This window comes from Phasianus colchicus, chromosome 3 (genome assembly GCF_987193195.1).
Source record: "Phasianus colchicus chromosome 3, bPhaCol1.hap1.1, whole genome shotgun sequence".
In the NCBI taxonomy this organism is placed as follows: domain Eukaryota; kingdom Metazoa; phylum Chordata; class Aves; order Galliformes; family Phasianidae; genus Phasianus; species Phasianus colchicus.
This window is the reverse complement of record NC_143438.1, coordinates 26662217-26950574: the sequence shown is the minus strand read 5'-3', so window position 1 is coordinate 26950574 and position 288358 is coordinate 26662217. Positions and strand designations below refer to the sequence as shown.

General features: G+C 36.3%; 4 protein-coding genes and 1 long non-coding RNA gene across 16 annotated transcripts; 1 reads left to right on the top strand and 4 right to left on the bottom strand.

Moving 5' to 3' along the window:
- Window positions 1-64306: 64306 nt before the first annotated feature.
- ABCA13 (ATP binding cassette subfamily A member 13) lies at window positions 64307-238186 on the bottom strand. The gene is made up of 61 exons (XM_090137138.1): window positions 238042-238186; window positions 237781-237874; window positions 236794-236917; window positions 231467-231618; window positions 230596-230624; window positions 228380-228543; window positions 226048-226163; window positions 224060-224193; window positions 221755-221919; window positions 220395-220594; window positions 219136-219263; window positions 218357-218451; window positions 217927-218103; window positions 217369-217562; window positions 216204-216343; window positions 214487-214607; window positions 208567-213231; window positions 206878-206984; window positions 205801-205919; window positions 204412-204584; window positions 203367-203443; window positions 202987-203108; window positions 200266-200460; window positions 197948-198112; window positions 191863-192040; window positions 190871-191010; window positions 185922-186035; window positions 184536-184626; window positions 178999-179175; window positions 177057-177357; window positions 176163-176277; window positions 174687-175016; window positions 172257-172326; window positions 170415-170549; window positions 168801-168938; window positions 165520-165706; window positions 163063-163281; window positions 161040-161236; window positions 160103-160260; window positions 159481-159711; window positions 153560-153650; window positions 136082-136328; window positions 135082-135171; window positions 133803-133875; window positions 132120-132238; window positions 131688-131775; window positions 124247-124355; window positions 113592-113646; window positions 112833-113010; window positions 108814-108929; window positions 107845-108001; window positions 106132-106385; window positions 105504-105696; window positions 104426-104535; window positions 94972-95122; window positions 85052-85186; window positions 83254-83357; window positions 80563-80655; window positions 68606-68711; window positions 67139-67276; window positions 64307-65167 (listed from the first exon to the last, which is right to left on the bottom strand). The coding sequence occupies exons 2-61, from the start codon at window positions 237839-237841 to the stop codon at window positions 65078-65080; spliced, it is 13101 nt and encodes a 4366-aa protein (XP_089993264.1). The 5' UTR covers window positions 237842-237874; window positions 238042-238186; the 3' UTR covers window positions 64307-65077.
- Window positions 238187-247855: 9669 nt separating this feature from the next.
- On the bottom strand, window positions 247856-258396 carry UPP1 (uridine phosphorylase 1). 9 transcript variants are annotated; one of them, XM_090137133.1, is made up of 9 exons: window positions 258333-258396; window positions 256368-256512; window positions 256011-256068; window positions 253178-253295; window positions 252551-252709; window positions 251442-251556; window positions 250477-250686; window positions 249032-249178; window positions 247856-248385 (listed from the first exon to the last, which is right to left on the bottom strand). In XM_090137133.1, exons 3-9 carry the CDS (start codon window positions 256058-256060, stop codon window positions 248246-248248), a joined length of 939 nt encoding a protein of 312 aa, XP_089993259.1. In that variant the 5' UTR covers window positions 256061-256068; window positions 256368-256512; window positions 258333-258396; the 3' UTR covers window positions 247856-248245. The 9 variants fall into 9 exon arrangements, with proteins under 9 accessions (XP_089993259.1, XP_031445044.2, XP_031445042.2 ...); XM_031589184.2 differs by having other exon boundaries at window positions 258291-258367; XM_031589182.2 differs by lacking the exon at window positions 258333-258396 and adding an exon at window positions 257279-258284.
- Window positions 258397-258471: 75 nt separating this feature from the next.
- On the top strand, window positions 258472-263128 carry LOC116226337 (uncharacterized). The gene is made up of 2 exons (XR_004166305.2): window positions 258472-258547; window positions 262609-263128. It is a non-coding gene; the product is annotated as an uncharacterized LOC116226337 (long non-coding RNA).
- On the bottom strand, window positions 261139-274105 carry C3H7orf57 (chromosome 3 C7orf57 homolog). Of its 4 annotated transcripts, XR_004166304.2 has the most exons (9): window positions 273922-274105; window positions 272872-272973; window positions 272051-272248; window positions 271168-271276; window positions 270887-271046; window positions 267176-267276; window positions 266371-266507; window positions 263821-263923; window positions 261139-261244 (listed from the first exon to the last, which is right to left on the bottom strand). XR_004166304.2 is itself a non-coding variant. In XM_031589187.2 (8 exons), the coding sequence occupies exons 3-8, from the start codon at window positions 272232-272234 to the stop codon at window positions 263877-263879; spliced, it is 738 nt and encodes a 245-aa protein (XP_031445047.1). In that variant the 5' UTR covers window positions 272235-272248; window positions 272896-272973; window positions 273922-274105; the 3' UTR covers window positions 263217-263876. The 4 variants fall into 4 exon arrangements, 3 of the variants coding, with proteins under 3 accessions (XP_031445047.1, XP_031445046.1, XP_031445048.1); XM_031589187.2 differs by lacking the exon at window positions 261139-261244 and having other exon boundaries at window positions 263217-263923; window positions 272896-272973; XM_031589186.2 differs by lacking the exon at window positions 261139-261244 and having other exon boundaries at window positions 263217-263923; window positions 273922-274104.
- Window positions 274106-274908: 803 nt separating this feature from the next.
- Window positions 274909-286149, bottom strand: LOC149918470 (SUN domain-containing protein 1-like). Its single transcript, XM_090138327.1, has 4 exons — window positions 286096-286149; window positions 281659-281719; window positions 276207-276299; window positions 274909-275456 (listed from the first exon to the last, which is right to left on the bottom strand). The coding sequence occupies exons 2-4, from the start codon at window positions 281701-281703 to the stop codon at window positions 275286-275288; spliced, it is 309 nt and encodes a 102-aa protein (XP_089994453.1). The 5' UTR covers window positions 281704-281719; window positions 286096-286149; the 3' UTR covers window positions 274909-275285.
- Between the last annotated feature and the right edge of the window lie 2209 nt (window positions 286150-288358).

Below are 288358 nucleotides of genomic sequence, written 5' to 3'. Positions count from 1 at the left end.
TGCACTGGAGAACTCAACATTGCCTGAGTAATATTGAAATAAAAAGTGGGCCAGCCTTTCATACAGGAAGCTCTCTGTCATTACAACACACATATGCTCAAAATACGCAAACACAGTTTCCTAGTAGTCTCACAATAAAATATACATGCCCAGATATTCAAACAGTATAGCAATTAAACCTTCACCAAAGCCAACGTGAAAGTAGGTAGGGAACTATGCTTTCCCAGAGGGACTTCAGTAGGAATAGAAGCTGGGAGTAACAAGGGGATCCATAGTAGTGACCCTTTGGCCAATGGACTAATGACTTACCTTTTGATTATGTAAGTTATGCCCAAAATTTCACAGTTCAATATTTTCTGTTGTTACCAGCTTGCCTATGTCACTCACTGGGGGTGGGGGGGGGGGATGCTCTCCTGGACTTTTCTGCCTGAGGTACCTGTAGAAGCCTTTCTTGTTCTTGACCCTTAAGTCTTTCTCAGCAGGGCTACTCTCAAAGGAGTTCTTCTCCCTGCTGGTATACATCTCTCTATCTCATTCTAAATATAGATATAAATATAAATATATAATCTATATAGAGAGAGCTACTAAATAAAGATATATATATCTTTACCTCAGAGCTTGCTTTTTATCTCCTATTTTTCAGTGTTCTCTTTTGGGATGTCCTCAAACTTCTTCACATGCCCAGCATATGTATATGGCAGAATTTTACATAACCACTGAAAAATGAAAAGAAAGATGGAATCAGAAAAAGCATTTCCAAAAATAATCCACAAGTGCCTCATCTTCCCATTTAGGAAATGAATACATTAATTACCATTAAAAGTATGGCCTATTATTAAACTCAAACTACATCTGAAGATGTTGAATACCCTTATTGGCAACTTTTGAAATTACAGTCCTGTGTAACAGACTGCATCTGCAGAAAACATGGCCTTTCATTTTTGATTGCTTTCTGTCCTAAAGATGAGTAAAATATCAAATGAGTTTTTTTTAATTCAGAAGATGCACACTTAGCCTCATAAAATTTGGCTCATGGGTGTTAAGCAAGGTAACACGATTTATATCAACACTGCATATCTCTGGGTTGTTAGTTGCTATTTGCTTTTTGAACTGCCACAGATTTATCAAATAGAACTGTAAAAGAACAAGACTAAGTTTCATGATGTAAACACTGAACGATATTTTAAAACAAGCTTATGTGATGGCATAAGATCTCTGATGTTCATGATAGGTACCATTCTTAACATGAATGGTGATGGAACTGTATAGCTCCTAATATCATTTTTAATTCACTGTGCATCAAGACGTCCTGCAGATTTAATAAAGAGATTATCATATATAAGATTTTTAAATAAATAGAGTTCTTTTTTTTTTGATTCTACTGCTCAATGTGATTCATGTACTGATCTTAATTTTATTTCGCCTTGATTTAAATATTCAATTACTGTTCTGCTCAAACCCACATGTTGGCAGTCTTGCTTTTCAACCTCTTTGCCCTTCACTGCTAACCATCCTGAACCATATAATCTGCTTAAACCCTAGCTGAATTTCTAAGGTTCTGAGAACAGCTTCTGATTGATATATAGTTACTGCTGGAAAACAAAACAAAGCAACACAACAACAAAAAAGAAGCAAAATAAATTCTTAACAAAAAAAGGTAGCACTGAAAGGCTTCTAGATTCATAAATATTTAACAAAACTACAAAGAAAAAAAAGGTTAATGTTAAGGTTATTTCTCAAGGGATTTTGAAATAAAAAGAAATACCAGTGAGACAGAGAAAAAAAAGAAATCTTTTGCAAATAAAACTCTTGGGACAATAACCTCCTTCTTCAGTTGAGGTTCTGTGATCCTCTATTTGTTAATAAATACCCTGTCAGTACCAATACTACTGTGCTCATTAGAATTGCACTTCATTCATTAGTGATTTGGATATTGTGCCAAAATGCCAAGATGTGCCTAGACAGCTGAGTACAGACAGTTCTCCTGACAAAGTGGTCACAGATAGATGCTTTTCCTGATGTTTAACTGTCAATCAATATAATAAACAAGCTAACCATCAAAAGGTTCTGGAGCATGCTTGAATACATATAAAGCCACTTACACAACAATAGCAATGAGTCTTACTATGGAATTAGGTCATCCAAAAATGTTTTTCAAAAATAAAGGGGGAAAAAAGGGAGTAATTCCATTGCCTAGCGATGTAGAGAGGCTTGAAATAGAAACTGAAGACCTGTTGTTATGTGTGCATATATAAATTAGAATTGACCAGCTTTGAAAATGCTACTCATAGAGCTACTAAGATAAAGGCTCACTGCTGGCAGAGGCAATGAATTATCCACAATAGAGCTGAATATGGGATTCAGCATTCTGTTAAGCCCATTTCTTGCAGTGCTTCCTCTTGTGCAAACCATCCCTCAGAACAAATACCACAAAACGTATGGTTTCTTTACATATCTTAAATCTCATGCAGAAAAAGAGTAAAAACATAGCTGCCCTTAAATTTTTCTGGTGCTTGGACAACAAAAAGCTTAACTGAAAATGCACATGATTGTAACCAAGACACTTGATTGCTTGCAGAGCATATTTGTCAAAGGAGAACTAGTTATTAAGATTCATGAAAATTTTGTGAGGTACATGAAAGATTTCCATGCTAAGAAATATGACACAATTTTCCCTTAAACAAAATGCAGCACTAAATAAAAGCAAACCATGTTTGTTCAAAGGTGAAAGGTACCATACAACAAAATCAGCAAAGAATTCTCTTCAAAATACTTACATATGTTTTTTTGTTTTGTTTTGTTTTGTTTTTCAAGAAAAAGTGCAATATTCTGTAACAATCAAATATTTCCAGAACAAAAATAGCTGTTTAGAATCAAAATCAGTTCTGTGCAATGAGCTCTGGCTGACCCTGTTTGAACTGGGGGTCCAGGTTGGGCAAGATGATCTTCAAAGATGTTTTTCAACCTCAGCAATTCTGTGAGCCTATGAGTCTACCTACTACTTTGAAATCACTTTTATATTAACAACTTTACACGGGCTAATCTATCACCGCCAATTAAAGAAATGTGTCATAAAGTCTTGTTTCAGGCATCCAGATTCCACATTGTTTAAAGAGAAACCCTCACTTCAGCTGCTGGCTTTAACAGCAACAAATATATTTAGACATAAAACTACAAGAGTAAGAAAAACTGTGTATATGTAAAGACAACCTCAGAGGATTTTGAGTCATTTTGGGAACAAATGTGAAATTCAGGATGTAGTTAATAACCTCAAACTACCCCAAAATGCTCTTAGAAATTTTATAGGATTTGTTTGTCACAAATTAGATGGGGAGAAACCAAAAGGCAATTTCAAAAATATACCCAGTTTTCTTTCTATTTATTATTATTATTATTATTTATATTTTCTCCAAACATTCTCACTTAAGAGAGACATTTTTGTAGCTGTTGCTGTTAGCAAAACAAGAGGACTGGACTTTCTTTCAATATTTAAAACTTTCCAGTATGAAACAAAGCCAAAGTAGCTTGAACATCCCATGACCACACAAGTTCTACAGTATCAAGCGTAGGAGCAGTGAAAGATAGGATATGAGATCAAGAGTATCAATTAAAAGCATTACTTTATTCAAGCTGTCAACAGAAATTGAAGATTTTCACATAAAACCCTTTCCCCTGCTTTTATAAGCAATAGAGGGCTTTAAATATGTTGACCTGAAAAAAAGATAATAGCATAATGTGATATCAGTGGTAAAAATCAATCACTTCTTAGAAGATGCATGCTTCAGTAGCAGACAGAGAATGTGACTATGCATTAAGCACTTAATAGCAGAATACATAATGTTGTTAAATGCTATTCCTAATGTTATGGTACGTGCTTCACACTGCACTATGAAACATCATTGCAACCAGCAAACTTGAGATCCAAAAAGAATTATAATAAATGAATTTGCAGGTATTAAGACTATAAAGAATGCAAAGGCTGTTTGTATATTTAATTAATTCATTCATTTCTAATTATATAATATCACAGGACATACAGTATGGCATAAAATGGAAGTAACTCAAGAGTTATAATTTAACTAAAAATTCCTATCTTGTAGAAAATGGAAAATTAATACTTAGCAAAAATAATAAAGGCATACAGAATAGTTTTTAAAAAGCTGCAAACAATCTTTTTTCTTTTTATCTTATTGTATTCACAGGAGAAGTATAAGTTTGTGAAAGAAGTGAAATCATTTGCATGTGTGTCTGTGTACATGAGAGAGGAATATTGACTAAAATAATCACTACCTTGGGAAAGGCATTTGATTAATTAACACACAAGCAATTAAATAAATTGTCTAAATTATTTCAGATTTCTGACTTAAGAGCTTGTGTTTGATTAGACTGTCTGGAACCTGTCATGTGTGATCTGATTAGTATTTAACAATGACTTGCTTTAAGAATACATAGTGTCTATACGATAACAAAATCACAGCCCCAGAGGAGAGAATTAGAGATAATTATCTCATTTTTTGATGAGAGTGAATTGAATTATTAGGCATTAGGTCTTCCTGAACAAAATCATGACTACTTCATTTTAAATTCATACAGCTAACATTATTATTACTGTCATCCAGTAACATCATTACTGCCACTGATTACTCTAGGAGAATGACACGCTGCCAAAGTTAATTTCCAGAGGTTCTTCTAAATGAGAATCTTGAAGTTTGGCTCATTTTGTGTTCCTAACTATACAAAACTTAAATATTTCACCTGGTGCCCTCTCATCAGATGCTTATTACAGACACAGTGCTCTCTCAAAACCAGATTATCCACTAAACATAGTTCTAGCTGTAGGGTCAGGGAATGTTACAAAGGGCATTAGAGTGTAAATGGGTACTGAAAGAAGGGCAAACTGCCTGCAGCCAGAGTCAACCCATTCCACAAAAGGTCTTCAGAGGTCCACAGAAAGCACCTTGAACTCACTGGTGCTATCATTTCAGTAGCAGCAGGCTGAATGGGGACAGACACTAAAGACACCATTTGTTTTTGACTTCAGAAGCAGCTCTCAGAATTGAGGGACTGGGATTGGTAGGTCTCAGACCTGTTTCTGGCATTCCTCTTAGGGATAAAGCACTCAGTCCTCCAGCACTGAACCCTTTCCTGTGCTGGTAGCACCAGTGACCCCAGCACAGGCCAATTACAGCCCAATCTGCCAGCTGCACAGACTCCAGCCCTCCAGCCTGGCCCATCCAAAGAAATAGACCGTGTAGAAGGAAGATACAGTCCCAGCAGAGAAGAGCCTAATTGCAAAGCTATGCTCTCACAACGGTCATTTAAAGGCATTGACACCTTCTGCAGTTATGCAGGTCATGAGAAAAAGGGGACAAGGAGTCTTACAGGGAGATAGACTCGTATGAATTCCTTCAAACTAGTATATGTTCAATGACAGATTTCACACAATAGGGAACACTTCTGCACCACTTTCTGCAGAAGTGGGGTACAGCAACCTACTAAGTGAGGAAAAATAAAGATACAGGGTGAATAAGTCCAATGTTTGAAGATTTTGTGCAGCAGCAAAACCAGGAAACAAAACAAGATTCCCCAGACATGAGTATTTTCCAGGAAACCTATTTATTCAGTGAAAATTATTGCTTTAAAATCAACACTATTTCAAACAAGACACCTGAAAGAACTGAAATTCAGTTAGTTCTGTCACTGACCTGCTGGATGAATATAAACAACTCATTTCTTTAATGGTCTTGCTTAGCTTCGTGGTCTGCAATACTGGAAAAGTAATGCCTGCTCTTTGTTTTTTAACAGCTGATTTGATTAGCTCAATCCTTATTGAGTTCTTTCTTCAGTGTATACATTAATCTCTCTTTTTGATTACTTGGGTGATTCTGATTCATAAGCTGTGTAGGTCAACTTAAAGCAGACATTCTGATTTTTTCTGAGATCTCTCAGAAATGGCTATTTTGTGGAATAAAAGAGAGGAGAAAAACATGGAGCACATATAAATAAATATGTCCTTGACATGGAAAAATGATGCTGAGAGATATAAGAACTAGAAATGACCTTTATTCTTTCTGCTTCTGGTGAGTTCTGGAAAGCAGAAAGCATTGCTGCAGTTACAGCTGAAAATCCAAAGTCTTTGGAGTTATTATGTTTCCACGCTCACACGTTTCAGAGATAAGAAGGTCTTTCTCAAATTGAAATTACAGACACAGAAAAAAATAAAAATAAAAAAGGAAAAACAAGCAAACAAAAAAATCTCTCCTGCATATTGAAGAATATCTTAAAAGCATAATAAATGAAGTTGTGGTAGTTTAGACAGGCCTTATCCTTAATTGCAGTGTGGATGACATAATCAACAATTCCGATTGTGAGATTTCTCATAATAAATAGCAATTATGTTTTTACATTCCTCTAGAATAGAATACGACTTATGATTTGCAAATGACCTTTAACAGAACTTCTTATTTCAGAGGACTATATTCCTATATTCCTTACTAGGAATCACTGACCTATTAATTGTAGATTTATTTCTTTCATGTTAAACTACAGCGCATTCTGGAATACGAACTTTCTCAAATGCAGTAGATAATGCTCAAGTTGATATACTGTGTGTCTGTATTGCTGCTGTATTAAGTCATTTGCTCACCAATGATTTTATATTTGAATTTCCTAAGCTATCAAGGGAAAAGGGAAAGAAAAAGCTCTCTCCTCTAAAACACTAATGTTTTACACTAAAGTGCAGTGTATAAAAACAAAATCTTGTGACCTGCATTTCTGTGGCTCAGTTACCGTCTCCTGAGAGAAGAACTGAAAGTGGCCAGAACTCAGCACATTTAGATAGAATTACATAAGACAAGATACCAATGATATTTTAATAATGAAATATTGAATGACTACCTTAGCCTTAATCAGTGTTATCTTTATAAATTAAATGCTGATTCATAAGGGATCTAACCCCTGAATTCACTACAAAAGGCCAGATGCTGTTTTTTGCTGCATTACACCAGTTGATGATAAACTTGTCAGAATCTCAAAAATACTTGATGACTAAATTTCATACAAGTTGTTTCTATATGGGATCATTATTGCTTTCTGGAACCAACTGATTTCACACCATATCAGATATTTCGCATTTTCTTGTCACGATTTGAAACAAAAAGATAAATATACAGGTATCATGCTATATTTAACAAAAAAAATAACAGTGAAAACAAATATTTACCATGAACAGCTGAATGGTCTAGCACAGATTTAGCGTGGAATCACAGCTTCAGGAAAAATATTGATAAGTTCCAAAAGAAACAAAAAACAAACTGAACATTATCTGGGTAACTGCTGATGGAACTGTGATGTTCCTTATACCATCTGGATGAGTATCCTGTTGAACGTAAAACTTATTTTTCCATTTACACAAAGCAATAGGAAATTATTTGGAGAAAATCACATGCAAACACAAACATTTCACAAAATAAAAAATTATACATCAAGAAGTCAAACTAATAAAAACAAGAAGGAGGGTAAACTTACCAAATCGTATGTGCTGTAACAGCAAAACACTGTAGTCATGAGCCACAGAAAGAAGATGCCTTTCACACTGCAAGATAAACAGAAATCAGCAAAGTCTTACCAGGGACTCACATTGAGGGAAACATCACTCCCATGTTCAAGAAAGGGAGAAAGTAGGGCACAAGGAACTACAGGCTGGTGAGCCTCACATCTATGCCTAGGAAGATCATGGAGCAAATCATCCTGGTAGAAATATTAAGGCACATGCAAGATGAACTGGGTCATCTCCAAGACAGCCAGCATGGCTTCACCAAGGGCGTATCATGGCTGACCAGGCTGGTAGGCATCTATGATGGAGTGAAAGCATTAGTGAACAAAGGAAGGACAACTGATGTAATCTACCTGGACTTCTGCTAGGTCTTTGACATGGTCCCCCATCACATCCTTACCCCTAAATTGGAGAGATACGGATTTGAAAGCTGGACTATTTTGTGGATAAGGAATTGGTTGCAAGGTCACAACCAGAGGGTTGTGGTCAATGGCTCTTTGGCCAGGTGGAGACACATGAGAATCTAATGTGGTTTAGAGAGTTGCACTTGGGTCGTGTCCGTCCCAAATATGAGTACAAACTTGGGGAAGAACTCTGAGAGCAGCCCTGTGGAGAAGGACTTGGGGGTTCTGGTGGATGAAAAACTATACATGAACCATCAATGTGCTCTTGCAGTCAAGAAGGCCAACAGTATCCTGGGCTGCCTCAAAAGAGGGTTGTCAGCAGGGTGAGGAGGTGACTGTCCCTCTCTACTCTGCCCTTATAAACATCTGGAGCACTGCATCCAGGCACAGGGGCCCCAAGAATAAGAAGGATGCAGAGCTGTTGGTTCAGAGGAGGGCCATGAAGATAATCAGAGAGCTGGATCATCTCTCCTATGAAGAAAGGCTTAGGGAGATGAGTTTGTTTAGAGAAGGCTGCAGGGAGAACTCATTGCAGACTCCCAGTACTTGAAGGGAACTTAGAAGCAAGAGGTGGACCACTTTTTACATGGTCTGATAGTGACAAGACAAGGAGAATGGTTTAAAGCAAAAAAAGATTTAGATTAGATGTTAGGAAGAAATTTTTTACTCAGAGGGCAATGAGGAATGGCACAAGCTGCCCGAAGAAGCTGTGGATGCCTCATCTCTGAAGGTGTTCAAGGCCAAGTTGTATGGAGCCTGGGCAGCCCCATTTAGTGGCTGGCAACCCTGTCCGTGGCAGAAAGGTTGGAACCAGATGATCTTTAATGTCCCCTTTAACCTAAGCCATTCTGTGATTCTGTGACTAAAAACAGCACCATGGAGTTCACAGCTAATCACCACAGCCAAGAAAAAATGAAGTACAATGGCTCTATTCTTAATCAAACTGATTTCAGTTTTACATAAACAGGCTCGAAAAAGTGCAGAATGCTATTCCTTCATGGAAAATGTTGCATAAAAACATAGCATCCCTTCATCAAATTTGAAATCTTACTGTTGTTTTCCTGGCTTTCTCCTCATACTGTTTTACCTTTGACAATATAAACTAGTGGCTTTTGGTAAATTCCTAAAAAATATCATGGGTTAGCTTGCAGCACACAATTCTTTGTGGATATGAGAAACTTGAGATCCTAAATCGATGTGTTCCTAACTTCATTGGCATCTCTATTCTGGATACGCAGCATTTATCAAATATACTCAATATATACTTTGAACATTAATATTCTGAATATGCCTTATTTCAAAGTTAATGAAAACGATGTGGTGAAGCTAGGCTTTATTTGTTCAGAAAGCTTACATATCTATTGAAAGAAGCAAATATTTCAAATGTAGCAAAAGTTTTCTTTTTTTTCCTATATCTCACATCTGGTGCTGACAGTTAAAATTTCTTATGATCACAGCAATTCTTTAGAGAGTCACTGTCAAACAGTGAGAGAGAATTTACTAGCCTCTGTGATAGTTCATCATTATAAATCTATTTAGAAAAAGGTGTAATTCACTCTGTTGCTGCATATGCTTGTAATCTTCACATGATTTGGCAAGGAGTAAGGATGAAATCAATTCTGACTGAAGTCTGGAAAAACAGAATTAAGCATGACATTCCAATGTGAAGTAGCAATATTTCACAGAGGATAACAGAAACTCCTATGCTGTTGTGGTTTTTCAGCAGTATTGTGACCTCTTGGTCAATTAAATTCTGAACACAATAGTCAATTTAAAATATAATGGGCTGTGAATCAGATTTTTTTCTGTAGTCGCTGAACAGGTAAAGTGAGATGTTTAGAATAATAATAATCCAGAAAATATATCCTGTACTATACTACAGGATTTGGAATTACCAGGTTCAAACCTCATCTCTTCTATAATAGTCAAAAATTACTTCTTCGATTAAGCATGAACACCTCTAAAATAAGCCTCATAATTACATACTTCACCTACTCACTGTCCTGTTATTGCCTTAATAAATACAAAGAACTTAGCTGTGAAAGAATTCAAGGGAGAGTTATAAATCCTGTTTTGTGTCTTCTCTAAATAAATTATTTTTAGAAGTATAATCTTACAGAAAATATCATCCTGCTTCTTGATGTTTATGAAATGCTTTGATACAGCATCATCAGTTACAGCCACAGTATACAGATGCTCTAAAAGTCTGAGACAACTGCCTTGCTTTCACTGTCGATATAAGAGTCAGAATACCCTGGAAAAGAGTCAACAGAACACTTACTTGTATGTTTCTTAGGTGCTAGATGTATCTTGTAGTGTATATGGAAATTAAATAGTCTGAGCAATTGACCATGTCAACAGTTTTCTATCCAGGTTTCATCAGATGACAATATGAGGTAGATAAAAGGCAATTAGTGGCATCAACATACGCCATCATTTCTTAAGCACATGTATTCTGTTCTATTCTTGAATTTACTGCAAAGGATTGCAATTTACTCAAAAGATTTATTGACAAACGCTGCCTGTAAAGAGAAAGATTAGTTTTTCCAAACCAAATAAGACATTCTTAGGAAACCATGCATTTACTTTTAAGGGGTTTTTCTCTCTTTTCTTTCTCTTCTTTTTCCCCAGAAAAGTACGATTCTAAATATAACTTCAGGGATACTGATTTCTGTATCTTTATAGCATCTTTAATGCAAATCATCTTGTGGCTTTTGCTGTAGCAAATGGTTGTATCTTCTTGTTGCAAATAACTGAATTGTGGTACAGTCTATACTACAATTTAGATTTCCTAACAATTAGCTCACATGCACACTTCTGGTTTCTGATGTGTTTTTAAGTTATTAACACAAAATTAACAATAACTAATCAATTCGTGCTGTGTCCAAAAAATAAAACAATAAAGATCAGGAAATTAAAGAGAGTAATGCCGAGAGTTAATGAAAGAGCAGTAGTATTTACATTTTTCTCTCACTACATAGATCATGATCATATTCTCTTTTTGAAGTTGATATGATTTTGAGAAGAATTATAATTTATATATGTGCAAATTAAATGGATTTAATCTTCTTGTTCAATGTGGTATGGATAATCAAACCCAAATTCGTGTGTTTTTACAGTGAAAACTTAACTAAAGAAAAAGTTGTAGAAAACTTTAAGGAAAACATGCAGAGTTGCAACAATGTCTTATCTTGTGTCTGTAGATATCTTTGTGATCTTGGCAGCATCTGACTTCCTGTGAGAAAGTTTCGTGCATTTCACTAAAGAACAGTGAGGCTACATATAGAGGGGAGAAAATAAATATCCCTTAACAACAGCTCCACTTTGGGAAAAATAGTTCAGGATAACATGCTGTTCACATCCTACCATGCTCTGTACAAGTTGTCCAAAACAACTTGTTCTGCAATTTAGTGGAATCATTCATTTTTTCCTTCCTACATCTCTGGGTAATATCCTAGGTATTTGTGGGCTTGGTTTTGTACTGAGTAGAACTCACCCTTTTCATTCAGACATTTTAAAGAGAACAGAATTATTTTTCCCTTAGTAACACAGAAGGGTGGTATCACTTTCCTGCACAGTCTCTAGTTCAGCTAAATGAAAGGAAGGTTCCTCACCAGTGGTGAAGAATCAGGGAATACACTCAAATTTGCCCAGCCTCCACAGCTATACACTATAATTTGCCCTGCTGAAGTCACTTTTCTAATGATGCAACATCAGCCACCTGTCTGATTTGGCACCCAAGCCTTTGTCACATACACAGTCCCACCACTTCTCTCAGAAACCAATCTTCTGAGCTTCAGATGTACGCAGATGTTAAATAAGTTATTTGTTCTCAAATCCACAAGAGTTAAAATCATTGAAATGAAGGTTCTCCCTTTCCTCCGCTCTGTAATTATAGTTCTGCACTGTGGTACAAATTCATACTATACACATCTTGAGGGTTGCTACTGAAACTGGACTCTTATCTCAGATCTATAAATGGAGACAGCTCTGCAAAAGTAGTTCAGATACAAAGAGGACTAGATCCTCTACATCAGGAATCTCTTCCTCCCCACTGATGACAGTGACTAAGTACCAAACTAAGGCACTTCAGACCCGGGATTTGATGCAAGCCACCTATTTATGTTCTCAAAATAAATTTCCATTTCTTTACATTAAATAAAAAATAAGCTAAACTAAAATTTCTGTATTTTTTATTTTTCAATTAATAGTGATAACCATATTTTGGGGGGCTGAATCTGGGTACAAGAACAAGCAGGAATATAGAAAAATCTGCTTGTAAAGGAGAAAATGCAACTAGAGGAAGTCCCATTACCTTCTGCTTCTTCAAATCTCCAAAGAAAAGTTTCTTCTTTTATATATTTTCACCATTTTTAGCAACATCTCAACTTCTAGGCAGCAAAAATTGAAAGCAGCTAAACCTGAGTTCTCTTCTATTTGACTTTATGCAGTTTCCACTGCGTTCAATTTGAAACAAGCAAATTTGACTTGCCTTTTTATGAGGGCGAAACTGAGCCTCTGATTTCAACTACCTCTTTACCTGGAGTCCAACTTCATGAGACATCAGATATACAGTAAAATGTAATTTCCCCTAAACAGCAGCCTATGGTGAAAGGAGAACAGGATTGGATTAGGGAAGACAAAGAGATGAGGTGTCAGTTTCCATTTTGAAGTGAGCTATCAAGAGACATCACTTGTGGAGAGAGATTGAATGAGCGTTTTTCAGTTCTAACAGGTTCATTCCCTGTGATGCCACTAAACAAAATTTATATCATATATTGAGTGATCTTGGGAGAGCCTTTACAATTGGGAACATTTTAAAGGAGAAGGACTTAATGTCTCCTTCGGAGACTGTAATTTATGTTAGTAGAGGACTATAAAGAAATATATTATTTTCCCATTACTGTCATAATGGAATTGTTATGTCAGACACCTGAAAATTAAACCTTCTGTGCAAGCAGGATTAGACTGTGCCATGTTTAATTTGAGAATTCGCCCCCCTTTCTTTGCTTTAGTTTTGCCATTAAAAAAAAAAAACAAATTATATTACGGTTTTCTTATGCCAGTTTGCCACACAGATTTTATAGTGACAGATGAGCCACTTTGCAATCTACAAGCACTGTGCAACACTTTCCTCAAGGAGACCCATTTCAAAGAGTTTCAGACAGAGACTGGAAATAAAAACTTAGCTGTATGAAGGACTCAGTCTCAAATTAAGAAGGAAAATTAAAAACAAAAAACTAAACAAATATAGCAACAAAAGAAGGCAAGATACTAACATTTTCTTCAAGCTTTCACATCTCTGTGGTGAAAAATTGAGTGAAAGGCAGTTTTGTCTGCTCTATGAAATCAGGAGAGATTTTGGAGTGTCCGTTTGTTTTCTCAGCTGTCAAGAAATAAAAGGCCACTGAGCAGGAGAGGAACAGTCCTACCACTGACATTCTCTTGACCTAAAGGGCCAGACTCCTGTATGTGTTACAGACTACACATCCACAGTTGTAAAGATGTGACCCTTGTCTCTCGCTACAGGTTAGGTAGTAGGTTGGTTTTCTTCCCTCTTTTCCCTTCCTGTGAAAGCAGCACGTCAGTCATTTCTCATTTATGAGAAAGTACAACAATCCATTTCAGTCACTGTTGCAATAGTCATTTATTAAATATGCAAAACTTTTTCAGTGGAAAAACAGCTGCAAATGTCTTCTCTGTAGCATTACAAAGTAGGACACTTTAGGAGATTATTTTTGCTTGTCCACATGACTCATTTTGATTCGTGTATCTCATTTTACACTTTTGAACAGTTGCATGCATTTCAGATGATCAGTCACTGTGCCATGGCACCTTGCAATTTCCCCATTACTCACAAGCAAAGCAATCCAGGTGCTGGTGTTACTCACAGACATCAAGTGCCTTACTTGATCAAACAAGTAGTAAACAGTGCAATGTAAGCTATCACTCCATCTGTGATCTATGAACAAGCTAAGGAATAACAGGAGTGCTGCAGATTATTATACTGCATGCTGAAATTTGGAAGCCAAAAGTGACATTAAGATTTTCTGGGAAATAAGAATGATAAAATAATACTGAGACCTACCAAAAAAAAAAAAAATAGTATTAATGAGAGACAAGAGAGCAAAAAACTGAGCAACTTGATCTCACAGGTGATCTTGCTTTGAGATAGCTGGGCTAGAGACCCTCTGATGTCCATTTCAATACAAGTTAATATGCTTCTGCAGAGAAAGGTGAAATCATGTAAGATGCCACTGTTTCACTTATAGAAACCAGAGTACAGGACATCATAAGAGAAATGAAATATCCAAGAGTGAATAATTGGAACAAGTGATCTCAGCAGAATCACATTTAGGCTTCAAAGAATTAAAAATCACACCACTTGTGCCAGTTAAAAATCACTAGAGGGGAAACCTCTGAAGCCACACAGTTGATCTGCACTGAAATCTTGGCACAAGTGGTATCAGAAAGAGTTGCAAGAATAACAGTAGTGAAGCTGATGAGCAAATCTAAGAAGACAGTGCACTGGAAATAATCCAATGTAATATAGCCTTTAGCAAGAGGAAGGGAGACATTTCAGAGAAACAGAGATATATCTGCAAACTAACGTTCAGTTTTGTAGAATTCTTTTGGCAAGGATGTTCATTTTCATTCAGATAGTTCAGACAATTTAAAAGCAAATCCCTACAAGACTTCCCTACAGAAATGACTAGATATATTTTTGACGATTTTTCAAATATTTTGTATTTCCTTCCATCATATTCTGCAAGTCTTCAAGAATTTTTCTTTTTTTCAAATATCACAATTTATCCACTTGTGATATCACAGTATTTACTTACACATGCTGGCAACAATTGCAGATTCCTATAGAAGCAGCACATTCACTGTGCAACCATATGCTAGATGAACCTTTCTTTGTCCTAAGCAGAAAGCTCATCTTCTTCCTCTCAGACTTCCACTCAAAACAAGACAAAATGTCTCAGATGACAGTATGTCTGTCTACTTTTTCACATCCAAATTCAGACAGGCCTCTCTTAGACATCAAATATAAAAACTAAGAGATAGAAAGCAAGAATTGTCTAACTATCAAGGACAAGAGGGAAAGACAAGAAAGAAAAGCTCAGAGAAAAAAAGACGTTAAATGACTAACATACGAAATGGTAAGTGACGAGATCAAAACATCAAGAATAAATTTGTGGTTGTTAAACATACACTAGTAGTAAGAAAGGGAAACAATCTAGTGCTCAGATAAGAAAAGCTATTGTCATTTGATCTAAGAAGGCCATGATATTTAACACCTTTTTCACATTAATTTTTATTATAAAGGTAAAATGTTAGGTCACATATAGCAGAGTATACCAACAGGAACAGGGATAAATTCTCAATATAAAATTTGGTATATATATAAAATAGATAAAAAGGAATAGAGATGATATGAATAAATTCATTTTTAATGTCATCTAGGTTTCATGCTATGATAATTAGGAACTAGCTGTCAGAAGCAACCTCAAGGTTGTTAATAGTCCATTCTAAGAGCATTTGTATGGTTAGAGAAGTGCAAGAAAGAGAGGAAAATATTAAAAGGGAAGCCAGGGAGACGTCATCAAGTTTTCTGAATCCTGTGAAAATTCTGGAACAAACAATTGGGAAACTGAAAAAAAAAAAGTGTGATAACTAACCTAAAAGTAGGCAATTTAGGTCATATCAACCTATCCTCCGCTACTATAAAATAGCAGGTTTTGGAGATAGCATTGAAGCCATAAATCTTAACTAAAGCTTTTACATCTGTTTCAGAGTAGCTTTCTGAAAAAAAATGGCTTTGCTAGTGAAACTTCTAGGATGTGGAAACAAAACCTTAAAAGAGACCAAATGCAAGTCACACATGGTTTACAATCAAAATGAGAGCTGTAGGAAGTGGGACTCAGAAAGGTTCTGCACTATTACTTTGCTAGGCAACCTGAATGGTGGAATGCTGCCTGCATGTTGATAACGTACATTAAAATTTGAATAAAGTAGGAAATCAAGAGGGATCACAAGTACATTGGAATTTACAGAGAGCAAGATTGTGCAGGTAACTAGGGGTACTAGGTAGGTATAATCACTCGTACGTATAGAACAGGGTGCAATTTGTTGTGACGGTGGGTCTTTAGAGAGGGATTTGCAGACTGAAAGTTAAACACAAGTCAACATTGTAAGGCAAGCCAGGCAAATGGACTGATGCAGGCTACATTTAAGACAGATAAAAATAAGTACTTCTTTACAAAACAGGCAGTGACCTTCTGGGGTTTTTTGCAACAAGATTGAAGAGCAGACAGTAGCTGCACATTCTAAAGAGGATGAGAAAAATACATATACCACAGATACAAAAGCAGGTAGCAAAAGGACAGCCCTTTAAGGGGCTGCAGAATTCAGCTTGTAAACTCTAACTGGTCTGGATGCCAGAGAAAGGCACAGATAGTGTCTATGTTGATGTATTTCTTCCCTAAATAAGTTTGTCTCCTGCAGTATGGCATTTATGATCTCAGGGTATGTGGGACAAGAGGAACTTATATTAAAGCAGTCCCTCATTCCAAGTAGTGAATTATCTCAAGTACTGTGATTCTGACTGGTCTTGCAAATAAAGGGAAGAGGCAATTGCTATATGCATATCTTCCCTTTTCAGTCTAGAAATCCTAATATATCTAGAGGAGCAAGCTTCATGATTCAATGAATAGCAAATTTTCTATTTTTGCTAGTAATGAATATGTAACTCTGAGTTATCAGGGTCCCTAATGTACTTCCCATGTACTTTATTGAGTGTCTATTATAACAAAGTAAAAAAATCAACATTATTAACTATTCTACTACAGATCATGAGGTTTCACTGACTACATTTTCTGGAATATATTTTCACCACAGACTATCAGGTAATAGTGTTCTTTTTTTATTTTCTGAATCCTGTAAATATCTGTCCATTCTAAATCTAGACCAGAAAGAGATGACTTACTGGTTTCATTTTTAGATATCTTAAGAGTGTATACGTATCACCAGCTTAGCACAAGTTATTCAGTTAATGTAAAAATGTTAGTTTATTACTGACCCATCTCTCCAAAAATTGATACTCTTTAACACAACTAGGGCCACATTTGAAATTACTGACTCTCCACTTCTGCAAAATCTCTGCACAGATTAGTTTTCAAAAATGATCTTCTTTTAACAATTAAGAAAGGAATTATTTTAAAAACATCCAAGTTTGTAATTACCACAAGAATACTGAAAATTGCATAGGTTTTGTGCAATCAAAACTACAAGATAAATGTCACTTATATTAAGTACTTGGGCTAGTCGTATCTGGAAAATGCAGTTTTACTGCAGATAAATGTGTACCTATTTCAGAACAGATACAGTATTTTAATAAATTTACCTGCACAGATTCAAGAGATAGAATATAAATCACACTAATGGAAGAATGATACAGCATAACTTAAAAAAGAGCCACCAGCATCTCAATCAAGTATGTAATCTGCAAGTTTCATTTTGCCTGCCTGCAATTCCCCGTGCACTTTACAATACCTGTGACACTTATCTTCACTACTTCTTCTCCTAAACAGTTTCAATCAATATTTGAGCTATAGAAACTCACATATTTCTAACAACTGAGCATCTCATGGGTGAACAAACGTTCTGCCAGAAAATGTTTAATTATTAATCAACAACACACTTTTCTCCAATTTAGAAAACAATTAAAAATGTTGATAGTAGTGGGGGAAATTACATACTGTAGGAGACGCATCATCCTTGTTAATGAACTCTGTGCACAAACTGAGTAATCAATAAAATTCACAGTCAGCTAACTTTTTTCAGGCAGAGCACATAGTAGAGCCACTAACGCTTAAGAATTTACCAGCTACCCATCGAATGGCTAGAACTGTTTATCGCAGAGAAGAGATTCATCTCAGCCACGTGGCAAAATGCTTAGGGGAAGAGGGGAAGAACATGTGAACTAACAGCATTCAGTTAGTGCTCCTACTGCAAAAAGATGTGGAAAATGACTGTGTATGCTCTAGAATGCAAATTCAAGCAAATTAACTTTAAGTGTGCTAGTCAGAAAAGCAGTAACTTCTAAAGCTAAAAAGCTAAGCAGTAGCTTCTGACACTGCCCTTAGCTTAAATATCAATAAAAGAGACGAGAGTTAATGCATTTTACATCACAAGTGTGATGGTAATTCATAAGAAAATAGAGCCTTTCCCTAGTTGTTCTGTCCAGCTTGTTAGGAGGATTGGTAAAACTGTCAACTTATCAGTTTTGACATATATCACATGTGGCAGTTGCAGCTGCACTCAAATCTTTGCATGAGACTTTTCTTTCATTTAATGGGAAAAGAAAGATGCAAACAATTATGGAGTGGCATTTCTATCATCCATCAGTGGTGCTTCTTTCATCAATCTGACAAGACCTCCTATGCCCAGAAACAAGATGAAGAATTGTTTAGTAAGATAAAAGAGTCCTTTGGAAAATAGAATATACTTTTAATGAACATCCATTAGGCATTTGAGAATATACAGCATTACTAGAGCAGTAGAATGTCAAAGGTTTAATGTAAAAAATATTGTGAAACAATGCTGCTTCTCCTTACTCCATCCTACAAATGCAGAATAAAATGAAATGCTTTTTAGGTGTGCAAAATAACCCTCTAAATCTAGGATCTCTTGCACAATATTATTAGGTATTGCTATCAGGATAAAAACAAGTTCTTAGAGGTAGAATTGCAAATTGACATTTCGTGTAAACGGTATGATTGCCATAGACGCAAAATAATTACAAAAGAAGAAAATCTGGGGAGAGCTGACCATTATGCTACTTCGGAAAGTTGACTATGTTTATCCCTTCAGCCCATTTGTGTTCCAAGTAACCGTCAGTGGTAACAATGACAGATACCTTGGTGACCTAAAGGAAGTAATAAAGTCTATTGCAAGACCCAGTGTAATCATCTTTTCCTTTTCACATAATTTTCTGCCTAATAGGTTTAGCCTTTACTTTAAGAGGCAATATTATGTATTAAACTAGTTCAACTTCAGCTTCCCTCTGTCATCTGCCCTTTCAAAAACATTATATCCCAAGTGTATTAGAATCTTCAGTATGGCAAAATAAAATAAGAAATTTTACTTATGCAAATAATTGATTGATTACCTTTTTTTTCTTCTTCTTTATTTCCAAACAGAAATATTTACTTCCCATCTTTCATTTCATGTCAGACTCAAAGTGAAGTTTCCACTGGTGACATTACCAGTTCATTACAAGGAACAAGAAAAGTAGTTTCTCTGGGGACATATCTGTGGCAAGCAGAGAGAATAAGGAATATTTCTCTAATTCAATATCATCTTCATTATATCTTTTATTAATTCTTACTGGTCTCACACAATCACATACATTTAATCAGTCTCTTCACATTGTTGCTACTAATGAAACTTAATCATATTGTATCCATATGCTCTTCAAATAAAGAACCATAAGCACACCTTTCTTCAGCAGATTCAAAAGTAGATTATTGGGTGGGGAAGCAGAAGTTTGTCTCTGATAATGCACAAAACTCAAGTGACCACAAAGAACTTATATGAAATGGATGAAAATCTGGTCACCAATGCAGTTTATCCATCTACAATCTTCATAGAAGCAACTCCATGTGTTGGCTCCACAGAAGATTTCTCTTCTGTAAAGCACAAATATAGCTCATTCACTGAAAACTACAAATATGCAGTGCAGTAAAAATTGTAAAGCAAATTCTTTCAAGCCTTGGTCACTTCTAATATTTTCTTTGTCAAGAGTTTTACTAATAGCGCATCCGTGTGACTGTCTTACCATACACGGGCATTGAATGCCCAGTTTGCTCAGAAATGGGCAACAGAATCCCAAGAATATTTCCTTTTATTTAAATGTCAGATGTACATTTTATAGAGCTACATACCAGAAAAAAGTGACATGTTCATAAATATTCTGAGTTAAATTATGGAAGGAAAAGGTTGCATGAATATTATTTGCCATATACATTTGACAGAAGAAGTAGAAGGGAGGCATATCTATCACAGTACAGACAGCTTTTTAAAAATGTATCAAAGCTTTTGATTTTTAAAATTGTTCTATAACAGATACAGATAACACAGCATCTTAAGTGCATGTTGATTCTTGGATGCTCATGAAATGCTGTAGTTTTGCTCTTGTATAGGACAAGAGAGCAGGACAGAGAGGCACTAGATGGTGATCAGTGTTACTCAGAGACTTGCATTCATACAGACATGTTACTGTAGCACTCTACACATGACAATATATTTTAGCTTTTAATATATCTGTGATCTTTTAAGTATTTAAACTTATTAATCGAGTCCATAGTAATGAGGATTTCTTGTTTATGGGATCTGAGCTGTGTTGCAATGGAGTTGCAAAGCTGTGGACTTCTACCCATTTCTCATTGATGGAGATTTTGAGTTATCTTTTTGCCAGAGGCAGAAAAAGAGTCAAAGAAAACCTGCCTAACAAGAGGATTAAATAGCTTGTGCATTACAATATATATATATTTTATCTCCTCTGCCACTTAGACTCTCCAAGATGTTTCAGAAGAAGTAGGACTACAGGTTCTGATCTATCAACTGTAATCAGAAGGAGAAACATCTGTTCAATGTCCATAACAGATAAAACTCAAGCAGGATTTGGTTATTTACCACACATCCAGGTCTTGGATAACATATGATATCCTGATGGAATCAAAAGTCAATAGTTCTAACTCAGCAAAAGTTCATCTTCAATTGAATACAGCTTATATCAAGTATCCATTTTTTTGTACCCTTTCTAATGTGGACTGCCTGTAAAGGGATTATAAATCAGCCCTCTGTTTCACATAATCGCTAAAACACCTTTATATAAATACCTGACAGTAGTTTGCTTTGGCTCATTAGCAGTTAAGAGGTTTGAATACTGTAGAATGGTAAGGATGAGAGACTTGTACATCAGACTCATTGGGACCTGAGAGCTGGTACATGTGGTGATTTTAATTCTGACAGATTGGGTACACTAAGAAGTTTAATATTTTTTGCTTAATATATACTAAAGCTAAGGGTACACGTAACTCAGGTGACATATAATTCAGTTGGGTGTGCAAGACTAGAGCAACAGACAGTCAAGAAAATACATGCTGTTAAACTAATGTTACACTTTATATATATTAATAAAGGATAAAACATCTTTTATCATTAATATTTGTACAGATAATCTTTTTAAGACAAAAGATCAGAATAAAATCTTCATGTTGAATGGCTTTTTGTATGGACAGTCAATGCTTAATATATAGAAAAGAAATAGTGTGCTGGCACTAAACATGTAGATGAGTTTAATTCAAGAAGAGTGTTTTAATTTAAGTAATTTTGCCATGGCATCTGATTATTTTTGACTTATCTCCCAGTGCCAAATGATTACTGTTGAAAGACAAGATTTATTTCATCAAAAAGCATGTAAAGCTATAAAGATTTCAGATCTTATGACCTGGAGTAACCAAAAAATCAATTTGTATACTTCAGAATAACAGAAAATACACAATTATTAAATTTATCATTTCATCAAGTAGTAGAGCTTCTTAATTTACCTAGCAAAATTTTGGGGAAATCACAGCAGAGAAAGACTGGCAAATGGATTTGATAATAAAAGATCTACTATAGCTGAGCTATCTCATGCTATGGTATATACTTACTAGATATCAAATATAAGAGAAAAATCAAAGGAAATGAGTGATAAATTCTTTTTTTTTTTTTAATTTTTTTTTTTTTAAGACACAACATATAATCAAAAGTACAATATTTTTAAACTGAATTCTAAGACGTACAGTACAAGTCTTACATGCTTTAGCAGGGGGGTTGAATTAGATAGTCAGAGGTCCCTTCCAACCTCTGATTCTATGATTCTGTTGACTAATCATATAAAAAGAAATGCAATGTGCTTAAATTACACATTTGAGGATTCCTATGTCTAAGTTCTCTGCCTCTATAACAAATGTGAGATGGAACTTGATTCTGTCAAAGAACTCTTGACATCAAAGGATAAATCAGAATTAGAGAGAAACAAATTAAATCACTTAAGTTAATGTATCAGATACTCAGACAAATGATCTACTTGGTTTTGTAGTACTGAAAATTAGGGCTGTACTGTATCATTTACAAATATTCATGATTTGCTATTTGGGAAAAAAAAAGAAAAGTGGCATAATGGGACAAAAGTAAGAAGTTGCAGTCTCAAGAAATACTTAAACAGGATAGAAATCTTATACATTTGATTATATATTATCAGTTTAGGCCTTATCTTCGTTCAGAATTTACATGTACCTTATGTTGCAACTTACATTTGTAGTGTCACATTTGTTTCCTGTCAAAGTGTCACCATGACACATAAGGAGTACTTATATATGTGTTACTTTTCATTTATACACTTACATTACTTTATATTCTTTCACAAAAAAAGAGTGGAGAGCATTCATCATTTACCCTAGCAACAGTCCTTCTAGGTGCCTGAATAGGCAAGAACAATAAAACACACTGAGGGAAAGATCCTTCAGACAAGAAAAAGCAGATAACAGTTAAAAAGAAATTAGAATGTATTAATATAGTGAGATGTTATGAAATCCAGCCTAATAGAAAAAAAGATTTTTTGTTTTAATTGTAATTCTATAATAAAACCAAAGATTATTTAGTTTAATTGCAGTTTTCTTTTGAAAAGCAAAGACTTGTTATTTTCTTGTTTATTATCTCTGTGATTGATTTCCACGCTGAGAAGAACTCATTTGACATACAAAAGCATTCTTTCATAAATTCACTTTCCACATTCTGTCATATCTTCTGTTCAAAAATGTTGTCATTATTTGCTCAGATACAGAATAAAGGAAAAATGACAACACTTGAGAAAATCTCATAAAACTCAGTCAAAAAGACTACTGTGAATTTATCATTACTGTTTTTATGCTTCCAACCTCAGCAGCCATTCCACTCCAGCTGTAGACGAGAGAAGTATCCTTCAGTGGGCAAATCAGTCAATGTTAAATTCCTAATTTAAGTTATAAACCTAGAAGAGACATTTTTTTCTTTCTATCCATCAGCTATAGCCTCAGGAGACTAGTTTCCTGACACCAACTTAGACAATGAAAATAATCTAAGCAAGCAACCTTGTTGATGTGAAATAAATGTTTAAACCTGGTTCACTCTAAGCTTAATTGCTTTTTAAAAGTCAAAAGACTCACCATTAATTTCTGACAGATGAAGAGCCAATATATTTTTGTAAGTTCATTGATCAAGAAAGTATTGTTATCATGGAAAGCAGCAAGTAAGTACAATATTTATACCACATTTTCTTTACATTTTAGCTCACCATCAGACTGGGAGACTGGTATCTAAGATGGCCTTCCACTAACTTACATGTAAGATGGACTTCTCCCATTAAAAATAAAGGCTGTTCAGAATGAAAATGATGTTATATGTTACATAAAAATTAAAAAAAAAATCAATATATTCTACTGCAGGACTGTGTATAATTAAACTACTTCTTTTAATAGAAAGTACAGTTTCTCAAAAGGTAGGATATCTAACATTTTTTTAATCTTTCTTAAGAACAAGACTTATACACATCATGAAAACAACATTGAAGGCTACAGTGAATTTTCTCGCCTAATTCACTGATTTTTCTGGAGAGAATTGAAGTCTCAGATAGCAGAAATGGAATATCTGAATATCTATACACCCACTCCTAAGACTAAAATTGAGAGGTTCACAGAACGGCTACAAAGTTCATAAAGGCCACAAGGTGCATGAGGAAGAATTGAACTGGGACTCAACCAGGCAAGAAACAAGAGAGGACAATACAAAAGAGATCTTTTTCAATCACAGGTTGCAAGGGGTATGGCACTAGAGTCCAGCTCTCACTGGACAAGAATCAAGAGGAAGGTAGAAGCCAACCTCAAATCCAACACTAGGAGGAAATTTCTCATGAAACTGGATGGCAAAAAATTGTCTGCATTGCAAGACACTCTGTGTCTTACAGACTCAAGTTCACAAAAGAACGCCATTGATGAATACTGAATAGCTGAAGATAACGTGTAGTTCAGCAGAGCAGAGGAATATTAAGGGAAGTTTTCCCGCCTAATAACATTTTTCCCAACCAATGTTACAAACAGGATAAGGAGTGAAACAATCTTTTAGTACTACTTAGTACAGCTGTTAATCCATCTGCAATTCCTGGAGCATTTTATTCACAATTAAGTACTCATCTGTCACTGCTCACTGGCCTCACAGGTTATTATATCCCTTTCTACAGTAGATGAAGCTCAAACTTTACTGAATAAAAAGGCCAACCTCTCAAGCTCACCTTCTAAATGTGCATGCAAATGTGCATGTCAATATACATACAGATACTTTGTTACTGTGAACAAAGAACTGATCCCACTGGAAACACATATGCCCAGAGAGGGAAGGAAAGAAGCTGATGTCTCACTGGTACATGCTTTTTTTTAAAAAAAAAAAAAACACACAGGCTTGCTCTGTCAAAATTCTGATCTGTTTCCATTCCTCTGAACCTTACTCCATGAGAGCAAATTGGGTATAAAATACAATTGCTCAGAAATAAGTGTCACTTTTATTTGTACCAATAGTAATTTATTACAGCTAGGTAGAACAAAACTGCAATATAAAACAAAATTTGCGTTCTTGTCTTCACTCTTCCTGGGCCTATCTATCCTACGCCTGCTCTAACAAAATCAGTATTTCATTACACTTATCAGTCATTCCACAGAATAATTCTGTTCTTCAGAGAATGTAGAGGAAATTCCGTCCCCTGTAGACATCTGAATCTCAAGAAAGTTACCATAATGTATTACAAAAAATATTTTATTAATCTCCATATTAACATATTAGTTCTGCGCTGCAGCACTGGTCTCTGATTTTAGCATTAAATATCAGAAATGGCAATACAACAGTAACTATGTCTGAGATTAAATCTTCAGGGGTTTTAGCAATTTTAGTAAAAAAAGTCACCAAAACAGACAGAAAGCATTTTTTTCTAGGCTCTATATTTCATATATTCAGGTAAAGACTAGTTGCTGTGCTGTTTGTAATAACACCAAATGGCGATATCCAATGTTACTATGACTGTCAGCTAGAATAGGAGGATTAAAATAATCTGTCTAGGAAGACTGTCAGCTGCAGATAAACAGATATCTGCCTATTTCACCTAATTTGTATTACCAAAAAGTCTTTTATGTAAGCCTTTCCTCACTGCATATTTTTCTGGTGTCTTTCCACTTTTTATGTTTGCAGCAGCAAAGAATATTCATTACTCTGCCTGAGAGACTTGGGAATTGTACTAGTATCTCCTGAGTAACTGTATTCATTATTTCAGTTATTCAACCATAAAAAGAGAAAAGTAGGGAAAATCAAATGAAACCTCCTTGAATCCAACTTCACAGCTAACAGATAGGCTGCTGAGCTAGCAAAGATCCCATTGATCCACATCACAACTGCAGATATTTCTTGCTAAGTGCCTCATCCACCTAAACTACCAAACCACAAAACCCCTGGCACAAGAACCATTGTAGCATTCCACATCACATAGTGACTAAACTTCCCTCTAGTTTGGCTTCATCAATATTATTTTACTTACATATTAGATTTCCTATATAGAACATTGCTTCTATAGTCATGGAAAGATGAGACATCATACAACAAAACTGGAGTGGCCAACAAAAACAAGGTAATTTGGTGATCAAAAACTTATCTCCACCCTCAAATCACTGATTTCCTATTCTTTGTAGCCTTCCTTCTTTCTACTGCTTCCTCTACCAAGAATAATTCTCACATTTCTTACTTGTCTCAGATTTTTCCTGAGACTTTCCTCATTGGCATCCTCAGATCTACCTTTCATTACAGGAGATTTATATTTAGTGAGACTCTAGTATCCTTTTCCATTTTCCAGGAGAATAAACATTGCTAGCACATTAAGCAGTAAGTAGCCTATCACTAGGCTGCTCATCTACACGTCCTCAAGTTTGTATGTTTTGATCATCTCAAAACACAGTTGGTAGTAGTTTAACATCTGATCCCATGAAAAAAAAAAGCCTTTCCTGAAATTCAAGAGAAACTGGTATAACAGTATAAACGAGAGGATTAAGAGGGGGCACAATAGTATTAACTGAGCTAATAATGCCATAAATAAAAACAGTGCAATACTGACTTCTAACACTAAGATATTAAATGGAGCAAATTCCTTCTATGCTACTACAGCAGGGCAAATGCATCAACATAATTCTGCTGCCATACAATCTCCTACAGAAATAACTGCAGAGAATTTACTTCTCCAAATCTTCTAACTACTCACTACTACAAAACTCCTATGTTTTCACCCTTTTCAGATTCCAGTTGTCTTGACTGCTATTCTGCAGATGACTTATTCTCTCTCTCTCTCTGTACACAACCTTTTATTTATATGCAAAAGGCTCTATTACAACAACTTGGAACAAAGCCTGATTTTGTCAAGTAGTTGATTTAAAGGATTTGCATTTCTAAACATTCTGTATGCATTTTAATGCACTTAAATAAGAAAAACATCTGTGCACTTCTTTCTTCATTTGAAACCATGCATGGCAAACAGTCGTTACAATTATAAGTAGCATACCATTAAGCATATGGTTAAATGACAACATATTTGCTTATTTCAAGATCAATCTACTTGAAAGTGCTGTTTTCTAATGTTAAAATTCATAAATCAAACTTTAATAATAATAAGACATCTACCCATACAATGTTTCTGCTTTGCCTCAGGAAAAAATACATGACTATTTTGTCTAGAGGTTTAGAGTTGTGCATAAAGTTAGTTTTTTGGCACAGTTCAATATCCCACTTGGCCTCTTGCTCAAGGAAACATTTGTTAAAATTGTGACAATCTCAGACATTGTGCCTGGCAAATATTTACCACTTCTACACAAACTTCACGGGAACTGAACTATTCTGAACTGCAGTATTGCCAGCCCGTCACAAAATGTCAGTCCCCAAATGAAAGATGTTGTATCAATATATGCAATAAAAACCAGCCTTTGTTCTCCTTTTGTATCATCTGTCAGATGAGATAACTGCACAGGTGATTCAAATAGAGGAAGTGCTTTGCATATTTAGGATTTAAAATCTGGTGAGGTAAAGGGCACTTGTGGTTCTCCATTAGCCCAAGGAACAGAGACAGCCTTAGGCACAAGTAGACCTTTCCTCATGAGGGTTTTTTTTTTCCATATAGAGAGTAACAGAAAACATTTTTTTTTCCTACCAATACATGAAGGCCAGTCATGTGAACCACTAAAACAAGCTAACACTACTTTTTCCTTTTCCTTATGTTCTCTGTTCCACTGGAAGACTTCCTGTCTTCCAGTCTTACTCTCATCATTCTTTCAAACTTAGCAAGCTTCCCGGGAAACGCATTTTTCATTCGCGTCAGCATGAAGACAAAATACTGTTGAAATCGGTGCCTTTCCCTTCCTCAGAAAATGCACTTATTTATAACAGTGGAGTAATCTCTGTAAAACTCCAGAGAAGCCAGCTTCAGCCTTCCTCACAGCCACCAGAATAGAATTCTCTCTTGGCATGGAAATGATGAGTTTAAGCTCCAATCAGCTCCACCAGACATATAAACTTGAATAAAACTCCACTATGATACTCCATTAGAGATCTAATTAACTATGACATACACAAGAACAGGAAACTTTCACAATATTTGGCTTATTTTTACTGTTATCTTGTTTCCTTAACCTGCTGTATCCTGACAATAGTTCTATGAAGCATTTCATTGCTCACTGAGCACAAAATCTTTCAGAATACTGCATACACAAACAGCATCAGATGGAATATCTTTCCTGATCTTTCCAGCAAAGACAACAGGGGAAACATCTGAGTAATTGTCTGCTTTATCATTCTCTTCATTGTCTTTTCTGATCCCCACATCTGATTTTTTCATTTATTTTTTCTTCAGTGAATTCTCAGTTTTGTTGCATAAAAAGTCCTGGATATAGATCTAATTTTAGTCATACTGGCATAGAGTTATTTTTATTATATTTAGTATCTTGTTTGAGTTCTTTTAATTATTTATGTCCTCTATTGTTTTTGCTTACACTTCTCACATATTTGTTGACTTTTATTCTTGTGTAAACAGGCCTAGTGATTTTATCCTATGTTTGGTCAGGAACCTTGAATACAAAGGATATTCATTTCTGAGTCTGTCATATTTTACTCAAATTTATTTCAGTCCACTAGGAAATGTCAGGTGCTTTTTGATCTTAAATAAAACAATACTAATAATGTCCTGAATCCAAGATGTGATCTAGAGGCCACATCTCTTCCATTCCAATTTTATTCTCTTGGTAGATACTTATCATGTCACTTTCTACTAAATATAATTTAAATTTTACTTCAGCATTTATTTTTTCCATCATCTCCAAGAGTGACATAAAGCACAAATATCCCTTTGGATGAGCCACAGGGCAAATATATCCATTGAGACTGCTCAGTGAAAGAAGCCCAATTTTCTAACCCAGGATGCTGCAAACAGAAGATACAAGAAATACAGCAATGCTCCATCAATTTCTGTTCTGACTTCTGTGCCACAGGCATTATTATGGGAGACTCAGAGCCAACAATACATTTCACATCCAGAATTAAAGATTCCTTTGCACAGCTAGAATAAAAGGATTCTAAATAAATGATGGATCAGATCTTCAGGGGAGATTTTAATGTAAGCTGTAAATTACAACAGTTTAGACTCCTTCAGACTAATCTCTGATTTTGGCCATTAGTCTTTCTCCGTGCTAATGCAAACCATAATAGATTTGTTCACTTTATTATTTTAATTATACACATCTAATGAATATTACTAGGGTTTGTCTCCCTCATGTATTCTGTCTTTCTGAAATATTGCATGACCTGAGCTTACAACACCAATGATGGATCTTTAATGGTCTGTAGGCAATGAGCCTTATAACTTCTCCCTACCAAATAAGCTTTCATTCCAGATAAATTTATTACTTCTTAGCAGTATAAACACGAGCATGTCTCTTTTTTTGTTTAGGAATTTTTCCATTTCTTGTGTTTATCCATTCTTCCATTTTTCATCTAGTGAATTTACGCAATTATAAGATGCTTTTAAATCTAAAGAATACCCTAGTCTTAACCAGGAGGAATAAGTAAACAGGTCAGCAAGCTGACTGATGCAAGGTGTTTAAAAGCATGTGATAAGTGGATGATGTTTTTACAATGCTTAAAGATATCTTGCATTGAAATAAAAATGTCTGCATCTGTTCTTAGTGGATGTAAGGATCTATCAGCTCCAAGGGAAGCAATGAACACTTTATTTGCCTCTGGACTGAGAGCTTCTAAAAAGAATTTCCTCTGCAAAGCTCAGCCTGGGAAAGACTAGCTCCCTACGTGTCTCCTCCTTATGGTTAGTATCCTACTATTACCATTCAGAGCATGTGCTAGGACCACAGGTCTTAGGATGTTTGCTTCACTACGTCACCTCCCATTATCAGGAGGAAAAAAATGATTGAGGACAGGCAGAGTTAAGAATTAACAGGCAGAGGGCTTCTGTTGATCCCAAGGCTGAACTGGGTAGAGAGAATGGAATGCTATTAAGCATTTCATAGCTACTAGACATGTTGAATATTCAGCAGGAAAACACTGTCCTGGCTCACAGTGAATTATAGGGATGGATACAACTATGTTATTCATGCAGTGGGTCTCAGGCGGTTTATGATGCCAGATATTGGATCCAGGCACTGAGGTAGAATATCAGTGCTCCTGAGTGCCCTTACCTAGTAACCTTCCTCATATTTACTAGTATTCTTCAACGGTGAGTGGGAATTGCCACTGACTATCCAAACCAGTAAGATGGTGAGAGAAGAGCACAAAGATATAGGAAACAACGCACTCTGTAAGTTCTTGTGGCAAATTTTGCTTTCTGGATTGGAGAATTCTCTCTATCATAGCCACATAAACTAAAGACACTCATGTAAAATTGAGTCATCTACAATATAGTATCTCATTTGCCATAGGATGTTGACCTGCACAGTTAACTTCTCCCCTAGTCAGCTGTAGTACAGTCAAAATCTATCATCAATGCTTATGGAATTTACCTTAGAAGTTTTACTGGCAGATATTCAGTATGCTCCTATGCTGTCATGCAGAAAAATTACAAGGTGTAATCGGATAGAGAAGCTGAAAACCAGATACTCCTCAAAGTTCTGTAAGCAGATAAATCCAATTTCATTGCACAAAAATTAGAGAAACAGGCTTCACTGAATATATCTGCCCAGAGAATCCTAAGAAAATACACAGAAATATTTGCATAGAAAGATGTATTTTCAATTGAAGAGAGCAATACTTAATTTTCTTAGTACCAATATTTTCATATTCAGAAAAAAAAGAGTAACTCAAAGGTAGAAATATTGCTGACTTGTAATTGCGACATGTAAGGTATCTCCTGCTAGTTAGAAAACTAAAAAAAAAACAAACAGAAATATCTTGATAGTTCGACACACTGCTTCTGCCAGGAACCTCTCAAAGACTTCCTTGTAGTGAAGAAAGTGTCACACACATCTCATTTTAGTTTACCTGTCAGAGAAAAAGAGCTACTGTGTTTGACTACCTTTGCAAAAAGTGAAGAAAAAGACCTGTTAATGAGAACCAACCAGGAGGAGAGTACAATGCCATTACTTACCCTGTCTTACTAGGCAATTTCACTGCAGTTGAAATTTACTTTGATGTTAGTTTTTGTTTTTGTTTTTTTTTTTTCTCTGAATATTATTATTTTCTGTCTACTGCTGGATATCACTGCTTAATAAACAAGCATTGTAAACAAGAAACTAGTTTTTTTACACAAAGTAAATGAAAACATCCCTGGAGATGCTTCATCAGTCCAGACAGTCAGCTTCAAAGAAAAGTTCACACATTGTTTTAGCAGGAAATATGTTTTCATCTAACCTGATATCTCTAATATAATCATTATCTTTCCATTCTACATGACTTCAGAAACACATACTCAACTAACTATTTGTTTCATCATCTGAATTCAGAGTCGCCTCTTCTGATAGACTCCTACAATTTGTACTCGTAGGAATCAGCCATCAGCCATCTTAACCTCAGTCTATAGAACAGCTTCATAAAAGGAAACCTGAGATTTTTACTTTGTGCTGGATCCACAATGCAAAGTAAGCATACAGCTGAATATATCCATTATACTGAAAACACTGTAATTATATTTTTATTGTAGATTTCCTATTGATTTTTATATATCGTATCAGAAATAACTGGGTATTGGTAGAATGCTAAAGATACAGCTCAAGATTAAACAAATATATATGGCTGATTACTCAGGATTTCCCCATCAAACAGAGTTAGAAACATCCAAGGGTAGACACTATGCCATCAGCAAATGAGCACATGTATCTCATCATCTCTTAATTGTACCACATGGTTTCACATAGGCAACAGCCACCGCTCATACAATAGGATTAAAGTATATGTTACTTGTACTGATGACTTGGATCAGCTTCTAACCCAAAGCTGGTTCAACTCCAAATTCAGATTAAAACACAGATATCCAACAAATCAAAAAGTTCAAAACATCTCAAGAACTGACCCAAACCTTATGTACTGATAGAATATGTATCACCATATGTATCACCATATATCTACCATATGCTAGGTAGACTGGGTAGAGGCTGATGAACAGCAAGACTTGCTGTGAAGTAGCAATTCCAGAACTATAGTTACTTCATGGTGATGCTTGACAACAAGACAAATTGGACCCCATAAGCAGTTAAAGCTGTCAATTGTTTGTCAACCTTCAAGGAAGCTTCACGGAAGGAAATTCTGAGGATGGTATAAATCCCTGAACCTGGTATTGAACATCAAAGCAAGTGTTGTGGAAAGAGTGCAGGAGAGCTGAAGAAGGAAGAAATCATGTCACCCTGTTGGTGGGTCAGCCAGCTGTCTCAGAAGCTACTAACTTCCTGAGCTGCCTCAGTCCTCTGGCACTAGACCCTGCAGGACCCAGGCTGTCCTGCCCCCCAGAACTGACTACCAAAGGAGAAGAAATCACAGAAAAAAAAAGTTATCTGAGGAAAAGGAAGTCATTTTCAAAGTTAGGTTTTCAGGCAGCCAGAGATCAGTCTAATGAGAAAGTACCTGGTTTGTTCTGCGTTTTTCCTTAGTATTTGTTGCCTATAGTGCTCCATAACTGTAATCTGCCTAAAGTCAAAAAACATTGGCCATTTCAGCATCAGCACATAATGATTTTTTATTTTGTTTAAAGTTGTGGAAAAAAAGCTGTACCCGAAGCTGGATTTTGAATTCATAGCTGCATCTCAATCCCTTCTCATTCCATAATTTATGTTAAACTGTCATAATGCATGGCAACAATGGCCTTGATGTATCTTATTTCTTACAACAAATCAATGTGCATTTTCTATATTCAAATACACAGCTGTGTAGCAGATTTCTTTTATTCAGTAATCATGAATGTGATTTCAAAGTGGTTTTGATTCTCATTTGCTTCAACAATTTCAAACCCCAAAATCAAGTTTAGAGAAACACAAGTAACTGTGAGCGTCTAAGACCATCACAAGGCCATGTACATGGTCTGCATTTTTCCAAGAGAAATAAAAATTAGAGAATGCTACATATGAGAAGACACATGCATGACTGACTGTGGTTTAATCTATCTGCATCTTAACCATCACCTTAACAACCTTTCTAATACAATCAACATTTCATTTCAAGAAAGAAAAAAAATTAGCATAAAAAATGCAAATTGCTCTTTTCTTGTAGTTTCTTAACAGCTGAGTACGCTTATTTAAACCATCAATTTACAAACTACATAGATTACTAAAGTTTCAATCTACAGATAGTATCAGTTCACTTAAAGCAAGATCCAGAATCACAAAATCACACAGAATGGCCAGGGTTGGAAGGGACCTCAAGGATCACAAATCTCCAACCCCTCCGCCACATGCAGGGCCACCAACCTCCACATTTAATGCTAGACCAGGCTGCCCAGGGCCAATCTGGCCTTGAACACCTCCAGGGACGGGGCATCCACAACCTCACTGGGCAGCCTGTTCCAGTACGTCACCACTCTCTCCGTAAAGAATTTCCCTCTGACATCCAACCTAAATCTCCCTTCCCTCAACTTAAAATCACTTCCCCTTATCCTGCAGTTATCTACCCTTTCAAAGATTCCCCTCCTGTCTGTAGGCTCCCTTTATGTATTGAAAGGCTGCAATGAGGTCACCCCGCAATAACCCCGGAGCATAAACCTGAGATTATAAAGAAAGTTGATCTGCAAAATCATTCCTGTGCTACATCTGCATTCAAAGCAATTTTAGCATGTACACTGTTGCGAAACTGAAGCAAGCAGTATCTTCAGGATAGAATAAAAGCACACAAAAAGATTTCAGATTTGCACATTGTAGTTACAAGTATTGTGTGCACTCATATACCATCCCCTGCTACATAGTCCCAGGAGAAGAGCAGGCCTGAAACTGTTTCAGAAGTAATAATAGCATAAGCTGCTGCCCTGAGAGACGGTTAATGAAAACATCTGATCTATTATTTTCTACGTATCGTTCCTTAATCTATCACCAATGGAGATAGCCTGTTTTCTCTCTTACCTAAGATTTTCAATCTTTCTTCACACAGAGAAACTTCTCACATTTTCTATTTCTTCCATTCCTGATTTTTGTTTGTTTGTTCTCTTGGTTTCCTTTCTGTTTGAGGACAATTACAGAAGGGAGAAGGTGCAGAAGGGCATATTATTGATCTGATCACAGCCTAGTGGTTTGAGCCTGACCTGTTGCTTTACGTTGTGGGCTACTGTGCTCCTCCAGTTTCATTTGATTGCCTTGCCTAACTCAGAGCACCCAAAAGAGCTCTTTTTGTGCAAGTCTGGACAACGTGCATGAAATAGAATCTGCCCAGCCCCTCTGGATAGCCCTCACCCTTTGTACATTCCAAAGCAGCAGACAAAGGAAAAACTCTCTTTCCTTTGTTACTCACCACATAGCATGCGGGTTGAAAAAAGGAAGCTCTTGTTTGCCAAATAGGCTGTAGGCTGCGTGAGCTCTCTGGAAAGCAGAATCCCTACACAGCCTTGTGCAGGGCATGTGCCATCTTCTAAATACAGACAACTGAGACCGAAGTGGGGTTTTTTGTTGTTGTTTTTGTTTGTTTTTAGTAAAGCCACTCATTTAGTTACATAAATGACGACTTAGGAACTTCATTTTATCCAACCATCTTTTATTTCAAACTTTGTATCCTGTAGTCCACGTGATGGATGTTAAATTCCCTAACTCTTATGCTCTCTTTCTGTGTGAATTGTCTGTTTGCACTTCTGAGACACACAACAAGGCTCCAGATAAACTCTAAAAATATAAAGGAGAGTAAGTTTAATTACCTTTATGTGGAGTTCAGCATTCAAGATAACCTCCCTCAGTAGGTATGACAAATTATCTACTGGTAACGCTAGTGCACTGATAATTTATTACCTATATATCTTTGATGTAGAAAATAAAAAATGCATTTTAGGCAACTGTAGCAATCTATTGCCTAATGATGATTTCTGTTTCTGATTTAGATGCCTACCAGTACATCACAAAGAAAGAGAGAAAAAAAGGAAAAGAAGAAAGAAAAAAACCATTTCAAGTCGCATTTCCTGGAGTGTATAAGACAGCATCATGTTTTACCTAGCACACATGAAGGAATGTGTAATTATACTGCGCTTCAAACAACTGTAGGACGCAATTAGTGATATACTTAATTTTTATGCATTTTGAAGAAGCTTACAGATGTCGACACAGTATATTTCAAGAGGGTATAGTTCTCAGCTTTAAAATGAGAGGTGATGATCATGTTTGCACATTCCAGTACACAGAGCTGGGATCTTTGCATGTAGATTCAGATTTAGGATGGATGGAAAACAATCATTTTGGGACTAACCAGATACACTAAGCAGTAATAAATAACATTTACTATGGCAGAGAAAAAAAAAGCACATTTGTTTTTACTAGGCCACTTATTCTGCACTTACAAATAGAACAATGTGAGCACAAATACAAGGTTGATGCCCCACTTACTGATATCATTCTGAATATGGCAATAGTATCTAGAGACTCTAGCTAAGAGAAGGGAACATTATACTTGGATTTGGCACAAACACTGTAAGACAGACCTAAAAATGAAAAGGAAAATATACACTTGTTTTCTGTCTGCTCTAAACTGGTCATTTAGGAAGTTGGTCCTGATGAATCAAATCTAAACAAAGCCTTTGATCTCAAAAGCTGTTTTCATATTTTGTTGAACAGAAAAATAAATGAATTTTGAAACCAAAGACATGAGGCTATATAGATGCATTGGCAGCAAATCTTTTCAGTGGACCCTCAGCCATCAAGATAAACAGAATATTTGAAATGACTATATAGAAGATCACTGATTGTTATTTCAGGTTCAGAATTTGCACTGTACTTCACTCCCTACTGATAAACATCCCTTCTCCGAGACACAAGGCTGGCTACTTTGTGACTCCAACTGCCTTCCTTGAAATTAGGTAAGCTGTTAGGGAACAGAGTATTGCTCAAAGGATGTCAAGAAATTGGAACTACACACAGAACAGTTGGATTACCATCTTTTTTTTGTGCTATGACTTCCCTTTGTTTTGTTAATAAATTGTTTCAACCAGAAGCACTACAGAGATGAACATATAAAATGATGGAACAATGTACATCAAGTTCACATAGTGAGTTTCCATAGCATGGCTACAAGTGAAAATAGTGAAAACGTAATGAGGCTAGAAAAAGCTGAGGAGGTATACAAGAAGAGGAAGATTTACACCCTACTCCATAAGTTTAGGAATTATGTTTTTCATGAATTTTCTATTGCTGATGATGCATTTCCACTGTCTACGTGATACCTTTTTTTAATCTTTCTTTTGTATTTAACAGAAAACACAATATTGCTTGCTCTCAGATTGGTATGAAGGGAGGGAGAAGCACTGGAGAGCAGGTTGTTAACACCCTATAACAATGATTTTTTCTTGTAAAGTGATTCCTCACTACTTCAAATTTGATGTAATGGAAGGGAATGGGAATTGTTGCCATGTTTTTTTATAGATATTACTTATACTGCAATTTGAACTCAGAAACCTATGAATATAAGAGTTTAGAGACTTAGTATTTAAGAATGGTGAGAAGAAAAATCCAGTGAATATTTTGTATATCCTTGTTGCTGTCTATATTGGTAACTTTTGAAGCATGAATTGGTAAGGGATCAATCTTTTTCCTAACTTTGAAAAAAAGAATATTTGATTATTAATGGTAGGTTACATTTCAGTGCTGTCATACTGAGTTTAAAAACATAACAAACATCTACTTTGTCATAAATACACCAGCAAGTTTAATAAGCTTGTACATGTGTACTGAAGGCATTATTACTGACTCAAATAAGGAAGAGGAAGTCTGTAAAGACTATTTTTAAGCTAACTTTAAACAGACATTCTCAGAGAAACTGTTGAAAAAGGGTGTATATACAAGTATAAGAATGTACTGTGCTTCAGTAGACATTCAAAGGAAATCCATTGTGGAAAACTCAGAACTGACTTGTGGCAAAATGAGAAACATTACAGTGAAGAGAAAAAATGGCACAAGTTCTGTTTCAACTCTGTCAAAGGCCCTTATTAATTAAGATTATTTAATAGGAAGCATTTTGCTCTCTCTAAATGTGATAGGTGCAAGAACATTCTGTGTACAAAACAGACAGGATTAGTATTTTGTTAGTGAACATATCTGTGATATTCCCATAGCAATTCAGCTCTATGACGAACACAGAAAAAGAATTAGACTGGACAGAAAAACTGCCTATATAAAGGACGTTCAAAATTAAATTAAGACCTTTGTACTAGATAAACACTTGATTGGCAATATGAAGTGACATGTAATTGAAGAGGCTTAGGTTACAATCAATGAGTGAACTTTAAAGTGCTAATCAGAGTTACACTGTTGATCAATTTTGAACAGTTTTAAGTGTGCTTATCAAATTATCAGGACTGGCAATTAGTAAAGCATTAAAATAATGAGTTCCGGAAGAAACAACGGGCACTGATCAGAACTGAAGAGAGAGAGAGAGGAGATGAAAAATAGAAAACATGAATTTCAAATAAAAAATATTTCTCAGGTGAGGGAAAAGTAAATTCACCACTGCTTGAATGCAGACATTAAATAAAACTGAATTTTAAGAAATAAAAACTATTTAGTTCAAATGACTGCTGCAACAGAAGAGTGGGAATTATTTGTGCATTCAAAATTAACAAATGTTTCTAGCTGAACATAAATTAACTGAAGAGTGCACATATTTACAGTTATTATGTAGGCATTTCTAGAATCAAGTCAACCTTTGAAGCACGGCAGCATAACCTCCTGTGACTTCTTCTGATGCCATTACTCTAATTCACTGTTTCTGTTGGCAAATGCTACACTTCCACATTATTTTTCCATGCAAAGAAGGTTCAAGAACTGTCCCACAAAATTTTATCATTATTTTTCATTACTGTAGAAACTACCGTACTGTCTTCTATATAAAAACAAACAAAGAAACTTAAAAACCCATGTATGTTGAGCAAATGTCAATCAGAAAAGAAAACGCAAGTAATAAATAGTCCTTGAATAAACGCTTAGGAGAACTTAAACTGGGACTACTGAAGTAGTGAATGTGTAAAATAGGACATTTTTGGTCAAACTGGTGCTGAGTGGAGTGGACATACATAATGCCCTGACTGATGCTGTCTTTTGAAACAAGAAAGTGCAGTTAATACAGTAATCCATAATTAGCAGCAGGTCTAGATTCCTGCACAGACCTTGAGCACCTAAAAACTAGGGAGTAAATTAACACCATATCTGTCATAGCTAACAGAAGGCAACAATAGCTTTGAGGAAAGGACTTGTATATTCTCAGAAGCATTATCGTTCCAGATGAATGACACCATCCTACAATGACTTGTTTTACAGAGCACTAAATCAGCTGTTTGAGAACACCTACTACACTTTTGGGATCATTTATATTGGTGAAGTTCTGATTAGAAAGAGGAGGAGAAATAGTATTGAACAAGTTATACTTTCTAGACTTCTTACTGTTCTGCTTCAAACCACTGACTGCATATACACATCACCCCTGCTTTACCTTGCTGAAACGCAGAGTCCAAACCACTTAATGTTACTTGTACTTTCAACTCCAGTTTTTTTGTTGTTGTTGTTGTTCTGGCCTTATAGGATAAAGCTGTTCATGGAAATTACAGAGCCTCCTGTACATGCATCAGTTATTCTCTGGCTTCAGTAGAACCATCCCTGACCTACATTCTATTACTTTCTCCACCTGCACTTGTAATTTTGTTCTTATTTACAAAATGCAATATATATATATATATATATTGTTTGTTTGTTTTGAAACACTTCATATTAGCACTTTACTACTGACTTTTCCAGCCATTATTTTGAAGCATTCCTACATATTATTACTAAAAATCACGATTTGCAGCTTAGCGACTGAAGGCAAATGCAGAATGGGACAGCCAGCCACAATCTCTCAACCAGCAGAGGAAAGTATACAGCTATACAATCTCTAAAGTTTGAGATATAAGCCACAACAGAAATCATTCTCCTTAAGGTCTCTTTGGAAAAAACAAGACACCACCAAATACAAACAAAAACTTGAGAAAAACCAACCAACCAAAAAAACAAAAACAAAAACCAACACAGTTTGATCAAATGGAAGACAACCCTTAAGCACATCTCTGAAAGTACAAAATGTCCTGAAGCATCACCAGACAAAAATTAATACTTAATATGGAATGCCAAAAAACTCAGCTGTTGAAAATCAGCATTATAGCATTGAAGACCTCATTAATTTACACTGGCAGGATGGATTGACCAATAAATCAATGGAGAAATCAGACCAGATGACAGACACAACATTCAACTGACACTGTAAGTTTAGTCAGAATAAAGATTTTAAAGAAACAAGGCCTTTATTCTTTGAAAAGCTGAAAGATATCATTCAGAATATGATGAAGAGGAAGGAACATATGCTTCATTATTTGAAATGGACTCAAACTTGATGAAACTTTAGAACTTGAAAATAGAAAAGTATACTTTTCTTCACGGTTCCCTTCAGTATATCAGTACACAGTTGGACAAATCTACTAAGTTTTCATCAGCTAGTTTCCATACCCTCTATTAAGCTATCTTTTGTAAACCGTGACACGACTGTGCTACCACAATTTCACAGGATACCCTGGAATTTTGTGTTCCAACAACTCAGTTGTTGTTCCAAACAGAGGAGTATTCACTCAAGAAAAACTACACAACAGCAGCATGACTCATTTTCAAACTGGAGGAAGGAAAATCTCCAAGTAACTCTTATAAACAAATTACTGCATTTTTTTTTTAATCTCAATCTCAGTTGAGATAATATTTGTGTATATACACACACATGGCTTCTTAAGGACTTTTTTAAAATTCAAAATAAGGGAGACCATAAATTTAAATAACTTAAAGTATAAAAGATTCTAAGCACAATTGCTAGCATCCATGAAAATGGTATAACTATATTTGCAAGAGTAAAACATTGTCACACATCCCTATAACAACTATCTACACAAAGCTTCTTATAAAGATTTGCTTAGAAAGGAGTATGAAAATTTAAAATGCTTGCTCCCATGAGTACCTAGTCAGCTCCCTTTCCATCTTAGCTTTAATTCAAGCAGTCAGCATGTCAAATATTCCTTAAAGTATTTGTACAGCTATGCTTATCCAACATACAAGAAGTTTATTTGTCATCAGCATATTTTCCCAGACATTTTCAGGGATCACTGAAATACCGAGGAGTTTTTAGTTGTGTGCATGCGTATGTATCTGTAGCACAGATGCAGGGACAGTTGCACAAGTAGTTTTCTGGTCTAAATCTGAAGAACTTTATAGACATCGTATTTGAGATAAATCTTAGCTTTTCCATTTGCTGTTATACAAGAAACATTTCTAAAATGCTGCTACAATGAGATAGACTGTGCTGCATTTCTTATTCTTTGAATTTAAATCATTATGGATATTTTTAGCATATCTTCCCTGCATAATCAATGAATATACAGATATTATAATTATGAAATATAAGAGAGTTTGGCTAAGCAGGTTATTACACCAAAGAAAGAATATATAGAACATTTACCCTTATCCTGGGCTCACTGTAAAACTCTGAAGGAGGAATATCCAGAAAGAGAACCTTCCCCACTGGTAGTCAGCTCTTAAATTGGTCTAGGAGAGGTGGAGCCAAGTTCCACTCCTTTCAGCAGCACAGGTGAATTGCCTTCACCTGTGCTCCTAGGGCTGACTCATTGCTCACCTCAGGTGATCAATCAGAGGTTCAGGCCATGATTCAGCAGTTCCCATACTCTTCCCACAATACTGAAAATATGGATTTATGTGTATATCTATGATCTCTATATTTTATATTATACATGGTCTATCTATATATATTTAATTATGTACAGAATGTATGAGATTATATATAAGAAATTTTATATAAGCATTACATATAAACCTCCCACTAGCCCCAAAGAAAACCCCTCATCGCACAGCGCTGCGCTTATCAGGAGCCCCTTACTCCAAGATGAGGATTCTAACCAAAGAAAGAGAGGAGGTGGTGACCTACCCAGCTCATGAAATGCATCAGGAGAGAACAGGGAAGAGAAATACAATTCTCAGATTCCTTATTTTCAGATTCCCGAGCACACTTTTTCTTCATGTTGTTTTAAGTTGTCCCAAGTTAAAGATACCAACATAAATCAAGAAAAACTGCTGTGCATTCACAAGCCTTCCTTGGGTTATCCTCTCCCTTCCATCAGTTCTGTTTTCCTGAGTCTGCTTCTTCACAGTTACTTTGGCAAGAGAGATGGATGTTTGTCTCTGTGTACAAGATGAATAATTTCTACTTTTTCTTCTTCCGAATTCTGATGTTACAGCACAAAATACAGTTTCAAGATGAAAGGTCTGTAGAAAAGATAGCACACGCTAGAGTTTCTGATCTGCTGCTGACTAAAAAATTTCTGAATATGAGGAATATCGAGAACATGAGTGTATACAGAACAGCTGCAGATACAGTGACAGTTTCTCCTGGGTCATCCTGTTTCATAACAATACTTCATAGATCTGATTTGAAATAATTAATTATTGTTGTGTCACAGTATTTTGAATGTGCCAACATTTCCGTACAGTATTCTCAAATAACTGGAACTATTTTCCAATCATTCTTGCACAATCAAAGAAGTAAACCTTTTATCAAAGAAGTAACCCAATTATTAACCATTTAACAAACAGAAAATCTGGAGTGGAAAATTCCTCATTGCCTAGGAACTCTCTACGTAGACTGCTGGAAAACTAATGTAGAAAACCCTGTGAACTGCAAAACTGGATTCTTTGCAACAGAATAACACAGAAGAAATGGCTTAAAAGAATAGGGAGGCTCTCATTAGTTGGAAAAGCAGATCACTTTAGACTGAAGGGAAGAGGTATCCTCTTCTTAGTATCTATCAAGTTCATTAAGAACTTCTGAAATTACCTACATTCATAAACTTAGCTGAAGGTTTACCAAATCACACATTTCTAAAAAGAGCAAACAGGATAAATAGGATATTCACCTATATTCTATCTCACCTCTTTCTTGCCCAATCAGCTGATATTCGATAACCAGAATGGCTCCTTCTCCTACTTTCCCTGATGGACTTCCAAATGGCATTTCCTGAACAAGGTGGTTAGGGAAAAAAGAATCAGTCATTTCTATTTGATGTTGCATTCCTCAAAGCTGGAAGTTCCAAAGGAGTAGAAATCATTATGGTAATCAGTGCCAAAGGACAGAAATCAAGTATTAGTATACTCCTATAAGTAAAACCCTACCTTTGAGATTCTCCTTCAGTGCCTTTTTATTTTCACATTTTTTAAATTTCACTACCAACATCATGATAAAGCCTTGAAAGAATTGGATTTCAAAATAATAATTAATCAAATTTCAAAATGCAATGAAAGAAATCACGTTATTTTCTCCCGTTGAATCACTTCAACAGGAAGAAATTATGCAGTCTATTACAACTGATAGAAAGCAACACATAGGTGACTCTCAATGCCAGAGGCACAGTTGTTGCTGCCAGCAGAGATTTAACGGAAATGATATTTTTTACTGCTTAACTTTAAGAGTTTCTTAAACATCACTTAAAGAAATGAGAACTATGTGCTAATGTCTCCTCTTTTTCCAAAGTACAGCTGTACAGATCAAATAAAGAGCAATGTTAGAAAATTAACCCGGAGGAAGAATGATTAGTTGAGTGAAAAATAACACCACAAAAAAATACAAGCAGAATTGGTTCAGTGTAAACCAAGTAACTTCATCATGGTGGAGGTAGCCGCCTGAGACAACAAGGCACTTTACTTGAATTCGTAGGTTTTCTGTCAGTGTCATAGAATCTGCTACAATTTAGACTGTTCATGTTTCTTTGGGATTTGGATAGCAAAGACTAATAATGTCCAGTGGTAATGTACAATTGCAAATGTTTTGTAAATACCTGGGATGGAGGAAGACAGAGAATGACTATAAAGGCCACAAAGAACATGATACTGAAGGAGAGTCCAGCTAATTAGAAGAAATCCTGAAGAACTTCCTTTGTTTCCTTCAACATTCAATGCCTCTGGCTGCTGCTTCCAAACCTCTAAATTCCAAGCCTTTAAAAAAAGCACAAGGTTTCCCCAGAATGAGTGTGAATACATATGTGTGTTTGCAGAAGAGGAGATAACACTACCAGGGAGATCCTAAGCACAGAAATCTTCAAAGGAATCAACGTCAACATACAATACAGTAGTCGAAAGGGAACCTCACACCTCCAAGAGTCATTACAACTCCAAGTGTTCTCAATTTGGCCCGTAAGAACCTCCCCACTATCATATTTTTGAAACATCTCAATTAATAATTGACCCACAATGCTTTCTTCTGGCTCTAAGCTACTACTCAAAGTCAATCTCCTTCTACATGTAATTTCACCACAGGGTATCATGGTACTCTTTTTTTTTTTCCCCCAAAACAACAACAACACATTTAGCAGATGTATCATCATATGTGCACTAAGGCATAACTGTTTAAGGTGTCTCTTCTGTACCTCCAATAAGGGACTTAAAAAAAGAACTCTGTTAAGAAGATATTGCTGAAAAAGTCAATCATCTAAAAATATTACAGAATCACAAATTCAGTTAATTCCTGAGATTTACGTGGTAGGGAATAAAGTGCTTTGCAGGGAGATCAACGTTTGTATTGGGGGGGTCTAAGTTAGACGTGCAGCAGCAAACGGAGAAATTACACTGATGTCAGGCTCATTTGTGCTCTAGCAAAGCACTTGTCTGTGATAGGTCTTGTGTTGTACTAAAAGGTGGCATGAATTTCACTCTATACTTCAAAAGTTACATTATAGGTTCACCACAAGCTAGTGAAAAACAAGGCTATTCTCTGAATTTTTTTACACTGTCTCCACTAAAGCATACTACGTATATATAGTATACAACATAATTTTTCTTTTTAAAAACTTAAATTCCTTTTGATTAGAGAAGCTCAGCTAATGAAAGCTATGGAAAGGTTAGTCAAGGAAAAGCAGTGGAGTCAAATTAGACAAAACACAGCTTACATTAGGTACTGGCAAAAAACAAGAACACACTTTGAGGAGGTTGAGAAAAGAGATGCAGCATCTTAAAGTGAGGGCTCAGAGCTGACCTCACAAGCTGTCCTCACACTTTCCTGCAGATTCACTGTGGGATTTAGCATAAGCAGTCTAATATCTTTAAACTTTAACATGCCTAGCAGCACTCAGAAAACAACAGTGATTCCATATCTCCCAAAGATATTAGAACTGAACTGTAGATGATAATGAGCTGAAACCTGGATATTCTTTTACATCAGACCTTGTAATTCCACTATTCCTACATCTGAGAAGTCCTGCAACAGCCTGGAATTACAGTGAATATACCAGGTAGTTCTCAGAGGCTGCAGCTGACATCAGCTTTGCACTTGTTCAACGCAGTGCATCTCTCTCTAACAAAACATGAGAAGACCCATCGTAGACTAGTTTGCCTGAGAGAGAATTGCACCTACCTGAAAGCCATCTCAAGTATAACTCTAACCTTTAATCCAAACGTATGAGACTAAATTTCCAGATATAAATCCTGTCTTTTCCCTCAGAGTGGACTGTAGGATATCAGACATTTTTTTTTTTTTTGCACAGCCTCTCTCTCTCAAATCTTTTCCTTCTAACTGTACTCAAAACTATTGTAAGAAATATCAACTCCTTCCCATCTGTAACTGCTTTTCTTATTAACATGGCCATACATCTAACAAAGGATATACCTCTAAAATGAGTGCCTCATGGGACTAGCTGGGCATCAGTTGGGGGGTGGTGAGCAATTGCTTGTGCATCACTTGTTATATACATTTATGTGTACATAGATAGATAGATAGATATTCATCGCTATTATCTTTTCCCATTCCTCTATCTTAGTAAGTAGTTTCATATCAACCCACAAGTTCTACTTTGTTGTTGTTTTTTTTTTTTTTCTTTTCTGATTCTCTTCCCCATCCCACCAGGAAAGAGGGAGATGTGAATGAAAGACTGCATGGTGCTGAGCCACCTGCCATCTGCCAGATTAAACCACAAGCATCTTCAAATATTTCCAGGGACTAAAACTGGGTGAAATTTTATAACTTATCATTTCCTATTCCCTGTTTGCGATGAAGTTTGCTTAAGATTGAATGAAATCATGGAGAAACATGTTTACTTCAGTGAGGTCAGTCCCCATCTGTGTAAGGGTATAACTATCTAAAACTTCCTATATTAGCAGGAGAGAGATAAGGAAAGATGGGCTGAATCATGCTTGAGATGTGCTTATCTCTTTCCTCTTGCAAGCCACTCTAAGGTGATCGTGCTTCTCACTCAAGTTTTTCAGCTGTGTCAAATTAGATTAGATGAGTAAAGAAAAATATCCATTTTTTTAACATTACCATATTAGTATATAGTCAAGAGACAGGTAGAAATCCATATCAGATGTCTCTCCTATCATGTATAACATGCAGAGGATACAGGTATTATTTTCTGAGCACTAAGGATTGCACAAAACTCCTTACTTTATGTAGTGAAGAAAGCTCTCTACTTTAGGAACTGTGTTGGTATAGACTCTAAACTGTACTCGATATATCACCTGAGCATCAGAAGCAACTGGGAAAAAGGAAAATAAACACACAAAATAAAATATTGTCTTATTAGTCAATAAGACAAAGCAGTAACTCACCATACTGGTGTATGTCATTGCCTTTTTCTTTTACAATTAACATATGCAGCCTCAAATGAATTATTTAAGAACTGCAAATCCCAAGAAAACAACAAAGACAGAAAATCTAAAATCACTCAATATTCTCTCTTTTAGTACTGCAGCTGAAGGTACCTTGAAGGGCAGGCAAGTTTTGACCCTGGAGACTTTTGCTGGCTTACTGAGTTCTATTGAGTTAAAACCCCTTCAGACTAAGAGTTTCAAGACAAAGCTATAAGCTTAACTATGGTGTGCTTAGGGCAGGCACAACTATGATAAAAGAAATATCCCTAGTGTTCTTTATGGTTATTTCCTAATACGTTCATCTTTATAAGAGCTTCAATTCAAGGAATAGCTGAGTAATGCAGTCCCACAGTAAGATATCACTCTTTAGTACTGTTTGGCCTATGGGTTCTGTTTCAAAATTAAAAAAAAATGCAACATTGGTGCTCAATCTTAAAACATGATTAACTCAGAAGGGCTTTTTATTAACAAAAACAAAACAAAACAAAACAAAAAACATTTTTAGTTCATGGCCCTGACTTGTTTCTACTGAAATAACTGCTTAAATTCCCAGTGACTTGAAATAGGCGGTATCTTGCCCTTCATAGGATCACAGTTGCTTACTAATCCTCAAGCTACATCCCTCATTACAGTAGGTACTGTCTTTCTAAATATTTCATAACACAATTCCTTAGCAACTTCCCTACAAGATCTCTGTCTAGAATAGGTAGCTACTGACTTAAACACAAAGCTCCTCTGAGATGAAAGAGCTTTAAGGCATTAGACAATACTCCCAGACTTTACCTGAGGTCTGAGTCCTATTAGCTTGATTCACACATGCAAGTGTTAAATTATCATGACGAAGAAGCTGTTATTTAATTCCTCAGTGGTTGGCACTGTAACCATGAAAACATTTTGAATGTAGGAGAAAGCAGAGCTGGACTAGACTGGAGTCTATGAAAGTCCCAAACAAAGGGAAGGTCCTGAGTGTCCTATCCAGTCATGTCTAACTCACACACTGGAGGACAGACTTCTCTTCACTCCCTTCACATATCCAAGGAGGGCAACAAATAAAGTAACTATTTTTTTTAAACACTCAAATGTTGCCTCAAACGTCAAAGAAAGCACACACAATATTTACCTTGTTAAAGAGAGGGTCTTCCTCATGTAAAAAGCTATCAATTTCCCAGCCTGCTATAGACAATTCCTAAAGGAGTTGGAGAGGAAAGAAGAACTTCTGAGATCGAATACTGAAGCAGAGATAAATTAATCCAATCTATAAATCTACAAATATATATGTAAAATAAATAAAGATCTGTTCCTCACTCCCACAGTAAGAAGGCTAGCTCTTTGAAGTCTGTGGCAAAACTTCATTCAATACTACATAGATAAAAGAGTGAGCAGGTTTTTTTTGTTTTTTTTTTTGTTTTAATCACAGGTGAATTGCCTGATTTTAATAACTACTAAGGACCTGCAGTTTTTATACAAGTGGAAAATGAAAAAGTTGAATTTTTCCAGAAAAAAAAAAAAAAGGGCCGAATTCCTTTTCCTGAAAATCTTTGACAATAGGTGTGTGGTTATCAGAAGAGCAGCATATCCAGCACATTAATATGATGAGCAAAAACATCATCAATGTTTAAAAAATCACTGCTCTGTAAATGAAAGTACGTAAGAGAATGACACAAATGATGTAATTTACCCAATAGATCCATTTTAGTTTGCTTCTATGGCTCCTTATCATGTGTATGGAATGGAATGGAATAGTTGGAAGGGACCTTGAGAGTACTGAGTCCAACCAAAAGAATAAGCATGTTATTGAGGGCATTATCCAAATGTCTCTTGAGCACTGACAGGCATGGGATATAGCCACCTCTCTAGGAACCCTATTCTAGTGTTTGACCGCCTTCATGGTAAAGAAATTTTTCCTCATGTCCATTCTGAACATTCTCTAGCACAGCTTTGTGCTGTTCCCAATGTTCTAATGCACACAGGGAGGTCCAAAACTAATGGCCCCTATTTATTTCCATAGAAACCTCAATTATGCCTCCATCCCTGGAGCCATTCAAGGCCAGGCTGGACATGGCTCTGGGCAGCCTGGTCTAGTGGTTGGTGACCTTGCACAGGGTCAGGGGGCTGAAACTAGATGATCATTATGGTCCTTTTCAACCCAGGTCATTCTATGATTCTATGAAACTGCAACAGAGACAAAGAGCACAATTACAGCATTTGATAGAGCAAATTCTCTGCTATAGCGTGCTATTTTTCAAAATAGCTATTATTTAACATTCTTTACCATTAGCTATACTTTTTCACCAGTGATGAACAAGAGCCTGCATGCCACATTCATAAAAATCTGCACCAGCAGTGTGTATCTGTCGCCACTGCTGAAATGCACCACCCACTGCCTCACTGCACCCACATTTGCTGTTTTGTCTCCACAAAAATACAGGAAGTATTGATGAATGTCAGTGGGTGCTATTTTTTCAAATGAAGGAATTAAATTACACAACTTTGCTTCATCCACACTTGTGGATGTGTCAGCCATATTTTGTCAGATTGCCCCTCTGCTGCCATCTGTCACATGGCAACAAAATGTAATGCTATTTTGGTGAGAAGGTTCAAACTACCACACCACCAGCATCCGTGTCTGAAGTCATGGGCGAACATAATAAATTAGGAGGCATTACTTAAGCTTTACTTTCAGACTGGCCCTATTACATTTTCTCTTCAAAGCTTATTCCACCCTATGTATTAGTTTTGTCCCACCTCATCAGCACAATCACAGAAATAATTGCTGGACATCTCACAGTTACAATTTCTGTAAAACACTGTTTCTAACACAGTTAACAGAAGTGCTAGCCAGAGAGACCCAGACAAACTCAATTAGTGGGCTCAAGAGAACTTCATGAGGTTGAACAAGGCCAAGTAAAATGTCTTGCAACAACTGCTACTATTAATACAAACTGGAGTCATATTGTAAAGCACAGTCCTCCTGAAAAAGTTCTGGGGTTCCAGTGATGGGAAGCTTGACATGAGCCAGCACTGTGACCTTGCAGCACAGAAAGCCAACTGTACCCTGGGCTGCATCAAAAGAAGCGTGGTTAGCAGTGCGAGGGAGATGATCCTGCTCCTCTGCTTTGTGCTGGTGAGACCTCACCTGGAGCACTGCATGCAGATGTGGAGCCCTCAGTATAAGAGAGACATGGATCTGTTGGAGCGTGTCCAGAGAAGGGCCACAAAATTGACCCTCAGCGAGGACAGGCTGAGAGAGTTGGGGCTATTCAGAGAAGAGAAGGCTCCAGGGGTCCAGAGAGCAGCCTTCTGGTATCTAAAGAGGGGTTGTAAGAAAGAAGGGGACAGACTCTTTAGCAGGGTCTGTGGTGATAGCATGTGGGGTGCCCATAGAAGTTACGGATGCCCCGTTCCTAGAGGTGTTCAAGACCAGGTTGGATGGGGCCCTGGGCAGCCTGGTCTAGTATTAAACGTGGAGGTTGCTGGCCCTGCATGTGGCACGGAGATTGGAAATTCATGATCCTTGAGATCCCTTCCAGCTCTGGCCATTCTCTGATTCTGTGGGGAAAAGGTTTCAAACTAGAAGAGGGGAGATTTAGATTGGATATAAGGAAGAAGTTTTTTAATAATAAATGTGTTTAGGCACTAGCACAGGTTGCCCAGAAAGGTGATGGATGCCCCATCCCTGGAGACAATGCAAGGACATGCTGGACTGGTTCTGAGCAACCTGTTTGGGTTGGCAGTGTCCCTGTTCATTGCAGGGCGGTTGGGTCAGAAAACCTTCCAACTCAAATGATACTGTGATTCTAAGCAGACATAAGCCATCAGAAAACTGCTGATGGTGCCACTCCCTTCCCCTCTCCAAAAAAAGTAAGTAAATTGCATGCTGTCCTTATTCATAAAAAGAAAACAAAAAAGAAGAAGAAAAGAAAGAAAACAAATGAACTAAACAACAACAAAGACATTCTTATGAGGGATGGAAAGAAAGAAAAATGTTTGCATTTTCAATTTATTTATTTGGGATCCTCACCCTCATACGACTTTGGAGACAAGGGCTGAAACACAACACAGTAGATACTGACACTGGCATTTGTTCAGCGTGAGTAGGATAGGAGAATTCACTATCTGCTCTCTTGTATGCTTATTTCTTGAAGAAGCGAGGGACTTTCTGATAGTTTTTGTTGTGGGTGGTGTAGGGGAGCAATAAATTGAGGGCATGTGACTGCCAACTTTCACAATTTCAATTATTTTAAATAAATATCAATTCTTCACTTTCTCAGCTGTTTTTTTCCAGGCATTTGCAACCTGTCCAAGCATTTCAACACTATGGAAATGCAGAATTATTTCAGTTAGTAGTGGCTGTAAGTTCCTAAAAGGATTTTCTTTTTCTTTTTAATCAGAACATCTGAAAAGAAAATGTTTCTTTTCTCCTCTACGAAAAACAGATAATTGAAAAAAAAAAAGAGCACATATGAAAAAATATTTACTTAAAATTATAATGAAAATTAATAAAGAAAATGTATTATCTTGCTTTAAAATAAGAAGTAGAGTCTGCAAATGCAGTCAAAGATCTATTTCATACAAAGCTTCTTGTCCAATGATTTCAATCACTTCATTTGGTGAGCTGCCAGAAAGATAAGTTCTGTTTTATAGAAAAAATATAGGGTATACATACATTTCTAAATTCAGTATTTCTGAAGGTTATTCTCCTAGAATAGTTGAAATCCCATAAAACTTTAGTAAACAGAAAGAAACAGAAGACATTCAAAATGAAAGATTTTACCATTGTAGCTGTATAGAGATTCAAAAGGCATAAAAAAAAAAAAAAATTAAGTAGCAAAAAATTTAGATACATCCAGACTCAGTGTTCAGCTCATACTCTGAACATAAAAGATAATTAACAGTTGAGAGATCCTATGCAAAAGCATGGCTTCTAAAGTCTGGACACACAGTTGATTTCATTTTCCTATGATTTGCTCTGACTCAATAAGCAGCTGTGAGCTTGGGGCAGAACTTAAGGTCCGTGGAAATCTGACCTGCAAGATGGCAAACCAAATGATCACAGCTGTCCTAATGCAGCCTTTACATAACCTCTGAACCTTTGACAACAGTGGCATGCATGTCTGAATGGAGACTGAATACAGAAAGAGAGAGAGGATTGTGGTAAATGTTACAAGAGCCTTTGGAGCCACCTAGGAAACCATCCAAATGTGAACTTTAAGTCCTTCTCATTTGGGAAATATTTTAAGTACATGTTAAATTTCAAGCATGCATTGAACTTTCTTGTTCTTCATGAGATTCAAGTACTATGATTAAATATCTATTTTATTGCATTCAAGAGGGTTTTTTTTTTCCTAAGTTGGGATCTGGATGCACTATGTTAATTTTTAGCTGGAATTATGTTTTGTTAGAATATAGAATATAGAGAATATAGAGAAATATATTATAGTAGGGAGGAATATGCCTTGGAATATGCCTTCCATTTGTCAAGGTTTAAAAGCCTTCTTAACATCTAACTTCTTACCTAAACCTCAGATCTGATTTTGAAACAAGATTTTAATTTTTTAATTATTTTTATTTGGCTTATAAAACACAGGAGTTGTTTTCTGAACAGGATTGAAAGATCAAACTTATATGTATTCCAAACTTAAAAGGCCACAGACCTGTCAGTGAGTAATTGAAAAAATTTCACTGGTTTCAGTGTAATTATATAAGTGGATCAACCTCCATATCAGCTAATGTGAAATTAGAGAAGTATCTGAAAAATGAAAGAGCCAAGACTAATGATCAGCTGGAGCAAACTGCCGTACTTTCCTTTAATGTAGTAATAGAATCATAGACTCATAGAATTGCTTAGGTTGGAAAAAACCTTAAAGATCATCAAGTCCAACACAACCTAACCATACTTCCCTAACTCTAACAACCCTCTGCTAAATCATGTCCCTGAGCACCATGTCCACACAGATTTTAAACACTTCCCTGGGGAGCCTATTCCAGTGCTTAACAACACTTTCTGTAAAGAAGTTTTTCCTGATATCCAACCTAAATCTCCCCTGGTGCAACTTGAGGCCATTTCTCCTCGTCCTGTCACCTGTCACCAGTGAGAATACTGGTAATAGAAAAATGAGGTACAGAAAAGACTTCAGTGAATACAGTCAAGAAATAAACTCCAATTTATATTAAGTGTGATTTTAAAAAACCAAGAGAAACTTGATTACTTGCAAGACAGAAACTGTTACAAAAGAACCATAGTGAGTGTACAAATATTTTCACAAATACTGTCTGCACACAATGGAAAACTACTAAAGAGGGCTCTGCGTCTTGTTGCACAGTGGCTTCCATGCCACCATCAGTCCTGTAGGGTATGAACTGGCATTCGTGACAGTCCTGGTGTTGCTCTGCTTTGCTGAAGTATTGCAAGGGCAGGGCAAACAGTCACTGTGGAAGTCCTGAGGTGGAACAAAGGAAGTTCCATATCTAGTCCAAAGGGTTGGTCTAGATGATCTCCAGAGGTCCTTCCAAGCCCTACGATTCTGTGATTCTGTGATGGTTCTGAGAACCCCTGTAGGCTTTAGGAGTAGGTGTAACCTCAAAGTTTCCTCAAACTGTATGTCAGTTGGCAAACCTCATACACCAAACATCAACTGCATCTCTTTAAGTCTTTAAGACTTCTACAGGAGAACAGGGAAGAGAGGAGTTAAATTTATTCACTGTCATGATGGCCATGATGCCACACAAAAAACAGGTTTTTTCAGCACTGGTAGAGTTGCATTTACAATTCATTGCACTGGCAATCTTGTTCAACTCCCAGCAGGAGTTAGCCAGTAACATCCAACACATTGAGATGAGAATGTTTCCCCAATTGTCTTTGACTTTCCAAGGCTACCAGCAGATTGTTATTTACCTGGAAGAACATGCAAGTGAGCTAATCCACTTAGTTAAAGCATCTGTTTATAGGCACAGGGTCAATTCTGTGAATAATAACAGTGCAATATTATGTTCACCTGAATTTATTATCTAACAACAGTTAATACAGTTAATGTTAATATGAGTGTGCAAGGGGAGTACTCGAGGAAATAATCTCACATCTGCCTCTAAGTGCATACCATTTCTTATTTTTTTCCTAGTGCAGAAAAATTTAGGTCAGAAAATAATTCTTCATGGGTAACAAGTAGTTCATTTGCAAATTCTCGTTGGATGCTCTTGGCAGGTTAACATTTGCCTAAAGCGGCATCTGATGAGGAGAAACAAGGACTTCTGTTTCCCTCACAGTCAGTCCACTAGCATTAGCCTAGATGAACACACATTTGCAGGCATGAAAATAAAGTTACCCTATAATCCCAAAACAATAATAAAGCAATAGGGGTGGCAGTTCAAGCAAAACAAAAACAATCATAAAAAAACATGTAAGACATAACTCATTATTATTTTATCATTTCTAATGGTGTAACAGCCTGCGATTTAATTACTACGTGGTACGGCAGGCCCAGAGGATTCAGCCTCAAAAGAAGCAGCTCCTCTCTCAAGAACTTTACCTTCTTGCTCCCTCTAGTGTTCCGAGATATCAAGCACAATTTTTACCTACTCGAATCAGAGTATTTTCTCTCATTTCCTATTCCTTCACATCCAACCAAAGTGACTTGATAGGAAAGGACAGAGACTTTGTTATAGCAATAATTTGAAATGTAAACCTTCACCTAGCATGGAACTTAGCAATCCAAACTGCAAATAGTATGTCTTATCGTTTGCAGACAAAGTAATGTTTGGGCTTGGGAGAGAGAGGTACTACTATAGCTGCATCTAAGAACACATTTTAACCAGACGTTAGTGTCACAGACCCAAGTCATGATCCTCAGTTAAACTTTCCTAGAACGAAAAGAATATGACTCTATGTTGCACATAATTACTTGTCTCATCACAGTGCAAAGACATAAAACTAGTAACTATAAGTTTCAAAAACAACAAGTTTATAAGCTTAAAGAAAAAGAGAACTTCGACCAGCTGTCATCACTGACATTTACATCCTGCTATACATGGTGGTCAACCTGAATAATGAACACCTGAACTACTTGATAAAAGCAGTGCAGAAAATCCACATTGTTCCTTACACTACTGCTATAGCCCATTAAAGGCTCATCTTTATTTAAAAAAAAATAAAATAAAATAAAAAATTGCAAAGTAAAGATCCAAAACATGAACACAGCATGACACGCTGTCTGACTGTAACTCCAATCTACCTAAAACAATGCTGCTCCTAGGCATCTCAGTGGAATAAGTTAAACTCTGAAATATCAAGCTAACAAGACAAGACTGTGTTAATTAGCTGCCTGATGAGCAGGAGTATTCACAGCAGAAACATCTGCAGAAACTACTACTGAAAACACATTCTTTTGGCATCAAAATACTGGTAGAACCTAGAAAACTGGGAATTGTAGTTTTTCAATTCTGACTGCTAGCAGTGGCAGGCTGGAAACATTCCCATCAAACAGAATGTAAAGGGATCAAATCTGTTTCTGCTGTATCAACATAGTTCACCACCACCATATAAATTAGCCATGAGAAAGAGCAGAGTCTTCACTTCTGGTAGTTTTCAAAGACATTTTAAAAAACTATTTTAATACATACAGTAACATCTTGGATTGAAAAGATATCAAGAAAAATATTTGCTCTTTCTTGTATATACGTCTACAAATTCATATACCAACTTTGCCATGGGCAGTGATGGTCTTAATGTCTAGATTCTACTTCAAGATGCCATTCTTAATTGTTACATGCTATGTTCTGTAATGGCACATTAGAAAACAAAATTTTGCACAGATGTACTTTGATTTAAATTCTATTTGCTTCACCATAATCTCAGCCTAAGTACTCAGAGGCACTTTTTTTAAGCCCACTGCTTTGCAGAAGGAATAATATCATGGAAAGTTTTAGCTTCATGTCCAACAACAAACCACTGACAGTGATAGAACTTTTTGATATACAGATGAATCTTTGAGAAAGCAAATAAAAATATTTTAAAGAGTCCACATAATGCTACAAACAGGGTTATATTCCTTTCTTTACAAAATCAATTCAATATGAATCAAGAAAATGAGTCATCCTTATTTCCTTCCCCTGCATCCAGTGTTTCTTGCTGCTCATAGTTTGGTTTCAGATCAAAGCAAGATAAAAGCAAATTAAAGATTCTTCTATTCTGTTATTTGTATCTGTAGAAATATATTTCCTTTTACATATTGCATATTATTTCATATATTTTGTTTAACTGTTCTTGGTATGAAAATTGAATTAAGTGTATTTGTGGAAAATAACATTTTAATTACATGTAATGAATATTTTTATCTGCACCTACAAGGTAATAACAAATAAAATATATATAATATTTATATATAGTAAATAATATATATAAATAAAATATACACATATAAGTAAAGGAACTGAATGATCACAAATATATCTATTACCAAAATGAGTGTTTGTGTTTATTTGGTCAAATTTGTAGGGTAATAAGGCATAGCATTTTCAAAGGCAGTTAAGGGATTAATTTTCAGAATAATTTTCATTTGGTAAAAAGAAAAACAAATGTAGATACTTCACATTGATTTTAAACATCACCTATTTCATTTGAAAAAAAGTTTTCACATCCAAAAATATTTCCTATTTTCTTTAACATTTTCCCCTCCCCGTCTTCTACTTTCCCACAGTGGAAAAAAAACATACAAGGAAGAAAAAAGTCAAACTAGTGAAAGGGGAATATCAAATGAAACAGATATAATACCATACCAAACCAAATTGATTAATGGCTTTTACTGCATTGGTTTATCATCAAATAAATTATATTAAACACTAGGTCTTTTGTTTGAAACAACCAGTTTCTTCCTCCTTGCCAGTACACAATGCCATTGTTTTCAGAGATTTACCTACCTATTTTTAATTTAATTTAGTGGCTCTTCAAGGCAGAGCTTGCCCTTTACAGAGGGTTTCTGCCATTAGAATATAATTAAGACTTAGGACTGTGATTTCCCCTCTGGGTTCCAGTAAAGCCAAAAGGCTACATGCAAACATGCTATTTGTTTTTATGTCAGTGTGATCTAAATCAGTATCAGAACTATTTTATATGCTGCTTGGCAACAGAGGTAGAAAACATATAAACTGGGGTTGCCAGAATCTCACACATCTCTACATTTCCCATTCAGTTTAGCAGCAAAGGACTTACCTCAGCCATCAGTCAGACTGGCAATTGCAGTCCCAACTATTCTGGCCTCAGAAATGCAAACGTGGAGCAGAAGAAGTTAATTCTACAGTAGATTTCCCAATGCTGCTCAGACCCACTGAAAAAGTACTAAAACTCGTCCATATTTTTATGGACACACAATGTTTGGGCTCTTGATTTTATCAGTAAGGACGTTCTGTGTGTTATGCATGTCTTTGACCACTTCAAATTCAAACAAAGAAAGGATAGTAGTTTTTCCATGGTTTGTGAATCAAATAAAGTTCTAATACACTCTTGAGAGACCTCATCTGGAGTATTGCATTCAACTCAGGAGATCATATAGCAGCAGCCATATATAGCATATATCCCTATAGAAGGGATTCCTTATCAGGAGTGAAGTAATAGGGCAAGGGACAGTAGCTTAAAGTAAAAGAGAGTAGATTTAGATTGGAAATTCAGAAGAAGTGTGAGGGCAGTGAGGCCTTGGCACAGGCTGCCCAGAGAAGCTGTAAACGCCCCATCCCTATGGGTATTCATGGCCAGGTTGGATTGGGGGCATTGAGCAGTGGGATATAGCAGAAGATGTCCCTGCCCATGGCAGGGTGTTGGAACTAGATGATCTCTAAGGTCCTTTCCAAACCAAACCAATTTATGATTCTATGAGAAGCATAGTCCAATTGTTCAGTGATCAAATCCTAGCATTTAGGAGCTATAAGTGAGAGTGACAGAGGAAGAACATTTCTAACTCTCAGCATTGAAGTTTTTATATACTGACTCAAATAAACTGCATACTCATGATGTGCTTTCTGTGAATATTAGCTAATGTTTATAAATGGAAACCATTCTTGTGTCAACAGATATTAGGAAATATTTTCTAATAAAGAGACCTCCCTGCACATTTTTTGAAATCACACAGAAATGCTAGTACTGTCTTTCATTTTCCCTAGCAAAGGGTTTTGCACCCACCACCTACTGATGCATACTCTGCTAAAAGAAACTAAGAGCAAGTGGGACATCTGGTACTGAGCAAAACAGATCAAAGAGATTGTCAGTGCCTCTGAGCTCTACAAGAGAAGCAAACGTATTTAGAGAAAATGTTCTAATGATTAATGGGAAGGAAAACAGAGCTATGATCTCCAGAAAATGTCCCAGTTCTTCACTAAAGCCTACAGAGACATTGTAGGGGAAGTTTTTGTATTAGTGATCTGGCAACCAACGTTAGTGAGCAAAAGGCAAAGCAGCTATCAAGGGGAAAAGACTTCTCTCAGATGCTGAGGTTGTTTCAGCTGTGGTGAATTAAAAAAAAAAAAAAAAAAAAAAAAAAAAAAGTGATCTCATTAGCAGTGGAGTGAAAGCCAAAAATTAATGCTGTGGATTGCTAAACACATATTAAAAGAAGAAAAATTTTCTGGCAAATACAACCCTGGTGCAGACAAAAATTTCACCTTTCCTGAAACCCTTGTGGTATTTCTTCTGGTACATCTATATATGTGCAATGGGGGCATTTGGAAAGTGGCAAGCCCACAGCAAGAAACTTTCTAATTAATCCCATAACTAATGTCTTGAAGCAGTTAAAAAGAGGGCTTCTGCCGCTTTTTGGGGAAATGCACCCTTCAGGCACAGAGTACAGTTAGATGTCTGCAGCCAGACTCTACCCACGTACAGACATGTAGCAGATGCCAAGTGCTCCCGCTGCTCTCTCCTGAAGGTGTGAGACTCACAAGTCAAAGCAAGGAGAAAGTGCACAGATGATGGGGAAAAAACAAGCTGAATCGATTTACTGAGCTAGTTCAAAGCCGTGGTACTTTCAGTCTTTGCCCTTTCTCACCTTTCTTTTCTAACACCCTCATGGAGAATCTGCCCCAGAGAACCCACACTTTATGTTTTCAAGTAGCTAATTCAGTGAACTGTAATTGCAATTGAATAATTGAGGACTTGTTAGTGTTTGGAAAAGTTGAAAGTCACCAGTCTTTTATCCCTTATTCCTTTCCATTACACCTTTTTGTGCAATGAAGCTGTAGCCTCTAGTTAGCTTTCTATAATAGCTGCACAGACAGTTCTTTCCCAAATGGATCACATTTCTTCATTTTCTAAGGCCAAAAGTCACCTCCATGCATTCCGATGTGCAGCCACAACTTCATTACAAGATGAATTTAAGATGTGTGATAAAATGCTATGTAACAAATACATTTCTGTACGTACTACATTTAGCCTAAGTGCAAATAGACTCTGTACGTGTGTGGATAAATCCAATTCAGGACTACACAAGCAGAATCCAAGGAACAGGATGTGAGGGAGACAAACAGATGGAAAATGATATAATTATTTGTGAACAAGAAACCTTGGTGTTCTTTTTATTATTTTTTGTTATGGCTGCTTAAAGGCCTGAAAAGACTACCAGTTTTGTAGAATGGGGTAAGGTAAATGTCAAAATCTTTCTAGATCCTGACTGAAGTAAGTTCTTGAGAAAACTGAATATGATAATCTTCAGAGAGATGTGTAATGAGAAGCCCTGTGAACACAATCGACAGAAAAAGCAACAAAGAAATTGTTTTTATGTCAGAGTATATAGGACCCAGCTCTATGAAAGTCTGAACTAGCCCTGTTCCTACTGAAGGCTAGGACCTGCTCCTCTATATATGGGAATCTAAAACTCTGCCATTCTGATGTGTCTGCTTTTCATCCTGTACTTATTTTTGGCAATAGATGTTAAAAAATGAACAAAGGCTCCATCAGTGAGCAGAACTGTGGGTGATCAACACAATGCCAGCCAAGTTCATATATAACAAACAACTGCCAGATGGTAAATAAATTTTGACTTCATGGACATTAACAAAGGAGAATAATATGTCAAGTTTGTTTTCCATTAGAATTAAGGATTTTCTTTATTCTGAGAGTTCCCCAAAATCTTTTGCATGGCCTCTCTTATTCCTGTGGTTCTGAGAAATACAATGCTATGGGCAACCTATCTCCAAGTTTCCTCCACTTCAGTATTACAGCAAAACAAATTATTTTTCAGAAAATCTTTTTTCTTTCACTCTATTCTCTTTTTCATTAACGTCATTCCTCTTTTCCCTCCCACTCTCTGCCTTTTTGTCTGGCTGCGCACTTGGGATGGGTTTGGAGACCTAACCCATGAATAAAACTATCTCATCGTCAAATCCCCTGAGCTAGATAGTCTTTATTTAGTTTTAAATACAGTGAGACCTATCTTATGAGACAAGATCAGTGGATTGAAAAAATGCAGATGCTCTGCTGTCTCTAAACTCAATCACAAGACTGCATATATATCTCAAAAAAAGGGTTCTTATCATGATTTTACCACTATCTTCTTTTGCAGCCTCAGACAAGAAATTTAGTCATTTTGTGTTTACCTTCTTGTATTGGAAAACAACATTGACTGATTATACTGAGAAGTCTTGAAATCATGTACTGTCATGTCTTCAGATCACATCAGATAATTGCATCTCAGTCTTCATCGTCCAATCGTATCTACAACAGTTTGCTTAAAATACAAATACACTGTTACAGAAAAGGCCCCCAATCACCTTTGCCTTTTGATTCAAATAATTCTTGCTTCTTCAGCATGACAAGAGAATTGACTTGAAGGAATTAAAAAGAGATGCCTAAAGAATTGTTAGTACATGATTGCATTGCATATGAAACCACATTATTTAACTGTGATAGTTCACATTCTGCTGTAAAAAGTAATACCTCTATTTCCAGCAAACAGTTTATAATGGGGGAAGGAGATGAAGTTTTTTCAGCCTAGTGTGTCTCCTCTAAAAGCAAAAAGAATGGAAAGTTAAAGGCTACTATTTTAGAGCACTTTATTTCTAGGTGCTAGAAAGTCTCACAATGTTGTAAACCTCTAGTTAAAGTTTTTGGATGGTACTCACTTGCTGTAAGTTGTTTTGTGTTCCTCAGAATTTAAAGAGACCACTGGTTGTGTATCCATTGGGCAGCACTCCTCTGCTCCTCCTATCCTTCAACAAGCACAAATTTTTTTTGTGCTATTTTTATCCTTATTTAATCTGGCAGTCAGACAAGCCCAACTACAAATTCACAAGAAATATCACATTATAAATTAAGAATAACTGTCATGATTCTTGAATTTTGGAAATTTAAAAAGAAGGAAGTTGATGGCATGACTAACAGAAATACTTCAGATTTATCCGAACTGTAGACTCAGAGGTGTCCAGATGGCTTAAAGCTACATCTATCCTTTTCACAGTTAAACTTATATAATTATGGACGTATTTATTTACACTTAGACCTAAGGCAGAAGTCTAAGTAATGTATATGCAATAAGTCATGTGTATTGTGAAGCATTTCAGTAAATACTACTTTAAAACTTTATATGCATGGGTATCCAACCTTTTGGCCACATAAAATATATAACAGTGTATGTAAGTAACAAAAATTCTTTTACTTTTTCATATTTTTTTTATTGAAATATAAAAATAAAAACATAAAACTAGCAAGTTGGACATGTATGCTTTACAGCATTTTATATAGAGAGATGCTTCAATTCCTCTGTTCCTAATTGATGTATATCTAGAAAATCTATTTCTAATTGCACAGTTTGTAAAACAGAAAAGATACTGAAAATATACTTTATGCATTAACTTTTCCTGCCCATTAATCTAAAACTTAGTAAAAGAGAGACTACTAAAATGAGAGAAACAACTTCAAAATATTGTGCATGAAATTAACGCTTACCTTTCAGAGACTGAGAATGTTCTTCTATCTAGATTCAACCTATTGTAGATTCACATACTACTAATAAAATTGATACATATTAACAGACTTCTATTAAGAAAACAATTTCATGCTCTTTTTGGACACACTGTTAGTTACAACTCCTTAGCTAATCATTATGTGAATATTCCACTCTTCTCAGAACAAATTCCACATCTTTCTTCACTCAAGCTCTCTCAAAATTTTTCAAGTCTTAAGAACCAGCTTGGAAGCAAGTTAAAAGAGAAAAAAAAAACTAAAAACCTCCACTTTTTTTAGAAATTGAATCAAGTTCCAAGAGACTTAATCTTTAGAATATTGTTAAGGTTTTGCAGGGGTCTAGATTTTGAATGTAATAATGTGTGTAGATCAGGAATAAAGAGTCATATCAAAATGCTACAGGGAGTCAAGTTTGCAATTTTTTATTCCAACTAAAGTTAAAGGATAAAGTGTTTCTTTACTTTCCTTAAGTTATGTGCAATACACTTATTGATAAACCTCATTACAAGGGTGGAAGAACTCCTGTTTGATGTTACCTCACACTGCAGCAAGAGGATCCTGTTTGGTTCCTGCTAGATGCCTCATAGTGAGCTGTGTCCCAAGGCATTTCCTTTAAATTGTCCACGGCACCAGCAGCCTAACAGGAAGCAAAGTTATCCACGTATGGTATCCTATAGCAAGAATAAATAGGTTGAACATGGAAATCTGACTAGTCAACGTAACCATTTACTTACATAGTTTATTTTTTATTGTTTCACCATTTTCATTTTTTTTGGAAAGCAGATATGGACACTGCTGATTTGATCTGCCTAAGCTAAGGATGTGCATATTCTTTTACAGTGCAAAAATCACTGATTACGGCTTTCTCAGAGCCATAGCAGGAGCCATTATTTGCCCTAACACATATTTCCACATAGCAGTAGGCACAAGGGCACTGTGGAAACAACATTCACTATGTTACTAAAACTTAATTAGGGAGAAAAATGCTTTGACTACTTCAGTACTCCATATCATCATTCAGCACAGAGAACTCATCTGCTAAAACATTCAGCAGAACCTTGGCTGACGAAAGCAGTAGGCTATTTCTTCCTCTGCAAGAACAAGATAGCTGCAATTTCTGCTTCACACTTGCTGCCCTACTTAATTGCACTTGGAGCATTAGTTTTACAGGCAAGTACCTAACATGCAACTCAGGAAGCACCTACTCTTTAGTTACTGCCTCAGAAAAACTGCCTGATTTTGCAGGTTGTCAATCACTTAAAGAGATATTCACACTGCTAGCTTTGATCTCCCTATTCTTTAGAAAGAAAATTTGAAAGTGTTGATACAAATGGATTAAATCACATTTGGCTGAATCAAAGAAACTCTAAGATTTACTACTTACTAGGAAAAGACCAGGGAAGTAACATTCTTACCTAAATTAGGTTTAGACTGATCTATGAGTTGAGCAGCTTCAACAAGAGTCAGACTCAACTCCCTAATTAAGGAGATTTCAGATCCCAGATTTCACAAGGGCAAACAAGCTCAAAAGGCTCTGCTGGAAATCACATCTTCCTCTAATCTGAGTGAAATTTACCATTTTTGTCATGACTGAACCAAACCAGGAACTAAATTCCTTCTTTTCATTGCAGAAATCTACAGAAATTAAATACGAAGCAGGATAAAAAACTTCACTTGATGAGTTTTGCCATCTTGTCTACTACTCCGATCACTCCGGTCACTCTTCCTTCTTTATTGAACTCGTGATTCTTTGATCTAAGGTTTGGACCTACAGTTTATTTTTGCCCACCTCATTCTATAATTTTACATAAACTAAGGTAGGGCCTCAAACAGTCTACGCTGTGATTGGTAGAAGCTCTTTTGCTGACTTACATAGCGGATTAGTCCCTCAAAAATACGAAAATCGTCTCCTCAAGTTTCGCATTTGAGATATTCAGTTGATTTTCTAAATTTGAAGTTAATACCAGTTTAGCACTCAGCGTGAAGGGTATTTTTTCACAGAGAAATTTACAGCTGAAATAATATGAACCCTCTCTATTTAAAATTTCACAAGAGAAGTTATTGTTTAAAATCCTTAGATGTCTTTGATTCAGAATTTAAGGGTATCAGAAGAAGAGGTATTTCTGCATGATCTGTGAATTCAAGGACTCTTACATCATTAACATATAAATGGCCTTTTCTGTCCACAAGTTTAGGACTTTTTCTTTTTAATTAAAAAAAAATAACAAAAAACTTCAAAAAGTGGTCTTGAAACTTACATATTTCAGGAACGCAGCAAGTCAAGGAAAGGGAAAATGTCCTCTGAGACAGAACCTGGTACACTGCAACTCAATTAGATTTTGACCTTCTTCAACTATAAAGGATTGGAAGACAAACATTGTTTGCTACTTGCCAGAATTAAATTGGGTCTCCTGAGATGCACATGAAGCAATTTAAAAAAAGAAAAGCACTGTTAACTGGATTTACTCAACCATCAGTCTGGAGTAAACATTATTTACCATATTCATCTATTACAGCAATATAATCTTTCATGTTTTAATCAGAAAAAAATGACATTTAATTAGTGTTACACTGCCAAACACTGAAAAAGTTCCTCTATCTACACATTCAGGTAGGCCATCATTTCTTAGTTTCACCACAGCAGGTCCTGTATTCTTTTATGCTTCCTTTGACCTAAGCAGGACTGTTTTATTAATTCAACTCCCTTTACCACTTCCTTGGCAGGGATAGGCTCCCTTGTGATAATTTCATATCTTTTGCCTAGGCTTCCTTATGCCCAGGGAACTGACACTATCTCTTGTCCTGAATCCATCCATTTAATTTCCTCACATATGTTTATTTTTTAAGGACTTGTGATGGTTGAAAGATAGAGATTAGAAAAGAAAAGAAGGAAGGGGAAAGAAGAGGAAGGGGGAAGAAGGATGAAAGTGAAGAAGAAAGAAGGAAGAAAACAGGGAGAGAATAAAAGAAGGAAAGAAAGAAAAGAAACTGTGTCACTAATTTACAGATCTAACCATATGAACAGGGGGGAAAAAAAAAAGAAAAAAAAAAGCTCTGTAACACAAATTCTTGTCTTGCTGTCCCTTCTGTTTTTCCATCCCAGCAAGAGTTTCAGAAACTTTCACCTGTTAAGTAAATTCAAATTATGACTAAAAGATGCCTGGTTGTGCTTTGTACACTGTTTCTGCCACCCCAAGATCCTGAAATTAAGCAGTACATTTTTATGACAACATACCCATTTCTGCCCAGTATCTGTCTCTTTCACCCTCCAATACTTTCACACTCTGCTTTGTAATACTAACCATTATTGTTTTGATGGAATCTTCACACTCCCAGCCTCATGCAGAAATTAAAGATAACGGATTTCATCTTGAACATGACCATCCTATTCTACTGGTGCTAAGGTTCTCTTGTGCTTTGGATCTTGAGGAACATGGCAGAGTTCTGACACTATGCCATAGATTCTACATTCCAAGCCCTTTCAATTAATATTTCCCAAATACCCTGCCCACCCCAGAGCTATATTGCAGGAATACAGTTCCAAGTCACAGGTTCTACAGTTTAAATTATTTGGCAGTATAGTCCAACAAACATCATATTAGCTCCTTCTACAGGATCACCAAAGGAATTGTCTTGGAAAAGCTAGTAATTTTCCCCAATATTTTTTTTTAATTGTTTTTTTTGTTTTTTTTTTTTCTCCCGGTGCAATACACAAGTATTTAGTCATTAAATCTTTACTTTGTTTACACATGTATGGGCTGAATGCCCTTGGCATGACCTTATATGAAGTACATAAGACCATAATACACATTTATTGAAAAGTTTATTGATCAATGTCTGAATGCTTATTTCTTTTTAACATAATCCTAAAACAGATTTTTTTTTTTAATTTTTTGGGGGGGGGGGGTGAGGAAGGAATGAAAAAGTCGGGAAAAAGGAAATAGGTTATTAAAGAGATGCTTGAGAATTCTCCAGCAACAACCTGTAGGCATAAGGGAAAACTCATTGTCAAGTATGATTTATGAACGTTTATTAAATTTACTTTACATAACTAGGAGGCAGACTAGTACACTAATACCCTATTCAACATAAATCCTCATGGAATACAGTGCATCCATTATACAATAAAAAGGCTAATTTAACTTGTCACAACACAGATCTGAATTAATGCAGAAGTCAAAAGGCTCCCAATTTGTGCTATTAAATACAGATGTCGGGTGATAGCTTAGCTATTTCTACTATTCGATGAGTTTTTCTTGACTTGTCACATAAAAATTAGTTACTAAATGTGCATGCAAGAGAAAATTACTGCAGTTAAATGAATATAGATCTACCACCAAAAGAAAATGCACTATGCACAGTGACATTTCGGACCAGTCTTTTTTTGTTATGCAAAGCTGCATTAATTTGGACCTTTTTATTATAAAATTGCAGTTAGTTTCAAAACATTACTTTCTGGCAGAGTTTTTGTTGGCAGGTCACTACTCTCTTGCATTACTGAGAACTGATAACATTCCTTTTGGCCTACATATGCCAATTCATCTCTGCTCCTACTACATGCTTCTCACTCACTCACAAACTGTTAACAGCTGAAAATTTTCATTGCATATAAAATGTGTATTTATATACGCACAAACGCACACATGCACATGTGCTGTTGAAACTGTATCCTGTTCTGATCCTAAACTGGCAGGTGGTCTTGAAGAACAGTGGGAGATTCTTGTGAAGAATGCGAGATTCCTTGCTGCTGTGTAGCAAAATTAACGAATACCTGCAAGACAAGAAAGGAGTAGGATTTTCAAAATAACAATATTTGAGCAGAAAATTCAGAGACATGGCTAGTGATTTTTGTCAGCTGCTTTTCTGACACAAAAATTAATAGTTTATGCTGCGAGACCCCCTCTAGAGATGTTTTGTAAACTCTATAAAGACATCCTCTTCACCTCTCCAGCTAACACACAGGTTGATAAATTGTAAAAAACAATGGTAAAATGAGTTACTGGGAAATAACTGTTTTTCTTTGCACTTGAAATAACATGAGATAAAACAGCTCTGTGAGCAAGGCGTCCTTGTAGACAAGTTGTGAAGAGGCTTACAACTTCCTCTCCACTTCGTGTGTGTACTTACTTGGTAAACTCTCACCAAATAAGATTCAGTTATAAAGTTTGATTGACAACTTGAACTTACGGATGTTGGAGTTACTACACAGGCTGAATAGCCTAATTAACTTCTACACCCTGTGAACTCCTCCTATTAACTCCGGCATAAATTTGGAGTTACTTACACACATTATGCATGATATGAAGGGGGGTCACATACAAGGAGGAACATGTATCAGTTGGACTGGGAAGTCTGTAATTTCCAAGCACTTCAGCCAATGAGGGAAAGCAGGAGGGTCAATGTGGCTAGGAAATAGGGATAAGAAGAGTTTGTTTCCTCAGATACTTTGAGAGACCCTGAGGGGACTGTTCCCATTGACTCTCTCTTTATTTGAATAAAGAAAGCTAAACAATCTCCTCTGTCTCTTTCTGGGATAAAGATAACTGAGTAAGCCTATTTGAGCAACATTTTTCCCAGCAAGCATGACAGAAGAACTTGACCCTGTTGTTTCTATCAAACACTATCACATAAATGAAAGTCCGGAGACTTCAAGACAAAGGCATACTTCTGAGCACTGCAAATTGACTACTCAACAACTCACATGCCTCCTTTATATATATATTTTTTTTCTAAACAGAACTTACTACAGAAAGGCTTGTTTGCTTTTTAATCACACAACTATTTGACAGCAAGGATGGAGCAGAAGAGATGGCTCTTCTTGATTCAAATGATCATATTCATGTGCAAACAAACTTGGAGTGAATAATAAGGATGTTTATTATTCAAGAGAATTATTTAAACTGCTTAAAAGTGACACTCATTTTGTCTTCAGGAAGAAGAAATAGTAGGTGACTGAGGTGATGAATCACCATGAATAATGCAGAGAAGTAAAGCTTGCATGAACTATTCCTGATCATCAGGCTCAAATCACCTTATATTCATCCACTCTGTGAACAGATAATTCAAAAGCCATTAAAAAGATTAGTACAAATCAGAATATTTCATTAATGATTTGCACAAGGGTAAAAGGAATAACTTCACACCATTTATCATACAAAATTAATATTTTGACCAAGTGCAACTCCTTCAGTTTGCAGAATACATAACAAGAAGTTACATACAAGGATGCTCAAACACATCACAGCAACTCAGAAATGTCATCCTTGCTATTGTTCTCTTCTTCCTTCTGCCCAAATAGGATTTCACAATCACTAATAGCAGGATGTCTTCAGCCTGCTTGTGCTTTTCTACCATGTTCTATTGTGTACTGTAGTACTGCAAAAGAAAACCCTCAAAGGAGGGTTTACACAGTATGATTTACTGTGATTATCAGACTTGTTCAGTCTTTTGAAGGGCATTAATAGGATCTCAACTATCCGTGGCGGTGGCAGTTCACAGTTCCACCCTCTCATCCTGCACAAATCAGATGTATTTAAACAGTGATTAAGTTTGCATACATAGCAAATATCATAGAATCACAGAATCACCAAGGTTGGAAAAGATCTACAAAATCATCCAGTCCAACCGTATATGCACCTTCTCGTGTTGTTTTGTGCTTATCCACAGTATAAGAGCAATAAGGTTAATGTGATTACTGTATAGACCTGAGATGGTCTAGAGCTGCTGAAAAAGAAGAAAATACCTGCTCCAGTGTAGTTTGGCTAATGGAATAATGTTTGATTTGGAGAAAAGCTTTGTAGTTCTCTAGGACTCTGAAGAGCTCAGATAGGCATCCCTCACTTCGTGGTACATGGTACTCAAGCAGGTTAAGATGTTGTCCCTTAAAAGAAACAAAACCAAAAATAGATAAAGGTGAGTACACATGATGATGAAGTTGTGCTTGCTGTAACCAGACTGGTCTCAATAGGCTCGCAAAGCTAAAGGAAACATGAAAAACATGAGCTTTTAAACAAGAATATATTTTGTCTCCTTCGGTAGCAAAATGAAATGTTCATACTCAAGACACACATTTTGTGTTTTGAGATTGCATTTTGTTAACTTAATAAAAGATACATAAATTTAGGACACTTTTATGCTATATGCTTTAAATATATGCTGATAGTACTAATGTAGTCATCTGAGAAGACATAAGGCAGTAAATAAAAATTAAATCTATCTGGTTACCTGCAAGCCTATTCTTACACATGTTTTGACTACACACAATTTTGATAATACAAAAGGAAAAAAATACTGGACCATCTCATCATTATAGCAAAAAGTAGCTGGCATTTAAAAAAGGGAAGGTTTCTGTAAATCTCTGGACTTTATTTGAGCTTTTGTATATCACATATTGCCTTTGATTCTTGCACTGATCTAACACAGGAAAAAATGTAAAGAAAGCATATTTTATAATGTAGTGGGGTAAGATATAAAAGAATTCTTACTAAGAAATTTCTGCAGTAGGATGCTCTTCATCTTTAAAGAAAAAAACAACAACAAAACTTAATTTCAACCTGACAGAAGTCTCTCTCTCTCTTAATACTATGCATTTACTGATAAGCTTCCTGGAAAAAAATATATATATATATATTTAAAAATTTATATATAGCGTGCATATACATTTATGTATATATGTATATGAATATGCACAAACATGAATAAACATATATGCAAGAAGGTTCATAACTGAATACCTATGAATACCTATTCATAGTTTCACGTATTTTTTTTTTCCTAAACAATGATAATGTATTAAAAAATAAAAATTAAGAATTAAAGTCCTTTGAAATCTAATTACTGTAGGTCTTTTGTAAGGCTCCATATCAAATAAAAGAATCTCTTTAAAGACTGAGATTTGCCATTTGTGAACCTTATCAGAAACCAATCAAAGCAAGTACAAGTTCAACTTGGTCAACAATAAAATCAAAGTGAAATTATTACTCTGAGAAAGGACCTATATATTTATGTTGCTTGAATTACTTTGGAATTCATTTAATCAATATCACAAGTCAGATGTGTAAGAAATGCTTAATAAGAAAATGAAAGAGATGCTCATGCATACTTTCTTCAGAAAAATCAATGTATCTAAACACATATAAACACTGTTCTTATCAGTCAACTCTTAATCTTGCCACACAATAATTACTTTAATGAGGAATTTTAACTGCACCTTAAATTGTGCTCCAGGAAAATGCAGCTTCAGACAGTCCAAAATCATTCTTTGATAGGTTATTTCTTTGCTAAGCCAAACTTTGACAGAATAGCCATCTCCAAACCTGAAAATGATATGCAGAAATATAGACTCATTTGTCTACACTAGGAAGGCAGCAAGAACACTCATTTCAATTAATTTTCCTTTAACGATTATGGCAAATAAAACACTGTGTATCCCTACTGCATTATCACTGGGATATTACCACTTTATTATTTACTGATAGACAATGATTTCAATGAGAGAGCTGTTAAATTAATGATAACAAATAGAAACAAACAATAAACCCAAACATCGTTATCCCTAGGTTTTAACTACAATACTACATTTCATTACACAATGTACTGTACATTAAATGAAGTATACATTAATTATGACACTACAAAAAAAAACTATGACAATTACCTATCATAAAAAGAACAAAAATCCTTTATTTTAACTTTCCTAATTATGTGACACTTCAAACCTTTTAACAAAGCAGCCCAGTTAGTATTTCAGCAAATGTATGCACAATATGTTTTTGCACATACATAAACTAAACATTTATTTAGGTTGATGGCAAAGTTAATGAATATTATTAAGCTCTATGGCCACACAATCTGTCTCATAGAATAATTTTGGAAATGAATTTCTCTCTCAATATACATGTGATGAAAGTTAAGTACAGCCAATCTAGCCAACACAGTTTTTATTAGATTTACTTGCTGCTAATATATGTAACTGGGGAAGTTCCAATAAACCTATCAACACTGAAATGGCAACAAGAGCCTCACATATGTTATGTAAGTTGCAGAAGTTATGCAGCAGAGGTTCAAGGGATTTTATTCCCCTGGTTCCAAACTGCATCTGTTCCCATGAGTAATGGAAAGGCAGAGCTGGGAGGAAGACAAGGAGCTCTGGCTGCATGTCCACATCCTCCCAGGAACCTTTCAGTTCCCCTGTATTCCCACTCCAGCGCTCTCACATCCTTCATGCCAATGTTATTTCCTTTTGTTTACTCTCCACCTGCACAATTACTCAACCTTTGCTGTAGTTCTTCTGTTTCTAGTAACTTTCCCCTGTTATCGATGACAGCACTCCTTGCTGGCTAAACCTGCTTATTCGTGGTAGTGGCTGAGTTAAATGGGTCTGGCAGGATTGAAGCACGTTTTCAGGTGATCAGATCTTTATCATGCTGCTCTTCTCAAATACAGAAATTAATGTCTACAGAATCTCAGTCAAAATGTAACAAAAATAGTATGGGCTATTTGGAGATCTATGTCCTGTTCAGCCACTAAGTAACTTCCAGATAAACACTTCAGATGAAGATCATTACATCCCTCATCAGCAATGCACATACAGCAGTGTAAGAGATTTAACTTCTATTTTGTGCAGTACCAGAATCTCCATTACTATAAAGCTTTTGGTTGTTTTGTCTTTTACTTTCTTTTTCTTTTTCTTTCTTCCTTTTTTTTCTTTTTGGTTTTTGGTTGGTTGGGTCTTTTGATTTGTTTTTAGTCAAACACAACCATGGTCCCACTTGAAATGTAGTAAGAAGATTCAATTCTGATGCAATTCTATTCATTTCTTCTTGAGAGATGATCTGTGAGTTAAATTATTTCCAGGCCAGTCTGTGGGGTACCAGCAGTTTGCTGCCCAGTGTGACCTGGCAGATGAATGGTGCTGTTATACCAAAGAGATCCACAACAAGGTGAAATCCGAAACAGTGGCTGGCTGGTTTGCCCCATAATTATTTACTAAAAAAAAAATTCATCTCTAATTAAATCTTTTAAATGCATAGTATCATCCCTGAAAAATACTTGTGATAATAAAAAAGATATTACAAAGAAGGATATAGTTAACAAGAGTGTTCAATTCAGATGACAGCCAACTTGAGGCAACACTTTACAAGAGACCATTGATTCTGATCAATTTTCTGGCATTTTCTAGCCATCCGCTGCTGAATCACAGTTTGAAAAATACTGACTTATAGAGGTGTTCAGTGGTCTTGTAAAATGAAATTGTTTCATGCAATGAAGTTTCCAAACAAAATAAATCAAAATTCTGATTAGCATAGACTAATAAGCCTGTACGACTGTTTCAATTCTAGATTGTGAATGGCACAAACACCAGCACAGTCCAAACATAAAACTTTAGAAGATTGGTCTTCTTCTGGCCAATCAAATTATGGTTCTTCTGTATCTTGATTATATAATTCTTTTCAGCTCAGCATCTCCCTACACAGAGTAAGTTGATCAGAAATAAACATTTCTCCTTGCTGTAATCAGCAAGATGCTTCCAGTAGTAAACTGAGGCAATGGAAATTGAGTTGACCATTTTTTTCCACTCTGTTTTCCTCTCTGAATTAGACAATATAATTAATTCAGAAACCAAAACTGGAATTATGGAGTAGAGCACAATCTGGTTTGAACAGCTCTGTTAGGATTGAACCTTTAACACCTAACAGTTCAAAACCTACGTAAGGAAACATTACCATGAAAATGGCATAAGTTGAGCCAGCACACCTGTTCAGCAGCCATCTGTTGCAAAAGAATCACAATTTCTTCAAAGCTATTTAATGAAGATATTTTCCATTGCTTATTTCTATCATAGTACTTTAACATCACTTGCATTTTTATTTGTCTATATGCACACAGAAACACAAACACATATTCTAACTAAATTTTTTTTCCTCTTTATCATACCTCTTTTCTCTTTCAGTCAAACTAATTTTTTATACTTGTCTTTTGGATCTAGTGATGTTGAGTGTTTTAACTACTACAATGCCACCACGAGACCAAAACAAACATCTAAATTGCCCAGCTGATTTTAAACTGGTATATCAACAGCAACATCCAGTGAAGCATGAACTTAGTAAAAACTACAAAAAACGCATCCAACTGCTCTCAGCTGTAATTGTACAGGCCGCAAAGCTCGATGAGCCACTCAAATAACAAGGGGAAAAAAGGAGCACACTATGGCAAGAAGGAATAGAACAATTTCTATATTAGGATTTATAAAATGGGCTAAAACTTTTCAGATGACTGGGTGGTAAAAGGGTGTTTTATACAGCCCCAAATCATGACTGGACTAAACAATACAATTAAGGAATGCTTCTCCACTCTCCTATGTCACTGTTTTTCACGCAAAACTAAGGGGTATCAAACTGAATTAGAGGAAGGCAATTCAAGTTCAGTAAGAGGAAGTAATTTTCTGTACAGCACACAGGAAAATTGCGGGACTCATTGACACAGGATGTGCTGGATGCCAGAATTTGACATGAGTTGAATAAGAGATTAGGGAAATTCATAGGGGAAAAATCCACTAAATCCACTTTTGGCTTAGGAATTCTCTAAGCAGCAAATTACTGAAGGCCAGTTGAGTTATGTGGAAGAGTTGTCCTTGGACTTTTCTCTCCTGGACATATTAGTGACTGGGAATACTGTGTTAGATGAGACTAAAGTCTGACCTTGTAGCTGATAGTAAGAAATAAAGCAGAGGTCTGCCTGGGCTAATTGCCCAAATGGTTTCCCTGTTCTGAAAAGGGGTTTGCACTTTTGATGTAGTTCCACAGCCATGCTGCCATTACTAGAAAGGATAGCTAACATAATGCTAGTTCAGTTGTCTCCACACAAGATGCAGTCACAGAACTGCAATGATGAGCAAGACCCCTGACTGCTTTTTTAAGGCTTCTTCAAGTCATGCCATGGGAATGGAAGTGGATTCAGTTGCCTAAAGGTTAAAAATTCTTACAAATAACAAATAGAGGAGATACCTCTGGAAGCAAATCAAGAAATGCTAACTTCACAGTATCCGTTTCTGGGACAAGAGAAGTTGCTAGAACACAGTGTTTTGTGGCTGTTCAGATGAGCCTACTGTTGAGTGGTAACACGGCATTCTTAGAGGTACTAACCCAGTGTTTTCCAAAACTAGCCCATGACATCCTGTTTTCCGTGAAAGGTAACAAAGTTCATTATCAGCAGAATTCTATTTGCTGTACAAAAGTATGTGTTTTCCTTGAAAACTGTTAGGAGCTGCTTGACCACAAACAAACCTTACCTAATCTAGAAACCGCTGTTTTAATTTACAGCAGAGTCAAGAATGATTAGTTCTCTGAACATGCTCGTTCCAAATCCCTACCCCAAAAATGCTGAAAGAAACTTCAGCAAAACATGAGCTTGGCCTTATTTCCTGATTCTCAGTGAATAAGCAAAGCATCATAGATATTAGCACAAATATGTATGTATGTGTTTATATATATAAGTGTATGTTTATAAGAATATACATCAAAAAATTACGGCTCCCAGAAAGTTTACCAGTGGAAATATACTGTGCATACTTTATGCATGCACTAGTCTGATTGATCAAAAGATTACTCCAAAATGGCATTACTGAATAACAAAAACATAATAAAAAGAACATTGCCACTTAACATCTGAAAGGAACTGCATCTTCCAGAATATATGCCATAAATCAAAGTGGGGGAATAATTTGTTACTGAGCTGTGCACCACAAGGCTTCAGTTTGCATTCATTTGCAGACAGAGAAGGTTCTACTTTTTGTAAAGTCTCATTGAAACAAGCTAACTTAGTTTTTCCAGTATGATTGTTCAGGCACAGGATACAGATTCAGGTCATTCCCCTTGCAACTCTAGAAAAAAGTACAGCTTATAAAAAGAATAAAACTTAAAAAGCGTCAAAAACCACCTCAACCTCAACAATTTGTGGTAGTTTTCAATCACAAAATAAATGTAATGATTTTATCTGTTAAGTGGAAGATAAATACAATATCTAGGAAGGAAAAAAAGGTTTCTAAATGTAAGGTAAGTAAAACAATTGTTTTAATTTTTAAAGTTAATATAAAATGCAAAAATAATCTCACTTGTAAAATGCAAATTCTTTCTGCAATTATTCAGAACAACCTCAGTGCTGCTGAACAAACAAAAAACTTAATTAGATACAATAACAGCTAACTTATAAAATCTATCTTCCATGTGCTATTCATAGATTGTTTCATGTTTTTAATTGATCATGATTTTTCCAAGGTAACAATAGAAACATTAAAAAAGCTATTAAAACAACAAGTAACACTGATTCAATAACACTGCACATGCATTTTGTTCATACACTCCTCAGACTTATCTCTCAAGTTGACAAAAGTTAATTTTTGTATTCAACAATACTATTACCATAACTGTGAGAGTGTCAAATCATGAACAATGTAGAGTATCGTGTTACGTTGCTCTCTGAATTTAGATATTTCAATGCTTAGGCATTAATTTCCAAATATGTCACAAGAATCTCACAAACTCTCGTTAATTGGATGTTAATATGCAGAGAAAATCTTTCCGTGCTCAAATATTTGCACATACAGGCAAGTATTAGAGATCTGTTACATTTATTACATTCTGCATTCCCTGAGAAATAGAAACAGCAGCACTGTAAATTTATGCAAGGTTGATGGTATAAAATAATCAGAACTGTTGTCCACTGAGACTCTACAATCAAAAAAGTAGGAGGAAGTAATATTATCTTTGTGTTGCTGTCAGTTTTTTGCTTCTTTGTTTTTTGTAGTGAGATTTTTTTTGTTTTGTTTTTAAGAAAAAAAAAAAAAACAGGATATTAGTAAAAATGTCTACTAATGGGATCCTATCAACACTTCAATTTGAAATTATCAAGTAAAAAAAAAAATCTAGAAAGAAAGCCAGGCATATTCACATTTAAACCACTGGCGTACTTGCATTATTGTTTAAGCTTTCACTGTGTCATCACAAAGCATTCCTTCCAGAAATCCTATCACGAATAGTTCACAAGATAAATTGGAGGTACAAGCTCAGACAAGGGCTTTAGATACTGTAATATCCGGGATGTGTTGCAGATAAGATTCCAAGTTGCTGAGAAAGCGGTCCATGTTTCTGGTGGATGAGAATAGCACTGTGGAAGCAAATCTCTTACTACCCCATCACTGTAGATGTGTAATCTGCGGTAACTCACTCAGACCGCATTTTTCACTACTGCTTTCCTATCCTGTTAAGCGGATAGGAAAGAAAATCAACTAACTATTACTCAGCCAGACAGGACAAAGGGAACCATCTTAAACTAAAGGAGGAAATATTTAGATTAGATGTTGGAAATTTTTCACAGAGCACATCTAGAGAGGACAGCTGGCACAGCTGCCCATAGAAGCTGTGATGCCCCATCCCTGGAAGTGCTGAAGTCCAGGTTGGATGGGGCCCTGGACAGCTGAGCTGGTGGAGGGCAGCCCTGCCCACAATACAGGGTTGGGGCTGGGTGAGCTTTAAAATCCCTTCCAACCTAAGCCATTCTCTGATTCTGTATGCCCACCTTGAGACCGAGGGCTCCAACCAGCAGAAGGAATTCAAGGTACTTTCCGCTAAAGCAGAAGATAGCAGGTGTTCTTGTTGTGTTGGAGGCCCCAGAACTGCACACAATACTCCAGGAGAGGTCTCATGAGAGCAGAGAGGAAGAATCGCCTCCCTCGACCTGCTGGTCACACTTCTATTGATGCAACAAGTTGGCCTTCTGGGCTGCAAGAGCACGCTGCCAGCTCGTGTTGAACCTCTCATCAACCAACAAAAGACTGTTAAAGTACAACCATGTTGTACTTCAGATGTATCAAGTATCATGTAATGTTAATATATTTAGCCTTAAACTGCTCAGATTGGCTGACTGAAACCTTTTAACTTTAACATTTTAACTTAAAATGTTCATAATGCTTCAGTTACATCTCTATAAAATGGAAATAATTATTTGAAAACCTGTTTCCGTTAAGTATTATCAAAAGCATGGATGTTGATATTTATGAAGCACTGCTCCAACAAATATTTACAAATGAGTTTGAAAAATGCCTAATAAAGATGGTACAGATCACATAGTAGAAAAGGAGGAGAATATGAAATATTCATTTTCAGCTGCTCATTAAGTGAAGATGTACACAGCTTTGTTGCAGTCTCCTGCAGAAAACATGGTATAAAATGACAAAAAAAACTGTACTGTGATGCAGATACAACACAGTAGGGCTGAATTAACATAGCACAAATTTAAATATGAGGATGAAAATATTGCCCATTTCTGAACTCACAGTCCATGTCTTTTAAAGTTCTATAACTTTTTTCTTCAAGCTTTCCCCTGGAAAGATAGACTAATATTACATGAATACACAGGTATACAACACTACCTTAATATATTTTTCATGGACAAAAGGAATTTATGCTTTCTAACAACATGAATGAAGACTATATTTTTGACTGTCATCACATTTATATTTTACAGCAAGTAAGAAAGTCAATGCTAATATTTATGTTAGTATCATAACACTGTTTCCAATGAAGGCTGAAATATTAATGAGATCTTTAATTCTCTCTTCTCCATTTAAGAAGTCCAATGTGAGTTATCTTGAAGAAAGCAATAAAATATTCTTAATCAATGTCTTCTAAAAAAAATGTGAAATTGTAAATAGCTTGGCAACACATTTTCCATTCTAACTCTGCTATAACAAACAGATTAATTGCTGGGTAATTTAATCAGATGGCTTACTGATACAATTTGAGCAAAGACTTGATATGTGTCCAGTGCTCGAAAAGCTGGTGTAAGTTATTCAGCTAAGAAAAGTCTGTCCAGATGGCCCTAGAATGAAGAATGGCATTCAAAATGTTGTTCTCAGAGGACTGGCCAGCTGCATCTAACATGGAAATGCTTCTGTGAGTTTTTAGAATAACATTAAGTGTAATGGAGAATACTGGAGAGAGTATTTAAACGTAATCCATTCACAATTTAGAATAATTGGTTCAGTTGGCAGAAGTGAATGGAAACTATGTTTTAACAGACACAACTGTTAACACATCCATCTCATACAAGCTATGTCGAGAACTAAGATGCTACGTTTTTGGAAATCACCCTTCAGTTCATCTTTCTACCTAACACCTCTTTTGGCATTATTCAGAAATATGCAGTCTGCAACAAAAATCCCTTTTGAAGTATAACGCATATACTTCCAAGAAATATTTGAGGGTACTTTAAATCTGTTTAAACATTGATAAATATAGTCAGGGCTCAACAGTTGGGAGTAGAAGCTCAAATACATACAGTTGTAGTGAGGAGACAATTTTGGATGAGCCTTTTGTAACAAGATTGCAAAAGAGCTGGAAAAATAAATCAAGTCTCACACATTAGAAGCAGCATGTGTCAGTTTTTATATCCCTATTAAGCTTTTATGTTTCATATTAGCATCTTCCTGGAGCTCATCCATACTCTTCATAGCAGAATTTTGTACTGCCTTCTGACAAACCTGTATTCAGTCCAAGACAGTCTTTTGCAATCTGCCAAAGGCTGAAAGTGTGCTGAGAGAGAAAGCTGAATACTTGAAACTTCCCACCACAGCAAAGAAGGAAATTTAACAGGGCCCCAAGGAAGACCCATTAAGTCTTCATCAAACATCCATCAGAAAGTAAATCATAATGGGCTAGAATTGTACTAAAGAAAAAGCAAACAAAACAATTTTGAGAGTTTCCACTGGGGCAGACAGAATCTCCCAGAGAAGAAAAATGTAATCTTAGGGAATATAGCTAGATTTAAAAGAGAAAAACAAATCCTAAGAATTGTTAATATTATCATATAAAGTATAAAAATGTGCTTCTACTGTAATTTCTTACAATGAGGGACACATTCTATGATAAATAAAATCTATATGAAATTTTTGTTGGTTTAAATTTTCAGACAGTATTTACATTTCTTTCATTCAGTAAAGGCTAAACGAGGACACTTTTAATTTATTTTTTAAATATTTGTATAAATTAATTTATAGAAACAAATTGAGAATAGACCAAAGATGTCAAGAGCTGTTTATTTTTAAGAATGAAATAAATAATGAGTTTTAAAATCTAATACACACAAAAACAACACATAGTAATCTAAAACATTAATTTATTTTGGTATAATTCCAGTCTGTATATAATATGTAATATGTACATTACACATATACATATTATAATATATATAAGTGTAATATAAATATTTTGCCAGTGTAATTAATCCACACACATGGCACACAAAAGCACTATCAAGTAACAATTTTTAAGGTATGAGTAATTTAGATTAAATCAGATGCTGGAAAATTAGGTTTCCTTATGTTTTTTGTCATTTGACACTGCTTCACAGAATTGTTTTGCTAAACAAAATGTAAAGCAATGTGAAAAGGTGGCAAATATAATGCAGAAATACACTGAAAAATGAAATTAATCAGCACTGACTTGTGGAGGTACCTGTTAAGGAATGTGTTCCTTGGCTAGCAGGTGTTTTCCAAAGAAAAGATGTAGAAATCATGATCTATTACTTAAGAAGGAATAAAGTTTTGCTCAACATGAAAGTGTATCACAGGGCTGCTACTTCACAGAAAGGGACAGAAAATTGAAAGGTAGAAAAAATTCTTTCAGAATTCAGAACTGGAAGTTTTTCAAGATGTTCACAGATGAAGTGGAAAGTGAGAAAATGATAAGATTACTATAATTAAAGCTTAATTATTCAAATGGTTCAGAGCAGTAAGTAAATAATGCTACTTTCCTTCCTTATTTTACGCAGATGTATAAGCCTATGTAACTCTACAAAGTACATGACAGCATATCTGAAAATTGTCTTAAAATAAGTTTGGAATGTGAATTACACAGAGGTACTGTTTTTGATCCTATTAATTAGATGTCTGATAACCTGGTGTCTATGTTGGAGAACTGAACTGGTCAGGTAAAGAAAACCACAGTCAGGAGCTCAATCCAGAAGGAAGTTTGGAGGCTAAAGCAGCAAAATAATAGAATAGGGACACCTTGGTTTCTCCCAGAACTTATTAAAAGTTAAAAAAAAAAAAAAAAAAAAAGCGCATTGAAATCTCTTTATTGTACGTTTACTTAACAAAAAAGAAAAAAGAAAGAAAAAAAAAAGGAAAGGGAAAAGGGAAAAGGGAAAAGAAAGAAATCTTTAACAGCTGCTTGTATATGAGCTTTTAAGACTTTGCTCTCTACAGTTGATTTGCTCTCAGAAGCCAAGAAAATGAATGATGAGAATTCAGACAACTGCTTGATTTTAATTAAATTCTTCGGTACTGTTGGTGAGTATTTTTATGTAATAAAGTTTATAAAGTTATAGAAAAATTCAATGGATTTCTGAATACGTATGGAAAATTAGGAGACTAAAACAATCAGTGAGCTAGGAGATAAAGGGATTTTAAGTCTGTCTTAAAAGTCTTACTGCAGCTTCAGCTACACAGTTTCTATAGAAGGTTTCAGCAATACTGATGTCCAGCATACATGTTAACTCACAAGAATGCCACTGACTTGCATGAAAGAACTGTCAGGGTGATACAAGGAACACAAAGCTGAAATATAATGTTTTGGGTTTATATATATCTATATACATTTTACAGATATAAAATAATTGTATATATAATAATTTCAAAAAATAATTATTCTGAATAATTGTTATGTATAATTATATTATATATTGTTACAAAACTATAATAACTACCAAGCATGCTGATCCTGACTTGGTTTTGTTGAGCTTAAAAAAGGAGCAGACACAGCTTTGGTTCCTGCATAGTTGATCTGTGAATGTCTGGGTGCTCTCAGAATGAATTTGAAGATACCTTCTGCATGTCATATAGTTATTCTTCTACACTGATTTTCTTACCATGATCTGAAAGATGTACATCTACAAAGAGTATAGCAAATTGAGAAACAACTGTTCTATAAACACAGATGTTTTGAGTATATTCAGAATCATAGAATCATTAACGTTAGAAAAGACCTCTAAGATTATCTTTATCTGAGAAGATAAAGGTGAACCTAGCACTTGTGGAATGGCCCTCTTCAAGGTCAAGCAGACCTCAACCTTTTTCACGAACCATTTCACAAATCTGAAAGTCTATGTTGCTGTTAAAAAAAACAAAACAAAACAAAACAAAACAAAACAAAAACACCTAGCAAGAAAACAGCTTATTAGTGTATGTATTTCATATCTGTTGTGCCAGTGCAATTGGAAAGCAAGTGCCTATATTTCTATCAAAATAAAATCCTGAAGTTCTATACAAAGCAAAGGACCAAAAGCTAGAAGTTGTCTAAGATACAGGATGCCTTATATTCACAGCAGAGTGTAATTTCTGAGAGTTTGCTCATTTGCACTTAAGAATGCTAAATGCTGAACTGGTACAAACCAGAGTCTTTGCTGCTTGTAAACAAGTGATGCCATTTTACACAGCTGGCTGTCTGGGTGCCATAAAAGTTCTGCTTATTACTAAATGTAAATGTTCTATCTATAAATTGCAGCAGTTCTCTCCTCAGCTTCTGGTTTTGTTTCCTTTATGGTGAATTGAGCCCCATCTCTAAATAAACAACTTCATTAACAGATGTTAAATTAACTTACAAGAAGAGCTGAACCAGAAGAGAGGCTTATCTACACCATGAAAAGGAAGCAAAAAGCCAGAGAATAAATACCTAAAATTACCAGTGAATTCACTAGGAGACAACAGTGGTTCAAAATGCATTGTCTTACTGTCTGCTGACCTGCCAAGTACCTTTTCCTCTTACAAGAAATTATCACCAGGAAGGTGGTGAAAATTTCAAAGGATACTCAGTAACGTCATAGAATGTTGAAATCTCATAATGCATTTCTCAGGTTGAGAAGAAGAGCTTCTTTTAGATACGGATCTGTCTTCTTCAATTACCAGTGCAGATTACAAAGCACTGTAGAAATGCCCTCTGTCAATTTAGCTAGCTAAGATATCCTAATTGGTTCTTTTTTAACTTCACTGATGACAGGAAAAGAAAGATGTGCTCAGCAGTCATAAGTGTTCATGCCTTGGTACTATTAAAATATCTAGCCAGTTCTTAGATTGAACGTAGCTACAGAAAATTCAGTGGTGATATATAATACCTGTTTTTAATGTGCTGGGGAGAGCCAAGACACTTGAAGCTGCCATTCACCATAATAGCAAGTCGCGTGCAGAGGGCTTCACATTCTTCCATACTACAGAGTACAGTGGAAAAGAAAAAGGGATTAAAACAGGACAAGTGAAAACAGAGAACACCATGTATATCTAACTTAAGTTAAGATGGAAGGAATCTGGACAGCTACAAAAACAGGTACACAAAACCTTTGGCTTTAAAGGGAACAGTTCAAATTGTAGCCCTTATCAGTACATACCAAAAGGTATAACCACATTACAGCCAGAAGAAAACCTCAAAACCAAATTTATATTTTTAGTACAGATTTAATTCAACAATTCTGGCTGCAATACAAAGGTTTTATTACTATACAGGAAAATAAATACCTGATAGGCAGCCTCAAATATGTCACTGATGTGGACCATGAACTCTGTTGTTCCCTGTATGTACATGTTTATGATCACTTTGCAGTAATGTGGAGAGGAAGGGGAACAAAGTAAACTTGTTCAGCTTGCCTCTTGCATAACACATCCTCAAAAAGAAAAGTTACCCTTAGCCTGATTGCAGGAAAGAAGAAATTGCAATACACTACAATCCAAAATAGAATTTAGGACATGGAAACACAGCTGAATAATAAAAGCCAGATTCTCTTAGATGTGACTGCTTCAGTTGACAAAGAATAACTTTGACTTGTAAAGCTTAGGGCAGATGGGTTACCCTTCTACATATTACACATAATTATGTGAGCATTTCTTCCAAAGCATTGATTTAGACAGGACATCAGTCAGGATGTATTCATCAAAGAACTGTCTTCTCAAAGAGAAGTTGAAGTTGTTTGATGTTAGTGCAGTTCACTCTGCTTCATCCCCTCTGAGAAAACTAAACAAGAGTCTTGTGTGTGCAGTCCAAATTATAGTGCTTTTTCCGGAAAAGCATGGAGATTAAGTACCCTTCTTAGAATAATTTCTTAAAATGGGACAAGAGTAGGGTGAGAACTGACAAAGAGCAAGCTGTTGCATTTCAGAGACATGGTGAGATGGCCAGCACATCTTCTCATAAAACAGGAAGACAGCTGAGTCATTTTAGCATGCGGTGCCTCCTAATGATTCCATCAGCATAATATTTCCCAGTTGTGGGAAAATAGCACAAAATTAGGCTGGTATAGACAATTAATACAAACTCATTACTCTCCTGCCTCAAAAAAAAAAAAAAAAAAAAATTAACAATAGACCTCAAAAATTAATTTTTACCCAGGAAACCATTTCTATTCCTCCATGCATTTATTTGCTGGTACGCACAAAGATTCATTCAATAGGAAAAAAAATATTTTACTTATGCAAGTAGCCTTTGAAAAAATCTCAAATAAATCTCCAATGGCCTTCAGCAAATATTATATGATAATTTCTGCCACTTGATACAACAATGCCTTATTAATTAGAAATGAGATGTGTACATTATTACTTTATTTACAACTGCTTCAGCCAGAAGTCATTCATTTGTGGAGCTAAATGAGCAATTAGTAACAATTTATTTGATGGATTTATTTATTTATTTTTCCTGCTCACAGCATGTTAGCAATGAGACCACAGAGCTCTTCTATTTAGCTGGCTTTTGACAACAAAGGGTTCTTAACCTGGACTGAAAAGTCAAAGCACAATTTCCTGAAAACGACTCATCTTAATTCACACTGGATGACTTCTGTTCCCTAAATGACTAAGCTGCTAAACACTTGCTAAACACTCATTCAACTGCATGATTTTGGAGATTCATTTTCCACAAACAGAATTCACAAAACTTCTGAAAGCTTTTTTTTTTTTTTTTTTTTTCTCCTAGGAATAATGTACCACTCGTGTACAGGGACAATAAATATAAATTTTGAGAACATCTGAAAAATTTAACATCTAGAAAATGTTGAAGGAAGTTTTGCTGTATACTGTTATCAATTCATCTACTCTCCAAATTTAATTTGGACAAATTATTGAATTGCTGTTTTGATTAATTAGTTCTGTCCTTTCTGGGCATGTTTTCATGATCTCTTCCCTCAGTCAAAGACATTTTGTATATAATTATACCTACTATACTGTATTCCCTAAGGGGACACACAATATTCCAGTCAATTGTAGATGTTACAAAACAGTTCTGATGTTCCATTAAATTGATGCACCAATATTTATTTCAAAGATTTGACAAGATATAGAATATAGATACTCTTCCAAGAAGACAGGATCAATCCTTCCATTTCCATCAATGCATACAGTGAAGAGCTGATGTATCCGTCTCTGTTGTGTCATGATATACTCATTCTATACAATCACACAAAATAAAATCATCGATAAGATCAGAAGGGGGCTTTACATTCCCATCTGCGTTTCTAAGGATTTGAGAAGTAGGCAACTGCAAAACGGTAACTTGTGTTCCAAGCAAAAAGTGACACTGCAACACTGAAAGAGCATAGAAAAGGGAGCATTTGATGCATCATTCTTCTGCCTGTAGCCTCCTTGAGCCACAATTTAAAGTTCAACTTTCATGAGCAGGAAGGAATTGCCATAAAATGCCAAAAACTGCTCTGAGTTTCAAACAGGGGTGAGCACGCCTTCAGAATACTCTATTTTTCCCTAAGATGATAACAAGTGAGGAAAAAAAAAAGGGAATATAATGGCAGCTGAAATAAGGGTTTTACCTGTGGGATGACAGCACAGCTGCACAGCCATCCTGAACTTCTTTCAAGATGGTTTTCCACAGGTAGCGCTTAGAGCAAGGATCCATCCCAGAACTTGGCTCATCCTACAGGAAAAATGAAAGTAATTATACAGCAATATGGTAAAAACACAACTCCAGCTCAGCATGAATAATGAACAGAATTTACAATGAAAGAACATAGTTGTCTCTCTAAAAAAGTCCTGCATTTTCAGGAAATCACTAAAAGACACTAAAAATTTTTTACTCAAGCACACTTACATTCATTTACTTCTTTATGAAGTTCTATGTATATATATATTTACAGGAGAGACTTGCAAAAGAAAGAATGATACCTTATTTTTAAAAGTCATTATCTTTCACTACAAAACTAGGGAAAAGAAAAAAATTCCAAGCTGCATTTAATACTCATATTTTCATAATGGGTGTCAGCACCTATTTGGCTGGTATGGTCTTAGCTAATGTATTTTCATCATGGACTCCTAGCTGAAACCTGCAAGTTGTCAAGAACCAAAGCTAAATCATCCCTTCTGATGCTGATTTTGGTGTTTAGCTAACAATGACAAAGGTGAAACAAAATTCAGTTGTTTTTTATCTGTTGAGAAGTAACAAAGCAAAGGTAAAGGAAGTAAAAACAATACTATTGCCTTGGACACATCCATTGATGGGGCATCCACAGTCTCTGGGCAGCCTGAGCCAGTGCCTCACTACCCTCTGAGAAAAGAATTTCCTCCTAACATCTAATCTAAACTTCCCTCCTTTTAATTTAAAGTCATTTCCTCCTGTCCTATCACTATCATACCATGTAAAAAGTCAGTCTCCTTCTTGTTTATAAGTCCCCTCTAAGTATTAGAAGGCCACAACAAGGTTCCCCAAGAGCCTTCTCTTCTCCAGGCTGAACAAGCCCAGCTTCCTCAGTCTGTCTTCAAAGGAGAGGTGTTACAGCCCTCTAATCATCTCTGTGGCCTCCTCTGGACCAGTTCCAGTATATAAAGTAATAATGAGAAAAAGAATATAGAGAAATAATGATGCAATTCCCACAGCTTTTTAATTCCTTGATCTTCAATACAAACAGCATTGCTTAGACTGAAAAGGCCAGTTTCAGACCTAAATAAATGGTATGATGCAGGCACCAAAACAAAACATAATTCATTTTAATAGCATTCAGGAGTATTACTTTGATTAGTGAATCCAATAAAGATATTAAAACTGGCCAGATCTATGAAGCATGATGTAGTAACAAATATGAATTATTTAAAAAATATAGATAAGTAACTAATTACATCAGCATTAAATAATGAATTAAAAACAGAATCTTTCTTCTTGAGGAAGCCAGTGTAACTGTTTGTATATACTTTTCTCATGTTGTGTAGAGAAATACATAAATAAAAAGTAGAGAATACATAAATCATTAATATATTCTCTTCTTTACAAACAAATCTTAAAATAAATTACATATCCATTTGGTTCATTGGATGCTACAATTGCATTTGTGCTTGTTTAGGGTCCATTTTCCCTGCCCATGTCACTACCCCCAAAAAAAGAAAAAGAAGGAAAAACTGAAAAACAATTTCAGTTCATGATCTGTGAGTAGAGGCAAATAAAACTAACATTCATACAGCAAAGCAAACAGAACAGTTGTACATTTGTGTATCATTATTCTCCTTGAATGACCAGGAAACAACCTGAATTTTATGAGGGCAACATGCAAGACAAGGAAATTCAGCGCAGTCTACTTATCATGTTTCCAAAGTACCCACAGTATTATTGCCTTTACTTACCAGTAAAAGTATTTGTGGTTTACCAACTAGAGCCAGAGCAGCAGAGAGCTTTCTTTTTGTGCCAGCACTGTATGTTCTCACCAGTTTGTCAGCGTGGGCATTGAGTTGCAAACGGTTAACAAGGTCCTCTGCTACCTGCCATTTGGAAATTTAAAGGTCAGCAAGGACAAGCCAAATTAGGTAGTGATACAGTTTGGCTTAGCAATAGGGATCAACATACTAGTTTAAGGACCAAAAGGAATCAATGTGTACTATTTCTAAAACTTTCCAGTTTAGCTTTGTTGTTATGCGAACAGCCTTGTTTCCCTCGATGATCCTGCTTCACAGAAGCACTGAAGTCACAGTAGAATACTTTTATCTTTGCATCCATAAGGTGCAAGGACTTTTTCTTGAAATGCACACAAATTTTTTGAGTTATAGTGCACCAAGATAGAAAATTGCCCATCATGGCATAACAAGCAATGGGAAATTTCCAAACTGGTGATAAACAGCTAAAGGCCAGCCAAAAGTCACTGTGATGAAGCTGAAGGAGGAAGAAAACGGGAGGGATCAGGTGGTCATACATCCACCATAGATGCAACTGCGCACACCCAGAGGAACATTAGCATATATTAATGAGTTCTTGGAAAAGAACAAAGATGTCAAAAGGATGAATATACCAATGTATTTCATATATATTGCATATGTCTTAAGTGTTTAAATGTAGAAAATTAAATTTGAGAGCGCTTGCTTGATTGACTGAATCACCCAGTACATTTTGTGAGGAATAAACGAATACTGGCTTTCTAACACCACATTCAAGTGAGAAAGTTTTTCTTCCCAGATTTCAGATGACAGTAGCATGTTTAGACTGATTAAGCACCCACTTCACTCTTATTACAAACAAATGTAGAAGTTATTTCCTTATTTTTCCCCATTTGCTGAATATTACTAACTTTGAATCTTAGAGGCACACAAAAATCTGTTCTGGGTTTCTCCTCATTCCCACAAGGATAAGTACGTATTTTCCTATGTAGAAAATTTGACTACGTTATTCCTTGAAACAGTCTGTCGCATTTATTTTCTTTTGTCAGGTCAATAACTTAACAGTTCTTCATTTCACATAGTTCTTCAGTATTAACTCAGCCAAACATCTTTGTGACTGAAAAATCAGGAAACAAAATTCTACATCATCCACAAACAGATGTAAATGGCAGAAAAGCAAATGTTGGGTCAAAGATTCAGAGTTTCTTAAAGACAAAAGCTAATTTAGAATTAAATAGTCATCTTCTATATCAGGAAGCTCTAACCTAAACCTAGCTCTTGGTTTTAACTGCTTAAATAACCATTTGTGATCTAATCTGAGCATGCATGTGAACACAGCTGGAGACAGTGTTCATGCTCTGCAGTCTTTCTTCTTTACTTGCCAGTTCCAATCTACAAGGCTCCCTCAAACATTGGTGTAGGAAGAGCCTTGTGCTCCACTTAGAGCAGCTATAACTGCTAGACTATGCAAAGGCAGGGACACAGAAGTGACTTTCCTACTCACCACTCCCCAAAACAGCATATGTTTATTGCCATGCTGCTTGGCAGCTCTGTCTTCAAGGGGCAATTAAATTTGCAAAACAACCTGTCTGCTTTATGCTGCATGTAGCACAACTGGGGCAGTCTTGTAGAACAAGCAGTAGTTCTGGTGGCCAGTTTGAAATAACAGAGCACCATGCATGCATCTGCTGCAATATGGTGCATTATTTTTAGCTCCCTCTATACTACCTTCAACAAAAAAATCAATTATTCGAAAGATTAGGCAGATCAGATGGACAGCGTTAATTTAGAAGATTCAAAGAAAAAAATATTTCAGTAAACAGTGTTCTGAATTAATATTCATTACTATTCCAAATAAACTACCATAAATATGATTTCATGCAAATTTCTCAGGAAAAAAAATAATCAAGCTATTCATGACCTTTTAAACAAGAATTTCAGTATTACGCATAAAAAATAAAACACATCTCCAAGAGGGAGTTCTTTGTAGGCAGGAATGACGCTGCAGTGGTGAGAATCTGGCATACTCTTGCATGGATCCTGGCACTGATATTGCAAAGTAGCTTGTCAACTCTGCATCTTATTTTATAATCTAACAGCATTATAATCTGACAGCAGTTCATGTTCTCAGACAGAAACTACATTTCAAAAACATTTTTCTAAGTATAGTAAGTTGAGAAAGTTTAAGCAAAAAACCTTAATCAACAACCATTAAAACATCCATAGGCTATTTTATAATGAAAAGTTCACCTCTTCTGATATTTCAGACATAATTCACAGGGTTTTTTTTCTTTCTTTTAGACACTATTGCAGCATACCAGTGCGAGTGCTGCAAACTCAAATATTCCTTAGTTTTATAAATGATTGAGAACCTAAGCTTAATTCTAAGAGCAGTTTGGGTGGTGTTTTTTTTTTAATTTTTTATTTTTGCTTGGTTGATCTGTTTTGTCGGTTTTTTTTAATTGTTACATTACTCAATGTTCTGTTTTGTTTTCTTTAGAAGACAGCTTATCCACATCTAAACTGAATTCATTTTACTACCACTGTGTATGCATGCATGCATATTAGTGACAACAGAATTATCCTACCACAAATCCACCAAAAATATGCAGAGAATTGCATAGAAAATCTCATAAAATTTTAAGGTAATATCAGAAAGTGAAAAAACATGTGATCTCTTATTTACACCAAAAAGAACATATATCATATTCTACAACTAAACAATAAAGAAAAGAGGGTTACCTATCAGAGATGCAACATAGCAAAAACAAACATTTAGCTCTGACCAGACCAGTATTTCTAAGATAGCTTTGATGTATCACTACAGCTGTAAGTTGCTAAGCATCATTCTCTAAAAGAAAAAATGCACAGGGAAGAATTTAGAAAGACAAGCAATACTGCCACAAAGAGAAGAGAAAACATTAAAGTTAAGTCATATTGCAATCTGGTAGCCTCCAAGAAGACTGAATCACGCATCAGAAGCTTTTAGCAAGCTGGTGTAGCAATAATTTAAAGTCCACCTCTCCTATTTGTTACTTTTATTTTTACTGAAGGCACAAACATAATGTTCATTGTAGGAAGAAACATTAAAAAGTACCAACTGTTCAAGATTTGCATTGTAATTTTACATCTTCGGTTCTCCCAACTACTTGGTATACACATGAGAATTCAGTGCGCAGATACTCATGACTTAGCCACGTCCTTTTGGGAAAGAAAGTCTAGTAAATTCTCTGCTATGGAAATTTTGCAAGACTAAAGGCACAACAGAGGAGTGGCAATCATTTCACAGTACTGAATTTGCTATTGTCTTGAATGCGTAGAGCTTTCAAGATAAGTAGTTCACTGTAGTTCATTACAGTGCGCACCACAATCTGACTTGATATCTAGATACATATCTTTTTGCACAAAACACATAAAATACAACCAGATTTGGAGCTGAATCACATCAGTGACACCAGGACAGAAGACTTATTCAGCTTTCTTACAGTGGCTTCTCAGCTGCACCTAAAAAGTCACCTAATCATGCAATCCTTCTCAACTCTTACATTTCAAAGCAGCATTGCAGAGTACACATCAGCAAATATGTGAATATAGAGTTCATTCTTCTTACAAGAGATGATTCCAAACTTTTTCTCTTTTCTTGAAAGTATGCCATAAGACTTACTTTCTAGTAGTAACGGCCTTGGCTTCATCAATATGAACTAACTAATAAGGAAGATATCATATGAAGGAAATTAGATATATAAGATATACAGTGGAAGAGCCTGCACACCTCTGTTATAATTTCATTTATCTGTGTAGACAGCGGTGTCTTGTGGTTTGCAACACAGTATACCATAACGTAAAAATGAAAATCCCTCTAAAGATATTTTAAATGAAATTCAGAATTGGATATGTGACAAATCTTCAGATACCCACAATTATGCAAAGCATTTACAATTCTAATGGTTTCTAATGTGAGATATATCCACAGTCACCTTCTCTCCCTCCTTGTCATATTCATCATGATGTTCTATTTTTGGTTTCAATTACTTTCAGCAGTGAAGAGTGAGGAGATACATCAATTTATTTAGCAAGTAACACTGAGGTCAAATTAAAAATGCAGTTACATGCAAATAAATGCTTTATGACTGCCTTTGGACCATAAAGAACCACAGACCATAAATATGTTTTTCATCTACTCCTTTCTTTCCCTTCACCTCATCGAGGTAATAATAATAACAATTAGCCCTATTTTCCAACATTCCTTAAGATTATTCTTTTTCTAGCCAAATCGAATATTTTAAGAAAAAGTTCCCTTTTTCCCACATCAATTTAATACTTTCCCCAACTCTGAAATATACATTGGAAAAAGTCCTTGAATCAACAAAATCTAAGCTAGATCACTGAATACTTTGTGCATATCCTAAAGTCTACATTTATTCTAAAAAAGACAAGGTAACTTTAATATTTGCATACATTAATTTTTGTGAGAGTAAAGATTATAGTAGGGATGGTGCCCTCTATCCACCAGAAAACCAAGAAGCACACCTCTGTCACTGAAAAGAAGTAAATGATGCCAGCCACAAAACCCATAATGCTTTTTTTTTTTTTTTTTCCCACTCTTCCAAAGGTACCACTGACATTCAAGTAAATAATAATACGTACTGAGAGTGACCAGCTAGTATGTTTTCCAGAAAAACTATATAGAGATGTACAGGCTTCAATTTATTAGAAGTCTGGAAATGTAACATATCTATCCTGAGTTGAAAGGATATGAGGAGCAGAGTATTGATTTTGCATACTTTCTGAAAAAATAAATACAATGTGTAAAGCAAACCTGACCTAACTCTGAAAATTCAAACCGTACCTAGTACAAATGATAATCAGCATGAGGTAAATTCTAGAGTCAATTGAAAAACAATCGTTCTATCAGGTTGTCATATAGATTAAACATCCTATGTAACAATCAATCATCAAATCCACACAAAACTCAGAATTGTTAGATCCCTTCTTTTAGGAAAATGCACGCTTATGGTCAGAATTCAAAAGGAAGAAAGTTCTTTATCCCAGATTATAAAACTCTACAGTGTAACTCTGCTTGGGGTCTAAAGAAAAAGCAAGAATGAAAGCTCTGTGCATGCAAAAGGTAATTGCTTTTACAAGTTCCTGTCTCCAGCAGCTATAGAATACAATACATAAGCAAATCAATGAGAGTCCAGAGACAGCGCAAAAATGTTCCTGGAGAGAGAATTTAAAGTGAAATCAGAATAGCAAAGCAAGATGCTGCCTCTGAAGGCCTTGTGGAGCCTATTTTGAGATCTGGAACACAAATGCTTTTATACAGATGAGAAGTCCTATGTAATGCTGTATTGGTATTTTATGTTTTTTAACAGATTTTATGCTGTCTTCTGCAACAAACTGAGATATGAAACTTGATGTATCAAGGAAATAAAAATGATTATTAAAATACTATGCTAAACTAGATTATGTCTAAAGACCTCAAATGCTCTATTCCAAACTTTCTAGCCTTGAAAAAAACAAAAAAACAAAAAAAAAAAACTTTCAGAGCAGTTTTGGGAAATAAAGTAAAACTTCACATTACATGAAGCTTAACATTGAAAGTAAATGACCCATTTTTCTCTTCCTTTCCCATTCAGTTAATTATTGTTTTGGAACATTAAATGCACTCAACTTTATGTCAGGCACTTAACTCCTGCTGCTGATAAATCTGTCTAGCAAAGGATTTGAACCTTGAAGTTGGTGCTTCAGTGGATTTCTTCAGAAGCAAGTCATTCTGTAGCTCACCTGCCTGCTTGTCAAATTATTAAAAAATAAATAAATAAATAAAATGTAGGTTGCTTACCACATCCTAATCAAATCCACATGCTCTCTTGAATATTTGTGTGTGTGTGTTTGTGCTCACTAGCATCAACATTCAGAAAAAATAAGAAGTAGGCAGGGAAGACAACATCATGGGCAGGAGGGAATGAGAAAACAATGGCTTACGTTTCCATGCAGCTGCTATTCCAAAGCACTTTCAAGCTTTTTTTTTTAACTTTTAATTTATTTATTTTTTTTTTTATTTTATTTTTTTTACAGACAACTAAAATGTACACTTTTCTCCAGGCACCATTCATTTCTGGGTTGAAGCACAGCAGCTGTTCAACACTTCACAGCAACTCCACACCACAGGAAGTGCCTGCTGACAAAAACATTTGTTTTCCTCTGAGGTAGCTGCACTTCAGTTGTTGAAGGTAAACCAGAGTAGCTAAATGTTATTTGTGGGAGGCCTTTGATGCCTTAATCACAAGCATATGGCAGGAAAGTCTGCTCTCTCATTTATGCAGACCTAAAACTAGGGCAGCTAAAAGGAAGAACGGTCTCTATCTCACAAATGTGAAACTAAGGTACAAAAGGCTACACCTAGACCATCTAAGGCTCAGGATAGTCTGCCGATTAACAGTCATCTCCCTCAGTGCACCGCAGTAATGTAACTCATCTTAAGTAACACAGAATTGATTCTGACCCACTTGAAGGGGGAACAGTACAGAAATTGCCGTTCCGTTTTCAGAGCAGCCATTGCAGTACCTTTTTACTAATTGCCAGAGAACACCTGGATCTGAATACAAAGTGGAAACTCATAGGTACACCAATTCTACGTCTACATTAGCAATGTAATGAATAACAGATTTTCCAGAGAGCAAAAATGTCATATGATCTTCAGAGGAAGTATAGGAAGCTGGATTATTCTGGCTCCTTACCAAATACAGGCAGGAGACAGAATCACAGCAGTGTTTATTTGCATATACAGAGAGAGACTCTGCAGACACAGCATAGAAATCTGGTGGTATCTTTTTGGTCATTGCAATCTGGAAGGTTTCCCAGACACCTGAGCTAAGTTCAGTGCAGCACAGAACATGTTATTTATGAAATGCAGGTCCTTAAGCACACCACAGATATGTATCCATTCTCAAGGCTCCGCAATTACGTCCTGATCCTGTTCCTCATCCAGACAGCGTAACTGTCTCCCAAACAGCTGTTGTGGGAGCCTACACTACAGACTCATTTTTACTCCATTCTTCTCTCAGAGAGTCACTGTCTGCCTAGCTTCATGGGCTTTGGTCTATTCAAAAAGGGAGATGTTTACTTTGGGGGTGTGTTTGCTGAGAGTAACACATTGCGTATGAACCGTTCTGTGAGCTTAGTGAGTGCCTTGAAATTTATTTAAAACTAGGAAAATCTGTCAGTCAAGTGTTTCTGAAAGTTAGACTCTTGTCTTAGAAACTGCTTCGTTTCTAAGGTGTATCGTTTGCACATGGTGTATCAATTGGACATTTAAGACCCTTTGGATCATTATAAGAATATCATAGAATCATAGAATCACAAGGTTGGAAACGACCTGCAAGATCATCTAGTCCAACCGCCTTCCCATTCCTATTAGTACCAAGCTACTAAACCATATATTGTTCTTTCTTTTGAAGATGATAAGAATAAAAGCTTGAAAGCCGTATTTACAGCATTTTGAAGAGCACTGAGGTCTAGTTAAACTATCTAAATTTTATTCCTGTTTTAAATTGCACTGAGGACCAAAAGAATTCAATAATTATTGTAAGATGTATGAATATTTACCAGCATCCTTTTGAATGCGACCTGGTGTAGGGAACCTGCTTTGGCAGGGGGGTTGGAGTCGATGATCTCTGGAGATCCCTTCCAACCCCTACAATTCTGTGATTCTGTGTGACTTCACAGATCCAGGAGGAATGCCAGAATCTGTTACTACCTATGTGTCTATTAAAGCGCCATAATAATAAATTCTAGTTATGACAGGATTTTAGCCCAACTGTAACACCTGCCTACACCTGTTAATGGAGAAAACAGGTACTCATGGTTGAGGAGTTTAGTGCATTAACAATCATTTATCACATATCTTCTTTAGATCAAGGGAAACATATTCAAGTTATTTGTACTTCATCAGTACTTTGAAGTAAAAATTAATGATGTTGAGTTTAAAACAGCAAACAACTAAATTCAGGACCATAGCATGATTTCTAAGCATCCTGCAGGAAGCATATTGTTAAAGCACTAAGCTAATGTCCAGCCGGGCTCTGTTAAGGTGATAACCCAGTAGAAAGTATGAAGACATTAAGAATCTTTTATTTCCTTCAACTTCTGATCCAGAAACACCCAACTAATTAGCCTAAGGAAACATTCAAAATATTATCTTCCCTGATGTCAAGATAGTAGTTATTTCTGAATATTCTGTTGGGGAAAAAAGGTGTGACGTGAAGGTGTCAGACTCAACAGATAAGGACTGCAGACCATTGGTGGACCCTGAGGTAATAACCAAGAAGACAACAGGGACACAGAAAAAAGTGATGCAGTTTTGCTTCAGAGAAAAGGAAAAGGAAGAAGATAGACAGCCTTATGTAAATTATAAGAACAATCATAGAATGGCTTGGGTTGGAAGTGATTCAAAGCCTATCTGGTTCCACCCCCCTGCCATGGGACAGGTTGCCAGATCAGGCTGTCCAGGGCCCCATCCAACCTGGCCTTAAATACCTTCAGAGATAAGGCATCCACAGCTTCTCTGGGCAGACAGTAAAGAGTACCACACAGTCCTAGCATTTACACAGGACCAGTCTACAGTCTATACAACAGAAATGGTACTGATCTATCACACTCCAGTTTTCACTTGTAAAGGGAGATGTGCAAGAGACTGGACTGCTTAAGTGCAGGTCAAATCAGAGACTTCCATCGCAGAGATGGCTTCTTCTCTTGAGACAACTCCGTGCCTGGTATTGCAGCTGGAAAGTTTCACAAACTGCTCCCAGCAGGCAGTTTGCATGCAGCCACTGTCTTGTGAAGGTGAAAACTTCTACTAGTTTAACACTGACAGCTATCATTTGGCCTTAGCACACAGGTTTTTAGGTTTTTGTTGTGGTTTAACCCAGCAAGAAGCTAAACACCACACAGCCTTTCACTTCACTCTTCCTCCCCACTCCCAGTGGGATGAGGGAGAGAATCAGAAGAGTAGAATTTGTAGGCTAAGATAAAAATTATGTACTGAGATGGGAAAAGAAGAGAAAATTAACAGTAATTATAGTTATATATATAACTATATACATATACACACATGCACATATAGACACACATACACAAAACAAAGCCAGTCTCTAAAAGCAGCAGCTGCCCCCATGAACAACTTCTCTTAGTTGTACCATTTTTTCATATGATGTCATATGGTATGGAATATTTCTTTGGCCATTTTAGGTCAGTTGTCCTGGTTCTGTGCCCTCTCAGCTCCCTGTGCACCCCCAACCCCTCGCTGGCAGGGAAGTGTGCAAAGCTGAGAAACTGAATTGGCCGTGGCTCTGTAGAGCACTGCTCAGCAACAACTATGCCACTGGTGTGCTATCAACACAGTTTTTCTCCTAAAATCAAAACATAGCATCATACCAGACACAATGAAGAAAATCAACTCTGTATCAGCTGAAACAGGACAGTTCTTTTCATAGAAATTCAACAGATTCCTTCAGAGTTTAATCCTATCTCTGAAGAAAAGGTGCATGACTTCAGACATGTGATGCTCCCTCCCAGGTCTCTATGTGTGACAATGAAGTTATTGACTCATTTTTAAATTTCATTTGTTTCCTTTAGATTTTGTGTACCAGAGATTGCTTTTACATTACTGCTATTTCACTATCTTTAGTGATGTTACTGTATTTTGAATTGGCATAAAAGAAAGGAAAAAAAATCCATTTTACTTAGACAAATTAGCAATAATAAAAACCTTATGACTAAAGCACTTAAGATGAAATATTGGATATTCTCTCATGTAAAAGAGTACCATCATTTCAAAAACTCCATTGCCCAACCTAGCTGCAGTTCCACATACAAATCTGTTCTGGAATTACCTTACAAATATGTTGTTTTGGAATTCCACGCAGTGTGCAGTAATAATAAAGATGTTCCCAACCCGTTAAAAGTTCATCCAGTGCATCTTGCTGTGGACAATAGCCAGTAAGAATGCCTTCAGAGCTAGCGGACAGTATATCCATTTCAGAGCTGTTTAAAGAAAAAACAAAAAGTTATGTAAAAAAGACGGTGCTGATTTTCACCCTTGGAATACAGAGCTTTCAAGGCAAGCACAGTTACCTTTTAATGTGTAGGTAAGTGAAGCGATTCAGGCTCATTACCATCACTTAACACAGCACCACTCACAATCATGGCAAGATTTTTGTCCCTTTCTCAGACTTTTGGGCTGCTATTCATGTTTCACTGATCTAAAGGAATGCAGGTCAAAATAAACAGACCGACACAGAAGGAGCACAGATCTATGAGAACTAATTCTTACTAGGTTTACCTCTCCTATGTACACAGTAGGCCTTGCTCTAAGGAGATGCGCAGGCATTACATTCACATTCAGTATTAGACAGACATTAGTCTTGAGAGGGAGCACATGCTCAGTGTCTGCCTACGTACGTACACATCCATACATGTGTTCTCTAAGCAATAACACACACACACACACACCAAAACAAAAACAAAAAAAATTAAAGCCTAGTAAGCTTAAAGATAATACTTGAAAAAAAAAAAAAATAGCGATTCTGATTTCAGGGACTTTGTCCATCTCTTTGTAGCTGTACAGCATGACTTGAAATTGCATTCATTGCTAAGAAGCAAGCTTGATTGCAAGGGTGCCTCATTAGCCATAATGACACTAAATCTATCCTATTTATTCCATCATCTAATCCAACATTCAGTGATGCTGATTTACATTTACAGAAAAGACCTGTCAAAATTAAGCTATTTTATTTTAAAAGAAAAAAGAAGTTTTGAAAGAAAAACTTTTTAAAAGCTTCTGAGTTACAGAATGGTGTCATCCATCCCTTCCCCCTTTCATTTTTTTTTTTTTTAATGTGTCTGATTAAGAAAACTAAATATACGATTAACCACTTAGACACAAAGTAAATGTTTTAAATGGAAGATCTACAAATAACAGCATTAGTGGAAATATAAATTTATATCTCCTGTTTCTTAACAAGATTCAGGAGTCTGGGGGAAAAAAAGAAAAAAAAAAGGGAAAGGGAAAGGGAAAAGAAAAGGAAAAAGAAACAGACACTGCATTTTACTTGGTGAATCACAGCATAAAAATATTTTAATCCTATCAAAAGACAACTTATCATGATTGTGATAAACCTTGCTGGTTACTAATTAGAATGGGCTTTTGCTCTTAATAGCAAAGATGTAAAAATTTAGTACCTATGCAACTTTGAATGGTGCCAAAGAAGTTAACTATCTACATAAATTTTTCTCCCAGCTCAGGTTCTAGCCATACCTAAATCAAATAATCAAAAAAAAAAAAAAAAAAAAAAGTTTTTTAAGGTGAAATTAACCATAAGATATGGATTCAATATTGTCGATCTTTCTGCATAACCTGACAGAAGCTGTGGATTCTTCATTTAATGAATTTTAACACTATAAAACTACAGTAAAATGCTATGAAGGTTCTACTAAATAGAGTGAACTGTATAAATTTTGCTATAGTAGAAAGATTCAGGCACAGTAACAATGCTTCCTTTTTGGTGCAGGTACTCTCCTTGGAGAACTAAGAACTAATTCTGCTAATATGCCAAGTTTAGTCACAAGAGAACAAATCACACTCAGGGGCAAATTTAGGGACATTTACTCAGCATGAAGTTTCTGTATGGATAGATACATGTAGTCCAGAATGGATCCGTATCACAAAGAACAAAAAATTAGTGTGCATGGTTGCAAAAAATAACAGATGCCTGATGTCCTTTAGCTAGAACTTGATTAGGCAATAGTACTCAGTAAAAACACTTCAGTGTCCCCAGTGTTAATTACACAGATATGAGTTTAGTGCTGTGCTTCCTATGAGGTGCAAACAGCCTATAATGAACAAGATCCCACTCAGCAACCTTTAGTTTTCATAAAGAAGAATACAACGAGAATACATCATTTAATACTCTTACTTTGCTTGGTCGCTATCTTACAACTGCATCCATTAGTGCTGACCTTGAACACTTAGAACATTCCCATTAGTAAAGAAATTCTAACTTATGCACTAATGAACTCAGGACCTAACGGTTGCAGAAAGCAACATGAACAGAAGGAAAAAAAAGCCATATATAGATTCTAGCTTTTTATTGAAACTTTTTCAGTATGTACAGTACAACACTTATTCTTTCCTCAGCGATATCACTGAGTAAATGTCCAAAAAAAAGAAAGGATCAACAAGCAGGTTGAGGGAGGGGATTCTGACTCTACTCTGCTCTCATTAGACCCACCTGGCATACAACATTCAGTTCTGGGGCCACCAACACAAGAAGGACATTGAGCTCCTCTGGACCCCCACAAAGATGATCAGAGGGGCTAGTGCACCTCCCCTACATGGAATGATGGAGAGACTTGGGGCTTTTCAGCCTGGAGAAGAGAAGGCTACAGAGGGACCTTATAGCAGCCTTCCAGAACCTGAAGGGAGCCTATAGGAAAGCTGGGGAGTGACTTTTTATAAGGGCACATAGTGGCAGGATGAGGGGAAATAGCTATAAACTGGAAGAGAGTAGATTCAGACTCAATTAAATTATTCACTGTGAGGGTGGTGAGACACTGGAAAAGGTTGCCCAGCGAGGTTGTGGATGCCCCTGTCCCAGGTGCATTCAAGGCAAGGCTGGATGGGGCTTTAAGCAACCTGGTCTAAAGGGAGGTGTCCCTGCCTAAGTGATCTTAAAGGTCCCTTCCAACCCAAAATGTAAAGAGCATTTCAAGTAATTATGGCATTATAGCAGAAAACATTTTCACTGAATGATATGCTGTAAATGACATTTTAAAAAATGATGCTGCTCAATACATTAATTACATTCTTTCTTTAGCAAGCATCCTAATGTGTGATATTATCAGAATCGAATTGGAAATATGCATTCTTATATTTTCTGAACTATAGATTATCTTGCAGCAAAATGAAAAATCTTTTTCTCAGCTCAGAGAATCACAGAATGGCCAGGGTTGGAAGGGACCTCAAGCATCATGAATCTCCAACCCCCCTGCCACACGCAGGGCCACCAACCTCCACATTTAATACTAGACCAGGCTGCCCAAGACCCCATCCAATCTGGCCTTGAACACCTCCAGGGATGGGGCATCCACAGCCTCTCTGGGCAGCCTGTTCCAGCACCTCACCACTCTCTCTGTAAAGAATTTCCCCCTGACATCCAACCTAAACAAGCAATTGTTTTCTGCCCTTTTATTGTCAGCATGATAGCATTTTCTCTTTAGGCCATTAATGTAAACAACATGAGACAGAAGGAGAAAAGTTAATTTTAAAGATATAGAACATATAACTACAGATTCCAATTTCTCTCCACCTTTCTGTCCATTGGACAGTAGACTCTGTGAATCCTAACGTAATACCCAAAAACTACAGGCTGAAAGTCAGACAAATACAAGACTTCCTGCATCATTATGAAAACATTTAGTATAGGTTATCTTCAGATCTTCTTAGTTACTTTGATTACATATCTTGAGCAGGGTCAGACATGGAACATAAGTTCTTTCCTTCTTCTTGAAGATTTGTTTTTAGAATATATTATTAAGCTTAGTCAATACGTCCATTTACTATTTAATTCCTCTTGTAAAGTGAAAAGCTGCAACAGATGAAACGAACAGAATGTGTCCAGAATACCTTATACATTAAATAAAGATTTACACTTGCAAAACTACATTTTTATTATACTTCCCTGAAAAGGTCAACAGAAAATACATCATTCTTAAGAAAAAAAGCTGAGAGTAGCTCTTGAAGCCTCTAAAATATTGTATTCCAATCTTTTCTAAATACTTTGGTTTCCATTTTTTCTGTGAAAATTGTGATAAATTGTTGTGAACCCTCCTAGAAAAAAAACAAGGAGGTTTCTGTAAGGTTGGACTGCTAACCTTTCAAAGTTTTGTGTAAATGATGAAAGATGCTTATCAGCCTTGCAAGGTACTGGGGATAATAAACTAAACTCTGACTGGATAAAACTTCCATTTAAATTAATTCCTTTGCAGATTGTTTTAAAACATTTACTTCCATCCATTGTTTGTGTGTTTTAACACTGCTGAAATCTGATTCCAGCCCTGAGAGCTACCCTGGGGTGACTTGAGCTTTTGTTTGCACTGAATAGAGAAAAAAACACTAGAAATTTTGAGAAATCTTGGACAAAACCTGTTCCTTTCTGCAACATGAACTAGACCTGCAGCTTCCAGAAGGCAAGGCTAATTATTGCAGAGACTGGATTTGCTTCTTGTTTGTCACAGTGGTTACCAACAATGTAGCTTAGGAAGCTGTGGGTCGACATTCATATGCATGACCTCAATTTCAAGGCAACTTAATACCACCAATATGAGCTGTTTGGCTGTTTATGAAAAATTGTTTCACTGTTGACTAAGCTGCACATTTTCATTCGTTTTTGTATGCTCTTTCTGCAGTGTTTGAATGCAGTTAAAATAAAGGCAATTATATATATTCTACTTACAGTGTCTTCTGCAGAGATAAATTCCATTATTTAGTCAGAATGAAATATAAACTTACAAATTGCAAAAGTAGTTAGACATTCCATTGTACTCATAACTGCACATTCAATTCCATGCATACTAATGCTCAATTAACATTATAAAAAATCAAGGTTAAAATATAATTTCTGTAACTGAAGTTTAGGTATAATTTAACTAATTATACAGACATACACCGTAACAACGGCTATCTCAGCCATTATATTGATGCAAATTTATTCTGCCTTTCAAGTAAAGCTATTTGAATTACATTTTTAATTATTAATCATAACTATCAAAAAGTCCAAATTTTATCTCTATAGATGTATCTTACTTTTCCATCTTTGGAGAACAGTTCTTAGGTCCTATGTCTTTGTAATCCAACAGCTGAGATGACTGACTTTTAATTCAGATAGGATGGGGAGTTGCTATCATGGAGGATAGCCGTGCAGAAGGAAATGGAAATTCATAGGAGATAAATTAATTACATATGGAAGACAGCCAAATGCTTCAAGTCTCTTATGAACAAGATTAGGCACACTGTAACTACTTGGACTGTGCACCCACAACAACTGAGTCTGTGCAGAGTATGAACTTAAAGCCTACTCTATTCAGCAGACTACAATGGAGAAGACTGCAAAACAGCTTGAGAAAAAAAAAGACAAACCAAACTACAAGAATTTTGACACTTTGTCTTCCAAGCCATCTTTAGCTGTTCTTAGTTGAAGAAGGCTTTATGATACAGAGTCATTAAAGAAGACCAAGGTTGTAACATGCAAAGGGGAATATCCAATGCCAGTTGTACACTAAAAAACAAGAAAAAACAAGAACTATGGAAACGCTCATGAACATCCACATGATGTTCATGTTTCATTTAGCTGGCTTGTGCAATGGTGGCTATCTAATCACAGAAGTAGAGTTAACCATAAGCTAATCTAAGTCCATTTGTTATTTTCTAGTCACTTTCCTTTTTGCTTTTAATGTTCCTGAACTTTGCCAAAGAGACTGCTGGTACTTTAGTGTCAGTATTTCACCTCCTTTGCAACTTTTAACATTGAGGTTGGAAATATACCTAACATGGAGACACTTTCTTTATATGTTAATTATTTTTTATATTTCATCTGAACAGACATGCCACTGATAATGGCAATGTTAATGAGTTACATAAAATAATTTAAAAAAAGCAAAATCCCCTATGAATAGCATTTTGCTATTACCTTTATAAGAGTGACTATACTTAGGGATAAATTCCCTAATTATTTCTCTTACTGTAGTACATTTATGAGGTCACAGTTGAGTTGTCCAAAGGCACAAAAGTTTTCTTGTAAAATTCAAATCTGATTTTCAGTGCAGTTGCCTGAAAGAGATTCTTCTTACTCCATTCCATACTCTGTGAAACCTATTACACTAATTATCAGGAAAATATACTTCTTTTTTCCTTTTAACCAAGAACTTTCAAGCACTGTTTTTCAGTGAAACAGGAACAGTTATAAATTAAGAATTTTGTGTGTGGAATTATATCAGTTATGTTCTCAAATATTTAAACTAAAATTCATCAGAAAGAATGCATTTGTAGTATCATGTCCTTTAATGTAGAACTCCTAGTAACTTTCTGAATTTAAAAAATCTTATCCAGTCTTTCAGGATAAGACAGATTTATAAGAGTTGTGTTCTTTCCAGTCATATACAACAGAGATGGGATCTTTGTCTATGTTGCTTCCCAAACTACTAATCAGGAATCACTACTAGAGGTAATGTCTCTATGGAAGCTGCTTAATGACATGGGTTTTAAATGAAGAAGACTCTAGACCAGCAAGTGGTGGCCATCAATTGCTTTCTTTGGCAACCTCTCCTCTGCCTCTCTGTGAAATACCAGGCCCTTGAAAACAATATTGGGGTGTAATAAAGAGTTCTTAGCATTATATCCTCCTTCAATCATTTACTTCAGGAACAAGTACAACTCAATTCAACTAAAGCCCCTTGGGCATCCAATACACACATCAGACAGACCTATGTTCTACAGTTACATGCAGTTTTGCATTTGTTAAGACATACACAATTATCCGACACAAGCAAATCTTTTGAGAGCAAATATCTGAAAGCTGCAGTTGTCTTCCTCATATGGAGTAAATATATTCCTTAGAGAACACGTTCTATAACATAGCAAATTAAAAGAGATTCATATGTCTATTATACTGAAATTTCTTGGTTTTGGCTCCCAAGACTCAAGTGTTGTAGGTAAAGTTCCGGGACTCAGAGACACTAATTTTAATATCTGTTCTCAGTTGCAACTAACAAAGATGTAAATAACAATTTAGAGATATCTAAGACTGAATGAGAATTTAGGACACAAAAGTATCAACTGCTACACAAAATATTTCAAATTACCTTTTTTTGTTTTTCCCACTGTTTGGAAACTTGTTATTTGTACCAGTTTCTTGTATTTTTATGTAGGATAAACCTGATTGCTCCTCAGAAAAGGAAATGGCTGTGCCTGGAATTCAACTAAGATAGTAACATCAAATCTTTGTACCTTCTCAACAGGCTACAGGTAATTGAGTTGGTTCATAGATCAGTGTGAACCTTTTTTGGTTTTAAGACTATCAATCAAATCTATTCAGGAAAATACATACATATATTCTGCTTTGGATGAATAATTTTAGCAGTGGTCCAAGTGCTAATAAAGGATTCTCCAGGCTGGCTGTGGCTATAATCTATTAAGAGACAAAAAATTTGTCCTCGTTTGATTTACAGTAGTACAGCAACACATTACATTGTGGTTTGCCAGAATGTAATACGACACACAAAACAAAGTCTGGAATTAGTCAGATCTCTACTCCTAGCCTCAAAGCAATTTGCTTTGCCAAGGTTAGCTATAGTGCAACTGCAGCTCCCACTTGAGGTTTACACCTTTACAGTATTAGAACATAGAAATATGGGCTTTACATTCACTTGTCATCTTCTGTCTTCAGCTGTGGAAGAAACAGTGAAACCCCTAACCTAAACTGACATCATAAAACAATATCATATGGTCAAAGATATTATAGACATTTAAATGTGACCATCTCCTACGACTTCCTCTCTAGTCTTCTAAATGTGTCAAATTTCATTATCTACATTCTAGTTCATAGTAAATTACATTACATTTTACAGTATGCTTTCATGTTAGATTTTAAAAATACAGTGGGAGAAATCAAAGTAAACACAAGATGGCTAGCAATATAAGCATGCATTATGTTATTATGTAGCACAAATTTCAGCTATTATTCAAATCTATTATTAAATACCAAGAGCATACAAAAGTTGAACTCTCATAAGAATTCTGATCTATGTAGCTACAGGTGCATTAAAACACTCTTGTAAAAGGAATATAAGCATTGTTAAATTGTTTTGTGATTTTTTTGAAGAGATACCTTTAGGAATTCTGATAAAATAAATCGTGTATTTAATAAACCTAGTGTAACTGCCATTAAAATATATTCCTGACAATGAAATATATTCTTATAATTTATATTTGCTTTGAAGTGAATATTAAGATATTAGAATTATCACACCAGATCAATTCATTTTCCTATATATACAGATGTGATATCACATTGTGTAGGGAAATCCACGTGAGATCCCTGAAAGCACAGAAAGGACCAAAGATGAGTCCCATTAAAGCTTAGAGTAACTCTTAGCATCTAAACAAAATTTGGAAGCTTAGATACTGCCTTGAGGACAATAGCATATTAGAAATCATTACAGATCATTGTATTTCCACAAATCTCAAATCCTCTTCTGACCTCCGTAATATCTTTGTAAACACATTCCAACTCCACATTTCAAAGAACAGCAAATGGTTTTTGTTACCTAATTTTTAATCACTTTTTTTTTTTTTTTTTTTGTCATTATTGCTTAATGTCTGAGAAAAAAAAATCTGCTTTGTTTTGGGAAATAAATGAAAACAACTACTATCTATATAAACACCGTCTCATGTCACTTCTTAAACAGAATTTTTCATTTTAACATTAAATCTACTGGATCTCTCTTAAAGAATTGAGAAAATACTGATATACAAAAGCATTTAAATTCTAAAACACAGACATGGAAATTCTCATTTTGGAAATTCCAAAATATTTCATTTAAAATTTTTCTGAATTAAACCCTCACCTCTTCACTTCACCACTTCTTCAAAAGACATATTTTGAAATAGAAATAATTTTAAAAAGAAACTTTAAAATCATTTATGAGCCCAAAATACAAACTCACAAGCATACATGCAATATAAGGACTTTTTACTTTGGCTTGACATTAAAATAATTTTATCTTCGCAGCAATGTGCTTAGTAAAATCTGTAAATGTTGGTTCTATCTAAGCCAAAAAAGCCATTATTCACTTATTCATCCATCAAAGTTAGCTTCAATACAACTAAGACTATCTCCTATCCTAATTACAGTCTATATTGACTAAATAATTAATGACACTAAACAACACAAGTGCTAGGAAATATTTTAAAAGCATCCACTTGAAACAGTGATCACCATTCTAAGGCTGGAAACATTTCAGTGCAGAATGGAGAGATATGTCCATTTATCTGGACATAGCAAACATGAAGATTTTTGTTACAACTAAGACTTACTACCCTTTTGCTACTAGATAACTGCTGTCATAATCCCTGCCCTTCCTGATGAGGCTTGACAGTGATGATGCAATATACATTTAAAAGGGAACAAAATAGGTCTCTATACTACAAGTAAAAATGATGGAAGACTGCTGAGTCTTTGATCACTGGCATTATCCAGTAGCACTATTCTGATCCAACCCTACATTATTTACCCTGTAGGAGTTCGGATAACAGCACGCCCTGCAGATGGAATGATATCTCCAGTCAGCATCTTAAACGTTGTGCTTTTCCCAGCTCCATTTGTTCCCAGGAGTCCAAAGCACTAACAGAGATTTAAAAAAAAAAAAAAAAAAAAAAAAAAAAGAAGAAGAAGAAGGATAAGAATTGCTCTACTACATTGTGTTAGCTCTTCAACAGCTATTTTTTCATATTTCTCGTCTTGTTTGTAAAATATTTAATATGATTGTTTAGTATGTGCAATTCCTTTTTCAACAGAAAATAAATTTCAAATAAAATAAAATGCTTTGATTACCTCTTACATTCCTACCAGTGACTTATTTAGTATTCTAGCCTTCCACTTAAAACCCTGTTCTATAATTTAATGCATTAGTTATCAATTTTATTATAAAGTGCTAGATTTGAACTTGAGGTTTTCACATCCAATTTGAGAGCCAGTCTATAGAGTCAATATTTCTCAGCTGTTTCACTTTATTCAAGTTAATGAACAGTGAACATCCTAGATACTGACTCCAAACAGAGCACCGCTGCAAAGAATACATTCTTAAGTTAGGGCAGTATTTGTATTAAGACTAAAAATAGCACTCCATAACTTTTAAAATACTTGTTTTATTATCTGTTTTAGTGGAATTATTTCAATATGAGAAATACAATCTTGCCTTGGGACAAATTCAGGATCCTATTGACAGTTTGCAGTTGAGTTAGATATTCTTTGCTTTCTCTTTGGACACTGATCTGCTTTGCTACCCCCTGGTATTTCATTATGTTAGCTAATAAAACATTAACTTACTTAAGATAAACAAGACAAAAGAATTAAGACTCTGATACAGTGTTGAATAATAAAAAATAAAAATAAAAATAAAAAAACCATGCATACTGTTGCTTCTGGAAGACCACCAAAAATTCTACTGCTATCAAGTTATTGATTTTCAGAAATTGCTGCAATTAAAATTGTTCTACTGCTATCTACTGTACTTTGATTGCAGATATGCAGGTCCAAATAACTGTTCAGAGCCAAGAGTTACTCTGAAAGAAAAAAAAAGTCCTCTTTACCTCTCCCTTTGTTATTCCCAAGCTTATGTTTTCCACAGCTGTGTTCTTCTTATTGAAACCTCCGTAACACTTCGTGAGATTGTACAGAAGAAGGACATCATTACCAGTTCTTCCCCCAAAAAGTCGCTGTCGCTCCATTTCTACATCAATATCTTCTGATGGGTTGACCATGCTGTTAACTGAATGCTGACTCCTAAAATAGAAGGTGACAACAACTTGGACATTACTATACTCTGAATATTTCCCTGATTGCAATCCTTCAAAGATTGTTGATTCAACCTCTGCAGAATTCAAGGGAGACAGCAAGTACTTGTGTTTTTTATACATCATGTACATGTTTAAATTTTTCTCCTTCCTAAAACATAGCTGTACTCTATTACTCATAAGAAACAGCAACTGGGACTTTAGACTCATTATAAACTCCACATTGAAATAGTACTTAAATCAGAAAAGGAAATCCTTACTTCAGAATGGGAGCATGAGAGCATAAAATCATCAAATATTTTAGTTCAAATAACTTAGAAACAACTAAAACAGACCCCCTAAATGAATGGGATGCTACCATTTTCTTACTTTAAAAATTAGTTAACTGTCCACTATGGCAGAACACAAACGATAACACACACACCTTGGTTTCTGGAGGAGATCCCAATGGAAAAACAGCCGTAAAAGAAGAAGAACTGTTCCCTGTAGGGCCATTTCCACAAAAATCCAGCCCAGAAAATTCATTTCAAAAGGGCTTACATACGAATCTATTCCAAAGTTGCTGGTTAGGTCAAATTTGATCTGGTTGTATGAAAGTTCTATTAAACCTTGTCCTAAGCAGAATTGTGGGAATATGATAAATGCCCATTTGAGGATCTTGTAGATGTTCTGAAAACTCTTAAAATTCAGCAAGAAAAAAAAAAAAAAAAAGGAAAAAATGTGAGTTTTTTCTAACCAAATATTAAGGGCATTCACTAAGCTGGATGCAGCATTCAAATCTCACTCAAGGCAAACTGATTTCAGCAAAACATACTGTGAACTCTTTTGAAACAATAATCATCTCTTACTGTGTTTTAGAGTATCTAAATTTTAGAATGTCCACAGCTGTGGAATTCTAGTGTAGGTTGACATTTACAGTGACAGAATAGACACATGGCTGTGATCATTTCATTTATTTAAAATATTAATATTTGAATGTTATTAATTCTAAATCATCCACTTAACACCAAGTCAGTGTCCTTCCAAACTTGAGTGATGTATAATCTGTATTTGACTTCAAACAGCAAGTTTTTTATCTAATACATGCATAGGCAGTCAAATACGCATTCCGTTTTTTTCTTCATCAGGTTATGAATAAAGAAAATTAATTGTATATGTAAAGTGAGAATGCATATTGCGACCCAAACAGTGCCTAGAAATAAGCAGATTATCTCTTATGTCAATACTATTCAAAGACATTTTACAGTGTATATAATCTATTCAGATGGATCTGAACAGTCCCTATTATGGCAAATTATGACTTAATTCATTATTACAGTACAAGCTACATCTTTTTTTTTTTCCAATTATAAGCAAGTCAAAACTCAAGATAGTAATAAGCAGAACAGCATATATGGAGATTTAAAAAAAAATCATGCATGATGGTTTAAAATGGCTAAATTTTCTGCTGGAAGCTATCTTGTCTGTGCACATGGCAATATATATACAGACACATCCATATATGAGGGCTGCTCCAAAAGTAATGCCAACCTTTGTTTTATTTCTTTCCTTACCATTGGCCCACAACATCAGAAGCAGACATTGGTGCTATGGCAGTAGAGACTGAACCTTCCCACCAATATCCCACTACATTTTCTTGCTGTGACAGACGGCAGCAGAGGGGCAGTCTGACAAAATGGCATCTGACATGAAAGCACAGATTAAACAAAGGCGTGGAACTGAATTCCTTCATGCAGAAAAAAGATTGCACCCACCAACATTCATAGTCACTTGCTGAACGTTTATGGAGACCAAGCAGTGCATGTGAGCACAGCGAGGCAAGGGGCAGTGTGTTTCTGCTGTGGTTACATTGGGTCACCTTCAGTGGTGCAGATTTTCAGAAGTGTGGCATGCAGGCCATTGCTGTCAAAAGTCTGTAGCTAGTGGTGGTGGCTATGTTGAAAGACAGTGTTTCGTAGCTGAGAATTTGTTCTATCAAATAGGGCTGTTGTGCTCTGTTAATCTGTTGTAGTTTGCATGGAAATAAAGAGGAGGCATTACTTTCAGAAGGACCTGTGTACATACATAGGCATGTACACATAAAGATGTGTGTATACTTCTCACTTACGGTAACACAAAGCTAAGGTTTCATTCTCACCTGGACTTTGGAAATTATAGCTAGCAAACGAGGTAGGAGAGTCACCAGCATGGTACAAAGGCCAAACACAAAGTTTAAGGAGATGTAAGAAATAAAAGCTACATCTGAACTCGAGAAGAATCTGGATACAAGATACATCCATGGTAAAGTTGCATATCTGAAATATTTTTAAAAGAAACAAATCTATCACAATAAAAAAAAATTAAGAAACTCTTTTGATAAACTGAGAAAGATATTTTTTTTATCTAATCACTTTATGATTCTATAGACGTACACATATTTACTGCCCTAAGATGGGCAGACATGAACAATTTTTGCACATTTCAGCTATATATATAAAGCTTTACTTCCACCATTCCAGAGTTCACCATCTTGATTTCCAAATTATTGCAGAACCATACAATAATTTTTTAACAAACATTTTCTCACATATGAAACTTAAGCACAAAGGATGGATGGAAAGACTTTCCTTTCCCACTGTACTATTTGGAGACAGATCTTCAACCAGTTCAGTACTCCATGTTGGACAGCCATCTCACTGGAAATATAAGTTGCCAGAGATGTATAAAACTACAGAATTAAATAAAACGGGTAGAGTTGTAACAAAGTATTGCCATTACTCTTTTTTGTGATGATCTTCTGCAATGCTAAGTACTAAAATTCTGACCCGGATGTTATTATTCCCTCCTTCCTGTAAGGGAGCATACAGTCAATTTCTAATGGCAAATGATTGACTTTTACAGTTCTTTTATTATTTCCTGAGTGAGCAAGAAAATTCCACCTCCTTGCCCTTTCATGTCAAACTTTCAAACTCACATTTCAGTCTGTTTTCTCACTATCTTTTGAAGAATCATAATCATTTCCAAAGAGAGAAAACCATGCATTCAGCAGCAGGTACAAAACAAATGTAAAAATTTCTCTTTGTTTTCTACAAAACGTAATTCCATAGTAGCACTTCCAATCACATACCCAAAGAGAACCAGCAGGATAACAGTGGCTGCCAAATTGTTTCGGAAAGTGAAGGCTGATAGCTGGAAAGCAGTAATAACACCAACACACAGGGTGACGGGAAGCATATAAAACAGCTAGAAATACAAGAAAAAAAAGAAAAAGGTACTTAGCAGGTAGGCATTTTTTACTGGTCTTCCTTAATTAGCATAGAAGAACTCTAAAAATTAACTTTTCCATATCTGAAATATAATTATACTCTGAATTAGGAAGTATCAGGCAGAAGAACTCTGCTATTTCATAGTCCAATGCTGACTGTGAAGCAGTCTCTCTTATATATGTACACATTAGACTTACCCTGACAAAATAAAATCCATCTAGAGAATATTTCCCCTAATTTTGATTCTATTGACCTTTCCAATGTATCCTTTTAACAAGCTAACCCTTCCAGATAATGAGTCCATATGGGACTATTGCTCCAAAACAACCACTTGTATTGTGAATACACTGTCTTGGATCCAGAAGGAATAGTTTCATTGATTTATATATCCGTCACAGGAGACCAGTAAGAACACAACTTTGAAAGAGACGTTAATGAAGGACTGTATGTGTTGATGAAGCCAAGAACTGCTTTTTAATAGGAACAGGTGTAATATTTACAAGAGTTAAAGGCATTAGGCAACAGGGGAAGCAGTTTCTGTTTAGTCTCCTGAGGCAATGCTGAATAGTACTGAATAGCGGGGGGATGTGAATGCTACAAAATGTTCATATCCAACAGACAAGAGAGATGGGTTCTGCTCAGATCAAGCAAAGGCAAGATATAAAAATTTGCACCCTGCTCCATTCTCAGCATCTGTCCTGTCCATTGAAGCTGAGTTCCAAATGACTGCCTCCACTCCTATGCTACGTAACAGTTAATTTTATCCTAATATGCGAGGGCTGCTCCAGAAGTAATGCCTCCTATTTTGTTTCTTTTTTTTTTCTTAATGTTGGCCCACAGTGTCAGAGGCAGATGCTGGTGCTATGGCAGTAGAGACTGAACCTTCCCACCAATATCCCACTACATTTTCTTGCTGTGACAGACGGCAGCAGAGGGGCAGTCTGACAAAATGGCATCTGACATGAAAGCACAGATTAAACAAAGGCGTGGAACTGAATTCCTCCATGCAGAAAAAAAAAAAAATTGCACCCACCGACATTCATAGTCACTTGCTGAACGTTTATGGAGACCAAGCAGTGCATGTGAGCACAGCAAGGCAAAGGGCAGTGTGTTTCTGCTGTGGTGACACTGGGTCACCTCCAGAGGTGCTGATTTTCAGACGCGTGGCATGTAGGTGCTTGTTCATTGCTGTCAAAAGTCTGTAGCTAATGGTGGTGGCTATGTTGAAAGACAGTGTTTCGTAGCTGAGGATTTGTTCAACCAAATAGTGCTGTTGTGCTCTATGTTAATCTGTTGTATTTTCCATGGAAATAAAGAGAAGGCATAGCTTTTGGAGAAGCCTACATAGCTTAGTTTCTGAGATGAAACTGCATTAAAGGCAACTAATGATTATTCTAGCTAGATACTTGGTGTTGCACAATATCCTTAATTTAAAAAGAGACATTCATACTGAAACACAATGCAAACCAGTCCACACTTAAACCAAGGGCATCATTTCTTTCTTGGTGGGAAGACAGACATTTTTAAGGGAAGGATAATTGAGCAATATTTTCATCTTGATCACAGTCTATTTTATGGCACCACCAGTGGCATACATAAATATTGTACAATACTTCTCCACAGATCTGGGAGTCAGTTATTCTGGAGCCATTTAAGAAACATGGCATAGAAGTCACAAAGCATCTGAGACTAAAATATTTCAACAGATAAATATGTTTGATTTCTTCTTCTGGAAAAACACTTTTAACATTCCATTGTATTACAAAAATATTTCCTGTACTTTGCCCTTCTAGTGAAAGAAACTTAATCTTAACAAAACATTGCAATCTGTCATAAAATTTTTCAGGCACTTAAACTTTTCCTATTTGTTGAACACTGCAATGAATACTATTCTCGTGCATAAATATATTAGGAACAGCCTAGTGACAGTAGTTTCATAAATCAAACACCTCTGCAGGTCTAGTAAAGATTATGCTACCAATAATACAGGACAGAGCCTGAAATGCTTAAAATGTGTAGAGAGTTTTCAGATTTGACAGTTCATACATTCAGGTGCTCAGTGTCCCTAGATGATCTGCAGCGCAATTAGCATTTAAAGTAGTGTCTGTTCTTTCCTAGATCATGATTGATCATGCAGTACAATGCTGAATTTGTGAGAACATTTTGAAAGGAAAAGGTTGGCAGAAAATAACAAGGAGCTGACTTCGCTGCACAAGGAGAAACTGAATGATGAAGAAACAAGTCTTCAACCAAGCCTTCTTACCTGACATGGCAGAAGAGAGAATTCAAAGATTGACTGACCATGTAAATAACTTTTGGATAAATGTGCTCTTAATTCACGCTTGCTCAAGTGAGAAAATCCCGATTTCAAGCATGGATGGGTGAATCTCTAATGTTTCAGAATTATAAAAGTTTGAATGAGAATGAAGAGCATTCTAAAAAATCTTTGCTCCTGAGAAGGCCAATTCATGTTTGCACTGCCTGTGCTAAATCCCAGACCTTCCTTCCATGATCTTCTAGTGGGTTAAACAAAGATTTCTATCCCTCCTCTAGGGGCATGAATCTTTGCATTACTTTTGAATAACCCAGATGATTCCAATTGCTCATTATTGCCTCTGAAAAAACTCTCCTAAGTCAAAACATGTTCTCATTCAAAGTTTCCTTCTCAAAACAGTTACTAAATGAACAGTAAATATGCAGCACCTGAGTTCTCTAAAAGCAGGAGTTTTCACATAGGTGGATGTCTTTATACACAATCCCTTCCCAACACTCAGCTGGTACTATAGCAAGGCTTTATTACAGGTGACCTATGAAACAGTCTTTCAGTGGTGAACATATATACACATATGCACACACAAATATATACATAGAAATGGAAAAAAATTGTCTTTTGTTTTTTAAAGAGCCATTTAAAAAAAACATATTTGAAGAACATTTGTGGAATCTTTGCTCAAAGGGAAGCCAGAGGACTTTCATTATATAGTTGGTGAAGTCAGTGACTAGGAACTACAAGTTCATTAGTTCTATTTCACCACTTTTGTTTATTGGTCTGAAAAGAAATCAGCTTCTTAGACTTAAAGAACTTATACAAAAACTCCTACTTTATTTAATTTTGTTGGCATTTATCTGATGTAAAAATCAGGTATTAGTGGCATTTCTATCTTTACATTTGGTTAGGTGGGTAAACTTTGTATTTTAAAAGAGAATATTTTGAGTTTTTCCTATTAATAATCTGCATACAAACAATACTGTGTCTAATGTAAAAAAAAAAATGGTAGAAAATACTTTGAGAAAAATAAATTTACAGGACAAAGAATTGTCCATTTCTGCTCTAGGTCACTCTGTGAAAGTGAATTCATATGTAAGACTTCTACTGTCTATCCTGCAAGAAACAGAAGATACCAGGAGGGAATACCTCTCTTATTATCTGCCAACATATAACAAAATTAAGCCTTTAATGTGGCTGGCTATTATTTCCAGGTTTCTCCCATATTCTGAAGGTTTTTGCCAGTGGCAGCTCAAAGCACTGAAAGTAGAATAACTCCTGCCATGAACAGCTGTGTGGAAGATACTCTCTGTCTGGATTGATCAACTTGTATCCATTTATTTGTGAAATAGTACAGGTGCCTAAAGCTAGCATACACTTCAGCTCCTTACAATTCCACTTTGGAAAATGAAGAACACAATCTCTGCTTTACAGAATTTTATCTCAGTACTGAAGTAGAATCAGTGTCACAAAATTAAACATGATAGCCAAAAGTTGTTGCTCTACACAATTAAGATTGTTTTCATGTATCTTATGGACATAACTTTGCTCATTTATATAAAACTAATTAAATATTCACAGCGAAACACATGCTGCCCCCTAAAGGATACATACCATATCACAGCAGAAATTAGCAAGCCAGTAGGTTTTGTAACCCAGGCCAGTGATGTGTTGCAACCGTTTAGTACCAGACACTCTGTCTTTCACTATGGCACTGCCAATGAATGCAGTGAGGATGGAGAAACCGAGCATGATACAGAGTGCTACCCCACACTGACGAACATTTTCCATTCTAGGATACAAAGCACAATGGTGTGATGAAAATACAGTGAAAAAAAAAAAAAAAATTCATCTTTTTCAAACCCAACTCTACCAAAACAACACTACACATTAGGACCTTAATCCTGTTTGCAAAGACCATGTTTCTACATTGTCAACATCTCATTAGAGAACAAGCTCAAGATAATGTGTTGAATTACAAAAGTAATATACACAAGTCACAGAACACAGCCTGTGTTTAGATGTTTTAATAACAAAGTGAAGCTTTTGCAAATATTTCAACCTTTATAGAACATTAAAATTAGGAACAATAGTTTACTTAACCTGTCTGAGAATGTCAGAATACACTCAAAACACTGTGTAAAGTGCAGTCAGGGTAAATACAATATTTTTCTGTAGGAAGCAATGCACCCTTATTTGATACAAACAGTGGACAATGTATAAACAGAAAACTAGAGGAAATGCTTCACTCAGTGGAACTGAGTTGAATCCATCAGGTCATACCTGTTTCATGCAACAAATAAACTTATTAAACTAACAGCTTCATTTCTCTATTCATTGCAGCTGTTATGTATTTTTTAAGAGTTTGCTCACATTTTGTCCTCATCCAGCAAGGCTCCTCCGTATGGTTGGCTGTAGAGTGTGATCCCTGAAAGAAGAAAAATTATGAAAAATAAAAGCTTCATGAAGTATTTAAGTTCTAGAGTATACAGAATTTGGAAATTCACAACAGTTCATTTCCTTTTTGATTTACAATGATACAAGCAGTCCTGAAACAATTCAGGTGAAGCATCAAAGTAGAAATAAAACTTACGAAAACCTGTATTGAAAGAAAAAGAAAGAAGCAAAGCAGGATGAAATGAGGAGCAGGACAAAGAACTGAAAGAAAGTGAACTGCAGCCTTTGCACTTTGACAGACAAAGAAGGTTGATCTTCCATTTAAACTCTCACCTTGCAAGATCTTCATTGTCCTTGGGAGAAAGGGGGCTTCAAAGCAGCAAAGTGTGCTTGCTATATTTTTTGCTACCTCTCTTTGGCTGTCATGGTGAAAGGAACATATTCTGGACCTGCTACTTACAATTTCACTGTCCAGAACCAGGATTCAGTTCTACATTACCTCTCCTTTATTTGCAAATTACAAAAACACAAACAAACTATATTTTGCAAGTATCTTTTTCTTATGCTTTATTCAATGATAGTGGGAATTTTCATCTCCTTGTGATTCTAAACTGTTTAAAACACAAAATTGAGCTTATAAATTAAATTGAAGACTTTCTGTATGTAATCCAGAGAAGACATCAACATAATTATGACTGACAGAAAACTTAGTTGCTTTCCCACACTAATCTTTGTTCTATTTTTTGATAAAATATCACCTGAATATTTAGGACAACTGTGCAATCATACTACAATCTATTTGCTTCTCTTTTCTTCCTTTTGCTATAAAAATGTTAATTTTCAATATAAGAACATTAAATTAAATTTTCTCAAAATATTGTGAAATTTATTTTTTTTTCTATACTCCAGTTTAACTACTGGTCTAAACAAAATATCATTTCTAAAGCCAAAGAGTAGAATGTCTAAACATTTTTACTCAAGAAAAATAAACTGAACTAGTGCTGGGAACTGACCAGGCTCTTGACAAAAAGTTAAAATGTGAAATTCTTAAATAATATCAAATAGCTCTCTTTTCAGTTGTATTTCAGGTTCACAAACTAAAGTATTAGTTTCTATTTGATTGTACATCTCTTGTCTGTGTCAGAGTGAGTAATGTGAGGAGAGATTGAGGGAAATTTTTTACTAATTTTGAGCTGAATCTATGTCTTGAACACTGGCCTCATCCATCTTATTCCCATCATTAGCAAGAGATCACCGTTTGCACCTATAAGAGACCTTTTTCTCTATGAAATCTCATTATAAGAGATGAATGAAAAGGCTAAATACTTAATTAACAACAGAAAGAGCTCAATCACCAAGCTGTCAAACCAAATACTGTATCCCTCTGAGTAATTTCCAGAGTCTGGATCTAATAAATAAACATAAGTACTAGTTGCTTTTCTGCACTCTGAACTGCAGAAGTAGGTTCAACAGTGTCATGTATTGCTGCAGGATCTGTACCACAAAAGAGACTGCTGTACTATAAATACAACCAGAAATCCTTAAAAAATATTGGATGAAGATGTCTTTAAAATAAATTTGGCATGTTCTCAATTATAAAAAAATAAATCTATCCTAACATTACTATAATCTTCCAAATATCTTTGGCAAGGAAGTAAATGAGTTGTTGTCTCAGATGAAATCTATGCAATGCCACTTATTTGAATACACTTTGTTATGTTTTGTTAGCATCCAGTTGCATAAAGGTTGTCTCAATTCCAGTAATAGGTACAATCTGATTGAGTACATAAATGCTTTTATTTTTGCCCCTTTAACTTTTCATTCCTCATTTTAAAGACAACATAGTTAAAAGATCACTAAGCTACTGTGGTGTTTAAATCACATCGGATGATGATTAATTCACATATGTAACTACTACAAGATGAAGATTTTTCAAATACAAGTGAAAGCTGTGCAGTGAGGCCCAAATGGCCTTAAAACTGGGCTAATAAAGTTTTGGTTCTGCTAATAAATGCAGGTGCTAATGTAGATGTCTTTCATGTCTTTTGCCTGGAGGGACCGTTTAAAATTTTCCTTTGTTTTATGCCACTGATTTCTTAATTAATAGCTGCTATTTGTTGTGATGTAAAACTTAATAGAGATATAGAAAACTTTTTTTTTCCACTGCATACAAGCACTAGGTGAAATTCCATTTGTATAAAGGAAAAGTCACATGATGGAAAAGAGTTTCATTCCCAGAAAGTTTTTTTAGGCTTTCTCAATGGTTGAAGTATGCATATTAAAAGAATGACTTTCATTCATATATATGTAGGGATTCCTATTGATTGAGAATTAACAGTCAAAACTAGAACTAAACCAGATTTTACCATGTATACAGAATTAAACTTGTCTGAGTGTATTTTCAGATCTGGCAGATGTTGACCTGGCTTCCGTAAAAGTAATGCCTCCTATTTTATTATGTTGGCCCACAACATCAAAGGCAGATACCGGTGGTATTGCAGTAAAGGTTGAACCTTCCTGCCAATATTCTATTACTATTTGCTGATGCAGCAGAGGGGCAGTCTGACAAAATGCCATCTGAGATGGTAGTGCAGATGAAGCAAAGGTGTGCAATTTAATTCTTCCATGAGGAAAAAAATTACACCTCAAAATGACATTAAATATTTCACAAAGAAAAGCTTCTGCTCATAAATATGTAATGTGACAGGAAGTAATCTCTCTCCTGAAATCACCATGGTTTGTATTTTTTACTAAATACACAGATACCAGGGTGAAGCTATCAAAACTTTCAGACTACTACACTGCTGTTATGCAGAAAACTACAGCAGTTGTCTTGGATCCCGTGCATAGAAACATACTGCTAAAGTCTCTGCCACAGAATAGAGACTGAAAAAGAGATGCTGGGATGTAGAAAATGGTGGGAACAAACAAACAAACATACTGTTCCTTGAAGGCTTGTCTCATATAATACTGACCAAAAAGCAAATTACACTGCATACCCTTCTATGGAAGAGTCAAAAAAAGTTACTACTCTTCTTAATAGTAGCAACCATTTTCTACAGTTAACTTCCATTCAAAACACAGAGATGAAAAAATGGATTGCATTTTTGAAAATTTATACACAACTGAGATGAAACATACCAGGGTTGCTGATTACAATTAACCAAAGTATGCTCTTATTATAAGCAGTCAATTCTGTTGGAATCCCAAATCCTATCAAATTATGACATAAATATAACACTAGGTTTTCATTCATTATTTTAAAATTTTCAGTTAGTCTGGAGCATAATTTTTTTCTCCATTTGCTAAAATTCTTAGTGTATCAATATCTCCTCCTCCATTTAAAAGTAGATAATGAATTTACAAGTTTGTAATTCTTAGAGGAAAAAAGTTGTCTTGAGTCTATGGAAGAGAAAATCAAATGGCATCATTCAAGACTAAAGTAATACTGCATTTCTCATTTAAGCCATTATATATCACATGTATTATGTATTACTTTATTAAAAATGAACTAACAAACACCTTTATAATTCATCTTTTCCTAAATTTCTCCTCCTATCCACCTAGACTCTTTTTTTACATATTCCTCCATCCCAACATAGCTATTAGCATGATGTAGAATGTGCTTATTGATGCTTTCTTGCCTTTACATGCATTCTTATTATGTAAAGCTGCTGTAGTGGTGCTCATTAAGTTGAAAACTAAACATCATCTTCACGATCTTAAATTAAATTAAAAAACAAAAAAAAACAAATAAACCAATAAACCAAGAAGTTACAAATGACAAAATTCCTATTGAACAGATGTACGTGGTGATTACATGATGATTATATTTTATTTTAAGCATTTTATTTCCAAGCCTTTGGATAAAAATTTTACCAGCACAGTATTCACTGGGGAAACACATATGACAGTCAGTATCAACAATGAAATGATTCAGCTCTCATTTTGTCTGTATAATTACATAAATTTCTAAATATAAAATGATTACTCTCACATTGATAGCTTGCCATTAAACTCTCCTGACTTAACTGCAACCAGAAATTTTTCAATTGCCTTAAAACATCCTTGTTCTTGGCACAGCTTTGGTCACATTATTTTTATAGTGACAGTTTAGATTTCTTCATGGGCACAAGTTAAAAACTGCCATAACTACTAGTTCCAATCTTTCCAAAACCCTGCATAAGCAATTTGAAGCAATGAAAAATGAGATCACGGACAAAGCTATATCAGGGTTTTAATGCTGTATTCAAAGAGTAAGTAAACACCATGATGTTAGAGTTTTTTTAGACCTTTAAACTTCTAATATAAAAAGGAATTTCTTGAGAAATGAGACACACTATTTCCTTGTCCACAGGAAGGTGGAGAAGTCACCTCAAAGTAAGAAATATGACTGCATGCTTGTAAACTAATATTTTTATGTTTATAATTCCAAAAAGAAATAAAGATATCAGTCCCAATGCACCACAGACTACACGTACAACAGAGATAACTACAAAACCATTTTTGTTGTTGCTTTTCAATTTATTTGTTCATTCATTTTAAGGTAAAAGTCTCAGTTGCTATCTCTTGTACTGCTCAGTGAAAGACTTAACTTTACACAATTGAGAAAAAAATAATTATTTTTATCAGTTCTTCAATCCGCATTAGTTTGCAAAAAATAGGTGAGTGTATAATGCTTTGGAAGTCTTTTCTCTATGTTTGCTAAATAGAATGTACTATATAGACGTGCAAAAGAGAACTATATAGACGTGCAAAAGAGACGGGAGACATTTTTAGAAACTGTCCATTCACAACAAAAGGAAGCACTGACTTAACTCTTGGTTATTATCTTATTGTCATATTTCATACTTTCTGCAAGCAAAAGATTGGAAAATGACATGTTATTGGGTAAAAACTAAAATAAATAGAAAATTTTAAAATATTGTTCTGAAATTAAAGAAGAAAAAAAAAAACAAACAAACTCCACAATCATGAAGCCAGTACAAAATAAAATGTTTTGTCAGCAGTTATATAACAGGAGAAACTGAATGCAACAGTTGTTGATAATTTATACAAATTTTTGCTTGAGAACTCCCTCACTGAAAACAGCTTAATGATGGGTGTCAAATATGAGTGCTCCCATGCCTACTCTAAAACCTACACAGACTTTCAGCATCTACAACAACCTATGGTTGGAGCTTCACAGTTGGGGGCCTTGCATTTACATTTGAAATGCCACTAGGAGCTTCATGCTACAGACACTTTCCACAACAGAAGAGTCAATAAGGAATTCATTGTAACCTCTTCAGCTTCCTCATGATGTTGTCCCCCCCCCCCCCTTTTAAAATAAAAATTCATATTCCTTTCTTATGTTGTTCACAAATTCATTTTAGACTCTAACATGTTGAAAGACATCCTTCAGCTGGTGAAATGAATTCTTCCTAAATTTTATACGTATTAAGACATTCTCTAGAATAAAATTCAATCCTTTCCTATTTTGGATAGGACAGTTTACAGGCCAAAGGAAAACACATCCATTACAGATGCTTGAAATGATAAGTATCTTAGCTGTTGTAGGAAAAATCCTGATCAATTTCCATTCAGGAGTTGAACAACTCAACACTTCTCTTCCTATTAATATCTGTTGACAGTCTGCAAACCCAACCTCTAGAACTTCTATTTCAAATCTAAACCACCAACCACCTGTCAGTAAAGAAAGTTAATATGCAATTTGGCATAATCTTAGAGACTTGAAATGTTTTGTTCCAGTGGGTATAAGAAGATGAGGCACTGGTAGTCCATTCCATCTTGCCTTGGTACAACTTTCCAGGTAATTACACATTACGAAATCTGTGGTTTTACAGTAAGAAACACAGAATCACATAACTGTAGAAGTTGGAAGGGAATTCTAGAGATTTCAACACCTCTGCTAAAGCAGATTGCCTACAGCAGGTTGTACAGATAGGTGTCCAGACAGGTCTTGAATAGAGAAGGAGACTCCATAACATTTGCTTTATTTAGAGCTTTTTTTTTTTTTGGAGGAAATAGAGCCAGTCTAGATACAGTCCTTATGTAGATTGTAGCTGTAGAATGCATAACTTTTCATTTCATTTTGAATGTTCCAGAAACGAAGACAGTAAGAGAAAGAACGAGATGGACAGAGATATGGACCAGGAAGTACTTTTTCAGCATAAGCTGAAGAGATCTAGGGAATAAGCTTGAAGGTCTTCTAGGTTGTATATCCTCTCTGTAGGCTAATCAGAGCTATCCTTATATGTATGATATGTATTTCTATCATATGTAATATGATACGTAATTCTGTGTAGCGTTCTGTGTGTATCTGAGTATGTTACCTGACACTCCTTTCAAAATGACTCATTTTGTGCAGCATACTGAGACTTGAGCACATAAATCAGCATGGGTCTATATAACTAATCCTAGGTTTCCTTATTACAATAATTTTAGTTCAGAGTATAAAAAAATAAATTACAATCAAATAAAACAGTACACATAAAAAAGTAGTGTTAAGCTATATATGTTTTTTTACAAGCTCACCTTTGTGGACATTTAAAACTTAAGATAAAACTTCTGTTTGTATAAAATGAAACATTACTATATGCTGAAAATCACAACTTTCACTTTATGAAGAATTTCAGAGGGAACACTTCAATAATTATTTAAATATTATGGTTGGCCCACTAACCAGACAGGTACAAGAAAGTTAAATGACATTTCACAGGTTCCTCTGAAAAGAGGGTTAAAAATACAATTTGAGAATAGAATCAGAATGTACAGTTACTTTCCACTGAAATTCAGATGAAATTAGGTCTCCTGATCCCTTCAGCTCTTTTGAAGAACTAAATCCATAATAAATGAAAATACTGCATGAACCTTACAATGAGCCCTAGCATGAAAGGTATTTTAAAAATGACAATGACTTCTATTGAAATACTGAGATAGGGCAGCTGTATCATACAAGACCATTCTATACTGATAGATTTCTATTCTTTCAGTAATTATGTAAGAACATTTTTTTTTAACTACTACACTTTACAGACATCATTACTGATGAATATCACTCATCTTTTCTTAATATAGTCTTACCCTAAGATACAGATAATATTCCTTCCCTGTGTAGTCTAGCATGCTTAATGTATTTTGAGGGAACAATATACAATTAAATGTGAAAAATAACACCTCTTTTTGATCAGAATGTTTATCACAAGTTTAAGTTAAGTATGTTGCCTTTTAAACTTTTATCCCTCTTACTTCATCATTTCATTTGTTATTTACTCCCAATTGTATTATCTCATTCTAGCAATCCAGCATTTCCAAAAGAGGTGTAACAACATAGAAAGTGGTGGATGATGGGTTGGCCATGAACCAGCGGTATGCCCAGGTGGCCAACAACGCCAGTGGGATCCTGGGGTGCATTAAAAGGACAGCAGCCAGCAGGTCAAGGCAGGTGATCCTGCCCCTCTGCTCTGTGCTGCTGAGGCTTCATCTGGAGTACTGCATCCAGATGTGGAGACCTCAGTACAGGAGAGACATAGACCTGTTGGAGAGCATCCAGAGGAGGGCCACAAAAATGATCCAAGGGATGGAACACCTCTCCTATAGGGACAGTGAGAGAGCTGGTGAGGCACTGGAACAGGTTGCTCAGATATATAGTGGATGCCTCATCCCTGGAGACTTTCAAGGCAAGGTTGGGGCAAGCTCTGGGCAACCTGATCTAGCTGTAGATCTCCCTGTTCACTGAAATGGAGGTGGACTGGATGACCTTTAAAGGTCTTTTCCAATTCTAAGGATTCTATGATTCTATGATTCCAAAGCTAGATATAGCTGTCCACATGGCCCTGAAGACGAGACATTTTCTTACAATAATTATTTCTAAATTGCTACTCCAAAATGGACATCTAATCCATTAGTTATGACAAATCACAACATTTGAATACAGTTTCTTCCCACAAAGTCTCATACAAAAGCTTTGACACCTCTAAGCTTGTGTTCCTCATGACTGAAGGAAATCTCCTTATCACTAAAATCGATCACAGACTGAGATCGGTTCTGCTCTCCTATGTAAACTACTAGGCTGCAATCCCCTGTAATTTAAGCAGGCAGAACTACTCACACTATCCGTGATGACTTCCCTCCTCCCAGAGACTTGGAAAATCTTAGATTAAATTCATACTCAGGAAATAACTGCTAAGTGGAGTGGTTCTCAGAACTTAAAAGAGCTTTCAAAGTAAACTGTTGACCTCTTTCAAGGTTGTTTCATTTTCAAAACAGTTTCTGCTTCCTGCATGCATTGTACTGATCTATCCTGTTGAAGTAATTCTTGCAGCAAAGCAAGACTTTTTGAAAGAAGACTGTGTCCTCTAACTCCCTTTTCAAGGATCAAATAATTTTTATGTCACTTAGAAGTAAGCACTGGTTCTGTTGACAGGAAGAAGCTACTCTATGAAAAAATATGTCATCAATGCAAGTCAGTATTATAAAGCTGCACATCTGCAGCCTCCTAACAAGCCTCTTCAGAGCAGTTTTTCATAATATTTAGAATGACCCTTGTATATGAAAACATTTTTCAAGTGAGGAAAAAAATCTAATTGTGCAGATCTCTGTCTAGAAATACAGTATATAGTCTTCTGACAACTAATCTACATATAATTAAATATTTTAATGAGAAAAGCATAGGAAATGTTCTTGATCTTCATATAATCTGCTGGCAGTCCAATGCTTCAGGAATTATTTTATCACGGTTTTTGTGTAATGCAACAAAATCAAATACAACAGTATCACAATCGTTAGGATATCTATGATATTCTTCAATTCTAATCTAGACGGTAAATTCCCAAATCTCCACAAACAGATATAAAAGTAAGGGTACTTAAATGTTTAAGTTACCAATGGGATGTGTAGTGCTACAGAAAACAAATCAGTATCAACAGTATTTATAAACTACTGCAGGATAATTTGATTAAAAATTATTTTTTATTAAAAGTTCTCATTGAAATACTTGATTTCACTTAAACCTAAACTTTCTTCAGAAATATATTAGCTTTTTTTTTCCCCCCCTCATAATCCATTTAGAAAAATATAAAACTCTGGCCATCTTTAAAGCTAACTTTTTTTTTTCCACCTGCCACTTTGAAAACATTTCCTAATGAATTTCTATTTTATATTAGCCAAGATTCCCTTTCTTTTTCACTAATTTTCCTCTTCTTTCTTTATTATAAACATAAAGGCACATAACATCAAACCAATACAAAATTCTGGTTGAGGTATCACCTTTCCCTCTTTTCTCCTCTGCTTAAAAAGGACAGAAACCCAACTTGAAAGTCTCCAAATTGAAATTAAAAAATAAAATTCCTTTATTTTCATATGAAAAGTGAAATACAGACATCAACGTGAATGACAGATACGAAAAATAATACTGCCTCCTCCAGGAAAAGTCAGTAAGAAAGAAAATAAATATGCTTTAGGAATATACTGGTGGAAAAAAGTAATGAAAGATCTGAGCATCATTTCACATTTATACACTTAAAAAGTGTTCATAAGTTATTTTTCAAGCTAATTCCTCTTTAGCAGAACCTCACAAATGAAAAGAACCAGAATGAACAGTATTTAGCCTGAATTAACAAACTTAGATTTCAACGTACTAAGAATTCACTAGGTTACACTGCAGTGTGAATTTAGTAGATGCACTGGGTTTACTGTAAGTATTTACTTAAGGAGTAAAGTAATAAATAAGTTATAAATTCATATTCTTGCACATTAAACATCCTGTTTAAGCAAGCCCTATTTTCCCAGAGAATAAGCATCCCTATCATAGCCCATAGGAATATCCTTCATAAAAAATGTGCATGGATGAGACAGTACAATTCAAATGTTACCTTCTTGCACTCAACATTCCTCACACAGATAAGCATGCTATTTCATTTCCAAAATATCCTGTGAAGCCTGTCACTCTGGAATCTGACTTGATACCATGTCAAACCTTCATATTGAAAATTATTTTATTTAATTTTTTTTTTTTTTCCAAAAGATACTGTCAACAGTTCTGGCCTGGTTCAAGGTAATGGACCAGGGAACCAAGCCTGGTTCCATGACTAATGGGGTAGGAAGATCCATGGACCCAAGCACCAGGAGATGGGGAAGGGAGAAAAAGGTAAAAGGTAGAGAGATGTGCCTAAAAACAAAACAGTGGCAGGAAAATAACGGAGGAAACTAATTTACTACACATGATAGTGGAATGTGAGATACCTCAATGTAATACATTATAGTTAGAATTGAAGTTAATCAATAAAATGAGAGAGAGATTGTTCAAAAGGCCTTACTCAAGTGCTGAAGGCGAGACAGCTAAGGAGCACACACCACATAGATGAGTGGAAAAAGAAGGGGTAGCCTCATGACCCCCAAACAATTTTGTCTTTCCCTTTGAATGGAAAACAGAGACAGAACAGTGAAGTCTTCTGGGATCTGTAGTTCACTCTTTCTGAGAACCAAGTATCCAGAATTATTGACAATCCATGGAACTGAAGCATTAACTCTTTAACTGCCAATGCACTAATGATGTTATGATGTGGAATACTGATAACAAAAATCACAAAACCACAACAGATTTTAATAGATAATTAAAGAAATATTACCATACTGTCTCCTATCCACAGCTGGGGGCAAATTCAGCCACAGAATGAAGTTATTGAGTTCATTTAGGTAGGATGGCAGTGAATGGAAACCTTTTTGGTTATACCATACCTGAAAGAGAGAATGGAAATTGTGAATCAAAAATTGAAAGAGTCTGAACACTGATCTGAAAACACCCATAATTTAAAGAATTGCATAAAGATATTGAAGATGAATTCTCCTTTTAATGCACTTATTTACAGAAGAGAATGGCCTAGGCAGAACAGAATTGTTTTATTTGTACCAGTCTTTCAACAAAATGCAGCAGGTTGTTTTCTACTGTTGGAGTTGCAAACTTAATAATTAAATGAGATTTTCTGGTTTAATGAAACACTTTTTTACTTTAAAAACATTTGGTTGAGCAAATAACACAGGATTACAATGTAAAAGCAATATTTTCCAATTTAAACAGAAACATAAAAGATGAGGAAAATTAGCGTTATAAGTGAAGTATGTTTATTACTGACATTCCAAAAAGACTTATCAAAGTAATAGCTGCAAGTGACATGTGGCATAAAATGTCCAAAAACAGACCATGTCCAAGAAAGTTGGGAAAGAAAGAAACAAGGATGCACTGCTTACACAGTGAGCATGAAACTATGCCAGGAAGGACAAAGTTGACTCTGCACCTTTAACAGGCAATTATACTTGATTTCCTGAGTGAGGAGAAAAGTAAATACAGTAAACTTTAAATCAGACAAAGCAATTCTGAGGACCATAGGGAAGCATTTCTGATGTAACAAACACTTTATCTTTAAATCAGGCAGAACTGACCCAACTTGATAAATATACTCAAAATGCATATCCTCCTAGGATACCATGTGCAAGAATCAATGCCAACAGGCTAATTATGTCCCAAAACTGAGTATACAGAGGTCTCAGTTTTCCTTTTCCTCTGGAAATCAATTTCATTTCTATGCCTCCTTAACTGTTAATCAAAGTGCTTTTAACCCTACATTATCCACACCAAAAACTAGATCAGAGAAAGCAAAGCACATTTGTTTTCAGTTTTGGAAGCACATTTAAAATCATCTTCAATTACCATCCATTCCACACTGGATAGCAAGCTTTCATCTCCCTTTTTTGTTTATGCAGTTGACAAACTCTTATTCTTTTCCATTTTGCTATCAAGTATTTGCTAATATGCATTTTGTTCATCACAGGTTGGCACTGGGCAGTTCTCACTTTGTCTTTGGACTATGAGTTGTATGTCAAAGTACATGTTTTTTAATGGAGCTCTCTCTTGCCTTAACTTAATCTTCCAAGATTTCATTTTTCCTAAATCCGTTCTGAAATTACAGTTATGTCTTGAAAACTTCCATGAATAATACTTTTCCATGACTCAGATGCTGTTTTCATCTAGTTCTATTCCACATATGTCTGCCTTTTTATTTTTTTTATTTTTTTCCAAATTAGTTGCAGATAATAGTGTTTTTTCCTTCTAGAATCCAGCAACAATCCATACTTGGACACTAAGATCCAGACTTTGGCTTTTCTTTCATGTTCTTCTCCATGCTTTCTAGTACAGGCAATCTACTCTTCAGTTCTATTTCCCTCTCCTAACAGTTCTTTCCTTCTGAATTTATCTTTCTCATTATCTACTTGCTTGGATCTCCCGACTGTATTCTGCAGTGAGGCAAGGTCTGAAACACTCAGATCCTCCCATTTAGTTCCCTCCCTATCCTATATCCATGCTGTCAAACTCTAATCTGAGCTTCACCATCACTTCTTTTGTGTCTCTCATCCTTAAATCTTCTTTGTCATAATCTCCATTCAGTATTAGTACACAAATGTACAACTTTGGTCAAGTATCACTACTTTTGCTTACAGTAGCTTTCACATTTCCTGCTCTGTTCATGGTCTTCACAGTTACCTCAAATCTCATCAGCATCCTATGTTCCTACCTTTAAAGAACAGAAAAGAAATATTTCATTTTTTATAAACTTGTATGCAGCTCCTTTGCTTTCCTCCAGGTCAGTGCCCACAAATTACTAAACAGACTAGGTCTCCCATTCTTTAATCAATAAGAGAGCTTTTTTAAAAGATGAACTAAAATAAAACCCATATCCTGGAAAAAGTGCAAATTCTTCCACTGCTGGATCTCCTGTACAAATAGGTACCAGACAAAGAAAAAAACGTTCAAGGGTAGCCAGCCTTTGCCACACACCAATTTCTTATTGTATCTTGTTTAAAAAGATTTGTGCAGAATAGAAAGTTATAAACGCATGATGAAAATCCAATCCAATTTTGTTCATCATACGGAATATGAGGCAATTAAGAAAACAATAAAGCAAAACCCTGATGACACATTCTCATTTAATCAAAGCAGGGAAAGTCTCAACTATTCACAGAATGCCTTAGAAATATAACAATGTGACCGATATTAAATGAAAATACAAAAAAAAAAAAAAAAAAATCCACAGCTCAGCATTGTATATAACTATACATTTCAATATCTCACACAGTAATTGAAATTCTGCATTCAAAGTATATTATACAACTGAATCAAAACACCAGAAAATAAACAAATTAAAGGTGCTTCTTTCATTGCTTATAATACAGCAATAAGTGAAAGAAAGAGCAACTGAGCTTCCGCTCTTCATCATAATATACATTTAAACTTTTTTTTCAAAATCCTTTTGATTTTTTCTATATTGATTATAAAGCTAAAACATAAGAAAATAAATATATCATTTCCAGCTGAAATATATTTCATCTTTCTTGTATGTCTCACAGGTAATTATTTACAAATGGCAGGAAAGAGATAGGAATTAGAAAAATACATAGGATAAGATTATTAAATTTGATTTCTTACAATTTCATCATTTATCTATGACTGATAAAATTTGGTCCAAGGAAAAACATTGCCCATCTCTAAATTAAAACTAAATTCTGTAAAAATATCTTTCCCATTATTTCACATAATTTTTATCCACAATTAACATTCTAGAATTATGTTAGACCAATGTTTTGATTAACCTATGCTCTATAGGAAAAAGGATGAGGACAGGCAGAGAGTGAGCATTAGACAGGAGAGATGTATCTTTAGACATTTAAACTATTGCTGCATAATAAAGACTCAAATTCCAGCCTTTCATACAGAACACTTCAAAATGCCACTAAAGACTACAGATTACCTGTCTGGACTACTTAAAACTTATTTTTCCTATTTAGAATAGTTACTAATAACAGCAACTATGTAATCATTATGGAATATTTTTGCTCACAATTACCAAAAGAAACAAACACATGGTCCAGAAATCTGGAAAAGTCAGTTGGGGGGGGGAAGGGGAAAGAACATTTGAAGCAGAGTTGTGCTTTTGCCATATAGCATTGCCTTCATCAGTGAATGTCCACAGTCAATGGTTTTAATCAGTCAAGTCTGGCATATGGTAGGTAGATACTTCTCATAGAATGGACAAATTTGGAGGGGACCTTAAAAATCATCTAGTTAAAGGACTTGCAAAAGTCCAGGTAGACACCATCAATCACACCTCCTCTGTCCACCTATGTAGTCACTTCATCATAGAAAGCCACCAGATTGGTCAGGAAAGATCTGCCCTTGGTGAAGCAGTTCTGGCTGTCTGGGATCACTGCCTCACCCCATGTGTGCCTTAACATCTCTTCCAGGAGCATCCACTCCATGATCTTCCCAGGCACAGATGTGAGGCTCACCAACCTGTAGTTGCCTGGATCTTCCTTTTACCCCTTTATTGTACATGGGAGTGATGTTGCCCTTTTTCTAGTCACTGGAGACTTCACCTGACAGCCATGATTTCTCAAATATGGTGGAGAGCAGCTTGGCAACCACATCAGCCAGTTTCTTCCGAACTCTGGAATGCATGTCATCCAGTCCCATAGACTTGTAAACATTCAGACTGATGAGGTGGTCTCAAACTTGCACCACTCTCACACAGATTTTGCTCACCCGGGTCCTGCTTAGAAGTTCAGGGAAATTAGAGGCATTAGAAGTTTCACTGGTGATGAAGAACTGAGGTGAAGAACTCACTAAGTACCTCAGCCTTCACCATGTCTGAGGAGGTCAGCTCTCCATTTTCATTTATCAGAGGGGGTCCACTCTCCTTTGCCTAACTATTCTGAGCAATGTATATAAAGAAACCCTTCCTGCTGTTTTATATATCTCTCACCAAGTTCAATTCCATCTGCACCATGACTTTTCTGACTGCATCCCTGCACATCCAGACAGCATATCTATATTCTTCCCAGGCCACCCATCCCTACTTTCACTGCTTATACTTTTCCTTTTTCTCCCCTTAGCAGAGACCAACACATCTTTGCTCAGTCATGCTATTTTCCTGTCTCATCTGCCTGATTTCTTTTTCTGGGAATGGAGAGCTCTTGTGCTCTCAGAAAGGCATCATTAAAGTGCTGACAGCTCTCTTCTGTTCCTTTGCCCCTAAGGACCATTTCTCTGGGGATCTCATCCAGCAATTCCTTAAGAAGCCTGAATTCATCCTCCTTGAATTCAGTCTTGACTCCACTCTTTGCCAGGCTCGTGTTCCTTGAGATCATGAACTCAACCAGGGCATGGTTAGTGCAGCCCAGGCTGCCTCTGATCTTAATCTCTTTTATAATCTCTTCTGTACTGCTGAGCAACAGGTCCAGCAATGCTTCACTTCTGGTAGGTATGTCCAATACCTGAACCAGAAAGTAGTCGGCAGTCGGAGTCTCCTAGACTGTTTACAGGTCACCAGGTTGGCTGTTTTTCCATGTTATCTCTGAACACATACACATTTGCTGTTGGTAAAGACTATTTCAGAATTTGAATAGGTATTTTTAATTTGAACAGAAAAAATAAGTTGACTAATGGAATGGGGAATAACAAAAAAGATTCCAACATTTTCTAAAATGAAAAGAATCAAACAGTAAGTCTCTTCAAATGCAAATTTCTCATTTTACTTCATATGAAACTATGTAAATGGTACATTCACTGTCTCATGAACAAGCCTGAAAGGTCAAACTAAAAGTCTGGTCATTAATTATTGAAAGGTTAATGCAATAATTTGACACTGTATCAGTTGAAAGCCACTTCCAGGAGGTATTTTAGATAACACAGTGCCCTTTATAAATCCACTCCAATATTTTCTTTGGCTCTGAAATATGAAGCCTACTCACAAACACAGAATTATAATTTATCCTTTTGTTGATACCAGGTGGAGCTCTATGTGTAAGACATCAAACAAACAAATAAATAAATAAATAAAAGACCCTGACAAAAAACACAGTGCTTGCATGTCAAAACAATAATTTTAAAGGTATAAAGATACAGAGGATGAAAACGGCAGTCAGAAGAACACATCTTACTGCAATCCTCTAGGACTTCAAATTACTAAGTAAGGATTTATGGAACTGGAATTCATAGGTATAAGAAATCAGGAGGTAAAAGAGATTACAACCTAAATGACCTAAATGAAAATATTTATAAGATAGAGTGTGTATATTTGATATTTTCAATCAAAAGTACAATGAAAAGGCATTGCAGTCAGATGGCAGTTTGCAATACAGAAATGATGTTGGCAAGAATTGGAAAATATCTACGTATTGTTTTAACTTTTGTACCAAAAGGGAATTTGAGATAGAGCTTAATTACACTTTTGTTTTTCTTCTTCAGTTGTAAGAGAAAATTGCATCTAGTGCCAAGACCAAAATATTTTCAATACAGAAAGATCTTTCTCTCATACTCCAACTTGGAATCCAGACGGTCAAGTTTCACAGCTTCCTCTAATAAGAAATCTTCTGCTTGCATAAAAAGAGCTTACTAAGATTCTTCAAAACTGCTCTCCTTCTTACTGGTCTTACATTTGAGTGGTCCTCAAAAGAACATTCCAAGAGGAAAAAAAATATTTTGTTCTGAAAATTCCCCATTAGCCTCTGGATCCCAATCCAAGTTTTCATGTCTTTCTTGTGTGTACAAGAAGTCCTCTAGAAAAAGCTCCTGACTTCATCTACACTTAAAATAATCCTTCTGTTTCAGGCTCTCAGGGGTAGCTTTGTGCAGAACTGAAAGACAGGACAGTCCACTGTCAGAGGATACCCAGATTTCACAGCTCAACCAAATTTCATCAAGGTGCAAGTTCCTCTGGGATAAAAATGGGAAGTTGCAGGGTAGTTATGTGAAATTAACTTCCACTTGATATGTAGAAGTAACTACTCCCAGAACCTAAATCTTTATTTTTATAAAACAAAGAGTGGGAGTGGAAAAAAAATGTGAAAGAAAAAAGAGAGAAAGGCAGCAAAGAAAAAAATATTTATTGCAAAAATGTTACAAGCATCAATAACAAATTTCTGAGACATTCAGTTGATACTTTCTTCCCTAGTTCAGACACTGTCTCACTCCAATTTATAGGAAGGAGAGGGGGTTCTTTTAATATATGCATACCCAATGGCAAGATTAAGGCACAATGGGTCAGATGCTAGCCCAACCAGTTTACTACAAATCCTAGTTGTTTAGGGATATGGGGAAGGGAAGATGGGCAATAGAAAAGATAGAAAATAAAAGTAATGAGTCTTTACAGGAAGCAAGAGAGAGACAGTCACCATCAGGATCCCAGCACTGCTTGTAGTTTAGATTTTGATCTTCAATAGTGATGGGTTGTTTGAGGGTTGTTGTTTGGTTGAGGATGATGACAACAGTACCAACTTATAAATAAGTCCAAAGTGGTTGAGTCAGCTCTCTTTAGAGTGGCAGCTTCTGGCTTTGGGGTCAGCAGAAACTCCTTTGTTCCCACCTTCCAGGCCTTGCCAGCAGATGAGAGGGAGCAGGAAGGTGCCCACCTGCTTTTCACAGGATATGATATCATTCCCCAATCTCTCGTACCAAACTGGAGTTATTTGGTCATAGGCCAGATCTTCTGCTAGTAAGTGCTTCTGAGCACTCTCTTCAGAAGGCAGTTTCAAAGAAATGTTTTCAAATGTAAAATTGTCCACAAAGTAATGCTGATTGCCACACAGTGATACCCACCACTTGCTTCCTGCATAAGTCAGTCTTATTGCAAGAAATGCCTCAGAAAGCAAGCTTTGAGCCAAAAATAAAGAGGGGTTCAGACAGACATTGACTTTATAGAGTACAAATGAATATAAAATGATATTTGCAGTTGCTACCTAAAAAAATAGTTTTAAAGATGAGCTCAGTTAGATTCTGAAATAGGTTCATGGGATAAACAACAAAAGGCTTATCATTTGACTCATTTAAAACTGCTTTTCAGAACATGGGAAATTTTCAAGAATTACAGACAGAGAAACAGATCGTAATAGATAGTTTTTCCTCCAATTTATAAATACAAGAATTTTATATAATGATTTATTATTTGCCAAGTGCAATGAAATCTGGACCCTGAAAAAGCAAGAAACGCATACATGTGTTTGCACACGTGCAATCCTTACCTTAACCAGAGGCTTAGATTTGATATTATTCCATTTTTGTTCTCGATATTCAGAAACTTTCTTCCCACCAAAAGACCAACCACCATATCTGGTAACAGACAATAAGGTGATAGCAAGTTACCCAGCTTAAACTCCATCTTCCTTAGCAGTCCTTTTTTTCAATGATAAAGTGGTAATATCTAAATTAATGCATTATTTTTCAACTGAAATTACTGTGTGGAAAGAGCCATTGACAACTGCTGGAGGAAGCTCAGAGAAACTGCCATACAGGGGGTTCCATGTTATCTAAGGCTATTCACCTTAACAAAAAACAATGGATAAAGGCAACTGCCCCCTTACACAGGCCTGCGCTTTGGAAGAATTATTATTGTTTTTTGGGGTTTTTTTTATACACAAAGGATAAACTGCTTTGTCATTTTAGAATTAGGTTACCTTTCTTTGTTGGAAGGCCTCACTAAATATTCTTCCACAATCAACCCTGAGAGATTGTATAAAACATGTCCTCTCTTATTTTTCACATAGGGAACAGAGGTATTGAAACTCAGACACATCTGGAAAACAGTATACAGGAAATAACTGAAGTGGCCTTTAAAAAAATCATTTTAAAAAATCAGCATCACTAAATTTAGCCTTCTTTTTTTTTTTTTTTTCAAATTTGTACACAGTTTTTGCAGCATTGCTTGTCAACTGAATTTAACTTTTTTTTAGCTTCAATAACTTTTGAATAAATTATATATGGTTTCATTTTTATAAAGCATCTCAAATAATTGTAACTATCACCTACATATGAGTATCACCTTTGATTTCCCTTGCAACCCTGTCAGTCAGTTTTGTTTTGAAAACATCAAAACTTAAATATAAATTCAGACAGGATTACAGCAATGAAAAAGACAAGACTTCTACTAAGTTTTGTGCCTGAAAATAAACACAAAAGGCACAAGTAGAATATAGGATGAAAACAAAAATTCTGATTCATGCACTGAGGGATAGTAGTAGGGGAAAAAAAGGAAGGTGTTTTCTAGCAATTCAGTTGGATATTCTCACAGTTATTATGATGTGATACCTGAGAAACTTCATAAAGTATATAATGCATAAAATCTGAAAATTTGCCATGCTTATTTGACATCTTGACCCTACTTGTTATAAATCAGTATCAGATATTCTAGCTTTCCATAGCTCACAGGTAAAATTTCTGCCTCCACTGACAAATTACTTTTGAAGTTCCAGTTAGTGGGTCTCTCCCTGACACTGAGACCCCTTTACCTTTTTATTTAAGCTTGTTTAATTCTAAAAGTATCACTCTACAGTATTAGAGGAAAAGGTGCTCCTTGCCCCATAAAGTCAAAAATTAGTTCTCCCTTCCAATTTTCCCAAAATTAATGTATTTCAGATGCAACTCTCACTCCAATAAATTTATCTCCTTCATAAGGATATAAATAATTGAGAAAATGGTCCCATCAAGGTAAATAACTTAGTTCATACACAGTTTCATACCCCAGTTTATTACTCAATATCAGAACAATCCAACTGGAAAAGTTACTAGTCAAAAAGATTAGAAATTCATTAACTTTTTCAAAATTCTTCCCTGAAAAGCTATTTTATTTTCACATTGAACTGTTCAGTTCAAAACAAAAATAAACTCTAACAATTAAATGCTAGTTAATCATAGATTCCCTGGTAGCTTCTAACAGCTAGAAACACCTGCCCTTTCCATTTTAGGGTAGGTAGTTTTTCAGGGAATCGCGTGTAATGTTTTAACTTTATTCTGCATGACTGTTTTGTAAGCAAAGTCCTATATCATGTTTGAAGCCAAGTTGCATCTGCTGAGAAGAGTTCAACTATCTTTGATTCCTGCTATTTCAGGTCAATCTAAAGACATTTCTACTATACACAAATACACACACTTAGATATGTTCTCTGAATACCTCAGAATACATAAGCCAAATACTAGATGAGATAAAGCAATATCTGGTCAGGAAAAAAAAAAAAAAGTCCAATGTTCTAAACATTTACCTCCTCAGCTATTCCCCTGCCCCTTCAAAAAGAATAGTTCAGGTACTGCATATAATACACAATTTTTTTTTTACATAAATACATACACAGAGATATACATACCTCATTTGCTGACATGCAACCACATGAATTCAGGAGTGAATCTGATTCCACCTGCCAGCATGAATTATTTTTTCTAATGGGAATAAACATAATTATATAAACAACCATCAAGAGAAAGTAATATATTATAGAAGAAATCCAGAGTAACAACTAAATCTGGAATCTTGAGAACCTTCCTAGTATTTTACCATAGCAGCAGCTGAATCTGAAGATGTGTCAGATTTTGTTTATTTGAATTCAAAGAGGATTCATAACAAATATTTATGTAAGTAAAGCAACAAAGGATTTGCATACTTTGTGTTTGCATCAGTAAGGTAAGTAAAGAATAGTTACCGTTCTGCATTCTTGACTTTAGACATCTGGAACTCTTCCTAACAAACACCATAATAATTACTGCCTAACCCTTATTCATACAAGACAAGAGACTTATTCAAAATCCACCTGAAATTAATGAGAAATCTGTCACTGACATCTAAGGGATTTGAATCAGACCTTTTAATAATTAAGCCTGATAACACATTCTATCTGGATACTAGCTCCTTAGTCAAAGCAGATTTAACAGCATCACGTTCAGAGGGCTGGAGCACAATGAAGAAGGACTGAGAGAGATGGACCTCCAAGCTGAGATCTTTGTTGAAGAGAAGGCTCCAGGGAAACATCATCGACCTTCTACTGAGGGAAGCTAACAACTAAGATGATTTTTTACACAGTCTGAGTGACAGAACAAGGGGTAATGGCTTTAAACTATAAGAGCAGAGATTTAGGTTAGATGTCAGGAAATTCTTTACTCAGAGTGTAGCGAGGCACTGGCACAGGCTGCCCAGAAAAGCTGTGGGTGCCCTAATCCCTGGAGGGGACAGGCCAGATTGGATGGGGCCCTAGGCAGCCTGAGCTGGTGGGTGGCAGCCCTGCCCATGGCAGGGAGTTGGAATTAGATGATCTTTAAGGTCCGTTCCAAGCTAAGCTATTCTATGACTGCTGAGAGAAGACCAAGACAGTTCACACTACGAAGAAAAAAATAATAAATTCACTGCTTCTTTACATCTTTTGTTTTTATCTATGCTTCTATTTTCTCTTTTGTATAGGTATATGCAATCAGCAAATTTTTTCCTAGATCCAACTTAAGGCTAATTAATTTTTTCTATTAAAAAATTTCAAAGAAAATATAATTATGCTAGATTTATTGATTTCCTCATTACTATCTGCATCTCCATTTCAAGTTAGCAGCAAGTGTTAAATCAATATAGAACATTTTAAAGTAGTTACATTATTCAGTTACCCTTGTTTTGAATGCATGCATGTGAAGTCCCAGTCAAAGAAACATCTCAGTAGAATCTGAGAAAGGTTTCCTAGATTATCATCTTCAGTGCTGTTCAAAGTGGGCCAAAGAGTAAAGGGGTGGATTGAGAAAAGAAACACAAACATGTTAATTTGTCTAATTCTAGTAACTTTTAGCCTCACAGTTCTACATGTTTTCTACAAAATGAAAGAACTAACAAATCTCTGCATAGGAAACATACAAAACAAGAAATGTATTTCAAAAACTACATCTGAACTTGTAAAGAAAATTCAATGCAATTACCCCTAAACAAATCTAAACTTCTCCCCACAACCATTCTTCTCGTTATAGGCGTTTTTTTTTGTTTGTTTGTTTGTTTGTTTTTTTTTGTGCTTCATTTATAAATTCAAGCATCATCATATTATCTTTATAAATATATCTAGCTATTTGTCCAATAGATAAAACTATCTGTCTGATTTACAGGTAATACAGAGTAACTCTACTATAAGCTATAGATATTGTAGACAAATAATACGTTAGATGGTTTCAAAGCTAAAAATACAAAAACTAGAGGTTCAGCTAGAAGGGCACAAACTTCCTTAGTACTGTGTGGTACTGTCTAACCTGAGAACTTTTTCAGAAAAATACTGATCTAATCAATTAAATAGGCTGAAGCATGCAAAGACTTTTTAAAATGCACTTAAACATTTACATATATGCAGTCATGATCTGTACTGAACGCAAACTGCTCCAAAATCTGTGTCCTTCCTTCAGCAAATACTTCATATAATCCCTTTCTGGTTTTTTTTTGTTTCTCTCATAAGTCCCCCTCACAATGATCTAAACAACTGAAAAATAAACAGCTATTGTAAAACTAACAAATAAACAAAAAACACAAACAAACATCATTATTTGAAGAATGCAAATACTCATAAAAATATGGGAGCTCAAAGATAAAGGTCCCAGAATCCTGGATATTGATGATCAATGAGTTCTTTACCTAAAGAAGGATTCCGCATTCTTGTAAAGTCTTGGTGTCAGCTTGAGAGAAGGATAATCAACCGCCAGAGGCTTCACACTAAACAAGGCCATTGCCAGTGCAACAAAGAGGACTGGCAGAAGAACATTTGACAGACTTCCTCTCCAGTCTCGCCTAATGTGGTGAAACCTCTTCAGCAGAAGGGCAACAATTTGTGCAAGAATGAGATTAGTTCCACACACACGTGAGGCCTCCATAAGTGAGATATCTGTAAGACAGAAATTAATAAATAAACCTGAAGAAAATCAAATTACATGAGTTGTATTTTCAAATATAAAACAACTTTTTGATAGGAAAGAAAAACTGCACAAATCTATAGTATCCAACTGAGTGGAGCAGTACAAATCTCCCCAATCTCAGTAAAATTAGTTAACTCTGCCTATAAACCTACGGTTGTATCTCTGTAACTCCCTGTACACAAATAAAGGAACACTGAATACCTATTTATCTGTAGTCTTTTCACTGGTATATCCATTCCTTGTGCACTGTCGTGTTTGCTCTTAGACAAATAACCAAGAAACGTGGTTTCTATTAGCACCAAGGTCACAATCTGCAACAACTGAAATCAGTGGCAACTTTTCCTCACAGATTTCAAGAGGAAATCTTCAGAGTATGTTACAGCACATAGATGCTAGAAAGGTAAATTCTCATAAAAGCATTCCCTTACTTTCTCTGCTCATAGAGGACTGATAACATTTATTCATATATTAATTAAAGCAATTTTCACAGTCCCAGTCAATGGACTGTCACATTCCAATGGGAGTGTCCCCACAGCTTACTGACATCTCACCAATCACATTTTCCTGATATGCTCTCAAAGAATTTAATTTCGTTGCTCTGTCTACTGTTGCGGTCGAGTGTGTACTTGTGAGACATATCAATCACTTGGCCTCTGTTTTTTTTGTAATGCCTTTTAGGTATGTGCAGGCTATTAGCAGCTCCTCCAGCCTTGACAGACTGAACATACCTTCAGCTTCTTTTCTTCCTTAGAGCATAGCAGTCTCAAGCAGATTTATCACCACAGAAATTTGCACTGTAAAAAAACTGTACAATCTGTTTATCATAATGCTCAAAGACAATCCCCTGTGATTTGTCTCTTATAGCATTCTATATACTAAGACAGCACTTCCATGTTACATTTTAACAATTACTTTTAAGAGAGCTTTCAAGTAACCCTAAATTAACTGTCCTTCTCTTTGCACAGTTTCTCCTAGTTTACTAGAAATTTAATCCCAGAAGAGAGTACTGTAGGACAAACAAGGGGAAAAACAAAAAAAGAGATGTTTAATTTCTGACAGAGTGACCATTGAACAATACAGCTCAAATTCTGTGCTTTCTAAAAACCAGTATGTGGACTGTAAGCATGTAATTTTTTCTATTAAAAACTATATGTGCTTTGCTATAGAAGATTTCAATCATATCAAGTAGACACATTATGGGAGATCTCAGCTTCTATGGTTTGATCCCACATAAGAAGTCAAATGGGAGGACTTCACAGTGACATGGAATATACTGTGGGCTTCCCAAAACTAAGATTTCTGGAAAAAGATAAACATCACATCCACCTTCAAGATGAGAAAAAAAAAAAAAAAAGAGGATCTAGGTAACTACATTCTGATCAGCCTCAGTTCCTGGGATAGTTGCAGATGAAATCCCCCAGAAAAGTACACAAAAGATACAAAAAATGAGGTGCCAGGGAATAGCCAGCATGGATTTGCCAACATCAAGACTTATTTGGCCCACCTAAGAGCTACAAAGACAAGATTGGTTTAGTGAACGAGGAATGAGTTTTTCTTCCTTGACTGAATGCAGCCTATGACACGGTCTTCCACAACATCCTTAGAACAAGTAGGGTGAGAAAGACAACAAAGCCATGCTCTCTGCACCATACTTAGGACTGAATTCATGGTACTGGGTACAGTAAAAGGGCAGTTGGTTATAGTGTCCCTAAAGGCCAGTGGTGAGGAAAACAATGACTAACAATGATGGTTATCATGTGCTAGCACACCTGGTAGAGACCCACATGTTTGGAGGTGGCTTTAGGGAATGAGCATTTGGATGAGAGCCACCTTCCAGTAGGGTTGGTAGACAGAATGAGTTCAAAGACAGCACCCAAAGGCAGTAGTAGTATTGAGTAAAAGGATTTCTGCTCAGGTAAAAAGCAAAAGAAGCAACAGGTACCAGCTAGGATACAGGAAATTCCTACTCAATACATCATGAAAAAAATTAACTGTTGTGATAACCAACAAATAGTGCAGACAGAACAAAGCCCTGAATAACCAGTTCTAAGTTGATCTGCTTTCAGTAGGAACTTGGACAAGATAATCACCAAATGTCTCTTCATACCCTAATAGCTTCTGTTTCAATCAGATTCCAATTACTTCTTAGTAATTAATTTCATTTCTATTTCTGAAAAGTAAAACAGTTTTTATTCTTTTAATTCTGAGACTGAGTGGCATTTTTTTATCTTATATATTCTCACAGAACACAAATTCTATTAGCAGTTCTAATCACAGACATGTCCTACTAGCTTGACAACTCATACAAAAGGGACTTAGGATTTTAGTCCTTTGTGGAGAAAAAAAAGTAGCTACAAAAATTCAGACAGTGGTCCTATAATCAAATGTCCTAGTCAAGAGCATTTGCAGTTTGAAACCTGGCTTTCTATAAATTTGGTAACTAGGAGAAGACAACCTTAGTACAAAAATATCTTTTTAAGCAAAATTTTATGGAAGCTTTTTGAATTACATCATATTATGTTAAGATTTTCCACAGTTAACACACAGAGGCACTTGAAAGAAGAATAATTTGCAAGGGATGGGTGTTTTTAAAATAAATGAGATCCTGTATTTCTAGCTGAGTGTCTCTGCAATTGTAAAATATACTATCTCTCTTTTATCAAAGCTTTCAAAGTATTGAAATGCAAGAAAAGTACAAAGCAGCAGAATACAATGAAAAATCTGCCACAGTCCCAGATCTGTTCATAGATTATAAGCATGAAATGTGAGTGAAAAATCCTTCAAAATGTTTGCTCCCTTTGAATCTCTGAAAGAGGGCTATCACAATTACTTTCTAAGGGCAGGAAGGGAAATCAAAGCTGCCATTCATGTTGTTTCTTGACAAATGGAGTAGAGAGAAAAGCTAACAAATTCATTCAGATTGCAATAGGAAGAGAAACTGTCGTTCTAGATAATAACAATGGTTCATTTGGCCCAATATCCTGACACTTTTTCAATATTTCCGAAGCTGGCCAGCCAAGATGTATCACAAGAAGATGCAATAAATCATTATATTAAAAGTATTTATTTGCCTCAGGCATTTTTTTAAAAAACTTTTTAAAATTATTGACTTTTCTAAGAAAGTCCATATTCATTATATAAATCTCTGCAGAATGTGTCAAATCATTTTATTTTTTAATCTTTGTGACCTTGAAGTCTTTCATGATATTATGTTTCATGTTAAAAAAAACAAACACAAAACAACAACAGAAATCACTACCTTGTTTACCTGTTTTGAATTTATTTTGTTTGATGGTGCTGGATACAATCTTAAATCTTTTTATAGGAGATGGATTATAGGAGCTCCTAATCTATCTTCTGCATACACAATCTCAAGCTCTCAGTCTTCTCTTATAAAAATCTTCATAGCCCTAGTGACCTTTACCATTTGTCTCAAATCACTTATATTACTACCATATCTGTCTTGAGACATATTGTGTTCAGTACTGCTATCGATGTGAAAGTGCAACTGATTTGTATAACAGCATTATGCATTCATGTACTGATCTCTTTGTGTTCTCCATGCATCATGCCATTTTGTCTGACTGCAGACACACTGTGAAAAGTAGTCTGTATCGGGCTTTCCATAATTGACTCAAAAATCTTTTAAGATTCCTGAGGTATTAAATTACTCGGCACGATAAAATCTCAGAGTATTTATGTGTACACTTAACATTTAACCCTTGGTATCTATTAATCATATTTTCATTTACTTTTATCTTAGAACCTACAAAATTAATGTTTGCTTTATAAAACTTGTAGTTTTTTTGTAATTATTTATGCACTACCTACATTCGGTATGTATGTCAGGAAACATAAATGAAACACATAGTTAATGGGAACATACTTTCTGATTACCATTGGTAATGCAATCCAGACTATCAGATATAGACTAGTTGACATCTGTTATAGTATCAATTTTTATGCAAAAAGTTTATGGACATATTGTCATTCATTCCTTCATATTGGTCATGCTCAGCCCAGAGCTGCGGTGGAGTTTCAGAGCCAGAACTGTTGGGGCAGCAGAGCAGAGCGAGATATTGTGAAGAATTTTGGGAAACCTCAGGGCTGAGAATTCAATTTTTTTTTTTTCCCTATGATTCTATGATAATTTAGATCACAAAATTAAAAATTTGAGCCAGCTACTAAAAGCCATCTTGCTAGCCTTATGATTGCAGTTATATACAATAAGCAAATGACGTTCACAATTAAGGTGTACTTCCCAATCCACACAGACAGACTTTCGTATTTTGGAACAATTTACATAGTTAATACAGCAGAAACAGAACATGTCATAAAGTTGAAAACAAAAATTTTGAAAATTCATCTCTCTGCATAAATAAGTTCACTATTAAAATGACTTATTTTAAAGTCACAACTCTGTTTTCTGATGCTACACAACTTTGTTGAGAATTTCCATCATAGCTCTAATCTTCCATTTCCTCAAGTCACAAAGTTAACTGATGAGAGGATTTCCTCTCTTTATCTAAGACATTCTTAAAACTCAAGATGCCTCATTTAATGTGTCAGCATTGTACAGGGCACAGAGAGGACAGTGTGAAGTACAAACCTTATTTCTACTGGAAAACCAAGAAAGCATCAACATAAGCAGAAAAACTTACTGAATACTCATACCTTCCAAACACACATAAAAAATCAAATTTAGAACCCCTAAAAATATCCACAGAAAAAGACAAATTTCAGACTTAAATTAACCTCTTGAAGTCCCTTATCATTGCATTCCACAGAGGAATGGACATGAACAAAAGTTCACTTACAGACAAGAAGCTTAGGAAACAAATAGAACAAACTTCTTTCAGATTCCTTAACCTTCTATTTAGAAGACAAGAATACTAAAGTCAGGCCTACCCACAGCAGTCTGTAAGAGAACTGGAGAACTGGTTTGTCCCCATTATAAAATTATATACAATTATGTATTCCTAAGAGGCAGAAGCACTTGAGGAGATGCATCTGCGGTTTCACCCCAATGGAGAGCTAAACCCCACAATGGTTCTTTCACTCCCTGTCCTGAAAGGAAGAAGGCGGAGAGAAAATACACCTCTTGTCTACTCTTCGCCTACTGGTTTTGAGGGGTTTGAGAATTGGAGAGAGTCTTGATGCTATGCCAGCACTGCTCAGCAAAACATTGGTGTGATATCAACAGTCTCCTAGCTACATGTACAGAGCACTATATGTACTGCTGTGGGTTCAGTAAAGTCCATCCCAGCCAGACTCAGTACAGCTACCTAAAAGGAAATGTATAGTTAAGTAAAGTGCTTTTGTGAAAAATTAAATGTTTAAAACAAGCAGAAGTACTATAAGCCTAAGCTCTGCTTTATCAACAAAATATTTTTTTCTGTTTCTTCCTGAATTTTTTTAATAAATCAGAGACAGAGATGCAGCCAAACAACAGCATTTGATCCTGGATATCACTACTTGTATCTAGGACTTTCAATTATGTTTGTTGCAAATAGAAAGCACATTGTACAGACTCATGAAAGATACACAATTAAACAGCAATGGAAAATACATTACTAATATCCACTAGAGACAAGGAAAGTAACATGACAGAGTGGGATCAGTGAACTGAGTTCTTTGATTTTAATTTATGCACCTGGTTTACGCTCTCGTCTTCCCAAACCCGTATGTCTGCGTTATCTATTCATTGGATTCAGCCTTAAAAGTAGACTGCAAGCTGTCAAAGGTGATAAGAATCTGCTTTTTTTCTTATTATTAGTCCATAACATGTCTGGAACAACAGACTTCACATTGAGGAACCAAAGTACCACAGTTATGGCCATCATAATAGCTAAGGGAAAAAAAAAACACTCTAGCTGCTGCTGATGTCAAAACACCATTTGCTGGTTTTACTAATAGCAAAATGGATAAGCATGTACACATAAAAGAAGCTCATCTGAATATATATGCATTTTGGAATGTAACAGTGAGTGGTGAAAGCACCTCCTCCATTTATTAAAGAACTATCATAGGTATAAACTAAGGGGATTAGATTTCAAGTACGACATGGTTGATTTTCCTCTCTTTACCAATGAGAACAATATACTGCTGCTTGAGTATAAAGAAATAAGAAACAGTGATGGTCCTTTACCATCCATTACCCTGCACATCCCAAAGAGAATCAAAAAGGGTTTCTTGCACTGAAAGCAAAGGATAATTGGCCATCTAAACTAGTCAGGTCTTGAAGGAGAAGGGCATATTGCTGAATACACTGTTTCCATCATTCACTATCTTTGTCTTTATTTCTCTCTCTTCTGTACACTTTAGTTCAGATTGTTTGCCTAAATCATACTGAAGAATAAGTTGGAGTAAAGCACAAGTATCTTCAAGTCTTCTATGGTCAACTCCATTGTTGCCAGAAAACATTCATCATGAAAGAGCATATTCTCTGGAAACAAAAGATAGATGAAGACCCAGCCAGATGGACATAAGCATATCATGCCCTGAAAAGGAAAATTAATGTTATTGGGGCAGCCTTAATTCTCCAATTCCAAATTTCCATATGATTAACTTGCAACAAGTACACAGATTTCAATTTCTAGAAGATAATTTTCCAAATAAATAGTTAGTTTTATTGTATACTATCTTCCCTGCAGTGAAGCACCTGCAATGAATTGCCATGTGGAGGAGGGAATGAGAGGAAAAGGAGGGAGAGATTAAAAACAGGCACAGGAAAGTGGTTACAAAACAAAAGCCTATTTGCAATGCCTTAATTCACAGCAGTCCATATAGTGTTCTCTATAAGTACAAAAGCAGGGAAATACAGTCTGTCAGAATTGTCCAGAAGAGACTCCACCTGACCTGATACAAAGCAGACTTGGCAGAAAGAATATATTTGTGCATGCACAGGCAGACATTCACCATATAGAACACGATACTCTCTTATTACAATAAGCACCACATCATTTGAGATCATTTCCTCATACTTTCAGAAGTGTAAATCAATACTCTAGCTATTAGAATCTGACAAACACACCAACTCTAAGGTTACAACATTTCAAGATTGATTCAAATCTAGATAATGGAGCTACAGCCCACAGTACTTCTGCTGTGATGGTGAAGAACTGGAGAAAGAGCAGACGAGAAACAAGCTGAGTGCTCTCTCTACTGCAGCATAAAAGCTTAAATGCAAGATTTAAAAGCACTCTGGAACAAGCCTCCTCAAATTGCTCAGAGAAAACTTTGACAACAAATGGAGCAATAATTAAGAATAATTAAGAATATTTTTAGATGCTGTCTTTACTGGAATTGTTCTAATAACAATAAAATCATGTCAGAATTTCTGCAGGAAAACAATTCAAAACTGAAAGATAACTGAGTTTTACAAGAGGCATGTTTTATTCAGACTTACAGCTACAGCAAACAATTGAAAAATGTATCTGATGAACAGCTTACTTCCTCAAGCATTCTGCTATCTCATAAATAGTGGTACTAAACTGCTACAAAGATCTTGATTAACAGAACTGAGTGTTCCATTTTTTTTCTTAATGCCTCCAATGAATACAGTAACCTGTACAAACTGCAAAACAGAGAGACATATAGGATGAGATTAAAATTACCACCTATACAGAAGTCCAACATAGGGTCTATATGTCATAAAATTGCACTTCTATGTTTCAGATGAGGAATTAACTGGCAACAGTGTAATAAACAAATCTTAACAAGTTGTCATCTCGTGACCTATATTAAGTTATTGCCTGAACTGCTAACAAAAAGAAATGCAGCCTTAAGTGCTGGTTGTTTGGTATGCTGCCTTTCTGATCGAATCTGCTCTGTATATTTTCCTTGTAGCTCCTAAACCAGATTTTTTTTGTTAGCTTTAAGCAATGAAACTCTTGTCCTCCTGCAGAATGTTACTACCATCTAGAGAACAGATACGTGATTACTAGCAATATCCTGACCTGAGAATGAGAAGCAAGCAGTTACACCTGTAGTTCTAGCAGTTAAAGTGTGAAACAGAAATCTGTGTAAAGAAATGCAAATAATACCTTAGTTCAAAGCTTTATCATAGCCTCAGAAATGCAAAGACAGTAATTTTCCCAACAGCAAATATACAAGCAAAATAAACGAAGGCAATCCAATAATTCTGTCATTAGATCCTATGGTTAAACTGAAGTACTAAAATGCCTTACGAAAACTGATATTATAAAAACAATGAAGGAAGGATGAATCTTAACTTCTTCTATATTATTTTCACTTCCTACATCGTGACTTGATTAAGTATATCACAACAGTAACATTACCGTTTCCGACTTACCTACACAAATATTGATTGCATCTACTGAGTGATTTTTAAGACATTTATACAGAAAAAAATGAGGTAGAATATATCTTTATGTTCCTAAACATGATAGTATGAGTCTTCCAAAAACTTCTATTTGCCAATAAATTTAAGTTGAGAAGGTATTCTCAATATATTTGAACATTCATATTATTTTCAACTGCAGAAGAAAAACACAGAAGTTCAGAAGAAAAAAACAAAAGTTCTAAAATCATGTTCTACAATCACAACAATGAGTATTCAGAAATAATCTCTTTGAGGGCTCTTTTACAAAAAAAAAAAAAAAAAAAAGAAACTTTTAATGACAGAACAGAGACACAAGAAAGTAGACATATTCCATGAAGCTCTCCCTAAGCAATTTTCCATTTCCATTTCAGGAAAAGTCATGTTTAGGCTTGATAAGTATTTCTTAAAAATAAAAATTGATAAAAATGACCATTTAGATTAAATTACTTACATGGTTGAAGTTAAAGGATTTGTATTTGCAACTGTAATGCAACATAATGCAAGAACATTATCAAAGCAAAATGCATGTTTTAAAATCTTTGTGTGCACACGCACACAAACATATAGCATCTTCATTTATAAAATATATACCACAGAATTGTAGAATCATAGAATTATTTGAGTTCGAAGGGACCTTTAAAGATGATCTAGTCCAATTTCTCTGCAACAGGAACACCTACAGCTGGATCAGGTTGCTCAGAGCCCTGTCCAGACTCACCTTGAATGCCTCCAGGGACAGGGCTTCCACCATCTCTCTGGGCAATCTGTTTCAGTGCCTCATCACCCTTACTGTTAAAAAAAAAAAAAAAGCTTATCCAATCTAAATCTCCCTTCTTTAAGTTTGAAATCATTTCCCCATTGCCTATCACAACAGACCCTGCTAGAGTCTGTCCCATTCTTTCTTACAGTTCCTCTTTAGATACTGAAAAGCTGCTATCAGGGTACCTAGCAGCCTTCTCTTCTCCAGACTCTCTCAGCCTGTTCTTGTAGGAGAGGTGTTCCATCCCTTGGATCATTTTTTGGCCCTTCTCTGGACACGCTCCAACAGGTCCATGTCTCTCCTGTACTGAGGACTCTACATCTGGATGCAGTACTCCAGGTGAGGCCTCACCAGCACAGAGCAGACGGGCAGGACCTCCTCCCTTGTCCTGATGGCCACAGTTCTTTTGATGCAGTCCACTTGGCTTTCTGGGTTGCTAGGGCATTGCTGGCTCGTGTTGCCATCCATTTGTGCCATCAAGTCTTCATCTGTATTAATCTATACTTCCAGCACTTCCATGTTGAACACTTCAAATCACTTGGACAAAAACTTATTCTATTTCACTTTTCTTCCCCTTCAGGGGTTAACCTGAATCATTTTGGCTAAATTAGCATGAATTACCAATAATTCCTTTTATGCTTTCACAAATGCCTACTATATGTTCTCTCATCAATCTTCTCTTTAGAGAGGATAGAATCTGCATTTGTGGAGGATCTAACCCTTGACAGAGAAGGTCCAGAGGAGTTTGTATAAAATATTTCGTCAATTTAAGGTAACTCATATTCTGATTACATTGTGCAGTCCCTAAGAAAACAGGACTCCAGTCCTATGTCTATGGCCAATCACTCTCACTACCTGAGTGCTGCCACACCCTCACCACCACTTTTAAGAAAAGAAATTATTCTTACAATTAGGATAAGAGATGTGCCCAACATGCCTTTGACAGAAGAAAGTAGTGTCACCACTTCTTAAATACATAAAATACTAGACCATCACTTGCCCAAAATCTGATCCTACAAAATAGATTTTTTCCCCAGCATCCATTCAGACCTGATTAAATGCATTTAGTGACTTACATCAGCCACTCCTCCTTGAAATAGAAAATTAATTTATGAAGTCTTTGTTTTCATAGCAATAAGCAAACCTCACACACTGAGGCTGGCAGAAAAATGTCACGTGTTTATTTCCCCTCAGAAAGGTTTATCATATTTAGTTAATAAATTAAATCACACTCTACATTTTTGTGCTTGATAATTTACATGAGTGAACACAGAGCTTTTCATTCTGATGTTCCATAATATTCATATAAGGAACTGTAAAAAATTTATCAAAGAGCCTCCTTGATTTACAAACATCATCCTATTTCACAGTATGTTAAGCTTTATTACATCATTTCTTCCTCTTCACTGTATTTTCATTCCTTTTATTAAGGAAGGCTAAACTTGAATTATGGAATGACTATTTCTTTAAACTTCCCCTTTAATAAAGTTATGGCCCAACCATAAGAGTCTGAATCCTATCCACAGTACTGAATATTTACCAACCGCAATTTAAGGGACCATACTGAATTTTTTACATTAAAAAGGGGTGTATAAAATACAGTAAGAATCAAAAAGAAGTTTGAAGATTAGGATACCTTCTGAAGAACACAAACCCTTTATTAAAAATGATTGCACTGCTGAGACAAGTCATTAAAAATAAATGTTTTCTGACATTATATCTGAGACTTCAATTCTCTGAGTCAAAATTTGCTCCAACAAAGATCCCATATTACAAAGGAGACAAATAACCAGTTTATCTTGAACATTAAAAACATTATCTTTGTAAAACTCTTACTGCTGAGCAACAGAAAGAGCATGAACCAGAAAGGATTTTACAATTTAAGCTAGGAAGTAAATATTGCTATAGGAGTGCCCATATTAGCGTTATATCAGGCAATCCATCACCTTGCTGTTTTAACTTGCCATTGAATACAGATTTTTGGAGATGTTACTAATGCAAAAAAAAAAAAAAAAAAAAGAGACACCACTAAAAAGCACAGTGACAAAATCATTCACAAAAGCAGTAATTTAATACAGAAATCCTGCCTGCTAGGGTCTGATATAACTTCCTAGGAAGATTTCTACTTCTCTATTTATTAATTAAGGATTACTTAGGAATTATTAAGATATGAAATGAAAGACAAGCAGTCCTGCAGAGTGTAGAACAAGCCTCCTGAATATTTTATTAAAAGAGAGGATTTTAAAAATACTGTGAAAGTTCATAAAGGCTAGCAATACCTTCTCCCTGTATGTAGCTATTGTAATAGCCCAAACAATATATAGGAACTGAAAGAAAACAACAGGAAATTCTTGAAAATTAGGCAAGGTTGCAGAGGTAGAGGTCATATTTTATATATGCACAATAATTCAGAGCGAATTCTCTCAACACAGTCACCACTATTAGCTAAGTATTTTCACCACGAATGAACAAGAGCCTGCATGCCACTCTTATAAAAAATCTGTATGGTCATCTGAAACATGGCTTCTGTTCACACTGCAGTCACCACAGTTGAAATGCACCACCCACCACCTCACTGTGCTCACATTCACTGTTTGCTTTCCATAATCATTTAGCGGGTGCCATTTTTTTCCACATGGAGGAATTCAGTGACACACCTTTGCTCCAGCTACACTCCCATGTCAGACGCCATTCTCTCAGACTGTCCCTCTGCTGCCATCTGTCACACAGTAACAAAATGTAATGGCATATTGGCAGGAATGTTCAATCTCTACTGCCATACCACTAATACCTTCTTCTGGTGTGTATATATACATACACACACAAGTGAGAGAGAGGGAGGGAGAGAAGGGAAGACAGGGAGAAAAGGAAGCACTAGAAAATCTGAGAGAAAAAAACAGAGCCTAAAGAAACATATTGTCAATGAGAAATCAAAATGCTAATAAGCAAGACATACAAGCTAGAGAAGTGAGGTGACTTGATCGCTTGGATGAAGCGCTAAGACCATTCACATAACACCAATCAACTTTGAATAAGCAAAGTATTTTTAGTGCATCCACAACTATCTGAATCTTCTGTCCTTCAACTCCAAGAAGTACCTAAGCATAGGAGATGAGCTATGAGATAGGATGAGACATATAGAAATTCAACATGCAGTCATCACCATCACATTAACACACCTATCTTGTCACAAAAAATGTCTCTCTAGATGATTGTGCTTCCTCTAAATAGAACAGAAAAGGCAGTCTCTCTTCCATCATGAGTTGGAATGATACAACACCTTTATTATTTTTGATTAGGTAGAAATAAGAAATACTCAGTAAATTTCAAACCACAACCTCACATCTTGATTTATATGTATACATGCATGACATTTCTTCAAGCATACCTCTCAGTCTAAGTGTTTTAAATTATAGGAACCAATGAAAATACTAAATTACACAGTGAAGGAAAGCAGCTACTACTAACACAGAAAGGTTATCCTTCTATGGAACTACCTCAATTCCATCAACAGAATATATTCATGAGCAAATAATGATTTCCAAAACAGAAATTTCAGGTGGGATTATTATTTTCTCAGCTGCTTTCATCCATGCAGAAAACTGCAATCATATATTTTAATTGAGAGCTGCTTTCGGCAGGCAGTTTATTACTTTTATCTGTAAGGATGAAAGAAGCAAAAGGCCTCTGTGAGCAAGGCAGACAGGGTTCATTTCTTTTATTTACCAGCAGTAGAGACAAATGTGGGGATGGAAAGAAAATGAACAATAGGGAGCACATCAACTTCTTGGCATTGTGAAAATTCCTCTCTCTACTGAAAAAGAGTGCCATCTTTCCATTTGCCAATAGCCATTTAATGAACAAGCCTTTCTAACAGAAAGCCCAAGACCTTGGAAAAAGACCAGGTATCAACCACAAGGAAAGCAACTGATAGGGAATATTTTTGGATGACAGAAATAGCAGATGAATAATGAAACATGTGAAGTATAAAATCCTAACCACTTATTTTCAGAAGGATAAAAGCAGCTACATTTATGCCCTTACTGAGAAAATAAAAATGCATATTAACTTTAAACAAGTTAGATGATCTGACCTGTGAAATCAGAAATCTTTTCATGACTACTAATATTCTATGCTTTAGACACTCTCGAAAGTGTGACAAAAAGAAAAAAAAAGAAGCAAGACTCAGGGTTGAGAAATAAGAATCTAAGGAACAGAAAGGGGAGAAATTTTCAACATATGCCAGAATCACAATATTTCCTCTAAGAAAATAGTTAAAACAACAGTAAATTATCTGAAGGAAATCAATGTACCTAATACTTCTAGATGAGCTGTTTCGGCACTTCTTTCTTAGTTTCTAGTGCTGAATTTGTAGCAAAGAATTATCTATACTGTTGAGTTACTAGAAGACTGAAATGTATGCTTCAGGTTTAAACAACTAGTAAAACTAGTATGCATCAACTTGCTTCCATTCTAACACTTTCAGTGGCTAACTTAACCAAGCAGTATAAAGATGAATAAGCTTTAATACACTTCTATGGCCTATTTTATCACAGTCAGTCTCTATGATGTTTCATGATAATGAATTGCCAACACTACGTATCACTGAGTGTAAAAATTATTATTTTATTTATTTTGAATTTCCAACAGTTTACTTCCATTTAAACTCTGATTTTACAGTATAGTTCCAACTGTACTTTACTTTTTGAAGAGTTTTGTACCAAAGCTGGTATCTCCCAAACCTGTCTAAGACATAAAATCCAACAAGATTAATTAATTCCTTTGGTTCTTCAGCAAGATTTCTGAAAGTCTAAACGTTCCATTATTAGTCCTTTACCAATTTAGTGAATCCATTCTGTAGCCTACTTTCTACTTTTGCATATGCTTAGAAAAATTTGCTGTTTATTCATGGTTAGGTATGGACTAGCTATGGACCCCACAGACTTGCTCTCAGTTCTGCTGATTGTATTTGAACACATACTGCCTGCTGTAGTTTATGGTAAGCTTTTCTGTACTCCATAAAGTTGGCTTCTCCACTTCTCAAGAGTATTTGGTTCCAATGATTTTATCATTCAGTCACTGCAAACTCATTCTATCCATTTTTTCCACAGCTACAAAACAGTAATCATCAATCGTGTCCCACCTGCATAGAAATTAATTATACATGTCTACTTTATAGTATATACATATGTTATGTCAGCATACATAGGCATACCCTGACTTAAAATGAAAATCTTAACTGTTCCCATGAAAAGAAAATGTAGGTTTTATTCCAAGCTTTTCCTTCAAATAAAATTTAAAAAACGAGCAAACTTTCTGCAAAGAAACATTACTAGAAGTTACACTGAATGTGTTTTGTATTTTTAAAGTTAATTGCATGATTAATTTATATGTATATATCACAAATAAATTAAAGGACTTCTGCTTTCCCATAATATTCCCATCTAGAGAGTCAAATAATTCTGAGTTTATCTGGCATAAGAGGAGAGGTGGGGTTGACTCTGGCCAGCAGCTAAGCACCACACAGCTGCTCACTCACTCTCTCCCATCACCCCATAGCATCAAGGGTAGAATAAGGAGAGCCAAAGCAGGAAAACTCATGTGTCAGTATAAAGATATCTTTGTAAGTGAAGGGAGGAGGAAGAAAATAATATATATATTTAAAAAATAAAAATATTTTAAAAAGTGATGCAAAGACGATCGTGAAGTACCTCCCACAAGTAGACCAATGTTCAGCCAATCTCCAAGCAATGACTACGTCCATCCCCAAAAATCTTCCCTCAGTTTTTATTGCTGAGGTTGACACAATGTTGACACTATATAGTGTGAAACAGTGATTGTGAAGAGTAGGATAAACCTCTAGTCCAGATAGTGTCCCCTCCTAGCTTCTTGTATATCCCTCAGCCTACATGCAGTACACAGAGGGCCAGAGTGCAAAACAGAGAAAGTCTTGGCACAGCAATCGCTATTCAGCAATAGTCAAAACACTGGTGTGTCATCAGCACTGTTTTAGTCACAAATTAAAAACACAGCACCCTACCAGCTGTCAGATGTAGCATAGTAAATCACTGTAAAACAAGACCAGAAAATATCAAAGCTCTAGCTTCAGTGACATACTGTCCATTTTTACAAAGCAGATATTTCTTGCGTTTTCTTGGCATTGTCATCAGCCAAAGTCATGTACTGATTTCATTCATTTTCTCTACTCAAGATGGGACACGCACACAGCTTCAATACACCAACTTTTCGGGGAGATAAAAGATAACATTTCAGTTTCTACGCAAACCTGAGCCCTCAATGCCTCAGTACCACCAAAGGATACCCAACACTCCTGTCTTATACTTTGTAAATGGAGCTCTCTAATGCAAATTCTTTCATAAATCAAATAGCAGCATCTTGTGATCTTCCCAATAAACAAGCTGTTTGCTGTAGGGGATTTTGAAAATTCATTTTACTACTTTGACAACAGAAAGTTTGACTGCCTTTGAATTTGCTTTCAAAATTATACAGGTCAAGCTATTGCCCACAGAGTATTCTGGTTAACTTTGACAATGATGGATACCTTCATGACCATTTCCCAGATCCCTTATGCCTACACTTCACAACTGTCCTTAATGATGAATGACAGTCATCTGCATTGAATGACAATTTTCTAGCACTCTCATCCCTAAAGAAATGGCATTATTAGCACAGTTTCTTACTATAATTTATCAGACTGAAAAACATAGGGCTTCTGATTTACTAGATTCTTTATCAATGTGACAAGTACTAAACAGTTTGATTGTAAAAGATATCAAGTTCTTAAGTACAGTAAACTGCATTTTGGTTAATTTAGGAATTTTTTATTCTTAATGAAAATGGAATACGGAGAAGACACTGTTTTGATTTGAAACAGGTTTGAATATCCTAGCTGAGCCTTGAATAAATGCACAACTGACTGTTATTTTCTTTTAAAAGAGCTACTGAAAAATATCTTTTAAACAGAAATCTTGTTCTCACCACTTACTGTGGAAATTTTCTTTACCTAGTGAAGAGTTTTTTGTTGGTTTTTGCTGTTGTTGTTGTTTTGTTTTTACCATATAGTTATATTTTTCCCTATTTCAACAGGAACTGAAATATCCCAGTAAAAAGACCCTTTCCAAACATTATCCACTCATGTTCACACTTTGAGAGAAAAGGATTCAGTTTAGGCCACAGTTCTTGGCACTGATTATTCATTATTGGCAGATCCAATTGAAGTTATTATAACAAATAATAATAGCTTAGATCAAAAATTATTGTTTCCATTACAGCAATAATAATAATCCATTCACAGTCCAGGAGTTGCTGTGCCTATGTTCTACAAACACTGAAGCAAACTACTCCATATAGAATAAAGTGTTGCACTTCTAACCCAAGAATTCTATAATCTAGACATAAATCTTCAAATAGAAAGAGACAAGACTATCAGGAACAATGAGAAAATACTGGTCAGCTTGGTGGGCAAGCAACATTAGCAACCTCGAGACCTGCATTTTGCAAGGCATCACATTAGTGACTTCTAACAAAACTTTTTAAGGAGAACAAGTTTCCTAAGGCTTTCACAAATGTTAACAAGGAACTCTTCCTGTATTTGCAAGAAGGCAAGTAAAAAATGCAACAGTTCCTTTGAAAAATAAGCAAGCAAATCTGAAACAACATGTCAAAGGAGAGGAAAAGCATCTTCTAATACTGAAGGAAACAAATTTTATTATTATTATTTGAACGTAGATGGAAATGAGTATACCTTTCTAACTGATCCCACACAATATATCCACTGCGTATCTCAGAAATATTTATCCATTGTGAGTTAAAGGGGGCAATTAGTTGTCAGAGAGTGTAGCAAGTATGTGAACACTGATGCAGTAAGAGAAAGTGTGTGCTTGTAAATATATTTTAGAAGGATGGGAAGAAAACTGCAAAGTGATATTTAGGTGAATCATAACAGTTGTACACCTACTACCAGATTGTTACAGACAGTGTTCTCCATTTGCTTATGCATCCCTCAACTCCAGAAGCTTTGTGCATGCTTGGATCTTTGGATTTCTGCCTCAGAAAGTATCCAATTTTCTACTTACAGGCTGATTCAGCATCTTTTGCATTGTTCAGATGTGCTTCTTGTGGAACAAATGACATCTTCTCCGAGTCTTGCAGTAGCTTCAGAAATACCTTTCAGAGAGAAGAAAAAATTATTTAGATTCAATTTTCTATAGACTACTTGTTTTTAAACCATTATCAGACAGTAGTAGGGGCTGCAGTGGCCACTCTGCTGGAGAATGACTATAAAATTATTCAAACACTCTGGAAGAGGTATCCCTGAGAATAAGGGGCAAGAAATAAATTCCAATATACTCCACCTATAAAGAGTGTTGTTGTCCTAGTCACCATCTATCTGATAAGAGTTTTCAATAGACTGGCTATGCTTTTTTGACATTTCATGCTCCTAAACTGTAGCATGTATAGGAACTCATTTACTTCAGTTTTTATCAAGGGTATATGGGCAGCTTCAAATCTTTTCTGATTCTCAAGCTGGAAATGCATGGACACATCTGGATCTGCTACCAGAGTTCTAGTTGTACCACTGCCATTATCCTTCAGCAACTGATAAAGGTTCTTTGACGTTAAATATGAAAAAGGAGATTAATTTTAATCAATTTTAATGTATGCTTTGTAGCAAAACAACTTGCATTCATACTCCAGATTGGAAGACGATGCTAATCTGTTGATCTAATGAAAATCCTATTATCTAAAAAAACACTGTGTGAAACACCAAAATTATTTTATTGTAATAAACATAACAATCTAAAAGTCTTCACTGGACAAAAATAATAAGAGTTTGATCTTCTTAAGTGGGGAAATACATACACATCATAAAGAAGCTAATGATAACATTAAAAGAAACAGATTACACCAATTTTACAATGAAATCTATTACCTAGGAAATACGTTTTGCTAAACAGATTTGTGTTACACTCCCTACAGCATGCTTAATCCTGTTTCATAGTTCAATACACATAAAGTCCTTTGAATTTTATAGAGATGCATTTCATTTCTCAGTTTCTCAGCCTTGATGAAGCCTAGAGCAGCTTTCATGGTGACTTAATTATTAATCCTCAGCCCACTTCTTGTAAACTCAAATGAAAAATAAAATAAATGTCCAAATCTGAACTGCAATTGAAACAGTGACCTGGGAAATTCAGATTAAATAAATAAATAACAGAAAATACAACTACTGTTAGCATCTCTAATTGAACAGCAAAATTACAACCAAGATTTACTTTCTCTTGATGAAAGCCTTCTCTTCTCTGTTTGAGTTGAACTGCAAGATACCAATTATAACTACACTAAAACTTTCCAAAATCATTAAGAAACAGTTTACTTCTTTCTGCAAAAGAACTCAATACCAACTATAACAAAAAAAAAAAAAAAAAATTCCTTGTTTCTAAGGAATTTGTGCTATAGACAAAAACAAACAAACAAAAAACCCCACAAACAATTTGAAGCATTTATTGCTGTGGAAATATGTTTCTTGATTTGCTGAGCCCTGACTGCTATATAAACTAAGTTTCTTTTAGTCAATATAATTGCCATATAATTGTCATTATTGATTGCATTTGTTACCTGTCAAGTTTCAGGGAACACTTCTGGGCATTAGCAATTGCAGGGATAGAAGAAATTAAATACCTCCTGACTTCTCTGTTAGACCTGGCAGGGAGATCCTGGCTGCCCAAAGCCACATTCTAATTTGCTGCTTTGGGCCTGCTTGTAGGCAGATCATTTGCACACCAAATCTGTCAAGCAAACCAAAGCAAACTGTACAGGCTAATACCACAAAGAACTGCTGCCCTCTGGCTAGGACAATAGATAATCTACAGGTTGTTACTTGCACATACTCAGATCAGCATCAAAATTTCTCCCAGAGGTAAAGAAGAAAAAGTTTGCCTGTAATCACAAATCACTTAAAGGTAAGATTTTACCATACAATCAAAAAAAAAAAAAAAAAAAAAAACCAAAAAAAAAAAAAAAACCCACCCAACCCACAGCATTTTGCTAATGCATAACGCTATACTCTGATATTTAAGCATTACTTTTTTTGCTCTTCTATTCTACAAATCCGTGTGTATCTTAGCCATTTTTGAGTGGGAAATGTTAATTGCTGTTTACAGTTTATTTACAAAAAAACTTGCAAAAGAGTAGTAAAATTTGTGAGGATAAAAGGAAAAGTAGTATATAAGACAGAAGAAAGTCCCTGGAAAAAAATAAAAAGCACATGAGATTAAGATCACATGGAAGTCACATTTAACACCTTTCCAATACAATGCAGACTCCTATGAACACGTCTTTGAGCAGAGAACAATACTACATAAACACTGTTCTATACCAGAACCACCACAGATAACACTCAAATACCCAAATCTGAAAATCTCCTTCTTAGAAAATGTTCATTTTTCACGTGAGGAATAATTACATTTTGTAAAATTCAGCTCACTGAATTCAGGAACTGAATTTTCTTCAGTTCCTGAGCAGTACCAACAGTACCCAGTATCCCTTGGAGGTTTCCAATCTACAGTTGTAATCCACACTAACCTTAAATAAATTCCAATTCTCCTTTTGGTATGTTTTCCATTCACATTATATTCATATTTTCTTCCAGGCAGCTCATTATTAATATAGCCTTCTGGAGTTACAATGTTTCCCTAATTGGAATGATGCAGAAGCAATCCTAGAGAAATTCACTATGGGTGAACGTTGACCTGAGTCAATGTCTGGCCACTGATCTCAGCCATTTGCCAAACAGGAACACTCCTGATTGTGAAACTTATATACACAGACAAAGATAGACATTTGACAGCTCAGAGCAACAGAAAACCTATGCTTTCCAGGAAATAAAATTTCCTCCTTTAAAATAAGAGGGGAGTAGCCTGGCTCACTGCCACACTTGGCCCTGAGAACTGGCTGCATGCCTGATTCTGTAGGACCACCTCTGCCATTCCCGAGGATTGAGATAATGCTGGCAGTCTAGGAGGATAGCACTAGTGGCAAGTAGCAGCTACCAGTCAGGCAGCTTCTTTCAAACCACCAGGTTGTGAGCAGGTATAGAAGATGCATTGCCCTCTAGGAAAAAGATCTGAACAGGTAGCAATACCACAATGAAATAGATTAACATAACTGTGCTCTTATTAGATGTTAGAGCACACTAAACAGAACTGAATCCCATTAGAGGCTATATACTGTTTCAAGGCCAAAACAGGTCAAGGCCTTTCTTGGGAAAGTTTTGGGGCAACGAAGTGAATTTAAAGAATTTCCAATAACATATATTTTGACACATCTTATTTTGCAAAGTTTCAGTGATTTAGTACACTCCTCAATGCTAAGCAAGAAAGGAGTTAGTTTTGAAAACTCAGAATTGCTAGCAAGTTCATCATCATCCTCCAGAGAGCATTCAGCATATACAAAGTTCAAGTAACCATCCTTCTATCCCCCCTCTTTTCTCTCCTATCTTTGGATTATAAACACTATGAAGTACACAAAAACAGAGTTGGAAAAGATTTTAAATAAAAAATGAAGCAAATATAACGTTAGAGAGATTTGAACGTGTCAGGAACTTATTTTGTTAGAACTTCAAAATTCTTTTGAAGAATGAATGGCAAACAGGTTTCCCTTGAAATCTAAGATTCTAGCAAGAGGAAGTATCCCTCACATTAAAGAAGAATAATGGTGAGTGAATGAGAGAACGAAAACAAAGGATAAAATGAAGACTGTAACACATTTGTTCCTTTAAAGTCAGAGTGCTTTGTTTTCAGATTGAATTGTTTGAATAGACTAAATAGCACTATTATGTGCTATCCATTTAGTTGCCAATGCAAAGAGGCTTTTGATAAGAAAATGGAGTATGGAGGTTATAGCAACTAAGGATGAGATACGGAGATGGCAGAAATCATTCTAAATTAATGCATTAAGTCTTCAAGCTGAAGAATGATACATCAATATCAAATACCATCTTTAAAGCTTTTTATTTTAACCTTCCCTGCAGAAAACATGCAGAAGGAAGCTCACAACTGAATAGCAGATGTAGCACAACTAAAGAAGTCTCCAAGTCTTCCAGAGACATCTTCACATTTACTTTACAAATTCTGCAAAGTCTTAGGATGTCCCAAAGGGACATAGGGATGTACCCAAAAAATCTGTCAATATACACAATGCCTTAAAATCTGTAAATACTGTCAGTAAATATTATTCTTACTTACAGCATGTTAATCACCCCATATAATTTGAAAGCAAATTACTGAGTTTTCCAATAGTTTTTGACTCGCCACATAGAATTATACAGAGAAAGGACAGACTTCGCTTTATAAACCTGTATTATATTTCTTTTTTTCCCCCCTCGTCCATTGCCACAGCAAATTCTTGCCACATTAGCTAACTTACTGTGTTCATATGTGAGAGAATCAGCAAGGAGGCTTTTTATTTCTCTTTATAAAAAAACTCAGTTGTATAGAGCTTCACTTCAAAATAAAACATGCATGTGCTGTCATAGTGTTCTCTGAACTGCAGTTTAAAAACAAAATGTTTACACTTATAAAGCCTGCTAAAAAGTCTGTAGTATATGAAAACAGTCCTAAAGAGATATTCCAATGGATCACTTCAGGGTACAGCAGCTCCACTTGGTGGTGAATCTGTTCAATTACTTTCTTGAACTACTGACATTTGAAGTTTTACTTACATTAATAAGGTTCTCTTTATTTTTTCCCCATAGATTATGTATGAGCAGTGATTCTAAACTACTAACATCAAACTCAGAACTGTTGACACTTTCAAACACCTAACGCCATTAATCCTCATACGAATATCACACATTAAAATACAATGCATAACTAACATCTGACAGGCCTTCAGAAGCCTCATCTTCATAAAAGTGGGAAAAGTATTTTATCTGAGAGACTTTGTGTTCTAGCTGACTACAACACTACATAACATTTTATACATTTCCATGAAACGGAAGGAGATGAGACACACTTCTACACAGAGTTTATTGCTGTATATTAAAAGATAACACTTCATAGGCATCTGTATTTAATATATTGTTATTGGAGTGGGGTTTTTAATTAACATATCTTTCAATTTTCTGTTAAAAATACTGTCCAACATCATCTGTTTTTATAGGCATAGATAGTCATTATAGGTAGTCACAGGAGAAATCAGTTTCACAAAGTGATGCTGAGTGAATTGCACCAAATAAAAGTAGTGTAGTCTTCATACCATAAAATGCCGACATTAGTCTCCTATCATCACTTGAAGTAGAAAAAAGGTGTTATTTTCAAAATGATCTATAATCTTGATGTTTAAAAGTTATAATCCAGGTAAAAACAATCCAAGGAACATAACTTCTCACTGATATGACTAGCTACACAGCTAAATTCCAAAGTGATGAAGTAGCACACAGAGTCCTCTTCTCTGCTCTGTTTAGTGTGTGCATATATATACATATCTCTCTCATCCCCCTCCCCAGTATACACACAATATTCCTTAGAGATTTCCAGCACAGTTATGCAAAGTCCTAAGATTTAGATCTTTGTAATTCAAAAAGTATTTTCTGTATTTTTTTCCTCTCCCCAGAGCTATCTGAACCAAATCTTACAAGTTCAAAGTTCATCCAGATGCTAGACATTTAGGACAACAATAGCAGTTTTGATCAAGTCAGACACAAATTTTCCTTTGTTAAACGCAAAAAAACTTTTTATGAGTTACACAGTTCTTCGGGATTCACATCAGATTCTTAGCAAAAGTCATTGTAGTGGAGTGGCCTTTCAGTTTAATAGTAACAGCAAAAATACAAAGTATAGATTTTGTGGGGGGGGGTTGTCTTTTTTTTTTTTTTTTTAAACAAGCTTCTCACAAGAAACTGTTATGAAATATGACAGATACAAGCAAGGGCAAATAGAAGTAAATACAAGATTCTCTAAAAAGAAGGTGGCATTACAAAGAAAACTAGAAATACCTCTTCCAAGGTGGTGTCAGAAATGCCATAGCCGGTCACATGTAAATGATGAAGGCTTTGATCTAAAGCCTGGAAAAGACCTTTAAAAGAGGTCTTATCTGCCCTTTCTGGAATCACATAGGTTAGTTCAGTTCCACTGTTCTCTTTCAAGAAAGCTTCTGGGATGTGAGTCTGCACAAATGACGTGACCCGGACAACATGCTTAGAATCCTGGATTTCAAACACAGAAGGCTATAAAGAAAACAATCATAAACACACACACACACACAAAAAAAAAAAAAAAAAAAAATTGTTAGCAGAAGCAAAGAACTTGATTGTAGAAGTCATATACGAAAATCTCCACTGATTAAACTGCATCATCTAACCCGGGACACAAAGACTATCTCACAGGAATAAAGAACACTTAAATCTTTAAATTCATCATTTTCAGAGATGTCCCTGTATTCTTCTAAGTAAAACACTAATAATAAATAAGAAGAAAAATTATTGAAACCTTTTTTGCTGTCTCTCTCTCACATATTACTTCCTAGCGAGGAAGAATATGCCTAGAATATCCTTGGAATATAACCAACTATTACTTGGCAGGCACTGTTAAGTTTTGCACAATACATTTTCAGTATACCTTTTTTATGAGCGTTAAATTGTGTCCCTGGCCATATGTTTCTCTCAGATAAGAAGGAGAACCGTAGCACCTCAGTTGGCCCTGTTGCAGAATGGCAATGCGATCACTGAGCACCTCTGCCTCATCAAGATGGTGAGTAGTAAAGATCAGCGTGCAACCTGCATCAGAAAAATTAGTACATCTACAAATCCTTGCTCCCACAGAAATAAATCTGCCTTTCGGGAAGATACTTTAACCTTGAGAGAATGTGTTTCAGCTCCCTTCGAAACATAACCCGAGACACAAATAAAACCTCTGTTCAAGATTTACACTCAGTAGGTACTCTAGACTCAGGTCTAAACAATCTTTGCCTTTTATTATATGTAATGGCTTGACACTGCCTACTATAAGTTCAGGCTACTCTATAAGAGCTTAAAGGACTCCTTAAAACCACATAACAGCAGTGTCTGTTGGATTATTCACTGTGGTATATTACAGCTAATTGAGTGTTCACTTGCTGAAAAGTTTGACTTCCCACAGTCCATTTTTCACCATAAGGCACTTAAAAAGTTAATGTTGCAGACTGACTGATGAGTCTATCATCATTAGAAAATCATCATTATACACACAGATATGTACAAAATGGGAAATTAAATCCAGGAAAAAGAAGGCTTTGAGAAGCAAAGAAACAAACAGAGAAAAGACAACAGAAATGCTAGGAAAGGTCTAGAAACTAAAATGAACCTGTTGGATTAAATATATTTCTGTGAGTTAAGAGGTAATTCTTGTCTCACTTTGCTGCTTTAAAGTTTCCTGAATTGATTAAATGTTAGTTCTGAAATTAATGTATTTAGTTACCAAATAGCAATACTAATATTCAAACTTTCCTGTTTAAGTTTATTGAAACAGAATTGCAGAACGGAAAATAATGAACAAATAATGCATCTAAACTTTGTACCAGCTTTGTACTTCAGTATAACATCCCAAATGCTACGGCGGGAACATGGATCTACTCCACTGGTGGGCTCATCTAGAACAACAGTCTTTGAGTTTCCAATAAAGGAAATGGCAATCGACAGTCTCCTTTTCATTCCCCCAGAAAGGGCTCCAACAGGTTTGTACTGGTGCTGGGATAAACCCACATCTTCCAGAGCTCTGAAAAAGGAATATAGATGCTTGACCAAGTTTGGAAAAGCTTTCAAGTCATCTCATGTCCACTCACTGCAGAATGATCAAAAAGATTGTAAAAGAAAGGTAACAAAACACTACCTCTGACTGATTTTAGAGTTTGGTTACAAAAATTAATAGAAAACAGAGAACTTTATTTTCTACCTACAAACGATAATACCTGTCATGGTTGAACTATTCCGTAACAGTGCTGGGCGGGATCAGAATAATTTTAAAATTAAATTCAACAGAATAAATACTAGTTTGCTTATTGATTTAAGCAAACTCTAGATTATAGGCCCTTAAACCACAAGTAAGGATTGTTTGTTTCACAACTCAAACAGCGCTTCAGTTTTTGCTAGTATGTAATCAACTTTAAAAATGCCTGTAGTCATTTGAACATTTGAAGCAAATGATAGGGTAACACTACTTCTTGTAACATTGCTTTATTATTATTATTATTGTTGTTATTTAAGAAATGTTTCTGTAAAGTAAACAGATTAACAATATCCAGGTAGAAGATCAGGTAATCTACTTCAAGCTACTTGGAGGTTCCTGCACAAAGGACTGGGGGGTGCCTTACACACACACACTGTGTGACCCTTCAACTGTTTCATGGGGTGTGACAGCACTGAAAGACCAACAACTCACTTTTCATCACACTGAATATCCAGTCATTGACCAAAAAGCTTTCAGTTACTTTCAGCCTGGCAAACAAAATATAAACAGCTTAATGGTCAAATCTCCTGATTCATTTGAGTGAATATGCAGATTAGTATTTTTTAAGTAGTTGCTTTACAGATATGTATCGGAAACTGATGATTGTTAATCTCTTTAAAAGCTGCTTTCTTTTTATTTCTTTAACGAAAAACTTTTTTTTTTTTCTATTTTTTTCCCTATTATTATATGAAGTATTTTATGCTATTTATTGTCTTATTAATTTTTATCTAAGTGACAAGGCCTGCAGAGTCCTGAGCATGCTTATGTGCCATTACTATGACAGACTGCTGCTGAAGTTACAGATCAGCAGACTAAGTACAATAAAATAAAGGATATTAATTTGTATAAATGTTAACTAAGCAATATGTTTGGTTTTCCCTTGCTGTTTTGAAGAATTATTTATTTTGTTTCTGGAGAGATTGCAGCATCTCTTGCCAGAGGTTTTTCACATCAAAATTTTAAACAGGATTTTATAATAGCTATTAAAAAGGAAAGCCACCTTGCCTTAAATCAATCTGCATATGCCTAATTGTAGTTTAAAGAACAATCCCATCAGCCTGGCATTTCTATTGACATGTGGAAATGCCCACCCCAAAGGCTAGCATGCATCAAAAGGTAAGCAATATTTACACTGGCACACTATTAAAAGAGCATACATTTTGCTCCTAATTTTCAGAGAAATGTAAGAGAAATAAAAGATAATAAAGTCAGTGTATACTTAAGTGAAATCTCAGGATGAAAACATTAGTTTAGCTTCCATCTGCCTATCCAACAACAGGAAGAATGTTAGGCAGACAGCATGAGGGAGAAACCACTACAACTGCTACCAGGCTATCTCCGCTCCAATCAAAACATGATCATTTGATAGTTCAGTGTATCAGATTTTTAAACATTGACAGTTTCACTACAAATATATGCAAGTAAAGGCTAGAAACTAGAAAATCAATTTCAGAATGCAAAGCGTGAGAAAAACTCATGGAAATCAATCTTGTAGTTTCCAGTTACTTCTTTTTCCAATTTTGCTTTAGCACTTCTGCTTAAGTGTTTTGCAATAGATGACTGATTTACTTGACAACAAAGGAAAGAACTCTTACCCACTGACTTGCTGATTCAACTGCTCGTTTGTCCAGCCGGGTGCCTTCACTGATCCATAAAGGAGCAGATGTTCTCGTACTGTTAGTATGTTGAACAGAACATCATACTGTGGGCAAACACCCAGCTCTGTCCTGATGGCAGCCAGGTCAGTTCGGATGTCCTTTCCATTGATAAGAATGGTACCAGAGCTGGGTGGGTACAGACCAGTCAACAGTGATCTGATGCAAGAAAAGGAAAGAAAATCAGCATATAAGCATATCTCATGCTTGGATACAAGTCTATGAGACTCAATGAGGTCCATCCACGGGTTCTAAGGGAACTGGCAGGTGAAGCTGCCAAGCCCCTATCAGTCGTGTTTGAAAGATCATGGCAGTCTCATGAAGTTTCCACTGACTGGAAAAGGGGAAAAAAACTCCCATTTTCAAGAAGGAGAAAAAAAGAAGATCCAGGGAACTACAGGCCAGTCAGTCTCACCTCTGTTCCTGATCATGGAGCAGTAGGGCCTTCAGGAAGATCTAAGGCACATGGAAAATAAAGATGAGGTGACTGGTGGTAACCAACATGACTTCACCAAGGGTAAGTCATGCCTGACAAACTTGGTGGCCTTTTATGATGGAGTTACAGCTGCAACGGATAAAAGATCAACTGATGTCATCTACCTGGACTTGTGCAAAGCATTTGACACTGTCCCACATGACATCCTGGTCACCAAATTGGTGAAAAATGGATGTGATGGATGGACCACCCTCTCCCTAGATAAGGAATTGGCTGGACAGCCACACTCTGAGTTGTGGTCAGCAGCTCAGCATCCAAGACCAGTCAGTCACAAGTGGTATTCCTCAGGGATTGGCACTGCGACCAGTGTTATTGAACATTTTTGTAGGCAACATGGACAGCAGAATCAAGTGCACCCTCAGCAAGCTGCCAGATGACACTAAACTGAGTGGTGCAGTTGACACAATAGAGAGAAGGGATGCCATCCCAGAGGGACCTGGACAGGCTTGAGAGGTGGGCCCATGACAACCTCATGCGGTTCAACAAGGCCAAGCGTAAGGTCCTGAATGTGGGTTATGGCGATCTCAAGCACAGATACAGGTTGGGTGGAGAACAGCTTGAGAGCAGCCCTGAGCAAAAGGAATGGTGAGTGTTGACTCTTGGGAGAGCCAACCGTATCCTGGATTGCACCACAAGAAACGTGACCAGCAGGTAGAGGGAGGTGATTCCACCTATCTACTGTGCTCTCGTGAAATCCTACCTAGAGTACTCCATCGAGTTCTGGAGCCCCCAATACAAGAATGACATGAAGTCATTGAAGAACATCCAGAGGAGGGCCACAAAGATGATCAGGGGGCTGGAGCACCTCCCCCATGGGACAGATGGAAAGAGCTGGGGCTCTTCAGCTTGGAGAAGAGAAGGCTCTAGGAAGATCTTATAGTGGCGTTCCAGTAACTGACAGGGGCCTACAGTAAAGCTGGGGAGGAACTTTAAAAGAGCAGAGAAGGGGAAATGGCTATAAACTGTGAGAGGTTAGATTTAGACTAGATATTAGGAAGAAAATCTTTACTGGAAGGGTGGTGAGACACAAAAACACACTGCCCAGTGAGGTTATGAATGCCCCCTTCCTGAAAGCATTCACAGCCAGGCTGGATGGGGCTTTGAACACCCCGATCTAGAGGGAGGTATCCCTGCCTATAGAAGAGGGGTTGGAACTAGATAATCTTAAAGATCCCTTCCAACCCAAACCATTCTATGATTCTGTGATTTCCGGAGGAACATCTTAACATCACTGCAGCAACATCAGTGCAATTTAACAATTAGAGGAACACTGCTAATGCTTTTTGGCTCTTTTTTTTTTTTTTTTTCTCCCTTCAAGATCTCAACAACCCTTCATTCCCTCACTTCCAGAATCACTTTTCCCAGCCAAATTTAACAGTCCATTATTTCTTTTTCCACATGTATATTCTCACTGAGGAGTAACTGCTAATGGATTCCCTGTCCTACATCACTGGTTTTATTTAAGTTGATCAGAATTATCAAAAAGAAATACACATACTTCTTAATTCAGATGTTTTTCATTTTATTTCTGTCTCTGATCAGGAAGCCTCTTGTAACAACTATGAGTAAGACATAAAAACCCTTAAGTCTCCATACCCTGTGTGACTGGGGTACGCACAGGATGCTCATGAGAGGTGCTCATCTCCACAATCAAGCATGCCCAACTGCTACTGAACAATTTCATCATGGTATCAGTGGCACAGAGGACATAATTCACTGCATTGCTTTTGCCATAGACATATTGCCTTCACATTTCACATGTTATGAGGAGTTTAAAAATTAAAGGATAATATTTATTTTAAATATAGCATAAACAAAAACAAAGCAGGAAAGAGAGAACAAATGTTTTGAAGTAAGAAAGCGTAGCAGAGACCAGAAGCACTATTAACTGGCAGACTTACATAACTGTTGTTTTGCCAGCTCCATTAGGTCCCAAGAGTGCTGTTATTTGGCCTTTATGGAAAGTAAGGCTGAGGTCTTTAACAGCAGCCTTATGGTTATCCACGTGCTCTTTGGTGAGAGACAGCAACACAACACCAATGGTGGCTCCTTCTGTGCAAGTGCCTTTCCAGCCTGGAGGTGCTAAGTCTGTAAAGGGAAGAGCAGAAGACCAAGAGGATCTTCAAGTCTCAACACATATACAAAGGGAATAAATAACAAGTTAACTAAAACTTTGTTGCCATTTACCAAAAACCTGAACAGATGTTCAGGTGCTTTGAACTCAAATAAGCCCAACTGAAATGAGAGATCCTGTACCAGTTAATATTTGCTAACATTTTGGCCAATTTGCAGTTTTAAAAAGCAGCCTAACAGAATTACATCAGGCTGAGTGAATGTCCACAAACTTGTCATAACAAAGCTATATTATAGAAAAAAATCATTATTTTATGTTCATAAATATGTGAAATTTCTGTGTGAATTCTTTCATATGTCAATCAGTTTCAGGCATATAACATTAACATAGCATTAACAGCCATGGCCAATTAATCCTATTAATCCTATCTCAGTCAGTAAAGCAAAGCAGATCTCTTTGAGCAGTACTGTATGCAGTTCTGGCTCCTCAGCTCGAGAAAGAACTTCTAGAGAAGTGGAGCGGCACAAGGATGATGAGGGCCTGTAGCATCTCTGTTGCTGTTGAGGAAAGGCTGAGAGATATGAGTCTATTCAGCCTGGAGAAGATCGAGAGGGGATTTTATCAGCGCTAATAAATATCTAATGTGTGGGAGTCAAGATGATGGGGCTAAGTTCTTTTCAGTGGTGCCCAGTGACAGAACAAGGGCCAATAGGCAGAAAATGGAAGACAGGAAGTTTGAAATGAAAAGGGGAAAAACTTCTTTACTGTAAGAGTGACATTTCCCTGGAACAATCTACCCTGAAAGGTTGTGAAGTCTCCTTCTCCAGAGATATTCAAGAACATCCTGGACACTTTCCTGTGTAACTTACTGTAGGGAAGCTGCTTTAGCAAGGAGGTTGGACTGGATGATCTTCAGGGGTCCCTTCCAACCTCTGTAAGTCAGTGATACTGTGAAATGATTCAATCTAATGTAAACATAATTCAAACAGATATTCAGCACTGTTCTAACCATGACATAATCAGGTTCAGCAAATTGTATTGACTACATGACTCAAATTGGCTTCATAGACTAGAAGAAAAATTTGGCACAAGTGTCTCTAATTTCCAAACATAACCAGTCAGTCACAAGCCCCATACACATATTATTAACATGTAATGTTTTACTGACAAACTGCAAATGAGGAATTCTACAGTAATATTTTTCCTTTAAACAAAGCTAAGTGTAACATTAGTCTAAAGAAACTGAACTTGTTCTGGAGGAGAATTACGAGAATAAAGATTTATGCATGACATATGTATATATATCTGTGTGTATATTCATGTCTATAAACTGAGTTTACAATTTCAAGGATTGATTTGATTAGACTGTGAATGAAGAGCTTTTTTCTCCTTCCACAATCATTCATAACTCCACACAGACCTTTTACCAGAAACATGAGGCTACCTTATAGCAAGGTATTACTGTGACATTACTGACATTTTTCTATTCCACTCAGCTTCTCTATCTTCTTGTTCAGGAGACTACATCTATCAAGTATAGGTGTATACATATAAATCACTGCCATTTGCACTGCATTCTAAATTTGCAAGCACGTTCTGGAACGCAACAGGTGAGTTAGGTGCAGATTCAGCCTCAGACAATGCATCTTGGGCAAGCTTCAGACGAATAGTTCCCTATTTTTTGCAAACGTTGTAATGATTCACCCTTTTCCTGAGAGAAGAAATTCCAGGTGCATACCCAACAACCAGTTCTCTGTCAGCTCATCTCTTACCACCAGACCCACACTCTGGCACTTTCCACTGCTGCTGAACTGGCTCTTACCTGTGCTCTGTGGAACAAATGTCGGAATCAATGATGGGAAGCTTGTCCGGGAGCAAATCATTTTGCTATTGAAATATAGTTATCCAGGAATGCACTTATCCCATTATCAGTACACTAAAGCTCATTTCTCTGCATGCATGGCAGCATTAGAATTTGCATACGGGCAGTTTAGGTTATAGGCATGCGTCATGTATAAGAATGTGGAAGAAAAGTGAGACTAACAGATTGACAAAGCTATATGCAATAACCTGGGTGGCTTGAGTCAAAGATCAGGTCTACACTAGTAACTTCACAAGTGGTGGAGTTTTTCCTCTTTATACAGTGGGTGTGGAAAATCCAACAGCAAACACTGAAAGTCTTCATCTTAAGTATCAAAGACTATCATATCTCAATAAAATGGAATTGTTCCAAATTGGAGCTATTCTGGCACAATTCAGAGATGGTTCATCCACAAATACTTGAAAGAATCTCAAGACTTTCTGAAATTTGCACTGTTCTAAGAGAGATCAGTACATAAAACTGTTGAATAATTCAGCTTCTTCATATATACTACAGACAACTGGATCATTTCCAAGCTACTGCAATTTCTGAAACAAAAACAACAATTCATCATGTTGTTCTAAAAACAAATAGGGAATATAGAAGGCGGAAGGTGACTTACTCCTTCACTCATAGTAAATGAAATGTGAGAAAGTCAAAGGGATCTAAATGTTAAGTAACCAAATACAAAGTAGAAGAACAGAGAAAACATCTGAAGGCAAATAAAAATATAATTACAACAGTCTTCTTAAACAGAAAGCTAAGAAACAGACACAGAAAAAGCAGTGCTAATAGAAGAGAAAAATCAGAAAGTGAAAAGTTATGTCCTTCCCATAAGGAGGAAGGAGCAAAAGTGGAAGAAAATTGTACTGCAGGAAAAAAATAAAGCACAAGACTCTTTAGATTCAGTAACAATATGAAAAGGTATAAAGGACCTCAGGTTTTCCTAACTAAACTAAAAGGCAATACAGAGACAAGATGAATCTTAGAGATACTTATTTTACATATTCTTGAAGAGTTTTCATAAGCATTTGTATTTAATAGTTTTAATAGAACTATTCAAGTATTATAGGTGATAACACAATTAATAGTATATATTGTTCATAGTATACAGTATGTAATGGAAAAGAGAAAGGTGCAAGTTCTAAAAGTGTAAAGTATAGGACCAAGCAATATAAATGCATACTGATCAAAATCAATAAACAATTCAGGAGAGTATTAACTAAAATTCTGTCATGACTACAAACCTTTCTCTCTGAAGTTTTCATTGAAGAAAAACACATTAGAATTCAGATAATGTTTTCTCATCCTCTCTAAACCACACAGGTTCTTCCAATAGGAAACAGTAAAGGGAAAGTACCAACAGTTCCTTAGTCCATTTGTTCCTACATGAAATAGAATAAAAGAAAGAGATGCAAAAGTCTTAGTTTGTTTTTTTGTTTGTTTTTTTACATTTGTATGGGGGCTATTAATATCCTATCATTACTTAAAAAGAGCTTGTTATAGCATTTAAGTAACTCTTAGCTGAATTTGACAAATCTTAACAAAGCAGAAAAAAGACATTTGGGCCATAATACGCAATTCTGCCATAAAATTATGACATCTCAGAAATACTGTGCATTATACCATCTCCCAACCAGGTCTAAAGTGTGTGAGAATTAAGAGATTTGCAATATGTAGACACAATCAGTTGATATTTAATATTAGAAAAAAATGGAAAACACACCAAACTGCCTGCTATTGCAAACAGTTTTATTACTTTAACGATAATCCCTTGCACCAATCATTATTTTTTTCATCACTACATGCACAATTTAAACAAATTAGACAAGATAAAAGACATTTATTCACTCAAACAGAACAGGCAAAAGCATGGCCTTTCACACAAATTAAACTTTGACATTAGCTGGTCCTTCCAAGTTTAGCTTAACAATCACACAACACACTCTCTGGAGTTGCATTTCATTGATACTGAATAGCAGGTATCAATTTAAGTTAAAATTTGTAACATTTGGATGTACATTCCACACACATCTATCTATCAAGATCAATGTTTCCTTTTCACCAAACAGAGTATCTAGGAGAAAATCTGACACATGCATATCAGAGGAAAGAAACTTCAAACATTCAGCAAAGCATTACAGGGTTGGAACGTCTCTCTTAAGAAGAAATGTTAAGAGAACTGGGGCTGTTCAGACTGGAGAAGAAAAGCTGTGGATGCTCCATGGTGTTCAAGACCAGCTTGCATAGGACCCTGAGCAATCTGATACAGTTGGTGGCAATTCTGTCTCCAAGCAGGAAGGTTTAAACTAGACAGTCTTTAAGGTCCCTCGCAACTCAAACAATTCTATGATTCTATGAATCATCAGGTTGTGTATTAGGAAGAATTTTTTTCTCAGGGAGTGGTAAGACATCAGAACAGGTTGCCCAAGGATGTAGAGGAGTCACCATCCCTGGAGGCATTTAGGAGTAGACATAGTTGTTAGGGACATGGTTTAGTGGGCAACATTGGTGGTAGCTGGACAGTTGGAAGAGATCATCTTAGAGGTCTTTTCCAACCCTAATAGAATTCTATCCAAATTCTATGATCCTATATATGTCATCCTTATAAACAAGGCTGATTTCACAGTTGGCTACAAAATCCAGTCATTTTTTTTCAGTACTATTCAATACTTATTGAGAAGAAAGTCTTTCTTATCAATTCCTAAATGCAATCAGGCTGTTTTGGCTCATAAAAGCCTTACTCAGAAAAAATACACGGTTTTGTTTTAGTTGTGTACAATGAAGAAAGCCATCTCCATCAATTCAATTCAGTAATTGCACCTATAAATGCTACAAAAATACCTAGGAAGAATTCTTACCTAGAATAATATTGCTGAAATACCAGCCACCTACAGAATACAAAATGGAGTCAAAGAACATCATCCAGCAGATACATCCAAAGGTCATGTATCCTCCTTTCACCATTGGTTGGTACATGTTATTCCACTGAATTCCTGGTAGTAGTAGTAACAGCAATAATTTTTAAAGGTCAAAGCTAAATAATTACAGAATTAAAGATCACAGACATCAAAAACATACACTTCTGGGTATTTAAGCACTGACAGAATAAAAAGTATGCAATAACAGTAATCACAATGAATAGAAATGAATTGCTATGCCTCTCAAGCCTCTGTTTAGAACAGCAGGTGACACCGCTACTGGGAAAATGCAGAGAAGTTTCAGTAGAAAGGCTATTTATGGAGCTTCAGATGGCCCTTAATTTAGCAAAAGAAAAAGAATTATGATTGACAAAATGAGGTGCTGGCTTCTTCAAAAAGAGAAGTAATGGGTTACACAAAGATTTCTACAATGTTAAATCTGAAAACTGTAAATTTAACTAAGAAGCAAGCATTTGTGTGCACTGAGTGTATTTAGAAATAAACTGAAACTACAAGCATGCTGAATAATTTCTTCATGAAAGTGTTCAATTGCAAAATCATGAAAAGAAGAAAGTGGAAAACTTCAGCACCACAGAAAGCCATCATATTTGTAAAAGGAAAAATAAAATAGAAGTAAAGAAACGGTAGCATTGTATTTTTCTTCTTAAAAAAAAAAAAAAGAAAGAAAGAACGGGGGGGGGGGGAATACTACTTTGTTTGCAGTACAAGGGGTCACGATACTGGTTCTGCAATCTTTTTCTACTATTCTAAGGAAGAGCATTTTTTTTTTTTTACAAGCATATTTTGCCCTTTCTTCAGTAAAGAAGAATCATTTTGCTGGAAGTGTCCAGTGGAGATATTCAGTATTTTCTGCAAGAAACTTCCACTTATCTACCTTCGTATAATTATGACATTTTTCCAATACTGAGTGGTTTGAAACATATATTGTTATTAGTATTGATCCACCTCACTAGTGCCAAAATAAAGAGATTACATTATTTTCTATACTTAAATACATAAAGCCATTGTAGATATTTCTCAAGGTCCCAAATACTTCTCCAATTTCAGCATCAACAGGGGCAGCACTTGGCTTAGAGACAGAAGGGTTCACCTGAGCTTAGCAAGTTTGCAAAGTACTTTTTCTTCTTAGCACTTAAAGACAATATATTGTTCTCACGCATTTCTGCACTTTCACAGTAGTTTTAAGGGAAAATTTCACTGCACGTCTCCAAGCTCATAAAGACAGTCCAGCTGGTACTTGAGTACAAATAAGGTTACAAAGGAGAAAAGTACAGAACATTTCACAAACCAAAGGTCATTTTCTTCTACTTTCTGGTGCATAGAGGTTAAACATTTATGTTAGCTTCACACTGAGAGTGAATAACTTAGATTGCTCTAGCCCTGTACCATACTGTTTTCATCAGTCTCTACCATGTAATGCACAAGTGCACATGTGAACCCACACACATCTACCTCAAAAAAATCTCTCTAGAAATCCTTACCGGAAAAAAAGCGTTAGAGAAGTTAATGACATCTGTGAGGATTCTCAATCATTTGTATTGTAGTTCTAAGAGTAATTCTAAGCCCACCTTAATTTACTAATAGGAAGTGGCACAAGCTTAATTTGATTTTCAAGAGGTGTTAAAAAGGCTTTTCTATTCCAATAAGAGATACCCTGTTTACTCGTGATTAAAGATCTTTTTTTCAGAAAAAAAATAAACATTTCCAACTCTAATTTTTTTGAAAGAATAACTTTTTTTTTTTTTAAACTAGATAGCTTACCTATTTCTTGGCCCTCAAAGAATGTAATGAAAAACACTCCTTGCCCAAAGGCCGTTGTAGAGAGAAGACACTGCAACACCAGAGGAGAAATAGGATATGAGCATCAAATGATTCATTCACAACTGCTATGAAACTTGTGACACTAAAAGCAAGCAGAAAATAAATAGGCCTCTGTTTCAAATAAATAAGTGGTCATTATTCCTTTTACAGTTTAACACTACACTCCCCCATACCTCAGTGGTATTTGCACCACCTTACAGAGCTCCAATTACCTACTTATCAATAATGGAAAGTACTTAATTTTATTGCAAGTTTCAGACCACCATAAATCCACCACATACTGAAAATATGTAACATGTAACACTATAACAGCATATAAAGCAATATACTTTCTGCAGTAAGAGCAGTGGTTTATACATTTTTCAGTAAGAGACAGAGGTAGCAGAAACATGAGCACAGGGTACTACCTGCTGAGATAGCATTCTTCTGAGGGAAATAACTTCCAAGAAGCAACATAAATTAAATATGCAGTATGAGAAAAGTAAAAAATGGAAAATTACCAAGTTCAGTGATGCAATACAAAATGAAAGTAAGATCGATCATCAATGTAAAAACACTGACAACCTTGTGAAGTTTGATGGGAAAATTCAAAGCATTAAAAAAATTACTAAGCATTGTTCAAAGATAAAGTTCTACAGTTTGAAAGTGAGATTAAGGTTTGTTTTATCTCCTGTTTTAAAACAGAGCAATTAAATAAGGTTTCTGTAATATTTAACACAAAAGGCACTCATTTATTCAGATGGCTGGCAGAATAACTATGGCATAGGCTGCTACTTAGAAAAAGAAATCATCAGTGGCATGGATTGCATGTTAACTCCCATTAACTGAGTCCCTGCCTTTTACATTCTCACGTTTCTACCATCCCACTTGATGGCCTTTTCCCTCTCTTTAAATTCCATTCCATTTTTCACATGCTGCTGCATGATTTCACATGCTGCTGCAATTGCAGCATATCTGAGTTATTTTGCAACAGTGATTTTAAATTGTGCAAACTATCTGATGTCTACTTTTCTCTCCCTGTGGGAGAGAAAATGACAAAATAACAAGAAATTTTGTGCCTTTTTATGCTTGAATACTGCAGTCTTGCATTTGCACTTACTTTTATGCAAAGAATTGATATATTTTATTTGACCAATTGAAACAGAAAGTACCAAGCAGAAAAAACATTTTCCATTTTTAAAATACTGTGAAGTGTTCCATCATCTTAATGTGATTTTGTGTGTATATCTTTTAAAGGAACAAAGCCATAAAGTGTGAAATACAATTTCCATTTTATGTTGATGATATTTGATGTCCAACTTGGGATATGGTACATTAAGACAATACAAAGGCATAAAACAGCTTATAGCATACAAAAAAATAGAAAACACACCAAGAAAGGACATACATATGAAGCAATGGCAAGGAAACATATCTTCAACAGTATTAACAAGAAAACTATTAGATAAATTCCTGATCTAATCCTCAGCTGTTATCAATAGAAAAATCACTTTCCTGCAAAAACAATGAGATAGGGATGATTGTGATTCAACAACAAGAGGGCTGGATTTTTACATTCATCTTTTAAGGGATGACTAGAAACATTTATGTATGGTTCTTCTATTAACATTGATATCCCTGCTATGAGCTGTTGTAGATAGAGATGTATAGTACATCTACTGTTGACCTACATTAAGCAACCTGAGTCTATGCAAATGGTTTATACTAAGAGTGCTCACAGAACAAATATGAAATGCCTCAACACTTAAGATGCAATATTCTATCTCACAGTAGGTAATTGCATTAATTAGTCACCTAATTACTTCTGCTTCTGGAGTTACAGCTGTTGCAACCCACTGTATTTTTCACCAAAAAGAAAACAGACCACCTTAATTCCAAATCTCCTTGTGAAAAACGTGTCTAAAAAATTTGGTACATTTATCAAATTTGGCATAAACAGGAGACACTGCAAGAGGAAACATGGCCATAACAATACTTTGCTCAAGTTTTTCTAGGCCAAAACCTACATTAATTGGACAGATTTTTCAAGATGACATACACTGCTCATATAAAGCCATTGTAGAACTAAACAATAATAATAGTACAAATATTTTTAAGACAAAGTATTTAGAATTATTATGCGCTTGAAGAATCTCTCCTTATACTTCTGCACATTTACAAAACTTCCCTGAAAATTTATTTTTTTATTCCTTCCTACAATCAAAAGATTTGCTCAACTGGCTATCATGAAAAGAGTGACTTATTTCCAATGAAACAAAAAAGCAAACAAAAATGTGGGATAAAATAAATTACAATCTAAAGTTTTGGAATTAAGGTAATCCACAGATGGCTGAACAAGAAAAAAAATAGAGAAGGAAAATAAATATTTACCATCATAATCTGCTTGATAAAACTCAACTGGTTCTGCAAGACCAACAAAACTATGTAGGGTAAAAAACTGATCATATACACAAGGCTGGCACACAGAGCTGCAGTATTGGCACTGCTGAAAAAAACTCCCAGGAAATAGCTTAACATAATAACTGTCACTCCAAAATCCAGGAGAAAAAGAAAGATGAGGAAACCATTGCTATGAGCAAAGATACCACTCGCTTTTAAAATGACGGCCAGTGCACAGCTGCTTATTGTTAGCACAATTACATTCTCCAGAAACCAAGAAAAGAAGTGAATGGCTGGATGCACTCCCATTGTCTTCATATACTGAAAGATAATACAGCAGAGGGATCTGAAGTCAGAACAACACATTCATTTTCGTTTTTAAGCAAAACAAATCACCACCAAGATACTACCAGCTCAAAGGGTGTCATCTTCCCTTCGTATCACTTGTCTCCTTTCTCTGTGTTACCCCCTTATGCTGCTCTCTCATGGATTCAACATTCCGTTCTGACCTTATCACATAGAAGCACAAAGAATCCCAGGCACAACACACTTTTTGCACAGGTTTGCAAGTCTAGATGTCAGATTACTGGGCTCTCCAGTGAGAAATTTGCCTGTATGAACTCTAAAAAGTTCAAATACAGTGCTGTGGGTATAAACACATTTTTTTCCCCAGTATATTGTTGAACTAAAAGTAAAACATGTACTTTTGAAAACCTTTATGTACACAAATAATTTAGCCAGCTATTAAATCTCATCCCTCTGTTTCTAGAAAATGCTTTTAAAAACAAGATAATACTACTTCAAAAGCATTTTTATATAAGATGATCAAAATGAACTTCATAAAGTTGAGATAATACTGTAAAGCACTCCAAAATCCATCTTGCAAATCAAAGATTAGAGAAATTAAATAATTTCCCAAATTGAAAGAAGACAATTGAGAAAAATAAAGATCAGTACAATTCTCCAAAAAAAATCTCTACATAAAATTTACCCTAAAACCTTCAGTCTGTCAATATCCTTATCACCTGCTGAGACTAGTTCTGGATCTGTGCAAATAGTTCCATCTCACTTTGTCATCCTCCTTTATATTTCTGACAATTACATAGCACGTAGCAAGTTTTTAATTTAATACATGCAGGTTTATCATATTAGGCCAAATATGGCTAAACATGAAAAAGAATCCAAAGTATCAACCATTCTCATCACAAGACCTCACTTCAAGTTTTCATCTTCAAATTTTATAGATCTTTTGTTTGTTGTTTTATCCCATGCAAAACATTTGCAAACTAAGGGGACTGATGCTCAAACTCAAAGCAGCAGCTAGAACCTGAAGTTTCTACCCAGAATAAAAGCAAGGAAAAACTAGATCAGCTAGAATATATGAGTACACAAAGGTACCTAAATGTTTAATATTTTGTATCTCAGTTCACTTTACATTTTATTTTCAGAGGCTTAGGTCTCCCTTACCTCTTCAAGATGAATTTCTCTTTCATAAACCAGCTTGCGAACCATACTAGCAACAGAAACCATCCATGTTAACATCATCATAAGTGGAAAAAAAAAACCTATGTTGTTCAAAAATCTGTGAAAGAATATATATGCAGAATTGTTAGCCCCCAGAGATAAAAGATTTTGTAGCAGAGTATTACTGCAACTATTCTCACATTATGCATAAAATAAGATCTGACATGAGCAATTAGAAATATTCAGTTTAATTCAGTTATATTTCATGCAACAAGCTAAAGATATGTATTAGCATAAATTTATATTTGCATGCATCAACAACAGAACTAACATAATCTTTCTTTAGGTGATGAGGCTACACTCATAATCAAATAGAACTCAAATATGTGCATTAAGCAACAAAATGAGACAGTCAATTTCTACTCCATTGAAAAATGTCTCATCACCAACTATAATTTCTAATACTCAGGATGGTTTTTTTTTGTTTTTTTTTTTGTTTTTTTTTTTTTACAAAGAACAATCCTCCAATTTTTCTTTTGCTTGTACTAACTCTGCACTATATTTCATTGCACTCATATTGTGAGCCAATTCTAAGTTTGCAAACAGGGCAATTGATAATGGAATGTGTGCTCCCCTGAAGAGCATAAGCTGATCACACATGTTTAAGCAGTTTCTGTCCAGCATACTATTATAAAATATAGATGCAAATATCTTGGAAGGGATCATTTGGCATTATGTATTGTGGTACCATCTCTTAACATTTGCAATACTGGTACTGGACATTCTGGTTCAGTTCTGCATTAGGATACGTATTTAATCATTACAAAGATCTATTAGCTCACTAAGCTCTCTAGTGTTAGCCCAATTATATAATTAAGAAGTACAAAGTTTACTTACAGATCACTGGTATGACAAGGATAAGGCATGGCTTGCACTTGAATTGCTGGCTCTGAGATATCTAACCCAGTCTGTGCTGAAATTATTGCCCTTTCAATCATTTCTTGAAGAGGAATAAAGATATGATTGTATTTAAACCCATCAGATGGCAGCTTCTGGGGGTGAGATTTCCATGCTGGGTTTTTAATCAAGTCCGTTCTCATGCTATAGAGAACACTGGTTCTAATTGTATATGAAATGTGCTGTGTAAGGAGATTGCTGGAATCTGGCATCTTGTTTCTGGATGCATTGAAGATGATACCTGACAAGAAGAAAAAGCACTTCATACTCAAGCCTTAATGGCGTATTATATACATAGCTAACTTCTGGTCTTTTAACACCTCCCAACCCCACTCGCGAATGGTGGGTTTCACACAGTCCTACATTTTTTCACATCCATATTTATTCATGCAATAAATGGGTTTGAAACAACAGTTTTATATAAGAAAACTACTGTTATTTGCTTTTTTGAACTATAGCCTATCCTCTTTACCCATATAGAACCCATTCTTGAAGACTAACTCCTATTTCATTCCATAAAAGAAAGCTGCTACAAAATTTGTCCAAAGGTTAACAATCCTTGTAAGTGGGAGACAAGGAAAACAGTACCAATCCATTCTGATTTTTTAATATCTGAGTCAGTTACTTCAGTTCTGCTTTAGCACAGAAGAATCTGCATGTTTATCTTCTCCATCACAGTAAAAAGCATGGAGAAAAGTTTTATCTGTAGCTAGAAAGGTTAAGTCAAATACTTGGCTTTTTTTATTTTCTTTTTTTTTCTGGATGACAGATATTTTAGGTTTTCCTGATAAATGTGAAAAGTTGACTTTCTTTAGGAAAGGAAAGATATCTCACTGATCCCTTGACTCTCAGAAATAAAAATTATAGTTTACTCCACTGGAAATATATATTTTTTTCAAACTCATTTACCCATTTAAGCAATCATTTAATTTTCTAAAACATCTGATAAGCCTATTACAAAAAAAGCAAGGAAAACTCAACATTGGTTTCTCATCTTACTACAGGAAGTAACATATGCCTATAAATGAGAGTAGTTGGGCAATGGACACATCAGGTCCCTTAAAAAGCCACCTACCGTGTTCTCTTAAAGTATGTATGAGGCCATGATACCACAAAAACATGAAGCTTATGTCAGTTTACTTTTCTGTACGAACTCCCCTTATGCAAGCGGAAGCAAAATGTACCTACAACATGACAGTTTCATTTTCTGTGAGCTAAGATGTCTGTTTCTTTCTTTGAAGGGCCAGACAGTTTCATTCCCTATGAAGACTTCTTGAGAAATTCTATTTCTCCTATGGTATGGACTCTTGATTTTTTTTTTTTTTTAGTGATCTGAGGTTTCATTTCCACATGCTGCAAGCGTGGGTACTGTGTGAGTGTCTGAGCAAGCATAGGATTCCAGACTGAAGAGTTATTCTTAAGTTTTGGTTTAGTACAGTTTCCACGTTTCGTTCTCTGTAACTATTTTGACATGACTCGTTTTATACTTAAAGGAGTCTAAAGAGGCAATAAATAAACCAAGCAACAGGGGAAAAAGTATGGCACAGCATATAGTGACTTAAAAGGAGACAGTACTTTTCCCTCTTACCTAGAAAAGCTACATATAGCTTAAGACCATTTATGCAAATAGAGAATGTGTGTAATAAGAAAAAAAGTGCTTGTCATTTAAACTGTACAATTAATTAATTCTTGGTCATGAAGGCACAATGCAGAGAAAGCATAGAGAAAGATAGAAGAGAAATAACATCAACTGTTTAACAATTAATTTGCTTAGAATAAACATCTATTTTTCCGAGGTGCTGGTTCAAGAAATAGATGTGTAACAGACAACAACTACATTCTAATGTTTTTTGTCAATATGCATTTTAATTATGATACTTACTAGCCAAAAAATTATTGTGCTGCATGAGTTCATGAGCTTTCTCTTCCAATTTATCAATAGACCCAAAAGGCTGGAAACGATCCAGTAATACACAAGAAGAGACATTTACTATGAGCTGTGACAACAGGTCAATTTGTCTACTTGCTGAGCTGTTAAGCGTCTTGCCCATCATAATTTCTAAAAGAGGAAGAGGAAATAAATTAGACTGTCTAAGTTTTAAATAATTAAACAGAACAAAATATAAGTTTTCACTTTCACACCCCATAGGAGTAAATACCTTTTACATTTAAAAGGGAAGATTTTTAAAGCTTAAGAATATTAGCATGAACTTGTGAAAGCACAGCTCACATTGCATCAGTTTTTACAACTCCTCAACTACATTTCCTTCAAATTTCAGAATAATATATAATAAGTTCCAGAAAAAGAGAAGGTCCTCTAAGATATAGGGCTTACAACATTTCCTTATCCTTCCATAACCATTTCCACAAATGCAAGAGAGTTACTGTACTTGAGAGAACCATCTCTTTAACCTAGGAATGTATAGGCTAGTTTTTATCTCCTTGACACTGAAAATATTTCAAGTAACTTGTAGGTAGAAGCATTTTGATTCAAGCACTACATCTTAAAAGAAACCATTTGGATAAAACTAAAACCTCTCCACTTTCATTTTGATTATGATTACAGAACTAATACCTGCATCCCAAGAGAGCTGAGCCTCTGAAAAAGTTCAGAGCTCCATCTACTTTTAGAGAATGGTGCTATACCTTTAAGTTTTAGAGAATAACCAAATGGATAGCATGAGCTAGAAATAAATCTAAATTTATCCACATTTCATGGAAACGTTTGAATTTCTCAGGTAATCAAAAGTAAGTTATAAAGCACCCAACAAGATTTCTTCTTAAATTTTTCAAGACTTGCTTGAACATGTGGGCTTTGAAAAGGATGGGTGATAATCTCATTTAGTAACAGTGATGACATAAAATCCTGGATTGTAGGTGTTACTCAGCAGCAGCATAGGAAATAATACAACAGGCAGGCAAGCAAGTGGAAAGATATGTGTAGCAGTCTGAAGAAGAGACATGATTACCAGTGTGAAGGACAAAGGTCAACAAAGCAGAAGTACAAGAATTGGAAGTCTATAACTCAGAAGACATGCAAGCAGTGATAGAGTAAGTTCACAGGTTGAGAGGAAACAGCATCAAACATCTTAATACTACCCTTCAGGAGAGCAAAAAAATGAAATACCTGTTTTTATTTATTTTGTGGCATTAGAACAGAGTATTTCAAATATTAATCCCAAGTAATAGGGTTAAGCTATCATTTATTTTTATAAGTGTGCATACATATATAACCATATGCATATATAAACAGCTGATCCTTATATATAAGATCTTAATTTGAAATAAAATATTTCACTGTTAAAAAAAATCTCAATAATTACACTACTGTATATTTTATCATAAAAAAATAATCACTTTACTACTTCGTTGGAGTATGGCATAGTTAAATGTTTCTCGAATTACATTTCATAGTCTTCAGGAACTTCTGTACTCTAGCATAGAAACAGTATCTGTACATCACAGAATGGCCTAATGGCCTTAATTTGAAAGCTAGTGCTTGCTGCATGCACTAAAAAATACAGCAAGTAGAATCCATAACAAAATCCAGAGAGTAAGAGATAGTACAGTATCCTCTTTAGACCAAGGAGCTCAAACTTCTATATGCCATCTCTCCGGAATATCTGCTTAACCACTGTACTGTTGGCTAGTCTGGATCAGAAGCAGTTTGCCCATCATGGTGAAAATGGACCACTACATAATTAAAATAAAAAAGAAAGAAAAATAGCTTTAACTTTTAAGAAGTTCCCCTGTCATAAGCAAGGCTGCCATACACCAGATCAGGCTGGTAATCAGACCCCATACAATGCCATACAACCTGGCCTTGAGCACCTCAACTTCTCTGGGCAGCCTGTGCTAGTTCCTCACCATTTTAAATAATTTCCTCCTACTGCCTAATCTATATCTCCCCTCTTTTAGTTTAAAACCATTCCCCGTTTTCCTATCACTATCAGACCATTAAAAAAGTCAATCTCCCTCCCGATTAAAAGCTCCTTTTAAGTACTTAAAGGCCACACTGAGATCTCCCCACAGCCTTCTCTTCCCTAGGCTGAAGAAGTCCATCTTTCTCAGCCTGTCTTCATAGGAGGTGCTCCAGCCCTCTGATCATCATCTTAGCTCTCCTCCATGCTAACTCCAAAAGCTTCTTGTGCTGGAGTCCCCAGGCCTCAACACAGTACTCCAGATGAGACATCACAAGGGCAGAGTAAGACACATGTATAGGAACAGATACAATTCACAGGAAAGCTTTAGAACTAAGATACAGACTTACGTTTATCTTTTATCTTTCTCAATTATAAATCTAGTAACTATGAATAAAAAACTCAGCAAAGCCATTTATACTCTTACCTTCATGCTTTGTTACATAGAACTCATCCCTCATCTCCCACTTAATTCATTCAAGGCACCGCTAAATAATTGGGAGAATATATAACTCTTTTCTATAAAGCTATAAGGCAGAAGTGCTATTTAAATGAAAGGTAGCAAGAAAAACTGGAATATAGCAGTAATTTTTGAATCAGCATAGGATTCAGTGATGACTTTAGATCTACTTGTTTGCTTCCAGCTCTCTATACATGCGTGGGAACTGTTTAATGACAATGAGGGCAGTAGAGGAAAAAAGCCAAGCAGGAAAGTTGCCTGTTGTTTTGTTTGTTTTAATCTTTGCTGCTACATCCCAGGCATGTAGCCAAAACAGAAATTCCTTAACTGTGAAATACACTGTACTTCTGGAGAAATCACCGAAGAAGACTGAAAGACAATAGGAAGATTCAGGGAGCAAGAACATAAAAAGAAGAGTTTCCTGCACAGTTGCTTCCTTGTGCCTCTTGAGAGGCTTATAATGATTGCTCCTAGCAAAGAGCTCATAAGCTCTAGCAGGATCGGGCTTATATAAAATTGGTTACACCCAGAAGATGATTGCAAATTGCTGGATTGGAAAGCAAGCATAGAGAGATAAACCTGCAGTGCCCACAGAAGGCTAGCTTACAAAGTGAATATGAGTTTAAGAAAAAAAAAACACAAACTTGACTGTCTGCATTTCAATATTTACTTTGTTCCAGATAAGTAAAAACTGGCACAATACCCTGTAAAACAGTTTTAGAAATTTGTAACTTTCCAAGGAGTCTCCTAGCAAAATCATTTAGAAGAACAACAACAAAAAAAAATTCTGCATCAATTCACTCAGTGTCACATGAAACTTTCCAACAGAAGTTTCAGGGTGAATGTTTTTAATCCCATTACTTATATTTATAGCATCATAGTGAAGTAAAAACATACAAGCACAAACACCTTGGATTTGAGCATAATTAGAAGGCATGTCATTGTAACCATATCTGTAAAAAGAAACATCAAAATATAAATGCAGAAGAGTGCTCTGACACTCTAAGTCAAGATCAGTTTAATGTAAAAATGAAACCTGTATGATCTATAACCTATACTGATTTTTCACTTTTTATGATAAATTTATCAATTGTATTGCATTAAAAAATTCTGGCTTCATAAGCTATTCTACTTCAATGATTTCCTGTATTTTCAATCCAAGACTATTAAACATTTATTACAGTAAAATGTCCCTGACTGTTAAAAAGCTACAGCTTGAGACTTCTGTGATGAAGTGTCAGCAACAGTGAAGATGTACCTTATGACTCTTGATATCTTCTTAATGAGATAGCCCACAATTTGTCATACAGTTCCCTGTTAGGTCTGTACAAACCAAATACATCTGTACATTGAGAGTTATATTTCCAGGAGCTCTTGTAGTTTAGGAGACTTTGTCTTCCCTGTTTCTAACTTTCCAGTTCTGTATTTGTTCCTCTATTTTAATTTTATTCTGGTCCAGTTTCACCACGATGGGCAAACTGTTTCTGATCCAGACTAGCCAACAATGCAGTGACAACACAAATATTCCTGAGACAGCAGACAGATTTTTGAGCTCCTCAGCCTGAGAAGGATACTGTGCCCAAATCTGTTACTTTTGGATTTTGGATTGAGTTATGGACACTACTTGCTATGTTTTTAGTGCATGCAGCTAGAACTAGCTTTCAAACTAAGGCCATCAACTGCAATTAAATCTAAAACCCTATTTATGCAAAAGAAAACCCAAGAACTTCGGCTCATGCCAACCACACATAGCATCAGCTCAGAGCAACAGCACAATTAAAGACTGAGGATGCATTCCAGTATTTACAAGCTCTCAGGAGCGTTGGTGGATTTTACACATCTCCTGCCTAGAGACAGGTACCAAAATTCAAATAAAAGTTGCACTTCAGGTACTCAATTTTTTAGTTTTATTTTTTAAGATACAGATTCTATTATTTAACTATAAACAATAGGGCAGATTGAGTGATCTGGACACCTCCACTCCCTTTTATTTTTTTCCCCGTCAATATGGGCCACCCAGCCTCTTCAGGAAAGAATTTGAGTTCTTCACCCTCCATAATGACTGAAACAGATTACTGTCTAGCTTGTTTGTCAGTGAACATTAGGGTAATTACTACACAGATCTGTCCTCCTTACTACTATCCTTTCCTGAGAAGCATCAAGCCCCCTTGGTGCATGATGCCATACTGTCTGTTATTACATTCTTTGTCACTTCTCATCTCATGACTGTAAGCTGCTCTTAAATGACATTAGACTCTTCCTTGGCACGAACTGTTCCTTCTAATGCTGCCAACGACAATTTCCATTAGAATGCACTGACTTACTGATAGCAGAACACATCAGTTATTTTTTTCAATTATCAGATTGTTTAAAAATAAGTCTAGCTGCCAGGAGCTCAGCCTCAGGGCTAAAAGTGTGCAGCCATGGCTGACAGGGCCCCCTTGGTGGCCAAATCACGGACCTGCTGATCTGAGCACCAGTCTCCACTTGTAGGATGTTATCTTTGCTGATGAGAGCAGAGCTTGACATTGCTGCTCCATTATATTAACCCTATCTCATGCTTTTCTAGGGCTCAGGGAGCTGACATGGAATTCTCTCTCTACTAAAAGGAGTTACAGACAGCATTTCCTTGTATTGATTAAACACATACCATACCAAATCTGATTTATTTCCATTAAAAGCATATAGATTTTCTTCAAAATTACTGAAAAAATTTACTGCTAAATAATTGAACTGCAGTTACTGAGATTACATATCCCCTCTGTTCTTATAAATATAGCTCCTAAGTTTGTAAGTCCCATTACAGTTTGCCACTTCTAATTCATCACCAGATTTTTTCAGTTTTCAATATTATACAATGGACAAATTTAATACAGAAACTAAGACATTTAGAAATATATGAGACTAACAGTAGATTTCAAGCCTGCTATTTTAATTTCATCAAAGCAAACAGCATATTAAAATCCAACTAAACGTAGTTCTAGTATTAAATTAAAAACTAAATAAGGGTAATCAGTGCATGCACTTTCTTAGACATACCATATACTTGCATTTTTTTAAAGAGTTTTTCCAGGTCAATATCCAGGTTACTTTCCACAAAGTGCTTTACAAAATTGTTTTCCAGTGTTTCCTAAAATAAAAAGTTGTAGATAATGTCATGTTTATATTCACTAAAGAAATACAAAATACTCCTCTTACAAAGATTTCCTGCATAATCTCCTGAGTGGAGAACTCAGTCAGCTTCTCCATGTTTTCAGTCTTCCCCTCTTCAGAGATTAACTCTACCCATTTAAAATAAACTACAGCACACATACTCCCCATTGCTATACTTCACTATCCTATTTTACTCCTAATATTTTAACCTGGTCCACTCTAATATTTTTACAAAACTACTGGGACAGAAACTTATTTTCTTTTCCTGCAAGACTTCTGGGGCACTGAACTATTAGCACTGGCAGTAGTGTAATAAACATCTTCAAAAACTGGCAGCTGGAAATGCCTTTTTATGTTGTTTTCAATTCTTTATCTCATTTGCCAAGTTCTAAGGGGAAAAAATGTATTAGCACTACAAGAGCTTCCTGGGATTTGCAAGTCTCACGCCTGTTTACTAGTAACATTGCTTACTTGATCTTAATAACAGTTCAGTCAATATATATAGAAGCCATGACAGTATTCTGCTTACAGAACAAGCATAGAATATACTGACTTGGAAGGGACCCACAAGGATCACTGAGTTCAACTCCTAGCGCCAAACAGCACCACCCAAAATCCAAACCCTATGCCTGAGAGCACTGTCCAAACATTCCTTGAACTCCGGCACCTGGGGCTGTGCCCACTGCCCTGGGCAGCCTGTTCCATTCTCACCATCCTCCGGTGCAGATCCTTTCCCTAACCCCCACCTGCCACAGCTCCTCTGCTCTGGACTGAGAAAACCAATGGACCTCAATTGCTCCTCATGTGTCTTGCCCTCTTGGTCCTTCTCCATCTAAATCTCTTTCTGACTGCTCTCTTATAGTTTATGTCCTTTTTGCACTGTGGTGACCAAACCTGCACCCAGTGCTGGAGAAGAGGCCGCAGAGTGCAGAGCAGAGCAGGACCTTCCCTCTCCTGTCTGGCAGTGCTGGGGCTGATACACCCCAGGGTACGGTTGGCACTTCCTTAACACAACTGCTTCTCACATAACAGCCTACCATGTAAAACATGGCAAAACTACATTTTACTGGTGTATTAAAATAAAAGACATATGTAGAATGGGAAAAATCCCAATAACAAGCTCTGAAGTTTGTCAGTATCATACTGTGGGCTCACAAACTGAAGCTCTTTTTCAATTCTACAGCAGCAAGACAGATGGGTAACTTTACACATATAGAAATTCACCTAGATCAATTCATTAGAACATAGAAAACCACACTACATTTCACCAACCTGCAGCCGTGAGACCATGAGGACATTTCCACGGTTTTTAAAAACTTCAGACATTCTTAGCCATGTTTGAGAATAAGTCTTCAAGTTTTCCACAAAACCAAAAGTGAAATTAGCCTAGGAAAAAGACAATGTGAAGACAAGTGAAAAAGATTGAGCATAGCAAACCACAAGAAACAGGAAAAACCGGCATGCTTCAGATGCTCTGAAACTCCTTTCCGTATCATTTGATACTCAACTGTAAATACATCTATGTTTTTTGTTTGTTTGTTTGTTTTTAAATAAGTATTTATTGCAGTCTCTGAATGCTAAAAATACACACTACAGGAAATATTTTGTTTATGTTTCTTATCTGAGGGTCATAAAAACCTCTATTTCATAATGTCTCTTTCCTACAGAGTATCATGGGGGTGCTTCAGAATGAAAAAATATATATATATATACAGTCAGGACATCCTCAAAAGAAAGATTCTGTAAGCTGTATGGATCTTTTGCTCTATTAGATATTACCATAATGTAATTAAATTTAAAAGTTGGAAGCACGGTCTGGACCACAAAGACAACTGACCAAAAATATTTCTTTTAGAAGTATATTTCACAGAGGAAGTCCTGAGCATAGCAAAATATTCTGCGAACCAATGAAGCATAAGGTATAATTTCTGTCTTAGCCAGCAGCTAGCAACCATCAATTTTTTTCTATCCTATTATAACAGATCACAAACATGCTCAAAATTAGATGGTATAGCAGTATACTTTTGTTTAAATTGGTATTTTCAGTCATAGAAGTGCTTTCAAGAACTAGATCTTTCCATTACAATCAAACTTTGTTATTATGGTAGAAATCATGGAATTTCCCAGCAACAAATTTCTTTAATGATTTATAAACTGAAGTTTGGGACCATGGCTTTGCAATAATTCCTATTAAAAGTACACATTTTTTGCCATAATATTTTAAGTGCCTCTTGCAAAACCACTCACCTAGCACTCATAACTCCTTCTCTACCAGAGATGCATACTTAAGCATAAGTCAATAAAGAAAAACACTTTGTGGTGTTTATTCTTCCCATTTTTAGCACAAAATGCCCAAAGACAGATCACATCATTTTCATGAAGGAATCTGTGCATTTAGCTTATATGAGATTGACTAAATCACTTTCCAAGGGAGAGTAATCTTAAATGTTAAAGTTCAGCATTGAATTGGCTAAGCAAGTTTTTTCTGTTAGCGAGCACAAAAAAAAACCATGTGGGCTGAAATTCCAGCTTTGAACACTAGGATCATGCAACCCACTGTCCAGACAGGGAGGTAACAACCTGAAGGAAACCAGAAAGGCTCCAGAGGTAGAAATAGCCAAAAAAGGAGAATTTCACACACTGCAGGTCACGCTAGAGTATGAGCCTGAATTTTAAGGCACTACGAGCTGCGAGGAAGTTCACCAGGGATCTCAGAAGAGCTCAGATCTTGGTGCTTCTTGAGCTGATTCCCAACACCACAAAAGATTTTTTTTCCTGAGGTCACTTTTAGAGATCTACTGTATCCATTAGAATACTCAACCTCCTTATACAAACAATTGAGGGCATTTTAGAGAAAGACTCAAATTGAAGCAGCAGTTAAAAAAAAAAAAAAAGGTCATGTAAATTAACAAAAATGAACAGTAAGTAGTTTTCAGGACAAGTTAACATCTGGCCAAGAAAGATTTCAAGGATGAAACTGTTGAAGTCCTGGAGTCAGTGTAAATAACTTCCTGATTACAATTGCCTTGGTATCAAGGGGTTTGAAGAACAAAAATTAATGCTATTCATAAAAAAAGAAAGAAACAAACAAAAATGCTAGGGGAACCAGGAGACTACACAGACTAATGATTTTGAAATCTCTGCTGAGCAAATTTTCTTTTTGTGATACTAATAAGAAGAAATTACAGTAAAGGAAAGAAGTGTAAATATGGAATAGAAGTAAATATTGTTGGAAGATATAAAACACTTTAAAAATTCAAGTGAAGCTGTGCTTCAGCTCTCTGGAGAAGTTAAAGAACAAGCAAATAAGGAAGAGGTAGTTAGCAGAACACCTCACCACAGACATTGCAGATGCTAAGAGTTTACACAAGCTGAAAAAAAAGCGGACAAATTACATCAGTAAAATCTTGGCATGTTTTTGGGAGCTGGGACAGTATCTGGGGATGTATCACTTTACTGTCATATTCTTCAGCAATTTTCTATGCAACCTTTATTGGCCACAGTAGGAGTCAGAATTTGAAGTAAAAGACTCCTATGAGTTTATATTCTAATGAGTAGCTGGAGTTTGTGTTTAATAAAAATTCCCTTTAAGTTCCCTTCTTCCTGAAGAACGGAGATCCATTAAAATAAATATGTAACATTTAGGCTGGATATTGCATTTGATTGAAATTATAGTCTTGAATAACATCTATGGCCCTGTCTGGACTAAATACGTCTAAGCATCTTCCTGATTTAAGCATAAATAAAAATGTTATTTTGAGCACACTTCACTGCCTTTATAATGATATCTTTTAACAGACAAGTCAAGTGTGCTTATGCAAAGCCAGACAGGCTACATAAGTTCAGAATGAGAAGTTACTTGACTAATTATCTATTTTTCTAATTACAGTTGACAAAAAAAAAAAAAAAAAAGGAAGTTGAAATTGATGGATTTACTCGACTAATTTTCTTTTATTTCTGAATCATCCTGCTACCATTATATATATTTTGACTGTTCCAATCACAAAGAAATAACACAGTGTTATTTCTACTTCATTTTCCTGAATATAAGATCAACACTGAGAAGATGTATTTTCATGAGATCAGCTAATCAATGGAAAAAAGTTAACAAGGATCAAAGGCATCACACATGGTCTTTGAACTCCTGGATGACAGCTGCAACTGAACACTGTAGCTCTCAGCCAGTGCTGCAGCACATCTCTATAATGGTCATACCTATTCTACGCATAAGAACTGTTGACTTCTTAGAAGGCAAAATCCATAATAATCACAGCTTATCAAAGAATGGTTAGTTACACAGCCCAGAAATTAAACAAGCCATGTGAAAAACTTGCAGAATATCCCTTACTATACAAGTATCTACTTCATTTTCAGTTTTAGTACTCATCGTCTTCTAGTAGACTGCTGATATGTGGGTCACACTGTCTAAAGTAAATTATAGTTTCTGTTTCAATAGGATATTTAACTGTGCAAGAGTAAAGGGTCAGCTTTTAGCAGCATTTAGGACCTCTAGGTCATTATTTTGCATTTAAGATTTGTTTGTGTTGGAAAAATAACTGAGAGGCTTGTGTAATATAAGAAATACAAACATTGTTGCAGAAACATCCCTACTATATTTGTATTTATATATAAACAGGTATACTCAGCTTGATCTAGTTAGAGGATGATAAACCTACTGACTGCAGGAGGGTTGGAGCTCAGTGATCTTAAAGGCCTTCCAATACAAGCTGTTCTGTGAATTCCTTGTTAGATATAAATGGCAGAAGTGGGGTGCAGATTACACAGATTCTTAATAAACTGATGGAAATCTGGGGTCTAGAGAATATTAACAGGTATGCCAGAAACATCTAACAGAATCCTTGAATTATTCCAGAATGTTAAAAAAAAAAAGTTAATTGTATTATGGATTCTATAATTCAGTCTTGATTTCACTGAAGTACCTATACACAACAGATGTTGGGAGATCTTTGTTATAGATTATTTCCAGCTATCAATTTTGTCATATCACTTGGCAAAATAATTTTCCTGATTTCAGCTGATACAGTTGATTTTCTTCCTGGTTTCTTGTATGATGCTGTGTCTTGGCATTAGTGCCCTAGGTAATTATCAGTGTCAGTGTAACATAGGATATAATTGTATACTCAAAATTGTTTGTTTGTTTGTTTTTTAATCATTTATCACAATAAAATCTTTATTAAATTTCCATCTATAACATATTCAGTTTTAGCTTATGTTTTTAAATCAATTATACTCAACTCTATAGAGATGAACTGTCTCCCAAATTAAGTTATTTAATTGCAAAATATGGAATCACTGAAACCTTACTTCCAATTCACAGCCATTTGGCTTAGGTTTTTATCTCCTAGAGCATAAGTCAGAACACCACAATGTACTCCATTTACATAGGAAATAGTTATCACATTTAAGGTTACTACAGTTTTTTGTGTATTTTTTACAAGCAGCTTTTTTTCTTGATCTTAAATGAATTTAAATTGCCATTCCTGCAATAAATAATGTTGTGGCATAAAAATAATATCTTTGCAAGTTAAGTGCAAAATTAGCACAGAACACTAAGATGTACTTAGAATGAGTAACTGTCCCTTCTTTTACCCATGTGCTTCAAAGTTTGCCATGAACAAACACATCATTGCAGACAATTACGCTCAGACTACATTACTTGCTATACCAGACAGTAAAATTGTTTATTGATATAAAATCATTAGCATTCACATATATTTGGAATCTTGGCCAGAAATATTTATACTATTTTTTTTTATGCAGCTTAGTGAGGCTTTCCTTCCTGAGTATCCCTTTCTCACAGCTCCCTGTGCTGTGCCCCATAAATAAAATGTTCAGGGCAAAAGCTTACTTGCAATATCTATGTTCTACATGTTGATACAACGTGAGTCTCACTACACCTCTGCTAATGTGCTCTTTTTAATCTTCCTATACAAGGATTACAGTATTTTGTAAGAAATTCACCTTTTCACTCTGAGGTGAAACCAGTGTAACAAGTAGAAAAAAACATTAGGAGAAATATTAAAACTCAAAGCAGGAAGAAGTTGAGGACTCAGGTGGCAAGGTGGTTCCAGTTTTCTTGAAAGCAATTATCCAACTGCTTCTACCTATTCTGAAAGAAATGAAGTATGAAGTACTCCTAAATTGAAGTACAAAGACAAAAAAAATCAATATATAGAAACAGTGTTGCTTTTGATACTCACCTTTTCTATAACCAGGTCAATCATGCTGATGTTTGAATTGTACAGTATCTTCCCATGTAATAAAGGTTTCAAGAAAGTCCATACCAAAGCCCCATTTGAAGACTGTAAAATCTCCTGATAAAGCTTCAGACAAAAAGGAGCTGCAAAAACAAGGACAGATTCATATTTCAGAAAGTCAGCGCAGGTGAGGTTGGCTTTCTTTATTTATTTTTTAAATCTAGGTCTTTAGTCTTAATTTATGATCTGATTATTGAATCACTGAATTATTGCTAAATGACAGCAAAGAATTAAGAGACTCTGAACTGCCTAGTCAAAAATAGCAATATGCCAAAAAACAGAAGACCTGCTAATTTGAGTTTATTATGACTTTCCCACACACAAGTGAATAAGGCTAAGGCAGAGGTCTGGCTCCCTGCCGGTACAGCCAAGACTGCAGAAGCAGAGTCCTGTTTCACAAATCCTTTGAATTCTTTTCTTGTATCCAGTCACCAACAGTATTAAATTAATGAGGATAAGTCAAAAGTACGTTGAAGAAAGGCAGCAGAAGAGAAATTATGAGAAAACAGACATTCTTGGTAGTTGATAAAGAATAGATATTTCAACTATTAAAAGCTTATTTTTTCCAGAAAGTTTGCATATTCTACTGTGCAGCATCACCATAATATTATGTTCAAGGCAGAAAGGTATGCAACAATAGATTTTTCCATTTTATATCTCAAAAATGAATTTGTATACTAAATGATATTTTCCTTCAAGCACAGTAAGTCTCTAAGGCATGAATATTCTTATTTATTATTTGAAAGGACAGGAAACAACTAGAACCTCTTGTGTCCCACCACAATTCTCTCACAGTAGCAAAACTTTATTATCATCTCTTGTGTTTAGGTTTACAGTATCAGCTGAGTTGTCAACTGGTATTTCCCATTTAAACAGGAAAAAATATACCAGCTCTGAAAATATACGTGCATCTTGTGATCAATAGATTTTCTCACTTGAATCTTCAGGAATCCCGTATTTTCCCATATTGTCCTCCAAGAGCCCCGTGATTCTGGGCATATCAACGAACAGGTTCGCATTGCTGAAAAACGGAGATTCTTCTTTACATACTGCCTTGATTACAGACTCGAGCGATCCAACAGCTGAACTTCTGAACTGTCCACCTTGCAAGAACTAGAACAGATACAGATGAAATAAGGAAGATTCAGGCTGGATATTAGGAAATACTACTTCTCTGAAAGGGTGGTCAGGCACTGGAATGGGCTGCCCAGGGAGGTGGTGGAGACCCCTTCCCTGGAGGTGTTCAAGGAACGTTTGGATGTTGTGTTGAGGGATATGGTTTAGCGAGAACCATTGGTGATAGGTGGATGGTTGGACTGGATGATCTTATAGGTCTTTTCCAACCTTAGTGATTCTGTGATTCTGTGAAACAGTTACTTTTTGTAGCTTCAGGGAGTAGTCCTTGTGTTCTCACCATACAAGGAAATCAACAAAACTAAACTATTGGAACTGCCTACAAGAACAAAGGCCTGCTGTGCTTTTTTCCTGATCACCTTTGTCATGAGGGAGAAAAAAAAAGCTACTGTAGTTTTAGCTGACAGGGTACTGAAATACAGTAATATATTATTACATTAAACTTCGAAAAATACTGTATTGGATAGACTCAAAAATATGGAAATATCAAGGCAACTAAACTACAGCTTTCACAAAATCTACTCCTGTATCACAAAGCAGAAACAAGTGAAGTCAATTTGCATATGAATACTCACATCGAAAACAGTTGCTAAAACAAAAAAAATGCACCATGAAAGACCAGTTTTCAAATACTTTTTTTTTAACTTATTAGATAGACTTCTAGTTTTTGCACATCTTGAATCATACCAGTGTTTACAATTACCACTTGCTCAAGACTAGCATACATCTAATGAGGAGAGCAATCTGACTGCTTTTATAGCTTAAGAATCATCATTAACCACACTTCAAAAATGTGAAGCTTCATTTTTTAGATAACATGTTCATTTGCAACTGGTGTCTAATGGTTGGCTACATAGGTGCATAAGAGGATACAGCTAGAAGACAACGTGCTGCAAAAGTGTGAAGAATGTACTGAACCACATGCATGTGAGGAAGAACATAACTGGATTATCAGATAGCATTTTGAGACTGCAAAGGTGAAAAGGTGTTTTGACATGTTAAGTAAAGAAAATTGACACTGATATTAACATTTGATTCACTGGTTTGTTTTTTTTTTGTTGTATTTAACAGCAGTCATTTTTCAAAATAGTACATTCTTTACATAAAAAAATAGATCACAGACAGGTTAGAGATTATGCTGTTAGAAACTGTTTATTTGATCAAAGCATTTACTCAAGTGCCAGGTGCTTTTTTGTTAATTCCTGGAGAACTATACTAACAAGTGTTATTTAAAACACCTGACATCAGAATCTGACTTTTTGCATATGTACATAATAAACAAGTTACATTTAGATTTCATAACACCATTACTTACAACTCCGGACTCAGTATGCTGGTAACAAGGAATAAATTTCATAAACTGAATAAAGTAATTTTGAATCCTTCTTTTTGACAGCACCAGAAGGGTGAGGCTTGTTTCAGTCAAAGAGCACAAACTCCCTAATTAATTCTGGTTTCAATCAAAATAACTTGAATTTCAAATAATGAATATTTATGTAGTAAGCTGCCACCATCAGATTGGAATCTACTAAATGCCTTTAAACTAAAGATCCAATGAATCATTTTAGGATGTTTCCAAAAATTTTACTTTGATAAAATGGAAGAACTAAATAGGATGGGTATTCATAAAATTTATCTTTGATCCACAAGTTCTAGATTAAGCTAAATGAAGTATGTCCACAATCAAGGCTTTTAAATTGAAACAACTTGTCTCTCATTAAAAAAAAAAAAAATTAAAAAAATCAGTCAAGTCAGTTGCCAACTAACTTAAGGAGAAGGAAAGTGGGCACCAAAGATTAAGAAGTTATCTGTAAGTAGATGCAATTTGCAAACAGGCAAAAAAACCTTCATAATATTGGGATTTCTGACCTAACTGGACAGCTGCATACCTAGAAAGAATAGGAAAAGCAAAAAAAAAAAAAGAATTTTAAAGATCTAATTTGTCCGAAGTAGAAATATCAGCTATTCAACAAAGTAAACCCAAAAGTCAAGGTAAATTACAGCTTACAAAGAAAATTTCAAAAATTCAGAATTATTACTGAGAAAACAAAGTAAGAAAAATACATATATTTTCCTGAAAAAGCAGAGGGAGGTTAAAGATCATTCAAATTTTGATGAAACCAAAGGACAACGTACAAAAATACATATAGTTATATTTCTGGACAGAGACATGAACAAGAACTCTCTATTGTATTGACATTAGCAGAATTGGGAAAAAAAAAGGCAAAATTACTTACTTGCGTAAAAAGTTGTCTGAACTATCAAAATTTAGATAGCAATATTTGAAAGAAAAGTAGAAGCAAATCTGTACTTAATGATGAGTGGCACAGTGCCCCAGGAGATAATGGTACTTTATTGTGATGTTTAATATGGCAAGATAACACAACACATTTTACTATTGAGACAAACAGTATATGAAGAGTAGAATCTAATGCTTTATCAAATTATTGCTCCAGACCGACACAATACATTTATTTGAGAAGGCAAACAATTTTTCCTGAAAGAGATATGCTGTCTCTAGTTCAGGTAAACACTACAAATTGGTTAATGTTCTTATCCTAGAAAGCATTAATCAACATTAATCCAATATCTATGCAGTGAATAAAAAATGGCCTTAAAAAGATATTGCAGGGGTCCTTATGAAAAAGAAAATATTGGATCACAGAAGTTCCTAATGTTTTTCCTGAAGCTGAACTTAGGTTCCCTTCAATGAGTTTTCTAGCTCTGAAATGAGAAGTAAATTACAGAAATTTGCCTACCATCCAAAATCTGAAGACACTACAGGGAAAAGAACACTATATTGGAAGAAGCCAGTTACCTGATTTAAAGTAAGCCAAGTATAATTCCTAGTGCTAAACATTATTTATCAACTGAAATCGTTAGTTGCTGTTACAAAATAAAGTTTCCTAGGTATGTTACTGATCCTTGATGAAATAAGAGATTCAAATGTATGCAGCTGATGGAACAGATGATTCCCAAAATTAGCAAGTCATTTTAGTAGGCATGGATATGAATAACCAATAATAAGAACTACAAGTCTCCAGCAATACCTCCCCCTAAGGACAGAACATATCTCTGAGCCCCAACATTTAACATTAACCTTAACACAGCATGTGAAGATTATCCTAGCATGTGTGAGACAATCAAAAGATGGTAACAAGAAAAAAAAAGCTAGAAAAAATTCATTTAACCTAGGAAAACAGAAGACGACTATGATTTGTCTTCTACAAACACATGGGCAACTCAGAAGTTGTAAACAGCTACATGACATTTTTTATACAACAATAAATATGCTAGTGTTGGATAAATTGAAATAATAATTTTATATATTTGTAACTTCAAGAAGCTTCTCAGTAATGATAGTTTTAACACAGAACTTGTTAAATTTAGCAGAGTGATAACAGAAGGAGGCAGCCTTTCACACTCAACAGCATTCAGTAATTCAGCACATATCATTCTGTCTGGCCTTACCTAGTCCTGAGAAACAAACAGGCCAAAAATTCACAATGGTATAGAAGGAAATAATTTATAACAGCGAAGAAACAAGCAAAAATCATGACTGAAATCAGCAGTGTTTTTTCCCTCAAGGGAGTTACCCATTCGCTCAATGAGAGTTAGAGGTAGAAAGTGGCTCTGTATTCCAGTTATTACTGATATTACTGATAGAGACTTCTATTGAAGTGTGTACAATACCAGTTCAACTTCACACTTTACAGATACTAAAATATTATTTCTTACTTTTCAGTTTGTCTTTGAGACAAAAAAAATCTATATATTATTTTAAACCATACTTCAATTTTTTTTTTCAATTAGAAATTAGGAAAGGAAAGAATCTGTCTTACTTCGTGTTGAATTTCTGTGTATTTTTTGCTTTAAAAAGCTTTGCTACTTTAATTGGTGATTTTTCTAGGTCTCTGAACTATTTCATTGCTGGCTATCAGGAAAATAAAAATCCAAAAGAATGGATTTATTTGGAAATAGAGGGAAATACTTAAGGAGAAAAGCACATACACAGTTTAGCCACGCTTATTTAGCAGCACAAGATTGGCCACTACAGAAAAGACAAGAAGAAAACAAAATAAATAAGAATTAAAGGTAGTTATTGGAAAGCAGAAAAACACAGTTAATTCTGAAAAGGATATTTGTATAGCAATGGGATACAGATTCTAAGGAACAATAGTAGGTAATAAAGAAGAAAAATATTAGCTTACTCCTTCCAACAACCAGCGACAGCTCAGGAGAAGTGTAATCTCTGTGTAATGCTACTCCCTCAACTGCTAATCCTTGAACGAGGGTGAGGAGGGGTCGACCAACCCTTCCAATCACTCATGTACATTGCATGCACCTGAGTCTCCTGGGTTAGTCATGCCATCTCACCTGGTGCTTAAACATTGGTTCAGGCTGTGACCTGGCAATTCCAGTGCAACACTAAAAAATAAGCAATTTTTGCTTGTTCACAAAAGAAGGAGGCGTTGAAGACAGAAGGGCCATTTAGAACATCATATAACTGTTTTATTAAAAAAAAAATAGCAAGAGTTTTAATCCTTGACAAATGATTACTTGGCAAAAACAAACAGCAACTTACTACACAAACACACACAAAAGAAATAAAGATTTTTTCAAAATGCAACAAAACATAGCAAGATGTAAAAGAACAAAAAATTCTAGTGTTAAATCTGTGCTGAAATACTGAACAATATGGGTTTCCCTGAAGCAAAGATCAGATCTGTGATCAGATGGCCCTCTGCTGTTGGAATATTTTTTAAAAAACACTTTTAAATGATCTTTGAGAAGTTCTTCTATTAGATAAGCAAGCACCTTTGGGATTTCACTCTGAAAAAAATGCTTTCCTTGTTGGAAGGAAAATCTTAAGCTGACATAATCAGAAGTAGTTAACGGAAAATTCAAAAGATGTAACCTTCTACGAAAACCACCTTTCTGGAAATCAGAAAAGTACTCTAAAGAACAAAACCAGAACAAAGATGCACAAAACATCATTTTACAGCATGTCCTTTAGTCATACAGAAAAGCGGCTCGCAAGAAGATTCAGACCACCAGGGACAACGGTCTTTAAGGCAATGCTTATTGTAGATGGCACACACTAACAAGTTTGCAGTTAACTGCCGAGGAAACTTTGTCATTTAGCACCAGATTCAACAAAAGCTTTCAGTGCAGCAAATTGAGAAGGTAATGCCAGAATTGTCAGCAGGTCTTCTAAAGAAAATGGACTCTTCTTGAAAGGTGGAGAGTTTTTTCTAATTTATTTAATTAGCATTAAATAGAAATTAAAATCCACCACTGTACCAGCATCAATGTGTACGCAGTAACTTTAAGAGCAGGGACAAAAGGAATAATAATATCAATTCATTACACATTTATTTCTTAATGGCAAGTAGAACAACGGCATAAGAACATTAAAACAGAGAAAACAAGAATTTCATAGAAGGTTCAAGAAGTACACATGCTATCTTAAGTCTTATTCCTTAAAAAAGTAAAGGTACTTCTTATCAAAGTAGCTGCTAAACAAAGATAGATTGTTAATTAAAAAAAAGAAAACAACAACAAAAAAACATTTTCATTAACAACATCTTCTACAGCATGGGCTGAAAAGGCATGGCCACCTCCAAACTACATGAATAATCATGCTATATTACTAGCCATGAACTCTTAGACTATAGTCTCATAGGTTAACAAAGAAGAAAAAAAAAAAGAGAGATGAAAAAACTCACTAATACAGCATCAAAATTACCAGAGTGTTTCAAAGGACACTCTTTTCTCTAAGTTCCTAACTTTGTAATATAGAATTTCTACTAGTAATCCTCCTTATCGTACATCCCAAACATCAAAATGGAAATTAAGTTTGCACAGTGAAAATCATACACATACCTGTTGCAGTGCAGAGATGTCAAACATACCAATGTTTTGAATTGCTTGAAGGAACACTGGAAGGTTTTCCATTACATGCTGGACTTTATCAAGAAGAGAGCTGATACTAGAGACCACATCCAGTAATGTGCTTAGTACATTGCTCATCTCAGATGGTATCTTATTCTTGGAAGAGAAGGAAAATGCATGGCAATATTTTTCATGTAGAAGAAAGAATTTTAAACTTTTGATGAAACATTCAAAATTATTTTATTTCTAAACCTGATTATTAAATGTTCCTGCAAACCACATTTAACAAAACTCCCTAGTACTCTCAAAATTCACCTAAAGAATTCTATCTAGAAATTCTAGAACTGGCCTAAGACAAATTAGAAATGTAAATCCAGGTAATATGCTTATAGCTGCCAAGATGGAGAGCTGTCCTACCCGACTTCCACACTAATGGTATCTGTAACATTCTGCCTCCTTAGAATCCAGTGTAAATGATATATTTTCTTTCAACAGGTTAAGAGTGCCTAGTGCAACAGTTTAATATTTTTAAAATTAAAGTTAAATTAAATCTAGTGGCTTTAGGAATCATATTAGAAAACATACTTTTCTTTCATATTGTTCCTCCCTTTCCATTTTTAGTATATAATGCCTTTTACATAAAATAATTACATGCATTTCATTCCTTCCTTGACAGAAGTTCAACTGGCCTTTTGCTGCTCTCGCCATGCATGTTTTGGCACTGAGAGTTTGCTTTCTCTCCTTTGTTTTTATAGGCCATTTTGATATTATGGTAATACAAACTGATTAAGTTATCTGCCTATGCATGATAATAAAAAACAACATAATCTCATTATATACTCCCATCTGTTTCGTCTATCTTTATTGTACCCACCTGTCTTTGAATAAGACACTTTCTACTATAATAACATCTACTCCTAATATTCTTTTCAGATTTCACCTACACTCACATATTAAAAAAAATATATACCATGCAATAAACCTGTATTTGATTAAAAACTTAGCAAAACTTCCACAATAATTTAGGATAAGCTGAATTTTTTTTAATTCTGTACTAGGAATTCATTATGCTTCGAGTTCAGTAGGAAAGACTACTGTTTTTTCTACTTTTTTGCCACTGTAGGTTGGCATTCACTCCAGAAAGCAGAATTTTATTCTTAGAAGCATTATTTTCTGTTGTTTTCTGTTGTTTGTTTGATGTTTTTTGTTGTTGCTTTTTATAGCTTTAAACGCAGCACATAAAATAAATACAGGATCTATGTTTGTCAAAATATTCTTCTTGACTATGCTATAAGTATCTTTCCACTATTTGTATTTAATAGTATTTTATTTTCAGTGACTCAAAAGATCTGAAATAAACAACTATCACCAATTCCATCTAATAATTTTTCTCTAACAAGTGGAAACATCTCACTGAAAACCCACATTCAATTCCAGATAATCTACAAATCTCAACACAGCACATATTTGCTGCAGACTTCTGCATCCCCATCATTTTAATTTTGGCACTGTATTATTCCCGTTATTTTCCAGGAGTATACAAACACTGTTTTCTATCATAAGTTCTCTAAAACTCTTCTACAAGGGTAAATTACTGTAGAGTGTTTTCAGTTAGATTAAACAGAGTGGATGCCAACAGACAAAGCTACAATTGTCATCATTTGGTTGTGCTAAATGTTGCTAAGAACCACAGAGATGTTCTGAACCAGTCAAAGTTATTTGACTGAGATCACCTGAAATATGGCTGGTTTGCCCTTACAGAAAGAGTCATCCTGTGAACTGGAAAAACATATTTACATCATTCCTGTAGAAAGCACCTGACTTTCCAGCAGAATTACTATAAAAATTATGTGCCAGGGTGATATAATTTTGTATTAGGAAATAAGTCTGTAATGCAAATCATGAGGGTTTCTATGCTTGTTTTTCATTCCAGCAATGTCAAATCAGTGTTTCACACACAAAAATTAACAAGTGACTAATTATATGAACTGCAAACTCTGCAAAAGATTAGTAAAGCTAAATCTCTGATCTCTTGTGTTTTCTCTGTTGCTTTCATAATTAACTCCTCACTGATAATTTTCCTGAGGAAGCGAGGTATGGCATACAATAAGATCTATCAACCCTGTTCTTCAACTATGTTTGCTTTGCTGAGCTAAATGAGGACAAAAAGGATCACATGGCCAGTGCTAGCTTCCACAGAAAAGGACATTTGAAGCAACAAAATACTATCTTTGTTAATTGAACTATTTATCTCCCTGCATGCTTTAAACCACCTTCAAATGAAAAGCATAGGAACTGAATGATCTTACCGTGTAAATTATATGACGTAAGTTCAAATTCTGTATAATCAGTACAAATGTGGTGTACAAATCCAGTGCTGGTAAAGAACATAATTCTTCCACTGCCAGGGAGGTTTTGCTCTTTTCAGATAGCTTGAGCAAGAGGCTAAGTACTTCTTCATCACATCTTTGAGTGAAGGCTACCACAAAGGCACTGTAAAAAACCTATCACAATGTATGCATATTAAAAGTTTGTCTTCCTGGAATGCTTGACCTTCCTCTGTAGTAAATAAAATGAGAATTTCTCAAGTAACATAGCAATTTGCAGTTCTCAACAAAACTGAAAGAATAAACTATCCAGCACTCTATTAGATTGGTATGTTCTCATTTTATATTCTTATAAACAGTTGAAGTGTGTTTCTTATAAACATTCATTTTTATTTGTGAATAAAATGGTCATTGATACCTTAAAACAGGCATATTTAGAACACTGTCTATGTATGTTCTAGCAGATACACCTCTTTGTAGCAGAAACACCCGAATATCGAAACACAGATATGTGAATCATTGTAAAATCAAACAGTATGGACTTTTTTCAGACCACAGATTTAACACTTAGGGATGCCTATATGACACAGTGATCTCTCTGAGCCAGCTCACATTTCTTAGTCCAACACTCCTTTGAGGTGTTATTGTTTAACAGAAGAAGGGACAAAAACCTAAGCAGATCTACGGTAAGACTACAGTAAAATTTGCTGAGATGATTATATTCTTCTAATAAAAATGTCACAGAAAGACAAATGTCTTCAGCCCAGATATATAAGCAGCTCTTAGCTTCTCTTTCTCATGAAATGTCTGAAAGAAAGCAAATGGCAGCAAGTCCGGGAAAATGACAGTTTAGAGCCACAGTACAGAACTCAGGGCTCCATTGTAGTACTGCCTGGGACAGCATCCACTTGCACTTCTTTCATTTAATGCTGATAGCAGCACCCAGTGATGGAGATGATTCACAAGAAAACGTAACTAGGACAAAGAGTTGGCCAAGATATGATTTAATTCTTTGGTTCCTGTGAACATTTTAATGTGCAACCTTTTGAATTTCAGATTTTTTTCCATAATTCCATAGAATCATGATGCCAAATCATTTCCTATACTTTTAAATTTTCACTTTTTGTTTGTACATGTACAGAGACCAGAATATGAGTGTAAATATAATTCTGCCTGTAGCATAAAAAGGTATTGATTTGGATTTCTTGTTTTGATGAAATCTGACTGTTATGCAGTTTGAAATTCATATCCTTATTTCCACATGAACATCACAGTTTCACTCCAGTTCTTATCCATTCAGTACTTTATCTACTGGACCAAATCCTTCTGAAGTCATTTTGCAGCTTTGTGAGTACCAGAGCTATGCCAAATTCTTTATGTTCAGTAAATAAATGCTTATAATCTTGAGATTAAAGGTTTTGCATAGTTTTAAAACACAATCCCATTGCTATAAGAATGGCTAGTGCATAACACTGAGATAGAAAGCTAAGTGCAGCAAGCATGAGCAGCTTACAGGCTTACTCTTACCATCCCAGAAGCAAGCACCGTAGCACTATACTGTCACAAGACATACATGGCTGCACATACCTGTGAGTGTCATTAGTTTTTTCTGACAATGGCAACATAAACTATGCTTAAAATAGTTATAGCTTAGAAAATTATTTGTATATAATCACTAAGAGACACAGGCCTTAGTGCTCCAATTGAACAGGAGGAAGATTTAAGCGCATATACATGTAAAAAGAATTCTGTATAAATACACAAATGTGAGATGTGTACATATATCTTAACTCTACACAGTACTTTGCCAGAAAAAAATAAAAAATGAAGATAGGAAATCATTAGAGAATTCAGTCAATTAACATTATTCCAAAAGATCAAGGCGCACAGAATCCCATTTAACTGAATCACTTCCAGATGACTTCTCTCATTACCATTTATGGTATCAAAATAACAAACTAACAATAAAGGCAGCCCTACTGCCAAAGGAGTAGAAGAACAAATCATCTGTAAGTAGTCACAACTGTATGAGCTGCCTTTTTAATAGCCACACTTTTCACAAACCAAACTTGCAATCATTTCTGCAAATAGAACATCAGTGACATCCAGTGGCTGCTTGATTGACCTCATCAGTTTATGCCAAATCTTTTCAGTCACACAGGCATTTACGGGGAAGAAAACCTTCAGTTAGTCAGCAGATATCATTATTTCTACTGTATGACCACAGGGATCACAGGAAACAACAGCAAATGTGATATACACAAGCCTTCCCTCAGAGAACTTATTCTGTGCACTCTTTAGACAATATACAATGGACAAGTAAAAAAGATAAATAAAAGTGAAGCAAAATCCACACAAAAAAATAAGAACAGTGAAGAGCACACCAAAGAATACAAAACAAATCTGACTACTCTGTACAAGGCTCAAATGAGGGAAGACAAAAACCAACAGAATAGCAAAACTCAAATTCAGCGTCAGCACAAAGTGAAACAGTGCTGAGAGTAATGGAGCAGACCAATTTAGGCAAGACTGGTGCTACTATGAATTGTTGTCTTAATATTTCACATTGTTGTTTTCAAGTCCCAAATCTCATAAACTTCCACATAGAAGTTACAAATGAAAACAGAAGATTCCACACATAATTCATCTTTTGTTTCAGTTGACTCTGGGTTATTGTGTTAACACTTCTTTTTCATCTTTTACCTTTGAAAAAGAGATATTAGCTTCCAAGATGCTATTGATAGTTTCTTCAGAAATGTTGACAGAAGAAAGAATGTCCAGCCTCAATTCAGTAATATTCTGCACATAATCTTTGACTTTCATATCTGCAAGAAAATAAAAATAAGAGCTATTCAACCTGTTTAATTGAGTTCCCCAGAAACTGCAGCCTCTTCTCTAGATTTTTTATGAGAGGGCATCAAGGGCATTAAAACTTCATACTGTATAAGTTACTTCTACATCAAATTTAAAGGTCACTCTCCATAAGGAACATCCCTCAATAGTTTGCGTACTACAACATGTCTTGCAAAAAAAAAAAAAAAAGAAAGTAGTGACTCAAAGTGTTGAAGAAAACCATAACTCACCATTTAAAAGATTAAAATTGCTGAGAAAAGCTACCACAGGATATTCTGACAACTGTATCTCCCAATTTTCAATCAGTCTGTAATGATAAAACCATAGATTCACACTTTATCAGAATTAAATCATTGACCTCAGTATGTATATGAAGTATCCTGCACAGTGAAATAGCCCTGAAGAAAAAGGTCAGACACATTATGCTCTGTGTGCACACTGCACGTGCAGAAAGCACCTCCACACACCTCTGTATGCTGCTTTTATGTAATGCAGAGACTATAAAATTTCTTCCCTAAATCAGAATGTCATGATGGGAAGATGTCTATGTTTGTAGTGCTCTACAAAAAATCACTTACAGAGAAGCACGGGTGTAGTAACATCTCACTTCCATACTTTATACTGAGCACAGAGTTTTAAAACCTAGAGATGCAAAGCATTTTCATTACAGATTAATTAATTCTAATTCTAAGCAGAGAATTCAGAGCGTTCACACTTCAGAAATTATTTGCTATTAAAACACTGGATATTCATCTACAGTCTATAAGAAAAACCCCATTGCCCACATTCCTCCATGTTATTTCAATAATTCACACAGACCTCTTAATCCTATTATAAAAATAATCGAACCACAATAGCAACAATTATAAGAGCAGCCACTTCTAACTGATACTTAATTTGAAATACAATTAATTTGAAATATATAGCAGTTGTTTTATTAAATCACTTAAAATCAAGTAATTAAGCAACTATTTGGAATTATTTGGAGCTCAGTCCTTACAGTTTATGAGCACTCATGAACCAAAAGATTAGATATAAGTGCTCAGCAAAAGTATGAAGTAACCAGAATTTTGCTAAATAGCAACCTAAATAATATCTGCATTGTATTTGCTCAATTTTCAGTTATATGAACAACAACAAAAAAAAAGAGACTCTATTAAAAGTATTTATCCTATAACTACAAAATTTAGAAAATTTTGCACAAAATAACATCTATACATCTATAACATCAACTAATAAGAACCATTTGGAGTACTGAAATGTAAAAGGCTTTACTTTTGCAAGCGTCTCTGGATGTTCTCCAACATTAGTTGACAGTCACAGTTGCCATCAGCAGTATTCTGTAAGGCTCTCAGGAAGCTCTCTACATTATTAGAAAGTTTCAGGTTTATATATGCCATGCTCTCACAGTCTCCCTTGTTGAACGTTATCCACATTTTTTCAATACTCTGCAAAACACAGCAATCATTTTGTTAGCAAATTCATGAGGTCATGTTATTGCTTGATATAGGTAGTCTTGGCAATCTAATAACGCGTATTTTCAAATGACAATATGGATAAGGTACTACTAATTTACTCACTTCATTTGAAACTGGGCAAAGATTTTCCAGAACCCAAGAGTTCTCAAAGATTTCAGTTTTGGAAATAACAAAAATTTTTGTGAATTGACCTAACATCAAGGGGGTTCATCCCATAATAGAAATTTCAACATTTTCACTAGAAATTTCATTTCAATAAGCTAGCTATTTTCTTATTTTCCATCAGCAAACTGAAAATTCTGGATACCTATATACAAGAGCTTTCTTGCATTGTGCTTTGTGTAGTTTTCACTTATTTTTTCTCCTGAATATTCACATTTCTGATCTTGCTACTTTATTTTTGCAGAAGTTTGTCACAGTACAGTGGAGTCTAGAGAAATACATTTCTTCAGCAAATGCCTACTTAAGATATGAGTGCTGCTTCTTTTGCCTGTTTACCTTGAAACGATGAATTTCCATTCATGTCAGCAAGTCCTATAGGTAGACAAAATACAAACTAGAAGAACTATTTCATGAAGAGAGGAGGTAAATTCTGCACTAAAAGCATGAAGTGAGTATTTTGTACGTGTGTGTACATGCACAGATGTGCACACATCTGTGTGTGATAACCAAAGCTCTGGATGAATCAAACTAAATGCCAGATGGTGCTGTCTCCTAACCCGGATTGCAGGTAATTTCATGCACTGTTAAAAAAAATAAAAATGTGGACTCCCATCTGGTAACCACAATTGCCATTTTAAAATTGAACAGCTCTGTATTTAGCTTGATTTTCCAGCTGTTCCTGTAAAAGTTGTAAAGTATAAATGTACTCTTATTCCTGAGATTAGCACATCATAAAATTTAGAAAAACTAAAATGGGCTGCTGTTTGGTACTGAATGGCAATTCAGTTATTCTAGTTACTGCAATTCAAGTTATATTTACAGCTTTTAAAGCTCATTAATTTGAGGAATTCCTTCTGTGTATCACTATAACATGCCTTAGAACTACACCCATACAAACATCAGTTTCATATAGCCCTGTGGGGACAGATCATTTCAAAAGCAGGAGAAAAAAATCATCTGACATTAGTCTCCCAAGTATAACATATTCTTTAAACAACACCTATACGGTGAAAACTGTTCAAACCTGATAATGGTCTTGAACCAGAGTGATTCCTTCAATTATAGAGACTACTAAGTGACGCATTATGCCATCTTTACACTTCATAACAACACAGAAAAGGTTGCTAGTGACAACTGGTTCTTCTGTAAGAGAAAGAGTCCAAAGCTTAATCAGTTAAATATATCTATATATTGGTCAGCAAATGAAAAATTAACCAAACAAAAAGGAACAGAAAAAGGTGGATTTTTTTCTAAAAGCAAATAAACACAAAAGTCTGATGTGTTTAAGGCATTAAGAAATATTTCTGACCAACTTTATTTTCCATTAGAGTGCAAGAAGAGCTTGTTAGATTAAGTTCCCATTGCTGTTCACCATTACATAATAAGAAATTATACCCTTATGTCAATACAAGGCCTTTCTCAATGTGTTCAAATTTAATGCCAACATGAAAAAGTAAATCAAAGGCATTCATACAGAATAATTTTGTTCAAGTTACTCAGCTGTAGCTAGCCAATCCACTGCTTTAGTGGTGTTATAGTCTACCCATAATCTACACAGAAGCAGGAGGTAAAACTTCCTTTATACACTTGCTCGGTTTTTCTTTTCTATTAGCTGAATGCTGCCTGGCACCAATTCTTGATCATTAAAAACCTCCTTAATTTTATTCACTTCATTAATCTAATAGGAAAAAATCCAACCAAAAAGAAAAAAAAAATGGGACAAAACCCAAATGCCTACACAGACTTCCATTTGTTCTGTGAGTTGAATCAAGGAAAGAAGGAAGAGGTCCTGGTGAGTAAGAGCAAGCCGAGGAAGCAGGGAAAGAGTACGTGGCTAAAAATGATAGAAGAGAGAGGAGCTGCAAGACCAACTGCTTTCACTGAGACTTTTAATCATTATGGCCACTCCAGAAACCATCCCTCTATGAGATCGAACTGTTTTCCTGCACCTTTGCCGATTTCATTTCCCTGCAATAGTATGCTTGCACTGCTCTGCGTTGCCCAAATTAATCCATTTTTATAAACGTTTTCTCAGAGTAAAGTCTTAACAATACAACTAGTGCACACAGTGATCCAAACAGTCACAACCATGGTAACCAACCTGAGAAGATTTTAAGAATATTCAAAATGGCAAACTGCAACTTATGCAATAGTAGAACACTAGCAGGTTGTAAATGTTTCTGAAGAATTTGGCATATTTTAGATGCTCTGTGGAAAGATTAATGAGAAAGTGTTATTTTCATAATGACTGTACCATAACAAATTTCCAGTGACTACGTACAACTGCAATCATTAATGAACCATGGTAGGATTTTAATATTAACAGTTATATGACTAGCCATTAATCCAATACTTGTCTGAACTGCTGCAGAATCAGAACATAATGTTTCCATGGAATTAAAAAACAGTTTTTCATCAAGATAAAATATCATCAAGTATTTTAGTAAAATCATAACTGTTGTTAAGCTAGTTTTCAGAAACACATTGCTCACAGTACCTCCTGAATTGAGAGCAAAGAGCAGAACACACAACACCTCTAAAAATCAGCATTTCGGAAAAATAAACCACATTTCTAGCATTGATTTTCATTTTTCAATGGATTGGGCTAATAGCATATTTGCATAAAAATGAATCTCAAATGTCTAAACAACGTATTAGAGTCACACAACAACTGCATTACACTGTTTTTCTGTTAGGCTACATGAGTAGGTCACATCAGCAAGACCACATAGAACTGCCTGAAGCAACCTTCTCATGAGATTCACTGAACATTACTTAAATGCAGCAACTCTGGTCTAGCAGCACTTCTATTAAATAAGTTGTTAGTAAATATTTCCCCAAAGGAGAAATCCTCTGCTGCTACCTTAGATTATATTTGAGGAACCTGACAAAAGTGATCACAGGCTGTTTCCTTCAGAAATTACATTTCTCAAACTGAACACCTTAATATGTACACATTATGGTTAATACAGATGATTGTGTACATACGTATAAAACTAAATGTATCAACTATATATTATATATATTCATATATTGACTGAAAAAATTAATATTCAAATACGTGTGTGTGTATATATATATATATATATATATATATAAAGTACACGTACTGTACTCATACCTTCTAAGGGACGTATTGTTTGCATAAGACATCATCAATTTAAGTTATTTTTATTCAGTCTTGGTCTCAGTTTTCAAAAGGATTTCTCAAAACACCAATAGAAACTTTTTTGTTTTTTTCCCCTCACATCAAGAACTAATCTCTTCCTGAATTTTCTCATCACTGAAGAAAATGAATACAGATGCTGTAATCTGTTTTCTGTTTTCTAGTACGCAAAATCAATTGCTTGAAGTGTTAGTGCAGGAACCTGAATTACTTTGTGTATGATTTCAAAGCACTTGTTCATTCAAACCCTGAGGCCTAGTCACAAGAAAATGAAGAGTTTGTCAGTTGTAAAAACTTTGAATAAAACTGTGGTTCAGTTTTCAGAGCTGCAAAGTCTTTAAAGCAACTAAGTTCTTGAAATAGTTGATCCTGTAATTCCAAAGAAATCACCTTGATCATCAATACAGATTACTAAGCACATCAAGAAATTGAACCATATGATATAATTTGATACAAAATTCGACTACTGTACACAAAATAACATGAAACATGATGTTGTTTTATACAAAGGTACAAATGTGAAATACTATAGTAATAAAAAATTGAGCAAGCTGCATACAAAGAGTTATCTTATCACTGCTGGATTTTGCCACGTGCTGAAAGTAGTACATAGAAATTGCTTACCTCAAATCCTTTACTAAAGCTATTTTATTCCTGTTATGTTCTGTGAAATATGCAAATGTAGTTTGCAACATTTCTTGCATGATCTCCAGAGTTCTGTTTTGTGACAGAGTAGAAGCATTTTTGTATTGTACATTATCAAAAAATGAATCAATGAAGTCAATTATCTGAAGCTCAGTATTGTTTGCATGCAGAGCTTCTTTTGTAACAGCAAGGTCAGCAATCATATGAAAAAGAAAGTTTTGAAAAACTGAATTAGCGATGTAAGTAGTATTCAGTATTTCTCTGCTAAGATGATCATCAACATACAACATACCGGTGTAATCTTCTTTAGATTTATTTTGGAATAGTTCCAGAAAGTCAATAATATCTTTAACAACCAGCGGTAGATCTGATGATTTTTCATTAGCCATAAGAAGGACTAAAGGTTGCATCACTTTAGAATAATTTTGATTATTACACTCACACAGAAAGCTGTTCATAATCTCTTGTATGTCTTCAAGTTTTCTTAACACAGCCTCTACAGATGATGTATTAAACTGCTGTATTAACGCATCAAAAGTCACTGAAGGGGACCGTCCAGTGGCTAATCTTAGTAGCTGAAACTCTTGGTCTATCACTGCAAGTGATTGTCTCACATTAAAATTCAACAACAAATCTTCTATACTTTTAACTACAGGAAACCAGATTTTCTCAATGTTATCAGATATATTGTTGTTCCCATTTAAAGATGATAATGCCGTAAGTACCGAGTAAGCTTGGTTTTCAACAGAAGACAAAGTCATGAAAGGCTGAACTACAGAAAGAAAAGAATAGACAGTTTCTGTATCCAAGAGTCCAGAAACTTCAGTTGTCATGTTCATGACATAAGAAAAAACAGTCTCTATAAGTGATATTTTTGAGTGCCTGCTCCAGCTTAAACCACCATAAAGAACATTCAGCTGTTCAAGGACATATTCAGACATCTCCATTTCTGCTGCTGGCATACTACTCAGAGTTTCTATGATTTGTAAAGCCACTTTTCTCTTTGACGTGGAGGAACAGTTGACAGTTGAATCTGTATTATTTTCCTGCAGAGGCACAGCATAGAGATATAGCTCATTCCAAAAAGCTAGCAGTTCTTTAAGAAGTGAACCGTTTACATGATGGAGCTCAGAAAACTTCAGAAGAATAGAGTTCCATTCTTTAATCTGATGAATAAAGCAAGTGAGATTGTGAGTAATATCAGTCTGAAAGTCTTCCATAGTGCACAAGAAACTGTCATTCAGAGTAACAAGTTTCAGTTCTTTGACGATGTGTAAGACTGCATTGTGATTCAGAGAAAAATTACTTTGCATAAACTCACAAGGTTTGGAAGAATTGGGATCACTCTGAGGTGTTACCATTTTGAGAATCCAGCAGAATTCTGCAGAAAAACAAACTGAGGCCTCTGCAGGTTCATCAGGCACATCTGTCAGTGTCTCTAATAACATTAGTAGACTTTCTACTTGATTAGAGATTTCTTCTTTGGTAAACATTGACATTTTTGCTTCTTGAGTCAGTGCAAAAATATACACATCAGCTAGTACTTCTGTGATGTTCCCATGAGCTAGACTTTCCATAAGGCTGATGACATCAAGGAGAAGATGGAACATCTCTTCTACATCAGAGAGATCCTCTTGAAAAAGTTGTGTGATATGCCATAAACCAGTCAGGTTCCAATTACATGAACTGTTCTCAAATGCATCCAACCAGCCTATTAACATTCCTAATTCAGGATTCTCCCTGTACAGAGGTTTGATATTTTTAAAGAAATTGTCCAAGCTCATCTGGACTTGTTTGAATTGACCTATCAAGAAGTCAATATCCATATTCTTCAGATTTTGCACTAAGGTTATCATGTGCTCTAGAAACTCTCTATCATTTCTTATTGGGAAACTAGTAAGGCTAGAAGACTTGAAAATTTTGAGTGCCTTTCCTACCAGTTTACCATTCAGAGCTGCTTTTTCTGTCAGTCTCTTGAGAAATGTGTTGTATTCACCCTGCAATTCATGAGACAAGTTTGAACTGAATGTATTGAATTTACTAAGCACAGCTTGAAAGATCTCCATCAACAAACTGATATTTTTCTCATCAAAGAAAGAGGAGCTGCTTTCTTGCATTTCAGAAGTTTTGTTTTCAAGATGATGTTGAATTTCTGACAAAAGGTCTATTGAGGAAAGCCAAACACTGTGGAAGGGATTAAGGAAGGGCACTAAAGTACTGTTAGATCCATGGACTGAGTGATTGAAATGGGTATCATTTGATGTATTTTGTGAGTGACCCATTAAATTATTCACAGCCACTTGTATTAGTCCTCCAGAATTATTTAAGAATGTAAAAATATATTCAAGCACATTAGTGTCATTTTGTACATTAAATTCAGGGAGAACGACTTCTAAAGCTCTTCCTATAATATTGAAATAAATGCTTACACAAATCACATCAGAACCAGTTAAAGAGCACTCAGGGATCATAACATTGAAAATCAAATCAAGGAAGTTCACAATGTTTTTTAGCTTAGCATCTGTCTGAGTGTTTCCCAGAGATTTCATTAGAAATAAAATATGTTTTGCATTTTCAAAGTGAGAAGGTGACTTGTATTTTTCACTGAGGTAATGAAGTACATGGATCCACCCATCACAATTCTCTACTCCTTCTATTACGCTGTAAGATTTGAGGAAGGAATGAATATAGGATGAAAAATTCACTTGTGTATAGTTTATGTTTTTCAGAGTACTGTCAAAAATTAATTTTGTAATATTCTGTAAAATGCTGGCACAAACCAAATATTTATCTAGAGGTGCATATGTTAAGAAAGCAGCAGCGTCCTTTATCTCAGCAAGAACAAATCCAAGTTCCTTTTGGGAGAGTTTGAGAATAGTAGAAAGTGAATTCCCAATGGAAAACTCACTGGAACTCCTTTCTCCCTCAGATCCTCCCGAGATGAACATATTAAGCCAAGAATTCAAAAGGTCTCTATTAACAACCTTTAGTATAGATTGCTGCAATTCAGTTATCACAACTTCAGTCATTTCTAAAACATCATCTGCACTGTTACCTTTAAATGAGCTTGCATCATCAATTGCATTTTCAAAAACATTCTGAATTACGGAAAAGTAAGTTTCAAAATCTTTCCAGTCACTTGAATCACCACCTTCAACTATCATTTTCAACAGATTCATTGCTGATGTAGCTTCAACAATAGCCATAGTTGTTTTATTGCACAGTTCAATATGAGTTGTATTTAAAATTCTTTCAGAGAGGTTTCTCAAATCATTTCTTAGATAGACAAAAAAGGTTGAATTCAATTTTAAGATTTTGGATGTTTCTTCAAAAATCTCTGTCCAGATTTGAAGCCATGTAAAAGTGCAATGCAAAGCAGAAGATACACTTACCTCATCTTCCAGTTTTGTTATATTATACAAAACACTGTCCAGTGGAAGCAGAAGGAGATTGTAAACCTCAGCAGAATCATTTACAGAACTGATGTTTGATAGATAAAAGCCAATGCACCCATTATTTACAATGCATTCTGGGGAGATGTCAAAAAATTGTTCCAAATAACAAAAGGCAGATTCTTCAAGGTCTTCATCTGAAAATAAGGTTTTAAGGCTGCTCAGAATATTATAGACAACTTGCAACTCTTTTTTGTCTTCCTGTACAAAAGACCAGGCCTGAAATTCTGTGTAATTGTAAAAGGTCAGTAATTTTTCACAGAGTGACTTACTGGTAAAGTTCCAGAGAAGATCAAAAGTTTGAGATAGAAAATCAGAAACTCGGTCCATATCTTGGAAATCATTCCATGTTTGAAAGGATGAAATAGCTTTTGAGGTGTTATAAAGAAACATCAAAGTGTTATTGCTCTCAGCTTTTAAGAGCAGATCAGCATTCTGATACAAAGAGAAAAGTATCTGAAGAAGCGAGTCCACACTACTACTGTTTAATTTTTGAATGTCTTTAAAGAAACTGGGAACAATTTTGCCTAACTCTTGTACTTTATATATAAAAGTTGCATTTGACAGTAATGAAAAGGAGGTATTACTCACTCCATGACCTATGCTGAAAGATGCATTGACATGACTGTCAGCCAATGATACGATCTCATAGAGATTCCTTAGAAAGTCTTCACTTAAGTATTTTAGATGGTTCAAAGTAGGACTATTTAAATCTTGCCAATCTGCTAGGATATTTTTGAGCAATTGTATGCTTCTATTATGACTGTTTTTATTTTCTGTAACAGAAGATATAAATCTAGATGAAGACTCCAGTACCTCTTCAACTTCCAATTGACTTATGTGAGAAACCCTAGAATCAAGTTCATGAGACACAATTTTCACCATTTGCCAGAAAAAATCTGTCTTCTTCATCCAAAATCTCAGATGAACCTGTAAATTTTTTTGTATTTCATTATAGAGTTCAGAAACTGCAAGTGAGACATTCATCATGGATTCCTTTCCTTTCATCCACATAATCACATTACTTAAGGCAGTTTCCATTAGAGGTCGGAGGCCTGAAAGAGCTGAGAAGTCAAACACTACAATTTCTTCTATGATTTCTGCAAGATGTAAAATGTCATCCATTTCCTTTTCACTTGAAATCCATATATTTTCTTCTGTCTTCAAAAACTCTTTTATAGATGTTAAATTCCTGAAATATTAGGCACAATTGTTTTTTCTCATTAGTTACCTAGCAAGAGTTGAATAAATATATATATTTTGTAATTTTAGAATATAGTTGTATTTACTTAAATCAAAGAAAGATAAATTATTATTCAAACAGCAGTGAAAAAGTAATTACTACAAGACTTGAAATAGCTTAACTGGTGATTACTTTGGTTTTCAAAAACAAGGCAGAAAAACATGAAAAGTCACAGACATATTTAAATTAAAACCTGAATATAGGTATCTAGGTTACAAAAGAGTGCATTTATCAGCACTTATAATTAACTGTGTAAGCCACGAAGAGTCAAACACCTTTTGTTTTAAGTACCTAATACATTCTGAGGTTGAAGATAATTTCTCCTTAAGTATGTTTTTTAGTACTTAAAAAGCAGAAAGCCACATACACAGCATTATGAATGTTTGTGAAGGATTTTGTGTCCCCTTATGTTAGTACTATTGTAGAAAAAACTATTGCATGCTGTAGAAACAGTATTTCAGATACTACATCTTACTTACAAACATTTAGTTGATACCCTAAATATTAAAATCATTTAAGATTTTAAACTCAAATCATCAGTTGTTTCTAGAGCCCATTTTAAATTAAAATGCTTATCAAGTTCTGTTTCAATGAAAAGCACAACATGGCCTGTTTAAACAGTAGAGGCAACATTCCAAAGTATATTGAAGACAACATATGTCACTTTTAAACTTTCAGTTCTTCATCTTCAATTGCAATGACGGTGGGTTTTTTTGTTTGTTTTACTTTTGTTTTGTTTTGTTTTTCCATTTTACAGGCTAAACAAGGGATTGAAATAGCAGAGAGCTAAATAGCTGCATAATGAAAAATAAAGTCAGAGTCCAGAAATGTAACTTATTAATAAGAATGCTTTCTAACTTTGATCATCTGCAAAGCACAGTAAACAGTTAATAGCATTAAATAGCAGAGGCAACTAGTTTGAGGCTGTTCCATGAGGTATATTTTTTTTCCTGTTTAAACAGAGTGGTGATGAAATATCTTCTGTTGTAATGTTCATCAGAAACATAATGTAACTGTCATAAGCAGGCTTTCTAACAACACGTTACCTACATTGCTTCCCAGTAACACTGAACAGGAAGAAAATTGCACAGGAATTGGAAGAAAATGGCACAGTAACTATGTTAAAGAATTACAGGTGTCCGAAGTAGAGATGGGGTAATGAGTTCCACAGATAAAGAAATTACATTGACTAGTTCAACCTTACCGTGCCCAGGAAATAAATGAGGAATAATCTGGTAAATCTTGCAGAAATGCTAATAAATAATGACCTAAGATAGTCTCCAAACCAAGTTTCTGACTAGAACATAGAGATGCTTCAAATCCACCTGCAAAAAATAAAAATTTAAATACCAAAAGATAGATCAAGGAAACTTTATGAACAACTTGATCATCTCACATTGAAATAGCCTGAAAAGCTACTATCAGATGTAGCAGGACTTGTATTTCTGTCTGTGGATAATCATTAAAGTAGATGTAAAAAGAATGAGATATGCAATTTTTAGTTAAGGATTTTATCTTAATTCTAATTCTATTTAAACAAATGAAATACATTATCAATAAATATCAGCTCTACAGAAGACACATCTGTATCAGTCAATCTATTAAAGAAAAAAAGGAAATATAGACAATATCTTTTGAACTAAACTGCAGAAAGACAAGAAAAAAATAAATTAATTTTGTTACGTAAAAAGTGCACTTAGTGCTGCACTCAGAAACTGAATTATACTTTACTATTTTTTTCTCCTTGAAATTACATTAAAAAAGCAAGCAGTCTTGTGAAATTCAGTTATTAATACCTATGAACCCAAAATACCTGAAACGTAATTGGTTTTTAAAATTGTGCAATCAGTGCAATTCATATTTTAACAGTTTATTTCACTAATACAGTTTTTTGATTAAAGAAAACTGCTTTTTTTTTTTTTTTTTTTTTTTTTGCATTTCATTTCTTAGCAGCCCACTTACTGATGAAGTATTAAGCACATTTCTGATTAGCTTTATGAACAAAATGACAGAGGGCAGAAAAAGGAAAATGTCTGGAAAAAACATACCCATAGCAAGATCAAGGCCCTTCACAAACTTTGTAATTGTCATTAAAAAAAAAAAAAAAAAAAAAAAAGCCATCTAAGTCCTTCAGAAGATGGAAATGTGGAAATGTAAGCGGTGAAAAAATGTAAGCAATGTAAGCACTTGGAACATGGAGAGAATACTTAAAGGAAATTAATGGTGATGTTGAGGGAGTTAATTTCTTTTTTTTTAACCGACATGGATCAGCTTGTGACATGCTCCCAAGCCCATCTGCACCACAAAGCACTGAATGGAATAATACAAATATTTTACCAGAAATAAATCTAAAATTGCAAAAATCTCTCCCATTCCTCAGGTGACATTTTTCCAAAAAAAGTTTTATTTTTGATCAAATAAGGAAAAAACTAATATATTTCAAGCAAGTTAACAGCAGATGGCTCAGGACATATGAAAAAAACACAAGATGGGGTGAAGGAAATCAAGTACAAAGTCACTGACTAATTTGAAACCAGTCCAGGAATATCACTACATAGTGGCCAGCTCATTTGGTCTTCCATTTACATGCTAGACTTGACAAGTCTTCCTGACAGAATACCACTGCAAGAAAATGTGACTCCAACCAGGTTCAACCAGTTTGAATTTTCTCAACAGAAATGGATGATCCAAAGAATTTCCATCCAGCACTAAAAATTACAGATATTTTCCCAAGTCAGTCTCAGTATATTACAAGTTTTCTTTGCTTACAGTTTGGTCATTTGGTGAAATTAATGAAAACAGAAACACAAACAGGCTTAGAAATGTTAAAATTATCAATTTGTCCCTTTCTGAGGAATACTGTCCCCTAAAATAGACATTGAACAACCAGAATAAATCCCGTGCAGTAACTTTTTACTTACCTAACTGATCTCCTGTGGAGCCAGCTTCCTCATCTGTGAACTGAGCTACCTCACACATCCATTGGATGAAAGTTGTTAAATACTTCCAGTATGGGTTTTCTTCAAAAATAAAAAAAAATTCTTCAAGGGTAATATTAATTCTGAAATGACACAGAGAACCAGGTTGGTATGGTTAATCCAGTGATTAAGTTACAAAGAAAATTAGCTTGTGAATACATGCAGTTTCTCTGCAAACCTTTATCTAAACTTATTACTATTTAATGCATATGCACAGTGCTATTGGCTTCAGAAAATAATTGAAGCAAATAGGCCAATGTCCCTGCCACATTCCTTTTCCCATTTCTTTACTGAAGCAGCATAGTTATAACGTCACTTTAAGCACAACTTTATCACTACACAGAGGTTTTTGAGCAGAAAGAAATTCTAAAATGCCTTTTATAAGACATCAACAAGGTTCTCTTATTCAAAAGTAGCATTTTGAAATTGAAAACAATACCAAGAAATGCTGCTTCTTGTCCTGGGTATGCCTTTGCATTAATCAGCAAACAGAACCCCGCATAACAATAGCAATGCTTTTCTTGCTCCTCAGTGTTATTTAAATACAAACTTCTACTCCCAGGAGCCTCCTAGTTCTTTTGGTACTTCCAATGCTCATAAAACAAAATGTAAAACTACTAGTCTTGCTGGCAATTTCAAATGTACAAGAGGCAATCAACAGCAAAAGGGACAAAAAGTAATATAAATTTTCTAAGGTCTAAGATGTTATTAATATTTGTGGATTTAATCCCTGCTGCCAATTCAGTTCATGGAATTTGATCCATGACAGATCCTTGACTTAATGGTATCATTGCTTTTGTAGTAAATTCCTCCATTAAATTTCTCACACGTGTCAGTAGTCCAGGCAAATTTGTGAGAAGACAACTAAATTTGTGATCTTGGACATCTTATCACAGTAAACATAACTCCACATTAATGGCATGATGCTCATGCTTCACATAGCTAAACAATAATAATAATATCCTATTTTATTTTAAAGCAATTTATTGATATAGAGATTTATTTATAATAAACAGAGGCTTAACCCTATTATCTATTCATTTACTCATTATAATACGTTAGTCCTTGCTGGCATCAGTAGCTTTATATACATCTGAGAGATACATACAATGAGAAGAGAAGCTGTTCCTCACAAGAGCTGAAATGGACATCCTCCTCTGCGCTCAGCAATGGATCAGTTTCACAGTAATAAGCATAATTTTCAGCTAACTCTTCTTCTATTTCTTGCCATCCCAAATAATCATCCACTATTGAATCTGGCAGGTTCTGTTGTCCCTGAGTTACTTTCTGCAGAAGCAGGACCTTTCACGGTAAATAGAGCAATAGTGTGAAACCAGGAAAAGGCAAGCTCCCCTGAGAGTTTAGTCCTGATTTTTGCAACAGTGTTCTTGAAATCCAACATAAAACACATTTAATGTGCAGGGTTTCAAGTCTTCCTTTTCCGGAAACCACAGCTACATAACTTATCTAAAACATCACATTCACCCTAAAGGACCACAAGTACTTTTCCCCCAGACACATTCTAATCAGTTTAAGTAATCATTAACAGCAAACACTAAGCAGCAAGATATAACCCTTGTTAATTTATGTCATTTTGTAATCCCAATATAAATAAGGCACTGCAATCAGTGAAGAATTTAAACAAGAAGAATTCAGAAATACTTACAGCTTCCCTTAGTGACTGGAGCTGATTGCTTTGCTTGAAAGCCACCTCCGAGTCATTGCCAGTGCACATATATATGGCTAAATTATCAGTGGTATCAGAAATCTGTGGATGCCTGAGGGCCTTCCCAAATATTGTGAGCACATCATCACAGACATAGGAAGAGTTGCTCATCAACATCTAAAACGTAGTAAATACACTGCCACTTTAAAAATGCATTAGAAGATAAAGTAACAGATTAATTAACACTCCATTTTAACTTCTCACAATTGAATATAAAATTTAAAAGACCAAAAGAAGTACAAAGTCAAGCTGGACTAAAATGCTGAAGAATGAGAAGTTAGATACTCTACTTAGCAAATACTATACACCCCCAAAATAACCCTGTGCAACCTTATGAGAGCTAACATACAGACATCAAATGACAGCATACCTGTTTTAGCTCCACAAAAAGCTTTTTGATGTCCAGATGAACAGATTCATTTCTCTGGGTAAAAGGAATCATTTTCTCCAGGCTATGTAAAGCTTCTGTAAAACAGTTCCCCATCACCACATACAAAAAATATGTAACCTACAGAATGATTCAGGGGTAGGAAAGTAAACTATACATGACATGGTTTGAAAAACAGAGCAGTTGGAGAGACAAAAGTTCCAAGCCGATTAAGATTATGTCCTAGTCCAAAGCACTCGATCATTTTTCACAAAGCAAAAACATAGACACAATCTGCTCTTCTGAGGATTAAAGACTGTTCTCCCCTCCTGCACCCCCTTACTGGAAAAGGTTCAAGACACAGCAGGAAGACCAGTACTATTACACCAGCAAAGCATGACCTTATCCTCCTTCACAGTAGAGTCGCTCCACTGACTTCAGCAAGCTTTCATGATTTTCACGAGAGGAAATTGTGGTCCCATGCAGGCTTCTTGTTCTTAATAATGTAAATAAATTTGGACACTTTCCATACGTAATTACTGATTTAGCTAGCAAATTCTTTTGAAATTGCCTAATTCCATAAGCACCAAGCGAAGCTGTAATCTCACTCAAGTAAAAGACTTGAGAAGAAATCTCAGAAATGTTAGGAGTTCATTTTAGGGCCTGCCAAAACCAGTAGCCCAGTAGTTGCAAGACAGCCACACACATGCAAACACAGCAGATCGCTGCAATAACTGCCTTTGGACCAGTGCAAGTAACGAGTAATCACCATGCATCTTTACCGTCAGTGAAGTTTAAATACTGTGATACTACGTTCCTCAGAGCTCCGTCTGCCAGACGTAATCTCTTCACAACAGACCACTGAGGCACAGCCTGCAGCACAGCCTGCATCTTCTTCAGATATAGGATTCTGCAAACAAAAGAAGTTTGGAGTACAAAACTGTTGCGTGCCATAAGTAAAAAAGTAAAAGTTGCTGGAAAATTGTTATTTATTACAGTGTAGACCTTCTATCATCTGTATCTTCTTATAAAGCAGCAGTATAGAAGTTTCCTTGTATAAAAACAACTAAATTCCAAAACATCTGGTAACTATTGAACAACTTGACTGCAATTCTCTCTGAACACTAGATTATGGATTTTATAAAAGCCTTGGCACACTAAGAAAGGAGCAAAATACCAAAGAACCCTTCTAACTTGCAGCAGTCACTGATCATTCTCCCAAGTGTGGAGTGCAGCTAGTTTCAATGAACAAGTCTACTTTTCTCAGACTAATTTCCCTAAAGGATGAAAATTTTAATGCAAGAAAAGATTTACACACAATCATCTCCTTTCCTTCTTTTCACAGCAAAACATGGAAAAGTTTTCCACAAAAAGAGTTCATTTTCCATCAAGTCACTTACTGAAATTAAAGAAAAAGAGGCACTGGTTGCTATTCCATTAGAGACTGTTTGGTTATAAAATCCTGTGCTTAAATCTCACATTTATTTGCATGCTTAGGAAAGATGCTGTTCTATTTTTCTGCATAGATATTTTTGAAAATGGAAAAAGAACTATGCACAATTTGTAAGTGAATTAAACCAGCAATAAATCCACAAAACCAAAGGTTGTGTGATCGCCTCCTACTTGTCGGTGTGCTGTACAGAAGCTCTTTATATCTTTCAGATTTATCCTCAAACATGTAGCATTACATTATAATTCTGTTCTCCATAGTAAGCTTCTGTTCAAGATCTCCTTTGAAAACTAACAAGTACAATCCCTACAACAAAAATCCAATACAATTCTGATGCACTGGACTTGTTATGTGTGAGTAGATCAATCCTACAGCAGACTTGCATGAGAAACATAACTGAGTCACAGCAACTATTTGTGGGAATTAGACTCTGTAAAACAAAGTAAAGCATTCAGACTCTAATTCATCATGCTGCTTGTTTCTATGAGTTTGGATAACGTACCCTTTAAAGTAGGAATACTCTGAATCACAGATCAAATTTCTTTTTCAGAACATATATGCATTAAAGCAATAAAGATAACTATAACTTACAGATCATGAGGTGAAATATATTCTTCTGAAAAATAAGCCTGTGATTTCTTATCCCATTCCCAGATCAGGGTACGTATTTCTGAGACAATTTTCCTGGCCTCTTTGTCTTCTAGAAGCTGAGACATTAAATCAGCCATGATTTTTTCAAGTTCTGAAAGAAGATTCTGAGAATGGCTGCTAGTGAACCATTGCTCAAATACCTAAAAGATTGAAGGCAAACCAGAACACACACTGTTAGAAAAATCATAGCTTGGTTATTTAGACAATACACAGACTTTGCATGCTTTTTGTTGGGTTTTTGTTGTGTGCCTTTGTTTCTTCAATAAAGGGGGAAGTCCCATCATTTTGAGTGTCCCATTACACAAACAGATGGAAAAGAAACTTCCATGCTCCCATTGTGTAGCCTAGAAGAAGGCCCATCAAGGCCTAGCAAAGCCCTTAGACTGGTCTCATATTCTGCACCATTATCCTTCCTAAGTGCCCAATGGTTATAACAGAATTTTGCTGTAAAATACAACCAGCTCACAAAGGGAATTCCCAGAGGCCAACAGCTGATAGTACTTCCTTATGATAGCAACATCACCTTGCAAACAGCTATAGACCATGTCTGAAATTATTACCGGATGGCTAAAATAGTCATTAGTCTTAGCAACCACATTAAGTGATGATTTTGAGTCATCATAGACCAGTACAACTTTTATCAAGGGAGAAAGCGAAGGCTACATTTTTAAAGAAATTCCAGTTCTACAAGCTTCTCTATGGAGACAATATTGCAAAAATTGCAATAGAGCAGTTTAATATACAGATAGCATTTTAAAAAATGTTTTAAAACAAAAGAGCAGTAGTGTTTTCCTTAAGGAGCACCTGTCACCATAGAGATTGCATGCCCTGCTGTTTTGCCAGAGCAGAATTTGAAGATGCTATCCTGGAGATTTACTCTTATTTGCACTTCAGCGCACTTGAGTCACTATTGCCTGAGACAGTGGAGGAGAATTAAAAATTAATACTATATTCCACTTTCAGTTTTGCCCAAATATAGGCTCAGGTGAGACAGTAAATTGGTTTTCCTTCTGTCAGAACTCCACAGCAGCATATGTTTCACTATACTCCCTATTCAATCTCAATCCTGCATTTCAGTTAATGAGTCAATGAGAAAATCTGATTAAATTACCACATGGTAATGGATTACACTTCTACTGTAACAGTTATAAGTAACTGTTATTAATAACTTTCTGTTATTAGTAAAATGAAAAAAAAATGTTCATAGCAACAATATTTAATATCTAACTCAGATCCTTCAATAGAGTCACTGTTGACAGCCTACATGCAAAAATTAATAGATTAAATTCCTGAAGTCTACCTGTGCATAGAGTCTGAGCTTACTGACAGCATGGATGAGATACAGTTTGGCCTCTTGCCATGCGGAACTACAGCTTTCTTCATTATTCTCTCTGTTTGCTTCATATCCTGGTACACCAGACAGAGCAGAGCACACAAACTGCTCCACTGTTTCTTCTGTGGGAATCTGGCAGGGACACAAGAAAAGGATGAGTATGTCAGAGAGTTACCAAGTGTTACCTTTGCTATCAATTTACTTATCTAATGAAAAGGAACATCAAAGCTCATTTAATTCAGCTTAGTGTTCCTGAGTACCCCAAATGCAGAGCCTTGTGCAAAAAACCACAACCCCATTACAGTTCCTGTGCACCAGGCAGAATAACAAGACTTGTTACAAGGAATTTTCATCCTGTACCTACATCAGTGTTGCAACTTCAACACCTGTGTTGTCTGTGAAATAACTTGACAATTATATAGCATACCTACACTATAATTTTGCACGGGAATGATTATATAGGAGCAACTTCACAAATATAAAAATTACTAATGTGTAAAATATTCAGTACACTGACACCATCTCAGTGATTATATACAGCAGACAATTTTTAAATTGAAGCTGGCAGATTTCAGCAATGTGACCAAGGGGACTGACCTTTCTCCTGATAGCCTGACTTCTAAATTCAGTACTGAAAGATTTATTTTTCTAGATCATATAAATTTTATGAGTGCTTTCTAAAATAATTTAATACATCTTAAATCTTCCTAATAGTGTCTTTCTGAGGTACTTTCCATCCTAACCTCTTTCAACTGTGACTAGAAGATGTACTGAAAGTTTTGCAGCTGTATTGACATCAAACCACCTTGGACATTAAGTGCTTGGATCAGGCACTGTCCAGGCTGCAGTACCTTTCCTCATACCTTTTGAGGGTCTTCAGAGCCCTAACACAGGCACACAATATGAAGATCCTGGCTTAACCAATAAATCGTTAATAACCGAGTGACCTGGGATTACACAGCCTACCATGGATAGCAGGCTGTTGTCAAATATTCAGTTGAGTTGACCACACTGGCCATCGGTGATATCATGAAAAGGCCATTCAAAGAGAGCTTTGTTTATTGTTGTTTATTCATTAATATAACTCAACCATTCATGTAAATTACCTGTTTTTATAATGAGCTGCTAGCAAAAACAACTTCAGACCACGCCTGGTAAAGAGCAAAGAGATTTCTGACAATTACCAGCATGCTCTATTCAAAGCTGGACTTTTGTAGAAATTTAACAGATGTTTCAAGTGTTCTGCAGATCAAACAAGAACAACACGGGAGATCATGTTGATCCGGGAGAAACAGAAAAGCCCTCTCTGAGATGAAATTTTTCCTTCAAAATTTGACACACCACTGAGACACCTCATCAGTCAAGTACATTCATATCACATACCACACAGCTAAGAAAGGGTACATCAACAGCCCTGATATAGACACAGAAGAGACAGGCATTCTTTGCTCAACAAAGATGAAAAATGCTGGCTGTCAAATGAATCCAGGCAACTACAGATCTAGGATGTATTTTAAAAGTTAATGGAGTAAGACATAAAATTCTTTGCAGGATTGGATAATAAGCCCAGGACATCACCATACTCAGTGGTAACTCCAGAAAAGCATGAATTTATTAATATGTATGACTAGATCCATCAGAACATTTGTGTATAGAAATTCTAGCTGATGCTAAAGATATTTATTTTGAAGGGAAATAAGATAGGGTTTTTAGTCTCACAACTTCTTCACACCTTCAGAGTATCACCTACTTCCTCTGTAATTTCAGTAAAAACTTCAATTGTTTACACAGCTTCATTTCTTACAATCTAAAGATTTATTTTAGAACAAGTGATTTGTCAATAAAAGTGATAGTTATCTTGATTGTATCAGAAATAAAGTCATCGCTGCAACTTCTATAAGGCAACACAATTCAGAGGGACAACTCAAAATTTAACATCATTATTAAAGTTTTTTGATTCAATCATTTGATTCTTCATATGAAAAGCAATCCCTTAGTCATAGATGGCTTCAAGTGATTAGTCATGCTGTTAGCTAACCATAACAGTGCAAATACTTGCTGAATAAAGATTAAAAAAACTGGATTCAAATTTAAAGAAGCTTGTCTGGTAACATTCAACCAAGTTCTTTACTTTCTGGTAGAAGTTATGCTTCTGCCTGTTTTTCAAATACACTATTATAGTTTCTGTAAGGCATGAAAAATGCCTTCAGGAATTGCCACCAGGAAATAACAACAGAGGAAAGAAAAACATTTAATTTTTCAAGTTATTTACCTTTGTTAATTGTGTTGTATAACTTAGAAGTTTCTTAACATGAAAATCATCAAAACCAAATCTGGATTCAAGTTCTTCTCTGACAGCACGTGGATTCCACAAAATATCCTCTAGAGAAAGATTATACTGAAAACCTGAAGGAAAAAAGATAAACATCTGTTAACATAATTCCTACTTTTTGGTCATGCTGGTTTTTGATAAATCAAGCTTCATGAGGTCCACAGATGATGTTTCCAGCTTCTGGGGGAAAAAAAAACCAAAAACGAAAAACAAACACAAGCAATTTAACACCAATTTCAATAATTAAAGTCCCAAATTGTATTAGAAGCATAGCAAGGTCAGCTAATCTGATGATATCCACCAGCTCTTGATAGCATCATGAAGAGATGACCTTGCACAGTGACTGACAGCAGATCCAGCAGTTTGCCATTCTGAACTAGGTGCTCAGATACACGTAACTGTGCAAATGTGTGCTAATGAGCTTAAAATAAAGTACTTCTGATAGAGAGGGCACTAGGAGAACACCAGTTGCACTTTATAAACAGTTTTGTGTAAAAAGATGCTATTTCTGAACCTGGTGAAACAAATTACCAAGCATTTGCAGAAAGGGTATATCACAACTCTGCTGCGGTAAGAGGCATGAAAAAAAAACCAAGTCATTTTGCATTACTTTCATTTTAGCTAGCTTTGAAACAGTCCTAGTGAAGACATGGGGCCAATGATATAATATGTACCCACCTCTCACACAGTCTTGTCTAGCCCACAGAGAAGCATGGCACTGCAGAATACCACTGTAATAAGAGCTAGACAGGTAGAACACTAAGGTCTGCCTACTTTGCTATCAGTATACCTGTTAATTGCACTACACATCAGCTTCCTGGCATTAAACTTTCTTCATTCTCTTTCAGATAAATCCTGAACTACCATAAATATCTGAATGTTTGGTTATGAGCATATTGTAAACTCTAATTTTTTTAGTTTTATAAGCTCATAACACAATACAGTGAAAACATACTGAAGAAGCCACAGCTTTTCTAGCTTCCTAATTTGGAGCTTCCATTGCACATTTGCTTTCACATAGGTTATATTTTTTCAAAGAGAGAAAGTTTTCAAAAAATCCTCCCAACATCAGGCTTTGAGTTTGCTTCTCAAAGAAGGATGTGTACAGGATACATACCAATCAGCTCACACAATTGCCATAGCTGAGATGAAAGGAGCAAGTCAAAAATACTTGCTGGACACACAGACTCTGCTTTAAGAACAAACAATAGCAGTGACCTGTGCTTAGACCCAGAGAATTAAAGCCCACCCTCTGCACAAGGGCTCAAGCAAACACATTTCTACCACTTCAGTCTTGTTTCTGACAGTGGGAGCGGGATTTAAACCACATACAATGATTGGCCTGGATTTCTATGCAGAGCAGACAGTTGCAACCTGGTATCCAGTTGTGCTTCTCCAGACAGTTTACCAATGAAACTTGTTCCTAACATTATCTGGAATAGTTGTCCTGGGCCCAGCCTACCTTTTCCAGTTCAACTTAATTCCTATAATCAGGCAGTAGATGAGGAAAATTGAGCCTCTCAGCTAAGATCAGAATTTATGATACCAAAGAATGAAGAAAAAAGTCAAACAGCCATAGCATTTAACATGCATGTCCAAAGCAAGTGACTATCCTTCTATCAAATGGAAGAGGTTGCTCTTTGTAGCGATTTAGCTTTTCTCCAAAACTCACCACTGAATGATCATTACATTCATGGTACATTATGTCATAAAAGTTGCCATGGTCTGATGAAATGTAATTATTAGCGTGTAGACAACAGATAAAGAAATGAGTTAGCACTGGAGCAACATAGTTAAATACTTAGACTTTTCATGTTAGGAGCTTAGCAGCAACTGTCTCAGTTAGCAGTATTATATATGATCCCAATATGCTTATGAGCTACTTTCAAAAAGAGAAAAAAAAAAAAAATCTGAAGCAAATTCCTTACCCTCCAAGCTCCTCTCCTGCACTGACGTAGCAGTTAAATTTAGAGTGATTTTCATCACTTCATGGAAAGTCTGTCCCAGTGGCATCACAGATAAATCTTTCAATGATACTAAGGTACTGAAAGGTAAATTAAACAAAAAAATCAAGCTCTCCATAAACACAAAACTGAAGGGGTTTGGTGGAAAAAGATGAAGCTCAAGCAGCTGAAAATTAAAATACATAGCCATTGGTGAAAAAAGTGAACTTCCATTAAATTATGTTTTTAAATCAAAATATCACAAGGTGAGATTTTACAGTAAGAGTTTCACCCACTTCTCATTAAGAAAATGAAAGAGATATATCAATGTTCTCAGGAACGAGAGACAGAAAAAGAAGGATATATGAGTTAAAATGAGAACCAAAAGAGATTGCTAAAACACCACGGGCATCCTTCCAGTCTACCCTGCAGCAAGACATCAGGATGGATATAGAATGCTTTTATTTCCACTCATCTGCAGAGAAAAAAAACATTTAAATCAACAGCACAAGTATTCTCACAGCAAATTAGAGCAAATTACAGAATACATTAATAAAAATGTTTCTGTTGAATTTCTTACAACTACCAGTTTCAGGCCCTTTAGCTGTTTATTTTTATTGATCCTAATGTAGCTGTAATTTACTATTTAAAGTTTATGTTAAACTTCTTAGTTATTTCCTATAATGTATTCCTCTGTTACTTTGCAAATAAAAATCCAGCTTTTTTAGACTGGATCAGCAGCTGTAGAAACGCTTCTTAAAGAAGTGAGAATAAACAATAACACTAAGTTACCTGAATAAGTGTGAAAAGTGCTGGAGCAGGACACATCTCAACCAGATAGTTTACTGTCCCCTCACAGAAAACACAAGGACAAATATATATGTGTGTGTGTATATATATATATTTGTAAGCTCTCAGATTGGCTTTTAGTAGTCTCTCTTTGTGGGCTACTGTCTGCTAAGTACCTCTGAGAGCATAAGAAAGATGGTATAGGGCAAGGAAGCAGGAGAAGTTGTAAATTTAGAATCCTGTGTGCTAACTAAATTCTGCCTGAACTAGGACCTCTGTCTAGAAATGTAAGTTAGAAATATGAGGACAGTCACAAGGCAAGCATTGTTTTTTGTGGTTTCATTTCCAAATGCTATTATTTATGGAAAATTCTGTCATTCAAGGGCACCAAACTGTAAAAAAGCCATAAAATAATAAATGAAAATAAAAAAACATAAGCCAAGTCTCCTGCCATTAATCCCTTGCAGACTGACCCAGCTGGCAGCAAGTACCCACACATCTGCTCATACCCTTCTCCCCACCTCTCACTCTGACCTTCCTATGAGCTCAGAGTAGAAGAAAGCACTGCTGAGATTATATGATCAGGTTAGCGTTTAGTGGTTTAACCCAGCACAGCAGACAATGGTTACTGTCATCTTTGGCCACTGCTGCTGAAGAAGATGAAAATGATAACCACAAGCTTACGGTCAAGTTTCTGTCTTAGGAACAGACTCTGAACAAGTTCACAAACCTTTCAGAAAGTCTTCTGCTTTGAGGGTATTGACCTGAGCCCAGCTATCCAGCCTGTCCAGATTCCTCTGCAGGGCCTTCCTACCCCCGAGCAGATTCCTGCCAGCTTGAGTTTGTGCCCAGTCTTGCACAGGCAGACAGGTTTGGTGGCCTCCTAAAGCCTTAACAGTCTGTTCACTGAATTCAGTGACAATTTCTTATCACCTATTACAATTACCTACTCTGGCAAAAGTATTTCTGACTTCAAGGTTTCCTTATTTCAATGAAAATTCCTGTAGCTCCTTTTTGTATTCCTTTCTTTTGATAGCATGTGTCTCTCTCTGAATCCAACTGCCATTTACCTGAGGCAGAAACTATCACATCCAGAGTACAGTCCTTTGGGTTTTTTCTTACTGCTTCTTTTCTTGCAATAGAAACAAGAGTCTTGAGAAATTGAGTCATTTTTCTGATATTGTCCAAATGCTAAGTATGCATTAAACTGATTACAATCCAAATTGTGATTTTCTTATATTCATATGTAAATAATTTGCAGATCCCAAAGCATATGACAAAGTTTAAAGCCATTTCTAACATGAACCTACTTTTTTCCTAGGGAATTCCTGCTGAGCTGGACAGAGATTTAAAAAACAGTTATGAAGTACTCAGAATGGGTGAAAGCACCCACAGTGTCTCCATAAAAGCAGCAGATGATCAAGAGAAAAACTCACCTTCCTTGCATGTTAAGAATACTGATAAAGTAGCCTGTGAAAATAACAGGAATTTCAGGTAAAATATTAAGAGAGTATTTATAAGTACTTACTTTTTAATAACTTCCAGAAACTGTGCTATGGCAGCTAATCCATCCTCTGTATATAAGTGCTTTGATTCAAGGCGAGGGAGAGAATGCAAAAGGTTCCAGAAAGATGGCTGTTTGTACAGGTTTTCTATTTTAGAAATGATTTCTTCTGCTTCATTCAAATCCATCTTCACGTGAGGAAAACACATTTACACAACACTTGCATTAGCAGAAAAAGCCAGCAGGCGTCTGCTACTTCCCCAACCCTGTTGAACTTAAAACTATTTCAAATTTTTTTTTCAAGTATGAAGTGTACCCTCTAACTTCATTAATTCACAGTGTCATTTTGGTGATACTTTGAACTAAGAGTAATTATCTTGCACATGACTTTGTCTGCTCTTGTGGTAGATGGAACTGGGAGAAAATCTGAGTAATCTTTCTGCTCAGACATGCAAGGAGACACATTATACTCCCCTAAAGAGAAGGGTTGCCTATGATATCTCATACACAAAGAGCTCTTTAGCCTGGCAATGAACTTTAAGCCTAAGGATAAAGGGCAGCATCCTGCCAGGGACATGCCATTCTCATCTCACAGCTCCTCCCACGGAGCTGGGATAGGTGTCAAGTACTGGTTGGTGAAAGTGGCTTTTGAAAGATTAACTGACTGGGGTAAAAGGACACAAAGAACATCTTTTGTAGGACTAAATCATCAGATGGATTTATCATAGCTGTTCATTATCCAGCCCTTATTTACCTAGTTTAATGTTTCAGTTGAGCTCTTTTGGATAATAGTAACATGAGAGACATTCTACTAAAAGATGCTTGCATATGCAAGCCATTAACAATGATATGCTTCTTTCAGATTGTCCCCCTCTACTCTATCCTTATGAGATGTCCTCTGGAGTACTGCACCCAAAGCCTGAGGCCCCCAGCACATAAAGGATGTGGAGCTGTTGGAGAGAGTCCAGACAAAGACCACGAGAACCAGAGGGCTGGAACACCTTTCCCTATGAAGAAAGGTTGAGGAAGTTGGGCATATTCAGCCTTGAGAAGGGAATACTCCAGGGAGAGTTCATTACAGCCTTTCAGTATTTGAAGGGAACTTACAGGCAAGAGTGGGACCAACTTTTTACACGGTCCGATAGTGAGAGGACAAGGGAAATGGCTTTAAACTAAAAGAGGGGAGATTTGGATTAGGTGTTAGGAAACAATTTTTTACTCAGAAGGTGGTGAGGCACTGGCACAGCTGCCCAGAGCGGCTGTGGTGCCCCATCCCTGGATGTGTTCAAGGCCAAGTTGTTCCTGTCCCTGCGCAGCCTAAGCTGATGGAGGGCAGCCCTGCCCACGGCAGGAGAATTGGAACAAAGTGATCTTTAAGATCCATTCCAACCCAAAACATTCTATTATTCTATGATATGATTAATAAAGCTCTATCCAATCAAGTAGCTTTTGAGCAATTGACAATCATTACTATGAAAGTGCTATCTCATTTCTAGTTATGAATCAGAAATGTAGGTCTCATGAAGTTGCAAGCTGTAATCAGTTTACTATGGAGAAAAATAATTTTACAATATTTTGAAGTGAAACCAGTGTTCTGTGAAAGGTACAAAATTGACAGCAATGGAAATCCACTGCCATGCCTGCTGAGTCTTCCGTGTTCTGTTGAGATTGCAAAGGTGGAAAGACTGCACAGAGCCCAAATTCACTTCACATACAAATGAGTTCCAGAAGGAATTATGCTACGTTTTACAATCCTGCCTTCCTTTATTCCCACTTTATAGTCTTCATGTCGTATTTATTACATCATAAATCTGAATTCAAAGTAATCTCCAGGAGACCAATCTTCTCAATCTCACTACATTCCTTTTCTAAGGTGCTAGGGGTTTTTGTTTTGTTTTGTTTTTAAATAATGAGCACACTTTAAGAGTTGCTTCTGAGATGTTTTGTAATATGATTGAATTCATAGAACTACTCAAAGTTTGGCAGACAGAGTTTTAAATTGCTCCAAATAAATATCTAGCCTTCAAAAGTTGTGGATTTTGGTTACTAACAACCTAGAGTTGTTTAAATCAGTGCACAAGAAACCACTGAAGCATCCAAGACATTTTTTCCTTCAGCAATATAACATTTTTTTTTAAAGGCAGTTTACTAAAACCTGACAGGATAGAAATTTCTAACAGTTAAAATAAAGATGCTTAAAAAACCAGAACTATTTAGAAATAAAATGTAAAAGTACTTACAGTAAGAAAAGTGGTGCCATTATGAAGCCCTGTAAAATCAGATATTTTTCCTTTACAAAGAGGCATTATTAACTTCAGAAGATCCATTTTATAAATAATAGCAAATAGTAAACAAAGTATACTTCTAAAGGAGAAAACAGGTGTGAAACAAGTATTACTGTAGAAAGTTAGCAAGCCACCAATTTTCTATGCTTTCCAGTTTTTTTACAATTATTACAGAAACAAAAGAAATGCATTACCATTCACTTTTCAGTAAGACAAAATCATCACATCAGCTACTAGATGAGTGTATTAGCCCCCACAGAGCCAAGTATGAAATCAACTGCTTCACCTTAATCTTTCTGCTCGAAATCTCAGCCACCTGCTACACAGCAAGACTGAGCAGTATGAGTGAGAGCAGAGCGGGGAAAGTCAGAACATGGTGTTTCCAATCTCACTCTTTTAGTTCAAGACTGATTTGTTCACAAGGTGCAAGAAAATGAGTTTCCTATCCTTCTGCTCTCTACTAAAACAGATATAACTGGGAAGACAGGCTAGGTTGTTACCCAAACCAACAGATCTTTCTTGCTAAACCATGATAGTTACTCTTGAATGCACACTAGATAAGTAACCATATACTCCAATTAATAATCATTATCTTTAAACCTTCACCACAAAATATTTTCTTAACAATCAAGTACTAAAACAAGAGTTTCAGAAACCTGAGATTTTAGAATAGCCACAGTAATAACAATCACTAAAGTGGCTTTTATTTTCGTATCAGCTAAATTTGACTTTGCTAATTTTATTTAAAATAGAAGTATTCCTTTGTCTGACAGGTATCACTACCTTATAGACAAGGCAATGCATTATTAGAAAGATCAGAGCTTACCTGAGAACTTTGAGCTTTCTTCCCACAGTTTTTCTAAAGCCATGGTTTTCTCTGTTGTCTCAGTAAATCCCTTTGCCAGTTCTTGTATCTCTTTCATAAAGGCTAAGTCAGGTCCTGCAAAACTTTCTGAACCACTTTCAACACCTGAAGTACTTTTCCATAGAAAAACAAGAGGACAAGATAGATAATTACAACCTGGAAGCTAGGCATTGAGAACAATGTTGCCTTATAGCAGCATTCTAATTGTGTTTTCAGAGCTATTATACACTTAGTTGTTTTTTATTTTGTTCAGTTCATTAGTGCTCAAGTTGCACAACTGAGTCAAAACCTCAGGAAAGAGAGCACTGTAAATTTGCTGAGCTGAAGCAGCTGAACTAGTCAAATAATACAAATCTGACAGCAGATAGACACATACAATGAAATCTTTAGCACTTCCAAATGTGCTCAAATTTGTTCCCTGGTGCATCAAGATTCCAGTTGATGATGATTCTTTCACAGACTGTACCCTGAGGTTCCAACTGCATGTAAGCCAACACACTGCAACCAGTGTCCAGGACAGGGGAGACATCACCAGACAGATGGGGATAACGCCCTGACAAAATTGGTGCTTCCCTTTTAGTTTTCTAGGCAAAAGAACTGTCATGACATTTACATCATGTTAACAAAAAAAGCAACACCACCAACACCTGCACATTGATTCCAAGTGACATGCTCCTCAAGGTACCTTTCTAATTGAAAAGTGACAAGAATTGTGTCACTGGCTAAATATCTTTCCTTATGCTGATTTACGTTTTGAAAGTGTCTGTTAAGAAAACCTATACCACTTGTACATGAGATTATGTATTTTTTTTTTTTTCCAGATACATGCAATAACTCACCAAAATGTCAAAAAAAAATCTTAAAGAAATATTGTCAGTACCAGCTTTCCCTCGATTTTAATTTACAGCTAAACCCCCTCCAATGCTACCATCTAGTGGCTTTTCCGTAACACAACAGCTCTTGAACAATAATTCTTCCAATGTGAAATAAGTTCAACAATTTTTACACACCTCTACAGGCCTACATTACTTAGACTATCCCAAGTTACCATAAGCAATGGAACAGTTTTCTTTAACATTTTGCCAGGCAGTTTAATTTATCTTAGAGAAAGTTCAAATGATATAAGGGTGAAGTCATGTAGCAAAAACATTGTGAATTTTCATTAGAAGAATAATTAACTGATGCATAAGCACTACTAAATAGTAGAATATATATATAAATAGTCACATTCCTTTCTTGTCACACTTGAACATGAATGTTAGTTTTCAGCACGATTGCTATCAATTGGTAAAAAAAGATCTAACGAGATAAAGATCCACAAACTAATTCAATTGATTCAGTTTATCCTGTCTTATTTCTTCCAGTTGATTCCTACAAACATCACCATGAACATCACGGAGCAGAACTTCATTGCAGCAAGTCTCATGAACAAGCATCCCAAAAGAAACACATCCTAGTTAGACAAACAGTTCCTTCACAATTATTGTCAATTCTCTAGCTACAAAATTTTCCAGTCAGCATTTTTTGACACGTCATACAATCTTTCAGCAGTGGTGGTATCTCAACTCATATAAGGCCACAGAAATCTTAAAGATACTTCAGCTAGAGAGGAAAAGAAAATGCATGAAAGAAGTCATGGCAGAATACTAAGTTTGTCTTAAGCTGTATACAAGGGCATGGAAAGTAAAATTCAGTGTTGAAAGTCAAGGAACCAAATCACAAAGTTTGGGTTATTTTTAAACTGAATTATTGTGAAGAAAATGTACATAGCCCACGTACATAGCCAGAGCATTAAGCTCCTGATTCTGTTAGAAGAAGCAAATTACTAATGACCCAAGGTCCCAAGAGACAGATAACTTGAAATCATTCACACATGCATGGTGTTTACATCCTTTTAAAAATTGAAAATAATTTGATTCTTTATCAGATTATAGTTAAGAACAAATATTAAGCACTGTCAGAACTACTTAATTAGAATAATTTTTATTTCATCTATGATCCTTAGTTGAATCCATATTACTGTTTTCCTCCCAATTATGTAAATGAAACACAAAGTCATAAAATAAAAGCAATAATGCACATAACTGGATCAGATATGTTCAAAAGTTCTGCTAAAATGCAGCCACCACATAGTATGCAGATGAAGAAGCACCTTTCTCTTACACTCCCTCCATCATCTTTATTTGTTCAGACACCAGTTTATGCAGACTTTTCTGCAACTTTAGATTACAGGTTGATGAGAAAATTTAAGCTTAGAACTACCAACAAGATCTTTATTGTTTCAGAGCAGCTTATTTTGATCCCAACTGAGCTGCCAGCCAAGAGGATTTTATAAAAATCTTTCACCAACTTCAAACTTTCACAGATCATCCCAGCATCCTGCACCTCTCTGTCCAAAACAGCACATGAGAAACAGAAAATAGCTTTCCACATGACTTTGACCATAGGGCTTGACTTGGCTTACCAAGTGCCTATTTCAGAATAAATGAGGCTCAGAGTTGGCTATTAACTTCTTGCAAATCACCCACCCACTTTTCTCTTTGACTTGATGCTTGATTTCATGTACTCCCCATGCAACCTCCCTGCTTTTCTCAATGTGTGTCGTTCAGAGAAAATCCATGATATGGCACAAGCAAAATGTGGTCTCAGCACACAGAGCTGTAAGGTGATAGCTCAGTCTTCCACACCAGTATCAGAATCAAGTCTACCCCTGGGCCTTATTAGATTTAGTTTCAAGTTTTTGCAAGTTTAGCAAATATTTGTTTTAGAAGTTATCAGGTCTTGATTTTTATGCTGCCAACTACAGCTGTTTAAACACTATATGCAAGGAGGTTGGAACTGACAATCTCCAGAGGTCCCTTTCAACCCTTACAATTCTGTAATTCTGTGAATTTAAATAAATTCATCAACTTTCTTAGAAATAACACTCTGGAGTCTTAGTTTTTAATCATCTTAAATATTCCAAGTACAGGAAAATCTAAACTTATTTTATTTGTGGCATTGAAAAGTCTAACAAACATAGACCCAGGAGTCTGAGTTGGGATTTGACCTTGCAACTCATTCTGCAAGATCTGCAATGGAATTAAAAGCATCAGGAATATATTATGTCTACATGCACGTGCACACTTATTTTTGCATGGGAGTGTAAGACACTGTGCTGGATGGTTTTTACATTATTTGCATGCTCTCAATTTTACTCTGTGCTCCAGTAAGATGGGTTGGAGTATGAAAAACTTGGGAAAGAGACGGGAAAAACATCTGTTGCTTTGGGAGCTCCTACATATACTCAGAATGCTAAGCAGGTCTGAGATACTGCTATGTTTGATAGATGAAAGGAGTAAGGAACAAAAACTTTGGCCAGATTGGGTCAGCTGTCCTGGCTGTGTTCCTCCCCTTGTACCCCTCCAGCCTCCAAACTGGCAGGGCAGTGTGAGGAACAGAAAAGTCCTTGACTCTGTGTAAGCACTGCTCTGCAACAACTAAAAACAATAATGTTATCACCACTATTACTAAACCTAAAAAAAAAAAAAAAAGAAAAAGCACAGCATCATATGACCCTCTATGAAGAAAATTAACTCTATCCCAGCCAAAACTATGACAAGGGGCAGATATTGCTGAAAAGTTACTGAGTTAATCCTAGCCTTCGCCTGACTTATTTGCTCACCAGAAGTCTGTTGATGGAGTCTGTTAGCCTGGACAGATATTTGGGTGGCTTATGGGTGGCTTATGGTTTTCATGATGGAGGTTCCAATAGAAGTCACAGGATTTTTTCGAAATTTTTTCAGCTATATTTTAAACTGTCAGCATCAATGCAGTATGATTGTGAAAATAAATGCGTCACATGTCCATGCAAACTATACAGTTCTTGATTTACCTTTAATAAACACAACATTGTTCATGAAAAGCATTCCTGAAAAGGGCCATATAAAGAACCAGCTATGGTTTGACATAAATCCTCAAGGGGAAGATATTTGATATTGCTATTCCTATGTCACCCCTTCTCTCCAGTCAACGCAGGGACATTGTAGAGTTCAGTTGCATTTGGCTGATCAAGCTGACAACCAGGATTCCTAAGGCTGCTGGCAGACAGCATAAGCCAAAGCAACATTTAGGCTGATTTAATTTATGCTGATGAACCTGCTGTAATAGACTGACCTCAGGATGAACCTTATGTTACCTTCTACCCTTTTCCTGACATAGGTTATAATATTCAGCATAGCCTTCTGAGGATAGAAATATATATACATAGAAGAATTTATTTTTCAATTAAAAAAAAAAAAAGCAATTGAATAATTTCCCTCATTCTTAAGTAGGTCTAAGACTGCCTCCAGGAAATTCCTTCCTGATTTTCTTTTGAGCTGAAATATAATTTGGGCGGTTCAGTCAAAGTAGTGTAAATAATCATGCAAGGCAGTTGATATAATTCATTGGTCCTAGGGGCTTGACACACTTAAAATAGCAACTGGAGTGGTGATGTAAATAAAAACTATCCATTTAGGATTTTTTTTTTTTTAAAGACTAAGAGCTATTTTGACACCATAGCCAATAATACGATATTACTACTGCAAGTAACAAGCTTCACACAGAATTTGCAAGACCATAGCATTGAGGTTGTTACCTCCTTTGTCTAAACCTGAAATGTGCCTGCAGTTTTGTTTTTTTCTGGACAAATGATTAAGGTTTTTTATTTTACTTTCACACATCACTGTATAATACTACTATAGTTTTACACCCATAGGCTTAAAATATGATCATTCAAAACAGAATAAGATATTTATGACTAACGCAGGACAGTATTATGACAATATCAAGAAAAAAATAACATGTAGGCCTTCCTACAGTCTACTTTTTCACATTCTTTTATTTACAGATGTTCTGCTACTCTTTTTTGGCTCTTTGTAGATCTTACTTAAGAGCTATCTTTGTTTTGCTTTTCTACATGTATACTTCCCACCATATATAATTTCAAAGTATAAATCCATGTATGGTGTAATTTTTGTTGGCCAGTCTCACCTTCACAGAACAATAGTCTTTCTTGTGAAACATAGAAATATGCTCTCATGTGCAGCAGTGAAGTGCAAGAATAGCACAAAATTCGTCCATGAAGGGCAATGAAAATTAGAAAGAGACATACAATAAAGCCTTGTGACTTCTGCACTCATAATGATACTAAAAGAAACTTCACGTGGTTACAAAATTCCTGTTCTTCCTATCTGCAAAACAAAAATATTTGCTGTAAAAAGACCAACCGTGACTCTTATAGCACTGTATAGACTTGTACATCTTACCGTAAGCGGTTGTATTTCTGTGTTGAGTAACTGGTATTCCTGCATCTTGAACCAACATTACAGAAAAGAGACCGCATGAAAGGGTAAAGGCCCCGACTTGGCAAATCCCGAGCTTCTAAATAACCTAAAAATCAAGCAGCAACAGAATTAAAACCAGCAATGCTGCAGTTATAAAACTTGCACATAACATTATGCACCCTTCTCCTAAAAAGCTGCTCTGTCACCTGCAGATGATGATGTTACATTAATATCAAGTGTTCCATCTTAGCATAACTAATTAACCACAGAAAACAGATAACTCCCACATCAGACTATGACAAGATAACAGTAGAGAGCACTTTCTGAAGAGCTCACTCTCATGGCAGTAATGCCATTGCTACACCAAAACCTTGCTAACCAGTCAGTCCAAAATGACTTGCAAGCTAGATCAGAACATATAATTCCTCATTAAGTTCTATTTCCTCTTTTCTTCGAGGCTTTTATGAGATGAAGGAAATAGTGCTGTTACATCTGAATTTACATTCAAGATTGACTAAAATGAAGTTTCTTCATATTCTGAGAATTTAAACCACAAAATGACAGGGTTTTTTTTGTGTATGTTTTGAGTTCTTTTTCCAACATAAAGGATAGCTATAGGGTTCCTATTTAACTTAATCACTCAATTTAAAATAGCTAAAATTAAAAGCATCATCATTGAAAGATCATTCTGCCTTCCTCAACATAACTTTCTGTTGGCAACTATTATATCAAATTTAGGAGTATATGTCTAAAACTAGTCTGACAAATGGTACCTTAAACTGTATTTTTTCCCCATCTAAAAATGACTTGCTCAGGGCCACAGCTAGATAAGACCTAATCACACCCTAGGTTTCTATCTCTTGTCTCCACTACATGTAAGTCAACCCTGCTGGTTTGTCTTCAGTTTTTCCTGAATGCTTCTTAAAAGAGAGTCCAGAGGAAAAACAGCACAAGTGAAACAAAACATACAGTTTTCCTTGTGTTTCGGGGGCTCTTGGAAGCGGATTGCAGCCAAAATCAGGAAGAGCATGCATGGCCAGAGTATTTCAGAGAGGAACAAGACCTGAAAAGGGAAATGAAAACAATAGCAGTGCTACTGGGGAAAAAAAAAAAAAAAAAAAGTATTTGGTAGCAAATAACTTAAGTCTGAATACCTTTTAAAATAAAATAACAACAAAATAGCAATATGCATTTTATTTCAAAATCCTTATAACTTTACCAAATACATACCAATGCAGTTTTCAGCTTTTCTGCTGATAATGTGCTTATGTTATATCCTCTGATCAATACAAAATAAGCCTGACACAACAGAATTACAGCTTTCCTACAGCTGATCCTCTTGAGAACCCAGCGTTGCACTGCACCTTGATGAAGTTTCTCGTGCTACCCTGTTGCCTGCTGTCCTAAACTGCGACTGGCACATCCCCTCATCCTCCTCAACTGATGCACTGCATCCTTGCTTTCACCTACAGTCATCACTCTCTAAAACCTGCGTTCATCACCCCAGCAATAAGGCGCTCTGAAGCCTAGCTAACAGGCCTCAGGCTACCCATGGCCACCTCACATTTCCCCACCTTCCCATTCCCAGGGCCACAATGGAAACACATCCAAGCTGGTGCAGTTGTGAGACATATAGAAATCAGGCACATTTCATATGAGCAAAAAGCATCTGCTTCCACCTCCAGGGAGAGGATGCAGCTCTCGCCAGAAAGATTCCATGCAGAAAAAGAAGCAAACACTCCACAGGTGCCTCAGTTCCCAGCTGAAAAAGGAAAAAAAAAGACAAAACCTGATCTTTGGCAAAAGTTCAAAAAGAAATCACTGCTATGAGGGCAGTGAAAGTGGGAACAATAAAAGTAAGGGAAGTATGAAGACAACCTTGGTAACAAGAATGCAGTAGAAAAGACACATTAAATATCTCCCATTAGTGATACTAAGAGAGGCTTTTAGCTTCTCTGAAAATTATTGAGGATTTTTATTTCAAGACATAGCTTTGTTGTTGATCAAAATTCCACTGAGAAAGCAATTTCTAAGTTCAGGTGTTTTACAAAAACAGCTGGGAAAAGTAACAATAAAAACAAAATCCAGAAGCAGAGTCAGACCTATGAAAAAGGCCAGCTAAACCCACTTAAAATCAAGTAGGAGCAAGCCAAAGAACGCCAGGCCAGGTGCTTTTACATTTTTGGGTAACAGTGAAGGACAAAACTTGGCTGGACAAGAAGCCATCCCTCAGGGTCCCATGAGGTGAACAGGACAAGCCCAACCACAACCAACTTCAACCAGAAGTTCAGATCACATCATAGTGATGAGGCAGATCAGAAAGAAGTCAGAAATTGAACTTGAAGATTGATGTCAAGTCCAGCGTGAGCAACCAGAATCAATCACTATCCTATGCTACCTAGACAAAACCATAACCAGGCAGAGTGGAGCCAGACTGAGCTAAATAGACAGGGCTGGGTGAGTGTCTGGAAGTCCCAGGTGAGGCTGTTTAGGCTGATTAAGACCTATCTTTGCTCCTAGAGTCCTTGATTCCTGTGTGTGTGACTAGAAATTTTTGGTGCATTTAGGTATTTATAACATCCTTTAAATAGGGCAGAGGTTTTTTCTTTCATCGTCTTTCTTTGCTTTCACTTATCTTTTTATAAGCAGTAGCAGCTGTGTGGAATTGTGAATCATAAAATGGTTTGGATTGGAAGGGACCTTAAAGATAATTTAGTTCCAGCTCCCTGGCATGGGCAGGGCTGCTACCCACCTGCTTGGGTTGATACCTGCCATCTCAGGCTGCCCAGGGCTCCACCCAACCTAGCCTTGAGCCCCTGCTGCTGGCAGTATGTATCTCCTGAGCTTCCAAAATACAAAGTTCAAAACTTCGTCCTTAGTGATCCCCCTCAAATACTCTTGAGTACATGCAGATAAGGCACATTCATGGCTCAGTATTCACACAGTGAGCATATAAAGAGATTTTCAAAAATTTCTCAGGGCAGTTCCTGGCTCTTGACTTGCAGAATTAAGTTTAATTTAGGTCATTCATTATAGTTCCTGGTTTAGGGAATTTTGCATCTCACTAAGTTCTCTATTCAGGAAACAAGCCATTAAGGAAAGCTTAAAACTTAAAAGAATCAAAACTTTTTCCTTCAAAAAATATATGAGGCAGAGTAGGATGAGAAGATGATCAGCATGGAGGACAGCAGGAGGTATTAAGCCATTTAAGACACGCAGGTTGAAGTACGAGGAACTGGGAGCATTCAGAAGTGTTTGGGAGCGATGAAGAATGTAACAAACAGCATTCCTTCCAAAAATATATCAACAATATTTTTTAAATATATCACCTGAAATCGTATGAAAATGAAATTTTCTCTCTAAATCACAACTTTATTAAGTAAAATATTTCTGAAATGAAAAGCTGTATCTTTATTTAATTGAAGTAATCGAATCTGAAGTAGCCATCATGCCTCACTGCAGATCCCTAGATTGACACAGACAAGGGAGATTGATGGGAAAATGTTAACTGTAGTGAAATCTTTTTCCCACAAAAATGTTATTTCACTTGACAGAATTCTCTCCTTTCTATCTTAAAATAATTAAAATTTTGATACTAATTACTCATGCATTATACCGATCATTGGTATCACCAATGATTACTTCCAATGTGAAGGAAATTGATTTTAATCCTTGTTACTGGTACAGGCACTGGTAGTATCTAACGATAATTAAAAGATAATCTGTGATTCTTCAAAAACTTTTATGAGATTTCCTATCTTAATTTCAAACTGTGAAGAATTACTCACTTCAGCCATTTTAGAATTAAATCACACTACTGTTCTATATTTGTATTTTCAACAACAAGGAGACAAAAAGCAAAACAAGAACCACTGGCAGTCAGCCGATCCTTTAACAGTGTGCAGTGAGAAGGGAAAATCAAGACAGAATGATAGATACACTATTTCCAACAGAGAACTCAGAATACACTCTTCCTAGCAAAGTAAGGTTTGAAATATTTATTTTATTTTATCATTTCCAAAAACTCACCGGTTGCCTCACACGGCAGAGCCAATTCTTCCAAAACAGTGCCTTGAACTGGCGTACTGCGTGCCCCATTATCCTCTTTTCTTCATCTACCTTGAGAGTGGCTTCTTCAGGACTTTTTAGCCAAGGATCATCTCACCAAGCAGTCCAAACATATTGTTCAGTAGCTGTGTGATTCCAGCAGTGAGGAAAAGTGCAAGAGATTTGCCTGCTTGTTGAGAACAAATGAGATTATGTTTCTGCCTCTTGTTTTGCTTACATGGAGGAATCTCATCTTTCCTCTTGCTTCTCAGTGCAATGAACAGTGAGGGGATGGGTTTATATGAATGCCTTCAGGGTGCTTTACTCTCCTGCAAATATTCTGCCCTTGTTTTTATTATTCTGCCATGAAAATTGAATGCAAATAACAGGCGAAAAAAAAAAAATTGGACAACGTGCTAAACGCTTTTGTCTTTTTCCAGAATTCAGTGACTTTTTGTATCTGCAGTGTTGATGTCATTTCATATGCAGATTTGTAGCCTTTTGAAAAAAAGAAGTGAGAAAGTAAGTATGCTATTTAGCCTTGTAAGGACGCATCTAACACTGTGGTGATCCCATCACATCATCATATGTATATAATATATATGTAATATATACATATGTATATGTAATTTTATCTTACAGTCGGTGTTTGTTTGACATTTATTTTTTCTTTTTCACTAAACATTGCCTACAGAAAAACTGTATATTCTTGAGAGCCAGAATCACACATACAAACTAAGACAGTGCTATGCATGAACAAGCATTCTTTATCTTTTTTTACTGCTGAATAAATTGGATCATTACACTTTCTGCAAATTGTATACAACTGAATGAAAGAGGCATCTTAACATGCATGGCTGATTTTCTTCTGAGAGTGTAAAATCCTCAAACACTTAAAAACCTTTTAGATACAGAAGACTTTAGTGAGGAGTCTGCCTTCCTCAAGACTTAAGCTAAGAAGGCAAAAAAAATTAAGAAGTCTAACATTTCTGCATTAAGCAACCATTCATCACAGAATCATAGAATCATAGAATCACCTGGCTTGGAAAGCACCACAATGATCATCCCCCTGCTGTGTGCAGGGTCGCCAACCATCAGACCAGGCTGCCCAGAGCCACATCCAGCCTGGCCTTGAATGCCTCCAGGGATGGGGCATCCACAGCCTCCTTGGGCAACCTGTTCCAGTGTGTCACCAACCTCTGAAAAACTTCCTCCTAATATCTAACCTGAACCTCCCCTGTCTCAGTTTAAAACCATTCCCCCTTGTCCTGTCACTATCTTATTCATCTGTAGGTCCACTGAGTTTTCCCACCTTCCTTGGCATGATGCTCAGATGGGATGTTATGGCCAGTGTCTCAGCTTTCCTTCCCCAACTCTGGTCCTACAGAGGAGTCTGTGAAGCTTACTTATTCTGCTTCATGTTAAACTGACTGATTAACCTGATAAAATCTTTGCATTTGAAATGGTGCAAATTGCTCTTTTTCAATATTCTTTGGGTTCAAGGAGTAGTGCTATTAATAAAATACAGATTATATAGTTGTCAAGAATATTACATACTGTAAAAATTCACTTCCTGAAAACAAAAATCTCAGATACAGTAATAGCAGAACAGGACTAACTGAACACTTATTCATCAAATAAGGTAGGTTTTTTCTTTCCTTTTCTCTGAGGCTGAAAAATTACTATTTACTGAAGTAATCACTTAACTTCCCATAGAAATGGAGACATCCACAGGACTCCTGATGTGCCTCCACCTCTCCCCATTCTGGGCCCTCCTCATGGCATGTTCCACAACGTCAGAGAGTGTCTGAATGGACAGCCCAAAAGTAAGAAGGTACCTCACAAAGGAGCTTCACTTTACAACATTCCCTTAGGCAAGGGATGGTTTTCATTCTAGTCAAGTACTGTTAAAATTCCTCTAATTCAGAGTATGCACAGTAAATTTGCTCTCCAGGAGGAAAGATGAAAATCCAGGAGAGCTGAGATGAAAATTCTGTGTACAGTCCAAGTATGCAAATTTATTTGTCAATACTTGAATACTATGAATAATATGTGTATGGGCTCACGCAGCAATTTTGGAAGGCTGGAGGCCAGAATCTATATTGAATGTTTTGTAGGAAATGATAAACTAATCAGTCAGTATAACGAATTTCAAACAGTTATTATCAAAGTAACTGATATGGTTCTCAACAGTATGCAAACCATCTGCCAAATTATTCTGAACAAGTAATTCTGCAAAATCTCTGCTCATCTGACCGTATGATGTACATAATTTGATATGCTCTATATAATTACATACTCATAAACGCATTCCAATTTTTAATGCTAAACAGCTCTTTGTGAATATAGAAAACAACTGGTTAGCATGCAACTAATTTTCAGCACTAATTAGTTACCAACTCTTCATTTTATTATATAAGACACACAGTGATAAACAGCTTTCACCAGTGAGATCACAGAATCACAGAATGATGGGGACTGGGAGGGAGCTCTGAAGACCATCTACTCCACACTCCTGCTAAATCAGGTTCCCTGTAGTGGGCTGCCCAGGAAAGTATCCAGGTGGGCTTTGAAAATCTTCACAGAAGGAGACTTTGCACCTTCTCTGGGCAGCCTGGTCCACTGTTCTGATACTCCCAGTATCCCAGTAAAAAAGTTCTTTCTCAATATTAACTTCATTTGCCCTCAAGTATCATCGTCCCTTCCTAAAGAAATTAATTCCTGCCTATAAGGTGTTCTCTAGTAGCACACTTCTTTTTCTAGAACAAAACAGATGACAGCCAAAGATAACATCATAAACATTCATCCAAGAACAATCCCTGTGGTGGCATTCTGGGAAATTACCTCTAAAATAGGCTTCATATTATTTGCAGTGTTCTAGAAAGATAAGAAATATGAGTTCAACCCTTCCTGACAAGCCCTTGGCACCAAAGTGATGACTATTAAAAATTAAGCAGACATGCAGATCAATTCTAAATAGTTTCTGAAAACACATCAGCTGTTTTGCTGACAACCTGGATGTTCTTGAGTGGTCTATGTTTCACCAGCACAGTGTCAGGCAGTCTTGAATATTACAGAGCAAATTAGAAGGTAACACATTTTACTATGTGCTCCACTCATTCTTTCTGGAATAGGAAATATATATATGCTCAGAATCAGCTGGACAGGGTGGGACAAAATAGAGCAATGCATGCTCTTTGATTTCTGCTCAGCGTGAGCAGTCTGTCAAGGTGCTGAATTGGACATTTCTTGTTTGAGTGCACAGGATATCTGGAACCATGGGGGCAGAAAAGGCAGCAAACTCTCCACCCGCATTCAGCTTCAGCTTCAAAACCTGACTGCTTTATGGTACCACCAACTCTCCATGTCTGGCCTACTGCTTTAGTGTACGCTAATTACAGCTCAGCTGGCAAACACATTCAAAGAAACTTAGTTTTGTATGTTTAAGTATATTACAGGCCAGGAGCTACACATACTGGCTGGTAGACAGGAACACAGTCTAATTGTGTGAAAGCATGGCTAAGAATAAGGCAGACTGGCCTGTTTTCTTACCACCACCCACAACTCATCTCACAACGCTCGCTGTGTGATCACAAGGCTTCCCTTTGATCCGGTGAGGAGCGCTGCTCGTGAATATTGACACAGAACAGCCCTCCACCACAGACAAAGCAGGATGGCATCAATTCAATTCATCTTCCTGGGAGACGCTTCCCGTGGGCTAAATCAGGAGACAACAAAAAACATTGGTTGCAGGCAGGGTCCAGTAAAATATTTGATGAAAACAGAGCCGTGCAGCGAACTACAGCCCGAACTGGGCAAGTAGGCCACTGGTGGGGCTGCACTTCTGGGCAGCTATAGGAATTGCATTCTTGTAATGGGACAAACTGATGGTAAACTACGAGAAATTTTCTCACAGTTACAAGCTGATGAGAAGCATCTGGAATCAGATTTCTGTGTCATGTAAAACCGGCTTTGTCTGTCTTTTCCCACTCCAGCATTTTCCTGCAGCCTACACAGAAGCATTGCCCTGTCAGCACAACTCCTGCTATTATACTGGCAGAATTTCAGATTTAGTGCTATTTCTCTCAGTAACCTGTTTTCTCTCCATTATACAGCAGGCAGAAGACCTTTCTTTAACTGTAATTTAATTCATACTCTGGACTAAAGTACAATGTGACAATTATTTTAGAAAAAGAAACCATGTATTTGAGTCACTCCAACTTAATGACCGAATAACTTTCTGGGAAAGGAAAACTTAATATCTCTCATAAAACAGCTGTAATATTATCACCGCTGTGCTTTCCTGCAGCCACTCATTGCACACAGGCCTGATCCCAAACCTCAGCTGTTCCCTGCACCAGGACGGGATGATGATGGCACATCCACATGCTCTGTCTTTGGCTTCTTTCCCCCAGCTTGCCAGTGGAAATGAAACACATCTCCGATTGAAGGATGTTAACTGCAGTTCTTTATACATTTTATTTCAAAATATTCTCAGATCCAGGAGGACTTGAGATGGAAATCCAGCTCTGCTGCACAACACAGTGAAAAAAATCCCTTGAAAAGACACAAGAAGAATCTTTAAAAAGATGTTATGTATTAAATGTGTGTAATTATACTTCCAGGAAATCCCAAAAATACCCTTTAATAGGAATTATATTATTTGTTTTAAAGGGATAAAAGCATTTATACTGCATGTGTTTTTGGAAATAGGTCATTCCACCACACTTCCCTTTAGGATTTCTCATAACTTCCACCAACGAAAAGCTTTCTCTGAAGTACATCAAGATACAAGAAATAAAAATTAACTTCCTCAAGTGAACTCAACTTCATCAAGTTACTGCCCAGTCTCTTTCAAATTTGTGACAGATGTGTTTTAACCTATCTTACATTGTGCTCTCAACCACTTCTTACACAGAAAGATTAGATCAGGCCAGAATGCTAGGAATCAAGAAACAGACCACTGGTAGAAAAATTGTTCCATTCTTGTCACATCTGACTTCCTCCTTTTTTGTTATCCTTACTGATGTCTGAAGTAAACAGTTTCTGTAGCATATTAGTAAGTATATGGTGACTAGACAGCACAAGTGGAACTTTGGTTGCATTTGGTTATGGACCTCTGTAAAATCTACCGGAAAGTAGCTTCACTGCCGGATGCATGCACAGCTGATTCATTTCTTTATCTTTCTGTCCATACACAGTCACAAGGTCTAATTCGACTGTTCTTATCAGGGTAACTTACTGGCAAGTTTCCTCTATAGCCAAGAGATTTTTTGGCACGTAGGATGCGTTCATACAGCACCCTCTTCTTGTATTAGGAATTAAGTATTACAGGATATTGAGCAGTGAAAAAAAAAAACAGCATATTTGATCTCCTTTGATTTCTATTTTTTTTTATAATGATATAATCCTTTATATCACCTACTGGAAAGAAGAAAATTAATTTAAGAGGAAGAAAAATATGATGCTCTAAGGAATGGAGAGAAGGAGAAGGACATGGCTGAAGTTTTCTAGGAGTTCTTTCTTCCAAGGCTACACCATTATTTGACTCTGCGTAGGCACCACTTCTTCAGCGTAGAGTGCAGCATGTTTCTATGTTTCTTCTTAAAGCAGTTTTCTTACTTCCTTCCTACTGTTCTGGGAACTGGAGGTTAAAGAGTAAGGCTGCTGTTTGTCACATAGTTCCCAGGGATCTCACTTCCTGCAAAGCACGGGCAAGCACTGGGTAGAGCTACACAAAGATTATTTTTTTAAGAGAGAAACAGTTCTAACAAAATGTGGAGATTCTGTTTCACCCAAAACAATTCCTGAACTTGGAAGGAAAAGAAAAAAACATTGGCTGAAAAGCTTACCTTCATTGCTTATCCTGAGCATAAAATGAGAAAGTGCATTTTTAGAATAAGGAGAATAAATAAATCAAAAATATTTAAATCGTTTGGATTAAAAAGAAAACAATGACAGCACTGTTTTCATCTTTTACACTATCCATTCCCAATATGTTCCCAGTTAAAAAGTTATAAAAAGTAAGAACATTAGTCGTTGCTAGCAGTTTCCAATCTGCAAGAGCCCTCCCTTCCATTTTTAAGGAGTTGATCAAATTCTTTGTTTCTGTCTCTTCTCAGTGAACACGCCTATTGCTGCATCACTCCCTTTCTGATCTAACTCTCATGCTGTCAGAGAGTTGTAGACTACTGTCCTCAAAATAAAACCTACATTAGCTAAATTATAGGATCATAGGATCATAGAATCATAGAATGGTCTGGGTTGAAAAAGACCACAGTGATCATCTAGTTTCAACTCCCCTGCTATGTGCAGGGTCACCAACCATCAGACCAGGCATACTTCAACTGCAGCAGCAAAGAAATGACCACAATTTTAAAAATAAAAATGAAAAACAAAAACAACCCGCACTAAAACAAACTAGGCTAATGACAGCAGAAAAAAATATGCAGACATTTTGGTGGCATGTGCAGTCAATAGTTATTCTGCAGTTTTTCAGAGCTGGAAACAACTGCAAGAGTGAGTATTAAAGTCCTGAAGACACGGAAATGAAAACAAATTTAAAAAGAAACAAAGTGGGAGGAAGAAAATGAACCGCAGCATACAGTCCTGTGAAGATGTGCATCTCCTGAATGCCTCTGACTTTGCCTTCAGGCATCAGGAGCAACAATTCAGCAAAAGATTTTGTGTTCTTCCATGCAAAATGACTATAGTAAAACTGTTCCCTGAGTATTCACCCAATGGGGTAGTTTAAATGAGATACAAATGACCTTGTTGTATTGGTATCTAGCAACAGCTCAGAGTCAAATCCTTAAGTCTGAGGAAATCCACTCTCACACTTTGCAATTTACTGAAATTTTACCATATGAAAATAATACTGTTTTTTTCAATGTCTGGAAAAACAAAGTGCATTCACCCTAAGTTTTCTTTACAAAGTGAAACAACAAAGGCAGCTGTTATAATTTATATAACTTTATATATTTTTTTAAAAACAACAAGGAAAGTATTAACATTCTTAAATTAATTTTAATTTGGTGGTTTGCAAGTACTTTCCAAAAAAAGTACTTTGTTTTCTTCCTATTTTTTCTTCAGCAGCGGGGATAAATGAAGCTTTTTCATATGTCACAGCAAGCTTCTTCACAACAGATCCATTTTCCACTCAGAAGAGGGAATCTTAAATCCCAGTAACAATAACTAAACTAATCTTAACTGAAGCGCATTCAGCACATTCAGTTCCCAAAGCACACTGACATAAATGATTAACTTCCACATATACGGGGAATGCTGAAAGCTATTCTGAGGCAAAGAACCTTTAATGCACAGAGGTTGTGACCACGACTACCGTTGTGCAAAAGCCTTCTGCTTCTAAAAACCAAAGACGGACATGTCATACTTTCCCAAGACTTTTCTTAATAAAATATCCCACTAATTTCTGTGGTCTCTGCTGATACTCCACAAGTATATCGTGTGAACTGCTGATCTGGTCCCCTTCAAGCCGATTCAGGAGAGTGACACACACTACAGCAGCTAGAAATGAAAAGACATACTAGTTAGGTATGGCACTCTGGTACTCAGACAGTCTAAAATAATAAATTTGAACAAACGTAAGAACACTATAATTTATTTTTTTTTTCCTGTAATTTACTGAAAATTAGTTAGCTCGTGTAAAAAAAAAATTAAAATCTCACTTTATAATTAGGGAAGATTTATGATGCTGCCAAAAACTGTTTAAGAATTACGGCCATAAGTCTACACAAAATCTGCTTTCATATCTATATAAAAGTGTAGACAGTGATTTTAGCACTATACATTTTAAAACCATGTGGTTGATTAAATTAACCAGTTGCTTCTAGCAAACTTCAAAACCTTGCTGAGGAAAACAAATCAGTGTTACAGGCTAATTAGGTACTTCTATGACTTATGTGCTTGCCAATGGGTGGAATGACCGGAATTGAAATATACAAGAACTATGAGAAGAAGTTTGCATAAATTTTGAATGTATATGACTCAAATCAAGCAATCATAGTAACAGTTCTACAACCAGAGCTGTTTCTTGCAGATGGTATGTTATGCAAAAGATATGTCAGTACCCCATTGATAATTTTTACCTGAATTCTCCTGCACTGAAGAAAACATTCTGTTATTTGAATAAAGCAACTTTAAGCTAGTTTACCTCTGACACCGCTGAGATTGCACATAGCAGCAAAGACAGAAGATTCCATCTCAATGTTTCTGACACCAGAATCATAAGCTTCCTTCAAATATTGCAGTTTTTCTTCTTCATTATACAAGCAGATTGCACCATCCAACCTGCCCTGTCCTGCACAGCCATTTTATAGAAATACTGATGAAGTCGTAAACCAAGTTAAATCTCTAAAATATCCATTTATTGCAGTTTCCCATATACAGTGTCTAGATTTTACTAACATCCCCCATCCCCAAAGACAAATAAGACAAAGTGACTCTCAGTTACTGCTAGAGCTTCTACATATTACTTTCATTCTTTATAATGTGACTCACAATAACTTTACTGGTTTTCTCCAGCTTAAACTTTCAAAATACATCAAGTGGTTTTCCCCACATGGGGCACGTGTCTGAATTTTGCAGCAAACTACATCTGCTTTAAGCTGTACGGAAATACAGCACTTTTTCCTGTATTTAATCATTGTCTAGGAAAAACACCAGGACTGAAAATGCCTTCCTGATACTAGTTTCAAACGGTTAGAGATTGGGAGTCTCTTTTGCTAAATAGTTAATACTAATTCTTAGGCAACTTCTAGAGAGAGTGCAGTGGAGAGCTACAAGGATGATGAGGGGCATGGAGCATCTCCCTTATGAGGAAAGGCTGAGAGAGCTGGGACTGTTCAGCCTGGACTTTTCAGCAGTGCCCAGCAACAGAATAAGATACAAAGGGCACAAACTGGAACCCAGAAAGTTCTATCAGAACATGAGCAAGAACTTCTTTACTGTGGGGGTGACAGAGCTGTGGAACAACCTACCCAGAGAGGTTGTGGATTATCTTTCTCTCGAGATATTCAAAACCCACCTGGACACTTTCCTGCAGGGAACCTGCTTTGTCAGGGGAGTTAGACTAGGTGAGTTCCAAAGGTCCCTTCTAACCCCCTCAATCCTGTACAATACCATCCTTTGGAAATTAAAATTTATTCAGATTATTTGAGATTAACACCTACAGGTAAGCTGGCAGCACGTTACATATAGCATAATTAAATGACACAGTACTTTACTATCTATTTATTTTCAGGAGGCGTATTCTGAAATGCATGCCCTTAAGCCTCTTTTCAGCTCCTGCTGTCTGTATCGAAAGCATTCCTGTCTCCTTTTTCCAGTGCAGTTTGTCTCTGCGATTGGTCTGAAGAGATGCACAAGCTGACACTGTCTGCTTCTGACCCATATGGAGGACTATGAAGAGCATGCGTCCCCCTGCACATTGCACCCTTTGTCACACACCCAGTAACTGCTTGAGAAAGCAGCATTAGTTGCTGTCTTCAACCCATTCTCATGAGATTTGAAAGCTTTCATTAACACATTTCAGAGACCAGAGAAGCACCTGATGTCTGTATGTCAATCCATACCCCTGCTAGTCTATTGCAGCCATACCTTCATAGAAATCCAAAGTGCACATAGTGTTTCCAATGACAGTATTGAACTGATTGATTTCTTTACTGCACTGTAGCAGCTCCTTAGCCAGCTCTTCATCTAAATTTGTGCTGCGAATTACAGTTTTTCCCAGAACAACCTGTTCAAATTGAGGTTTGAAGGTGGCATCTACAGACTGCCTGGTTATAACCACTGAGCCTGGCTCCAGACCTGCATTGGAAAGAAACAGATGCAGTTTCAATAACAGATACAGGTAATGCTTAGTTTCCACAGACAAAAATACACATCTTCACCCAATCCTGTTTCTTTTAAAAGTGATAATTTTACCCCTGAAATCACAGAGATATTTTTTGTGTGTGTGCCTCACCACATCGGTTTATTATTGCAAATATATTTGGAAAAAAAATGAAATCTTGACTTTTTCATCGTATATTCTTTTTTATTTTTGCTATTTTATACAGTACAGGAATGTCCTTCTCCCTCTGTCAGATCTCGTAAGTGCATTTTATCTATCTAGAGAGGCAGACACCATCTTTTCTTGTAAAATTATTTATTGTTTTGAAATGGAAGGACATTAGGACCCAGGAAATAAAAGAAATATCACAATTTTAACTTAAAAAAGGAAAGATGTTAGGGAAAAATTTTTTACTCAGTGGGCGGTGAAGCACTGGCACAGCTGCCCATAGAAGCTATGGTGCCCCATCCCTGAAGACACTCAAGGCCAGGTCGGATGGGGCCCTGGACAGCTGAGCTGGTGGGTGGCAGCCCTGCCCATGGCAGGGGTTGGGGCTGGGTGGGCTTTGAGGTCCCTTCCAACCCAAGCTGCTCTGTGATTCCATGATATAATTAAATGTGTTCAGAACAGATTTCTGAGTACCAATCACTTGGGGAGAAATACTTTGCTCTCCAACAGAGATGCCAAATGCTTTGTTTTGAAGAAAAAAGGAAATCAAGAGGAGAAATACCTATTCCACCCGAGGTGCCAATGCGAATAATGGTTATGTTGGAACACTTGGCATGATACAACATTTTGATCAGCTCGTGCAACATGATTGAAATAGAAGGAATGCCCATACCGTGCTGAAATGAAAGCAGAAATTCATGTTCGACATTCACATAGACAATGAAAAAATATACATGGAAGGAGTTAGGCATTATCTCCTTCTTGATACTCTTTTTTCAAATGCCACTTAACTCACCATCAAAAAACACTCATGGGTCTACTGAAAAACTTTTGAACAGTAAACATAAGGACTCCCATTGAATCTGTATAGATGAATTTCAGTATTTCTAATAATCTTGACTTATAAAATATTTATGCTCTTGAAAGTATAATCAGTATCCTTTCTTATGCTTACAAAGTTTACCTCACCACAGATTTTTTCTTAAACTGGGACAAAAGCCTCTTTTTATCGACTTGAAATGCTAGTGACTAATTAAGCTAAATTTTTTCAAAACACAACCATTGTTTATTTAGTCACAAAGTTCAAATGCAAGTTCACTTCAGCTTGCATGATGATGTCAAGGGAAAGGGTGAGAATGATATTACAGTTAAGTTATTGTTTCAAGTGAGTAATTGCATCTACAAATTAAAGGCGTGAAATTTTTAGAATGCATACACAAGTTGGTTGCATAACTCTCATGGAATGCCCATAGTAAGCTATGTTAGCACACTTGAAAATGCCACTGTAGGAATATACAATAGATGCATTTTTTCCAGTGTCCCACATATATAAAGTGATGATTCCATTCTTCAGGATAAGAAACAGGGATGAGACAGCAGTGATTCTGTTCAAAACATTTATAAGGCTTTGCAACACCTCAGGGTTACACTGAGGGAAAAGAAGGCAAGAAAAGAATCAGTGTCTTGGGAACAAGCCCTTTTACAAGAAAGGGATAAACAGAAACCAACGGGACTATACTGAACATGGATGAAAACACATAAAAAGCGTTTAAAAGAAACATGCTTCATATTTCCTACTTTGAACAGCATCACTAAATCATGTTCAATATCTGATGTATGTGTAGTATCTGGATGGTCATTTTTACATTCTGTTTCCTAAATGTCACTTACACTGACTGACAGAACGGGTCCCACTTTGTACATGGCATAACGGTCAGTTCCTGCACAGATGTTGGGGTAGTCACCACCAGGGCTCCCAAGTCCAAGTTCTTCAGCTATGTAGGCAATAAAAGCTTTCATCCGTGAAGGACTTCCTCCTACACACACGAACTGGTGCGGATAGCATTCAACAAAACAAAAATTGATTGGATGATTCATGCAAAGGTAAACAAGAGTATGCTGGCACCTTAACACAAAGCTACTCACAGTTGTGGTTCTTCTCTCAATCATTCTAAAAAGCCACTAAGAAAAGTATACACCAAAAAAATTCAATACAGCACTCAAAGGCCTTCAACCTGACTAAACTAGTAAAATACAGATTTTGACTATGAGGCCCAAAAATTGATTTCTTTACCTAAATAGAGACTGCAGCATTTGTCTTTTTACTTCCTGAAAAGAGACAGTCAGAAACTATTATAACTGATATGGATAGTAAAAAATACCTGCGAGTCTTATCCCCTTTCCATTCCTCCCTCAACTGGCAATATGCTGCCTTGTTTGACCTTATTTAGAAGACAACTCTACTTTGACCTTCTGCAGAAAAGCTTTAAGCTTGCTAAATGAAATGCAGCTTCTTACCTTTACATCTCCAAACAATGCAGGAAAATCATGGGTACCAGTCCCAAGAGCAAAATGGTATAGGATGTCTTCTTTCATTTTTTCCAGGTGAGGGTTGCACAGTTGGATAGAATTTTCTCTGGCAGGACAGCAGCATGGTGGAACATATAAAATACATAAAAAAAAACTTACATCAAACGGATCCTAATTTTGCAAGGTCAGGTAGTAGAAGTTGGGTAACACCACATCTAATCTTGGTTCCATACAAATTATGTTAAGGAAATCCTAAATTTTATAACCTTCTTACACTATGTAATAAATCACACCTGTTAGTAAGCATTCAATTCATTGCACAGGATGCAAGTGCTGAAGAAAAGCTCAGGCAGTGGAAAATATTTACAACAGTGCAACCTTTACCTTGAATAATATCAAAGCTGTGACCCAGGGTGGGGCTTTGAGGTGAGCAGAGCAATGGGAACAACACCAGGGGATATTCAATTGACCACTTTAGTACACAGACAGTATACAGCAAAGCTGAAAAGCAAACTTGACTTCTGTGTTTTGAAAGACCCTCCTTGCTACTTGGGATGGGTGGGAAGAGTTGGGCTTTACAGACAGTACCAAACAGAATTTCTGGCAGTTTGCCTCACTGTTTACTCTGTCATCCAGCCAGGAGAAAATAACCTATGTCCTGAAATCAGTAAAGAGAGTGCAGAGAAGCTGAATAGTCCAGGAAAGAAGCAAATGAAAATATGAAGCAAAGAAAGAAATAATAAAAATGAAAAAAAAAAAAAAGGAAGAGAAATACGGTACAAGAAGACAGGGAAGGAGAAGAAAAAGTAAAAATAATTCATTTCCTCTTAAGTTGCTTCTTGTAAGGAAGTGATGCACCTAAAAAAGTAAACTTTTAGAAAAACCAGGAAATGCCAAAGCAATGAGAGAAAACTGAACTGTTTCACATGTGGGACCGCCTTCATGGAAAATTTGGTGGTGAACTAAGCAAGCTAAACGACTCATAAAACATCTTCCTTCTCTCTGTACTCCATATTTAATGTTCAGCTGAAACAGGTAGGGAATATGAGTCAATAATAACAAGCTGAAGTAAAATACCAATCAATACTTCAAAGCAGTTTTTGAGAGATGAAATAAAGAATGAAGTATCTTCCAGACAAAAGAAGATGACTTAACAGCTTAATGAATGCTTACTGCAGACACAGCGTGGCTCAGCAAATTTGGACCAGTATGTCAAAGGGGACAAATGAAAGAGTTTCTCTGGAGTTTATTAGGGAAAAAAAAAAAAAAGAAAAAAAAAGACTTTCCAGGCAAAACTCTGAAGCCTATAAGTAAGTGTTTGTGTTATTTAGATGTTAGATGTTTTAGGTTATCCTGTCTGTCTTCTAATGCCTTTCCAGAAGGGTGGTACTTTCCTGTTAGACCTACATCTTTATCTACCAATTCTATGTAGGATCTGTTGTTACCTTAAGAAGCCTAAAATTCCCTACATGCCCATATTGAGCTCACTGCACTGTTCCTTAAAAAGCAAAGAAAGTAGTTAAAAACCCAGTGCTCTATCACTTATTCTTGAAAGTCCTTCTCTAATGTTACCATCAGTTCATCAGCAGCTATTACAACCAACATAAGGCACCCAACCCCTCTCTTTGCCTCTGCCCACCAGTGCTTAATGCTTTTCAGTAAGTGAAAGAGCAGTCTGACACGGTGAGCAGCTCTTCTCCTTCCACCCAGCTCATCTCCTGCCTAAGGAAAGTAGTTAGATATGGTGAGACCAGGAGGAACAAAGAGCAGGTTATGGCACTTCGGCACAGTGCACACCACCCAGGAGACTGCCAGCTCCCTCAAGCAGAATTCCCAGGCTGCCTTCTCGGAGCTGTTTCGTGGGACTCTCTGCCAATACCTAATGGGCCGCTAATGCAGAACAAATAGCTGGCTGGGCTGATCCTTATAGAAATGGCTATTAGATATAAAGAGGACATAACCTGAAATCGCTTCGCAGTTCGTTCTCGGACATGTAAAATATATTTCCTTCTTTATGAAAATACCAGCTGTAAAAGCTTCTCTCCAGGAAATAAACTGGAAAAAGGCGAGGCCTATATTAAAAGGCTGTGAAACTCAAGTCGTTTGTGCCAGCACTGCTGTCTTCCTGCCCGGCCCAACTACAGCTTCCTTCCTCAGCTGTGTCTGCATTCCACCTCTTTCATCTCCTATCCTTCAGCAGCGCTCCTCGCCCCATAGTCTCATTGCATTTAAACTCTGTAACTGACTTGTGCTTGTTATCTGCCCATCCAAATCTAATTGCAGACTTGGACCCTGAGGTAATAGCAATATGCTTACTTTTATTGCCATCTGCACATGGAGCCAATGCCCTGCATTTACAGTTAAGGCAAAGTTTGCCTGATAAAAATCTTGAGCTCAATGGAGCAGACAATGTATTCCCTCACACCACTCAAGGCACATATAATTCTGGGGGTTTTCATGAGAACATAAATATCTGAGGGCTAAACATACACATATGGCTTTACTAAAATGAGTTTAAGGATGAGACAAACAGATGGAAATTTTTGTTCTGTCTCTTCAGGCTGCAGGTCAAGCTACAGGCAGCAACCAAAGTCAGCATTTCAACAGCTCACCGGATTAAAACCCATCTATGCCTGAAGAATTCACTGCCATGGTAAATGAAAATGGTTTTCCAGAAAAGCTCTCTTTGTAGATACTTGATGTTACAGTCAGTATTCCTGTAACATTTCATCTTTCATTAAACAGCTGTGTAATGAATTTTACAGTTTGGGAAGGAAGGTAAGAGTGAACTTGGACATGAAAAGAAATTTTTCAGTCTCACCTTGAAGGCTGTTCTTCTGTTTTCTTCTCATTTGAGACACCGGGAGCCATGTATGAACCTAGAATTATATTTTAAAATAATTTGCTATAAATGCATTAGAACAGTCCCATCTTTAAAGCTAGCATCAGAACAGTCTCATCTTTAAAGCTAGCATCAGAACAGTCTCATCTTTAAAGCTAGCATCATTAATGTTGATAGAAACCCCCTACATAGACGACACTGTCACAAATACCAAAACAAACAAACACAAAAAAACAATTCCGCCACACTAAAGCTTTTAGAACTGTGGCAAAATGAGCACCCGCTGTTTGCATGGCTGACCACCCCCCCTTGCCCTCCTTCTGAAACAATCCCCACCTGACCACTGCTTCTGTTGTCCAACAGCACCTGCCTTACTGCCGGAGAGAGGTACTTGTGAGGGCTCTGACTGTTCCTCCCGCAGTGGCTCCTCTCTGCGATGGCTCTGGCCGGTCCCCGCAGCTCCTCTCTAGATGTCATACACCTGAAACATGAGTTCCAGGGAACCTCTTACTCATCATCTCCTCTTCCCGAAGCTCCTCCTCGTAACCCTAACAGCACTTCTATCTGTGCCTCCCGCAGCGTGAAGGCGACCAAACACAAGTTCCCAGAAATAACAGCGCTCCTATCCCTCGCTCATCCCTTTTTCTAATCCATTACCCTAACCTACACGAAATAAATGCATAAATAAAGAAGATGCTCCCTTCTGTGCTTTCTGTAAATGTATCGCGGGGCTCTGGTACCGATACAATGACAGAACTGTACATACAGAATGAATCATCTGCTATCATCTTCAGCAGTGACTACGTGCAAAGCTAGCTCTATCAGGGGATGCCCTTTCCAGGAAAACCCGAGTGACAAAGCCTTTCTCCTCCCACTCCTTACAACCACACGGAGTTACTACGACGAAACGGAAAGCACCCCGTTCTGCAACAGAATTACGAAAGGGATGCATTTGGAAAGAGTCGAGAAAGAACCGGCTGAGAGAAAACTGAAGGCTGCACGTTAAAAGCCACCGAATAAAGGAAATGTATAAAAATTCATAAAGCATGGTTAATCTCCCTCATTTAAAACAATAAACTCATACGTTCACTTCCGCACGAGACGGGAGGTAACGCTCACAACCCCGCTCAGCCCGGCATCCTTACGGCGGCGCAACGGGGGCGACGGCAGCGGAGCACCGCGCTCGTTCCGGCGGGACGCGCGGACCCCGCGCCCGCCTGTGCCGCCCCCTCGTGCGGCGGTCTCACCTGGGCGCCACGGGGCAGCGAACACCACGCGGAGCGCTCCCACAGACCCAGCCGTGCCGCACCGCGCGCTCCCCGCCGCCTCCCGGCTCCGGCAGCGCTGCTGGGCTGGGCCGCCCCTCCCCGAAGGAGCGCGGCACCGGGTGCGGTTAACTCCCTGCGCGCCGGCTTAGCGGGGTTCGGGGCCGGCTGAGCGGTTGCGGGGGTGGCCGAGGTGTCCTGCGGCTGTTCCTCGGCTCTCTGCCTCGAGGCTGCGGGTTCAGCACAGCTCCCTCAGCCTTTCTTCATAAGAGAGATGCTCCAGCTCTCTGACCATCCTTATGCCCCTCCTCTGGACTCACTCACACCCTGTTCCACATCTTGTTCTGGAGGCCCCAGACCTGGATGCAGTACTCCAGATGGAACCTCACAAGGGCAGAGCATAGTGGGGACAATCCCCTCCCTCTCCCGCTGCCCCCCAAACCCCTTCCTCTTTTGGTGCAGTCCATTTGCCCTTCCAGACTGCAGGTGCACACTGTGGGCTCATGCCCAGCTTTTCATCCACCAGAATCCCCAAGTTCGTTCCCACAGGTCTGCTCCCAATTAGTTCTTCTCCCAGTCTGTACTCATATCTGGGATTGCTTTGACCCAAGTGCAACAGCTTGCGTTTGGTCTTGTTGAATTTCATTACGTTCATGTCAGCCCACATTTCAAGCATGTCCAGATATCTTTGGGTAGCATCCCTTCCTTCTGTTGTGCACCGCTCAGCTTGGTGTCATCAGCAAACCTGCTGAAGGTGCACTGAGTCCTACTATGACATTGATAAAAATACTGTGAAGAGCACCAGCTCCAAGACATGGCAGTGATGCGTCCAGCCATGATGCAGGAAACAAGGCATTCCCTGGCCTCTTATCATCAGGTAGAAGGAGGGAACTCGAGATACAGGGGGAGACAGAAGCAGATAGAAGAAAAGACAGAAGGTAAAGATAGGTTTCTGCTCAGGGCGGCAGCTGAATCCCCTCCCTGCCTACCCCACCCTCTGAGATGCCCTTATACAACAGATATGAGGCTCAGGAACTTGATGGACAGGCAAACAGTGGTGTAGATGAAGGTCCATCCAGGCTGGAGGGGTCACCGAGGGCAAGTCAGCCTGTCCCCTACATCACAACCACCTCTGTCACAAAGAAAAGAAGGGTTGTTGTCATAGGCATCTCCCTTCTGAGGAGAATAGAAGGTTTGATATGCTGACCAGAGCAAACCCATAGGGAAGTTTGCTGCCTCCCTGGGGCCCAGGTAAAAGACATCACTAGAAAACTCGCTAGCTTAGTACACCCCTCTATTATTAGTTTTTCATGTCAGCAAATGAGGTACAAGAAGTCCCAGGGCGATCCAAAGAGAGTTTGGGACCTTGGTGCAACTGTCTAAAGCAATGGGGGGCGGGTAGTATTTTCCTTTACCCTTTCAGTAGAAGAGAACAATACTGAACAGGCAGATCCAATTGATACATGTGAGGCTTCGATGCTGGTGTAACCAACAGAATTTGAGTTTTTTCTTCACAGGATTGTCTATGCAACACCTGGTCTGCAGGGACCTGACTGGATGTACCTTTCTCAGAAGGGGGAAAGGGTTCTTGCACAGAAGTTACTGGGGCTTTAAACTAGATTCGAAGAGGGAAAAAGATAAAAATAGGCTTGGCAGTGATGAGCTATGGGATGACATGCCAAACTTCAAGAGTGTGGCAGTGAGATCCCTCAGTCTGTTCCACAAGGTGCTGGGTGCAACAAAGCACATTTGAAATGTTTCTACATGAATGCACGTAGCATGAGGAACAAGCAAGAGGAGCTAGAAGCCTTGGCTCAGTCCCAACAACATCATTGGCATAAGTGAAACCTGGTGGGAAGAGTCCCATGTCATGATGGATGACTTGTGTGTCATTCTGGGCCTTCAGCAGGGACAGGCAGGGCAGGGGCTGGTGCTGTGTGTGAGGGAGAAGCTGGTTACAGAGCTCATAGTTGGTGATGACACGGTTGAGAAACTCTGGTTAAGGATTAAGAGACAAGCAAATAAAGCAGATGTCACTGGGCGAGTCTACTGTGGACTGCCCAGCAAGGATGACAACACTGATGAATTATTCTTTAAGGAACTATGCAAGACTTCTAGATGAAACCACCCTTGTTCTTATGAGAGACTGCTCTGAAAGTAATGCCTCCTATTTAAGGTGTTGCCCCACAATGTCAGAGGCAGATACTGATGGTATGGCAGTAGAGGTTGAACTTTCCTGCCAATATTATATTACATTTTATTGCTGTGTGACAGATAGACAGGCAACAGAGGGGCAGTCTGATAGAATGGTGTCTGACAAGGAAGTGCATATGAAGCAAAGGTGTGTCATCAAATTCCTCCATGCAGAAAAAACAGCACCTACTGACATTCACTGACACTTGCTGAATGTTTATGGAGAACAAACAGTGGATGTGAGTACAGTGAGGTGGTTGGAGGTGCATTTCAGCAGTGGCAACAGCAGGTCACTTCCACTGATGCAGAATTTTACACCAGCAGCATGCAGGCTCCTGAACATCACTGATGAAAATGCATAGTTAATGGTGGAGACTGTGTTGAAAAACAGTGCTTTGTAGCCAAGAATTTGCTCCATAAAATAGTGCTCTTTCTACCTGTTATAGTTTCCACAGAACTAAACAGGAGGCATTACTTTCAGAGTAACCTATCTAGGTTTGTTACTTGTAAAGAGAGAGGGTCTCACAGATGGAGGAGTGATTGTAGAAAGCCTTAGTCATAGTGATCATGAAGCAGCTGATATTTAAATCTTTGGAGAAAAGAGAAAAATTGCCACCAAAACTTCAGTTCTGGATATAAGGAGAGCAGATTTCAGATTGCTCAGGGAACTAATAAGTGAGGTCCCCTGGAAAATAGCTTTTGAAGGCACTGGGACCTATCAGTGCTTCTCACTTTTTAATTACAACCTCTTGAGAGCACAGGAAGAGGCAATTCCAAAATGTTGGAAGACAAGCAGGCAGGACAGAAGGCTAGTATGGATAAATAGGGTTCTTCTAGAACTTAGGTAGAAAAAGAAAGTCTATGAACTGCTGGCAGCAAGGTCAGAAGACTATGGAGATGCCATCTGCCATTGTAAGGAGAAAATCTGTGCAGCCTAGACTGAGCTATGTTGGAGTTGAAGCTGGTCAGTATACAGTAGTGGACAACAAAAAGAGTTTCTAAACTGTGTTAATAGTAAACAGAGGAACAGAGATAATATTGGTTTTGCCTCTGCCTTTAACACCCATGATAGGCTTAATTCTACAGGATTAATTCTGCATCTTTTTCAACTGAAATCTGCATGTTCAATGCAGACATGAGTTTTCAAGAAACAGATATGCTGAAATCAATGATATTACAGATGCTTAAGAAATAAATGAACCAATTCAATCTTTTATTCTTTTTTCATTGCAGTACAAAATAAAAGGGGTTTATATTTAAACTAGTCTAAAAAAATGGAAGAAATAAGATGATGTATATATTCAGTCACTTTACAATGAGAATAGCCTTTAGATGTTCCTACAGTTAAGTGGCTGCATGTAAAAGGAAAGTTATTCTTCATGCATCTAAACTGCCAAATTATTTTTAAATCTCAATCTGGAATTAAAAGTATTCACATATTCAGTACACTTGGATATAACTCATAAAATGTAATTGCACTTTTGTTTTATTTTAGGTCTTGCAAAGCAATCAGTATGAAAAAAAAAAAATGAAATTATGTCACTTATTAAAGATATTCAGCTCAGAGATGAAGCACAATACAGCTAAGTAAATGTTCCAGCATTTAAAACAAGTAATGCTAGATTTTTGTGAGTGAGTGCCCAGCTTTTTACATCAGCAGCTCTCTGAAAGCGCTTCCAAAATTAATAACTTCCACTGCTATAAAATGCAACTGCTGATGACTTTGAAAACTTAGCCATTGCGTGACTGTGTTGACTGTAAAGCAAACAAAATAACACAATTAGTGAAATAAGCTGAACTTGAGTAAACTTCTCCACCTGTGAATTCATTTGGAACTTCCTGATTTGTTACACTACTTTCATTTGATGCTTATTGAAAAACTTGTGAATTTTGTTGTTGCTGCAGCTTTCCATTATTCTGAACATGCAAACACAAATTCCAGGGCTTGCCACCTGCTTTTATAAGAAGAAATCTTAGTTTCCAACAGCACTTCAGGTTGTTAACATTTTAACTCATGGTATTCAAACTGATCAGTGAAGACTCAGTTGGTTGACTGTGCATAGCAAACTCCTCCTTGGCCTGACAAGGAAAGCTGAGTATACATTAATGGTACACTAAGGAAACTTATGGGAATTTGAGGAATGTTCTCTGAGCAATACCTAATGGGATGCAAGATAAGAAGAGATCATTTTTAAAATAGGATATGGCTTACACTTTTAAAAGAAAAAACACCAAGAAAAGATTTTGCTGCCTCACTGTTAAACAATTTAACACAAGAGTTTAATCATCTCCCCATTTCTCCCTTCTTTTACATTTTTAAGCAGTAAAGCATTTCTAGTGAGTTAACTGAAAGCAGTATCTGTAAAAAATTTTCTCCTACAATTGGAATATCAAAGTATGATGAAAAGCAGTAATACTGCTGATAGTTCACAAAGTTAAATTCTGCTACAAAGATTCTCAAGCTGTATTCTTTTTAATGTTGCAGTTTATCATTGGTGGGAACAAGAAGCCCAACTTCATAATACATTTTTATAGGTGATAAAAATAAAAATAGTAACCAAAGGCTGCATTAAGTGAATACAACTGAATTGCTGGAATAAGTATATTCATATGACTCAATAATTCTGAAAAAAATACTGAAATGGTACTTATTTTTCCCAGAACATCAAGCAACTACTCATGTTTATTGCCCTTTGTGAGAAAATAAATATACATAGCTGAAATCCCAAGGGTATTAACAATTTGCCTGTTATGCATACACAGTTTTTTCACACAGGCTTATTCCTTAGTGCCCGTCTATAATAAGAGTTTTTTTCCACTGGTAAGGTTTCAACCCCATAAGCTCCAGCTCTGACATCCCCTGGTACTGTAGCCTAAAAAATTATATTAAAAACTCTGCTACAAGACTAAAATTAAAGGTTTCAAATGTCTGAACATAATCCACAGAACAATTTTATTTTTTTTTAAGTTAAAACTAAATTAAAATTGTGTTTCTTTTATTTCCCCGTCTCAGATGAAGCTTCATGTACCTTAAACTTTTTACATTTGGAAAATTTTGCCAACCTGCCAGTAACTGTGCATTAAGCCATTTTCATATGTTTTTCTTTTTCGTTGTTTAGCATTGGTGTGGCTTCACCTTGAGTATTGTGTGCACCTCTGGGCTCCACAATGAAAGAAGAATGTTAAGGTCCTTGGGAGCATAACCATGGAACCATAAACAATGCTTGTGAAAAGGCTGAAAGCCACATCTCATGTGGAGTGCATGAGGACACTGGGTTTGTCTAGCCTGGAGAAAAGAAGGATGAGAGACAACCTCACTGGTTTTTACAACTTCATGAGGAGGGGAAATGGAAGAGGAAACGTCAGTCCTCACTGGTCACCAATGGAAGGAGGCACAAAACAGCAGAAAGTTGTGCCAGAGGGATTCCAACTGAACATGAGGAAAACCACCTTCACTGAGAAGGTGGTCAAACACAAACAGCTTCCCAAGGGTTGATGTCCCATGCCTGTTAGTGCTCAAAAGGAATTTGGACAATGCTTTCAGTGGCACGCTTTCCCTCCAACAAAACTGGTCTATTCCATGCACTGTTCAGATAAATGAAATTTCAGTAAAACATTTTAAAATCTTCAGCTCTTGGATTTGGAGGTGTACAATGTAATGAGTGCACTCAAAAACATAAAAGTACAATTTCATTTATGAAAAACTTTACTTTTTATAGCATAAGCAAAAATATCTTACTGAAACTGGATCAACTTTCTAATGGTTTTTATTATAAAGCATTTAATTTTTCATAGAATGTAAGGTTATGTTCTTTTGTCTGTTTGAACTAGAACAAGAGTTAACATGTCAATAAGTGTATTTCAGAATTCTTAAATAATTTAATTGTTTTTTTCAAAGTACAAATTGTTTTATTGTTTTGAGTAAACACAAGTATCTAGCATATAATATGTCTGTTGCATTCAGAATTCAGGATAAATATACATTTTTAACTTAAAAGGCTGAATGTATAAATATGTGTAACTTAGCCCATGCCACTGTTAGCCTACTGATGCGTCTCCTTTAAGATTAGTCTATAATAGGAAATGCCAACAGGTCTGGTGTAGAAGACAACTTCAGTTTTTCTTTATATATATTAAGTAAAAAAATCTAGGTATCTGTACTAGCAGCTTTTCTTTAAAGTTTGCTGTAATCAATCACAATGATGTTCATCCATGTTATAAATCAGCTGAACTACAATCAGGGATGAGTTCAACTATAAATGCAAACAAATGAGATAAAAGTAATCAAGCAAAGATGTAAATAGTGGACTTTATCATAAACTATATAATACCTTACTTTCCCCAATAGCCTTTCTAATTACTGTTTACACTCCTGAAATTGTGGCTTCTATTCATTGCTTGCAGGTGCTGATTCAGACTGTGATGGCTCTGAATCTGCAATAAAAACAGATTAAAGTACTTATGATAACTTCAACCTTAAGAATAAAAAGGTCAACTAACATTCACTTTCTCTCTCACTTACATCAAAATACATATAAATTTCTGTACTTTAACCTAAGAACATAGAAAAGCTATATGCAAAGTTTGCAGTATGATGCAAAATTATAACAACACAAATGAGTTATGAATTTCTATATGCAGTGGTTTATCTCTCCTGTCTGATGTGTCTTGGACTTACACTATGAAGCAGACAACAGAAAAAGCTTCACCTCAACTATAAACTGCAAGATGCTCATGCTGTTGATAACTTTGAATAAGCAGATAAAAGTACTCAGGTGTGAAGAAATTAAAAGCACTTCCTTCAGTGCACACCTGAAGGCATGAAGAGAGTAACATCAAAACTGAATTGAGATACATGACTGGAAGAAACCATACTGTTTAAAGCATTAAGAACCCTCTCTTTGCATTGAAATAAGAAAAGGACTGAAAGATCATGGCAGTATTTTTTTTAGTTTGTTGGGGGAAAAAAAAAGAGCACCCTGAAAATATCAGATATCTATATGTCAAAGTATATAGCATAATGACTTTTCATCAGTCTTTACAGTATATCCATTGTTTTGTTCTCTGTGTGTTAGTATTATAACCAAACCAATATTATTATTACTGCAAAAATCTTCAGTTTTCTTTATATCCCAAGTGTTCGATTTAAGGCACACTCCACAATAAGCAAATCAATTGTCACAAAACAAATGAATTTGCAGGTTTCAAAAATCCCAAGTCCTTTCATTTTATTCACAATTAATGGCAAATTCAGTAGGAAAAGTGTCAGTGTGCAAAAACATTACATAGAACCTCAAGACAAAAAGAGGAAATATGCAAGGTTTGGATTAATGCTAAGAAAGATCACTTTGCAGCTTATAACTGAACTCTTAGGTCTTTATTCCTCCCAGTACAGCAACTTTATGTGCTTAGATATTGGATATGCAAGATGAGTTTGAAAAGCAGCTTCTCAGGTTATATACCCAATTTCAGGTCCAGTCTGAGATCTGATTTCATCCCCTAGTTTTGTAGCAGCTTTTCATCTAAACAGTAGCATGAAGAAATACAGAATCATAGAATTATCTAGCTTGGAAAAGACGTCTGAGATCATGAAGTCCAATGATTGTGTAACTACTAAGTGCAGCACTAAACCACGTCCCTAAGCACCACATCTACACGTTTCTTAAATAGTTCCAGAGACGGTGACTCCACCACCCATTTGGGCAGCCAGTCTCTAACCTTCTTCTCCATGAAGAAGGAAAAGTTTGTGCTCCCCTGGCACAAACTTCAGGCTGTTTCCTTGAGTCCTACCACTCATCACCTGAGAAAAGAGACCAACACACACCTCACTACAACCTTCTTTCAGGTAGTTGCAGAGAGCATTGGGGTGCCCCTCAGCCTCTTGTCCAGACTAAGCAACCTCTGTTCCTTCAGTTTCTTGTCATGTGTCTTGTTTTCCAGTCCCTTCACCAGCTGCATTGCTCTTCTCTGAACACATTCCAGAAACTCAGTATATTTCTTGCAATGAAAAGCCCAAAACTGAGCATAGTATTTGAGGTGCAATATATATGTAATATTACGTATATGTTCATGTTTACATATTAGGCAAAATTACTGCAAATATGTTATTTTTAATATGAATGGAAGACAAAAAAGTTTATTCAGGGGGCTCCAAGCGTCAAAGAAACTAAACTCACTGATCACTAAGCCTTCCACACACTGATAAACAAGTTCAAGAAAGCCATCAATCCATAGCGTATACACAAGTATAAGCAACAAGTTTTCAAGAAGAAGGACTATTTTACCTTTTAGCCTTTATTTCCAATTGTTTTGGAAGAGATGTACTTCATAGCTACCACTATTGTGTGTGACAATAAATAAGCACCAGATTATTTTTTAATCCAATAAAACCATTGGAAAGCCAAGTTATTTAATCATGTGGATACATTTGTTTTTATGAATTATTATAAAAAGTGATCTATTTCATAAACTCATGTGTTGATGACAACTGTAACAAAGTTTTCAGAAAAAAAAAAGTAGGGGCCAAGGACTATTCACAACAAATAGCAACTGTTTTACTGACTGCTTAACTTTAAGCAGGAAGATAGCTGTCTCTCTTCAGCATTTTACAAAAATATGCCAAACAGAAGCCCTTGGATTGGAACAGAACATACTTTTACAACAGCAGAATAAAAAAATACATTAAAGTCCCCACTTTTGCTGATTACAAACAGGAGGGCACGTTTTCTAAGCTGGCCATAGGGTACTATTGTAAGCCAAGCCTGGTGACTCACTAAGTCTCACCTTATTTAAAGAGAGAGACTGCAATTATTCTGGCTACCTATGGATCTTACCTTCAAATCCCAACTCACTTTAGAAGAGCAAGCTTTCAATAATTTTACCTTGGGACTTCTTGCTATCTTCTGATGTATCTTGAATCTTTTTTACACATCCACTATGTTGCAGAAGCCAGTCTGTCCCATAACCATTGCTGATTAATTTGCTAAAGTTTACTGGTTCACCTTTTCTCTGAGCAGGCCTGTAAATCAAAATGTGTTAAAAGAAAACAATAGTATAAGTAAACCAAAACAGTTGGGAAGGAAATTTATTTTGCACAGAATAGCCTTATATAATTGATAGGTAACTAATGGTAAATATCAGTATGTTGCTCCAAAAGTAATGCTCCAATTATTTCCTTGGAAACTACAACAGATACACAGAGCACAGTAACACCTTGTTAGAGCAAATTCTCAGCTACAAGAATTTTTGCTGTGTCTGACCTTCTCTTAGAGTATAGCTGATGTGATTTCAGAAAATGGTAGTCCTACCTGCATCACTGTAATCTACGCTCATGGAATTAATGATGTACGTTATAGTTTGCATCTGCTCACCGGTACAAACAACTAAAGAACAGATCACTTTGAATGCAATAAAAGAGCGCTACATGAAGATGTTCTACCACACAATTGATGCCTACTTTTTCTAAAGCAAAGCATTTCTGATAGCTTTACCATACAAGTTAAATTCCCATTACTTTAGGTGCTTATAAAACTAGTTCAGTCCTAGTCAGCAAGTTTAGTAGCAATACAGATTCACAAAAGCCACTAACAAATCCCATAATCTCTGCAAGTTCAGACTAATGTTACTTGCACACACAAATGGTTTCAGGATTAGAAGATGAATGAATTTCATAAGCACTCTACTTACACTGGTGGAAAGGAAAGCTTATTTTTCCCACTGAATTCCTTGTTCATACAAACATTCGCTGTTCTGCTTGGATATTTAGCATTTATAGCTGGGAGCTTTACCTGTGTTAGAGAAATCTTAATTTAACAAAAGGAGCCATTATAAAAGTAACCAAGAGATGTCATAAGAGTTATATTAAAGGCCACAGCAATCTTAAAACTGTACTATCTTAGGAATGTTATTTCTAAAAGTAAGAGTAGAGGAATAAAAGGAAATAGCAAAAAACTAAAAAGCACCTTAGTTGGTTTTATTAGATGAGATCAGTTGTTGTCAAATATGTCAATTATGAGAAACATACTCATCCATGACCTTTTCCCTCACAGTCCACTTCCACCAAAAATTAGACTTTAAAAACAAACTTAGCAGCTGCAACCTGTCATCTCGATTCATTTCTCTGTATGCAATGTATGACAAAATCCCAATCTTACTGAGGTAAGTGGGACAAGAAACTAGTGTCCAATTTAATGACTACCTTTTATTAAAAAAAAAAAAAAAAAAAAAATCTCATACAATGGGATGAGAAAGCCATTGTTATATATTAATTTTAAATGTACAGGGGAAAGCCTGTAACTGAAAAATATATTTTATTTCTATTCTTTCTTCGTTAATGACAGGCAAAGAAACTCAAAGTTGTCTACCAGCTACCAAATTTCACCTTTTTATTTTATTACATTGGGAATCTCAACAAGATATAAATATAAGAAGGTACCTAAAAAAAGTGACATCACAAACTTCAGGTGTCAGTGCTGTAGAACCAAAAAAGTAGTGCAAAAGCACTAACAACACACATCGAAGCTGTTTATTTCAACAGCATTCAAAACTAACAGCTGTCAAAGGGTCAACTTTCCTCTCAAATAAAAGCAGTACACATCAGAAATGTGAAAATAAAATTTGTCTTTAAGGGTTATGATTTAGTACAACAGAAATGCTTTATATTCCAAATGCACAGCTGGATTACTTGATCACATTATCCTTTGTTTGGAAGGAAATAATGTCAACAAGAATTGCATAAAGTGCGCCTGGATACAGTTAAAAGCTTCTCATTCTTCAACAAACCTTCACAGCTGCGTATCAACCATGAGATAGGTTTCAACTTCTTGCAGGGATAGGATTCTTAAATGTTTGGCTAAGAAATGTTTACTACAGAAACTAAAGGCGCCTTCAGCTCAGCTCTAGTAAAAAGACCCTAAGCAAAAAAGCATGACAGAAAGCTCTATTAGCACTGTTTGTTTTTACTAATAGATAAGGCTTGTGTAGACTTACACAAACTCAAAGACAGCATCCAAAAGAGATCAAAAGAGATCCATAGGCTCGTCTCCATTTTACAGAAACAGTACATGAGGCAATTTGCCATGGAACAAGCTAGACGCAGAGGTGAGAACAGATGCTTAGGGAAGAGTGGTTAAAAAGATGAAAACAGTATTGAAAGTGTGAATTGCCCAATGACTTTCAGCCTACTTGTATCAGAACCATGGTTACTTGCTTGCATGACTGGGTCAGGGACTGAAAGGGATCATTCCTTTCAACCCACAGAAAATGTATCCCCTAAGAAATACCTTAAGTCTCTTATTGATTGCAAAATGCCTGAAAGCTATGACTTCAGACACAAGATACAGATCTTACTAGCATTGCATTGTAATTGCTTGACGCTAACTTTGATGCCATCTCTAACTAATTTACCACCCATGCACAGCCCTCTTTCTTAGATCACACACACATTAGTCCACATAATACAAAAGGAAAATAATGCTTCTGCAATACGACGGAGATGCTAGTACTTCAGAAGAACATAATATAAACCTTTAAAGCTCCAGAGCAAGGGCCTGCTTGGGAACAAACTGAGTAGAGCAAGTACCCTTGGAAGTTTAAATGCTTCTGCATTCTGCTTGCCCCTATAGACTCCCTCTGGGATTTTTCTCCATGATTGCATCCTAAGTCTCTCTTCTTAGACTTAGTCAGACTGGACTGAAAAATGTTGTCTAGACACTCAATATCACTTTACTTGAGGTAGTTTCTTACTGCAATATCATCACTTATTCAAACGTGCACACTGAATACTGCTTAGAAATCTGTCCGTGATGTTTTTGAAAAATCTAACCTTTTGTTATAGAAAATATACAGTCAGAAAAGTAAAAATCAAGACTATTTGATAGAAGTAATTCCATTCTCTCACTTGAAGATTTTTCAGGAAAGTGCTCTTAACACTGAGGCAGAGAAACCTTTCCTAAAAGAAAGGAAATAGGAGATTTAAGTTTGAAGGAAGAATCACATGATGTTTCAAGGTACAGGATTGCACTTCTTAGGAGGGTACAGGAAAGGTCCTGTGAAACAGGACAACTATTTCAGAGACAGTGGTATGAAGGGGGAGCTAAAGCTAAGGCAAGTGCTGTAGAATCTCACATCTTGAGCACCTAACCTTAAAGAGTAAGGTTAAGGATTTTGTACTCTAGACAAAATTCAATTTCTGCTTCCGGAACAGTACTATAAAATATACATCAACAGTACTATAAAATATACATCATGGCCTATGCAGACTTGGAATCTGAGCTGAATATGTAACATCTATTCACTGTGTATTCTGTGATAAACAAAACATATGGGAATTCTCATGCTCATGAATATGAATCAAACTGGGCCTCGAAGTCTTGCTCAAACCCCACCACTAAGAGAAACAGACGTTCTACCAGTCCCCACACGGACATGAACTACCATACTGTTACAAAATTTGACTCCCAGAGCACTGAAGATAATGAGTTCTTAAGGGAGCACTTAATCTTCTTCCTGTTTTGATCCTCTGTAAGGCTTCCATGGCAGTTTGAGTTCCTGTTTTCAGTGCTCTGAAGCTGACTGAAAATAGGTTTTCCCAAGAGGCATCAGCAAATCACAGTTTGAGCACACATTATTCTGAAGTTGTGCTCGTTACTCACCTCAGCAAAGGTTAAAGATTTTTGTAAAATGTCCAACATCTGCACTTGTATTCAAGTAGAAAAGAGTTACTGGTGTTCACATACATCAAAAGTCTTTCCATATATTCCAAAGGGTTACAGTAACCGAAGCACCCACGATTACAAATCATTTTATAAAAACTTAAATCTTAAACAACTAACTGGCCAAGAAGGTAAGGGGGAAAGATGAAGGATGGGAGATAGGTTTCCAGCACAAAACCCCAAGATCACCACAGAAAAGCTGCTCTAAGCGCACTCTGCCCTACACTTATTTTGCATAGGATAAAAATTCTAGGCAGCCAGTGGGGACTCTTTCAGGACTCTCTCTTTAACTTGAACTTCTTAACTTGAGCTTTTTCAGACCAGTTGTCTGTTCCTTCTTCTTCCTTCTTTTTCCTTCTTCCTCCCAAGACCTCTGATCAAGAATTCCATTCAACACAAATCAAGCACAGAGAAACAAAACACATGAAATTAGAAACTAAGTCCTGCCTTACATTCACACTTAAATATACACACCATATAATGCAAGTGAAATTTGCATTTCTGGTTCAGATGTTACACCCGTAGCACTTCAACATGGTTTTACTGTCATTCTCTAGCTGCAACATAAAAATTTCTTCTGGAATATGGAAACCATGGTGGACTAGAACTTCTTTTCAGTAAGTACTAACAGGTTCAGTTAGAAGCATCTTCACAAGCTCTGCAAAAAGAGCAACTCACATCATACCTTTTTTTTCTCTGTGTTTTCTTTGTCCTCAGCATCTCGTTGCCAAACACTTTTTGTATCAAAATCAAAAGGCCCTCTTCTTGTCTCATAATTACTACTATGGTGGTCATCATTAAACTCTTTGTGAATCATATAATCAGGTAGAGTGGAAATATTGTTCCTGCAGACAGATTTAACAACTGTTTGTAGCAGCAATCGAAATCTATCACTATGACAACATTATTCCGAAACACAGTCACAGAGAGAACATAAGAAGTTATTCAGGATCTTGGCAGACCTACCGTGGCTCACTGGTTGCTGGAGGACTGGAGTGGTGCAAGTACCAGTCAGGCGCAGCGTATGCTATCGGCGTTGACTTCCTTGTAACAGGAGCATAGTGCTTCAACAAGTCTTAAGATGAAAAGATAAAAGCCGCTACTTTTCTGACTTTTATTCTGGCTATAAACACATTGTCATCTCAGGTTGCTGTTTTACGAGGAAGACACATTTTTTTATTCACTAAACACCCGTCTTCCTTGGTTAAACAGGCAAACACAACCTTGCAGCACTGTTTCAGTGGTACCCAGTTTATCTAATTCTAAATGTTCTGACATGTTTCTGCTGGTATTTGTTAATTCATATTCCTGCATTTGTCACTCTCTCTAAGTGTTCATGCATGCCATTTGTCTAAGTATCACAACTTCCCTTTTTTACTAAAGGAAATAGCAAAATCATGGAGCACCCCATGGAACAAAATATACATAGATCTATAACAAACTGGACATCGTTAGGAAAAAAAAAAGAAAAAAGAAAAAAAAGCACTTCACAGATATCTACTAAGCTGATAAGACTTTTCTGGTTACAAGATCATTTTTACCAGACTATCACTTATAACCCTAGCACAGATTGTAAAGACCTATCTCAAATGCACCTAACCAGTAGGCATCATCCAAGCAGATTGGAAATAACACAAAAGTACAAATGTTGCCAACAGGTAGCTGAATACAGGAGATTGCAAGGATGTCATGACAAGCTGACCTCTTAGGTCACATTTTCAATCAGAAGTTTTTTCCATAGTTTAATTCCAAAAACTCAGAGGACTCTTCTGATAAGCTTTTTCTACCACTATACTCACATAAAACCTAAGAAAATACTGCTAAAACAAGCAAACAAAAGCTAACACACCAGGTCGGCCTCCTTGCTTTGCTAGCCTTATGTAAGCTGAATCGGTATCTTTGATCCACTTCCTACGGCACCCAAACGTCCCTTCATTGTGAGCTTTTGCAGGATCACCAAGACCTGGAATCTGGGATGTAGGAGGATGTGAGATTTCTGAGTTCGTCAATTTCTCTGGCTGCTCCACAGGCATCTGGTAATATCATTCTGAAGTAACAGAAAGGAAAATATTGATGGTAAAACTCAACTGTTAGTGACCCTTTGTCAAGAAACTAACAAATCTAGCCAACTTGAAATTAAGTGAAATGCTGCACTTCATCACAAAGATAGAAGACAAGGATTCATATTCCAAGGGACAGAGCATGGGACATTTCAGGAGTTCTACATTCAAAAAGAGAAGGCCTTGATGTAATATTTGAAACATCAGTCAAGCTGTCCCACTAAAACAGGGGACTGCACATCTTCATACAGCAGATCAGGCCTAGGGCACCAAGAGCAGCAAGAGGTCGACAACTGAAAGCAGTTAAGTCTTCTCTTACCCTTCCTTCTCACCCATCAACAACAGCAAAGAAAGCATTCTGACTTGTCCATTTTTAGGTCTCTGTTTGTAAAATAACCCCACCCGATCCTCCATCCCTCCCTCCTTTAAGAAATAAAATAAAATTCAAGCCATCTCCAGACATATTCTTTTCTCAGCTTCCTGTGCACAAAAATAAGCAATTATACAAAAACAGAAAAGAAACTGCACAACTCCTTGAGGGGAAAACAGTGACAGACAGGGAAGAAAAAGACAATCTAAGGAATTGTGCTAAGAGACACAGAAGACTTACTGAGATGACTCCAAATAGAGTTACCTAAGTGTAACCAAACTGTCTTAAGGCAGGTATCTTCCTCAGGTGCTATTATGTAATCATAAACATGCTGACACGCGCCTAGGAAAAAAATTGCCCATAAGAACTTACTTATTTTCCTTCATATTAGGGGCAAAGAATCATTACAGTGTTTTATTTCACTACAGTCTTGATATTGGTTGGTTTGTTCAGCAATAGGGATTAATATATTAGTTTAAGAACCAACATATCTGTTTAACAGTTATAGCTCTAAAACTTTCCATTTCAACTTTAGTGGGTGCATAGTCTTGTTTTCCTCAGTAATTTTGCACTGTGGGCAAAATAGAATACTTTTAACTTTCACCTCAACGATTTTGCCTCACAAGAAGCCATAACAGAACACTTTCATCTTTTGCACCCAGTAGATGTAAAAATGTCTTCCTTGGATTCCACATTTGTTGTTTTAAAGTGGTTATGGCCTAATAAGCAATGGAAAATTTTCCAAACTGGGAAAAAGTGGCTCAAAGTTAGCCAAAGCCCTCAGTGATGATGCTGATGATGGAAAATGGGGAAGAAGTAGATAGGCATTTGACCAGTCCAGATTCTACTGAGCTTGCCCAAAGGGACATTAGCATATATATTAATGAGTCCTTGGACAAAAGGATGAATATATATACCTATGTACTGCACACCATAGCCTTAGCTGTTTAAATGTAGAACCTGAGCTCCTAAAGAGCACACTTGCTGCTCAAGCTCCCATTACCATGAGGAATAAAGGAATGCCACTATCTAACACCATGTTGGAGTCAGTTTTCTCCCCAGATTTCGGAGGACAGTCTGTCAGAAGCCGCTCTATCTAATTCTGTCAGGAGCCCTCATTCTTTTTAATTTGCTGTATTACTGCTCACCTGACTCTACTTCTTTTAAGTGCTTGAATTGAAGGGCATACTTCAAAGCAATAAGCTTACGAGGTGAAATGCCAACAAGTTCAAAAACTTCTGTAACACGGATAAACCATCCCAACTGAACAGGCTAAATTCTGGGACTCACCTACGGTTTAAAGCGCTGAGAGCCTCGGGGCGGCAGAAACGCTGGGGCCGGGCTCTCAGCTGTCAGCTCGCTGCAACACCGCCGCCGCTTCCCGTCCCCTTAACAACGCGGCGGCTCCAAAGCCAACGGCGCACCGCCCAGCAGAGGCGGTACCAACGGTCCAATCCCGCCCCGCAGCCGCCCCGAGGCTGCCGTTTTATCTGACGGAGAGCAAAGCGGCTTGGCATCTCGTTCGATAGCACATTGAGCGTCAGTCAGCAGTGCGCCCAGGCAGCCAGGAATGCTAGCCGTAACCTAGGGTGCGTCAGGCCCAGCGCTGCCAGCCGGGCGGAGGGAGACTGCAGATGGGGAGGCACGTTGTGGGCATACAACAGTGGAAAAGCTGTGCGAAGCTTTGATGGAATCCTTATCGCTAGAAACCACACTCCAGGTGGAGTTAGCCCACAGCGTGACAGCCGGCATCAAGGCGTTCCCCTTCGTCTTCTTTATCTGTGTGTGCAGAGACTTCCCCGGTTTTCCTTGCATCCCACAGCAATCTTTGGGACAAAAGGAGTGTTGGGAGAAATAAACGACCCCTGATACCCATTAAAGGGCTGGCAGTGGACCAACAAATGGACCATCATGGTGTTAGAAAGCTAGATGACATACGAGATCGCCAAATAAGGCCACGTCTGTTGGGCAGTCACTGGGAGTGAATAGGATAATACATTTGGGAACATAATGAATATCTAATACATGTGAAAACATAACCTGTTCATGAACAGTCAGCCGGTGAGCATTCTTGGAGAGTTTTCCCAATGCCATCCCAGCTCTGCCAATAATGAATACCTTGCTTAACAGTGACAAAATGCTGCTGGTAAGTTTATATACACATAGATTTCTTCAAATCAGTAACTGCACTGGTGTGACCCCACCTCAAACTCTGAGTACAGTTTGGGGAACCACAGGACAAAAAAAAAAGACAGCATGGAGTACTGAATGGCTTCAGTAAGTGGCTGCACACACTGGAATTTATGACTTGCATGCAGAGGACCAGGTTGGCCACTTACTAAGTAACAAAAATACAGAAGCACATGGTTGGGCTCAGTGATCTTGAAGGTCTTTTGCAACCTAAATTATTCTTTAATTCTCCTGAAGCCTGGAAACATAAGGACAAGCACAAATGCTTGGTATACCCAGCATAAGTACTTGTCTCTTTTCTCTTAACAATTACTCAGATGTACAAAAGAGACTCCACATGGGAAAAGTTATTTATTCTGAAGTAAACCAGATAGCTTTCCCCTAGCATTACTGTCATGGTAGAGTACCTTCATGATACACACAGATGTACTCTAGGTGGCCCTGGTTGCTCAGCAGTTGCAGCCTTATGTAACTGATGAAGCCAGAGCACTGGAGATGCTGTCTGCATGGTGTGCTGTTGCTGGAATTCCGTGGTTTATCGTAACTGCTGTGGGAAAGATGGCTACAAGCAACTTGATGAAGATATGTCCTTGACTTTGTGGGAAGGGCCAGCAGTTTCCTGGATGATTGTCAGGCTGAAAAGACAAGAAGGAACAGTGTTCATGTGCAAAAGAGCATCCTGGCTGAAATTCCTGCCCCAGCATCAGGAGCTCTAGAGGTGTATTGGCCCATCAGCTCTGCTCCAAAGCACAGGCACACGTGCATGGCGGTGAGCTGGGTGCACAACTTGCAGAAGTTCTCAGGCACATTCTTCTGTGGGGCAACTTGCCAAAAACAAGGAGGGGCTGCAGTGGCTGAAAGGCACCTGACCAGAGCACAGAAGGGCTCACCTGCACGAGCCTTTCCTGCAAGGGAAAGAAATTGCTCCCCTCTCATCCAGTCCCACCCCCTTCCCTGGCACCAGCCAGGGCTCCGACTTGTGCAAGTAGCCCACGAGCAGTGTCAGGATGGGCTGGCAAACACAACATGGGGCCCTCCTGCAGTGCACACCCTCCGTGCCCTCTTGGCTTCATTAAGAGCCCCAGCGTTCTCGCAGCCCAGATCTCTCGTGGCACCTTATGGGTTCCCCTTCAATGCCAGCCAGACAGTTCCACAATGCGTGGGAAGACAAGCAAGCTAGCCTGGCAGAAGCTTGCACAGAGGACTTGGGGCAGTCTGGCAGAAGAAATTCCCTGCCGGGATACGCAAGAGGGGAGTAGGTCCTCACAAGAAGACCACAGGTAAAGAAAGCTGAGACATGAAGACAAGGGTAAAGGCAACCCTCAGCAGAGCGTTTGGCCCCCTCCACACTGCATTATTCTTCCTCTGTTTCTCATTGTTCTTACCTGAAGACTATAAGCCATCAGTGGCAATAACTGCCAAAACTTTCCCACTTCCAATCCAGGTGGGAGAAGTCTTGAAATGAACAATAGCAGCGCCTACAAATTAAAACACAGGCAGAATGGTCAAGCAAGGCCAGGAGTAATCAAGGGCTGCTCACATTGTTTTCTACATCAATAGATGCACAGAAATGTTGGCTGCCTTTGTAGCTTTGCAAGTAACAAGTATCAGTAGATTGTAGAGCGCTGTGCTGACACCAAAAGGCTCCCAGTGTGATAACACTCAGTTCTTTTAATTATAATGCCTTTCCATGTACGGCAACAATAGATGTGAAGGATACATTTTTTTTTATGATCCCAATATTGGCTATGGATAGGGAGAGATTTGCTTCTGCCTGGCGGGGACGCTGGTGGACATTTGCCGCAGATTTGAAATACAGTCCTGCTTTACTCAAGCTTTGTTCTCTGACGAACACGAAGCAGTGAAATTACCACAGGAGGTCACTGTTGTGACATGTATGCCACATCTGTGTGACAGCGCTGAGGACCAGCATTCCACTTTGGAATGGTGCATCCCAAGCCTGTTCCCGCTGGCAAACCAGAGCATTCAGGTGGAGCACATAAGACCGCTATACCTATGACAGGACAGAGAACTATGTAACAGAACTATGAAAATAGCAAATGTATGTTGACAGTGAAAGGAAACAATTTAAATTCCTGTAAATTCCTGTATCATTAATTGTAATGGTTCAATGGTGCATGGAAAAAAAAAGAAAAAAAAAAAAGATGAAAAAGATGAGACAAATTGAAAAGATTTGTATGTATAAACTTCATTTTCTGCTTTTATGTTGGGCATTTTACCGGGACATCAGCATTGAACAAAAACATCTCTTTCCTCTGAGAGATCTAAGTCATGCTGTCACACTGCTTTTTGTTTGACAAGTGTGTAGTAACTTAAATGGCTTGTTTCAGCTGCTTCTTCTGTTGCCTTTGTATTAACATCAAGGGGTGATTAAGAAAGGTCTCTTTTCTGTTTTCTTCCTGCTTTAGAAGTCACAATCACAGATGTCTTTAATGGTAAAAAGGTATATAATTTCTACATTGTTTTTTTCTGCCAAAAGAATTAGAGAGTTATTCATATGCTAATCAACGTATTTCATTTCAGTAGAAACCTTACAGAAAATTATAGTCGAAAGCCTTCATAGTCAAACTCTTCATTTACAATACATGAGTTTTGTTTGTTTGTTTTGTTTTTCCCTATGGTAGCTTAAGCCATTAATGCATTTCTCTTCTTTATAGAATGCCTTTTGTATGAAGTTGGGAATGAAAGCATGTCAGTGTTCATTTCTACTTATTTTTCCCTTTAAAATTAAATAATTTATCAAATTGTTTTGAACGAGCATTTCTTTTTAAGACAGTAGTTTAAGTAGTCATTGGGGTTTATGACAGGAAGTGATTTCTCACTTCTGAGTCAGTTACTGTGCACCAATTTGTCTTCATACTGCTCACTGCAAAAATGGCACAGTACACCTTTACTGAACATTACTGGGAATGAAGCACGGTTTGGGACCTCTGCAATAGCCCTTCTAGCTGTTTTTATACAACTAAACCATATGAGGGAACTACCAGAACTACCTAGATTTTGGCTACATGCCTATCATCAGAAGTGGGTCTGATAATGTTGCTAGTTCATTGTTCTAGCAGAAACCATTAGGCAATTAGCATATGAATCCTTTTGGTGTGATACCTTGGCCAGACTTCTCTCTATATACATCCAATGTGAGTTGGAAAGACAGAAGGACAAGTATCTTCGATTTGGAGTGAGAAAATGCCATAATCAAGGGGTAGGAAAATCATACAATTCTCACACTGGCAGCCACCATTGTCCATGAGACAAAATAACATTTTGGGGGCTTTCAGGTGCAATACTGTGGGCATAGCAGCATGAGCAAGAACATGAGAGAAATAAGGGAAAGTATTGCCTGGACAGCATGAGTGAAGGTTTACAAAGCTCCAAATGGAAAGCAGTCTATGTATTTGCAGACAGAAAGTCATGTATCCAAGTTGTCTAATAAAAAAAAGCTTATCTCCCATACTGTGTGCATTGGTGTAGAGACACTTCAGCTGGGCTATCAGATACGTTGCCTTCTTAGAGGAGCCCTTGCTAAATTCTTTGGGACACTTCTGAGGTTTGTCCATGCTGCTTCCTAAAATGACAGAGTTCCCTGTCTCTTCTCTGTCACTCAGTAGTACATCCCATTCCCCCATCAAATCTAGTTTAAAGCTCTACTAATCAGCCTAGCAAGTTTGCTGCCCTATGTAGCTATAGCAGTTAGAAAGAAAAGCTGAGAGAGGAGAATGGGAAATGGGAGGAGCTCAGAGCACCACGTCAGACTTGAGCAGGGGATGTAACAAGTGTTTGTGGGCAAGGGGCATAGCTCCTCTAAAGAAGTATCTAGCCAAAGGGAAATTGCTTACTTTCAACTTACAGGGACTTAAGGCAGGGTTGTCGGTGCCCATGTCACTGCACAGTACCTTGCATTCCTTAAATATTAAGCTGCCTGGTGATTTCCTCTCATAACATGGCCACCTGCTCAAAGAATTCATTGAGCTGGGCACACTTGCACCTATAACATTCCTCTCTGCTCTCAGCCCCTTGGAAAATTCCAGATTCTAGAGTTCCCTGCTATCAAAGGTGTGGACTACTACTCTGCTCTGCAGAATCTCTGTTTGGATGCACTCATCTGCCCAGGAAGTCTGTGACCCCCCCCGTCTGTTGCAACCCCAGCCCAGCCATTTTGGTAGGTGGTCACCTTGTTTCAATGTGTTCACACTGCAGTCCCCTCCTCTGCTGAAAAACACGCCTGCACCAGAGGAGACTGCCACAGAGAAGGACCATAGTGCATCACAAATTAGGGCTTTTGAAACTGATTGGGTTCTCAAGGAACACACCACAGTTTGCCTGAATGTTTGTGTGGCTCTTTTATGATATGGTATATCTTACTCAATTGCAGTTCTTTGCCTATAGTACAGTGTGAAAAGTTTCAATGAAAATAAGCTCTGGCTTGTTTTCAAGAAAGGCAGGGGCTTTCCTAGCTTTTTCTCATCTTTGCAGTTTTGGAAGCATCTGTATGCCATTTTTGCTGTAACATGCTGAAGACATACAGCTGTCCTCAATCTTGAGTAGACTGAAAGAGTTGCTGACTTTTTCTTGTGAGTACTCCTTGTCCCTGAGTACTTCTCTGAAAATTGCTTTTCATCAGAATTCATAAGAATAAACACATGCAAATGGTTGAAGACAGTAGATTAGCAGCAGATTTATTGAACTACCATAATCAGTTCACTAATTCATAAGGTGATTTTTCCTTAGTCACTCTCAGTCTTAACAGCACAGCTGTTGGAGAGGGTTTGGCTCACATCATAGTTAGCTGTGTGTTTATTTACCTGTGCCTCAGAGATATGGAGCAACAACAAGGAGAAGACAAAAATTGAGACTGCTGTGGATATGTTTCCTTCACAAGTTTTGAAAATTTTGGTTATCCTTTCACCCTGAACCAAAAGGGAATTTTTATTTTATTATTTTTTTAAACCTTTTATGTTTTACCACTCTTTACAATTGAGTTATCTTCTATTCCTGACAGCTGAGGTTTCTTCTGGAAACCTGGTCTGTCTTTGTGAAAATATCACAAGGTCTGTGGAGAGCAGTAGCATGAGAAAAATAAGGGAAAATACTGCCAGGATAGCTTGTGAAGGGCTACAAAGCTCTGAATGTAAAGTTGGCTTTTAGATAGAAGCTCACATATGCAAGTTAGTCTAATAAGAGATAAGTGTTAAATTCTTAGTTCTCAAGAACTTTTTCCGGTCTTTGAATAATAAGCAACTGCCCTGTTCCCCTTGAAGACATATTCTATTTGCCATTTCAGAACTTAGGGAATGGTCATAAATCCAATTATTCTTGAGATTGTCTCACAGGAATGTAGAAATTTGGAAGACAAAGCCTTGCTTGAAGTTACTGTTGCCCACTTTTTTTTGAGGGAGGTTGGGTGGAAGTTTAGTCAGCCCACATTGGAAGAGCTGAGCCATCAGATTCTCTCCAGGAAAAGACATTTATAAAATTTTTAATGGTAACCACTGCAGAGTTCTGAAATACTTGTAATGAATCATTCAGTGCTACATATTGGCCTCCTTCTCCCACTGAGTCATAACTTCCAGTAGGAGTAAGCATGGGCAAAATGAAACCATAAAAAAGCCTTCTGCCTTCCTCTCATGTTTGGTCTACTGAACATCAGAACTACTATAAGGAATACTAGCAGGGATTGAATTTGAAAAAAGGCAACTGTCTTCAACTTCAGTGGTAATTGGAGTTATGACAATATGCAGGGAAGGTGGTCAGTCCCAGGTGTAGTACAGAGATAAATTTCAGGTGCCAATCTTCAAACTACAAATGAGAAAACATTTACTCAGTAGTTCACAGAACTTGAACTATGTGAAATTCACAAGCAACCTCCCTGATAACTTGCAAGTTACTTGAGCAGATGTTGAACTTTAGTTGTAGCATACATCTCCTGTCTGAATTAGCCACTGAAATTATCCAAAACAGCAGAGACTCATGCTATGTTTAGTTCTCCCTTAGACAGTAGTATCAGTATCCATCTTACTGTCATTAACCCAGCAGCTTGCAGTTTTGTTAGGAATTCAGAGGGTTCATTTTGCCCATGGAAGTCTCATGACTGCAGAGTGGAGGTATATTCTAATTACATATATGTATAAATATATGTAAATAGTTACCAGAATATAATGCCAAATTCCTGGAGCCAACAGCATAACAAGGAAGAATGGCCCTCTCTAGATCTGTAGAACAGTTTTATGTTAGATAACTCTGATCAACAATCCCAGGAACAGCAAATACAGGAGAAATCAGAATCCAAAAGTCTCACCACTGGGCAAATGGCTCAGGCTAGTAAAACCCAAGCATTCAGACGTGTTACTTTCTTGGTTTCAGAACCACTCTAGGTGAATGCTGTGACTTCTGCTATGAAAAAGGTGCTCTGAAACAGTGCTGGCAATTTTAGCAGTCCCTCTGAGAAAAGAAAAGAGGATTATGAATCCTGTTCATAGTTGTTGGATGAGAACTTTGATTTAGAATGGACAAATGCATTGGACCTTAGCACTGCCTTGGGTGTCATGTTATTTATGGAGAAATACTGTATTCATAATGCTATTACCTTCTCAACATGCTAGATTTGAGAATACTTTATAAACTAATTGTCCACCTGCAGTATACAGTAATCATAAGTATATAACCCTAATAGCTTATATATATATAGGATTTTTACTGTATCTAAATCGAAATTCCTAGAGCAGTAATCTGATGTCACTAACAATCCATAGGCTGAGTATTCCTCAGGGTATGGAATCTATCATTTAGTAGCGTTAAAGAGCTAACTATACAGCATACCTGTATTATCTTTAAATCATTCACGTACTCTGAAAAACAATCCATGAAAACAGACAAAACCCTGCAAGAAAAAAAAACAAGACCCACAGTTAGATGTTCTACAATAGCATTCTGATATAAAAACAAGAAAACAAGATGATGCCAGTAAATTCTCTGTGGCAATGTAGAGGTTTACAGAAACTCTTAAATCATATGGTTACACTAACTCAAAACAAAAACGTGTCCTTTTTTATATGGACCTACAGACTTGATTAAAAAGTTTCTAATGTATAAGCATGATTTTGATTTGTGGAGAGTAGCTAAGAAAATGGCTATGCTGGGTTGTTGAGTAGACATGTAAATCTTGTTGCCATTACTTAATGCAGTTCCTATCTTGACTTGAAGGAATAAGGATATATATGACAACGTATGAAAGATATGAGCTTATATTTTGTGAATTCGCATTCATTAGTGGCATTGTGAAGGTGTTCTACAACAAACTGGAGTTCTACAAAGGGACCTCCTGTGCAAAGTGTTGATCAGACTATGTAGCTTGGTCAGCCTCATCTGTCAAGCATAAACATGTGTCAAAACATGCATTATGGAGTTTCCAGTTTTACAGATATTCAAAACACAACTGGACAAGGTCTTGAGCAACTTGAATTGATCCAACCCAAATGCTCGGGCGATGGAGGAATAGACTGGAGCAGATGACATCCAGAGTATTCTACCATGTATTATTTTATGAACTTCTCTCAGTCTCCTGTCATCACCTGAGATGACAGGACAGTATTGGGCAAGATATTGTACCCATGTGAAGGAGATCAAGTCACGAGGCAGAAAATTGGAAATAATAGTGTCTTCACCACTTATTTGGAAATTTGGAATGACATTACATACTGTGCTAAACAGTCTAGCTTACCGAAAAAAAAGATTAACAGACTAGAAATCACTTCCTGTGAATGAAGAGGTAATAAATCATACCCAATTATTACTGGCATTAGATATGTCTCATTTTTTGTTTGATTAATGGAAAGAATTAAATCAGGAATTACCAATTCTAATGGAAATCTGACCAATAAAGAAGCTGAAATAATTTGGTGAATCCACTAGTAACATTAACATATTAAGAGTATTTAATATTAACTAACAAGAAATATAGAATAAAGTCAGTGTAAATATGAAATACTAAGAGAATGAAGAAATGCTGTGTTTATGAGCTATAAATAAAAGATTAATATACTAGTTGAATAATTTTGCCTCTGAATTAATTTTAGAATTATGGTTTCTGTTTCTTTTTTTGTTTGGAACAGATCAGAGTAATTCTGGGCAAGCCATTAGGACTCTTTAAGTGATAATGTTTCTATTTAATATCTGAATATTTTATAACATTGTGGTTTTTGTTTACACCTAAAAATAGTAGTAATTTAATTACTAGTATGACTCATTCAAAATATCCATCGTCTCACTTGCAAACGAGATCTATGTTTTTGATCACCTCAAAAAATCTCTAGAAGGTCTCTTTGGTTGTAGAAGCCTGAAATGGTCTTGCAGATTGATTTTGTCTATCCAAGAGACTAACTGGTAGTCACAATCCTGCATTAGGTTGCCACTAGCAATCCAATCTGATGATAAAATCATTTCTTTCATGTGTTCTGATTTACTGAGAATGAACTACTGTGAGTTTTTTTTACTGTATAAAATCTTTTTGATAAATACTGCATGAAAGGACTTCTCCAGACAGTCCTAGTATCTCAGTTTTGTCTTTGGCGTACATCTGATAGCACATGTTTATGGCTGCTCAGTACAGTACGATGCACATTGCTGGGACATTTCTGAGATAGTTCTGAGATAGCAAGCTAAGAATATTCTCCCTGCTGACCATGCTGATAGAAAGGATGATTGTGTTGCTCTGGAGGTCAATGCAGAGCAGAAGAAATCATAAGTAGGTTTCCAAGCTTCTGGAGAATGGAAATAACTGTAAGTACTACAGTACTTCAAGAAGTTTTTTTTTTTTTTTTTTTTTTACTTCTCTTTTTCATTTTTTAATTTTTAGGTGGTATGAGTTCTGTTTTGTTGTTGTTGAATACTTTTTTCCTCCACAACAGATAAAGCTGGGGAATTTGATACAGAAAAATTCCACAACATTCTCCTGAAAATTTCTGTTGGCCTAGAAAAATATTGCTATGGTATGTATTTCTTTCCTGTGATTCAGGAGCTCATGTGAGTCATCCATGATTTCAATTGCAGTCCCAAGAGCTCAGTCAATAAAGCATTTTGGCACCATTTAGCATGCTCAGTCTTTTGAGTCCTACATGAGACAAAAACAGTAAAAAGGAAAACAGCAATCGAGTGCTCTTGGAATGAATAAAAAGGCACACATTTACATCTTTAATATCTTGAATTTTAATGATACTACTGAGAACACGATTCCTTTCACATCTGTAATTTTAAAGGAGAGCAGGTGGTGAAGGTTTATCTTAAAATGTTAATTAAAATAGCTTACACAACCAAGCCCCTGCTCAAATAAAGTATATCAGAAAGATACAAGACACTCATTGAATGCCGTATTCTAATAATTTAGTCTTAAGTAGACTCAGTCATTAGAATACTGGAACACATTGGAACAAATGCACTGGAGATACTTAATACCCAATACACACGTACATTTCATTCCAGTGAAATATCATCCTCTCGAGTTCACGGAACAAGCTCTAGACTGTAGGTGTTCTAAATGCATATTTCTGGAAGGTAAAACAAGTCTGGATTCACTAGAAAGATTTGTATCCCTGATGGCCTCAGTAAGCAAATAAGAGATGGATCTTCAAAACACAGGGCTTCCTCACTCTGTAATATGGTCTATTGGCATAAAAGTGCAGATCACTTCCATATTGGATGTGCTGAACTGTAAGACTAATGATACCCAATTGGGATTCATCCATTAATTCACTCATGCAACTAAAAAAAAGAAACCTATGACCCCACCTTCCAAAAAACAGTTCAGGGCTGGTTGCTATCAGTCTACTATATTAAGCTGTTGGGAGTACTCAGCATAGTTAGAGAACACCCCATTCCAGATATATTTTTCTTGATGAAGGATTGAGTGTTTAAAGTCCTCAGCAGCACATCATAGCCATCTAGGTACTACTTAGTCATAGATGAAGTTGTTTGGTGGAGAAAGCACTAAAAGCCAGTAGCCCGTACATCCTTTGATCATTGACCAGTCATAAATACAAGCCTTTTCTCGTATTGTTCTGACTCCATTTTAATTGAGCAGTGAACTATGAAACATAACTGAAACAAAGACAAGCAGGTGGCTACTTTTAGTTTTTGGTGCAATTTGATTTGCCTGATATATCCATTTCACTTGCAGATCTCCCCATCTTTTGCCATAAACATGTAGATGGTAGAAACTGAAAGTTGCCTTCTCTATATGGTTTGAATGGATGTTGCCATTCATAGTGTTCACCCTCCTGTGGCAATCCGCAGTTATAAATAATTTGTGCTGCTTTTTGTTTGAGTTTCAGTATCTTTTAGATTTTTAGGTGGTGTAACTATTGTTAAAATGTAGTCTAGGCATCAGTTTTTTATTAGATTTTTATAAAAAAGTACAAACTGGGAGCCTGATCTATTCTAAAAAACTTTCTCTGACAGACTTAACATCTAAACAATATATTTTTGTAATAAAATTAGGTATGCACCAGGTATGCACAGAGTACTCTGTATTTTAGAAATTGAGGATGAGACTACTTATTCTCTGTCATTTCCTGCCCCAACCTTCCATTTCTAAAAGACAATCCCTACTCCCTCATTCAGATTATAAGCAGGAATTTGACTACTACAATTTCAGCAACTCTTAAGTTCTGAACAAAGCCTTCCCACATGATGTTCTACTACCTATGAGTTTGCTCTGAGCAAATTAAGTATTGCTGGGGAAAAGTCTGAGATACTGCTTCATGATTTGATATATTACTTTTTTCTGTACTGTACACTGTGTGAAATCTATTTTTTCCTTGTTCTGTGGAACAGAACAACCTAAGAAAATGTCAATTCAGACCAGTATAACTTCAGATCAACATTACTAGGAAAAAGTGATGTGTGTGCTCCAAGAAATAAAAAAGTAAGAAAGCACAAGTGCATTTCAGCTCCAAATCACCAGCTGTTAAATAGTTTCTCCCTAAATATTACCTGGTACTTTCATTTCACCTTATCACAGGAAGAACACAATATTAAAAGTGACTTGGTAAGTTACAGATATACTGGAGGGTTTATTCAGTCATTATTCCATCCCATTCCTTAGTTTCATCCTTTGTTTAAAAGCTGTACAATACTTTGACCTCTACAACAAGTTTGAGGTGTGTATAATCAATGAATGTACAGATGTCATAATTATGAAATAAACAAGAGAGTTTGGCTAAGCAGGCTATTACACCAAAAGAAAATAGATAGAACCCCTACCTGTATCCTGAGTTTGCTAGAAAACTCCAAAGAAGGGATCCCCAGAAGAGACCCTTCCCCACTGGTAGTCAGCTCTTAAATGGGACTAAGAGAGGCGGAGCCAGGCTCCACCCCTTATCAGCAGCACAGGTGAATTGCCTTCACCTGTGCTCCAGTGGTTGACTCATGGCTCGCCTCAGGTGATCAATCAGAGGTTCAGGCCGTGATTTAACAGTTCCCATACAAGGTGACATACAGAAGACCTTTTCATATCTCTTCTTTCCCCACAGTGTCAGAAAGTGATATCAGAATCAAGTCATATTTTTGTAATTCTTTGATTATGAATGAATTAAAATAAAAATTGAAACTAATTGTTAAATTTTGGCTTCAATCTACATTGTATACATAGAAAGTAATTGCCACTTTCCGTTCAGATACGTTGGTTCTTCTTTTAAAGAATAAATCCCTATAAATAACAGAGGAATATACTCAAATGCAGACAGCAACTTAAACTGTATTTTAAGCACAGATTTGCAAAATAAATTCCTTACATAAGTATTGCTTCACTGAAAGTGATGTCCCTGTCCTTACCTAAACCCATGAGCTTTTCCATTATATTTTCTCCTTCCATCCTGCCAAGGAGGTGGAATGAGAGTGTGATTTGATGGACATCTGATGATCAGCTGAGGTTAACCCACTTCTTATCGCCACACATCGTGTTCTGCAAAATAGGTAATAACATAAAAAGCCAATCATAGAATTAGAGGTTAGCTGGTTTAGATAGGTAGTCAAGCATAGAGTCTCTTTCTAAAGACATAAGAGTAGGCTATTACATCAGAAGAGAGAAAGAAAACGATAATGCTGCCAAAAAAAGTAAATGAGTCTGAGCAGGCCATGAGTCATTTGGGGCCAAATCTGCAACATAAGCCCCATCTACTTCAGTTAATATGTAATTTAAAGTGACTACTTAGTGGGTACATCTTCTGCAGTCATGTATTGAGAAATGCCTTAGTTAACCAGAAGGAGAGGAGTAGGTGTAACATACAGAGTGTGAGAGAATCCTACTTTTAGTTATAAAGGAAATACAGACTATGCACCCACCATATGGGTTTATTTCTAGAATGAGATTGCTAGTGCTGACATTGTAAGGCAAGAAGTATAAAGCAAGAAGCAATGTATGATGATGAAGCAGGTCCTTTTTTTGTATTAGAAGACATGGTATAGGCAATTAAAATATTCTTTTCTCATCCATATTAATATCTTGCTATTTCTTAATGATCTTTGCACTTTTGTTAGCATGAATTGTCATCACTTCATCGCCAGTGTGTGAGCTGATGTCTTCATCAATGCTTTGTGATAAAATTAGGTTGGGCTGTGCAGCATTTCAATATCACATTTTCTGATTAACTTCAGTTACAATAATTTTGCATCACCAACATAAGGTGTGTACTGTTTGATAGGTCTTCTTTCTTTTCAGTGGTACTTGTACCACAAAACATTTAAAGGACTTACACGGTCACAGTCCTCAAAGGGTTTTAAGGACTGTTTGTTTTACTTCCTTTGATCCCAGAAAATCCTGTCCAAAATTAGCAATTATGCATACAACTGACATTTTCCCCCTCTCACCTACAGCATTAATTCAATACCATTTCAGAAAATATGTGCTTTTGAAACTCATATCTTCAATGTGTAGAGTGATTAGAAAACTTGTATATTCTGGATGTTGATTACTTTCAGTAAGCCCCAAAGTATTTGCTCACTGGGGTACTTTGACATATGATGGTAGCTAGAATATGAACACAAGTAGTTTTGATTTGTTTGCACTTTGGTTTCTAAATTTCTCCACTTTGTCCCTGTTTACATACTTCAGTGCAGCATTTCAACAGAATTTATTGACTGTACTATGAACATTCAAACATATGGACTTCAGGTTCTTCTGCAGTGAAGATTTCCTTGTCCTTCTAGCAGATCTTAATGTGCCTGCTATCTATATTTTCCAGGGCAGAGTTATAACTTCTTAACCCATAATAGCTGAATGGGAAATTTCTTCACTGAAGCAGTGGTCTGAAGAGCTTACAGTCAGCAAGCTGAGCTCAGAATCACATATTCATATGCCTGCTGGTGGAATCATGAATATGTAGTTTATATTCAAAATGTTACAAGTACTAAGGCTTCTTTCCTTGATTTACATTCTTATTATTCGACTGAGATCAGCAGCACCATGCAGAAGGCATTGAAGTTGTCATTCCTACTGGAAACTTTCTCCTAAGTAGCCCAGGAACAT

Coding starts and splice junctions, on each gene's coding strand:
- ABCA13 (XM_090137138.1), bottom strand. CDS start 237,841: ATGCTCTTCCTGATTTTGGCTGCAATCCGCTTCCAAGAGCCCCCGAAA. Junction 170,550..172,256: donor CTTTGAGGGCCAAGAAATAG/GTAAGCTATCTA, acceptor TACTACTACCAG/GAATTCAGTGGAATAACATG. Junction 65,168..67,138: donor GCCAAACTACACTGGAGCAG/GTATTTTCTTCT, acceptor CTTGTCTTGCAG/GTATTCGTTAATTTTGCTAC.
- UPP1 (XM_090137133.1), bottom strand. CDS start 256,060: ATGGCTCCCGGTGTCTCAAATGAGAAGAAAACAGAAGAACAGCCTTCA. Junction 251,557..252,550: donor GACCCGTTCTGTCAGTCAGT/GTAAGTGACATT, acceptor CTTTCATTTCAG/CACGGTATGGGCATTCCTTC. Junction 249,179..250,476: donor CACTTTGGATTTCTATGAAG/GTATGGCTGCAA, acceptor ATGGCTGTGCAG/GACAGGGCAGGTTGGATGGT.
- C3H7orf57 (XM_031589187.2), bottom strand. CDS start 272,234: ATGCCTGTGGAGCAGCCAGAGAAATTGACGAACTCAGAAATCTCACAT. Junction 271,277..272,050: donor AAAGCAAGGAGGCCGACCTG/GTGTGTTAGCTT, acceptor TTTCATCTTAAG/ACTTGTTGAAGCACTATGCT. Junction 263,924..266,370: donor AGATAGCAAGAAGTCCCAAG/GTAAAATTATTG, acceptor TTTTTATTGCAG/ATTCAGAGCCATCACAGTCT.
- LOC149918470 (XM_090138327.1), bottom strand. CDS start 281,703: ATGGATTGTTTTTCAGAGTACGTGAATGATTTAAAGATAATACAG. Junction 276,300..281,658: donor ATGATTTAAAGATAATACAG/GTATGCTGTATA, acceptor TTTAATTTGTAG/GCGCTGCTATTGTTCATTTC. Junction 275,457..276,206: donor TGATGGCTTATAGTCTTCAG/GTAAGAACAATG, acceptor TTGTCTTTTCAG/CCTGACAATCATCCAGGAAA.